Source organism: Candoia aspera, chromosome 1 (assembly GCF_035149785.1).
Source record: "Candoia aspera isolate rCanAsp1 chromosome 1, rCanAsp1.hap2, whole genome shotgun sequence".
Classification (NCBI taxonomy): domain Eukaryota; kingdom Metazoa; phylum Chordata; class Lepidosauria; order Squamata; family Boidae; genus Candoia; species Candoia aspera.
In genome coordinates this window covers 271,714,763-271,962,970 of record NC_086153.1, presented here as the reverse complement: position 1 = coordinate 271,962,970, position 248,208 = coordinate 271,714,763, and the positions used below count along the sequence as shown (strand labels likewise).

The window sequence follows — 248,208 nt, the reverse complement described above, 5'->3', positions numbered from 1 at the left end:
TGATCTAGGACCATGCCAAGTAAATTGCAAGACATGCTAGGCCAAAATGTGGTTGGCTAGTTTGTGGCTCAATGTGTCAGACAAACGAAGAGTTTTTTACTATAATAAAACAGGCATTGCCTGCATCATTATTTTTGAAGATCCCTTTGTTCTCCAAACAGTGTGTAGCACTAGAAATGTGTTTGGCTACACAAATAATCCCCTGTAAATTTTCTGGCATCTAATAGTACAGGATTCACAATAATGGGTTATGTGATTTGTTTAAGTATACATACTAAGTAATATATGTATCCAAAAGATTACTGAAATCTGCTTTTTAATAAAAAAAATAATATATCTTTTTAGTAGTTTACAGACTTTACAATTATATTAAACTTTAGCAGGAACTCTAGAGGCTAGGAAAAACAGTGTAAATTGTGATCCTGAGTGAGGTATGTTTCTAATTTATTTATTTATTTTATTTATCAAACTTTATCACCGCCCATCTCTCCCACACGGGGGGACTACATTAATAGAACCTTAAGGCTGGAGGTAGGCTGCTCAGGGTTCAAACAAAGGCATGGCTAAGTATATTCAAACACCAACCCTAATAAGGCTTGACCTCTCTTATTTTGTTTGAGATATGTCATTCTACCTGGAAGCAACAAATTGATAAACTTCATAAAATGGACTAAGCACCAGAAGTAATACTTCTAAGGTTAAAGATATGTTAGTTTAGTTGGGGACATGAATGTGCATGTATTTTTGTCTGCAAAAGAAGGTTTCCTAGATTAAAACAGAAATGATATTCATCAAATGTTAGATTATATGGATCTAGAAATTAATGTAGTTAAGATAGTGATATTTAACAGTGAAAATGGAGTAAATGATTGCAAGTTATATATAATGGCACAAAACTGGAGCAAATAGATTAATTTGTAGCTTGATAATGCTTACTGTGGGAAAATGGATGGAGAAAGTTTAAGATGTTCAAATGCTGGAAGAAAGTTAGTGGGTGTTACTGTAAGTGATTTATTACAAGGAATGGAAAGGAAAGAAGGAAAGAAAAGAACTGAATATGGCTATGTATATGAGCATGTCTCTGTCCACTTTGTTATATGGCAGTGAGAGTTGGGTATGTCAGGAGAAACCTAAAAGTAAGTTGAATACAGTTGATATGGGATACTTAAGAACTGTGTGTGGTAAAACGAGATAGGCTCAAGAAAGAATGGTTGGTGAATGAATGTGAATACAAAAGTTAATGGACAATATTAAAAAAAGTATGTTGAGGTGGTTTTATCATAGAATGAATGAGGATCAAATTGCAAAACAAACATATGAAAAAAGAATAAAGGCATCAAGAGGAAGAACAAGAAAGTCCTGGTTGGGTGGAGTTGATGAAGTGTTCAAATAGAGGTAAGCAATTCGAAAAATAAAAGGTGATGGATGATGTAGTGTGTGGAGTGGTAGAAACAAGTATGCTTTGCAAGTATAGAGAGGTAAATGGTATGGGTGTAAACTAGATTTAGCTGTTTTTCCCTCTTATATCATGCCTTCAATTTCTTTGGCTTGCTACTTTATTTCCCATTTCTGTACTTGGAATAACACTATTTATGCCAAAAGGGAATAGCAGGATATGTATGTATGAGCAAGCCTCCATTAACTCTTAATCTGTGTTATCATGATACACTTAAATATATCTAATTCAATCTTTGTTTAAATATCAATACTCACTTTAACATTTTTGTTCTTTTGAGCAACTGAATCCAACATTCACAATAAATAATCAGTCCTCTAGTACAGTTGTAACTTTTAGTTTTTAGATTACCTTTTAGCTAAACTAATATTTAAAGTAAAATGGTGATTTTCCTTTCTTGCTATGTTTAGTAGATTCCTACAATAATGAGAAAAAAATAGAACTATTGGGGAAATAACTTTCACTGCTGCCTATTTCTAAGAAAAACATGAACTTAAGTATCACTGATTAACTCCCTGATTTACTTCTGTAGGGGATTAATTTATGTGCATCAGTCAAGGAAGAAAACATTTTCCTAAACTTGTTTGACTAGTTTGGAGAGAGAATGTAAACATGGTATTAATTTCTTGTGGAATGTGTGCTCTTCAAATCTTGGATATGACCTTGGGTCAATATTAATTGTGCATTCTTGCATGCTGAAATATCCCCTGGCTCTGTAAAATTATAGTTTTTTTTAATCCATTACTATAAAATTTTGCCACAAAAATTGCTATAATTCACCCTTAACTGACATTAATAGCAGAATCTCATGGAGACCTCATTTCCTTTTTTTCCAGTAAAATTTATTTGGTTGGAGTTTGGCACATTAATAATACTGTGGGAAAGTTTATTACATATCTTTTGCTTGCGTTCTCAGAATGTTATACTTTAGTTTTATAGCAATAATATCAAATAAAATGAGAGTTCCTATATATAAATGAATTTCAAAGTCCTATTCAAAAATTCTGATATTTAAGCCAATGTGATTTATGCTGAAGTGGGAAGAAGAAAACAGCAGGGAAATGTACAATATTTTTATCAATATGCTGTATTTTTCTTTTTGCTTTCTTTTCACCTGCATTCTTTTCTAATGAAGGTCTACATAGAGAAGGAAGATCTATTATGGCCATTCCCATAGCAGTTATTGATTGTGATCTCTTGCTGTATGGACGTGGACATAGGACACTGGATCGCTTCAAGCTGGAGGATGTTACTGATGAATATCTGGTATCTATGTATGGATTTCCACGTCAGTTCATTTTTTATTTGGTGGATCTTCTAGGTGCCAATCTTTCTCGTCCCACCCAACGATCCAGAGCCATCAGCCCAGAGACGCAGATTCTTGCTGCATTAGGTTTTTATACTTCTGGCTCTTTTCAGACTCGCATGGGAGATGCCATTGGCATTAGCCAAGCATCTATGAGTCGTTGTGTTGCCAATGTTACCGATGCTTTGGTGGAAAGAGCCTCTCAGTTTATTCATTTCCCAGGGGATGAAGAGTCAATACAACATCTGAAAGATGACTTTTATGGGCTGGCAGGTATGCCAGGGGTACTAGGATTGGTTGATTGCAATCATGTAGCAATAAAGGCACCCAATGCTGAGGACTTGTCATATGTGAATCGAAAGGGCCTTCATTCTTTAAATTGCCTGATGGTGTGTAATGCCAGGGGAATGCTGATGAGTGCGGAAACACACTGGCCAGGCAGCCTGCAGGACTGCACTGTGCTTCAGCAGTCAGCTCTGAGAAATCAATTTGAAGCTGGTATGCAGAAAGATGGGTGGCTACTTGGTAAGTTCATGCTGATTGTTAGTTCTTTAAATCTGTTTTGGTTAAAGTTCTGATTGATTCACTGACTGTTTTATAAGTATTAAATATGTGTAGCTTAAGATGTATATTGTGTTCCCTTTGCTAGGGCAGCAATTGGATTTCAGATTCAAATATCAGATGCTGAAAATTAAACTAGAATCTTTTGCTATTTACTTGTTATTTACTAGGTATCTATTTTTTTTTCTTAATTTTACAGGTGATAGTTCTTTCCTTCTTCGCACCTGGCTAATGACTCCTCTGCATATTCCTGAAACACCTGCAGAGTACAGATACAACATGGCACATTCAGCAACTCATAATATTATTGAACAAACATTCAGGACAATCCAATCCCGGTTCCGTTGTTTGGATGGATCAAAGGGGACGTTACAGTATTCTCCAGAAAAAGCAAGCAACATCATCCTGGCTTGCTGTGTACTTCATAATATCTCTCTGGAGCATGGGATGGATATATGGTCTTCCTCAGATTTGGAACAAGTAGAGCATCCAGAGGAAGAATATGAGCATATGGAATCGCTCGACTCTGAAGCTGACAGAGATCGTAAGGAATTATTGCTTACACACTTTAGCTAACCAAATTTGAGAATATCAAGTTGGATTTAAGAAAAAAGATAAAGGGAAGCATAGTGTTAAGTTTTTAAAAAGAATTTGCCAAGAGGAATATATTATTTATCAGTACTTTGAGAAAATAAAATGTTGAACAAGTGCATCTATAAGTATTTTGTTTCTATTGTGCATCTTGTATCTTAGTCTATGAAATACGTGGTTATCTTTAATGTCCAGCTTTACTAAAAAAATTCATCAAAAGTATAACATGAAATCAGATAGGATTATTTTCCTGATAAAATGCTATATTTTGCAAAATATTATTAAAAGTATCTTGTTTTCTTTGTAATTAAATCCAAAACAAGTTCAGATTACGAATTGTAATTTATTGCAGACTATATACCACAATTATATAGTAATTTATTTTGTTGCATAATTTACACTGCATTTTAGTTATCAACTATATTTGTGTAAAAGAAAGTTTGTGTTGAAGTATGGTAGAGTTCTCAAAGGATGTGTCACTTCAAAAATCATATTCTTTGTACTAGAATCCTGACATCACCCTGAAAAATGTAGGTCACAAGGTCTATATAATGATACATTTCATCACTTGCTTCTCCCTCCACATGATGCAGATGGGCAAATCTGAATGCACCTTAAAGATACTGTGATAATTGCCAAAATCAGTGTGGATTTGTAATGTGGCTCCAAGAAAGGCAAATTCAGGTCTTGTCTGCATCAAAAGAAGTATAATTTCTCAAGCACATGGAGAAATCTCACTTTATTTTGCATTGGCCAGATCCCACCTTGATTACTATATCCAGTTCTGGCAGCACACTTTAAGAAGAAATCAGAGAAATTGGAACAGGTTCAGAGAAGCCCAGCAAGAATGATCAGAGGACTAGAAACTAAGTCCAATCTCTTGAATCTAAATCCAGTTTAAGTGTGGAAACCATTACCTAGAGACATGATGGATCCCCCTTTATCCCTTAGACAGCCATCTGTCATAGGTGCTTTAATTCCTGCCCTGCTCATTGGATGAAATGGTTCCTTTCGATTTACTGATCCTGTAACAGTAACCTAGTAAACCCAGCCCATGTAACCAACTACCTTTTAGTATATTAAACCCAATATCTGTAATTAATTGGGCTGAATATGCAAGTTGTCCTTGTTTAATGACCGCTTGTTCAGTGACTGAACTTGTGACAGCACTGAGCAAGTGGTAATTATGACTGGTCCTCAAAGTTCCAGCCGTCCAAGCACCCCCACGGTCACATGATCATGATCTGGTCGCTCGGCGATCTGGTCACTCAGCAACCAGTTTGCAATTACGACAATTGCAGAGTCCTGCGGTCACGTGATTGCGATTTGCCATTTCCTCTGCCAACTTTCCACAAGCAAATTCAGTGGGGAAGCTGGCAGGAAGTTGGAAGAGATCATGTGAGGTCCTCACTTAATGACCCGTGAGGTCCTCGCTTAATGATGGTAACCGGGGGCTGCTGGAACTGCTGTTGCTAAGCAGTGTGATCATGTGACATCACACTTTATGACTGCATCCCTTAGCTATGGAAAATCCAGTCCCAATTACCTTTGTTAAGCGAGAACTACGTGTACTATAATTAAATTACTCTTTTATTAAATTGATTTATGTGACCACCCAACTTGTGAATGTGACTCTGGGCATCTACAACATGTTAAAACAATCTAAAAAAATACTAGCAAAAAATAAATGCTCACTGAAGATAAACCCAAATAAAACAATTAACAGAGACCTCTTAACAGGCCATCTAACCTTCTGACCTTCAGGCCCTGGAACACATCCAGGTCTTCAATGCTTTATGAAAGGTGAGTAGGGTCGAGGCCAATCTGATCTCAAGGAGTATGGGGTACCAGAGGGCAGGTGCTGTGACAGAAAAGGCATGCTTCCAAGATCTCATAGGATGACATTTAATTGAAAGGACCCAAAGCATGCACTTCCTGTTAGACCTAGTGAGATGAGTAGAAACAACTGGGAGAGGTGGTCCCTCAAATAACCCAGCCCCATGCCATGAAGGACTTTATAGGTGACAACCAGCACCCTGAATTCTATCTGGAAGTGCGCTGAGAGCCAGTACAGCTCGTGGAGCAGAGGTGTAACATTGTGTACTGAGGTATGCTCATAACTGCCTGCACTGTCGCATTCTGGAACAGCTATAGTTCTGGAGTATCTTCAAGAGCAGCCTGAGCTCGATGTAAAGCACATTGCAGTACAGCAGGTCCCTGGTTTAAGAACTAGTTCTGTTCCTAAATCTGTCCTTAAGTTGAATTTGTATGTAAGAACAGTTAGTCAAATCCTTGTCCTAGTATATAGCATACATTTTACCTTTCTATGCATATAAAACACTTAAGCAACACTTCCAAATAGACTAAAACATCTCAGACATAATACACAAAGTAGTATTGTGTATTTAACCTGAAATGTTATGCTTAACTTGAATTTTTAATATAATAGTCTTTATGGCAGTTCATTCTTAACTAGGAGTTGTCTGTAAACCAGGACATTCTTAAACTGGGGACCTGCTGTAATCCAGCTGGCAGGTGAGTAAAGTATGAGTGACCTTAAACAGTGCCTCCTGGTCCAGGAAGGTGCAAAACTGGCACACAAAATGAAATTATGCAAAAGCTGTCTTGGCCACAGCTGTCATTTGCTCTTTCAAGTGCATTCATGAGTCCAGGGAGATTCCCAAATTGCATACTGGTTCTTTTTAGGGTAGTATAACCCTATCCACAACTAAAGATGGAAAAGACCTGGATCCAGGGGACCCTAAGACCCACAGCCACTCAGTTTGCCAGAGTTGAGCTGAAGCCTGTTCTTCTCCATCCAGATCCCCAAAGCGTCCAGACACTGAAATAGAACCTCCACACCATTACCTGGCTGGCCTACAGCAGAGATATAAAGCTGGGTTTCATCAGCATACTGATGATACCCTGTGTCATCAGATGACCTCACCCAGAGGCTTCATGTAGATATTAAATAGGAAAGTGGAGAGCATCCCCTTTGAGAAACCACACAGAAAAGGGGCCATGGGCTAGATCTCTTCCTCCCATCAATGCTGACTGGAACTGACCCCAAATAAAGATGAACCAGCACAAAACTCTACCTCCCACTCTCAATCCCCAGAGTTGATCCAGAAGGATAGCATGATCAATGGTATTGCAGGCCACTGAGATATCAAGAAACGCCAGAATGGATGCACTACCCCCATCCTGCTCCTGCCAGAGGTCATTCACATGTGCAATCAGGTACCAAATGAACAGGGTGCAGATAATTTATTTCTTCTGAAACTGCTACGTGACCACCACCTCAACCATTTTCCCTAAAAAGTGAAGATTGGAGATGGGGCAAAAGTTAGCCAAAATGGTTGGATCCAGTGATTTCCTCCAGAATTCTCTGAAGCTTCTGTGTGGCCACCTTCTCAACAACCTTTCTTAAAAAAAAAAGTTGGAGATGGATGAAAGTCATCCAGAATTTTGGATCCAATGATGGCTTCTTGAGGAGGGGGTAAACCACCACCTCTTTAAGGAGCAGTAAGACCATTCTCTCTCTCAAGGATAAATTCAGCACTGCCAGGATTCAACCACATGTCATCTCCTGGGAAGCCTTAGCTAACCAAAAGGGGCATGGGTCCAACTCACAGATGGCCAAACTAACAGTTCCAAGAATCCTGCCCACCTCATTAAGACCAACAGAATTAACTCACCTCAACCTCATTGGCTGAATCATTGAGGGACAGCAAAAAGAGACGTAATAAAATATTTGGGTTTTATTTGCTGCTCTTATTTAGTATGGTTAGATGATGTTTGGTTTTGAGTCCTAGATAATAACGTGTGTCACTTTACTGATTTCAGAACTGGGTGGGGGGAGTAGGCCCACTCATTGTGCTGAGTTGAACCCTGGACATTTGCCCCAAAGTTTTTCCATAATGGCATTACAAATCCTTATCCTTCTAACACCAGTATGGAAAAAAATATTGAGGATTACAGAGGAACAGAGACAGATTATGAATGGACCTATAACAATAAGAGATGTTTCTGAAGCTATAAAAAAGATTAAACCAAGAAAGGTGCCTAGTCCAGATGGATTATCAAGTTCTTATTATGTTTTGAGGATGAACTTTACAACCTTTACAAAACATGATGAACTCTACTTTATAGGGAGGAAAGATGCCAGAGAGTTGGAAAGAGGCCAGTATAGCACTAATACCTAAAGAGGGACAAGATTTTACTTTAACAAGAAACTATAGGTTGATGTCATTATTGAATAATGACTACAAGTTGTTCACAACAATTCTAGCTGATAGACTGAAAATAATTTTGCAAAAATTTATTCATGAGGATCAATGTGTTTTTTTATCTAAAAGACAGTTAAAGGACAATGTTAGAAATGTGTTGAATACAAAAGTTGGAACAATACAATGAAAAACGAGCTGCACTGACTTTTTTAGATGCAGAGAAGGCCTTTGACAATTTGAACTGGGCTTTCTTGTTCAAGGTTTTGGAAGATATGCATTCTGGAGAGAACTTTATAAAGTTGGTAAGATTGATTTACATTTCACAGAAAGCACAAATAATTGTTAACGGAAATATAACAAAGCCCTCTGAGATACAAAAAGGAACAAGACAGGGATGTCCACTGTCTCCTCTCTTGTTTATTTTGATTCTTGAAATACTGTATAAGACAAAATGTTTATTGCTGACTGGAAACTCATTATGGACTTCTTGCTTAAAACAGAAAAAAAATGTACTTATGATTTATGGTTTTGATGATCAGACAGGATGGATTATAGAAAGAAAAGAGTTATATTGTAACCATAGAGTAAGAGATAAATCTATAATTGTACTTAAAACTGCTGTAAAAATCAGAAGCCACTGCTTTGTATCTTTTTTCTTTTCTATTTTTCTTCTTTTTTTCTTCCTTGCACTTTAGCTTTCTTTTTTACTTTCTTTTTCTTGCTTTATATTAGTTTGTATTTTTATCGTCCTTTTTAAAAATCTTTAATAAAATTATATATACAGATATAGATATAAAAGAAATTATCCTGAAATGGCTCCAATTCAGTTGTATTGACATTAGATGTATAAGTGTTTGCAGATCACTCATGGACACACTTCTTGTACTGGTCTAAGACTGTAATAAATTGACTGTCTGTGACATATGAACATTATTGGCTGTTGTCCAGTAACTTCAAAAGCAGCTCTTGTGTTTAGTAGACTTTCCCAGACCATAAAATAGCTTTATTGTTTCTTGCTTCTTGAAACCCATAAAGCAAGAATTCATACTGGGAATTCATATCCCAAATTGCAGTGGGACTTGCTCCTTCTCAGTTGAAGATTTCAATTATAATTCCAAGCCTTATACATATGGATTTTCTTATCTTTCAGCATTTATTATTGGGATCATATGCATTAGTCTATTAAAAAAAAATTATTTAACACCTGAGTTCACAATTTGTTCTAAATCATCATTTGTTTTAACCACTGTGAGTCATAGTAGTCTGGTTCTATTAATGATAAGCCGTAAATCATGATTTATAAAACACAATGGCTCTGTTGGCATGAGGTGAAAGGTGAAAGGTCCCCTGTGCAAGCACTGAGTCATGTCTGACCCTTTGTGGGGATGCCGCTTTCGTGATATTTTCTTGGCAGACTATATCGGGGTGGTTTGCCATTGCCTTCCCCCATTGTAATTGCCTTTCCCCAGCAAGCTGGGTACTCATTTTACTGACCTCGGAAGGATGGAAGGCTGAGTTGACCTGAGTTGTCTACCTGAGAATCCAGCTTCTGCTGGGATCAAACTTGGGTTGTGGGGAGAGTTTCGGTTGCAATATTGCTGCCTACCGCTCTGCGCCACATGAAGTTGTATTCTGTTGGCCTAGTGAGAATCAAATAGACTACATTATGGTTGCATTTATACATTGCACTAAGCCATGGTTTTAGTTTACTGATTAACCACAATTGGCTGACTTGTTAAGCCAAAAACTAAGAAACCACATTTATTTATTTAATTTTTATCCCGCCTTTATTATTATTTTTATAAATAACCCAAGGCAGCAAACATACCTAATGCTCCTTCCTGTGAGGTGAGTTGGGTTGAAAGAGAGTGACTGGGCCAAGGTCACCCAGCCGGCTAGTTTAGTATGAGGTGTGAACCCATTGGGTCAACCACAATCTGTTTCTGAAAACCTTCCTTATCAATCACTGTTGTGGGATCCTTTGGGAGAAACAGAGGTGAAAAAAGTAGGATCCAATTTTAATGATTTCAGCATCCATTCTGTTACTGACACACTTCATTTCAGCTGAATTAGGCGATATTGCCAATCCTATTGACTAGTTAATTTCGTTATTCACACATATTTGCTAAAACAGAGGTCCTCAATCTGTTTTAGGTTGGTAGTGTCATGAGTACTGATGGTGAGCAGGAGGGGGCCTCTATCCAGGCGGGATATCCCAATCCCAATCAAAGCACTAGACTACCTATGCCCATAATTTTTATTTTCTTAGGACCTTATAGGGCCCAGAGACATTGCTGAAAATAAGGATGTTGTACATGTCTTTGTTATAGAGAAAAGATAGCAAAATAAAATGCCTAAAAAATTTAGATGCAGAGAAGCACACAGTAATTTTTTCTATTAATTTTCAGTATGTTTGGGAAATAAAATATGCTGAATGTTGTTTAAGAAATAATTAGATTGTTTAGACATTAAAATGCATCTTTAGTTGGATTTGTGAATTAGCTATATTCCCCCCCTCAAATCTTTTAAAGAGAGGCCTCATAGCATAATAAATTAAAATATTTTAAAATTACACGAGTGTAATTTTCTTTTTAAACATACTTTATGGAAGTGTATTTTGAAAGACAGGCAAAAAGAGAGTAAGAGGGAAAGAGAGAGGGAGGGAGGGAAAGAAGGAAAGGAAAAGAAAGAAAGGAAAGAAGGAAGGAAAGAATTGCGATGGGAAGCATATATCGTTGTTATCCTCAGGCTTTTCCCTTGATGTGTGTCCAGAACTGAAATGACACCGGAGATCTACGTCTCGCAAATCCCACCTTCTCTCCTCTTTCCTCCCTCTCGAAATTCGAAGCCCGCCGATCCCGCTCTCTGAATTCCCTTCGTCAGCACTGCTTTGGTTTTGCCTCCGTCGTTCGATTGGCTCGGAGTTCGTTCGCGACGGCTCCAGACTCGACTGCGAGGTGCTCGGCTAGGCATACTGGCCTTGATAGTAACACGGAGAGGTAGCGACGAGAGAAGCTGCATTGGAAGGAGGAGGCGGGGGAGATCGTCGCCGGATTTGGGTTGTTCCCCCCCCACCCAGACCCCGGCCAGTTTGGTAGCCGTCCCCGCAACCGTCTGGCCGTTTCTGAGGGTTTGAGTGTGCCGCCGGGCCTTGGTCGCTCCCTGTCCCAGGTAGGCTCCGGGCCTAGAGGTTCTGGGCCTGCTTCCTCTCCTGGGGCGCCCGGGTCTCTCAAGCCGGCGGGGAGAGGCCACAGTGGCGGTTCCAAGGGGATGGCGGCGGGAATGGAGAGGGCCAGTGGGCGCTGAAGGTCGAGTCGCCTGGGCTACGAGGCAGTAGGCCTAACCCGGAGTCTAGTCCTCCAGCCCGCCCACCTTGAGCCCCCGTCCTTCAGCAGAGGAGCTTCCCCGGTTAGCGCATCCCCACTCTTTTGCTCGGGCTGACTTTCAGTAATCTCAGTGTCACTAATCTGCCTGGTTGAGAATTGGGTTACGAGACTCGCAGGCCCACCCGATGGTATTTTCGTGGCGGTCAGCCTCTCTCCGAGCAAGAGGCCTGTGCTTAGAGGCAGGGCTGCTTGCTTACTTTTGCGGCATCTTCTGGTATACTTTATTTTTCTCCCCAAAATGGCTTTGGTTTGTTTTAACACACGTAAATACGCGCGCGTAATCATTTATGCTTCCTCCTGTTCTTTTCCTGATTCGCTTTTCCTCTTCGAAGGCAAAGATGGGGCTGCTCTGGTCTGGTCCCAAATATGAGAGTTTGGCCTGTTGCCCTGTGGGAAACATTCTCACATGCGGAGTTCCATTCTCTCTTGTACCATGAAGTATTCAGGGGAGAGCAATGTTTATTTAAGAGAAAGCCCCATTGAGCACAGTGAGAGACACATCAGTGATTAATTGCAGGGTAGATCAGCTGTTTGCCCTTTAAGAAGGGTGCTGCTCATTGTGAGACAATAAATGCAATCTAGCCCAGACCAATCCCCCCAACATCAAATGGCAAGTTACAATTATGAGTATGTAGATTCTTTTATATAGAAGGAAACAAAAATGCTTTTCTTTAAAATCTATATATCTGGCATAATCTATACATATAAAAATTCTCAAAAAATGGGCTTTTTAGAGCAATTCTAAAATAAGTTCTTTTTTCCAAACCATTGTTTTATGATGTAATAATATGTGTAAGTTTCAAGGATCTAAGCACTGCACTTCAATTGCTACAAAAAAAAGTGTATTACCAATAAAGAACTGTGTTCTTTTCCTGTCACTTCTGTGCTTTTAATAACACAAGTAAACCTGATAAAACATCCTTTAAAGCATAAAGGTATGCTAACACTAACCTTTAAGCAAGAAAGCTTTGACTCTTTTGCTGCAAGGCACTTCCCATTATCTATAAAATTATTCAAAATAAATATCTGCTCTGAAAGATTGTATAAATAAACCCTGGGTTCTGTCCAGTCTTGCCTTCTCCTGGATATTATGTAATGAAATATAGGTTAGGGAACTCTGGTAATGATAAGAAGAAGTATAGTTTTTAATATTTTAGACCATTAAAGTGTTTGCAAGTATATTTTTGAATGGGTATCCTTCTTTCAAGTCTGAATATGTGAACATGAAGTGGCTTGGGAGCCATGTGATCTATTCACCAAATGTGGAACAGAACCTCTTTTGTAGAACTCTATCCAGTCTGGGTTTTGGTGCCAATATTAGGATATAATTCTTCCCTGTCATGCCACTGGAAGAGGTGTTAATATTTTGCAAGTTTGATTTGGTGTACTGTACAATCTGTTTTGCACCCACTTATTCTTCTGAAGGAAGAAGAGCAAGGTATAGATTTTAGGGAATCGGCTCAATCTCTACAAAAAGCTGTGATGTTTGCATTATCATAAAAAGAATGTCTAACCATCACCTGTCCTTCATGTTTTTCTGCAAATCTTCAAGGAAGTAAATTACGCATAAGACAGTCATTCCTATTTTTGTACCTTTTTTTTGTGTGGAAAGGATATGTATACACAGCTTATGTTTATCTTCACTGAATTTCACTTTGTAATTAACTGATAATTTTTTTAATGTTGAGATCATTTAGAGAACTTTTAGCTTACCTTCCCAATTATTTAATTTAAGTTAGTTATATATCATTTTGAGATTTCATTAAGATGTGGCCAGATGCTTAATCCCATTTTTAAAAAATATACCTATAATTTTGTTATACTGTTTTTATCTTGTTTTAAGTTTTGTTAGCTGGTCAGAGTCATGTATTTGAGATGGGTGGCCGTATAAATTGATTGATTGATTGAACAAATGAATACTTAACTATCATCATTGAAAGGGTAAAAAAATGATATACCCTAGATCAGTGCTTCCCAAACCTTTTCCTTCATTACTCAAAACCGCTTATCAGAAAGTCCTTTTTACCTAATGTAGGTAAAACACTTTTAAGTCAATTTAAATGTCCCTATTGTGATTGGGTAATGGGTTCGTGTGTCATTACCCAAAGAAAAACCACTTTTACCCAATTTTGGGTAATTTACCCATGTTTGGGAAGCACTGCCCTGGATTACATTAATCGCTGTAAACAATGGCACTGCTCAGTGGTCAGCAAGAACCAGAAGTTTAATATTTTAGGACTAAAACTGATATAAATTATTGCTAAATTGTGGAATTGAGAGGTTTAATTTGGGGAAGTATCTTATATAGGCTATTGACCAATGCATTACAGCTATATAAGATCTATTGCAAGACAAAGGAATAGGCAAATGAATAATGAATGAATTCTAATAAAGTGAAAAAATCTCTCTGTACATTCTAGAATATGAACGTTGGGAGACCACAGTTCGAAAAAGTATGTTTTAAGTTAGCAGAACTTTTGAAGAAATTACACCAGATTTCAGTGGGGCATACTTCTGAATAAACATAGATGTGATTGGATATTGGTCTCTTCTTTTTGTAAAGTTCTATGAAACTCTAGAAATGTGCTAAAAACACTGATTTCTCTATAAAATTAAAGCATCTGCATAGAGCACTGTTTAAAAGTGAGACATCAGACATGAGATTCAGGGTACTTCGTGTATTTGTAGAATTGTTGGCACTTAAATGTTATTGGTTATAAGAGGACTGTTTTTCAGAGGTGATAGCCTTTTCGGCTACATGTTTCATGCTTTCAGTATTTTAATCTTTGAAGTATGTTCTATAGTTAGGTATCTTGTGTAATATATAGTTTTCATAATACCTCTGTATTGGAATGTTCTTTCTGGTTGGGAAAGTTTAATCTGTTAATTGCCTTCCTTAGTTTGTTCCAACAGAAGCTATTAATCAGAAACTTGTTTACAAAAATGTCTTTTTATGACTCTAGTTTGTCATTTGCCACATTTACCATTATGAACTATAGTAAAAAAAAAGCTTGATTTTTTCTTCATGTCTTCCTTAGATTATCATTCTGTTTATCATTCAGAAATGCATTAGTTCCTCCTTTACTAGAAGGAAGAGATTTTACCAATTTCTAAAACCATTTTCATAACTAAAGGACATACAGTAATATCTTTTCTGTGAGCCTGATCTATGATGAAAAGATATTCTGGACCAGAAGGTTGAGGGTATGTTTCAACAGTAGGAATATCTGGCCGCACCTTGAGATTTTCAGTCAAAGTAAAGATTTAACCATGTTTACATTCAGTTGATAAGAAGGGAGAGGACTTACCATACCCCCTATCTGGCTAAGAGTTCTTCCAAGACAAGTGCCAAATGTATGTTTCAAGTGCCTCTAAGTTCATAAAGTTGTTTACTGACATAGAAACTAAACTAGCATCTATATCCTTTGAGATACAAATGATTTATATCACACCTTTCTGTTTGTATAAGCACTTAGGTGGCTTACAGCAATTTAAAAGTAAAACATTAAATATAAATTAAGATAAATAAGCTTTCTACAGTTACTAGAACTATTTTGTGTGTACTCAGAGTTGAAAGGGCTAGAATTCTTTTTTTGAAAAATTACTAGATATTTTTGAGTGCTGAAAAGTAAGCCCAGAATGTACCTCTCATCTTGGTGTTTCCCTACAGATGGAAACAAGGGAAGAAGTGTATAGATAACTGAGCTGATTTGCATTTTCTTTTGAAGTAGCAAAATAAAGGAATAGCAATTCACCTTCCACTCTGGAAAAATAAAAGGGGATTTTTCTTTTCTCTCTTTGCAAATTTAATGAAACAAGGTAAATATTAATCTTTTAACTTGTATTGAGAGTCTTCCCCACTCTGCCTGCATTAGCATTCTGCAGGATCTTATTAATTTTGAGAGTGATATAGTTTAGGCCTTGGATAAAGCTTATATTACTTCTTTTATTTAAGGTATAGAACCTATAAGAAATAAAAGCTTGAGAGTTTGAAATTAGTGATGAATTTTTCATCCTTTTTCTAATATTTGTTTCAGAAAACTCAACAACTTGGATTATATTCAAAACTTTCAAAATGCATGCAGATTAGATTTGTGTAAAAATGATTTTATTTTATCAGAGAGCAGTATAATTTCTGCAGAAGATTCCCTTAAGAACTCTATTAACTTTGTTTAGCAAGGAAAATTTCTCCTCTTGTGGCTGATTAAAAATATTATCCTTCATAAATAGCTGTTGTCTAGGTCAGCAGTTTGAAAGTTCTCAACAAAGTTAAGACTGTAATGAGAACTCTCTAGTTCCTCTTGGTTGTTTATAGAAATTGATATGATTATTTTTTTCTGTAAGCTTCCATAATCCAATTAAATATTATATTCTGCTTGCTATGTGGCATCTGCTACATCACTTATTTCTGTAGGCAAAGCCTATGGGGAAATTTTAGAAATTAATAATTCACCTTTTATAGAAACAGGAAGCCTACCATAGTAGGAAACTGCATTTTTCTGCATGTTTGGCTACATTGTTTATTGAGTGAGATAATTTTGAGGATAAACCCAAAATTATCTAGTTTTATTCTAGCTAATACATTGTACACAAAATATGTCAAAAAGAGAGCAATGCAAATTGACCCTTAATTTATTCAAATTAAACATTTGATTAGAATGTCCATATTACAAACTTATTATGAAACAAGTATTCAATAAAATTCAGGGTTTTGATTCTTTATATATTTTCAGTCTAACAATATGCTCTAACAATCAGAAATACTTGAAAAGAAGAAAAGAAGAAATTGGATTCTTCTGCACATTGTTATTTACAGTCTCTTTCAGTGTGGTGGGCTTGTAATGGAAACTAACACCTTGGACTCCGCGTTCTGCAATTTTAAATGCATTTGTCTGAACAGGCAGTACATTTAAATTTTCCTTTCAGATTCTGATGATGATAAAGAAATCTTGTGGACAGTGTTAACAGTTAAATGAATTATATATGTATTTGTACTGACCTTAGGAAACGTTTGTCTTAGGCTTTGTTTTGAAATATCTCTTATCTAGATTTCCATGAAGATAGACTTGCAAGGTGTGGATGGCCCTTCTGTAGATCCTTGGTACTTATGATCAAGTGTCTGTCAGTGACTCATTTTCTGCACTAAAATCATGAAGGTTGTACCAGAAAAGAATGCTGTGCGAATCCTTTGGGGCCGAGAACGGGGAACACAAGCTTTGGGAGCACAGCGTCTTTTGCAGGAGTTGGTTGAAGACAAAACCCGTTGGATGAAATGGGAAGGCAAGGTAAGATAGGCCATCTAGCACATATTGATCCATCTGTACAATATTGTTTACCATGATTGGCAGGAATTCTTAAGGGTTTTGAACAGGTTTGTTTTCCTGCTTTACATGGAGATGTCTAGGAATGACACATCCTTAAGTGTACAAAGAATGTAGTTCTCCAGTGAGCTGTAGTGTATGAATATTTGCTTCTGGATAGTTGAATGTAGTTTACTTGCAAAGTTAATGGATTTGGATTAATAATTGGTATATCATTTATGAAATGATATAATGTATGAAAGTTTTAAGAACATGTCTGATTTTCCCAATGTTGATTTCATAAAAGCAAAATTGGCACTATATCTAACAAATACTTTGAGCTTAGAAAATGTTCTGTACTTTTTAACTTTCAGAAAGTTGAGTTACCGGATAGTCCACGCTCCACTTTCCTGCTAGCATTCAGTCCAGACAGGTAACATTGATTTATTTTCTATTTTGTTCTAAATATCTTCTCTTTTAGAAAACATGAATTTGGCAAAGTTATCAATATTTTCCAGACTTTGATTATTTGAAGTGTACTATGCCTTTCCACCAAAGAAATAGCATTTAAGGTGACAAAAGTGAAGAATGAAATACTAAAACACTGAAACACCATTAACATTATATTGATAAAACAAGTAGTACCTTCCCAGTTCAGTATCCAAACTGATTATTCGCTAAATGCTTGCCTAAATTAAAAAAATGGCTTACTGGTAGAAGAGTATTAAGTAGCCTTCTATTTCACTGTCTGTTTCAAAATCTGGGAGCAGCATTGAGAAAGCTTTCTTAATAATAGGACACAGCAAGTACTTTAAATTATCCTGGAACCAACTAGGAGGTAGTGGAGACACATGTTACCTGTATTTGGCCCCAGTTAATACATTGGCTGCAATATTCAGGACCAGTTGATGTTTCTAGGATTTTTCAAAGGCAGTCCCTCTTAGCACATGTTTCAGTATATAATGAATTCACATAACATGACCAAATTTGATGTTTCCTGGAAAGGGTGCAGTTGTTATAGTTGTGCATAACCCCTAGTGATAACCAAAATGTGGATGCTCAGGTTCAGAACTGAATCAAGGGTGGAACCTAGACTGAAAATCTGAGTTTTCAAAGGGAGCATAACCCTATCCAGCATGAACTGTTTTTTTAAATCAGTATAATAGGAGTTAGAAAGTGGTTCTGAACATGGTGGGAGGAGTCTCCGTTAAAGCTAATGACATTCCTATCATTGTGTTTGGTGGAGAGAACTTTATAGGATTCTGTCAGTCCTTGTGTGGCACATACAAGCTTTATATTGAGTGAAGTTTTGATTCTCATTCTTTTAAATTTACACATCACAATCTGTTTTGTTTCATAGAATATGATGGAAGATTGTTGATAGTAACCCACTCTGTGAAATATTTACATTACTAGTACAAAATATATTTTAATAATTAATTTATTTTTATTTATTAATTTATCCAATCTTATCATTTATCATTAATTTGATGCTTGATACTTAGCTGAGCATAAAAACAAATGTTGCATAATAATTATCTTAAAATGCTAAAAGATAATAACTACTGTCTTTGAAAAATTCTATAATTCCAGTTTGTGATAACCCTCCACATCAAAATGAAAAAGCTGGTTAACTTATTACTGCCTTTCCCAAGTTGGGCTCTCCAGAAGTGTTGGACTAACTCCATCTTATATTTTGAAGTCAATGTGACTATTATTATGTACATTGAAATGATGAGAGCTCTGGTTTAAGATATTTGGAGGTGTCAGTTTGGGGAAGGTTAATTTGGTTGGTGTTATTGCTGTGATGCTTAAGTAAGGTTCTCCTGTCCCCCTCCTCAATCAACTGGTTAAAGTGTTTTTTCTTTCTCCAGGACCCTCATGGCATCAACTCATGTGAACCACAATATTTATATCACAGAGGTGAAAACGGGCAAGTGTGTTCACTCGCTAGTTGGACATCGACGCACACCATGGTGTGTAACTTTTCATCCCACTATCCCAGGGCTTATTGCTTCAGGGTGCCTCGATGGAGAAGTTAGAATTTGGGATTTGCATGTAAGTTCTTTCTTGTGCACATTTATTTCTCTTTTTATGTGTGGATGATTGGTCATGGGGAAGTTACTGCTTTAAGAATACATCCCTTTCCACTCTAGATATTTAAAGAACCATCAGGTATGTTCTGGATTGGTTTTATATGTTAAAAAAGCCTTCTAATAAAACTCTGTAGCCTGAATGGGTATTTTTCATGATTATCTTTCCCTAGTATAGAATAGCTGAAATGTTTGTGCCAACTCAAATGACCTTTTTCTCCTTTCTCTGGAATGTGTGATAATTCCTAGGTAACTTTTACAGACAATATATGTATTGCAGTGTGCTTATGGTAAATGAGGTAAAGAATCATAGAGTTTCACAGTGCAGGATGGGGGTCTGTGTGATGAAAAATGAAAGGATATGTGCTGATCCTTATTATTCAATTCTAGATCTAGCTAAAGGTGAGAATAGAAACATGTTTTGGACAGGGGACTTTCTTTTTGACTTTTCTTTGTTTCAAAACCATTGGTGACTCTAAATTGACTTGTTCTCAGGGTGGAAGTGAGAGCTGGTTTACAGATAGCAACAATGCCATTGCATCCTTGGCTTTTCATCCAACGGCCCAACTTCTGCTAATTGCAACAGCGAATGAGATTCACTTCTGGGACTGGAGTCGCCGGGAGCCTTTTGCAGTGGTGAAAACAGCCAGTGAAATGGAGCGGGTCCGGTGAGTAATCCTGTGGGTGTATCTAGTTAAAGAGCAAATTGAAGAGTAGCTGTTGTTAGAAGAAATCCTTAGGATAAAATCACTCAAGGTATATTTATTGATCAAAAATTAGAATGAGTAACTGACAAATTGGATGAACTTTGGGAGACCGCTGTCCATTGCACTTCAGTGTTAAATTTGATCTTAGCACCTGATGACAGCTTGTAGTTTGGAAACTATCTGGGAACCATATGTAAGTTATTCTGAGTTTTCCAAAGGAAGAGTGTATTCAAAAATGGGAGTTAGTTACTCCAGTTTGAGGATTAGCAATAGTCCTATTCAAACTGATCACCATCCAACCCACTACAACCCAACCAGCAGAAGCTATGAAAAGGATGACACTGCCATACATCAGAAACATCTCAGAAACTACCAACGGACTGGTACAACCACATGGCATCACCGTAGCACATAAACCAACTAAAACTCTTCAAAACATATTAAATAACCCAAAAGACCCAGTAGCCCAAGAAGAAAAATCAGGAGTTATTTACAGCATACAGTGCAAAGACTGTAACAGCCACTATGTAGGACAGACAGGCAGAAGACTAGCAGAGCGCATCCACAAACACCAACTAGCAGTCAGAAGACATGATGAGAACTCCTTAATCTCACAACACATGGACAGACTCAGCCATAGTTTCAACTGGGAAACAGTGAGCATCCTAAACCAAGCCAAATCCAAAAACACCAGAGAATTCCTGGAAGCCTGGCACTCAGACAACGCAGCCATCAACAGACACATAGAGGTAAACAACATTTACATACCATTCAAAAGAGACAATAGAAAAGCCAAAAGACCAGTACACCTCCTCACCAGCAATCAACACCCAGATATGCAAAGATTAACACTAGGATTAACACCAGATGAACAACCAAACAGCACAAGACACACTAATCAAGGAACTATTAACTCAGTCAATCAACCAAGCAGCAAACAACAGCCCAATCAAAGAATTCCCAAGGAGAGAACAATACCCCCACCAACACAAGCAGGGCAAGCCACTGTATATAAACAGAGAGCGAGGCCCTCTCCCTGTTCGCACTGAAGATGTTGCCTAGTTTGGCAATGAAACATCTGCAAGAAAACAAGGCTCAGAGAGCACCAAGGACTCCAAAGTTGATAGTTGGAACCACCTATTGTTATATTTCTTTATCTCATACCAGTGAGACTCTGAAACAGTATTGCTTATCTAGATCAGAGATGTATGCCATTTTTAATGAGTTCCAACTCACCTATCCTGTTACAGTTCTTCAATAACTATAGCCTTTCACAAGTAGTACAACAAAGTAATTGGGCAATAGTATATGTTGAACTTTTTATGTAGAATGACAGGGCAGAAACAGAGGTATTTAGAATATGCAAGTGGGCATGAATATTTATTGAAAGAAAAATATTAAACTATAAAAAGGCAGTTGCTTTGTTAGCCAGAGGCATCAAAAGCCCAACTATCTTCTGGCTGGCTGATAGGATCAAATTACAACATAAGTTTTGGTGAACCTGAAAACTAAGACTGCTTGAAACAGCCCTGCAAAGATATTGCTTACCTAGGAATTAGTGTTTGAATGTAGACAAAATAGGTGAATGAAATGGTTGCTCCTTTGGAGACTGTCCTTTAGGTTGAGCTAATAAAAGCCAGGAAATAATAGGCGATCCCAATAACAATCCTACAATTATCCAAGGCACAAAAAGTATAAAGGCATCATGTTGAATTAAATTAATTAACATTACCTATTGAAAGAATAATTCAGTTTAAACAACTTCTGTATAATATGTATAAGTTGAAACTCTCTATTTTAGTTATAAATTGGAAGCATAAAATATTTTCTGAAATATAGCAAGGGGTGCGTGTGTTTGTGTGTAGGTCTAGTTAATTTTGAAACTGGAACGATAACTGAACAGATCATTGCGCAAGTGTTGCTGTTTAGGGAGTTGGAAGCAATCTCAGACATTTGCTTGACCTTATCCTTGTGAATGTGGATTTTTAAAAATCATTTTGAAGTTCTAAAATCAGGCATTTTTTTCTTTTGAAAACTAGAAATATGGCAAGTTGTTAGGACTTGAAGGTATTATTGGCTTGAACAGCCTGAGCTAAAAATAAATCTTCCTTTCTATTTCAGACTAGTACGATTTGATCCCCTTGGGCATTATTTACTCACAGCAATTGTTAACCCTTCCAACCAGCAGGTAATAATTGTTTCGTGAATCACTTGGAAGACCATTAGATGTTCTGACTGTAAAAAGTTTGAGGTTTTGCATGTAGCGTGAAGATGCTTCGTAGTAGAGTTCTCTGTGTTATTAAGTTAGCTATGCATGTTTGTTATTTTTTAAACAGACTAGTCTGGAATTACATGATCTAGAATTGTTAAATCTATAGGTAGCAATCTGAAAGCATTTGAATGGATGACTACTGGATAATCCATTCTAGTCTTTCGTACAGAAAGGGAGGACACAAAAAAAGACAAGCTTATACATTCATACGTAACTAGGAGCTGATAGTAGTATTTCAGCTGCCAAATTGCATGTTGGTGGCCCCAAAGCTTTCTTTGTGCTGATTATTTTTGGGCTGTATTAGCTGTACTGTCCACTTTGAAAGAACTGTACTGTACCTATGTGGGAATTTACAGCATTGTTAAATCAAATTTCCTGGATCTAAGCTGACCATTCTAAAGAAAGATTCTTAGTAATTTTATCCAACTCAAGAAAAGTGTCCTCTGCTTTATCTTACTGTTATTTGAGGTCCTTTTTTTCCTTTAAATTGATTGATAGTGTGCACTTTGTTCTGCAGAATGATGAAGAGGTGGAAATACCTGTGGATAGTACAGAAATACCACATTATCGTCAGCGTTCCATTCTCCAATCTCAACCAGTGAGACGCACGCCACTTCTTCATAATTTCCTGCATATGCTGTCGTCACGCTCTTCTGGTATCCAGGTGGGAGAGCAAAACGCCATGCAAGACTCTGCTACACCCTCCCCTCCTCCTCCTCCTCCTCCCCCCCCACCACCTCCACCTCCTCCACCACCACCACCAACTCCAGCTAGTGAAACCTCTAGAGCATCTGCCTATAATGGCCTCAGTGAGCCTGTCAATTACCCCTCAGTAAAATGTTGCCAGCATCTGGGGGTTTTGTGCCTTTGCAGGCGATGTTCTAGTGCAAGACTTCCATCTTCTCTCTTCCCATCCCAGGACAACGCCCCTTCCACATCCTCTGGGTCCACTGGCACTTCCTTTTCTTCTGTGCAAATGGAACCTTACCAACCCCAGGAGCAGGCATCTTCAGCACAGCAGGAGCAGGGACTCCTTAATCGACCATCTGCTTTCAGCACTGTTCAGAGCAGTACTGCTGGCAACACCCTGCGCAACTTTAGCCTGGGCCCCACTCGTAGATCCCTTACTGGGTCTTTGTCAGGCCATCCGTCCAGGATCCACCCAAGACAGATGGCCTCAGGGTTAGAGGGTTCTGAGTGGACTCGAACAGTGTTGAATATGGGCCCTCGCTCTGAGTTGGAAGGTATGCCTCCTCCTAGAACCAGTGCCTCTTCAGTGAGTTTGTTGTCGGTACTGAGACAGCAGGAAGGAAGTTCCCAATCCTCTGTATATACTTCAGCTACAGAAGGGAGGGGTTTCCCAGCTCCTGAAGCTGAAGCAGAAAGCACCAGTAGTACTGGCCCAAGCAATCCAGCCAGCCTTCGCAATGAGCTTCAATGTGACTTGAGGCGATTCTTCTTGGAATATGATAGGCTTCAAGAACTAGATCAGGGGATAAGTGGTGAACCTAGTCAGTCACATCAGGCCCAGGAAATGCTTAATAACAACATTGAGCCTGATAGGCCTGGTCCTTCTCATCAACAGACCCCACATAGCAGTGAAAACAATTCCAATTTGTCACGGGGGCATCTGAACCGCTGTCGCGCCTGTCACAACCTGCTGACTTTTAACAATGACACACTTCGCTGGGAAAGAAGCACACCCAGCTTTGCACCTGGGCAGTCCCAAAGCACATTTGAGGGGGTGCCATCCAGCAGTAGCCAGCTACCACCTTCTGAGAGAATGGAAAGCCGAACTTCTCCCTCTAGCAGGCTGCCCCTGAGAAGATCTTCTAATCCTCAAGAGGAAAGGACTGTGAGAGGGGTCTTTAATCAAGAGACGGGGCACTGGGAAAGAGTTTACAGCCAATCTGCTTCAAATAGACCTGAGAATGTATCACAGGACGCCTTAAACCAGGAAATGCCTGAGGAAATTTCAGAGGAGGATTCACTCAGGAGGTAAGACTGCTAGACTTTTCTAGTTAGATTCCATCTCAGTCTGTGTTTGAAGCCCCATCAGGTCTGAACTATTCTAACTGTCCTTTTCTGATATAAAAGTGAAAATGCTCTTGTCAAAAAAAACTAGGTGCAAAAATGATTGGATATCTGCACTAAGGACTATTTTTAAAGCAGGCTTTGAAGTGTAAGAAATTAAAATGGTGCACATTCAGGAGAGGAAAGATGAGACCTTCCAGTAGAACGTGACCTTTCTATTCAAATTTTATTCTTATGTTGTTGAGAAGCTTTGCTTGGATCACCTATTTTTTACAATGTCTGCATAAGATGCCCAGCACACACACAGTTTCAGCTCTAGTTTAGTCATATATTTTGTTCACCTTTCAAAATAAATCCCATGTTTCTCTGTTACATGATATTGTCAATTGTTTTAATTGTAGATTTAACAGTTGGGTTGAGAAAATAGTTGAACTAGTACATGCTTGATCATATTTAAAAGAAGCAAAATAGCTACCTTGGTATCTTCTATAGTATATAGTAATGAACAGTATTGATTTTGCTTTCCCACCTTGCTCTGTGGAATTGGGCACTATGTTTAATATTTTATACTTGTACTTTCAGTATTGGTAAAATAACCAGATACTCTAAAATTCCTATCTCAGTAATTTTCCACTCTGCTTCTATAATTTGCTGGCTGATAGTGAAATGAGAATTTTTTTCTTGTTTATCTAATGTTAATGTTGTCAGGTGGTTTGTTTTTCATGAATAACTAATCTTAGCTGTAGACTAATTTCTGTAAGTTGTAAACTGATTTTCTCTCCTACCCTTACAACTGCCATGCAGTATTGCACCAGTGCCAAACAATTGCTTAACAGATGAGCTGTTCCCCTCAGACAGAACTATTCTGTATGCATTCTGTATGTATTCTGAAAAGGACTAGGTAAGGACAGTGATTGCCCCTAGTCTGGAAACTCAGTGTTTGCCATGTGTATCAAGGCTGAAAAATAATCACAGTTCTATTTTTACATCTAAATCTACAGGACCTCTTCTCCAGAGGGGTAAATGAAGAAATCCAATGGAATTTAACCAGACAATTGAAGAATACATCCTATAGGATGTTTATAATAGTCATTACAAATAATGCCTTCACTGTCTGTTTGGTTATATGGTCCACCTTATGGGAGGAAATGATCAGTCTTCTTAAACGGGAAGAGGGGGACATTTTCAGGTTCTATAGGGTTTCATCCAATTCTTGATGTTATTTAGCATCTATATAAAACTTTTGAGCAAGCTCATCAAGATATCTGGATTAAAAGTCTCTCAGTATGTTGATTATACAAAGGTCTATTAAGGTGAGATAGTAGAAATGTTTAATTAGCCTGTTGGCCATCTGGAAAAGTAAACTGTAGCTCCAGCCTAGATGGAAGTTGCCCACTCCTGTGTTAGTGAGTTGTTAATCTTTCTCGGACTTGATCTGCTTTGCCAGATGCTGCATTCTCCCTAAATAATGAAATACATGGCTAGCGAGTCCTTGTAGAGCAGTATTTTCACACTAAAGTTTCAGATATCCTTTTAATCAAATGTATAATCTACTATACTGATATCAGCCTCTTAAATTAGGCTGATATGTCTGTTATAATATGTTCTTCCTGGATAGAAATAGCCTAGCTATAGTGTCCATATCGTGGTAACTTCCTTTTTTTATAATGGCAAGACATAGTATGTTCTGTTGAAGTGCATCTTGAATATGGAGATACACCATGGATTTCTAGTAAGAAGAATAAAATCCTGGCAGCTGTTATTATATACAAAGCCAAATCTATATACTTTGTAGGGATATAAACTTGGTGATATTTAGTGAAAAAAACAGCTGGCAGGAAAGAAAATTTAATCTTTAAGATTTGTTTCATTCTATAATAGATCATCTTCCAGAATTGTTGAGCTTTATAACATTCCACCAAATATGAAAAAATGATCTGACCTGTTTATTGCATTTCTAGCAGTTTTTAATATGAATTATCTATTTGAACAATCAGCACTGGAGTAATATACCAACACTGAAGCATCTTATACTGGTTTTTTTTAAGTGTAATGTTCACAATAAATTCAATATTTGTCTTCCATTGATATTCCCATAGTTGCCATGGATTGTCCTGTTTACATTTTACATCCATTTCATCGTGCAATCTTTGATTTGTATAGTTTCTGAATTGTGTTTCAGTAACAACTTGTAAGTAAGCCCCAAAAATCTTCTGAGTTTTTCAAATTCAGTCAAGTTTCTTAAGTATTCCACCTTGTTTTTGTAATTCCTTTTTAGACTATGCTGCTTATTTGGAAATATTAAAATCATTGAAGTGATTTCTAACAATTCCAGAGAGTCTTGAAAGGTTTCATCTTTGTTTTGTTAGAAATTAAGTCTTGCAGGATATATAATCACTGATTTTTTTTAAATTAAATTTTTACCTTAATGAAAATATTTAATGTTAGAGCAAGGCTTATTCTTTTTCTGTATTTATCCCATACTTTTAGTATGCTGTTAATAATTAAAAGATCTCTTCTAGATCATACATTTTTGTTTGACTCCAAGGTACTTATGGAAATCTTCTGGGAGTCCTGCTTCCTCAGTAAAAGTAACCTAGCCATAAAATGATACAGTCCAGTTTGTAATTCAAGTTAGGCAGCTAGCTTGATAATATAGTTTAAGATCTGGTACTGCTAGTCCATTTTGTTCTTTTATATTTGCAAAATCTTAACTTTTATTTGACCAGATAAAATTAGTTATTTGTCTCTGCCACTCATTTAATACCTTATGTTCAGTTCTTACTGGGATCATTTGAAATAAATTGATCCTTGGTAAAATGTTTATTACTGATATTCTTCTTGCCATAGTTTCCTTTACTGGATATAAAGCCAGCAAAAATAAAGAAGAACTGAGAGGACAATCTTGTCATGCCCCTTTCATTATAATACATTATTGTAATAAATTCCATTTACCATTATCTTAGCTTCTTGTTTTTTATAAAGGCCCTTTATCTATGTGAGAAAATTCAAACCACAGTCCATCTTCTTCAAAGTCGTGTGTATTAAGAGCCATTTCAATTTGTCAAAATCTTCTTTTTTCCACTTTTCCCCCCTGATTTATATCATATTATATTCTCAGTGGCATTCAAAATGTATCTGATATTATCTCTCATGTGTTTCTTCAGAACACAGTCTGATCAGGATGTATTAGATCAATTAAAAATCCATTTAATCTCTTTGTAGCTACAGGTAGTCCTTGCTTAACAACCACAATTGGGACTGGAGTTTTGGTCACTAAGCGATGTGCTTGTTAAGCGAATCTGACCTGATTTTATGACCCTTTTGCAGCAGTCATTAAGCAAATCGCTACAGTTGTTAAGTGAGTCACATGGCCATTAAGTGAACCATGTGGTCATTAAGTGAATCATGAGGTTCCCCATTGATTTTGCTTGCCAGAAGCCAGCTGGGAAGATAAAAAATGGTGATCATCTGACTATGGGGCACTGCAATGGTCGTAAATGTGAACTGTTTGCCAAGTGCCTGAATTGTGATCACATGACCATGGGGATGCAGTGATGGCATAAGTGTGAGGGCTGGTCACAAGTCGGTTTTTTTCAGTGCCATCATAGGTCCAAAATGTTGCTAAATGAGTGGTCGTTAAGCGAGGACTACATGTAGAGCCCTAAAAAACTATAATCTACATTTAGTAGAGAAATAGGCCTTTGGATGGTTTGGAGCATTTCCTGCTTTATAATTTTTTTTTTAAAAAGTCTCTTGCCACAAGGAAGGAAGTACTTGACGTATCTCATTCATAACCCAAGTTAATGGTTTCATCGAGATTTCTTGGGAGGTCCTATGATATATTGCAGGAAAATCATTTGGTCTTGGGGGTTTATTCAATTTCAGTTTCTGTATTGCTTCTTTTTTCATGTTCTGTAATTGGTTTATTAAGGGCTTCTTTTGCTGATCTATAAATTCATGATCTGTGTTGTATTTAAATATTCTTTGATCTCCTGATTTAATGTCTGTTTTCTGTACAATCTAGGGTAGTATTTAACAGGCTGATTTATCATCTCCAGGGTTGAAACATATGCCTTTTCATTCCCAAATAGTAGTAATAATTATTTTCTCTTGTTCTTTTTTACAGAGATAGATCAGCAATTTGGTTTATTACCTTTCGCAGAATATTTATTTTTAGCAAAATTCATCTTCCTGTAAATTTCATTTACTTCCATTAAGTCTTGTTGATTATGAGTTGTTCTAATCTTTTGTTTAGGGACGCGGTGGTGCTGCGGGTTAAACCGCTGAGCTGTCGATCGGAAGGTCGGCGGTTTGAAACCGCGCGGCGGGGTGAGCTCCCATTGTTAATCCCAGCTCCTGCTCACCTAGCAGTTCGAAAACATGCAAATGTGAGTAGATCAATAGGTACCGCTTCGGCGGGAAGGTAACGGCGTTCTGTGTCGTCATGCTGGCCACATGACCCAGAAGTGTCTATGGCAACGCCGGCTCCAAGGCTTAGAAACGGAGATGAGCACCGCCCCCTAGAGTCGGATTCGACTGGACTTTACGTCAAGGGAAACCTTTACCTTTACCTAATCTTTTGTTTAAATCTGCTTGTCTTCTAGCAAGTACTCTAATAACTCAGTAATGCAGTTACTTTATTGTAAACCACCCAGAGTCCCTCCTTGGGGGGAGATGGGCGGTTATAAATGTAATAAATAAATAAATATTGAAATAGTAACAGCAAGTTTAGATAAGCTAAACAATGAAGACAGGTTGTGTTTGCTATCTCTTTGAGTCTGGTTTCCTTGAGCTGGTTTCTCATTTTAAGAATTTACATGTCTGGGAAGCATGCCTTCAGCAGGTGAATGGAGTTAATGATGGCTATTTTATTTTATTTTATTTTATTTTATTTTATTTATTATTTTTATTTTTATTTTTATTTTATTTTTTATTATTAGTAATTGTTCAAGATATAATTAAGACACATAATGTAGAATATAAGACTGACAGAATACAAGTCTAAGAAAGAAACAGGAAAAGTTAAACCGGTGCAGGAGTAAGTGAAAAAGCATATCAGACCAGTGGTTTCTGACCTTTTCCAGCACAGGTATAAAAGTACTTCAAAGTTAATCTCTTACTATTAATTAAACATTTAGTAACATTGTATCTCTAAAATCAAACCATTCAATCATCAGAACCTAAAATCAAGACTTCATTATTTTGCATTACAAGCAAATAGTCCAAGAGCGGCTGCCAGATGGAAACGAATCTAGTTACAGTGTTTTCTCTTATCAGTGCTGTCAGTTTAGCCATTTGTGCCAATTCCATCAACTTAATCATCTAGTCCTCCATTGAGGGAATTTGTGCATCCTTCCATCGTTGAGCATATAAGAGTCTTGCTGCTGTTAATCATATATAAAAAGGCTGTCTTTGCTAGATCATGTTTCACAGAGTAGCCATGTGTGAAGAAAGTTCTGATCTTTGAGTGACGTTGTCTAATTATCTTAGGCTAATCACAGACATTAATAAGTTTCTAATTGGTTTTCATGATTGACTTCCTTGGTCTCATTTTCTTAATGAAAGGATATAACTAAAAACCTTATTAAAAAGAGCATATGTACCCATCCACAGAGTTTAATTTGAAAGCAGCTGGACTCTGTGCATATAAATTTTGATTTAGCCTTGGGAGTTTGGTCCATTGGCAAATGTATTATGGAAGATTTTGAGGATGCGTACGCATTAAGATGAAATAAGGCCATATGTCTGTTTTCAATCAATAAGGGTGTGAAGTTTTAATTTTCTCCAGTGATCTTCAGACTGGTGGTACTTGAAGGACAGGACTATGTGCTTACAGATGTTTTTACCATCTGCCTCTCTCTATATCTTTTGGACCCAAGGATGATTGTGCTATGGAAATATTGCTGTATTACTGTGTAGGGTATTTCATTGTGATGATAGTGGACAAGAAGAAAATAACTGAGTAGCATACACAACAAGAAGTCTTTCAGCCTTAGTGCACATTTTTACTTAGATGTCTCTTCCATTGTGTTCTGTGGGATTTACTTCCATGCATGTATGCATAGGATTGCAGACTTAGCTGAGCAAAGGAAAAAAAATCCCAAAGCCTATAATTAACTTCCATATTACTATATATTTGCAACATAGCATAACATAGTATGAAAATTCTAATGTTGGGTTACAGATACTTGCAGGTTTTGACTTCCTGCCTGCTTGTTAGTGAGATTCTCATAACTTCAAGAGTAATGCTTAGTTCACATTTCCAGATTATTTATGACTACATTTTATATGATGCTTAATCCAACAAGGCCCAAAGTGGGTTATAAGAAAATAAAATAAAAATATAACATTAAAATAAAGTCCATAATAAATAACAGCAAAACAAAACAGTTGCATCCTGAAGAACAGCCATAATACCCAAAGGCCCCACCCCCATATCATCATTCTATTCCCAAACCTTTCCACAGAAGCCAGGTTTTATGGCTTTCTGAAAAATCAGTAGAATAGGAATGCTCATCCAAGAATGGGAACCTCTACTGAGCGGTCCTGAAGATGACATTCCCTAAGAGAAGGGACCTAGACAAAGCCTAGCTCATTGGGAGAAGGTGGTCCCATAGATATCCAGGTCCTAAGTCATATTGGGCTTTAAAGGGTGGTAGCCAGAACCTTGAATTGCACCTAGTGCAGGTGTAAAAGGTAAAGGTTTCCCTTGACGTAAAGTCCAGTCGAATCCGACTCTAGGGGGCGGTGCTCATCTCCGTTTCTAAGCCTTGGAGCCGGCGTTGTCATAGACACTTCCGGGTCATGTGGCCAGCATGACGACTCGGAACGCCGTTACCTTCCCGCCGAAGCGGTACCTATTGATCTACTCACATTTGCATGTTTTCGAACTGCTAGGTGAGCAGGAGCTGGGACGAGCAACGGGAGCTCACCCTGCCGCGCGGTTTCGAACCGCCGACCTTCCGATCGACAGCTCAGCGGTTTAACCTGCAGCGCCACCGCGTCCCTTAGTGCAGGTGTAGGTACTAGTAAAAGATTCTGAAGATTGGGAGATTTTCCATTAATCAGAGATGATGATATTGCTGAACCTGTGGTCAACTTTACTGTTTTCTGTGCATCTATTCATGGGATGCAATGCTCAGGCCCTTTGGTTATCTAAGGAGCTTAAGTTAGTTTGATATTCAAGAATAGTTAGAAGGATAATGGAAAAAGCCTTGGGATGAAGGCACATCTGGCAACAGTGATTCACATTTTAATCAACTTTCATTTATATTATTGCTCTGCTCTCTTTGTGGGGCTGCTGTTGAAAAGTTCAAAATCTCTGCCTGATATTAAATGCAGAATCAATCTGTAACTTCATTTATGATTTGTTTTTTTTGATCATATGTTATAACACAGTCTTCCACCAACTACTGTTTATAGTCTTTCAGTCTGTTTCTGGATCCAGTTCAACGTTCTATTATCTATATTAATTTATATCAATCTATCTATATTAAACTCTATTAATGGTTTGGGTCCAGTGTATCTGAATGCCTGAATCTTCTGGTATCAGTAGGTTGGAATTTATAAATTTCAGAGCATGTTCCTTTCCCAAAACAATGTAGGCTGGTCAAATGCAGCAGATACGACAGGGAACTGTTCTAAAACATATTCCTTAAGGCAGGAAGAAAGTAATTCATAAATATATCAATAACATATTAAGTAAATAATCCCAACAACCAGCAGATACTAGACATATGTCGGCTATGGAAATCTTCTGTCCACCCCTAATTTAATAAATACTTGGTATATAAGAGGACAAGATTCTGGTCCTCAGGTTGATACAAGAATTTAATACTTACATTTATCTTTCTCCTTATTGATTCTTTGCCAGTGCCTCTTAGTTTTGGGCAGATTGATATTCATGTTATTTCTTGAGCAGCAGAAAATTCAAGAAAAGAGAAGAAAGAAACAAGAAATATATATGTCTATATTTAGTAAAACTATATCTAGTTTTACTTTTCTGCTTGTCCAGAATTAGTGAAGTTAAACTTGGGACAGTGAAAGTCTAAGGTATTATCACTTATTTTTCCCATCTCCAACCTTTTCCTCAGATTATCTTTCTTACTTTCTCTTTCAGTGGAGAGCTAATATGATATTCAATAAAGCCTTGATTTCAAAATGGATCACTAATTACCAGCATTACTTTTTTATTATTGTAAGCCGCCCAGAGTCACTTGTTGAGATGGGCGGCTATAGAAATGAAATGAAATGAAATAAAAGACTTTAGAATTTTTCAAGAAAAACCATTTTGTGGCCTAAACTGGATTTTAGCTTACTTTGTCCTTTAAGGACACATGCATATCTTAAAAACACCATATGGAAATTACTTTAACTCAGAGACACTTGTAACTTCATTCTCTCCCCGTTCTATTTCCCAAACACATGCAATAATGAGATTGTGTTCTAGGTGTACGTATTCAGAGCAGATATTTTCATAATATTGTAAAGAGTTGATTCCTACAATTGAGTTTAGGTACCTGATATTCTGTCCACAGATACTGTTTCTTTTTCTTGTAAAACCTCTCAATGGAATGGGACTTACAAATATAGCTGAATAATATGCGCTTATAATTTAAAATTAGGATCAAAGTAATTTCAAACTTCAGCAGCTTCATTCATTTGAATCTACTTGAATTTGATTTCATCTATTTCCAAATTGCCTGTTTAGGGCTTACTGAATTTCTTCATCCTTTTCACAGGAGTATGATCACACAGTGCAAATATGGGGTCTTAATTTGGTGAATTAATGTTGGCTGATTTTGAAATCCTCATAGTCATACCTGTCTTGCACATACCCCTAAACCATGTTTTCCCTGTCTTCTGCTGGCAGCATGCTTTTCCTAAATTACTTTTATATTTTGTTTAGTTACATTCAGGGGAGAGTTTTACTAAATCTCCAAAGCATTCCTGTGAAATACTTATTTAAATAATTCTCTTCTGGCCAAATTAAAGCAGCTTATAGATGTTTTTTTTAGGGTTCTTTTTTTTCCTTCTTCCAGTTGGATCATGGTGCTAAACCTTTCAAACAGTGACACAGACTAAGCCTTCCCTGGTCTTCTGCCTTCCAGATATTATGCGCTGCAGCTTCTACTGTGGCCATGCTGGTTGAGGATTATTAGAATTATCACTCTGGGGGGCTCTATGTTCAGGTGGGCTGGCCTAGATTTCCAGGAACATCCAGGTACAATAATTGTGTATGTTATTTAGCAGGGCAGCACAGAGAACTGCATTCGAAGGTCGAAATGTGATTAGGTGTGAACATAGTGCCTCTCGGGAACTTTCTAAGTTAACAACATATTTTCTTTGGAAGAGACATGTTTGGTTTAAGTTGTTCCTGACAGGTGGTACATGCATGCCCATATATGCTCCAAATCACATTTTTCCTTTATCCTCTGCATAGTCCTATTTTATGCATTAGAATATTTTTCTCCTTTCAAACCAGTAGAGGGTGCATTTCTCAAGCTTTAAACAGTTAATTCAACAGTTTTTATTTTTTGTAAAATAGAATTTGAAGCCTAAAGCATTCTGATTTTTCTTCAGCAAATATACTTTGGGAAGAAGTATTTTTCTTATACAAGTCTCTTTTTCATAGAAAGAGAAATTTAGTCTGACATGATTTCTTCTTAACTAATGCATGTATTTCATCTGCATCTTTAATTCATCTGCAGCTTGTGTATTACATGCATTTATAGATTTCCTAGCCCTTTCTTTCTTGACTGCTGTCATGATATACGAGAAGAAATTATTCTGATCAGAGGTCGTTAATATGAAAAACATGTTTGAAAAAAAGGCAAGTAAGGAAAGATTTTACCACTTGAAATTCTTTCATGACTGCAAAATATTCTACATGGATATATACAGTATACATACATACACACACAAGTATTAACCATGAGGACAGTAAAATGTGGGAAATGGCATTTTTTCTATTCCCAGTTATGCTAAAATATTACTGATGGAAGAAAGAGAAGCTTGACTTAAGCAATTTTTGGGAATAAACGGTAAAAGGGTGATTAGAGTTATGTTTTTGGAAAGTTATAAATGGCCTAAGGGTCTAGATCAACTTGAAATAGGATTTTCAAATTAATTGAATGAATCCTTCCCTTGGGAAACTGGCTCATGTTTTGAATTCTGAAAAAACACCAACGCGATAGGATGGGAATTTGAAGGTTGGACACTAGAGGGAGCTAAATGGAAGTAAAGATTACAATAAAGGAGAAGAACACCTATTTGACATGTTAACATAGAATGGAGCAAAATACCTTAATATGGAATGTACTGAAGGATATATGTGAACAATGGACTCAGAAGTTAATTTCAAGGATGTCTGCCATCATAGATAGATGCTCTGTGAATGATGTTATGGAAGAGGAACAAGTTCTACCAGATAAGACTGAAATAGATTTGAGCGTGGATTTAAAAATGACAGGCTACAAGAATCATCTGGAAAAAGATGAAATACTGGATATACAAATGAAACTGGCTGACATTTTAATAATTAAAAGGGACATAAAACCAACCAACCAGGACAGTGACTTGGATAATTTTCCTATACATTGGATTTACAAAGGAGACCTGTTAAAGTTTTGAAAGACTTGGAGAGAAGGGACAAAGAAAAAAAAGAAGTCAAGTCCTAGGACATTATTTGAAAGGATTAAAGATCAATATTGTTAAAAGTAAAGTGAAGGAATATAAAGTTGGTTTATTTGATCAAGGTTAAAATAGATTTTGTTATTTCTGGTAACACTTAATGGACTTCTGCTAATCAGGACTGAATGACTTGGTTTTAAGGATTTGTCTGTAGATAAGAGATGTAATATGGGATGAAGAGATTGTTGTATTTTAAGAGAAAGTGATAAGTTGTTAAAATCGTTTATACTGGTTGAAATGAAGGGGGAAGCTACCTCTTTATGTATTTTTTCTTTTTTATTATATTCTTATCTTCTCTATTCTTTCTTTCTTTATATTTTTTTCTTTTCTGCACTTTTTCTTTTTTCTTTCTATTCCTTTATTTTTTGTAGTTTGTGTTACTTTTTATCTGTACAACTGTAATACTTAATAAAATTATTTAGAAAAAAAGAAAGAAAAGCTTGTATTTTTGCCAGTTATTTCTTCAATTTTTAAAAAATCATATTTAAGCAAACTTTTTTCATCATTGTAGCTTCCTATTTAAGAAGCTTACTACTACTACAGATTCACTACTTTATTTTAGTTCTCTTTATTGTTCAGTTTTGCTGTGAATATGTATGGATCACTTTCATAAAGGAGAGTAGAAGGCATCATTCTACCATTTGCATCACTTGGGAGTGGCAGATTAGTCTCTGAGCTGCTCTTTCTCTAGATTTAGTCATTCTGTCAGTGAACCTAAGGTAGAAACAGGAATTATTACACAGTCAGTCTAATCATAGTTTGTTATCCAGGTTAGAGGGTCTGTGTCATTCTAAGCTAAGCTTGTGCAGATTCTGAGATGCCAAAACATCCTATAAGCAAATGAATGTTTCTTTTATTTACTTGCTTCTATGTGAGCCACCTTTCAGGATACAAAGTAGCTTACATGTAATATCAACATTCAGTAAAATCATAAAAATACTTGTAGCCATTGATATAGGAGTTTTCTCCCTTCAGGAATTTTTTCACACAGAACAGTTGGTGGTGATGAGCCTGTTTTGGGAAGGAGGATAATTTTTCAGAATTGTGAAGAACATTTTCCTTATTCTTTCATCATGGACAGACATTTTAATCAAATTTATATAACTTGGATAAGCAAGCAAGAAGTAGCTCATGTGTACACTTTCCTGGGTTATTGTATCTTAATAGGTACTGATAGCAGATGATGAAATGCATGGATACATATGTTCCACTGTGTACACACTACAAAAGTTTGCTGCATGAAACAGTAAGCAGTTGTATATTATGAAAAAAGGTATATTTTGCTTGGAATATACAGTATAGGAATGAAGTTGTGTAATAGACCAGATACCCACCTCTTCAGACTTCCTGATTGTTCAAAGAGAGAGACAGCCCCTGAATATCATGGAAGCAGAACAATATTGTGTGTAATAGGTGGTTTCTGGTGGAATTTAAAGAGAACCATCAGTTAAAAGGAAAAGTTCTAGCTGGGATTGCAAGACTAATATAAACTAATTTGTGCTGTATTCTCAGTCCAATAATAACCATACAACAGTAAAGGCATAGTAATAGTGGAATACAATATTTACTATAGGATTCTGAAGGGATTATTCCTATGAGAAGATTGCCTTTAACGAAGATGGATTCTTCTACTGCTGAGTACCCATGGGTTTAGTTTTCAGATACAGAAGCTGTACTTCATTCTTTTTGGTCAAGGAGAAAGATCAGTGTTAGCTATACTTGCTTTGCATATAGCAGTCTTAAAGTTTTACAGTTCTGTAAAATGGAACAGGAGATCCGGATTTAAAATGAGTCTGTATTATTAATTATATTTTAGTTAATCAGTATGTGTTTCCTGGATACCTTATGAGATGAGTATTAGTAATATTTTAAAAAACACTAGAACATGTCTAAAAATTATCTTTGACAGGAAAATGAAATTAACTGGAGCTTCTGAAGAATGCACACCTATTTTGGTTAAAATGCAAATTGTTTAAAAGGCTTGGAGGAATAAAACAGATTCACCTTGCTCTGGAAAGGTTTTCACTTCTGGGGAGGCTTTTTCTTAGCCATTCCAGTGCTGAAATACTGTGATTTTGAATGTCCATCTTCTTAATTTAGTAGATGAGTTAGCAGTGTATTTCTTGTCCTCCTTTGAATTTGGTGAAAGGGCATTTAAATAAACCACTTACCTGTTGTGCTAATTTTATATTTTGTAGTAACAAAAAGCTGCTTGCCTATAAAATCTGTTCTAGGACGTTTTAGGCTCCATTATTGGCACCAAGTTAACTTAGCTATTTGCAGATCGTTAACATTTTCAGAAGAGAGCAGTTACGATTCTGAGATCCATTACCTGGGCAACTCTAGTACATCAATGATTTAAATGGAAAAGTGACAATTTTTGCTTTCTCTAATTTAGTCATACTGTTCTGTTGAGTAATGTGCATTCTAATTATTATTTTTTGCATGTTCACTTAATTGATTATTCCAGTAATTCAGAATTGCTGCAGATTTAGTTATGTGGCTGACTCCATTCTTTCTTCATTAAAGAAAAAGAAAAGAATAATAGTAGTAATAGTAATAATAATAAACAAATAGGAAAGGTTATCTTCCAAAGATGCACAACAGTTCTAAGTAATTGCTAAGATCTTGCTCCTTTGGGATATAGAATACTGAACTAAAAGAACAATTAGCCTGGCTAAGTAAAACTTCTGAAAAATGACAACTGAAGCAAAAGGCTAATGTTCTGTTCTGGTAGATCACATGTTTCCAAAACTTCTCATGCATAAGAAATACTTGTTTATTTTTTTCTGAATTAAAATTTGGAGGCATAATTAGATAATGCCAAGGTAAGAATTATTCATTTTGTAGACAATACATCTCCTGTACTTCTGCAGTAATTGTTCTTTTAAGTGTGTCTCCTCTTTGAAAAGTCCAGAGCAGTGACTCAGGTAGCGGTATGATAGGGACACAGTCTCCTTTGAAAGCTGGAAATAAATGTTGAGATTGCTCTCCATGTAAAGATAAAACAATTATCTGCTTCCAGTAGAGTTTGACTGGAACAGTACAAAGTTAGAGCAGTGGTAACTGTGATGAACCAATTGTGTATTCCCCTAAATCCAGTTTAACCACAAGTCATGAGAATATGAATATGGTTTAAGTTTATTCAAAGGGAATCAGCTTCTAGTTCAGAAGCTCTTATTTCTCCATTTTACTCCCCTTCCACAGTTCTTCCCAAAAGACTTTTTGTTTTTAAATTTCTACCTTCTTTGCCAGCTCAGCAAGTTTTCCTTTCTCCTGTGGGAAAATATTACCTGTGGGAAGGTTTTGTAATGTATTCCACTCTTAGGTTCTGCTACCCAGTAAAAAGAACAGTATCTTTTCAGAAGTTTGAGTGTATACATGACAAGATATTATAGAACTTTGGGTGACAACAGATTGTCACAGACTGCCTAAAACATAACATGATCTGTCAAACAGAAACATAATTTCATTGCAGTATTTGCCCATCAATCAATTTTAAGTTTCTGTAATGGCTGTAAGCAGCCACCAGATGTCATGGATGAAGAAAAATGGTAGAGTCAACTCTGTTAGAAACAGTAGATGAAATGATGAAAATGATGGAATCTGCTATGTAAAGCCTAGATCTTTTTCTTTCCCATGGAACCACTCTAGCTTAGAGACCCTTTTTCAACTGGCACTGTCTTGGTTCTTCCATCACAGTCTTCTCCCTCCCCTTGACATACTCAGAATGCTTCTTTTTGCTGTTAATTGATCCTTTGATTTGTGATTTCTCAAAAACTTAGGTGACTGAAAGTTCAAAATATCACTCTGTTTGCTTTTACAGTTCTGTAGGGTCATCAGAAAAACAGTAGGGCCTCATCTTCTTCCCGAGTAGGGATTACTTATTGTGATGGACTACAGTAACACAGCTGGTTTTCAGGAAGGAGAAAGCACATTCCAAGGAGGAGAGCCAGACAAAAGATTAAGCATATCCAGTTTGTTCTGTCTCTCTTCATAGGATTGAGTTTCTAGTATCCTAATCATCCTCATTTCTAGACTAGGATAGTATATTTAAGGTGGGGTCTGGCCAATATAGAATAAAGTATAATGTAAAAGTTACAATCCTATTGATGTAGGAAAAAAACTCTTTTTGTCTTTTTTGCAGCTATATCATAGTGTTGGCTCATACTTAGACTGCCATCAAGATATTTTTCACAGTCACCATTTCCAAGTTAGGTGTCCTGAGCCTATAGATGTGCATTTGATTTTTGTTTCTACTTGTCTCTATTAAATTTAATCCTGTTACTTTCAGCCTATTTCTCTAATCTTTAAAGATAATTTCAAATTTTATTGCTGTCTTTTGGGTATTAGGTTTCTCACTCAATTGTATGTCATCAGCAAATTTGATAAGGATACCTTCCACCTCTTCATCTCAGTCATTAATAAAAATATTGAAGAATAGAGGACCTAGAAAGATCCCATAATACCTCACTTGATTTCTCTCTCCAACTTGATAAGGAACCACTGATGAACACAGTTTGAATATAATTTTAAACTACTTATATAGTATATCCATAATCATTCTGTCCAACCTATGGACAGAATGTAGCTTTCATGTAGCTTATTAATCAGCATGTTGTGGGACATTTGTCACATGTTTTGTTGAAGTCAACCATATTATGTCTGCAGAACACTACACAACACTGCAGAACAAAACGAAATGAGGTTAGACTGGCAAGATCTGTTCCTGATCAAAACAGAATCAAGATAGTAAAGGGCTTAGAAAGAAAAACTTAAGAGGAATGATTAGAGGCATTGGATATGTTTAGCTGGAAAAGAGAAGACTGTGGGAAAGCATGATATATGTCTTCAAGTGTCTGAAGGGTTGTCAGGTAGAAGATGAGGCAGAGTAGTAATCTGAGTTATCCAGAAGATAGGACAAGAAGCAATGTGCTTAAATTACAAGGAAGTAGATTTCAGTTAAATAGGATTTTTTCCCCTAATGGTAAGGGCTGTTCAGCAATGGAACAGGCTGTTTCTGTGGATGATGGGCTCTTCACTGGAGGTTTTTAAACAGAGGTTGGATACTGATTAGTCAGAGATGTTGTAGCAGTGGGTTCCTGCACTAGGCAGAGGGTGAACTAGATCTCCAAAGTCCCTTCCAACCCTTCTGTTCTGTGATTCTATGAAATCCATGCTGACTACTGATTTATCTATGTGTGGTTTGAAGAATTAGTAGAGTATAAGAGGTTTATGCAATGACATGAAGGGAAGTATGGAGGAGTATGGTGATGTCCTTGAAGAAAATATGTGGCAACTATTAGGAAAACTTGAACTTAGCGACTTCTGGTGGGGACATGGCGAACTGAACAGCTGTAACCACGGGCTCAGTGGGCAGAACTGACAATGTGGCAGTTTTTTTGGGCTCAGGCAGGTTTTTCCTGAAGCCCAGGAGTATTTTTCCGGAAAAAGGAAAACACCTGGAATCACTCCATCTGTCCTCCGGATAGCTACTTGCAGCCAGAAGATCGCAAACAGTGTTTGCAATTGACTGGTAAGAGCAGCCGGGAGGCTGGGACGTCACCATTTTCTAAGCCGCGCTGTAGCCTTAAAGGTACACTAAGACCGGCCACCCCATTTCTAAATCACCCAATTTATATTTCTTTTAAGTATGCGTACCCTAAGAGAGGCTTTCTACAGCAAGGAGAAGCAGGTGCTGAAGATACTAGCATTTTCCTACACGTTGAATTGGCTATTTTGAACTTTTAGTTTTCTGCTTCTACTATTCCTGGGGATTTGTCTGCATATCTCACTTTTGCTTATGTAAACACATTCCGGAATTCCTTCATAGCTTCAACTTTCACTGGTTAAACTCCTAGAGGGTGCCATAATCTACTGCTTGAAACATGGAGGATTTTAAAGAGACTCTCTGACTTCCACTGAGATTTTAAACAGATTCTTTCTGACTCCTATCAAGTTTTTATGCAAGGCATTCAGGACATTGTGGAAAATATGAGGTCTAAAATGTGTCATCTGGTTGGGGATGTTGTGGATGAAATTCAGGAATTTAACAGCGACAGAGATGTCTCTTCAACTTCTGTTGAAATGCTGGATGAAGATCAGATAGTCGAGTTGAAGAAATCACAGGGAGAGATCGGGTTGTAAGCCATAAATGAAATTGTTCTTCTGATGGAACACCATGGAAAAGAAGGGGTTATTATGTATGAGAAGTCTCCTGAAGAGAAGTCGGAGTTTTTGAGGGGGGCAGTTGGGCTGTTTGATTTCTTTAAGAAAAATGCTCTGCGTATTGTGAGGATATGTAAATGCTCTGATCTATTTTGAAGTGGGATAAGGGTTTAAGAATATTTATCTGGATTGCTTTTAGGGTTTGGCTGACTTCATTTATCTTTAACGATTTGGATTAAGATTATTAAGGTATAAAAATAATGTCTGGTTTTGTGTTTAATATGATTAAGATTATTAAAATTGTTCTATTATCAAATATAATGGCAGACGATTTATATGTTTTTTAGTTTGATCTTATAGTAGACATGAATGTATAGAATAGTAGTAGGAAGGAAATAAATGTTATCTTTGGGGGGAAGTTGATTAGGAGGTGTGTATATGTATACACACACACAAACATACACATACACACATATTATATGTGTAATATATATATTTAATATAAAGGGAGCGAGCAACTGTATTTAGTGATCTTTGTAATGTGCCAATGCAATGATTTATAGAAATAATGTGTTTTTGGTTTAATATAGAGTCAGGAATTGATTATGGAAAATTGTATATCCTTGCTGTTATAAGTCGGAAGTCACCTCTTTTTGTAATTTTAAAAGATTTTCTCTTGTGTTTCCACACTTTTTTTTTAGTTTTTTCTTTTTTTTTTCTTTGTAGGTTTTTGTTTTTCTGTAGCTTTTATCTTTGCTTGAAACTTAATAAAATTCTTATAAAAAAAAGAACTTAGCTGGGAAAACAGGAAAGCATGAGAAAGAAACTCAAGATCGTCCTACCTTGATGGAGGGAAGGAGAAATGCCGTAAGGCTTTTAACACTCTATTGTTATAGCCCATATCAATAAAATAGACTTCTATGTTTCTTTTGGTGTCTGTTTCTTGATCTGGTCTACCTCAAAGGGCCAACATCAATCTTGAAAGTCTCCTATTCTCTATTTGGAGAAGCAGTGAATCTTGCCTTTGTGATGATGGCATCTGATCGTCAAGGTACCCCACTGTCCACTGAACAACTTGTTGAAGCATTATTACAACAGCAGCAAGTGGATTTACAAATAAAAAATCTGCATAATGCCATGCGGTACAAGGTGTCCTGTCCCCCAGTCTAGACACACACAGAGAGAAGTTAAGTTTTAGTTAGAATTGAGCAATTAGACAGTGGCAGGCAGGGCATATGCGCAGATGTTTGCACAGCTTAGAGAAGTCCCAAATCCCTTGAGAGCTTGCCTGCAAAAAAATTTCAAATGGCCAGAGTCCAAAGCAGTGGGTGGAAGCATTGGCAAGTCACAGTCCAGAGATCTAGATGTCGTGAGTAGGTCATCACTTGGTCCTGGTTCTAAGAGACAGAGTTTCTGAATGCAAGAGATTCAAGGCTTTAGGCACACAGTATTCAGGTAGAGCAGTTGGTTTTTTTCCAACAAGGCAACCAGGTTAATGACAGGTCTTAAGTAGAGCCCATGCTGGTGAAGTCTGTCAAGGCTGCCATGCTCTTGCCAGGCAAGGAAACTTGCTGAACGCTATTGTTCTACTTGCTGTTGTACATGGTGTGTTCTGGAAGTGGGTGGATGCTCAAGCTCTAGTTTCTCAACCTCAAAGCCATTCCTAATGGTTAGGTGGTTGAGTGGCTACAACTTCCTTCTGAAGTCCATCAGGCAGGTTCCTCAGCGTCAGAATCCTCTGAATCAAAACTGGTTATGGTATAAGGCTTGCATCAACCAAGAACAGTACAGCAACTGATGTCAGCCCCACTAGGTAAACCATACCATGAAATCAACTCCACAGGAAGGCTAAAACTACTTTTATTGAGACTGGCTATAAAACAGAATCTTGCAAGTCTTGATTGATGTGTGTTTGGAAGAGTTGAGGCATGGAGGAAATGGCAAGGGGAGGATGTTTTACAGCCTCTCTCCCTGTGGCTGCCACAGACTCCAGCACTGGAGTACAGTGCAAATAGGAACAGTAAAGAGATTCCTATCCTTAGCAGAGAAACAGAGGAAAGACTCAGCTTATGTTTCTACTGTAGAGCCCTCAGACGTTTAGCCAAATCTTGAACAGATAAAGTTCAGACCTCTGAATCAGCTGCTAAATGCCACACCTGGGGAACCGTATTACAAGCAAGTGTCTCTGACTGCCTCCAAAGTTGCATCTTTTGGAAACTTTGCAGGCTTTATTTATTTATTATTAATCAAATTTATCACCGCCCATCTCCCAAAAGGGACTCTGTGTAATAAATGCCTATTCTAAAACACTCTCAGACTCATGAGCAGGAATGCAAAGATATCTGATTTATTAAAGAATAGTATGCAGGATCACAAAGAAAGCTGAGAATGAAAAAAGTGCGCCAAATGCAAACTAAAAACCCTCGGTGCGAATGGGATCCCTCCCCCCATAGAATCTTCCCAAGCTCACAATCCCAGGTGCTCCTAACAGCTTCTGATGGTCTGCGGGAAAAGTCCTTGAACAGAGCACACAACCTAAACACATTCCATTGAAATGAACATAGATACAGAGCTTGGCACAAGGATTCACAGCAGCTCCCTCCCAAACAGAAACGCGCGTCAGCACCATGGCATGTGAAACGTTACGATGTATGGTGCACATTGAAACAGTGAACATGACACGCTGGGCAGTTTACAATAAAACATAAATAAAAATATAAAACTGTAAAACACTGTAATACACAATAAAATAAATATGATAAAACCCCTGATGGCTGGAAGTTCTCTGATTTGCAAGCAGAGCAGGGTCCTTCTAAGAAACTAACCATCCCCGGGAATGACTACTCTCCCTCCCGCCCCAGGCAGGAGCTTGGCAGAGGGGCCCTCAGACAGCCAATAACAGTGTTTACTGCTCCTGTTACTTTTCATTTAAATTCTCAGCTCTTAGAGACTTGGGGGCCACAACCAATTTCATAGATGAGACCATAGTCCAGACGTTTAACTTACGCATGTAGATACTTGAAAACCTATGCTTGTGGAAGCAGTTGATGGACAAGCTCTATGAAGCGGTCCTATGTTACAACAGACTGCACCTTTGCAAGTGACAATAAAAGATATACAGAATTCTTACCACTCTGTGTTACAGTTTCCTTATATGTGCCCATAGTGTTAGGTATTGATTGGCTGCAAGTACATAATCCAGATATGTACTAGGAACAGAGAACAATTTCTTTTCTGTCCCCAGAATGTAGTGGCACTGTTCACAAGCTTTCCACCATTATCCTTCATCCTATCCTGCTCAGCTCTCTGAATCTCCTGCATGTCAAAAGAGTATGCACACTTTGCTGACATGTTTGGGAGAAGGAAGCAACTACAATGCCTCCTCATCAGGTATTAAACTGTATCATCAACTTGAACCCGAAAGCCTAGATTCCAGCTAAGAGAATATACCATTTCTAGTCAAGAGTTAGCTATTTTAGAGGAAATTCATTCCTTAAAGGATAAAATTTCTTTAAACCCTTAAAGGATGAACATTTGAAGAGGAAACTTGATCAGAATGGAAGAGGCCCACAAATATTTAACAGCATTTGGTATCGGGTATGGCGAAATTGAACACACAGTAATGCCCTATGGATTGGCTAACAGGCAGATTTGTCATGTTCACTGTTTCAATGTGCATTGTACATCGTAACGTTTCGCATGTCAAGCTAAGTTGCTGATGCGTGTTCTGTCTAGGAGGGGGCTGTGACCTCCTTCTGCTGGGTTTGTTATCTGTCTTCAGGGGAATGGAATGTGTTTGGGTTATCTACTGTGTTCAAGGTTTTCTTCCCAGGAGATCAGCAGAACTCGCTGCCAGCACCTGGGATGGGGAATTTGAAACGGTTGGGCGAGGGGAGGGATCACGTTCACACCGAGGGTTTTTAGTTTGTACTTGGCACGCTTTTGCTCATTCTCAGCTTTCTCTGTATTTGCATACTATTCTTTAATAAACCAGATATTCTTAAGCTCCTGCTTCTGAGTCTGAGTCTGTTAGGATAGGCAATCATTACAAAATTCTTCTCCAGATTCATAAATGAAATATTTTGGACAAATATGTCATCACATACTTGAATGACATACTCATTTTTTCACAAGGCCTAGCTTTGCATGACACTTGTTAGAAACGTCTTAGGGTGACTCCATAAGCAAACTTTTTTTTGCTATGTTGGAAAAATGTACTTTTGATCTTCCCCAGTTGAATTATTTGGGATCTCAACTGAGGGAATTCAAATGGATCTTGCGAAAGTATAGTCCATTCTCTCATGGTAAGAACCTAGCAATGTGAAGGTTGTGCAGTATTTTCTGGGCTTTGCTAATTTTTATAGAAATTTCATCTGTAATGCATAAGACTGCTGTTGACTGTTATAGAAGGGATTACAAGAGAGTAAGCAGGCACACAATGGGGAATACACCGGCTGTTTGCCAAGCTTGCTTGTGACTCCCAGCCCCAAGTGCACCTGGGGCTGCTGGCACCAGCATGTTCCTTTTGTTGTGTGTTCCCCATTGTGTGCCTGCTTATGCTCTTGTAATCCCTTCCTCTCCAATGAATGTAAATACAAATATTAATTCCCTTCTTGCCAATTATCCAAGTGCCAGGGTGAGGGTGAGCATTCCAAAAGGAGGGGGAGTGGTTAGGAGGCAAACAATAGTGGAAGGTGTGAAACTGATTAGCCTTGTCAATTACAGGCAGCGGCTGTAAGCTGGCTATCCCAGCCCTGCAATGAGAATTCTGAAGGGCGGGAGTGGGGAAAAAGGAAAGCACAATTGTGATCATGTGATTTCCCACTTAATGACTGCTTCACTTAACAGAGCTGCTGGTCCCAGTTGTGGTTGCTAAATGAGGACTACCTGTATGACATTTTCAGTAAAGAGCTGCTTGGAATAAAGGCAGCATTCAGTTTTCATGAAGGTGCAGTCCATCCACTCCACAGTAGGTATGCACAGTATTTGAAAAATTGCAAAAAGCACAATCCCTCATATCTCAGCAAATCAGGTGGGCATAATTTTTTTCCTGTTTGAATGCCTTTATCACTTATATTCCTGGCTCACAGAACAAGCTGCTAGATACATTATCATGTAAACCTGAATATGACCTTCCACGCTCACCTCTCTCCCTGTTGAAATACTGCAGCCAAGCTACTTTCCCCCTCCCCAAGGATGAGACTTCTGGAAAGATTGGAGGCAGGGTGATCAACTGTAGCTCTGCTAGATCAGATTAGAGTGCAACTATACATTACATTTTAACCATTCAGTCGTGTCTGACTCTTGGCAACTTAATGGACAAGAGCTCTCCATGCAGCCTGATCACGTTGTTTTTAATTGCTGGATGTTCATCTGTTTTGGTATCTGTTTTGATGGTATCGAGCCAGCGTATTCTTGGCCTGCCCCTTCTTCTTGTTCTGCTCACAATTCCTAGCATCACCGACTTCTCTAGTGAGCTTGCACGTATGACATGGCCAAAGTAAGTCAGCTGTAGTCTTACAATTTTGGCTTCTAATGATATATCTGGCTTTATATGGTCCAGCACTTCTCTGTTGGTTACTCTAGCTGTCCATGGTAAACGTAACAATCTACGCCAGCACCACAATTCAAATGCGTCAGTTCTTTGGTTGTCCGTTCTTATTGTCCAACTCTCACACCCATACATCATTATGGGAAAGACTATTGCTCTGACTAGTCTGCCTTTTGTATTTAGGGTGATATCTTTGCTTTTCCAGATCTTATTCATTCTGGCCATTGTAGTGCGGCCTAAAGTTATCCTGCATTTGATTTCAGGTGTGGATTTGCCATTGTGGATAATTTTTGATCCAAGAAAGATGAAATCCTGGACTGTTTCAATTTCCTCATTATTAATTTTAAACGTCACTTGCCATCTACTGCTGTTGTCATTTTCCTGATGTTGAGGTTCAATCCCATTTTTTCACTTTCTTCCTTGATTTCCAGAATCATTTTTTCCAGGTCTTCCTTATTTTCAGTCAATAATGTTGTGTCATCTGCATACCTCAAATTGTTCATGGTTCTTCCAACAATCCTCACTCCAATATCAAGCAACTCTAGGTCTAATTTCCGCATGATCCCTTCAGCATAGAGGTTGAAAAGGAGTGGGGATAAAGTTCATCCCTGTCTAACACCCTTGCTGATCCTGAACCAATCTGTGTCACTGTAGAGTGTTCTCACTGTTGCTTCCTGGTCAGTGTACAGTGATCTGACAAGTCTGGTCAGGTGGGGTGGGACACCAATATCATTCAGAGCCGCCCATAGCTTATTGTGTTCTACACAGTCAAAAGCTTTGCTGTAATCGATAAAACACATATATAGATCCTTTTGGTATTCATGTGCCTTTTCCATAATCCATCTGACGTTGGCAATGTGATTTCGAGTGCCGTGTCCCTTTCTAAAGCCAGCTTGAACATCAGGTAGCTCCTGATTGGTGACATTCTGTAGCTGCTGTTATATAATCTTTAGTAGAATCTTGCTTGCATGAGAAATCAACGCAATCGTGCGAAAATGGAGCAATCTCTGGCATCACCTTTCTTTGCTAATGGGATAAAAACTGATCTTTTCCAGTCCCAAGGCCATTTTCAAGTAGACCGTATCACTTGACACAAGGCAGTGATGATGTTAGCTGGCACCAGTCTTAGTAGTTCTGCAGCTATAGCAGGCTGCATATGCCAGGGCTTGGGTAGATGACCTCAAGAAAGCCCACAGACTATTTTTTACCTTTTACTCTGAATGATGGATAGTTGTTTTACAGTGTCTGTTTATATTCTGTTCCCCTTCTTTTAAGAAAAGAGGTAACTGCCATGACAATAGAACTGCTGGACATGAAGGCATGTTTAAAACTCTTCATCAGGTAGAGAGTTCTGGTGGCTGAGAGCAGATATCAAGGATTATGTTTCATCTTGTGTTTGTCATGGGGTTATATGTTCCTGGAAAGCTGGCTGGCTTCATCCCCTACTTTTACTCTTGTGACCGTGAAATTTATTACAGATTTTCCTGCTGTTCAGGATTATATGACTGTTTTTGTGGTGGTGCACTTATTTACCAAGATGGCTCATTTCATTCTTTTCAAATGCCTTCCATAGGCTCAGGAAATAGTGCAACTTTTCCTAGATCTTGTTTTAGGTACAGTGGCTTAATCACTCATGTAATGTCGTACTGTGGATCTCAGTTTACATCCAACTTTTGGAAAGCGCTCTTCTGGCTATTAGACGTTAAAATTCATTTATGGTCCTTGAGTCATCCTGGCTCTAATGGGTAAACAGAGAGTGTGAACCAATTATTGGAACGTTATTTAAAATGCTATGTCTTTTACCAGCAGGACAATTGGACTGAGCTGTTGCCTCTTGCAAAATTTTGTCTTCAGCCCAACCCTCCAAAAAGCTGGACTCGAAGTTCCTTGGCCCCTTCCCAGTTATCCAACAAATTAATTCAGTGTCCTTTCATCTGCATTGCCTGCTTTAATGGCAGTTCATCCTGTTTTCCTTCGGTTGCTGCTTGTGCTAGAGGAGCCCTCTGCCCCTTGTATTCTAAAGCTGTTCCTCCCCACCCCCCCTTTTTTTTGGCGGATGGGGAAGAAGAGTATGAAGTAGAATGTATTCTGGAGTCCAGATACATGGAAAATGATTGGAAAATCTAATTCACTAGAAGGACTACTCTGAATCTGGGTAATTGTGGGAAAGCACTACAGATGTCCATGCCTCATGCCTTGTACACCAGTTTCATCTGAAATTCCCACACAAGCCCATCCTTGTGATCTGCCACTGCTACCAGTAGACAGGATGAAGAGGACTCTGTGCTTCCCAGCACAATAGATTCTCCAGAATAGGCCATCATACAGTAGAAATGAAGGGGGGACTTTCCAGCTCCATCTGTCTATGCACTGAAAGACTTGTCCACTGACTGGAACTGCCGAATGAGGCTTGGGGGAAATGTCTGTAATTCATTCCCAAAACACAGCTCCTGTGTTTACTTTGTGCATGGGAGGGGAGAATGAGTCTAACAAGGGAGGTGGTGTAAAAGGGTACAGAGGTGGCCTTAAGAAAATATGCAGCAACTGTTAAGAAAACAGTTATGAATGAACTTAACCTGCAAAAACTGGAAGCTGTGAGAAAGAAACTCAAGTGTTTTAATAGTTGTTGATTTATTTCTCAAAGTCCAAAAGCAGATTTGACATATTGTTTGTATAACTGTGAAGTGTGCTGTTGAGTCTTAGTAGTATTCTGCATTTTTATTGGCCTCAAATCTTTCTTGTAAATTCTCTTTAGTGCAAGTATGCATTAATTGGGGGTAGGGGGTGGGGGAAGGAATATTATCAATACCTGCATATTGCATACCGTTTATTATTATTATTATTATTATTATTATTATTATTATTATTACAATTTATATGCTGTCCAGCTCACAACAACTCTGGGTGCTTACAAATGAAACCATTAAAAACAAGAAAAAATACAATGCTATTACGATAGCAGCTTTGGCTGTGCTTGGTTTAATCATCCTTAGCAGTATTTTTATCATGCTGTGGTTAAAACAGAATTTTCACAGAATTGTATTAAAACAAAGCATATAGAATATTGTTCAGATCTGTGGTTGTAATCAATATGCTAGTCTAGCAATATCTTATCCTACCCAGCAAACCTCAGTGGTATTGTAGATATAAAAATGTTTCTGCTTCTTAATATTACACTGATACTTTTTTTGAATTGTCCTTTATATATTCTACTTTGTCAAATTAGAGAGATTCATTCTATTCTACATAGAATTCTCTCTAGATAACTCAAATGAGATTCCCATAGTAAAGCTTCGTGAAATGGAAATAAACACTTTTTCTGTAGGGAGATCCTCAAGTATGAAGCATTCTTATTAACGCAAATACTTCCTCCTTTGGCAAGTGATCAGAGTTTCAGAATGGAATTCCATTTGGATTAATCCTTCAATCTTTCTTTTCTTTCTTGCTTACAAAGTAATTAAGAAAATTTCCTGTAAATATTTGCCCAAACTGGGTGAGAATAGCAGTAGCTTTGTGGTAATTTACACCTTCATAAATCTTAGCTTTTGACCCAGTGGTCTTACTACTTGTTTATTGCAATTTATTATTTTTATATGGAGCTGTTTATCAAGCAAGCATTGGAATAAATATTGATTCTAATAGTTGCTGAAGATATTAATCCTAGCTCAGCTTTCAACTGGAATATTGAATACATTTTTCCTCCATGCTTCCTGACTTTCCCACTAAGTCAAGAATGCACAGCATGGCCTAAGAACACTGGACTTCAGACTCAGATTGCTGATTAAAGTCCTGTGATTAAAATGAAGATACGTTTCCCCAGAACCGCTATGGGGAAGAGACCTCCTGGAAGCTTCTCATCTCAGGTCTCAAGCTATTACTGGCTTTTTCTGTGGGATGAGATTCTGAGGAATGAAGATCATTTTAGAAAAATCTCTCCTGGAGAAATTAAATGCCTATCCCTTGGAGGAGTGATAGTTCCCTGGGAATTGAGAAATTAGGTGCAAAGTATAGGGCGGACTGTCCTACTTGAATATTGGTTCTTGAATATTCCAGTTCTGATTCCTTCTTGGAGCAGGTGCTGTTGGACAAGTTAGTTTCTGCAAGTCCTTGGTCATAAGATGACGTAAGATGACATCAGTCTTCAGAATATTTTAATCCATTCCCTGGTTTTCCTTTCTGGAAGTGCTAGAAGCTTTACAGATATTCTGATTACATCTCAGTAGTTCATTCTGTTTGCTGTTTTTAATCCCAGCTTGTTGTTTTATAATTTTGGCTGTGATATTCTTGAGGAAAAAGAAGATCAGAGAGAACTTGCTTCTAAAAGGACTTGTCAATATAAGTAGGACCTTCACATCCTTTCTTCGGTTCTCAACAGCAACACATGTTTACAATCCTTGAATAATATTGAGCAGAACAGCAGCAGTTGCAAAGTTCTTTCTGCAGATGTTAATAACTGGAAGGCAGACAATCTGTTGCAAGCACAACAGACAGCACTGCTGAACAGCTGGCAATTTTATACCTCAGATATTAAAAGAAAAAGAATAAAAGAAATTGGGCTAATTTAGCAAGTGAGGTCTACAGCATCACTCATTGTGCCGAGTTAATCTTAATCACCGAAGCATTGATTGACAATCTGGAGAATATTAATGTACAGTTCTCCTAGTGAGCAGAAAAATAGAATGGAAACTACAATTTCTCAGCTAATTGTGCTTAGATGTCATTTGTGACAATTTTCATGTTGTCTAGACAGCTTGTACAGCAACTGCTTCATGAGCCTGGTGTTGCCTTAATGTAGATCTGGACAGTATTTGTCATGGGGGGCTTGGATTCAGAGCCGGATGACAATGAGGGGCAGCCAGCTCCTGAAGTGGCCTTGGAGGAGGAGCAGTCAGCTCTGGGGGCACCAGACGAACAGCTGCCTGAGCAGGTGGAGGAGGTGGGGCTGGCCAGCGATCAGTGGGGTCAACTCCCGCTGCTCAGGGAAGATGAGGACTTGGAATTGCCACCCTCTCCCAATGTGAGAGCACAGAGAGCAGAACAAAGAGCAGAACAGAGGAAGTCAGAGAGGTTACTAATAAGGAAGCAGTCTCACCCTACTAAATGAGCCCCACCGGGGCCGCTCTTATTTAAGGAGAGCTACGAGCCCAAGACTGCTGTTGGAAACAACCGTTTGTTAATTCCGACTCTCTGCACCTTGCCATTGACTCTGCACTTGGACCAGCTGACAACCTCCCCAATGCCTTGGACTCCTGGACTGCCTGACCATTCTTGTGCCTGCTCCCTGGATTTTGAACTCTTTATTTGGCAAGTTGCTAGACTTGTGAGAACTTGGTTGCCTCTACATGCGTGTGTTTGCACATTGCTTTCGTTGCTGCTTGTTATAAGTAAAAGTTTGCAACTTCCTCTTGTGTATTTACATGTGCCTGGCTTGAGACAGGACAGCATTAGCTGAAGATAAATTAGTGCTATTGGGGTGGGGGCATCCCTGATGATTCGTAAGACTTGAATATAGCAAGGTAAGTTTTTGGAAGAGGAAGCACCAGTGAAGCCTGTTGCTTTGATTCTTCTGTTTATTCCTTAAAATTCTCCCCTTCCAGTTCCCAGTTCATATTTATAGACCAAACGCATGCTCAATTATCATGTATAGTTGGCTAATATATTCCTGACCTGCCAGCTGAAACGTAAGGGTTGGTGTTTTGGATTAGGACCTGGACGATCAGGAGTCAAAACTAGCTTCAACTATGGAAACTTACTAGGTGACTGAGCAAGTTATTCTTTTTGACTCCACCCTACCTCACAAGGTTATGGGTGGGATAAATTAAAGGGTAATCCTCATGTAAGCTGCCTTGAACTCCTGGAGAGAAGGCAGAATAAATCTAACAAGTAAAGAAAAATAAATCCATCTCCTGTTCTGCTGATCAGAGACTTGCCCTTTCCTCTTGGATACTAATGCTGCCAAGTTACAAATCCACATGCCTTGAAATGTGCATTTCTAATTTAAACGGAATAGGGAAAGCAATGATGTTGAGCTAGGCAATAGCATTGACTGACAGGCTAGGTCAGGTCTTCTAACCTTGAAGGTGGTTTATTAATTTGCATGGAACATTGTAAGTTTGGCTGCTTATGAAACCCCAGAGAGTTTGACAGTGATGCTCTAGTGAGTTGAGTGGAGATTTCTTTGGAATATGTCAAAGTTGTATCAGTATCTCTCTGCAGATTTTCTGACTTTTGCACATTCCAGTAATTTTTGCTCATCGGCATTATTAAGGATTTTAGACTTGTGATTGAAATATAAAGTTAAATTTTCTTAAAGCAAAGGTTTGGAGTGCCTTGAAGACTTTTGATAACCTTACTACAGGTAGTCCTTCACTTAGGGACTGGAAAATTCATTGTTAAGTGGTGCAGTTGTTAAGCAAGGCATCATGTGACTGCACCTGATTTTACGACATTTTTTGCAGCAGCCATTAAGTGAATCATACAATTCCCCATTGGTTTTGCTTGTCGGAAGCCAGCTGGGAAGGTTGCAGATGGCAGTCATGTGATCCTGGGACACTGCAACCATTGCAAATACATGCTGTTGCCAAGTGCCCAAATTTTGATCATGTGACTGCGGGGATGCTGCGATGGTCGTTAGTGTCAGGACCAGTCATAAATAGCTTTTTTCAGCATCATTGTAACTTTGAACAGTCACTAAATGAATGGTCGTAAGTCGAGGACTACCTGTAGTGTTACAGGTCAGAGTCTTTACAGAAATATTTATATTACTGAACCTTTTTATTGTGTGTTTAGACTCTTCAATGCAGCTTGATCCTCAATATTGCTTTCTTCTCTCAACAAATTTATTTTAACTAATAAAATGTTGGTATTGGTTTTAGGCAGAAGCACTTTCTGATAAATCCCTGGAACATTGTATAGATAGTTTATTTGAATCCTGCAATATTCTTCTCTTCTTGCGGGACCACTGACTTGGTTTTGTGTTAATGGCTCTGATATCTAGGACATACTTTTGTACCTCTTGATATTTTGACAGAGCTCTTAATAGAAGTAACAGCATAGAGGCTTAAAATCAATATGGCAGCCTCTCTTCAGACTGATTAAAGAAAACCGAAATGCAGAATTCTTCTATAAGTGCAAGGAAGGAAGAGGTTGGCTGGTGTCCGGCCTCCTTGAAGAAAATGTTGCTGCTTGCTTAAATCAGGGCTGCTAGAAGTGCAGCCTGGCTGCAATCCCTTTTGCAGCTGAAGTCCCCTCATAATGGGTAGGAACAAAAATTGCAGGCTTTTTTATTATTTGCAGTTTGGGGTTTGGGGGTCTGAGGGGCAAAATGAATACTTTAAGCCTTTACCTAAAAAAACCATAAAGTGATCCCTGGCCCTGCTCACTTTAGACCAGTGTTTTTCAAACTTGTCAACTTTACTATTTGTGGACTTCAACTCCCAGAAATCTGGGAGTTGAAATCCACACATCTTAAAGTTGCCAAGTTGGAAGAACACTACTTTAGGCTATAATCCTTAACATGTGGTGTCAGGCCTGCTGAACCTCAAAGTTACTCTTAATCTAAATGCTGCCATTACTATTGAAGCTGTTTTCCCTGATTCAGGCCATCTACCTAGTGGGAAAGAATATTACTTTGCAAAGCATTCAAAGGAGAACTTTAGAAAGTATGTTGTTTCCTCAAAGTACTGAGGCAGACACATTTTTGGGATAGCTTGGCAAGCTTTTTTAATGCTTTCCTGGTTATCTGTGTATGCACATGCACAGGCAAGACTTCTGCCAGGACTGCTAGAGAGAGAAATGGCTGGGTATGCGCTTAAATGCAGGACAACTGGAAGAACCTTTGAAACAACCACACTGAGATTTCTTCAGTGCTGTGAGAAAGGGCACTTGAGTGCATTCTAAGAAGCACTCCTTGGATTGCTTTGCACAACCCTAACGTTTACATGCATTTTTATTATAATTTATAAATATTCATCAGAGATTACCTTAGATTATAAATCTAAATAAATATTAGACTGTTTCTTTAAGGCCATTGAGCAAATTAATTTTCAGTGAAATTGATCTGTCTGGAATTCCATCATGTAGCTGTGTAATAGTGGGATGCAGAGCTCAGAAGTTGGTTGGTTGGTTGGTTTATTTTGGTTTAGAGATGCCCAACTCTAAGCAGGGTCTGTAAATTCATGGTGAACAAAGCATCTTATTGATCTTATATACTAAGAAGAATTATTTGACTCAGCTGATTGATGCAGTCAGGTTAAATAATTTTTATTTTGACTGTTATATAACCAGAAGAGCTAAGTATTCAAAATTAAGTAGTTATACAGTTTTACAACTGAGTGTCCCCTTGAACAACATTCTCTTAATGTGTTTGTTACTCCTCCTTGCCCCCTTCAAGAATATCTGATACCATTTTATAGGTTTCTATTATGGGCAGGTTGCTGGGGATTATTGGATAGTTTTGTGTATATCCTTTATGTCCAAAATTCCTAGGTACTAGAACAATCAAGGATTGTTCTAGTACCTAGGAATTTTGTTCATGTCAGTTGAATAAAAGCGTTTTTGCCTTCCAGGCAAAGGATAACTTGCTAGCCTAAATTCTAAAGAACTCTGAAGCCTAAGAGAGGTCACAATGAAGAGTATATCTCACATTCCTACAAAATATAAACCTGTATTGATGTGATGGTTTTCGGGCCAGAGGAAGGAGGGAGTGCATTCCAAGGAGATAAGCATTCTCACAGCCTTGAGAGCCTTGACCAGCAGACAAAGAGAGTTAGAGTAGCCCCGCCTTAGAGTTCCTGGGGTATTTACCTTTAGGTTAGTTAGGATAGGTTTAGTCTGGCAAGATGCTGTCTTAAGGTAAGAACAATGAAGAACCAGAGCTGAAATATCGGCTCAGTGTGATTCTTTGCTTGATCCCTTGACAATTAAGCAATATAAATATGAAATCCCTTTTGAGACAGAGGTGGAAGTGTTTGAAAGGTCAGAGGCTATAATTCAACATCCTTGTCTCATGAAGACCATCAGAAGAACCATCTGATGACACTGTGACATTGCCAGAAATGGAATAATCAACGTTCCTTTTTTGGCCTATATTTTTGGTAGACTAGAAGGGTACCAGTCCATTCTCAATCTTAAAAGCTGAAAATAAATTACAAAATTTCAATGTCATAATCTCGAGTGCTGGGAAACTGTAAGTGAAATACTAGTGGGGCTGCATGTCAACCACAGATTGCTTACCTTTGGCTTAAGATCTTTCAGCAAAATCATATTTTGATGCAGTCCCATGTGAATGGAACAAGGGAATTTTATGAGAGAGCTGGTGAGTCGAGGGGCTGATCTGCTAAATTTTGGGGAGAGTTTGGCTGATTGTATGGGTCTGTGTGGTTTGGCATGGGTATTCAGGTAGTTCTTGCTTAATTACCATTCATTTTAATGACGGTCCAAAGTTACGATGGCCTCAGAAAAAGTGCTTTACAACCCGTACTCGCACTTATGACCATCGCAAACTGTTGCACCACCCCCGCAGTCACATGATCACAATTTGGGCACTTAGTAACTGGCTCACATTTATGACCAGTTGCAGCATCCTGTGGTCATGTGATTGCGATTTGCAACCTTTTTTGCTGGTTTCTGGCAAAAAACATCTATTGGAGAAGCTGGATTTGCTTAATTACCACAGTGATTCACCTAATGACCATTGTAAAAATGGTCATAAAATCGGGTCTGGTCACATGGTGACTCACTTAATGACCGCACCGCTTAATCAATTTTCTGGTCCCTATTGTAGTCATTAAGTGAGAATTGCCTGTATGCATGTGCTAAGCATGCTGCCTAAGGACATGGTCTGGAGGAAAAGCAGGTTACAGCAGCAGTTGTCTCATTGATCAGGTGATTGGCTAGCAGGTGGAGCTTTGTTCCTCAACTAACTCTTCAGTATCAGCTAGCACTCTTTAGAATTTGGGCAAGCTTCTGATATCTTGTAACCAGTGTAATTGACCAGGAGAGCAAACAGGAATGGGATGTTTTGTGAGGGAGTTTAATGGAGGAAGGAAGAGTCTGACCTCAGATTCTGCCAAAAGGTTGGCCTTTGAGGAAGCAGCAGTGTGATTTGCCAAGTGTATTTGCATATTTAGTGTCTTACCAGAAGTGTATGCTAATTATACCTGTTGCAAATTATGCTCTTGCTGGAGAAGGAGAAAGGACAAGAGGCCAGGATTTACCTGGGAGGGTGAAGAACACAAATTGCACAGAGAGCTCTCTATGAAGGCCAGTAGAATAATACCTTAGAGCAGAGTTTCTCAACCAGCATTCCGTGGAACTCTAGGGTTCCGCGAGAGGTCATTAGGGGCTCCCTGGGAGATCACGATTTATTTAAACAATTATTTCAAATTCAGGCAACTTCACATTAAAGAGGTAAGTTTCATCCTTTATTTTTAGTTTAAGAACATTGTTATTGCATAGATTCAGGCCTACACATGAAACGAATATAATAATTTTGTAACTTCTGGCCTATATTTGAGCCTGAATGTGCAGGGGTTCCTCGAGGCCTGAAAAATATTTCAGGGGTTCCTCCAGGGTCAAAAGATTGAGAACAGCTGCCTTAGGACAGGGGTCATCCAGAAACAGAAGAGACAAGAGGTGGACTTGAGGAAGAAGTGAAAGGAGCAAATGTATAGAAACATATGGCAAGAAATGAAGAAGTCCCCATGAGAAGAAGAAAATGGAAAATTTTAAAAAGGCTTGTATGAATGAATAGTCAACTCATTGACAAGCTGAGATGCAGAAAGGAAATGTATAAGAAATGGAAACGGCCTTATGAAGGGTAGATGGCTAAATGAAAGGGAATAATGCCACTAAAGGAAGAATGAACAATTTAAAAAATGGTTGGGTTAGTACATATAGAGTGATCAATACATGGGAGCACTTCAAAACATTGTGGCTATTATATGGGCCAGTGTGAATTTGTTAAGATTAGCCTGACATAGTGACTAGGTTGATAGAGCAAAGGAATGCTGCAAATATGGTGCAGCTTTATTTATTTATTTATTTAGCACAGGTTTTATGCTGCCTAGTCATAAGACTTTGGGTGGCTAACACATGTAAAACACTTAGTCTCAATAAGGTGTTTAATTAAATCTCTCATGGTATCCTTGAGGCCAAGATGGATAAAGTAACTTGGCTGTTATGTTTATTTTATATAAAGTATTTTATTTGTTTTTATATATTTTACTATGAGCCGCCCAGAGTTATGTATGTGAAATGGGTGGCTACATAAATCGAATGAATGAATGAACGAATGAACAAATAGATTCAGCAGTCTGATAAATTCCCTACTGGTTGAGTAATCTCACCCAGAGGATACTTGTAGATAATTCAGCATTGACCTGGTGGGAAATATGAAATACAGTCTCCTAAGATGCTGTCCTTGACCAGTGGCAAGGAGGCAAAATATGGAATGGAAGGATTGCTTATTTTCTGTGTTGGCATTGGTGGCTGTCAGCCAGCAAGATAGCAAGCTGGATAACTGCACAGTCCAGAGGTAGGCAAACTCAGGCAGAACTTTTAGAAGCAAAGAGTTCATTTTTCCTATAGCAAAAGACAGCAACTGTAACATACAGTACTCAAGGCTAGGCACAGGTTGAGAATCCAATAAACAAACAAGACGTCCAAGGGAAAAGACAAGAGTTCAAAGCACAGAACAAGGTAATCATGACAGAGCTGAGGCTTGAAAAGTTGTTCTCAGCATTTTCTCTCAGGGAGGGAGGCCAGTAAATAAGCCATGCTGAGCCACCACCCAGATGCACAGCTGAGATACATTACTAATGAGTCTACTCTCCTGCCAGCCTGCTTCTTGTCCAGTCTGTCTGACCTGTGGAGCTTAGCTTTCTGTTGTTGTATCTTTAAAGCATGCCGCTGCTTGGGACTAGGTAGGTGGCCTTCAGAGTCTGAGAGGTTGTCAGTGGGTGCAGACAAGGAGTCCTGGGGACTTGCTGGATATGCCTCAGCCAGAGTGGAGTTATTAGCTTCAACATTGCTGGAATCACTCCCTCCAGGACTATTATTACTAAATGCCCCTGGATCTACCTCCTCCTCCTCCTCCTCCTCATCAGAAGACAATTCCAATAGGGCTGTAACAGCTTATTAAATTTTCAGGTGACACCAAGCTCTAGGGATTGGTCTACAGTACAAAACAGCAGTTCAAAATTACCTTGACATCTTATCTGTAGGTTGAGTCATGGCAACTGGATTTCTTTCTTTTGGTTGAAACGTTTCGCTGCTTGTCCAAGCAGCTTCTTCAGTCTGGGCAAAGGTTGGTAAGGGGACCCCATATATGTCTTCCAGGGTGGCTGCATTGTCCCTTTCACCTGAATGGCTTGTTAATTGTGCAGTGAAGGTGTGGGTTGTCTTTGGGATGTCCTACTCCTAAATCCCTCGCTCATCCCCAAGTGGATCGTTAAGTGTGGCCTTCCTGGTGAACTTGTGAAGTGGTCTTAATCTTCCTGGGGACTAATGGAAGAGCAGCATGAAAAATGGGGGACAAGTTGTGTCTGAGGCCTCCGCCTCTAATGAGTGAAGGATTTTCCACTTTGGCATGAATGGATGCCTTAACCTCTCTTCTCTTCTTAAGAGAATCAGTGGATTCTCCTAAGGGACCAGCATGTTGAAATTAAAAGAATGGAGATTCAAGCTGAATATTCAGATTTTCCTGATGGCAAGAGCTCTTAAGCAGTGCAGTGATATACCTAGAACTCCGGCATACTTTCCCTTCCTGAAGGTTTCAAATGGGCTGGATGTTTTAATGGATTCCTGCACCAAGGAGGTATTGAACCAATTGATCTATAATGTTCCTTCCAACTCAGGTTTCTTGTAACAATTTGTAGTATATAAGTGGGAATGCAGTTATTAATGCACAACTGTCAGGTCTAGCCCAAGAATGACATAGAATCAATCAGCCAAGTTTAGTTTTTTATCTGCTTACACTGTATAGACAGAATCTTACCAGACTAAACCTGTACTACTACAACTTAATGGATATACTGTACCTTGGGAGACTCTAGGGTGTGGCTAATCTGAATCTTTTCTTCTTCCCACATTCCAACTCCAGGCTGTGTTGTCTCTTGTCTCCCCCCCCCTTGGAATGTGCTCCCTCCTTCCTGAGGACCAGCTGCGTTACTGTAAACCATCATATCACCTCCCCCTTTGTAGACCCATTCCATCACAAGAAGGAATTTGTGGTCATTCTGTAGCTGAAAGGTTTAATATCCCACATCAGAGGTGAAGTATGGAGACTAAGTTGTAATGAGGCTTAGTTTTGGCTTAATATAATATACCAGCTTGTCCACTCTACTTTTCAAAACATGGCTTATTTCTTGAGATTGATTTATAATATTGCCAACAAGCACTATAAAACAAATCTTAAAATGACCAAAATCAACAACAGATTATAGGAGAAACAGTGGAATGAGTCTAATTGTATCCCTGCATGACAAAAGAGTCCTTAATCAGAGGAATGCTTCCATGAGTAAAAAAGGTGAGGGAAGAGATGAGAAGCCTGTATTTGTACAATCATGTTCTTTTTCAGCCGTCTGTACCATGTTCTACCTTGAAGATGCAAGTTACTGCAGAGGAAAGGGTGGGAAGAGAGATTAGTGAAAGTCACTGGATTGAATATTTATTTTATTTTATATCCCACCTTTATTACTTTTATAAATAACTCAAGTTGGGGAACATACCAAATACTCCTTCCTCCTCCTATTTTCCCCACAACAACAACCCTGTGAGGTGAGTTGGGCTGAGAGAGAGTGACTGGCCCAAAGTCACCCAGCTGACTTTCATATCTAAGGCGGGACTAGAACTCTCAGTCTCCTTGGTTTCCTCTGGAAGAGATAAAGTAATGCAGTAAGAATTCCAGATTGCAAGTTCTGTGTAACAAAATGGGCTTAACTGCATCCCCTGAAAGAAGAGACTTTATGGAAGCTTTTCTACAATAAGATGGCTCTACAAAGAAAGCCATGTTATGGGAATCACTGCATTTTGTCTCCCTAGGAGAAAGTAGTTAGAAAACAACAGTCTTGATATAATTCATATTGAAGAATTTCATCCCCATCTAATTGGTTAAATTCTTGTTTTGGTAGATTCACAAAATGAGTTAAACAGATTGTTACTTTATATAGAACAATTATTGTGTTACTTATTTACACAGACACAGAAACACTCTCTACAAAATTCTTATGAGTCAAGATGGTTTACCTTGTAATAAAATAAAAATCAAGTAGATTAAAACTTGCAAAGACAACTCAGGTACACTATCTACCCCATCTGAATAAGATGGTTTTTGTGTTTTTATGAAATACATGCAAGGTGGGATTCCCCTTACCTCAGGGGACAATTTGTTCCATAATGTGGGTACTGCAGCTGAGAAAGTGTGCCTCTGGGGCTCCACCCCCTTAACCACATTGGATGGGGACTTGGAGTAGCACAGGGTGGACTGAGTGGAGTCAGGAGAGATGGTCCTGCATGTACAATATACAGGTGCCATCACTGTAGAGCATTAAAAGTAAACACCACCTCAAATTGGATCTGGAAGCCTATTTCTAACAAATGCAGTGACCTCAACATAGGTGTCATACTACAGACCTACCTCCTCCTGTCAGTAGTCAGGCCACTTTATTTTGAACCAGTTGTAGCTTCTGAAATGTCTTCGAGGACAGCCATATGTAAAGTATATTGCAGAAGTCTCTGAGATGATAAGGTCATAAGTTAGTTGCAAGGGTATTCTGGTGCAAAAAGACTGGCAATTGGCCCATGGTATGTAGTAATTGTGGCTTCCTGCACAGGGTGGGGGGACTTGCAGTGTATTTTTTAATATTATTTATAAAATAAACATGGGTAACTCAAATGGTATACAATATAAATTTCTGCTTTTAGAAATTAGGCCTGTCCCTTACATGATTATTTATTTCTCAAATTTCTAACATCGCCCATTTCCCCCCGAAAAGGGAACTCTGGGCAGTTGTATTCCTGTCTTGAAAGTACTGTTGTGCAGAGGAAAAAAAACTTGCTGTATATGTGGTCAAAAAGTATGTCTTGTAGGGTATCTAGGTTATTGTCACAGTCCTGTCCCAAGTAAGCAGCACTCCTGTACAGTCAGAATTGGTTACAAGAGTCTTTATTGGCAAGTGACACAAGATGGATCAAAGATCCGAGTAATTCATGAGTTACAAGCAGCTGTATAAGTATATTCCCCCCCCCTTTCCCATTGAAGAAATCTGTCTCTTGTCTCTCACTTTTGCAGTTGCCCATTCTGATCTGTCCAGGGTGCTGATTGCTGGTAATTCACACTTCCCCATCTTCCACTTCCCTCCTGTCAGCCCATCGATTTGCGTTAATGGGCTGATGTGCGTTTCCGCTCCTGGCGCCATGTACGAACAAGGTGGTGGAATTGGTGTCAGGATGGCACCCAGGGGGATGCCCTCCTGACATGCCCCCCCACATTCCTCTCCCCCGTTTCTGGGTTGTCTTCCTTCGTTGTCAGATAGTGTCTGTGTTCCCCCTCCTCTTGGTTTTGTTGGGAAATTTTTATGAAACTCCTTTGTCAGCCTTGGTGCGCGTACATCTCTGTTCTCGACTCACTCATGTTGTGATTTGGGGAAGTGTTTCCACTGTATTAGGTAATGTAGTTTTCCCCTGTGTATTCTTGAGTCTAATATGTTTTGTACCTCCAAATGTTCCTCCCCATTGATCATTATGGGTGCAGGTGCTTTTCTCTCTGGGTGCCAGCGTTCTGAGCTCTTTGCTGGTTTTAGCAGACTGCATTGGAAGACAGGGTGGATTCTTCTTAATTTTTTTGGCATCTGCAGTTGTACTGTGACCTCGTTAATCACTTTTGTGATAGGGAAAGGTCCTATGTATTTTGGCGCTAGTTTCCTAAACAGTTGGGTGGATTTCAGAAATTTAGTTGATAGATACACCTCCTCTCCCACCCTTAGCTGCGCTTCTGGTGTTCTTTTCCGGTCAGCATGCTCTTTGTATGTGTCCTTCGTGTATTTTAGTGCCCGTTGTATTACTGGCCACCCTTCGGTTATGTGTTTTACCCATTCATCTAATGTGTGTGTTTGGGGTCCCCCTGCTGGCAGCTCTGGGAATGCTATGAATTCCTGCCCATTTACTACTATGAATGGTGTGAATCCTGTGCTCTGATGTACTGAATTATTGTAAGCTACCTCTGTGAATGGGAGGAGTTCTACCCAGTCATCCTGTTGATAATTAATAAAGCATCTGAGGTATTGTTCTAATGTTTGGTTGGCCCGTTCAGTCGATCTGTTTGTGCAAGGATGATGACTAGAACTTAGTCCTTGTTCTACCCCAATCATCTTTAGAAAAGCCCTCCAGAATTTGGAGGTGAATTGTATTCCATGGTCCGAAATTATTCTTACGTGGGTTCCGTGTAAACAGTAGATGTGCTATACAAATAGCCTTGCTAATTGTCTGGCAGTTGGGATGCTGGTGCAGGGGATGAAGTGAACCTGCTTTGAAAATAGGTCTGTTACCACCCAGATTACTGTCTTTTTATAGCTCCCTGGTAGGTCTACTATGAAATCCATGGATATTTCCTTCCATGGTTCTATAGGGTTGGCTACGTTTTGAAGTAGTCCCCTCGATTTGCACCCTCTTCTCTTAGCCCTCATGCAAATTAGGTAGCTACTTACATACATCCCTTCGGAGCATTGGCCACCAGAACTGTCTCCTCACTAGGTGCATGGTTTTTAGAACCCAAAATGCCCGGCTGATTCTGCATCATGGCACCTCTCTAGGATTTTCTTTCTTATGGGGTTGGGAATGTAAAGTCTCCCAGCATTCCACCATAGTCCTCACTCTTCCTTCAGTTGAGCTTGGTGGCTTTGCAGCTATGTGTCAGCTTTCAGTGCTTCAGTTAATTCCTTCTGTACTCCCTCCTCCATCTCTGGGGTGGTTTTTGCTTTTTGGCCTCAGGTTACTGCTGCCCCCCCCCCCCCCGGTCGGGATGATCATGCTCACTATTTCTTCCCTCTTGCTGTTGTGCTGGGGCATTCTGGATAACACATCTGCCAGGAAGTCCCCACCCTACCCCGGGAGGTACTTGAGGGTGAAATTGGATCAGCTGAAGAACTGAGCCCATCTGACCTGTTTGGGATTTAGTTTTCTCGGGAGGCGTAGTGCCTCCAAGTTTTTATGGTCGGTCCAGACCTCAGGTGGTTGGGTTGCCCCTTCTAATAAGTGTTTCCAGTGCATTAGTGCCCACTGCACTGCAAACGCTTCCTTCTCCCACACCTGCCAGTGGTGTTCCATGTCGCTGAATTTACAGGAGAGGTATGCACATGGCCTGAGTTTCCCTTCCTCATCCCTTTGCAAAAGGACCCCCCCCCCAATCGCCATACCTGATGCGTCGACCTGCACAACCAGGGGTTTGTCTGAGTTGGGGTGCCTGAATACCGGTTCTGAGTTAAAGAGGATTTTCACTTGCTTGAACACTCCCTGGCACTCAGTATCCCACTGCAGTGGTGCTCCCGGTTTTTTTGTCTTCTTGTCATCCCCTTTTCCCTTGGTCTTTAGTAAATCGGTTAGGGGCAGGGCAACCTGGGCAAAATGGGGTATAAATTACCTATAGAAATTCGCGAACCCTAGTAAACTTTGTAACTGCCTCCTGGTTTGGGGTGGTTCCCAATTTAGCACATCCCGTACCTTTCCCAGATTCATCTCGATCCCCCTGCTGGAGACCTGATACCCCAAATAGTCTAACTGCTCTTTGTGAAATGCACACTTTGGCAGTTTAACATACAGTTGGTTTTTTTTAGCAATCTTGTCAGTACTTCCCTCACCAATCGCACATGCTCTTCCATTGTCTCTGAGAAGGGCAATATATCATCGATGTACACTAAGACTCCCCAGTACAGTAAATCGTGCAATACCTCATTAATTAAATGCATGAGCACACCGGGCCGGCCCCTCAATCTGAATGGCATTACCAAATGTTGAAATGACCCCAATTGGCAGTTGAATGCTGTCTTCCACTCATCCCCCTCCTGAATTCTCACCTGAAAGTATGCTTCCCTAAAGTCCAGTTTGGTAAAAATCTTCCCCTTTGCTTGGTGTGTCATGATGTCTTTCATCAGGGGTAGTGGATATTTATTGGACGTGCAAATGGTGTTTAACCCCCAATAGTTGGTGCATAATCACAACAACCTGTCCTTCTTTGTTCTGCATAGAATGGGGGCATCCACTGCAGACGTGGCTGGCTGGATGAACCCTCTTTTTAGGTTTTTGTCAATAAACTCCCTGAGCGCTTCTGACTCCTTCTGGGTCATTGGATACAACTAGGCTTTGGGGAGTGTTGCCCCTGGTTCAATTTCAATGGCGTAATCTGATTTGCAGTGGGGTGGGAGTTGGTTGGATTCCTCTTCCCCAAATATGTCCTTGAGGTCCTGATATGGCTCGGGTATGAGTTCGTCCCCTTCCCCCCCAATGTCTCTCCTTTTGATAGGCACGCCACCCATTAGCTCATGGTCAGCCAGCCGCCTCTGCGGTTATAGCCCCTTGAGTTGCTTTACCTCAAAATTTAAGAGTCCCTGCAGTCCAGTCCACTTGTGGGTTTCCGGCTTGCAGCCATGCGAGTCCCAAAACTACTGGAGGTTCAGAGATGGGGTCTACTATGAATCGTAGAGTTTCCTCATGATCCCCCACCCGCATCCGGACTAGCTCGGTACAATACTTTGCTAGGCCTCCCTTCATCTCTGACCCATTGAACTGCATGAAATTAATGGGTCTTTTTAACTTCCTTGTTTTTAAGTTTAATTCAGCCACCAGCTCAGGTTGTATGAGGGAGCGAGTACATCCTGAGTCCAAAAGCCCTGGAAGATTCTTTTTCCTGTCACCCCTTGTTGCTTCTAATCTTATTTTCACCAGCATTGCTGGGCAATCCCCACTTACCATCTATTCTGCATGCCCCTTCATGTCTGCCTGTCCTTTAGCGTGGTTTAGAACAGGCACCCATCGTTGCCCGCCATTGGATATTCTTCTTCTGTTGATTCCCCCTCCTCTGAGGTGGTGTCTCTGGGTTGCCCTCTTTTTGCGGTGGCCATGGCCCCTGCTGGTTTGTGGTCTGGTATCCTAGGTTTGATCTTTTTTGCTGAGGTTTCCTCTCAGTTGGCAAGTTGGGGGCAGTCTGCGATGCAATGTCCTTCCTTGCTCCATCTAAAGCATAGTCTTTTGCATGTCCTGTATTCCTTCTGCTCCTCCCACGACTGGTGGATTCCCTTTCTCTCTGTCATTGCTGCTGTCGTGGTGGGTCATTTCCCTCTCGCCTCATCTCGTTGCTGCTCTTTCACACGGGTCTGGAGGCTTTCTGTTTCCCCAGCAAGGCAAATCCATTCCTTCATAGTCTTGGGGTTGCCCCGCATCAGTGCCCATTGTAAGATTTCTGATTGCAGACCCCCTTGGAAGCATTGCACCTTCAGTGACTCTGGCCAGTCTATTAATCTCCCAGCCAGTCTCCTGAGCTCCAGTGAATAGTCAGAGACTAACTTGGTTTCTTGCTTGAGGCGGTGTAGGTTCGCCTCAGCTGTCACTTTCATCAGGGAGACTTCGAACCTCTCTCTTAGGGCGCTCATGATCTCCTCAGTTCCACAGCTCCAGCATTGTGGAGCCCTACTACCCATTCGGCTGCTTCCCCTTCCAGGCTTGCTGACATGCAGTTAACCCTAGATTCTTCGGAGGCAAATGAGTCTCCACGCTCTCTGATAAAGCCCCTTACTTGAGTCAGAAAGCAGGCTAGGGGTTTTGGATCCCCTGTAAACATTGCTTTTAGTTCCTTAGTTTCAATGGACCCACTGGCCCTTTGTGGTTGGCTTAGTGTCCCTTCAAGGGCTCTTGTGGGTGGGGGGTAGGTTAGAACCCTTCCCAGTACCTGCTGTCCCCCTCCTGTCTTGTGGCCTCCGGGGCTCCCACCTGGTGATTGTTGGCACTTTGTCTCCAGTCCATTCATTGTTGGTGGCTCTAGTCTCCGCAACACCACCTCGAGCATTCCTTGCAGGCGGTCCATGTGTTCCTCCATCCGCCTGACCCTCTGGTTCATTTCTTGGGTTGTCATTGGCCCTCTAGTTTGTTTGTTTGTTTGTTTATTCTTCAAATTTCTATCACCACCCATCTCTCCCAAAAGGGGACTCTGTTCCGAGGTTTTCTTGGATCCTAGAAAGGGGTGCCTAGGATCGTTCCCCCCGTGAAGTCACCTCTGATGTGCCGTGCCCACCCAGGATCGTATTCCGTCATCAGGAACATTCAGGGTGTGCCACCCCAAGCAGTGGGGGTTGCCACCCAGGTGGCTTGTTCCCCCATCTGTCCCTCTCTTGACATTGAGAAGTGGTTCAATGGGGCCCGGGCCTCTGCATTGCCACTTGCCCCATTTGGGGTCATGGGGTCGCCTTCGGGGTCCGGCTCTCCCATCTGTGGACTCTCCTCAAAGAGCTGGTTACTCTCAGGTAATTCCACCATCGATGACTCAGATCCTTCTGTCACTGTCCCATCCCAAGTAAGCAGCACTCCTGTATGGTCAGAGTTGGTTACGAGAGTCTTTATTGGCAGATGACACAAGACAGATCAAAGATCTGAGTAATTCATGAGTTACAAGCAGCTGTATAAGTATATTCCCCACCCCCTTCCCATTGAAGAAATCTGTCTCTTGCTTTTGGTGCGAATCCACTGCTCGCCTGGCTGCCCATTCTGATCTGTCGAGGGTGCTGATTGCTGGTAATTCACACTTCCCCGTCTGCTGCTTCCCTCCTGTCAGCCCATCAATTTGCATTGATGGGCTGACATGCGTTTCCTCTCCTGGTGCTGTGTGTGAACAAGTTGGTGGTGGAATTGGTGTCAGGATGGTGCTGGGGTGGGGGGTGCCCTTCTGACAGTTATGTATAGAGAGCCAGTTTGGTCTAGTGGTTAAGGCAACAGGCTAGAAACCAGGAGTCTGTGCGTTCTAGTCCTGCCTTAGGCATGAAAGCTGGCTGGATGACCTTGGGCAGTCACTCTCTTTCAGCCCAACTCACCTCACAGGGTGGTTGTTGTGGGGAAAATAGGAGGAGGAAGGAGTGTTAGGTATGTTCACCACCTTGAGTTATTTATAAAAATAATAAATGCAGGATAGAAAATAAAATAAAATAAAATAAATAATAATATATCCTGGGAAATTGGTTATTGCCAAGGGCAAGTGTGTATTATCATAATTTCTGTAATGCCCTAGTAATTCCATGGTCTATTACATTTAAAGTTTTATAATATTAAATAAAGCAAAATTGTGTAAGAACTTATAACAGGAGGACAATCTGGGAATAGCATATCACTTGCTATAGCTCTAGGTTCCCAATCTGTATGCTTAGAGGTGTCCCCCTGGTAGATAATTAATATAACATATAAAGGCTGATTCTTCTGTTGTTATCATATGGTGATTATGTTATAAATGGTTCCATTTTTAGCTAAACTCTTATAATAATTGTGGGGAAGGAGAAAGCAGGCAATATTTTAATAGAAGTACTTGCTGTGCTTAGGGTGACTGTTGGGCCAAAATAAGTAAACAAAAATTAAAACAAAATAATGATATATAAGCAATTCAGAATTTTCATTTTGGAGGAGACAAGAAACTGGACAGCTAGAGTAATGGGGATACTTAATTTTTTTGCTTTGTTTTGTAGGAGGCTGTTGGAATCTTCACTCATTTCACTATCACGTTATGATGGGGCAGGATCCCGCGAGCATCCGATCTATCCTGATCCAGCCAGGTAAGGACAGAATTGGGTTCTCTTGAGAGCAACATAAAAACCTGGTGTGTAAAGAGTCTGATAGGGCAATAGTTGCAGGATCAAGACTTGTCCCCTTTTTTGTATATGGGAAGAATGATGGAATTAAGCCACTCTCCTTCAAATCTGGAAAGAGTTATTTATGGCAGTAAAGAGCGGCTAGCAAGATGTCTACCAGACGGGATTGGATTTTAGGAGTTCCAGTAAAACTGTCTTCGCTGTGGATTTTGTTATTTTTCAATTGAGAAATTAGTTTTTGTAGTTCCATATGTCAGCAGTCCCCAACCTTTTTGGCACCAGGGACCAGTTTTATGAAAGACAATTTTTCCACGGACCGGGGGGTAGGGGGATGGTTTCGGGATGATTCAAGCGCATTACATTTATTGTGCACTTTATTTCTATTGTTATTACATTGCGATATATAATGAAATAATTATACAACTCACCGTAATGCAGAATCAGTGGGAGCCCTGAGCTTGTTTTCCTGCAACTAGATGGTCCCATCTGGGGGTGATGGAAGACAGTGACACCCGAAGTGTGTTGCTTATGTCCAGTCTACTCCGTAATCTTATTTTGGTTGCTGTCACTGCAGAAAACCTGCTTCACAAAGATAGGATGTTGGAAATGGAAGCAGGCTTTTCAGTGCTTTGTGGCAATCTCAGGATATTCCACCTTGACTTTAATCCAGAATGTATGGAGATTTGAAGTTGTCTCAAACATACTTTTAGGGCCACCGTCATTTGCGATCTCAAGCAGTTGATCCGCTTCTAGCACGGACAAAGTCGATGGCTTATTCACAAATGGGTCGTGGATCCATTCCTTCCCAGTTCGGGGGTCTTTTGTGGTTGGGAAGTAATGCTCAAACTCTTTTGAAAGCTGAGATAGGTGATCATGCACCAGCTGAGAGAAAGAAGACCATGGCTCAGTCTCTTTCAAAATCTCTGCTAATGTTTGAAAAATGTCAAAAATCCCAACGTTCACTTGTCGACCCCATAATTCCAGTTTGGCTTTGAATGCAGCCACTTTATCTGCCGTCTTGAACACAGTTGTCGTTCTCCCCTGAAGTGACAGATTGAGTTCATTGAGCAGGTTGAATATGTCACACAAGTAAGCAAGTTTTGCGACCCATTCCGTGTCACTGAAATGTGCTGCCAGTGGTGACTAAAACAAATCTCTGGAGTGGCTCTCAGAACTCAAAAACTCTGGCCAGTGATCTACCTTTAGAAAGCCATCTCCCTTCTGTGTAAAAGAGAAGACGTGTGTGCTCTGCGTCCATCTCCTCACAGAGCTGCGCAAACAGACGTGAGTTAAGGGCATGTACTTTAATGTGGTTGATAATTTTAATCACATCCTGCAAAATGTTGTTAAGTTCAGGTGACATTTTTCGGCTAGCCAGCATTTCTCTATGGATGACACAGTGCGTAGACTCACATTCAGAAGCCGTCCAGTCATGGCAGCCACTCCGTCCATGCATATACCGACACAAAATGACCAATTCAGTTTTCCTAATATGTAATCGTTCAAAGACTTGAATAGTTCTGCAGCTGTGGTGTTGGTTGGCAACAAAAGTGCGCATAATTCTCATGCATATCCTCCTGAAAAATATATCGCACAAAAACAAGCATTGTTGCCTTGTTGTCAACATCGGTAGATTTGTCAACCTGGATTGCTTACCACGGTGACTCATTAATCCTCTCTGACAATTGTGCCTCAATATCCTCTGCTATTTCATCAATTAGTCTAGTTATGGTGCTAGCTGAAAGAGGAACACGTGCCACCTTTTGAACTGTAGCCTCTCCTAAAAGTTCATAGCAAATGTCCTTAGCAGCAGGCAGGGTCAACTCTTCACCAATAGTAAAGGGCTTCTTAGCTTTAGCAATGTGGTTAGCCACTAAGAATGATGCTCTCAGTGCAGACACATTTGATGAAGTTGGTGGCATTCAATAATTGCTTCTGTTCTTCGTGTTCATGTTTTTTTCTTTTGAAAAACTCCTAAGTCTTGTCTTTTAATGCCGGGTGCTTGGTCTCCATGTGGTGAAGCAGTTTTGAAAGTTTCATGGCTTCGTTGGATCGCCGGCCGCCACATATTATACAAAGCGGGCTTGGAGAATGTGAATCACCTGTTGCAATGAATCCGTAATTTAAGTAGGACTGTTAGTATTTTCTTTTAAATGCAGCTTTCTTTTTGTTGGCAGTCTTAGAGTCTTCTGCTGTCTCATCATTGGGTCTTTTCCCCTTTTCAAAGAAGCTCTCCAGCGACATTTGTTTTTTACTCATTTTGGCAAGGAGTAGCTTGTGGGCTTACCAAAACTGTGACAGACAAGCGCTCAGTGCTGGAAAACGGCATGAACGGAAGTGGTAAATAAAATTATGGACGGGCCACGCGTGGATTTAAAAAAGTGTCAGATTCTGACTTCTCATAAGGAGTGCACAACCTAGATCTCTTGCATGTGCAGTTTACAGTAGGGTTCGCACTCCTATGAGAATGTCCTGTTCTGAACTGTGACTCAACACAGAAGGTGAAGTAATAACCTTTACTAACACAGTAAGTGCGATATAAGTTCACTGGTTAGTTGCTGGTTGGCACATGGCAGGGCTGGCATGAAACTCAGGATGGTGGTAAGCATGATAATGGCTTGGCTTGGCAAGGTCACGCTGGTGAAGGCAAGGCTCGGTAGATTTCACACTGGATCCAAGCAAGGCTTGGCAAGATTCACTCTGGCAAAAACAAAACGTGTCAGGATTCGCACTGGGTACAACAAGGCTTGACACAGAGTACTTGCGTGCTTGCCCAGCAGGGTTGAAGAGCAGAGTCCTTTCCAGAAAACCAGCAAAGCCAAAGCAGACCGAGCCACAGAATTCCTTGGATTCACAAGGCACACGTCAGGCACTAGGACTGGCACGGAAGCCAGCAGGTTCCAGCAAGGAGCTCCAGCCTGGTAAGCCTTGGAGGCTTCGGCAGCGGCGCGGTAGCAATGGAAACAGCGGTGGAGAGTGGAGGAGGTGTAGGAAGGTGGGACTTGGTGGAGGATGGGTCAGTAGAGCAGGGCTGGAAGCAGCTGAGGGCAGCGAAGGTGCAGGAGGGCAGACTTGTCTGGTGGTCCAGCTGTGCAAGGCTTGGAAGGTCTTCCCAGATCTGGATCCTAAGAGGCGAGGTCTGGAAGCTGAGCCTGAAGGATGGTTGTCCCTGACCACATGTTTCTCTTTTTCCTGACCTTTTTTTTTTTTTTTCTTCGTGCCATTTGGAGATAGCAGCCAATGAGCTTGCTTTCTTTTTGATGCTCTGTCTGTCAAGCTGGGCTCTGTTGCAACTTTTCTGCCATTGCTGCAGAGCTGAGCACTTTTCCCATCGTTGCTGCAAAATTCAGACTGCATTCTAACAGAATCTAATGCTGTGGCTGATCTGACAGGAGGCGGAGCTCAGGCGGTAATGTGAGCGATGAGGAGCAGCTGTAAATACAGATGAAGCTTCGCTTGCTCGCCCACTGCTCAACGGCTGCGCAGCCCGGTTCCTAACAGGCCACGGACCGGGACCAGTCCACGGTCCAGGGTTTGGGGACCCCTGCTATATGTGATACAGGAAGGGAATCATGTGATGGCAAAATAGGAGGATCCCCACCTACAGATAGTTAAATAAAAGGTGAAAATTCCTGTTCCAAGAATCAGCAAAGATTAAATTATTGTTGTTAGGTTTAGATAGTTGGTTTGAATGAAGAGGAGTAGGGGGTTGACTAGGTTTTAGAAGTTCTTGAGCAGAAACAATAATTTGATGGAATGTGGCAAATATTTCACAAGCATTACTAGCCATGTTTATAGCATTAAAGTCACTGGCAAATATGACAGTAAAGTTTGCAAATTTAAATGTTAAATCTAAGAACCAGAATTCAAAATGAACTCTACTGTTAATTTGGGAAATATTATTATGAAATGGAAAGTGAACATTTATAAGGAGGAGTGAATGGGTCAATTTTTAGAGGGAGGGCAACAGGTAGTTGATAGCAAAAAAACCACAGGTATAGTGCATGCATAAAGAATAATACACACTAAGATACTTGTTTCCCTGAGTGCCTGGCCACCTTTCTGGCTAGGCCTAGTCATGAGGGAGTGAGATGTAAACCATTAAATACATGGGTTCTGTATCCCAGGTCTCTTCAAACAATAGAATTTTATGTTGTTGTATATAGTCTGTAAGTGTGTGTGTGTGTGTGTGTGTGTGTGTGTAAAAATTATGTATTAATGATATGGTCAAAGTCTTTGTTAAACCAGAATTTCATTCCCCATCTCTTGCCCATTGCCCTGTTCCCGTTCTCCTCTCCACCAATGATGTGGCTGTTGTTGTTGTTTATTCGTTTAGTCGCTTCCGACTCTTCGTGACTTCATGGACCAGCCCACGCCAGAGCTTCCTGTCGGTCGTCAACACCCCCAGCTCCCCCAGGGACGAGTCCGTCACCTCTAGAATATCATCCATCCATCTTGCCCTTGGTCGGCCCCTCTTCCTTTTGCCTTCCACTCTCCCTAGCATCAGCATCTTCTCCAGGGTGTCCTGTCTTCTCATTATGTGGCCAAAGTATTTCAGTTTTGCCTTTAATATCATTCCCTCAAGTGAGCAGTCTGGCTTGATTTCCTGGAGGATGGACTGGTTTGATCTTCTTGCAGTCCAAGGCACTCTCAGAATTTTCCTCCAACACCACAGTTCCAAAGCATCGATCTTCCTTCTCTCAACCTTCCTTATGGTCCAGCTCTCGCAGCCATATGTTACTACAGGGAACACCATTGCTTTAACTATGCGGGCCTTTGTTGTCAGTGTGATGTCTCTGCTCTTAACTATTTTATCGAGATTGGTCATTGCTCTTCTTCCAAGGATTAAGCGTCTTCTGATTTCCTGACTGCAGTCAGCATCTGCAGTAATCTTTGCACCTAGGAATACAAAGTCTTTCACTGCTTCTACATTTTCTCCCTCTATTTGCCAGTTATCAATCAAGCTGGTTGGCATAATCTTGGTTTTTTTGAGGTTTAGCTGCAAGCCAGCTTTTGCACTTTCTTCTTTCACCTTCATCATAAGGCTCCTCAGTTCCTCTTCACTTTCAGCCATCAAAGTGGTATCATCTGCATATCTGAGATTGTTAATGTTTCTTCCAGAGATTTTAACTCCAGCCTTGGATTCCTCAAGGCCAGCTTGTCGCATGATGTGTTCTGCATACAAGTTGAATAGGTAGGGTGAGAGGATACAGCCCTGCCGTACTCCTTTCCCAATCTTAAACCAGTCCGTTGTTCCGTGGTCTGTTCTTACTGTTGCTACTTGGTCGTTATACAGATTCTTCAGGAGGCATACAAGATGACATGGTATCCCCATACCGCTAAGAACTTGCCACAATTTGTTATGGTCCACACAGTCAAAGGCTTTAGAATAGTCAATAAAACAGAAATAGATGTTTTTCTGAAACTCCCTGGCTTTTTCCATTATCCAGCAGATATTGGCAATTTGGTCCCTAGTTCCTCTGCCTTTTCTAAACCCAGCTTGTACATCTGGCAATTCTCGCTCCATGAATTGCTGAAGTCTACCTTGCAGGATCTTGAGCATTACCTTACTGGCATGTGAAATGAGTGCCACTGTTCGATAGTTTGAACATTCTTTAGTGTTTCCCTTTTTTGGTATGGGGATATAAGTTGATTTTTTCCAATCTGATGGCCATTCTTGTGTTTTCCAAATTTGCTGGCATATAGCATGCATTACCTTGACAGCATCATCTTGCAAGATTTTGAACAGTTCAGCTGGGATGCTGTTGTCTCCTGCTGCCTTGTTATTAGCAATGCTTCTTAAGGCCCATTCAACCTCACTCTTCAGGTTGTCTGGCTCTAGCTCACTGACCACACCGTCAAAGCTAGCCCCGATATTATCCTTCCTATACAGGTCTTCTGTATCTTCTTGCCACCTTTTCTTGATCTCTTCTTCTTCTGTTAGGTCCTTGCCATCTTTGTTTTTGATCATACCCATTTTGGCCTGGAATTTACCTCCAATGTTTCTAATTTTCTGGAAGAGGTCTCTTGTCCTTCCTATTCTATTGTCTTCTTCCACTTCCGCGCATTGCTTGTTTAAAAATAATTCCTTATCTCTTCTGGCTAACCTCTGGAATTTTGCATTTAATTGGGCATATCTCCCCCTATCACTGTTGCCTTTTGCTTTCCTTCTTTCTTGGGCTACTTCTAGTGTCTCAGCAGACAGCCATTTTGCCTTCTTGGTTTTCTCTTTCTTTGGGATGTATTTTGTTGCCGCCTCCTGAACAATGCTGCCAACTTCTGTCCATAATTCTTCCGGGACCCTATCTACTAAGTCCAGTCCCTTAAATCGATTCTTTATCTCCACTGCATATTCCTTAGGAATATTAGTGAGCTCATATCTAGCTGATCTGTGGGTCTTCCGTAATCTCTTTAGTCTGATCTTAAATTGTGCAAGAAGAAGTTCGTGATCTGAACTACAGTCAGCTCCAGGCCTTGTTTTTACCGACTGTAGAGATGTCCGCCACCTTTGGCTGCAAAGGATGTAATCAATCTGATTTCGGTGTTGTCCATCTGGTGAAGTCCATGTATAAAGCCGTCTCTTAGGTTGTTGGAAGAGAGTGTTTGTTATGCAGAGTGAATTGTCTTGGCAAAATTCTATCAGCCTATGTCCTGCTTCATTTTGTTCTCCCAGGCCATACTTACCTGTAATTCGAGGTGTCATTTGACTGCCCACCTTAGCATTCCAGTCTCCTGTGATGAAAATAACATCTCTTTTAGGCGTGTTGTCCAGTAGGTGCTGCAGATCCTTATAGAACTGCTCTACTTCAGCTTCTTCAGCATTTGTGGTTGGGGCGTATATTTGGATCACTGTGATGTTAGATGGCTTGCCCTGAATTCGAATTGAGATCATTCTGTCGTTTTTTGGGTTGTATCCAAGCACTGCTTTAGCCACTTGACTATTAATTATGAAGGCTACTCCATTTCTTCTGTGGTCCTCTTGTCCACAGTGGTAGATCTGGTGGTCATTTGATGTGAAGTGGCCCATTCCAGTCCATTTCAGTTCACTGACGCCCAGGATGTCTATCTTTAATCTTGACATCTCACCAATAACCACATCCAATTTGCCCTGGCTCATAGATCTTACATTCCAGGTTCCAATGGTGTGTTGATCCTTAGAACATCGGATTCGCCGTTCACCACCAGCACCGTCGGCCGCTAGCCGTCCTTTCGGCTTTGAGCTAGCTGCGTCATCACGTCTGGGGCTAGTTGAGCTCATCCTCTGTTCCTCCCCAGTAGCATTTTGACCATCTTCCGACCTGGGGGTCTCATCTTCCGATGGTATACTGACATATCTCTGGTTGTACTGATCCATTTAGTTTTCACGGCAAGAATACTGGGGTGGGTTGCCATTACCTTCCCCAGGGATCGCATTTGGTCTGACCTCTCTGTCATGACCTTCCCGTCTTGGGTGGCCCTTCACGGTTTAGCTCATGGCATCATTGAGGTGCTCAAGCTCCAGCACCACAACAAGGTAACGATCCTTTGCTGAAGATGATGTGGCTAATCTTTCCATAATCCTGGTGGGACTGGAGCTCAGTTCTGTTTGGCGCCCAATTATGTTTTTATAAGGATACTTCTAGGTAAGAGCCTACCCAGTCCACATTTTAAAAGACTATTACCTGGGTTCCTCATTGTACAAGATGCACCTCCTTAGGGGCCCGTCTGAAGCTCTGTTGCCTCAGATTCTGGTGGAAGCAAATTCTCACCTTACTAGATAGGTCTGAATCTTCCCTAAGAAGAAAAATCAATCTCAATCTGGTTTACGGCGGCTTTTCTTTTCCAGCATTAGCTGGTTTTACCCCTGATAAAACCATAGTTAGCCTTCAGTGGAGGATCTGGGGTCTAAATCTCCAAACTGATGGAACCAGAGTTTCCTACCTCCATTACCACTCAGTAACCATCCTCCCCTGCTCCATTCCCAGATGTTTGTATAGCATTCCCCATACTTCACATAGTAGATTCTTCATCTTGGCTCAAATTGGCAAATTACTTATAGGGGCAACAACTGATAGATAAATCAATATCCCCTATGAAAATTGAACTTGTACATGTTCCGATATAGAAGCAGAATCTGTTTCACGTGTACCCTTTGAGTGCCCTCTGTACAATAAATGGAGGACATAACTCATCAATGGTTGGAAATCTTAACTGCTCCTCTGAGCTGGAGGTTATTGTTTTTATCCTAAGCAGTCAAACTTCAGCTATTACCAACAAGGTTGCTAAATTTTTAACAATAGCTATGGCTTGCAGAAATCATCTGGGGCCTCCTTTACACTATAAATTGCTTTAAGCTTTTCTCCATAAGTTTTATTTTATTGTTATTTTATAACACTGTTTTATATTTGATGTGTTGTAATATTGTCTTCTTTTAAACACTGGTCATGGATCAAAAATAAAAAAAACAAAACAAAACAGGTTCTCTTGTGAACTATGAGTATACTAAATGGATTTCAGGTTGAGTTCTGACTGTATTATTTAAAATAAACATGTGTAGAAAAGAGGAGATAATAGTATAATAGAACTTCCTTTTCTTCTCTTATTCCTAGAGTTTCCTCCCCAAAACCTATACCATATATAATTTCTTTCTTCAACAAGAAGTGTTTCCCATAAAGCCTTTGCTCAAGCCCTTTGTCCTTACGATTTTCCAAAATGAGAGATGAAAATATATAATGGAGTTCACTCATTTCCTTGTTATTGCAACCTCTTCCGTCCTTTTTTCCCCTCTTGTAGTACTAAATAAATAACACTATAAACTTGATTTGATAAAGAACTGTATCTGTTTTTGGTGGTCACTCTATGAATGATCGTGTATATTGGTACTTGCATAAAAAATAATTGGGAATTGGGTTTAAGAACTTCTTAATATATAAGTTTAGAAATCTCGTGACCTGGACAGTTCAGTGTCTGTTTTAGATGGTGAAACAGGACAAGCTTTACAGAGCTTAAATAGAGACTTCACAGACTCTATGAGCATCATGGAATATAAAACTGTGATGAGAAATTTGGAATAGAATTTAGATGTGCTACATTATTAATAGGGAGGGATAATAGGGAAAATAGATCTTTGTCTGTTTTTGTTGTTGTTGTTGTTGTTCAGTTTTAACTTTTTGTATGCTACTGAGAGTCATTGTTGAGATGGGCAGCCATATTCCCCGGGTGGGGGAGATGGGTGATAATAAAAATATGACAAATAAATAAATAAAATATAAACTGTTTAAAATAAATAAATAAAATTGAAGATAGCAATAGAAAAAATATTGATTATAACTTATTTGGATTTGGGTAAAATGGGGATTAAGAGAGTAGTAAGTGATATTCATTGAAAGCACTTCTGAAAAATTAGGAAAGTGCAGCAAGAGGAAATAATACAAAAATATTTTTAGATTAAGATGCTACTGCTGCCAAATCCTTTCTAAAAACAAGAATAAATAATTTGGAGAAATGTGAACTCCATGTCTGCTCACTCAAATGCTAGAATCCCTAAAAGACATCTTCAAACAAGATTAGTAAGATATGGAAAGAAGATAGTGGCTAAATGAATGGGAATGATGCTACTAGGGAAAGAATGAGCAGTTAAAGAAAGATTGTTCTGTTTGTGCAGATTGGTGAAGAAGGGAAACACTGCAGGAAAAATAGGGTGATCAATACATTGGAGAGATTAAATCAATTACTTTTGTGGTTCATATTCACTCTCTTTAAAGAAGCTAAAGGTGACAGTGACCTTTTTGGAAATAATGAGATCTTTTGAAAAGATCTTCACTATTGAATCAAGGGAAGAGAGTATTGAAAAATGAGGTATATGAAAGTTGGAAAAACCAAGGTGATAAGGTTATTGGTAAACAAAATTGCTGACAATTTCTGAAATGTCACAGTTCACAGAGGTTTGCAGTACAAATATTTGAGACCCAGTCTTTCCAACCTGCAAGAACATGTTCTTAAAACTTATCATACCAGTTTGTTTTACAAATAAACACTAGCTTTCTGATAAATGGGCTCTTTGGGATCAAAGTTCAATTTCTTGCTTTTCCATTTAATTTATGTAAAGAAGAATTATTACAGAGTAAAAGCCATTAGTGATACTACTACTGTAGAGGTTGCAATCAGTCTATTCTTGAAAGCTGTTTTATTTCTTGGATATACTGATTTTGTTCAAGATGTTGATGTTAATAAATTTAAAGCTACCCAATTCACATGTATCTGTATTTGAATAGTTGTATATTATGCCTGAGATTACAATCTCAGATGTGTTTTTGTATAATGTTTTCTGAAATCATCTATTATGTAGCACAGCTATCTGTTAGTCAGATTTTTATTTGTTATTTTATATCAGTAAAATAGAGCCTCATGTGGTGCAGAGCGGTAGGCAGCAGTATTGCAACCGAAACTCTCCCCACGACCCGAGTTCGATCCCAGCGGAAGCTGGATTCTCTCTTGGGTAGCCGGCTCAGGTCGACTCAGCCTTCCATCCTTCTGAGGTTGGTAAAATGAGTACCCAGCTTGCTGGGGGAAAGGTAATTACAACTGGGAAGGCAGTGGCAAACCACCCTGCTCTATAGTCTGCCAAGAAAACATCGTTGAAAGCAGCATCCCCCAAAGAGTCAGAAAATGACTCAGGGACTTTTCTCTCATGTCAGTAAAAGTAATTGTCCGTTAAGTAAAATGTAAAAGCCTTGCAGGTTCAGCCCAAAGGCCTACCTAGTCCAGTATCTGGTTTCTACATTGGGCAACTACAATCTGTGGGAGCCTATAAACATCACTAAGGAAATCCTCTCCCGTTGTCTACATCTACATCTGTGTATTGTATATCCACAGTTGCTATTGAAGTTGGTGTGAACTGTCCTGTTTGAATAAACAGTCTTGGCCAATTCCATTATCATATTAGAAAAAAGGTAGGAAGATAAGAAGAGGATGAAAAACAGCTTTCTGTTTAGTGCTTATTTTTCTTCAGTTGTTTTGCAGAAACTTTTCAGATATTAGAATGATCCTCTCTGGAAGAAATTATATACCAAAAAATGCGGAAAATGTCAGTAGATACTGGAGTAGTAGTGTTCTACACTTTCTTCCATTACAAAACAGATGCTTCTTATTTTTTACACAGTTGGGGAATATGTGCTTTAAACAAGACTCTTCCATTATCAAGAATATTTTCTGTCTGTTAATCTGGTCATTCTAAAAAAATCTCATTTATTTAATAAGTTAAAATAAATTATATGGCAGCTTAATTCACTGCTACAACCCTGGTTGGCTAACAGTAGTAAAAGAAAAGTAACAACCACCCAAAACAATTAAAACAATGACAATAACAATCAATATGCAGTGAGCCAGAAGTCCAATAAATCCCTTCTCTCTTACAGTTTGACAGCAAACAGCTGACCTAGCTCACCTAACCTCACAGATCCTTACAGATCTGTAATGCCTTATGGAAGGCCCATATGGCCAGGGCCATCTGAATTGAAGGACGCTGTGCTGGAATTATTCTAATTACTCTCCTGAATTGGCATTTTTATTTCCTTTTTAATTTTTAGAGTCTCATCTGATTCTTTTGTATATCCAGTGATAAATTCTTGTTCACATTGTTCTCCATAATCATGTCAGATAAGTTTGTTCCATTTTTCTGTAACAGCATCTTCTTCTGTAACAGCTTCTTCTGGGAACAGGGTGTTCATAAAAACACACAACATAGCTGACACTATTGATTCAAAGTCCCGTTACCATTCCTCAGCAACATCTCTGAATGTCATTATAAATTGCTTATCTTGTTTTGTCTCCAATATCAAAAATAATTTCTCTTTCCCACAAAAATGCATTTATTCTTTAAAATTAATTTCAAAGTCTTAATATTCAAAATATTCCAACTTTTTCTGAGCCCTTAAAACTTTTGTAGCCAAAACCTTGTTTTGCTTTTTGTTGTTTATTTTGAATCCTTATAAAGATAAAGTTTCATTTTCTTATATTAAGGATTAAAGGCACTCACCCAGTGTTTCCAGCCTTGTCATTTTGAAAGTGTTAACTTTAAAGCTGTTAATAGGCAATTTTTGAAGGTGGTTAGCAAAGGAAGTGCAAACTTAGTGTCCTTTGAAGGTTCCAACTGCAGCTGGAGCAAGAATAGCAAATTCCCTCATCACCCAGTTCTCTCACCCTCCAGAGACAGCTGCCTTGCAGTCTCCTTGTGAGGAGCAACTGTATGGAGTGCATTGTGGACAATCTCACATCCTCTTTTTCACTGGAGAGGGTTGAATTGATCTTGATCTTAGCCACATCCGTTGGCTCCACAAAACGCAGAGCTGTCTTCAGTCCACCATTTCTTCCCTGGAAGTCAGCAAGTCCTCTATTTCAGACATAGATTTAGGTAATAATATTATAATCCTACAACATCAAGAAGCAAGTGAGATTTATTTTTGAGCTAACAGCAGTATTTTAATTTTTCAGGTTGTCACCTGCTGCTTATTATGCCCAGAGAATGATCCAGTATCTTTCACGCAGAGATAGCATTCGCCAGCGCTCCATGCGGTATCAGCAAAATCGCCTCCGCTCTTCCTCATCTTCTGCTTCCAGTTCTGAGAACACAGGTCCATCTGTAGAAGGAAATGACCTGGAATTTGAAGATTTTGAGTAAGTTCTTTATTCCAACACAATGAACTAATTATTTTATCTTTTGTCTGCTTTTTATTTTTTGAAGTGCCTTGTATATTTTATAAAGAGAGCAGGTTGAACACATTTTTCTCAAAATTAGAATTTACAATACTGATTAATTTGTCCTTTTTAATGCATGGAAGACAAATTGCACCCACTGCTGCCCTCTGACTTTTCAAGCTGTTTGTCATTTGGATGACAAATTAAGTAAGCGGAATACTGGGAATCTGTTCAGCTGTCAGAATCAAAGTATCAGTCAAAAGAATCGTGTTTTTCTGTTAGTTTCAGTGAATATAAAATTTGGCCATTAAAATATGTAATTTATACTGAATCAATATTTATTTATTTGTTCCTTCCTTCCTACGTTCCTTCAGTTTCTAAAGTTACCCACTCACCAAGTTACTCTGAGAGGCTTACGAAAGGATTAAAATATTAAAATAGAAAGAAACAAAAGAACCACAATAAAAACCACTGCGCCAGGAGGGGACAGATAGTACACAAATTTAGTGGGTTCACATATTGTCCTAGCCCAGTGCCTGTGGGAAGAGCCACATCTTGAAGGCCTGTATAAATGGGTTGGGGACATGTGATTGTGGTGGTGGGAGTAGTATTCCAAAGGGTAGATGCAGTGACAGCAAATGCATGCCTCCTGGATCCCATGTGATAGTATTGTTTCATTGATGGGACCCAAAGAATAACGACCCTATCTGATCTTCAAAGATGGACAGAAAACAATTAGAAGGACATGGTCACAAAATATCCAAGCCCTGAAGCATAAAGAGCTTTATAGAAGACCACTAACCTTGAATTGCATCTAGAAACCCACTGGTAACCAGTGCAGCTAACAAAATAGATCAGATGGGCATATTGAGGTGCACCCAAAACTACTCATATTGCTGTATTCTGGACCAGGTGTAGGTTCTGAATAGTTTTTAAGGCCAGCCCCATGTAGAGTGTTGGTGCATGTGAAGCATACGCAGAGTGCTGGAAAGCGTTTAGCATGAGAGATCAGAAAGAAGACAGCAGTGAAAAAACTTTTTCAGTGAAAAAGTTGTATTCAATTAAAACAGAACATAAACTTTCCTCATCCAGATCTCTGGATGGGCTCAAAAGCTTCTAAATACAAGAAGGCATATTTACAAGCTCACACAGAAATGCACATAAGGCTGAGCAAAAGAGCTGCTGCTGAGCTGAAACAGAAACTGAAACCACTGGCAGCAAGTCCAGGCAAGTTCCCCAAGCATGCAGGCAGCTTTTTACTTATTTGGTCATCCAACACTTAACCTTTTCCATACCCCAACCTGAGAACAACCTTTTCACTCTGCTGAACAATTAAGAAACAATTTGTTACCATGGTACCAGGGCATTTCTGTGACTTATTCCTTGCAGAATAACAATGATATACCAACATGAAGGCCAGCCCATGTAGAGTTGTTGTTTATTCGTTTAGTTGCTTCCGACTCTGTGACTTCATGGACCAGCCCACGCCAGAGCTTCCTGTCGGTCGTCAACACCCCCAGCTCCCCCAGGGACGAGTCCGTCACCTCTAGAATATCATCCATCCACCTTGCCCTTGGTCGGCCCCTCTTCCTTTTGCCCTCCACTCTTCCTAGCATCAGCATCTTCTCCAGGGTGTCCTGTCTTCTCATTATGTGGCCAAAGTATTTCAGTTTTGCCTTCAATATCATTCCCTCAAGTGAGCAGTCTGCCTTTATTTCCTGGAGGATGGACTGGTTTGATCTTCTTGCAGTCCAAGGCACTCTCAGAATTTTCCTCCAACACCACAGTTCCAAAGCATCGATCTTCCTTCTCTCAACCTTCCTTATGGTCCAGCTCTCGCAGCCATATGTTACTATGGGGAACACCATTGCTTTAACTATGAGGACCTTTGTTGTCAGTGTGATGTCTCTGCTCTTGACTATTTTATCGAGATTGGTCATTGCTCTTCTCCCAAGGATTAAGCGTCTTCTGATTTCCTGACTGCAATCAGCACCTGCAGTAATCTTTGCACCTAGAAATACGAAGTCTTTCACTGCTTCTACATTTTCTCCCTCTATTTGCCAGTTATCAATCAAGCTGGTTGCTATAACCTTGGTTTTTTTGAGGTTTAGCTGCAAGCCAGCTTTTGCACTTTCTTCTTTCACCTTCATCATAAGGCTCCTCAGTTCCTCTTCGCTTTCAGCCATCATGTAGAGTACATTGCAGTAATCCAAATAAGAGGTGGCTAAGGCATAAGTGGCAGCAAACAAAGCTTCCTGATCCAGGAATGGGTGCAGTTGGTGCTTAAAGTTGGATTTGTTCAAAGGCCCTCCTACTGTAGATAAGCACAAATTAACAAAGCAAATTGACTAAGCAATAAAGCAATCAGTTCTCCTGTAATTCAAGTGACTCCTGATGACTACATGGAGTCTTTCTTGTGAACAATATGGAAGTGCTTTCTCATTGTCTTCTTCCAATATTTTTTAAACTTCTGGTCTAACCTGCAGCCCTGGATTTTCTGCTAATCTCTCATCTAACTGCTAAGCAGGTCTGACCCAGCTTCTCTTTTTTTTAAAAAAAATCAGGATCATCTAGGTGCTCCTGTTGAATTATAAATAGAATAGAAGGAAAATGAGGTGGGAGAAGGAAAAAGTATTCATGTTTATAGAGTTTTGTTTTGTCTTTCATGATAGTATTGTTTGGATTTCAGCAATTTTTATAGTTTTTATCACCATATTAGCATAGTGAAGTTACTAATTCAATATAGATTTGAGATTTTTAGTTCTCTCTTGCAGATACTATACTTCTCTGTATACGTAATCCCCATTTTTGTAATATATTAAGCACAAGGTATTTTGGAGGACGTTTATACAGTACTTCAGCAACCCTATAAACTAGTGATTGCATAAGAAAAGAATTAAAAGGAAGGAGAATGACTTACTGTAAATAATTTTGTAATTGAGCACGCTTCTGATCTTGTATATTCTTGGTTTGGAATTGAGTTAGTCACTAAAAATTGAAGCTTATATTGTAGTTCAAAATATAACTAAACCCCTGGTTGGAAATAAAGACTATACTAATCTCAGTCTGTGTCATGTTCACTGTTTCAATGTGCATTGTACATCGTAACGTTTCACATGCCATGGTGCTGATGCGCGTTTCTGTTTGGGAGGGAGCTGCTGTGAAACCTTGTGCCAAGCTCTGTATCTATGTTCATTTCAATGGAATGTGTTTGGGTTATGTTCTCTGTTCAAGGACTTTTCCCACGGACCATCAGAAGCTGTTAGGAGCACCTGGGATTGTGAGCTTGGGAAGATTCTACGGGGGGAGGGATCTCGTTTGCACCGAGGGTTTTTAGTTTGCATTTGGCGCGCTTTTTTCATTCTCAGCTTTCTTTGTGATCCTGCATACTATTCTTTAATAAATCAGATATCTTTGTGATCCTGCTCATGAGTCTGATCGTGCTTTAGAATAGCCAATCTTTACAGTCTGCCTAGATAGCCTGTTTTGTTTGCTTAGCCTCTCATGTATCTCAGATAATTGATCCGGGAGACTTTATTGATTATGGTGGGCAGAAATTTGACAAATCTGGTTTCATATTTTCCATAAATATCTGCAGCTTGTTATTGTTCGATCGTTCAGTCATTTATGATTCTTTGTGACACAGTGGACATACTTTTGCTAGGATTGTGTACCAGTGACTGCTTCTTTTAAGTTTTTATAAGCTCATGCTTGAGTCATCTATGGCATATGCCTCTTTGTCTTCTGTCCATCTTTTTCAATTGCCTGCCATTTCTCTAAGTGATGGGTTCTTTTCTAGTGACTATTGCCTTCACATTATGTGTCCAAAATATTTAAGCTTTAGCTTCTTTATAAGTGCTTTCAGTGAGCAACCTGGTTTTACTACATCTAGTATTGAATTACTTGTTTATTTTCAAGGTCTTCTCCACTATTTTCTCCAGCACCACAATTCAAAGGCACTAATTTTTCTTTGTTCATCCTTTCTGATGGTCCAGTTTCACAGCTATATAATTTAACTGTGAAAACCATGGCCTTGATAATATGTCCCTTTGTTGTTAATATGTTTCTGCACTTTAATATTTTGTCTAGTCATAATGTTTTTCCGAGGTAGCAGATGTCCATTTATTTCATGACTATACACTGTGTGCACAATTATTAGGCAAGTTGTATTTTTGAGGATGAATTTCATTATTGAACAACTACAGTGCTCTCGGTCAATCCAAAATGTTAATAAACCTCAAACCTGAATATTTAAGAAAGTAAAAGTGAGGTTTTGGCTTTCTTAGGAGCATATCTATGTGTGCACAATTATTGGGCAACTATTAGTGTGCAGAATTATTATGCAACTAAATGAAAAATGAAAATTCCCCCATCTCACTTGTTTATTTTCATCTGTTAAAGTGAGAATAATAAACAAACAACTCAAAATTTACAAATAAACATCTCTGACATTTCAAACAAAAAATCAGTGACCAATATAGCCACCCTTCTTTGCAATAACAGTCATAAGCCTTCCATTCATGGAGTCTGTCAGTTTCTTGATCTGTTGACGATCAACTTTTTGTGCAGCAGCAACCACAGCCTCCCAGACACTGTTCAGAGAGGTGTACTGTTTTCCTTCACCGTAAATCTCCCATTTGAGAAGGGCCCACAAGTTCCCAATAGGCTTTAGGTCAGGTGAGGAAGGGGGCCATGTCATTCTTCTTTCATCTTTGAGGCCTTTACTGGCTAGCCATGCAGTGGAGTACTTCGATGCATGTGATGGAGCATTGTCCTGCATCAACATCATGGTCTTCTTGAAAGATGCAGACTTTTTCCTGTACCACTGCTTGAAGGAAGTGTCTTCTAAAAACTGGCAGTAGGTTTGGGAGTTGATTTTGAGTCCATCTTCAACCCGAAAAGGTCCAACTAGCTCATCTTTAATAATAGCAGCCCATACCAGTACCCCACCTCCACCTTGCTGGCGTCTGAGTCGAAGTGGAGCTCTGTGCCCGTTACTGATCCAGCCATGGACCCATCCATTTGGTCCATCAAGAGTCACTCTCATGTCATCAGTCCATAAAACCTTTGAAAAATCTGTCTTCAGATATTTCTTGGCCCAGTCTTGCCGTTTCAACTTAGTTGTCTTGTTCAGTGGTGGTCGAGTTTCAGCCTTCCTTACCTTGGCCATGTCTCTGAGCACTGAACACCTTGTACTTCTGGGCACTCCAGATAGGTTGCAGTTCTGGAATATGACAGCACTGGAGGATAATGGGTTCCTGGTAGCTTCACCTTTGATTCTTCTCAAATCTTTGGCAGTTAATTTGCATCTTTTTTTCTCCACATGTTTCTTGCAACCCTGTTGACTATTTGCAACAAAACGTTTGATGGTTCTGTGGTCACGCCCCAATATCTTAGCAATTTCAAGAGTGCTGCATCCCTCTGAAAGACTTCTTACAATTTTTGACTTTTCAGAGTCAGTTAAATCTCTTTTTTGGCCCATTTTGCCTGAGGAAAAGAAGCTGCCTAATAATTATGCACACCTTGATATAGGGTGTTGATCTCCTTAGGCCACACCCTCCCTCATTACACAAATACACATCACCTGATATGCTTATATCCAATAAGCATTCAGGTTTATACAGCTTGGAAGTGGAAAATATGCATAAAAATGATATGGTCAAAATACTCACTTGCCTAATAATTGTGCACACAGTGTAGTCATCATCCCTGTGTATTTTTGAGTCCAGTTAAATAAATCTTCAGCCAGCTGTCTTCTTAACCCAAAACTATATCTCCTCCCAGAGTAGTCAGATGCTTTCCATGGTATTCAGTATTCCTGCAGATGTTATATCCTCCTTCATCTCCTGTTTAGAATACTGTATTCGTTTATTTTATGTCTAAGCAGACTGGGATCAGCTGTTGTTTGTTCACTGTAGCAATACTTTGCAGAGTCCTTACTGCAACATAAAAGCCACTGTAGCACAGCCTTCTGCAACCCTCATCTAACCTTTGCAGACTCCATGATTTCACTGTTATTCCCTCTCACCTTTTCACCTTTGTTTATGCACGCCCACCATTTTACCTTTTTTACCTTATTAGATGGACTGTGAGGTGACCTAATAAAGCTATTTCCTGAATGTGTAAGAGCAGATGATTGTGATTACATATATACTGTATCTTTCTCTTTGTATAAAGACTCAGAGAGACTTGATATAATAAAATTAAACATACAAAAAACAATAAAATCAATAGGATTAAAATCAGAAATTAACTCAGAACAGTAAAAATCCATTCTAACGGTTGAAGGCTTGACAAAAGATGTATTTTGCTACTTTCTGACTATTGAGAGAATGGGAACTAAATACAGTTTCCTGGGGAAAGCATTCAGTAGCCTGGGAACCACATCAGAGAAAGCCCTCTCTTATATACCAGATAGCTAAGTTTTTGGCAGGAGAGGCATCTTCAGAAGGACCTGTCCTCCTGATTTAGAGTTCTGTGAAAGATCATTGCCCCCCACCCTTTTTTTTAATTGCCTGGCTTTTCAATAAACAAAGTTATCAACAATGTAATGTATCAGTGTGAAAAAATAATCATTCTCTTAGTTTAGTCAATCCAGTTAAAAGAATAATTAGGCCCAGATGTCCAAGTACTTCATTAAACAATCAAGCAATTAGAGTTGATTTGGACCACCCACTGTATATGATTTTGATAAACTTTGGGTCCCGTCATCATAGTGAAGTTATCACTATGCAGATTTTAGAGGCAAGTCATGCCCCATTCACATTTCTAAAGACCTAAGAAGACATTGATGCCTATCAGTTTGGAAAAGGTTACAAAACAATTTCTAAAACAGGGGATCTGCCAGTCCACAGTCAGAAACTTAGGGCTGAAAGAAGCTTTGGGACAGAGTGAATCTGTCATCATGTCATATTTACTCTGAGAGTACAGCATAAAATTATCCAAGATGTCACAAAGAAACCCAGAAAAACATTTTAAGTTTCCCAAAAAGTGCTTGGAGACTCTCCTGACAGCTGGAGGACTATTGTTTGGACAGATAAGTCAGAAGTGAAACTTTTTAGGCTATATGGATATTGTTGTGTCCCACAGAAATCATTAACACTGCATTTTACAATAAGAATCTCATATCAGCAGTCAAGTAAGGAGGTGTAATGTCATGGTTTCAAGATGAAAGACAGCTGGGTGACTTTGGGCCAGTTACTCACTCTCAGCTATCCCACTTCACAAGTTGGTTGTTGTGGGGAAAATAAGAGATGAGAACATAATACCATCTTGAGGTATACAAAATAAAGTTGGGATATTATAATAATGATAATGAAAATAATGTTTTCCTGCCTCATCAACATTCCATATTGAAAGAAGCATGAATTCTACAGAAGAATATCAGGCTATAGCTCCTATAGCTCCATCAGCTGAAGTTGAAGCACAAGTGTGCATTATAGCAAAACAAAGATCCCAAACATAGAAGCACATCTACTAGGGACTAGATGAAGAAGCCAAAATCCAATGTTTTGGAATGCTAAATCCAGTCTTAATTCCCAGAGAAATGTTGCAGTTTGTGTTATTAGAGCCACAGATAAGTTGAAGCAGTTCCCCATATATCTACATGCATACTGCTCACCAGATACAGAAAGTATTTGGTTGCAGTTATTGACTCTAAAAGTGGTGCAGACATTTACTGAATCTAATTGCTTTTACACACTGACACATCACGTTAGCCAACTTTGTTTATAAAATAAATGAAACAAACATCAAACTTCGATGTAATTTGTTCACTCAGATTCCCTTTATATATCAATAAGACTCAAATGAATTCCCAGGCAAATACATTTTCCTAGAACTGTAACTGGGCAATTTCCTAGTAGGAGAAGAAACTCTTTAGATTCTTTGTCCATTGTCCTTCCTACACATCTGAATTTTGAATACAGGTAGCCCTCGACTTACAACCATTCATTCAGTGACTGCTTGAAGTTACAGTGGTGTGAATGAAGGGACTTATGACTGGTCCCTGAAGTTACAGCCATTGCAGTGACCCTGTGGTCGCATAATCGCAATCTGGGCACTTGGCGACCCATTTGTACTTATGACCGGTTGCCGAGCACTCCGCAATCAAGTTATCGTGATTTGCAGCCTTCCCTGCTGCAAATCACCTAGAAAGTCAGTGGGGAAGCCAGCAGAGAAGGTTGCAAATTGCTGAAGTAAGTCTCCTCCATCTGCGCACCCTCCCCAGCCCCTCTGCGCTCACACCACGCCAGACACTCATGCACCCCTGCACACCCTCCCCGACCTGTGCTGCAGCCCAGCACGCCCTCCCCGACCTGCATGGCACCTCTCATGCACCCTTCCGACCCATGCCGCACCTCTCTGTGGCCTTCCCAACGCACGTGGCACCTCTCGCACACCCTTTCTGACCTGCACCGCACCCCCATGCACCCTTCCTGACCCATGCAGCACCTCTTGTGCACCTCCGCACACCCTTCACGACCTGTGCTGCACCCCTGTGTGCCCTCCCCGACCCTGCAGCAGCCACTTGCCTGTCTGCTGGCCTGGGACCAGCAATTTCCTGCTGGCTTTCCCCACTGACTTTGGGAAGTCAGCAGGAAGTTGTCTCACCTAACAACTGTGGGATTCAGTTAACAGCAACTGGGGCTGCAGGGATTGCTGTTGCTAAGTGATGTGGTTGCACTTTACAACTTCATCGCTTAGCGACAGAAATTCTGGTCCCAAATGTCATTGTTGTGAGGGAGTGAAGTTGGGAAAAGTAGCTGCAGCCAAGCAGAAACACTTCTCATCCCATTACCCTCATACATTCATTCGTTAACTCACAACTTATAAGCATCTAAGCCAGTGTTCCAGCTGCCTGTGATAATTGAGCCACACTCTGGCATTTTCAATGACATGCTGAGGCAGCCTCACCCCACCCAGCTTCTTAGCTTACAAAACAAATGTTAAGACAGAGTGGAGAGGGGTGTAGGAAAACAAGGAATAAGAAAACAGCATGCAGACTGGGAAGCAGAGGTGATGTTTGGAGATTGGCAGCCATTACAAGCAGGCAAGAGGACTCTCAGTCAACTGCCTGGACCACAAGCTACGGTGAGCAGCATATCCTGGTGGGAGTCCTGCTTGGTGCTTTGCCCGGAGCTCAGTAGCGACTAGAAGAGGAACAGCTACACTGAAGCAGCACCTCAACCCAACTAGTGTAAGAACTTTTGGAAGGAGGCAAAGGTTGTATGCCACTTTGCAGACTTTGAGACTTTTGCTTGAACTAAGTATTAAAGGACTGAGTATTTAAGACATATGTACATGGCAACATCACTTTGCGAGTCCCAGAAAGGTGGAGAGTAGTGGTCTGTTGTTGGCGAAGGTGTGTGCTGTAATAAAGCGTTGTGTACACTGTGGTGTGTCCAGTTCTTGGAAAACAAAGAACCCTTACAGTTGAGGACTACCTGTATAGACCCGTAGAGTTGTTTTAATTGAGATTCTGAATATGACCTGTAAAGTATGATCCTCAAAAAATAGTCTCCAGCTGAGTCTGGGAAGATGGAGGGCTCCTTTGCAATCTCTACTCATTTTGTAGTGCTACCAGTTGGGATAGAAACACCAGCCCTTTCTACCCTTCGATTGCTGCTAAATATCTCTTGAACTTGATCATCTGAGCCTGCACCTTCTCCTAGAACAGCAGGGAGTGATCTTCTGGAAAGAAAATTTATGGTAAAAGCAAAGTCCTTATTCGTTGGAGCTGTCATTTCCTGCACCAGCAATTAACCCCTCGGAAGCGCAGGGGAATGAATGTATCTTCCCCTTTCCATTGTAGTTTTGTTTGTGTAAAATGTAAATGAGGGGACAGATGTAGAAGCATCAGCCGCCTAATAGCTTTCCCTAAACAACAACACAGGCTGAAGGAGTGAGGCAGTCTGCTGGAGCCTATTGTGATGCGGAGAGCTCAGCAAGAACAATCCTCAGTTATTTCCATTACTGCCTCTTACTCGTCTTCCAGGGAAAGAGATTTGACTGCTCAAAGGCATCATACATTCCTCATTCATAGAGCTAGGTAGATACCTGTGGGGAAATGTGTTCCCCTGCAGATAATATTCACAGAAGGAAGGGTTCCATTCTGGAGAGTGATTCAGTCAGCCATACTAAGGCTGCTTTTGATTTCATACTGAGTGGGGAAAAAAGGGTGCTTCTGTTGTGTGCACTGGCTCTGCTTTTTGGTAACACATTTCACTGTGATCTTTGCCTCTCTCTGCATTTGAGGTATTCTGTCCTTTCTATGCACCTTCCCTCTTTGGCTAATAGAAAATCTGGTAGGAGACTCTTTGTGGTAGAGCCTTTCTCCTCTGAGATTTCACAGAGAAAGGATTTCTGTTACTGATCTCCTTGGCCTCCTTTCCATATATTTACATTTATACTAACCCTTTCCAGGGTTGAAAAGCAATGCAGGCTTTTCTTTTACCTTTTCAAGGGTAGAAAAAGTCTTTCCTTTGCTCTCTTTTAGACGTTTTAATGCCTAAAGATGTAAAATGATTAAAAGTAAATCATATGTGGCACAAAATTGTTTTGAAACAGTAGACTGAGTTGTTTTTATGGTCCTGGAAAATAACCTCAGTCATTTGGCATTTCCTCTGTTTTGTGTGCCATACTTTACAATTTTGAATACTTTATTCTACTGTTTCCTAGGTTAGGTGAAAACATTCTTTACTTTCATAACCCAGCCAATTTATTGCTGATGAAGGAATGTTAGTTTCTCATATCCATATAGCTATCTAGGTGGATAGATAGCTTTGGGGTTCTTTCCACCCCAAAGGAGGCATTCCATTTAACTGGATCCACAGTTTTGAGGAGGGAAACATATCACTCTTATTTAAACTACAGTTTGGTTTTTTTGCTCAGGAATTGTCCTGATGGACAGATTAGAGTTCATAGGTTGTGTCAAAATTCTCCAGATGTAAAAAATCCATTTACATACATGGAAGTAAGGTATTATATTTGATCTCTGTGTAGCATCTCTCTGAGTCTGTTGAAATGTTTCTACATACGTAAGGTGCATTGCTTGATCTACCATCTGTCTTCAGCAAGTGATGAAGGGTATATAGATTTTATTCTTTGGCACCAGATGAGATACAGATATATGAGACTGTATTGTTTTACTGTCTGAAAGCCTTCTCTGATATTGTTCATCACTCTTTCATTAACCCTGACTGCCTGCCCACCTTCAAGAATCAGCTACAATATATTATAGATCAAAAACCATTTAGTACAAAACTCCTTGTTTAAAATTCATCCTTTCTTTCATTCTGCAGGCCTTCTTTTTATTCTAACTGTTGCAGGATAATTTAGCTCATTAACAGGAACATGATGTATGCCTTATCTGAGTTACTTATACGAATTTCCCCCTTCCCCCTTGAAACACAATTGTGTGGCTGAACCATTTCTTTGTTCTTATGTATTTGAAGAATATGATATAGGAGGATTTTTTTATTAGCACACATCAGACAAATGGGCTGTCCTGAAGTGTCTGTGTAATTATTAACGATCATTTATAGAATGCTTGTATTAATTACATCAGGATAATATATATGCCATACTTTCTTGCTCACAGCGTAAGACACGTTGTCCAGATAATCAGTTTAATAATGCCAAATACATTTGATTGTCAAACCCATCTGTTTTTATGGAACATTGCTTAAAAACAGCATAAATCTGTTTTGAGAAGAAAAAAAACTATCTCATTGTATACACATAAAATTCAGAAATAGCCCTTTGATGAACGGAAATGGCTTTCTAATAGTGAAAATGCACCTTTTGCATCAAGTTCAGTCTCCTGCATATTGACAGAACTGATAGAGAACTATTTAGTTGATAAGTCTGAATTTGATTTTTTTTCTGAAAAACTTTAAATGCCAGTGACTAAAACCATTGGAAGCTTTGCCAGTCTTCCACCACACTGTTTCTTGACATTTTTTTTAAGTATGATGCCACAGGAAGGAAAAGTATATCAGTCAGGTGGTAAGAGTAGGCTAGCTTTTGAGGATTGGAGGTTCTTGAGAATCTCTTGAAATATTCTGGGTAAGGGAGAGGTACTGTGTGCATTGAAATAGTAAAGATGCTGTATGATGAAAGAAAAATGGTGGAAACAGACACAGGATGAAACCAGAGTGATCTAAGTGATATTGTGTGCTGGCTGGAAGGACAGCAAGCAGCAATTGCAGGAGATCATGAGCAGTGTGGGCATCGTTGGAGTGGAAGAGCAAGAAATTGCTTTCTACAAAACCATAAAAACTGAAGCTGGTGTAGAGTGATGAATCAGTGAGTTCTGTAGGTTGGATTCCAGCAGCCACCACAAAGGCGGTGAAAGATAAGCCTGCAAACTGAAAGAGAAAGCAGAAGCTCAGAGTGGCTGCCATCAGACTCCAAAAAGTTGTTTAGGGAAAAGGAAAAGGATCACAAAAAAACAAAAAGGAACTGGGACATGGCCCTGTGAGCAGAATGAGAGATGTGGATGAGAGCAGTCTAGAGCCAAAGAGACAAGAAGAGAAGATTGTTAATCAGAGTGAGGGGATTAGGGGGAGGAAGAACAGACAAAGCTTGAGATGGTTGTACAGTTGGAGATCAGAGAATGAATGAATGAATGAATGAATGAATGAATGAATGAATGAATGAATGTATATATATATATATATATATATATATATATATATATATATATGCATGCATGCATGCATGCATGCATGCATGCTGGTCCATGAAGTCACGAAGAGTCGGAAGCGACTAAACGAATAAACAACAAATATGCTGGAGGAGAGAATGCACAGAGGCATTAACTGAGAGCAGGAGAGTGGTTGAAGAGAAAGTGGACAGCTATGATTGCTGGTTCGGAAAGAGAGAAAAAATGAAGATTGGAATGGAGAGCCAGCTGCTTGTGTCCATGTGGGAAGAATAAGAGAAGACTGTGGGAGAGAGAAATTGTTATAGAATAAATGGAGGATAAGAAGTAAAAGGGAGTGGGGGGGAGGGCAGTCCAGGTTGTGAATGCAGAAGATTGCAGTTGAGTAAGAGTTGGAGGATTGGGAAGGGAACATGGAACTGAAAAGCAGGAGATTGAGAAGCTGGAAGGGGAAAGAGAGAAGGCTTCTCCTCTCTCTGTGTGTGTGTGAGAGCACGAGAGAATACGTGGAGGAAACAATACTCACCACTAATCCAGATGGGAACTGGGCAAATGGGAAGTGCGTAGAATGTGGAGAACGTAGAGACTGTAAAATGTGATATTTAAGTGTCAGTTGGGTAAAGCAAGAAGACCCCTCAGGCACAGGGTGGCTGAAAATGGAAGCAGTCACCCTAACCATTACAAAGTGAGAGTAGGAGAAGGGGAAGTACAAAGTGGAGGGAGAAGAAAGGGATAAGGGAGGAACTGTAGAGGAGTGGGAGGTAGCAGGAAGTCTTAATGGAGGACCTAGGAGAGGATGCTCATATTTGCTTGTTTATTATATTGATTTATAAAGCCACCTATCTCACAGTTGCAACTCTGGATGGCAAACATAGGAGTAAAAACCAACAAAAAAAAAACAATAAATAAAAATAAGAAACAACACAGTAATAACACAGTGGTGCCAGAAGGCAGTTAACTCAACCACATAACCACAGTCATATCAAAGAAAACCACAGTGACAGGCAAAAATGTTGATCCTAGTCTTTGATGCAATTTGGAGTAGGGGAGAAAAAAGTGGGGTGATGTGAAGATCATGATAATGGTGGGCAAATTTATTTATTTATTTTATTTTAGATTTTTTTTATCCCACCTTTATTTTTATAAATAACTCAAGGCGGCATACTTAATACTCCTTCCTCCTCCTATTTTCCCCAGAACAACAACCCTGTGAGTTGAGTTGGACTGAGAGAGAATGACTGGCCCAAGGTCACCTAGCTGGCTTTCATGATCCTTTGCTGGATCAGTACCCTCTTAAGTGAGCAGTTCCAGTTGGGAGGAGCGGTCTAGCCTTCAGGCACTCCAATAAGGCCAAAGGATGATATGGCTAATGATCAGGGATGCTCACTATTTATTTAGTCTTATAAATACCAGCACACCATCGATAGCCTCAAGGGGATGCCTTTGGGCTTGATTCTTTCTCCCATCTTATTTAACATCTACATGAAGCCACTGACGGAAATCATTTGATGGTTTGGGATTTGGTATCATCAATATGATGATGGAGAGAAACAGATTGAGACTCAACCCTGGGTTGAAACATCTGAAACCAATGGCTCTTGGTCAATACCAACTTTGGCTTTAGATAGGATTGCATGCTCTCAGAAGGAGCTGGTGTGCAATATAGCGATGCTTCTGGACTCTCAGCAAGTAGAAGCTTCATCTGATGCACAAGTTCATGGGCAGAAGGTGCTGGTTACAGTCATTTAAGCTCTTGTAAACCCATGAATAAGCTACCACGATGTGCTTTACATGAGATTGCTCTTGAAGATCACCCAGAAAGTTCAACTAATGCAGAATGCAGTAGCCTGCATGCTAATTAGGACACTATATTGCAGGAACTGCATGGGTTGCTGGGTTGCTTCTGGGTGCAATTTGAGATGCTGATGATCACCTTTAATATCCTACTTCGTTTGGGGCTTGATTATCTTCAAGATCATCTGTTCCAAATAGAATCTGCCTATACAGAATGTCTGCTGATAGTTCCCACACCTCTTCCCTTCCTGTGGAATGCCCTCCCACCAGACATAAGACCCACATCCTTACTCCTAGTATTCAGGAAATTGTTAAAAACATGTTTTTAAAGCACACATTGGAGACTGAGTTGAGAATGGCAGATATACCTAAATTGAAATAAGGCTGGCTGCTTTGGTGTCATAGGATGTGATTTTTATGACAATATTATGATTATGTTGAATACGTGTTGACAGTCTTTGATATATTTAATAATTTTTGTAACTTTTGAATTATTGTAGTTTCCTATATATGAGGGGATCAACAAACTTTTTCTGTAATGGGCCAGATCCTGTCCCTCCTCTGCCTTCATAGCTGAGAGGTGTGCAGGCCAAGGAGTGCAGTAGCTGTTGGACAGTGCTGCTCTGCCAGCAAGGAGGCAGCTGATAGGATGCCACCACTGCCCAGGACACCCCATCCCTGTCCCTTGCCCCAGGATTTTGGCTGCTGCCCACCCATACTTAGTTTGCACGTCATATAAAGACAGGTGGGCCAGATTTGGCCCACAGGCTGTAGTTTGCCAATCCCTGGTATATATTGTATGTTTTGCTGTAAGATGCTTAGAATCACATGATTGAAGTGGCTTAGAATCATTGCAATAAATAAGCGAACAAACTACAAAAGTTAGATGCTTGTAGTGGAGTAGGGCAGGGAAAATGAAAGGATTTTAGATTTTGCAGAATTTGGTAGACATACAATATGTACATCACTTATTAGAAATCATCTGGATTTAGTAAAAGCTCTATTCTTTGTAGAAAAAGTGCTTGGAGGTTATGGTTTTTTATTTGAAATACGTAAGACAACTTTGTTTCTTATTGTCGTGAAGGAGATTTAGAATACAGTAGAGGGAATACATTTAGGACTGTTGGAATCAGAGTCTTCATAACTGGAGTCCTAGTTATTAAAAGTAAGAGCTCCACTTATCATCTGTCCTATCTTAAAGTACTTTTCCTTAATCCGCTTTTTAAAAAATTCATTTAATTATATGCAGTTTGTTGGTCTAGGCTGCCCACTTATTCTGTGCAGCTCTTTCTTGGGATAAAGTAAATACATTCACAGAAGCAGAGTAAGAAATGAATGTTAAGAATCATTTAAAATATATATATATACTATGAGATGTTTGGGGAGAATTGATATAAGGCTGTCCCTTCTCAGTTCCTTGGAATTTTTAATGTTAAATACAGCTAATTTTAAAGTGGAAGAAATCCTAATACATTATTGCAGTTAAATATTTTATGAGGAAGTTGTTCAGTTCTTCCTTTGGTCATCTGATATACTGCCCTACTTCTACTGTTTATGTGGGAAACTGAATGGCTGATCTTCAGACTTTAGCTCTTGCTTGTGCAGCAGATAGAAGGGCTCCAGCTAAGAGAACTTAAGCCTCAAAAACACACTTGAAGTATCCTGACTTACCTTCTAGTTCTAAACCTAAAGACTTATAAATGAAAAGAAATAGGTGGCAGGGGGAGGAGTTACATACACAGCATATGGAAGACAGCCATTCTGCAAAAATTGCAAAATATCTGTGTTTAATACAAATTTGGTCTATGGGAAGCTGAATTTTTTAAAGCAACTGATGTTAGAATAAGCGTCTCTATTGCTACTCTATCTTTGACCCTATAACTAGGACACAGTACTATAGAGCAGCGGTTCCCAACCTTTTTGGCACCAGGGACCGGTTTCATGGAAGACAATTTTTCCATGGACCGGCGGGGGATGGTTTTGGGATGATTCAAGCACTTCCTCTTTTTCCCCACCTTTTATTCTTTTTTCTTTGTGCCGTTTGGAGATAGCAGCCAATGGGCTTGCTTTCTCTGACAGGAGGCGGAGCTCAGGCGGTAATGCAAGTGATGGGGAGTGGCTGTAAATATTCAGGCTGTAAATTCGCTCACTCACCCACCGCTCATCTCCTACTGTGTGGACAGTTCTTAACAGGCCATGGACCGGTACCGGTCCATGACCCGGGGCTTGGGGACCCCTGCTATAGAGTGTAGATAATGCCTGTGTTCTGGATTCCAGCTTTTCTTAGTTTCTGCCAGCATGGCTAGAGTTTAGGAACATGGAATGTGTAATATAGATAACTTAGATGGCACCAACTTACCTATCCCTCCTGATATGAAATAAAACCTTTGGACAAGCAGGAGTAAGAGTTACAGGTAGATTTGCTTCCTGACCACTTGTTCAGCGACCATTCAAATTTACGACACTGCTAAAAAATGAGATGACCTGTCTTCAAAGTTGTGGCCATTGCAGTGTCCCTGCAGTCACATGATTGTGATTTGGGTGCTTGGCAATGGGCACACATTCACGATGGTCACAGTGTCCCGCAGTCACATGATCACCATTTGCGACCTTCACGGACAGCTTCTGACAAGCAAAATCAGTGGGGAAGCAGGCAGGAAGTCGCAAGTTGCGGGCATGTGACGTTGCTCTTTTTTTTTATTTTATAGTAAATTTTATTAGGGTTCAAGAAAAGGATAAAAGCTACAAAAAAACCAAAAACTACAAGATAGAAAAAAACTAAAAAAGTGCAGAAACACAAGATAATTTTTTTTTTAATTTACGAAAGATGTGGCTTCTGACTTAACAGCAAGGATATACAAACATTTCCATAATCAATCTCTTACTCTATATTAAACCAAAAGACTGCATTATTTCTATTAGTCATTACACTTTATCGCATAATAAAAATAACTTAAGTACAGTTATTCCTCCCCCTTATATTAAAATAAAACAAAAAATCATATAAACATCTTAAACATCTTTCTCCCCTCCAAAAGATAAAACGTATTTAATTATTTCCTTCCTACCACTATTCTATACATTTCTGTCTACTATAGTAAAGGTAAAGGTTTCCCTTGACGTAAAGTCCAGTCGAATCCGACTCTAGGGGGCGGTGCTCATCTCCGTTTCTAAGCCTTGGAGCCGGCGTTGTCATAGACACTTCCGGGTCATGTGGCCAGCATGACGACTCGGAACGCCGTTACCTTCCCGCCGAAGCGGTACCTATTGATCTACTCACATTTGCATGTTTTCGAACTGCTAGGTGAGCAGGAGCTGGGATTAACAACGGGAGCTCACCCCGCCGCGCGGTTTCGAACCGCCGACCTTCCGATCGACAGCTCAGCGGTTTAACCCGCAGCGCCACCGCGTCCCTTTTTCTGTCTACTATAATAAGAATCAAATTAAAAAGCACATGTTGTCTGCTATTATACTTAATAGTACAATTTTAATAATCCCAATCTTAATAAACAAAAACAATTCAAAACAGTAATTCCATATCTTTAAAAGGGAATAACATCAATCAAATCCTTAAAGCAAACCAAATATTCCTTAACCCTAATACAACAGTTTTAATAATTTTCATCTTAATAAACCCAAAAAACAAAGCCAATTCAAAACAGTAAATCCAAATCATTAAAGGCAAATAACATCAGTCAAATTCTTAAAGCAAACCAGATGAACATTCTTCAACTGGTATCCCACTTCAAAATAAACCAGAGCAGTTACATATCCCCACAGTGTGCACAGAGCTTTCCTCTTAAAAGAATCAAACAGCTCAACTGCCCTCCTCAAAGATTCCAAGTTCTTTTCATGGTATTCCACCAGGAGATCAATTTTACTTATGGCTTGCAGATCACTCTGTCCCTTAGATTTCTCCAACTCCATTATCCAATCTTCATCCAGCATCTCAATAAAAATCCCTATCTCAAAAAAAACCTTTCTATTGCTCCTCAGTTTCATCCACCACATCCCCAACCTGATGGCACATTTTAGATCTCATATTTTCTACAGTGTCCTGGATATCTTGCATAAAAGTTTGATAAAAGTCAGAAGAAATCTGTTTAAAATTCTGATGAAGGCCAGAAAAAATCTGTTTGAAATCCTCCATGTCTCACACAGTAGATTATGGTGCCCCCTAGGAGCTTGACCAGCGAAAGTCGAAGATATGGAAGAGTTCCGAAGAGTGTTTACATACAGTGAGAGTGAGATAGCAGACTGTTCTCAAGGGAAAGTGAAAACGGAAAGCTGAAGGTTCAAATCAGCCGATTCAACATGTAGGAAAATGCGAATATCTTCAAATTTAATACAAAAATAACAGGAAGATAATTGTATACTCTCAGTCTTTGAAATGTCCTTTGGAAGGAAGATGAAATCCAAACTTAAAATAATTTTTTTTAAAGTAATCTCAAAAATAACAGTAAGCACCAAGAGAACCAGCTTCTCCTTGCTGTAGAAAGCCTCTCTTGGGCTACATATACTTTAAAAAAATACAAATTGGTGATTTAGAAATGGGGTGGCCGGGCTTAGTGTCCCTTTAAGGCTACAGCAAGGCTTGGAAATGGTGACGTCCCAGCCTCCTGGCTACTTTTAACCCTTCAAGCTTGAAACGCTGTTTACGATCTTCTGGCTGCAAGCAGCCGTCCAGAGGAAGATGGGATGATTCCAGGTACTCTTCTTGATCCAGAGAACATTTCTGGGCTTCAGGAAAACCTGCCTGAGCCTGAAAAAAGTTACTGTGTTATCAGCTCTGCCCACTGAACCAGCGGACACAGCCATTCAGTCCACCGTTCCCACTGGAAGCTGTGATGTTGCTCTTAATGACCCGTGATGATTTGCTTAACAACCACAGCCGGAACTGACATAAGTCACATGATATCGTGCTTAATGACTGCACCACTTAGCGATGGAGTTGCCGGTCCCATTTGTGGTCAGTAAGTGAGGACTACGTGTACAGCTAACAGCCACGTTCTATTCCATTACTAAGATGGTGGACTTTACATGGTTAGCCTTAATAACATTTCACTCTTGTACTGGTACTGTTGTCACATATTAGCCATTAACATTTCAGCTCATTTAAATCTCTATTTGTCTGATGTTCTCCTGAAATTGTGAATGGTCATGCTTTTTAATGTCCTGTTGCAGCTGTTAATAATGCGATAATTAAACATTGGATTGGCAGTTTTTAACAATGCGTCATAGGAAACTCATTTAGTTTCTGGGACAGAATTATAGATTTGTGACATAATTCTTTGGAATTGGTTTTCAAGTAGCAGTTCATTATTAGCATTTAGCAACATTCTACTGCAGTGTGTAGCAAATGATCAGGTGATGAATCCTTTTATATTTCATACTTATAAGAGGTTCTTGATCTTATGAGGAACATTCTATATAGTAGAATTCCTTTTATTGTTCTTTAAATAGCCCTATGAGAGGTTATCAAAGCTGACTTTATTTTATTATTAAGAGAACCAGTAATAATAACTTAGGCTTAGAATCTGAGGTGATAAATTGGCAACTGGAAAAAAATTGGAGCTATTTTGGTAATTGGAAAGGCGGACTTCCGATGGGAATGGCAGATCGATTGGTCCCGCTTTTTCAAAAAGCGGAACCAGTGGTGCAGCAGTTTCTGGGTGCAGGCTGGGTTTCTGCAGCCTGAAGAATTCTCTGGAGGCAAGGAGAATCCAGGAAATCATCCCATTTGTTCTCCACTAAGCAGTTCCTTGCGGGGGGGCGGGGTGGTTGGTCATGGAACAGAGTTCCTGCGATCAATCTGTGACTGGGACTGTTGGGAGGCAGGGCTGTCATCTGGTTTGAGGCTGTGCCAAAGCTGAAAAACGGACTTTAGATCTCATCACCCCATTTCTTAGACACTTTATTTTTTTGCCTGTTTTTTATGAGAGGCCTTTTGCAGCAAAGAAATGCTGAACCTTCGAGATTCTCATTTTTGGGGATTTTTTAATTTGGAAATTTGGTTTCTTTATATATAAATTGTAACATTGAAAGTCAAGATTATTGTTTTTCTATTTTTTTTAATAAGTTAAGTTTTAAGGAATATTGAAGACTTCCCTTGTTTTGATGAATCTGTGCATGTGGAGTTGAAATTGAACCTTTCTCTTTTTAACGTTCCTGTGGGAAGCTGTCTTCGTTATTACTTTCCACTATGCTGATTGGCTTACTTCCATAAATAATAAGTCAGAGGATACTTTCACTGAAAAACAAGTCTTGCCTTTTGAATGGAGTTTATTTTCCTGAGTCATTAGAGGGAGCCATAATCTACTGTGGTGAGACATGGAAGAAATTAAACTAATTTTCTATGAGTTCTATCTTAAAGTCACTCAATGTTTGGACCATCTCTCAGTAGTTGTGGAAATTAAAGTGTGCCAACAATTGGAGAAAACTGAAAATGCTGTGAAATACCCAGAGTACAAAGTCAGCTTTTTAAAGAAGAAGATGGGAATTAGGGATTTGGAGTTAAGAAGAGAACTGGAAAAGATTGAATTGTTGAAATGCGAAGGGAAGAGAGAATTTGACTTAAAAAGAAAAGTGGGAAAGACTGTACTGTTGAAATATGAAGAAAAACAATTTGGCCCAAAATACTGGAAGGTCCCAGAGGAAAATTTGGACTTTTTAAGGCATGAGGAAGAAAAGATGGAGGTGCAAAGGGGGAAAGTTCTCTATAGTGTTGAGATATGTAAATGCTTTGGTTTATCTTGAGGTGGGATAAATTTTAAATATTTTTGTCAGGATGGCTCCTTAAGGGTTAAGATCAATGTTTTGGTTTCTGGATGCTACTTTTATTTTTGGTAAAAGGATATTAATAAAGTTAATTTTCTTTTTATTTAGTAATAAGATATAGTCAGGTTACTTCTTGTTAGTTATAGCTGGCAGAGAGGATTGAAAATTATTATAGGGAGGAGGGACAATATTTAGTTGCATATTGGCACCCATGGGGATTGGTAGATGCCGGATAAATGTAGTTTCTGGTTGCTTGAGAGTTACTATTAAACCCTAATACCCACTAGGTGACAGCAGAGAGATACAGATTTTTTTTGCTGGTTGCTTGAGAGTGCCGGTTTTATTCCAGTTTGATTTTTCTGCCAGTTGCTTGAGAGTGCCGGTTGCTTGAGTTCAGGTTAACTGAGAGTCTACTGTATTTGTCTTCTGTGAAAAACTGTGTCTGAGGGTTTCTTCTTTATATTTTTAAGTGGGGGGAAAATTGTGTTAGATAGGAGTGTTAATGTTACAAATTGAAATGGACTATAGAGATAATGTTTACCATAGTTAAAATTGGAGTAACAGATAGATGTTTTTTATATGTATATCTTTGTTGTAGAAAGTTGGAAGTCATTTGTTATGTATTCTTTTCTATTTATTTCTACACCTTTTTAGTTTTTCTTCTTTCTTTTAGTTTTCTTTTTCAGTCTTTTTATCTTTTATCTATATCTTGAAAATATAATACAGTTTTTTTTTAAAAAAGAGAGAAAGGCAACCTAAAAATGAGATGTGATTGGCAATCTGGATTTACCTTGTGGCTATTACAGACATTAGAGTCAGTACAAAAAATGAGTTTGGAGTTTTAAGGGAAGAATCTGATTTATTATATTATTGTCACCAAGATAGATTGTTCTTGCATTTTTCTTCTGCTTTTAACTCATCTTAAAATTTTATGACATTTCTGCTACATCTCTTGGGAGACTGTACCTATAGTTTAATACATACAAGAGAATGCTTTTGTGTAGTTTGAATGCTTTTTAAAACATTCAGCACATTTCTCTCTTTTTATGATGTTCCAGTAAGAATATATTTCTTGGTGCTAATGGAACTCTTCAAAATATTAAAATTGTTCCATTTTAATGTAGGAATTTTTTTCCTAACTAGGAACGCATAGCGTTATTTTAAGATTTGATTCTAAGGAAAGGGTTTGCTGGTTCTTTTTTTCTTTAAATGTCTCTCCCTTATCCTTAAGAGAATGCCATTTAATTTTTATGATGATTTGATCAATATGTACAGCAGTTATATTTATTGGCCAATGATATAAATTAATAGCTTATATTCATCCTCCTTTTACTCACACAGGGAACACCTAGTATGAATTTCAGAGTATTTTACAGGTCCATCAACTCATTTGTACTGAAGATGGATAGTGAGCCAATTATCTGCTCACATTTGCCCAATGTCAGACTGAAACTCCTAAGTATAGAGCAGGTATTTAAAAAAAGTTACATAACTTGAATCCATTAAGGGGATGATTAAGAATTAGAGAAGTTGTATTTACTACCTCCCATTACCATTCTATTAAGCTGCATATTTTGTATTCTCGGTGATAATAGCATTGAGCTCAGTGTAAAACTTGCAGTAAACTATCATCAATTATTTTATATAATTGATAGATGATTACTATGGTAAACATTATTTCTATAGTCCATTTCAAATACTTGTCCTAGTATTTAAGTTTGTAAAGAACTGAAACTAAAAATGAGATTAAATTCTACGTGAGCTTTTTTCTTCTTTGTCTTAAAAAAGAAGTTAATAGATTTATATATGGAGTATAGAATATCTTTATCTTGTAGATATTTACAAAAGCAATGTAAAATAAGCATATTTAGAATGGCCCTGACTTTTTAAAAAAAATTAACCTGGTAATTATTTTAAAAATCTGCCATTATCATGGTTCTTGAAGGAACCAATACATTTCTTATGTTGGTTTTCTGAGATGGTAAGGCTCAGATTGCTTTGACAATTTCATCTGAAAATTTTAACTTTCCACACTGTGCTACCAACTGCCCTGAAAGCCAGGATCCCAGAGAGAGAGAGATATAGCGTATGATGAGTACGTGACAAGAGAAAGGCAAACACACAGTCTACACAATTTTATACAGAACTTCTGAAGGGATACAGCAGCAGCCTCACAACTGGTGTTGCTTTGTGCAGATCTTCTAAGGAGCTTCTGGTGTTGCTTAGTGCAGATCTTCTAAGGAACCAGGAAACGCACGTTGTGGGCAGTCTTGTACAATATGTTTAATAGTTTGCATATCGGCACCACAGTCGCAACAAGGAGAATCTTTCCAGCCCCATTGGTACAGAGCAGAGGCACTCCACATCTGATTCTATTCAATTTCATCCAGACAGAGAGAGGCAGGTTAAAGCCAGGAGGTTTGGAAGAGGGATCACTAATGACCAAGCCACGATGTGACAACTTGGGCCATTCCTCTCTCCAGGCATTCTTAGGATTGAACTGGATAGATGTTAGATCTATGGCTGTTTTCCAAGCTGGCCTATGAGATTTCAATCTTGTGGTGGTCTGTGCAATATCCTGATGAATAAGAAGGGCCTTGTTGTTAAACATCCTTGGCCATAGCTGGGAGAGGGCTTGTTGTCTTCTGATGTGGGGTGTACTGCTGAGTACTGGTAGCCAGTACCCAGGGGTAGAATGCAGTGTGCCAGAGATGATGCGCATTGTCTGGTGGAGTTGAACATCAACCAGTCAGGTGTGGGAGCTGTCAAGTCACACACCAGCACAATACTCGGCTGTGGAATAAACCAGGGCCAAGTCTGTTGTTTGTAAGGTGTTAGTGTCAGCACCCCAGGATGTTCCAGCCAGTCTGTTCAATAGTTTGTTGTGGTTTTTCAATTTTGCAGCTCTTTTTTCCAGATGTTGTTGGAAGGTCAGTGATCTGTCCAATGTTACCCCCTGGTACTTCGGGGAGTTATTACACTGTAAAACATGGTTCCGGAACTTCACTGAAGGCTGGTAGTTTGCGTGCTTATTGCTGAGGTGGAACGTGGCTACTTCTGTTTTTGATGGGCTTGGTTAAAGGTGCCATTTTTTGAACTAGTCATCCATCTTTTGAAGGTCTTGAGAAAGGATATCCTCTGCTTTGCTGAAGATCCCAGAGAAGGAAGCAGGGATATACTGTAGATGCTGAGGAATCTTGCCTCATGAGTCTGCTCTAGCTAGACTATACTAAAACTATCCAGCCATGGGAAAGTTTCCAAGAGGCAGGTAAGGAAGCAGTTTTATTTCCCAGAAGGCCATTTTATTCCTCTGTTTTCTGGGAAGATTTGGGAAGTATTGCCATATGCTGCAATGATTTTTTGACTGTATTTCAATGCTAGATGGAGGCAAACAGTAATTGTAATAAACAATAAATTAATAAAAATATTCCCCAGTATTTAGTTAGCTTTCACGTGTACATATTCTTTGAATCTGAAAACTCCCTGACAACATGATATTTGCAGTAACTAATTTACAATCCAGTTTTTGGTATTCTATTGAAACCACTTGTTAGCGAACTTCTCACCCAATATTTTATGTCCATTTTTGGTTTCTCCTTGTTTCTCTTTTTTGCTTCTGTTTCCATAATAGTACCTTTAAGTTGCCTTTTTTTCAGTTATCAAGCTTTATTCAACTGCTGCTGTTCTACCTCTTCTCTGTGTATAGGGATTTCTCAACAATTTGTTTTTCACTGTATATTTGAGAAATCTGGTCTCAGGTCTCTGATTTCTGACTTGTTTTAATTAATCTGAACTTTACAATTCATATTTGAGCAGTTTCTATGTTTCTAGGATGCTGCAATTTTGGCAGAAAAATTGCCAAGATACCTATGCAGTACAGGTAATCCTTGAGTTATGACCACTTGTTCAGCGACCGTTCAAAGATACGATTGCAATTCAGGCAGTTGGCAACCAGCTCACACAACAGTTGCAGTGCCCCGTGGTGCTGTGATTCCCATTTGTGAGCTTCCCTGCGAGCTTCCCATAAGCAAAATCAATGGGAAAGCCAGTAGGGAAGGTCACAAGCCACTTCCGTAAGTCGCTGCTGCTCCCACCACGTTTTCTTCTGAGGAGCCCTGCTATGGAGTACAAGATCCCGGGGATCTCGTACTCTGTAGTGCATGTCCGCCAACAGCACCCCCCCACCTGCACTCTGTAGCACATGCCCAGCCATGCTCATGTCAGACTGTAGTATCCTGGCTGTGCTCATGCCAGGCTGTATCACCCACCTGTGTGCCTATCCACACTCTGCAGCACCCCTCTGCCTGGCTGTGCTTGCACTGCAGCTCTCCCCCTGCCCAGCTGCGCTTGCATCTGGCCGCAATACCCACCTGCGCACCCACCCAAACTCTGCAGTACCTGCCCAGCCGTGCCTTCACTGCAGCACCTGATCTACCCAGCTGTGCTGTGCTGGGCCGCAGAACCCACCTGTGTGCCTGGTTGCACTCCACAGCACCTGCTTGCGCTGCACCACAGCACTCCCGCCTGACTGCACTTGTATCATGCCGCAGCACCCCCGGCCTGGCTGTACTTGTGCCAGGTCTTAGCACCCACCTCCCCACCCAGCCTCACTCAGTAGCATTATTCACTTACCTGATGGCCTGCTTGCAAGCCGCCTAAGGAGAGGCTTGTCTTGACCAGGACTTGCAACTTCCTGCTAGGTTCCTCATTGATTTGGCTTGTTGGAAGCCAGCAAGAAGTCACAAATCGCGGTCATGTGAGGTCCTCAGTTAAATACCCACGATTCTTGCTTAACAACAGCAACAGGGACTGCCGGGATTGCTGTCGCTAAGCAATGTGGTCATGTGATGTCATGGTTTACAACTGCATTGCTTAGTGACAGAAATTCCAGTCCCAATTGCCATCATAACTGGAGGGCTACCTGTAGCTGTTCCTATGTTCTTTGAAAAGTCCCTAGGTACTGCAATTGTATCTCATTCTGTTAAACTTCTGTCATTGCTAAATCAGTTGTCTAAGACACAGATTGGCAAGCTTTTTCTGTGAATGGCCAGATAGTAAATATTTCAGTGGTGGTAGCCCAGGCAGGGTCGGAGGTTCTGGCAGTGCTGCAGGCGTGGCTGGCAGGTCCAAGGCCAAGGAACATGGCAGCCACTGGACAGGACCAGCCCACCAGCAAGGAGGTTGCTGATAGGCCACCACTGTCCAGAACGCCCTGCTGTCCAGTTCTCAGCTCTGCCACTTGCTCCAGGAGCTCAGCTGAGGCTTGAGCCTGGCAATCTGCCACCCACCAATCCATTTTTAGCTAGCAGGCTGTACAAAAAGAGGTAGCAGGCCAAAGTTTGTCGACTCCTGGTCTAAGAAATAAAAAATACATAATTCCTTAACTTTACACCTATACAGTTTTTACCAAGAGGCTAACAGCCTATGATATATTTACTTTGAAATAAGCTCCCTGGAATGCTGCAAAAATAAAAAGTATTATTTTACCAATGGAAGCGAAGATTTGTACCTCAGGGTTGAACTGTGGAGTCCTTGGTGCTCTTTGAGCCTTGTTTTCTTGCAGATGTTTCATTGCCAGACTAGGCAACATCTTCAGTGCGGAGAGGGAGTGGGTTTGTCCAGCTTGTGTTGGTGGAGGTGTTGTTCTCTTCTTGGGAGTTCCTTGATTGGGCTGTTGTTTGCTGCTTGGTTGATTGACTGAGTTAATAGTTCCTTGATTAGGGTATATTCTGCTATTTGATTGTTCATCTGGTGTTAATCCTAGTGTTAATCTTTGCATATCTGGGTGTTGATTGCTGGCAGGGAGGTGTTCTGGTCTTTTGGCTTTTCTATTGTCTCTTTTGAATGGTATGTAAATGTTGTTTATGTGTCTGTTGATGGCTGGTTGTCTGAGTGCCAAGCTTCCAGGAATTCTCTTGTGTTTTGGGATTTGGCTTGGTTTAGGATGCTCACAGTTTCCCAGTTGAAACTATGGTTGAGTCTGTCCATGTGTTGTGAGATTAAGGAGTTCTCATCATGTCTTCTGACTGCTAGTTGGTGTTGGTGGATGCACTCTGCTAGTCTTCTGCCTGTCTGTCATACGTAGTGGCTGTTACAGTCTTTACACTGTATGTTGTAGATGACTCCTATTTTTAGGAGTTACTTAGGATGTTTTGAGGTTTTAGTTGGTTTATGTGCTACAGTGATGCCATGCGGTTGTAACAGTCTCTTGGTAGTTTCTGAGATGTTTCTGATGTATGGCAGTGTTATCCTTTTCATAGCTTCTGTTGGTTGGGTTGTAGTGGGTTGGGTTGTCAGGCACTTTTTAATAAAGTGGATGGATAACCCCCCCCCCCAAGCTGGACAGTATATAAACAGAGAGAGCAAGGCCCACTCCCTTTTCTCACTGAAGATGTTGCCTAGTCTGGCAATGAAATGTCTGCAAGAAAACAACAAGGCTCAGAGAACACCAAGGACTTGACCATCCATCTTCACATACTAAGGAGATTTCTGAGTTTTTATTTTTGAAGGGAGTGCAATGATTTTGCTTTGGTAGTATAGCCAAACCAACTTCTTTCTGTGAAATCTTCTCATATCTTAGAACCATTGTGTTAAGCATAAATACTTTGCTGGATCAGACCAATCTACTCTCTTCAGCAAATTCTCCTGGGAACAAAGGCAAACTTATTTTGCAGCTGTCATAGAAACAATTTGAGAAAGGAGATGAGGTAATAGAGATAGGATTTCCATAGTTGCATGAGAATCTTAACCAGAAGTTCCTAATGCAGAATACTAGATGAGGTGAAGGGAGGAATTGTTTTGCCTCAAAATTGTTGTGTTTATGATATACCAACTGATAGCTTTCTGAAACAGTGACATCCTAGTTGGATGTCACTGCAGAGATTTATTCAGGATTAAAGGGGGTTCAGTCTTATTATTTCATTAATCATAATTTTTTCAAAATACTTACATTTCTATCCCATGACATTCAGGAATATATAATCTCCTTCCCTTTCCCTCCTCTCATGGCTCCAAGTGGTGTTTATAATCGTTTATTGTTTTTTTAAATTTCCATTTGCCTTATTTTATACATCCTAGCTTTAGATCTCTGAAATAGACATATAAGAACTGACTTTGTTTATGGCTCTGCTCACTTGAAAATTAGCTTCTAACTTAACTAGGCATTGAAATATGTTAGACTAAGGGAGATCACTATAATAGTGTGTCTTCTGTTTTTGCAAGAGCCTTACCTTTTCCATTTTTATTAAGGATCATATGTTTTTTATTAGCCCAGAACACAAAGAGTGGCTTAAATAAGCATTTTATATTTTATTTTAAAAATCTAGTTGTCATAGTGTCAGAGAGAAATGAGAATCTCTGCTGCAAATGTATCTTAACTATGGAAGAATAAATAAGTAATAATAAACCTTGGCTGAAATAAAGTAGTGCTCTTTAAATAATCTAGTACTGAAGTTTTGGCATAGCTCCTTTGTGCTTTGAAGTGTGCATTTATTTTGATGCACATAGATACCTATCTTGCTATTCCTTTTTGGGGTAAGCAGTGATATGCAAAGCATAAAAAAGAATAAGTATAAAAAGAAATTAGAGATAGGAAATAAAAGAGAAAAAAGAAACCCTAACTAAATTTAGCTTATACCACATCATTCAGTATATCTCTCCATATATTTATATTCTTGCAAACCATCCTTCTACCACATCAATTAATTGATATATTACCTTTTGTTCTTAAACTTCTTACCTCTTCCTTTGCAAGATCTCATCAACTAAGTTATTTTAGTTTTATTTTTCGTTCTGTATTGCGGTTTATTTATTTTTAAATTGTATTTTTGAGCTTTGTAGAGTTTTGTCCCTCTCCCAAAATCTGAGGAGACCAGGAAATGAAAAGGAGCAAAGTGATAAGAAGGGATTATATTATTCATGTTAAACTGCATGATGCATGCTTCAGATGTCTTGCTTGCAGGAGGTCTTAAAGTGTGTACTATTGATCTGGTACCTAATGATCTGAAGGGAAAAAGAATGTGAAGAATGAAGAGCAGCCTGTTATTCACTGTACATCTGTGTACTTTTGCTGGCTGTGTAAATTTGCTGGCTTTGTACAAACTAAAATCTCAGATTCTGTTGGATCTAATTGAGAGAGAATATTTACACTTTTGGTTTCTTCTGTAAATTCAGTAAATTTTGGAAGCCTGTGTAAGAATGATATTGGAGCAAAGTTGCATTTTACATAATCAGTATCATATGGTACTGGATATACAAACAGCCAAATTTTAATACAAGTGTTTTCAGAATATATTTTTAATTTTTTTAGCATTAGTGTTTTATTTTGGAAAAGCATCTCTCCTTTTCGCTCTCTCTCACCACTATCACTACCACCACCACCACCACCACCTAATAATTAGTGCATTGGTGCTATTCTTAAAGTTGTGTTAGACTCTGAAACAATAATGCTTCTTTCTTTGTAACCATTTTGTCATGGCATTTTGTCATCAATGACAAATTTCTGCACAGCAAGTAAATTCTAGCAAAGCTAGACTTTTTTTATCTAGAGAATTGCAAGAGTTTGAGAATTGTCCTGAGGTATACTGCAATTTTTCTGAGCATATTAGCTCTCTGTAACTCTTGGTTTCAGAGTCACCTTACTACTATGGTCTGCCTGCCTGCCTGCCTGCCTGCCTGCCTGCCTGTCTATCTGTCAAATTTATTGATGGGTTTTAACGGTACAAAATCAGAATAAAAGAATTAAAGAAGTAACTTAGAATAAGAAGCTAAGAATTGTAGAATTGTTACTTTTTTTCTCCCATGCTATTCTAAAAGGAACATTATATCCCAAACTTAATTGTAGATCTTGCTTGATAGGAAAGAGGATATAGGAAGATTAGTGCATCTCAGTGATGGGTTACACCAATAGAAATAGCTTCAAATCGTATGTTTAATATAACACTGTGTTAGTTATTTTATTGATTTAAGTTGTGTCCTAAACCTTTGAGGAAATGTCTTCGTTAAGGTGACAAGATAGCCTAATAGTTAATTAAGTTATAAGCAAGTTGTTTTACTTCAGTGTTGCTTACTGTGATTAGTTTAGGGGGAAGAATCCTGACCTTGCAGTGAAGAATTAATAATTAAAATATCCCCTTTTTTCCCCACTGAAGGGACAATGGAGACAGGTCAAGACACCGAGCCCCACGGAATGCCCGTATGTCTGCACCATCCCTTGGACGTTTTGTCCCCAGGTAAGAACTATATGACTAATAACCCACGTAAGAAATGGACTGTCTATTAGTCAGGTCTTTAGCAGGTTCACAGCATTTCTAGCAGTGTTCTTCTCCCCTTTTTAGGCGCTTCTTGCTGCCTGAGTACTTGCCTTATGCAGGGATTTTCCATGAACGTGGACAGCCTGGGTTGGCCACTCACTCCTCTGTTAATAGAGTTTTGGCAGGTAAGCACTATATCTTCCCTATTTTTGACTGTAATACTGAAATAATTGAACTAAGCATGATATGAAAAACAAACTGTGGAGTGGTTGTAATGGCTATCCAAACTGGAGTATATTTCAAGTGAGTGATTAATCCACGCGGATACATTTTTTGTATGTACTATACTTCGAAATAAGGTACAAGTGACAGATTTCTAGAATGGAATCCCAAAAAGAAGATAGGCAGATATTTTAAAACCTCCATTTATAAGTGGTCCTGTTCCTTTTTTTCTTTTTAAAAATTAACTTTCTGACAAGCTAATGATTAGTTTGTTCCAGGTCCCTCTAATTCAATTATAGGGTGCCTTGTTCATGTTCTGGTTTGTAAAGTTTCATAACAACAGTTCAGATTCAATTAGGATTCTAATAGGTGCATATTCAAATTTTGGCAGCATCTGCTGATGGTGTGCAGGAAATTGTAGAGATCTAAGTGAGTGGGAAGGAGGCAAATTAAAATAGGACCCTGCCTGGAAATTAAATTTTCTTATGACAGATTTTTTTAAAGAGGTGGTTTGAGGAACACAAGTTGACCTTTGTTCAATACCAGATGTAAAGATGATTTAATAGTTTTTGTGCCCTTGGATTTTAAAAGCACTTATGTTCAAGGATGTACATGTATTACACTTCCTGCATTGCATTCCAGTAAGAAAATTGAGAAAAATCTATTGTAAGTTGGAGAATATGTAGTTGATAATGTGAATTATATGAATATATATGTATCAAATTAGATCTGGCAAAGATTTAGAATAGTAATATCTCCAATGTAATTATTATATATGATCACAAAATATGATATTATTAAGTCTTCATCAGGAGTCACTGTCCATGGATGGAAACTATTGGCTTCATAATCTCTTTGGCTTTAGGACTTCATATTTTGCAAGTCTTGTGTACAAGACTTCTTATTTAGAAAAATCAAATTTCTTAGAATGATAGAGCCCTTTCAGATTCCATTTGTTTTAGTGTTGTTAAAAGCATTGGATAATCTGTATTATTCCTTTTGAAACTGGTATAGGAACGTTTTGAAAATTAGACTTAGCCCTCGTTGTCTGTCTTTCAAAGTTCTACTATTCTCTCCAGTCCTACAAGAGGAACATTAGCAAAAACATCTGGATGGAATGTTATGGGAAACTAAGCTTAATTGAAGCTCCCTAATTAGTTTATTTGCTTGCATGAGGGAGAAGTGAATGGGCTACATGTACTAGTATACTGATTGTACATATCTTGTTTTAATGAGCCAGGACCTGCCTTACTGTACAGTCGTGTGAAAAAGTATGGAAAAGAAAGTACACCCTCTTTTTGTTCTATGGTTTTATGTATCAGGGCATAATAAAAATCATTTGGTCCTTAGTGGGTCTTAAAATTTGATAAATACAACCTTAGATGAACAACAACACATGAAATTTTACACTGTGTCATTATTTATTTTACAAAAATAAAGCCAAAATGGAGAAGCCATGTGTGAAAAACTAAGTACTGCTTCCATAGGTATTAAGAAGCAAAGAAGCAACAAGGTGCTGCTAATCAAATGCCCTTGATTAATTGATCATCAGCAAGTGTGACCACCTCTATAAAAGCTGAAGTTTTAGGAATTTGCTGGTTTGGAGCATTCAGGTGTGTGTTAACAGAATGCCAAAGAGTAAAGACCTCAGCATTGATCTTAGAAGCAATTGTTGCTGCCCATCAATCTGGGAAGGGTTATAAGGCCATTTCCAAACAATGTAAAGTCCATCATTCTACAGTGAGGAAGATTATTCACAAGTGGGAAACATTCAAGACAGTTGCCAATCTTCCCAGGAGTGGACATCCCAGCAAATTCACCCCAAGGTCAGACTGTGCAGTGCTCAGACAAATTGCAAAACCCCCCCAAGAGTTACATCAAAGGTTTGCAAAGTTGCATCTGAACAAATCACAAGACTTTTGGAACAATGTCCTTTGGACAGACGAGACCAAAGTGGAGATGTTTGTCCATAATGCACAGCACCATGTTTGGTGAAAACCAAACACAGCATATCAGCAGAAACCTTTCATACTAACTGTCAATCACGGTGGTGGACGGTGATGATTTGGGCTTGTTTTGCAGCCACAGGACCTGGGCACCTTGCACTCATTGAGTCGACCATGAACTCCACTGTATACCAAAGTATTCTGGAGTCAAATGGGAGGCCATCTGTCCGGCAGCTAAAGCTTTGCTGAAATTGGGTCATGCAACAGGACAATGATCCCAAGCACACCAACAAATCTACACTGGAATGGCTGAAAAAGAAAAGAATCAAGGTGTTGCAATGACCCCGTCAAAGTCCAGACCTCAAACCGATTGAAATGCTGCAGTTGGACCTTAAGAGAGCTGTGCATAAACAAATGCCTGCAAACTTCAATGAATTGAAACAATGTTGTAAAGAAGAGTGGGCCAAAATTCCTCCACAACAATATGAGAGACTGTTAACGTCATACAGAAAACAATTACTTCAAGTTATTGCTGCTAAAGTGGTTCTACAAGCTATTGAATCATAAGGTGTACTTAGTTTTTCACACATGGCTTCTCCATTTTGGCTTTATTTTTGTAAAATAAATAATGACACGGTGTAATATGTCATGTGTTGTTGTTCATCTGAGGTTGTGTTTACTGAATTTTAAGACCTGCTAAGGACCAGATGATTTTTTATTACGTCCTGATACGTAAAACCACAGAAGTCAAAGAGGGTGTACTTTCTTTTTCACTTGACTGTAAATTATGAATGCAATGAGTTCAGTGTGTATGCGTGTGTCTGACTCTAGAAAGAGAGAGGATAGTTAGCCATTATCATTCAGTATGCAGGAGATAATCTCTGAAGGATTCTTTCCCCAGATCTCCAAATACCTTAGTTCTACCTTAAGCCTTTTGCTAGAGAACCCTCCCTCCCAAGATACTGTAACTTTAACTTCCTGCCTCCTGTTTAAAGAGGAAGACATCTTTGTTGATCACTAGAAAGAACTTCATCAGGTATGACAACAAGTCTTTCAGATTCTAAGCACCTCTAGCCAGTGCTTGAGGATGAAGGAGGAGGCCTGTAGCTTTTAGTGAGATGCATCCTTTGCCTTTTCTGTGTGGGATTCTTAGAGGTAGGTGGAAATAGCTCACTGGGAAGTGATAATTTGCTGCCAGGCAACACTGCAGATTCTTTTTCCAGTTCTGCTTTGATTTTACTCCCCATTCTGAATAATGTTGCTCCTTTTGTAGATGGCCATTTTTGTTACTGCTTTTGAAATCAACAGTCTTTTTATCTTTAGTCTGCATACTTATAAAGAAGAATCGTTTTGAAATTCAAGAATTAATACAAGGAAACTGTAGCACTTAGAAACACTTTGCTTAGTGGGCAAATTATAGTGGAGAAATCCCCTAATATGATAAGATTACTACAGAATACAGTACTAAGGCTATTGATCAATATGACCATATTAGACCTCTGCTTAGAGAACTTGGCTTCTTCTCAGTTTTATTTCTAAATGAAGTGCTGTGCATGACCTTTGTGGCTCTGAATGTCCTTCCCATCTCAGCATAGGTCTAGACCAGTGTTTCTTAACCTTGGCAACTTTAACCTGTGTGGACTTCAACTCCCAGAATTCCCCATGGCTGGGGAATTCTGGGAGTTGAAGTCCACAGAGCTTAAAGTTGCCAAGGTTGAGAAACACTGGTCTGGACAATGGCTATAAGAAGGTTTACCTATTCCCTAATTATAAAACTTCCTCCCAGGGAGAAGGTAACCTTGTTCTTATGTTGCAGCTACATTCTGTTCAGTAATTTGGACTTTTAGCAAATACTTTATATTCAATTCTGATGAACTTTATATTTCTCATTATATTTTGTTTTGTTTACTTAGATTTTTGAATTTCTAGAATATTTGAATTGCATGTTTTGCTTTATTTTTTGTGTTTTTACTTTATTTTTCTATCTCTTGATTTCATCTTTTAAATTATTCATTGCACTGGCATTAACTTAAGATAGCAAAGTAGTAAGTATACAGCTTTTTAAAAAAGTCCTATTATATTTTGTGCTAATCTTGTGAAAAAGTAGTTTTGTGGTTTCCTGGGTATTCTTTTACATAAGTCATCATTGTAACCTATACAATGCATTAAACTCATATTGGAAACTTTTAAAATTCAGATGTAATGTATAGGTAATCTAAAGGTGAATTGGTTAATTTTAGAACATGTGAAAAAAAAAGGTGAAAGGTCCCCTGTGCAAGCACTGAGTCATGTCTGACCCTTTGGGGGGTCACTGCTTTTGCAACTTTTATACCAGTTCTAAATAATATGTGAACCAGCTGTCTTTAATCCAAACAATGAATACATTCATGTGGGATCCATACCACAGACTAAGAATTGATTAGATGAAGAAGTTTAAGAGTTAACCATTATGGGAAAAACTGGCAGAATAGAATTCTTGAGTGTACTTATTTCGAGTGTACTGGTCTCCAAACCATAGTCTGCATGATCATTTGAAGTCAGAAAATTTGACCTAGGCTTTTATTTTATTAATTAGAAATGTTTATGGCCACTCATCTTAAACTTTTGTTTGTATACTTGATATTGTAACTGCAATCCTGGGCAATGCACAATACAGTAAAAACACCCACCCCACCCCCAGTAATCAAAGTAAAAAGTGTATAAAAACTTCATAAAAACCTCATGGCGCCCTGGGGCATCAGTCTCCATTACATCCACATATCATCTTACTGGATTCCAGCTTCGTTCTATCCCAGTGCTTGTGGGAAGAGCCAGCTCTTCAAGGCCTTCTGGAAGGCAAGGAGGGTGGGGGCCTCCCAGATCTCAGGGGAGAGGGCATTCCACAGGGCAGAGGCAGCTATGGAGAATGTGCACTTCCTAGGTCCCATTAGATGTAAAGGTCAGAGGGAATTGTCTTGAAGGACAGAAGGAAGAGCCCCTACCAAGACAGTGGTCAGATAAAAGGGATCTGAATTCCAAGCAGTAATGTTATGTGACAAGCCCCTCCCTAGTTCACATGAAGATGGAGGGAGGGAGGAGGAAGTCCATTTATACTTGCAAGGTTTTGTTACTATAGCTTAATAAAAAGTAGTAGTAGGCATTGGTTTCCTAGTCCGATCTGCGTTGAAGGGCTTACGCTAGATGACAACATGACAACATTTAAGGGAAGGGACCTGGGGGGGGGGCATCCTATCGGACCTGGTGGGACAGACAGGTATCCTCAGGGTGTGGCACTCCCACAAGTAGCATGGTCCCATGCTATTTAGGGCATTAAAGGTGATAACCAACACCTTGAATTGCATCTGGAAAGAAACTAGAACCCAGTGCAGCTTGCACAGCAGTTGTGTAATATGGACAAACTGGGGGGTGCCCAGAACTGTGTGTGCTGCCTCATTCTGGATCAGTTCTGGACCACCCAAATAACTCTGGGAGCTAACAATATAGACCAATAAAAACAACAAAAATCCAATTAAAAACCAGCCATAATAAATATAAAAAACAAAAGCTGAGGCATTTTGTACATCATTCTCCATCCCAAATTGGTCTATATTGGGCTCTGCTAACAACCCTAGCCCTAACACCTGAGGGTAAAGGCCAACAGAGTAGGGGCCATTGGATATTTGGTGGGAGGCTGTCACACAGGGCAGGCACCACAACATCTATATATTATTAAAACTCTCATGTCTGTCTGTTTGTAACCTTCAGTTAGGTGAAATGATGTATCATAGGACAATTTTTGAACCAATTTTTGAACCAAGGTACCTCAAATGGACTAAAGAATGTGTCCAAAATCTGGGACCCATTACTCCCGTGGGACTGAAATTTGGCAAAGTTGTGGCTCCTTCAGCGCCACCATGCCTTCTGACTACACTTCCCAGAAACCCATAGGTTGCATGGTGCAAGGGAAGATGGGAGAGGCATATCCCTGCCCTTTTTCCCACCTCCCTCTGGCCCCTGCACCCAGTCAGCTGGCAGCAAGACATGATGGGCGAGTGGTGACTGGCTGCTTTGGGACTGAGGCTGAAATTTGAAATCTCTTTTAACAGTGGTGGGTGGCAAGTAATAGGATGTGGCGGGTGGCAAGTAATGGGATATAGGGCTGGCTGGGGGGTGTCAGCATTCAACAGGTGAGCCTTCTTCCTCTCTGGAGGGAGGGGGCCCTTAGGGACACACCAGGATGGGGAACGGGGGTGCAGTTTTCCTCACAGTCCATGGCTCCCTTTGTTCCCCCTCCCCCAAGCAAAGTGGCAGGCGGTTCTGTGGGTCAGTCGAGGAGGAGGAGTGATTTCTGATGCTCCCTGCCAGCTTCCCACAGGCAAAGTCAATGGGGAAGCCAGCAGGAAGTCAGAAGTTGCTCCCTCTCCCACTGCTTTTTTGCCTGCCCGTGTCACTATTTTTCTCTGTTTAGGTAAGGAAATATTTCTGAAAGGATGACCCAACGGGTCACGGGTTTTCTAGTATAATATAATATAAAAATAATTTTCTGTAAAGGAATACTAGCTAGGAATATTTGCTAGGAATACTAGGTTTAAACTTGACTTTCCTTAAAATGTAAAAAGACAATTGCTTGTTTTTTATGCAAGCTGCTCATTTAGATGAGTGGCTTAGAATACATTCTACCTTGATAGCAATTAGAACTGGTGTTTAAACACCTTAGGTAAATGGACAATTAGTGGCAGTATGCTGGCTCTTACTTCAGTAATTAACCCAATTACCTTTCACATTTTTCTTCAGTGATGAAAGTGAATATGTTAACATGCTGGTTGAGTTGCCTTGGAAACCATATTCCAAGCAGGTCTTCAGACTTGAATGGAATGATGTTTTCCCTGCAAACAGTCCCCTTTAAGACTTCTTTTTTTTCCCTTGGAGAGTATATAGTTCACATGGGATTTGGAAGGTAATCTCCTTTGCTTGGTATCCTAAAGGAAACTCATTCTAGTCAGGCACATCCTACTCTGGCAATATGTTTCTCCCTTGTTTAAGGAGGATATTGACAAACTGGAATATGTCCAAGGCAATAACATGGCAAGGGACTTCAGGATGACATTCTGAACATTTGGAGCTGGGTTTGTTTGACTTAGATAATGAACTGCTGAGAAATGATACTGTCACTCTCCTCAGATATTTGAAAGGCTGTCACAGTATAGATATAGATCAAATGTGTTTACTCTTGTTCCAGGGGAATGGTCAATGTACAGAAGGAAGTTTATGTAAACATTAGAGGTAACTGTCAACTGGTATGAACTGTTTGACATTGGACCAGATTGCTTCTCAGAGTTTCTGAGACCTTTATTAGATGTTATTAAACAGAGGCTGGATAGCACTTATTGGGAATACTGGATTTCTTGCATTGCTACAGGCAGTGGACTGGATGAACCTCTTTCTGGTTCTGGTGTTATGTGATTCTGTAAAGTAATATAAACTCCTATCTACTGCATTGATATAGATGGCATTTTTGAAATAGTCTTTGGAAAACAAATCTCAAGCTGTTTTTTTGTAATAATGCTGACATATCAGTAACTATAGTGTTATAAAACTGGCCCAACTGTTTCTTTTTAAAATGATGAGTTTGTGCAATGAACCAGTTTTATATTTGTGTGGAAATAAAGGAAGCCATTCCCAATGGATTAGAAATAGTTTTCATAAATAAGTGTTATCAGACCTACTGAATGAGTTTTAGGGTTGGGTTTTTGTTTTTGTTTGTTTTTGGCAAATGAAATTATTACCTTAGATTATGGCTTCTGAGCTCCAGCACTACAGTACTGAACTGCAGTAACTATTTGATCATCACTAGTTTGACAAGGTAGTAAAAATTGCCAATATTCTATTACAGACTAAAGAATCTAGTCAGCTTCTGATGAATTAAGCTCAACATTTAAATTGAAATCCAGCTAATAAACCTCAACATAGTGCACAATTTCATTTGCACAAAGCTAAAGTTTAGGTTTAATGTGCTTCCTGACCCAAAATAATGCTATCAAACTGCCCTGGCTGCAACATTATCTACCATTATTTTGGGTCAGGAAGCACATTAAAACTAAACTCTTAGCTTTGTGCAAATGAAATTGTGCACTATGTTGAGGTGTATTAGCTGGATTTCAGTTTAAATGTTGAGCTTAATTCATCAGAAGCTGACTGGATTCTTTAGTCTGTAATAGATTATTGGCAATTTTTATTCATATCAGTGTATGATTGCTTGAAATATCTGTTGGTAATAAATGACTTAAATGAAAGGTGTACAATTGGTTTGTTTCTAAATCCATTTCCCAACTGAGTTTGTACCTCCAATCTGCTGAAGTTTCTCCATTTTTGTAATCTCAATTTCAGTCGGCATGCTGACAAGGTCAAGGGCCTGAGAAAAGTTTTGTTTTAATATTCAGAAAGAACATACCAAGAGATAAAAGAAAAAGTATTATCTGACAGCATGTCTCTTTCATGTAGAGAATGTACTAGGAAAGGGTAAGGTTGCTGTTTGATAATTAATTATCATTATACTTGTCTTAAAGTCCTAAGCAGGGGCAGTTTGGTAGAAAAGATCAACATGGCTCTAGGCAGCATTCCTGCATGAAAGCTTTTTTTTTTTTTTAAACTATGCAAGTTGCTTGTGGAAACAATTTCAGTTAGTCAGGAAACCAAAAATCTCATAGTCACAACTTATAACTTTTCTCAGTTGAGAAAATTTGAAACAGCCTTGGTGATACCTAAAGAAAGGAAGGGATAGAAACTTGACCTCAAAGCAGAAGACCTATACAAATAAATACATAGTCTCTCTCTTCAGTTGAACTCTAGTATTTGAAACATCCTTGTTTCTTTAAAGTAGTCCCCTACTTGGGTAACCATTCCATTGTGGAAAGCCTTACATATTGTAACCTGACTTTTATGCAACTTAAAATTGGATCAATTGTCCCTAAAATCAGTAAAAATAAGAGTGAAATAACATCAAAAAAATTGAGATAAAGCTGGTTTCCACACAATAATTATTGCAATATGTGACTGGGGAAGGAAAGTCTCTGCCTTGTGACAGATGTGTCCAGCTTAAAGTTTCAGTCCATAGTATTCATACTATCCTGCATTGTCTGCATAATTTTTTTTAATGTACCTTGCACATTTTAGATGTGATTTAGAGAAACATTTGCATAGTTCCTTGTTTGAACACTTGCAATACTACCATGGTATCTAATTTGGACCTACCATAGTACTACTGTGATTCCTGGATCTGTTTGGTGAGATATTTCACCAAGTTTGTTTGGTTAACAACCTCCCCTCCCAGCTCTTAATCACATATAAACTTACAATATAAAAGACAGGACCTGAGGTGCAGACCGTGCAGAGAGGCCTCAGAGACAGTCCAGCACATAGTGGCAGGGTGTAAGATGCAGGCAGGAACAGCATACACTGAATGGCACAACCAAGTAGCTGGCATTGTGTACAGGAACATCTGCACAGTGTATGGGCTAGACCCTCCCAAGTCCAGATGGGAGATTCCACAGAAGGTCGGGGAGAATGATGGGGCTAAGATCCTGTGGGACTTCCTGATCCAGACAGACAGGCAGGTACTGGCCAATCAACCAGACATCATGGTAGTAGACAAGGATCAGAAGACAGCAGTGGTGATAGATGTAGTGGTGCCAAGTGACAGCAACATCAGGAAGGAATATGAGAAGCTGGAGAAGTAGCAGGGCCTGAAGGAGGAACTAGAGAGGATGTGGAAAGTGAAGGCCAAAGTGGTCCCAGTAGTGGTAGGAGCACTTGGGGCTGTGACTCCTAAGCTGGGAGAGTGGCTCCAACAAATTCCAGGAGTAACATCACTGCTCTCTGTCCAGAAGAGTGCAATGCTAGGAGCAGCTAAGATACTGTGCAGAACCTTCAAACTCCCAGGCCTCTGGTAGAGGACCCGAGGTTGAGGAAGACACATACCCGCCCATAGAGGTAAGAGGAGATTTTAAAAACAAAATTTTTTTTTGTACAATAATATTATATAGTATAGCTCAGCTAAAAGCACATAAAATTAAAAGCAGCAACAACAGAATCATAATGCTGTGGTAAAATTGGTGAGGAATGTCAAAACATAAAAGGCTGGAGATCAGGATAGATTTTTTTTTGGTATTCAAATGATAGTAAAGAAGGTACTAACAGAGTATGCATACAAGAAAAAAACTCTCCATAATTGTAAATTGACTGATTGATTATGTGCAATCAAGTTACATGGATAGACCTTCTGCAAGATGATCTATTCCAGACCTGGTGTAATGATTGCCTATCCTAACAGAGTCAGACTCACAAGCAGGCACTTAATGATATCTGATTTATTGAAAGAATAGTATGCAAATACAGAGAAAGCTGAGAATGAATAAAAGCGCGCCAAATACAAACTAAAAACCCTCAGCTGAAAACATAATCCCTCCCCTCGCCCGACCGTAGCAACCACCCCCCTCCCAGGTGCTGTTAACCGTTTTCCACTGATCCTGGGAAAGTAACCTTGAACACATGAGATAACCCAAACACATTTCAAACCAGCAGCCAACAGATAACAACTTCCTGAAGAGGAATCCTCCTCCCTCCCGAGATCAAACATGTATCAGGTAAATGACATGCGAAACGTTACGATGTACCAGGAACATTGAAACGGTGAACATGACACCTGGCCTTTCAGGTCTTACAATGATGCATTTATCTCCACTGTAATCACATGTACCCACCTTGCTGCTAGTTGTCCTTTTCTTCTCATTCCTTCCATCTTTTCGGGTATTACGGATTTCTCGAGGGCCTTGGTGTTTGCATAATGTATCCAAAATTTGTATCTGGTCATTTGTGCCTTAAGTGAGAAATCTAGATTGATTTGTTCTATAATCCCTTTGTTTGTTTTCTTGGGTGCCCCTAGTATTCTCAAGAGTCTTCTTCAACACCAGAGTTCAAGCAAATCAATACTCTTTCAATTTTCAAAGTCCAACTTTTGTTTCCATGGAGTGTGCGTTGCTATTGGGAAAATCCATTTGTCTGACATTAAAAAGCAGAAAGAGCTAGAAATAAGCGTCTTAAAGCAGGTCTTAATCAATAGGCAGAAGGACAAATAGAAGACAATTGGTTAGATCATCATTTAATCTAAAAGTCAAATGCTCTGTTGGAATTATCCATAATTATAATATAATAAAATTGCTAGAATTCTGGAACATGTGTTTTTCATTTAACCCTAAATGTAGTTGGAGTTTAAATTACTTTGAAAATACAGTTTTCCAGACATGAAAGATGTTATGCCAGAGAGGGAGGTTTAATGACACTAACTAAAGAAGATAATTGGAGTTTCAGTCAAGACTATATATATATTTTATATATATATATATATATATATATATACACACACACACACACACACACACACACACACACACACACACACTACTCAGATTAATATTAAACAGTAATTAAACAAATTGTTGTAAAGGGGTCATAAACAGATTTTTTTTTCTTCACCAGGGATGGATAATAAAAATCTGTTGGAATATGGCTCCAATCTTTTCAGTAATGAATGTGCTATTGAACAGAGTTCTGAGTGAAACTTAAATGTAATTGGCTTTAAAATCAGTGCATTTGAAATGTAGAACAAGCTACACTTATTTAGGGTTTGATAATCATAGTTTTAAGAACATGTCCATAAAAGGTATAGAGCAGGTGCCACAAATATGTAATACAAGCCTGCCAGATCCCTTTTGGAGATCTTTACCCTCCTGCTTCCTCAGTCTAAGTTCTGGGAGTGTAGCTGTCCCCCCAGGTGGAAGAGTTTTATTTGGAGGTGAATGGTTTAGCTGCCACCACCTCTTCTTGAATGAGAAATTGTCCCCCATCCCATGTTTCCTTGGAATTAAGATGGGGCTGAACAGCAAATCCCCCTTTCATAGCACTATTTTTTTTTAATTATTTCCCTCCATTTATCAGGATAAGCAGACACAAGCAGTTTTGAATTACTTGGGACTAGTACAAAAAAAACCCAATGGATAAAGGATTTTTATTTTAAAACACAGTAAAGTAAATTAATGGGGGAATGAGGTAACTGAACCAAATTATAGGAAGGCAAGATCTGTATACCAGTGCTAGCAATCATTGAGCAGCAAACAAATAACTAAAGGGACAGAAAATGTGAACAAAGGTAGAACTACCCATCTGAGCAAACCATGCAGAAATGGAATAAAACATTCCTAATGTTTCTACCTAAACTTTCCAGATGGCCACTAGATAGTAGAAGACAGAGACAAATTTACCCCCCCCCCTTTTTTTTTTTTTTGCTAACTAGCAGTTGTCTGGATTTTTACAGTCCCATTTTGATGGCCCTAAACTGAACCTTGTTGGTTTCAGTTGTCCTAGGGCTTTGCGGGAAGAGGATCTGGATCTTAGGCCAGGCAGGAAATCTGCTTGTACTGTCTTTGCTACTCAGTGAAACTGAATCTAACACTGGACTGGAGAAAAAGAGTTTTAGCAGCTTCTCCAGCCTGAATCCAGCCTTTTGGCCTCTCATTAATAGAAGAAAATGGCATACAGGTAGCCCTTGCTTAATGACTGCCCTGTTTAGTAACCATTTGAAGTTACAATGGCACTGAAAAAGTAACTTTACAATCAGTCCTCACATTTACAACTGTTGCAGTGTCCTTGCAGTCACGTGATTGAGATTTGGGCACTTTGCAACTGGCAGGCATTTACGACTGTCGCAGCATCCCACGGTCACGTGAACACCATTTGCACACTTCACAGCTGGCTTCTGACAAGCAGAATCAATGGAGAAGCCAGCAGTAAAATTGCACATTGTAGTCCTGCAATGTCTCACTTAATGACCATGGGTGGTTTGCTTAATGGCCATAGCAGAAGTAAGGTTGTAAGTTTGTTGCAGTCATATGATGTCTCACTTAATGACCATGTCACTTGGCGACAGAGTTGCCAGTCCCAATTGTCATAAAGCGAGGGCTATCTGTCTAGTGCAATAGAATATTTAGGTTCACCAATTGGCCTGCAGGCTCCTTAATCTACTACAAGGTTATATGACCAATGAAGTTTAAGAACTACAGATTTTATTAGCCTGACTCCAGAGGCAGATAAATCAACAACCTTTTCTAACAGTGGAAATCTTTATATGATTTTATATAATACTGTAAATAACTTTTTTATAGTAATTTTGTTGAAGATGATATTGTACAGATAAAACTAATACAATCAACATAGTATAAAATATATATATAAAAAGAAAAAATGTTTTATAAAAAAGTGCAGAAAAAGAAAACAAAAAGAGAAAAGAGAAGGAAAAAGAAGGAACCTCCGCCTTCAACCCCAGCAAGTATAATCAACCTTAACAACTTATCACTGTCTCTTAAAATAAAACCAAGCATCTCTTCATCCCATACCTCACCCCATTTTCTATAAACCAGTCTCTAAAATGTCATCACTCCACATTAATCAGCAAAGTCCATTAAGGGTTATCAGAAATAACAACGTAGCTATTACATACCACATCTACTAAACTCAACCTTCCTTTTTTATTTATATCTCTATTTAAACATATCCCCCCGTTTCCTCTCTTCAAATATACAAAATCTTCAAAGCATCATCATCCAGCCCCAATCAACAAACCATTAAACATTACCAGAAATAGCAACCCGTTTATTTTAATCTTGATCAAATAAGCTGATTCTTCTTTCTCTCAACAATCTTTAAGTCCCTCAAACGAAGTGCCAGCATCTGCTTTCTCATACTCTCTTAATCTCTTCTCTCAGAATCCATGGCATCTTTATCAACCCCTTTTGTAATTCCAATAGAGAAATATTATCCACGTCACTGTTCATATTCTCACTGTCTCTTCTCAGAAATCTTTGACTGCTTCTACATGTCCCTTCTGTAAATCCATTGTAGAGAAATTATTCACATGACTTTTCTGGTTTAACATTTTTGTGTCTTTTGTGTTTATTAACTCATCATCCAGTTTCATTTGCAAATCTATTATTCGCATCTCTTTCTTACAGGCGATCATTTTTGAATCCACATTCAAATCAATTTCAGTTTTGTTCAATGGGACTTGTCCCTCTTCAGTAACACCTTCTATTTTTTCTGTAACAGCAGATAACTTTATAATTTCCTGAATTCATTCACTGTAGATCTCTCTTAAAGTATCCATTGATACATTTGTTTCCTTTTAGTGCCCTCTAGTGTCCAACCTTCTAAGCCATCAGTTGTTTCCAGATAAAAACAGACATTTTCCCATGGGAAGGATTCTTTCAATTAACTTCAAAGTCTTAAATCAAGTCCATCTGAGCCCTTAATGCATTTAAAACTTTCTAAAGCCAAAACTAATCATCCTTTTGCTGTATAATCTGGAAAAAATATTTTTAAACGAATCTTTAAAATAGTTAAAGCTTCTTTTTTAAAGGATTGAAAATAAAATGATTTCAATAAAACTTGCCGGTCTGAAGGTTCTTGATCTTTAAAACACAGCAAAAAAAAAAGTGATTAAGAGGTGAGCCTCAGTCGAACCTGGATCCTGTATAGGCTACATTAGCGGCTATAAGTTCGATGAAATTCTGTGACACCCAGCCAATCGCAAACGGACCACAAAAATGCGGTTCCTGCCGTCTGCTTACAAAAAAACCCCAGCTGTCTAGAGTACATGTGGGTAATCTTGAAATCTCTCCTTTCTCCAGAGAGATTTCAGCAGTCCAAATCCAGCAGATGGATGCCGTTTTTGGCCGCAACGTTGTCCCTTTATTCTAGGGAAGTCAATTCACCATGGTACTCATTGGAAGTCTCCACAATATTGTAAATATCTGTTTCAATCTCTTGTCTATATATCATTTAAAAATGAAAAAAACAACTGAATCTTGCAAAATCTCATACTCCTCTTGTATACCAATGAAGAGATGGAAATTAAATGTGTTTGCTTTCTGTTTTAGTAAACTGTATATCAGAGCCAGGAATTTGCTAATGCTAATTATGTTTAGTTGCAATGGAGGTTAAATGATTGTCCAAATAAACCATAAGTTATTTCATCAGTTTACTGCAGTACAGAAGAAGAAAATGTGCAGGTCTTAAGTACATTCTGGTTCTTCCCTGCTTGTAACCTCGCAATATACCATAGTTCTGTATGATGTGGAAGCATGGCCATCAAATGCATGAACACAGATCTCTTTCTGTATATGGATCTCAAAGAGGAATTTATAAAGTATTATATTTTTAACGTGTGCAAATTTGCTTTTGATATCAAGGGCAGAAGGGCAGTACAAATGCTCTAGAAAAACGGAAATGCGTTGGATCAAAGGGTTGCAGTGCAGTTAACTCTTCAGTATCATGTCAAATTTAGTTATCAGTATGCTGAAAGAAATATGTATTTGTAACAGTCTCCAGTCTTTGGCGGGTGGTGACAGATCCCTTGAGGCTTTGGGCCTCTTTGCAGGATAGAGCCAGTTTGGTCTAGTGGTTAAGGTGCTGGGCTAGAAACCAGGAGTCTGTGAGTTCTAGTCCCACCTTAGGCATGAAAGCCAGCTGGGTGACCATGGCCAGTCGCACTCTCTCAGCCCAACTCACCTCACAGGGTGGTTGTTTTGGGGAAAATAGGAGGAGGAAGTATTAGGTATGTTGCTTGCCTTGAATTTATAAAAATAATAAAGGTGGGATTAAAAAATAAATAAATAAAATTTAGGCTCACTTAGCCATGAAAGTATTTTCTCACATTCTGTTGAGATTTTGAAGTGGGTATTACCTATACTACATAGTTTGTGTACAGAGAGATGACTAATACAAATCCTCTAAAAACTGTACAGGATTTTAAAAAAATATAATGAATCTTAGTGCTTACTATAGAAGTAGAATAAATGAGTAAATAGCAAAGCATATTTTTAAAGAATTGTTTCCCAGTACAGTGGCAATGTGCCCCGTCTGAATTAAAGATACATTTCACCTGATCTATCAGAATTTTAAAGTACTGCTGTTTTATTTATTTTAAAGTATATACAATGGCTTTAAATTTGAATAGTCTCAGGGGACTATTAATGGATTTTATGCTACATGATTAGAAAGCTTGTATCTGCTTTAAAAGCCATAGGTATCTTTTGTGTAATACTTTTTTTTTTTTTTTTGGTAATATATTTTTATTGGCCATAATTCTTGCATTACTAAGCTATGAATTCACAGTTCTAGGATGTTGGTTACAGGTAGTCCTTGTTTAGTGACTGCCTTATTTAGCAACTGTTTGCAGTTACACTGGTAATGAAAAAGTAATTTACATTTACATTTACAACCTTCGTAGCATCTTTCTCTCAGTCACGTGTTCACCATTACAGTCAGTACATGTCCTGTGTAAAATTGTAAGCACAGTCTTGGTCGCATGATTTTTCACTTAGCTATCACTTCGCCTAACGACTGAGTTGCCAGTTCCAATTGCGGCCACTAAACAAGGACTACGTGTATTTCTTAAGTCAATGATGCTTCTGGTATCTTATTTTGGCTTTTCCTACTTGTTGGAGTTCCCAATCAGACTTAGAGAAGCTAAATCTGATCAGGAGGAACAGGAGGAAACATGGCAATGATTTCCTTTCTTAAGCCACCTATGTTGTTTTTATCAAGTGCTTAAAGGGTTTAGGAGCAAATGGATGTCCTAAACCTCTGTATGTCTCGGAGCATGAATTTCTCCACATAAAATTCCCTACCTATCCAAATCTCTCTCTCTCTCTCTCTCTCTCACACACACACACACACTTTAAAAAATTCAGTGCCATCTATTCTGGTGATATTACAAACTTGACTGGCTACATCCTTTGTTGTCCTCAGGCAGAGCAAAAGACAGTGCCATCCCAGGGTAGAAAAATGTTGACCACACCTGATATAAAGACATTTGTGTGCAACATATAATGTTGGGGGTTGTTGCAACTTATTTGAGTCAAATAACATAGCCTATATAGGGTCCCCACATCACATGGTTAATGGATGAAGAAGGCCCTAATGACAATAACCATATCTTAATTTCTTCAGCTTCTACTTCTTTCTGAGGGCATTATATTCAATAAGTAATAATACAGTGAGGCTTGATCAAATTAGAACTGAAGGAAATTTGAGCATTTATTCTCAATGGAGATTCAGTAGTAGCTATCAGGGTAGAGTTATCAGCATAGTGTAGGTTATTGATGTTTCTTCCTCCAGTTTTAAAACCGTATGCATCTTCTTCCAATCCAGCTTCCCTTAATACATATTCAGTGTATGGGTTGAATAAATAAGTGTAAAGTGTACAACTTTGTCGCACTCCTTTGCCAATCTGGAGCCAGTCTGTTTTGCCACGTTCTATCCGTACTGTGGCTTCCTGATCCGTATGTAAGTTTCTCATGAGGACAGTGAGATTTTTTCTGAGCACATTCCACAACTTGATGTAATCAACACAATCAAAGGCCTTTCTGTAATCCATGAAGCATATACTGACTTCTTTTTGGTATTTGATTTTCTCAGTTATTCAGCATGCATCAACAATAATGTCTCATGTTCCTCAGCCTTTTCTAAAGCCAACTTGAACATCTGGCATCTCTTTTTTATGTAGGGCTCTAATCTGCATTGGATAATCCTAAGCATTATTTTGCTAGCATGTGAAATCAAGGATAGTGTACAATAGTTTGCACACTGTTAAATCTCTTTTTATTGGTATATAGAGTATAGATTGATGTAGACTGAATGTTCTCTTCCAATCTGTAGGACACTGTGTGTCCAACAGATTGTCCAGATTTGCTTGCATAGTTTGGCTAGAACCTTTACTGATTCTTTTTCTGTAGCTTGTAATATTTCACTAGGTATTCCATCAGTTTCTGTAGCCTACCAACTTGGTAATGACCAAAGTGCTGATCTAACTTTATCTTCTAATACTAGAGGTTCTTGTAAGTAGAGATATCTTCTAAGGTATCTTGGATGTTGACATTGTACTGTGTAGTATTTCAGTATTCTTTTTCCCTCTTAGTTTGATCTCCTTTGAACTGGATACTATCTGTCCATTGGCGTCCTTTAGCATACCAATTTGAGGTTGGACCTCTTTCTGAGTTCAGAGATCTTTTGAAAGACTTTGCTTGTTTTTCCATGTCTGTTTCCATCTTCAGTGTCTTTACAGATGTTGTTGTAATACTGCTTGTCTCTTCTAATAGGTCTCTGAAACTCCTTGTTTAAGTTACTTTCTGAGATTTTTGTCTTTCTTGGCTTTGGCTTCTCTTCTCTTCTTGGCAATTTCCACAGTTTGTTCTGACATTCGATTTGCTTTCTTCTGTTTCTTCATTTTTGGCACTGTCTTTTCACATTCATCCTTAACTACTTATTTAAGTTCATTCCATAATTCCTCTGGTTCTCTATCAATGTGTCTCAGGACTGCAAAGCAATTCCCAATCTTTTCTTTGAAAATTGTGGGTATATGATCATATCATGGAAATTAGTTGGCCTTGTTCTTCCACTTCAGCTTAACTTGGAACTTGCACATGAGCAATTCATGATCTGTTCCACAGTCAGCACCTGGCTATGTCTTTGATACTATAATTAAGCTTCTCCACCTCCTTTTAGCAATAATACAGTCAATTTGATTTCTGTGTTGTCCATCTGGTGATGTCCATGTATAGAGGCACTGTTTTGGTTGTTTGAAGACAGCGTTACTTAATGAAGAAATCTTTGGAGTGGCAGAAATTGATGTTGGTCTCCTACTTCATTTTGGTTTCCTAAGCCATACAATCCAATTACATTTTCTTCTTTAATGTTTTCAGCTTTGGCATTCCAGTCTCCAATCACAAGCAGCTTGTGTGTTCTGTCGATTTCAAATTGAACTTGATCATATAACTCATCAACTTCCTCTTCTTCTCTGTTGGTGTTTTGAGCATAAACTTAAGTGATTGTCATATTAAAGGGTTGTCTATGAAGTATCAATGTTATTTGGTCATTGAGTGCATTGAAGTCAAGTACTGTTCTTGCTATACCCTTCCTAACTATAAAAGCAGCACTGTTCCTTCTTTGTTTTTCATGTCCTGAGTAATAAACTGTGGGATCTTCTGACCGAAAGTGTCTGATCCTGGTCCATCTCAATTTGCTGATGCCTAAGATGTCAATTTATAGTTGTTTCATTTAATCTTTCATTATGTTGAGCTTCCCTGTGATCATGCTTCTTATGTTCCATGCTCACACTGTAATTCTGTCTTTGTAGCCTCAGATTTTCTTTTCCAATATGGCAACATTAGCAAATAGTCGTCCTGAAGGCTTTAATCTAGCCACATCATAAACACCATTAATACTCTGAAAGATTCTCTGCTCTTCCTCAGCAGCATGTTGAGTGCCATCCGACCTGAGGGGATCAACATCCGGCATTGTATTGTCAATCATTTTATATTTTCTATCCATGTGATTTTCTTGGTAAGAGTACAGGAGCAGTTTACCATTGCCTGCTCCCACGTGGTATGAATTGATGGCTTTGTCATTGTCACTAAAGTGATCATCTTCCTCCAGCATCTTCCTGTATTGCTGCCCAGTATACAATAGGTGCCTACTGGCTTTAGCTGAGCAGCTGGGATGACCTTTGTGCCTTAGGTGACCCTGCTTGGAATATGTACTCTTGGCATACAGTGCCATTGTTCTTCACTTAACCTTCCCAGGAATGCTATGATGAGGCAGCACAGCAGGACTCCCCCCCCCCCCTTTTACAGGTTTCTTAACCAAGAATGCTTGGGCAGTAGCAGTTTATTTGAAAACGGTTTATGCAGTTTTCCTTCATGTGAGGACTTGCTCTGTCTTATTTTGCCCAGTTGCTTGCTGGATTCTTTTCATACAACCTATTTTCCTGCCTGCTTGCTCATTAAGCTGCCTATCACTGATAGTTAAACACCAGCAATTTTTCAACCTGGAAATGTAGAAAATTGTTCCTTTGTATCAAGCTTTGATACTTGTCGAACATTCAGATTTATTTTAGCTTTGATTCATGCGAGGTGTTTTCTTTTTCTTGCTGGTCATGAAATCTTTTGCTATCCCCATGTGTTATTGTATTCCCACTGATTTTACTACTGTACTGTTCCTGGGGAATTTAATTCTGTTTTCTTCATTTATTCCTTCTTCCCCATGAGAACCGTCACCAGACTCTTTTCACACCATATAACCTGCTCAAACTCCTTCACATCAGATTTAGGAAAGAATCATAAACTACTCCTTTAGGCGTTGTCCTTCAGCTTTATATGTTTCAGGGAAGGAGAATGATACTACTTTTAGGCACAGTGGTTGGCCCTGAAGTTATTATCATTGGGGGTAGCCCTTAATGTGTATAGGGTGCTCTTGATGTACAATCCATAGGCATGAGCTGTCATCATTTGTTACCCCCTGTGATTGCCTTTACAGAAAGGGTTTTATTTAGGTTGTCAAGTTATATTAATGAAGTTACAGTTATATTAATGAAGTTCCAGTTCCAATATGGGTACACAATTAGCTTTAATATCCCCTTACATTAATATGAAATCAGATCAAGTAAATAGCAGCTAAGCTGAGCTACTTAACTGTAGAAAATTGCAATTGTCAAAGGCAGTTCTTCTGTAGTTTATGGTTTTAGCAAAGATCTTTTTAATTTGTCAGTTTTTTATTGTATGTGTTAAAGTAAAAAAAAATTTTTTTTCTTATTGAGAAAAAAGATTAACTAGCTTTTTTTGTTGTGGTGACTTAGTATAGTTAAGATAGAAAACAGTGAAATGAAGCTGATAGCACTGGAGTAAATTGCTAGGTGGCTTTATGTATTTCTGCAGAAAACGGCAACCTGCTTTCTGTCCAAAAGAGTACATTACAAAAGCAGCTCTAGTATCTTTGTGTTATCTTATTATAGTCGAAATACACTCCTCAGTGCTCTTATCTTGTATACCTATTTGAGAAGACAATTTTTTTAGAGGATCTGTTGAGACATGTACTAGAGTAAGGAAGGTAGACATACAAGTTAGAAAATTAAAGTTCAAAAGACTTTTAAAAAATTCCCTACTACCTTGGTGTGGCTTGGGTAAGGCAATACAGAATTTTATGAACATACCAGTTGTTCAAAAATTATGAAGGTAGTCAGCATAAAGAAGGGAGTAAAGAAAAGGAGGTAGTAATTAGTATAATAAATAATCAGAAGGAAGGATAGGAAAAGAAAATGCAGGAATATCGAAAATATAGTTCTCCTTGTGAGTAGAAATTTCTGAATAAAGATATGAAAGCTTAAACAAGATGAGGAAAAAAGGGGGAGGGGGGTCTTTCTACAACATCAGTGAAGATGCAAGTAGCCCTACAGTGGCGTTAAGTTATAGAACCTGGTGGTTAGTCCTTTCTCTGAGATGTTTTATAATTGACTATCAGCAGTACTGTTTTACATACTACTTCCATATAAGAAAATACAATATTTACAGTTTGATCACACATACAAGAACTAGCAAGACAAAATGGCTCTGGTTTTTGGCTTACCTGAATTTGGTGAGGTGTCATCTTTGATACTTGCTGGGGTAGCAGTTCCCCAGACAGAGCTGGAGTGCGACTTGGAGGTCCTTCTGGATTTTTCGCTTCTGCTCAAAGAGCAGGTGGAAAATGTGTCTAGTGGGGTCTGTCCTGTTCAGACTAGAGGCGACCAGGCAGATTAAATATCAGAAATACTCTTTATTAAATAAGTATTTACAACAAATAAATCCTTCAAATCAAGAAAGAACTGGTTCAGTCAAGATCAACTGGGCAGCAGCAAGGCAACCAGCAAGATTGCAGGAAGAGACGGCAACAAGGCAGTGGAACAGGGCTCTCCAACAGAGACTGGGAGGCTGGAAAAGACTGGAGTGCAAGGTGCTACTGAAGCTGAAGACACCAGATCTCGAACTGGAACACTACTCGAATTAAGCCGGCGTGGGTACACTGGATGGGGCTGACTGGAGCCCCTTGGACTCTTCTGAGGACTAAGGACCGGACTGGACTGGATTCGATGACCCAGGCTGGACTGGATACCAGGAACTGGAGACTTGAAGCAAGGCTGAGAACTTGGAACAAGGCTGGATTTGGCTGGAAACTCTGGACTAGACTGGATACTCTGGACTAGGAACTTGAAGCAAGGCTGGGAACTCAGAGCAATGCTAGACTTGGCTGGAAGCCCTGGACTAGGCTGGATTCTCTGGACTAGGAACTCGGAGCAAAGCTGGAGACTCAGAGCAAGACTAGATTTGGCTGGAAGCACTGGACTAGGCAGCAGATCGGGTTCACGATCAGATAGGTGTGAAACTCCTGAACAAGGTTGAGCACTCAAAACGCGGCTGGACTGGATCGAAGAATCACTGCGAGACTGGAGGTCAAAGGCACACTGAAGCTGCATGGGAGACCTGGAATTAACTGGCGATCTAGAAACATTGCAAGGCTGCACCAAAGACTCAGGGTGAAACTGCAGACTGGAGGCACGACAAGACTGGACTGGAGACGCTGGACCCGTCTGGAATCTCAAAACAGAGTGAGAAGCGCACCTGGAATGTGCACCAGATGACCGCAGGGAGACAAGGCTGGATGCAAGACTGAGGTTGCTGGACTTGGCGATAAAAGGATCCTCGATGGCAGCAGAAGCAGGATTCAAAGTCCTCTTCAGTGGAGAGCAATGGTGCTGATTCCTCTTTGGTAACAGACGCTGTCTCCGACGCTGGCAGGGACTCTTCTGCGGATGCTGCAGGCTTGTAGGATCGGTTGTCTCCAGTAGCTTGCTCTTCGCACATCTGCCTTTTATGCCGATCCTTCGCGCGCCTGGACCCTTCTGCAGCCAGTCGGGCTGCCTTCTCCTTCGCACACTTATCTGCCCATCGTTGGTGCGCACTGATTGGAGGATTCAAATCCTCCACTGAATCTTGGCCAATCAGCGTCTTAGACTCTTCCCGTGCTGCTGATTCATCTTCAGGTTTCGCTTTCCCGGTTTCAGCCTGGTAAGTTTCTATTTCCTCCTCTGACTCAGAAGGAGTTTTGGTTTCTGAGTCAGAGGCAGGCTTGATTCTCACAGGGTGTTTGCACAGATTTATCTTGGATGCAGATTGTGCCCATTTCTGGACTGTGAGGTCTTGCTCCCAGTCACTTACACCCTGGTCACTTCCTGGCTGGGTTATTGTAACACACTTTACATGAGGTTGCCTTTGAAGACTGATCAGAAATCACAACTGGTCCAGAAAGCAGTGGGGCACACAGTTCTGGGTGCTCCACAGTTTGCCCATTTTACATCACTGCTGTGTGAGCTGTCTGAGCTACACTGGCTTCCAGTTTTTTTTCCTAGGGGTATTCAAGGAGTTGGTTATCATCTTTGAAGCTCTAAATGGCATGGGACCAGGTTATTTGCAGGAGCATCTTTCTTGCCGTGTATTTGCCTGTCCAACCAAATCAGATACAGTAGGCTCACTCCAGATCCCTTCCCTTAAATGTTGTCATCTAGCAGGACCTAGGAAGTGTACCTTCTCCATTGCTGCCTCTGCCATGTGGAACATCCTTTCCCCAGAGATCCAGCAGGCACCTTCCCTCCTCACCTTCCAGAAGATCTTGAAGAGCTGGCTCTTGCTGCAAGCATTGGGGTAGAACAAGGTTGATGCCCAGTACAGTGGTATGCAGATGTACGGGAGAGTATTGCCCAGGAGTGCCGGGAATTTTTATTGTGGTTGTCTGCTTTTTTGATGTTTTTATTCTTCTGTGAATCACCCAGGTTTATGGTTCATAATATGGGTGGCTATATATGTCTTGTAAAAAATAAACTATACTTGTACTTAATTTTTTCCTATTTACAAGTATGTTTGTTTACAAAATTTTATTGATAGAAATCGCTGTTGATATCCTGGACAACATTTACCACTATAAATATACTAACTACATATGCAGAGTGAGTTACGTGAAATGGTTTAAGGTACCAGGCTAAAAACTGTGAGGCCCTGAGTTCTAGTTCCTTTTTGGCCAAAGTCAGCTGGGTTTTTTTGGCCAACCATTCTGTCTCAGCCCTAGGAAGAAGGCATTGGCAAACCATTAATGAAAATCTTGCCAAGAAAACTGCATGGACTTGTCTAAGCAGTTTTCAGGAGTCAGTAGTGACTCGAAGGGGTGCGTGTGTGCATACACATACATACACAGAAACTTACAGGATATAGTCATAACATTCTTCAAGCTCATAAAAAAGATGAATCTGTATCAGTTGGACTACCGATCAGAGTTGGGTATATGGGGGTAATTGAAAGGTGCATTTGGTGACACAGGGCACATGATTAATTGGCAAGTACTGTTTTATAGTGTGTTCTAAGTGTTGATTAGTGAATGCAGTTGGAAACCAAAATGTCGCTTTCATCATCCAGTCAGGAATGACTAAGTGGTTATACCAAGTCCTCACTCTGTTGCATGCTTGAATTTGAATGTATACACAGTATGCACAAAAAGTTAACAATTAATGGAACAAGAAAATGGTAAATAACTTCACAAGTGCACCGGAGTGAATGATAAAGACCTCAGCAGGTTATTGCAATTGACTAACCTTGCCTGGGTTTAGAAGCTTGAAATCATTCTTGTTAATTGCTGTACAACAAGCTGTGTGTGGATCAAAGTAAAAAAAAAAAAGTAGCAATGTATACTCTCTTTTGGTCACCCTCTATTCTCCTAAGCTGCAGGGAAGAGGAGGGGGAGTAGCTCATGTCAGAAATCTGAACTGATTCTTGTAGAAGGTGTTTGAAGTAGCCCAAGCTTCCTATAGACATAGATTGCCAGTCTGTACTATTGGATTTTCATTTCACATGTATATTAATTTTTTTCTTTGAGGACAGGCCGTAAAAAATGCAATTCAAACACAGTTTATACAACAAAATCCAATTGCAGAATCCAGTGTAAAAATTGTCATTTATATAGAAATTAAGGATATGGGATGAATAAAGTTCAAATTTTGGCTAAGGTCATTTAAAAAAAGATAATTGATCAAATAACGCTTTAGTTGCCTTAACAAAATACTTTAATAAATCTGAGTAATCCATTAACATCAGATGATTATTAGTAAGTGCCTCAGAATCTCCAAATTTTGCTATTAGTTGTTTCATTTATAAGTAGGGTATATGTAAGAAAGAAAATGGCCATGTTTTGATGTTATATTAAGATTAGTTCATTAGCCACAAAGAGGAAAATTGAAGCTTTTATTTCTGTTTTTTAACTAACTATACTGTAGTGTTTATGTTGAAACTCAGAGCAATTTTGGATGCTTAACTATGTGAAGCAAATAATGAAGCCCACAGAATAGGTCCCAGCTCTCCTGCTCAAGAAGGCCTCTCAGTTTTCATACCATTGTCCCACCTCTTGCTTTGGTAGTGGTATGGTAGTTCTGCTGCTATAACCTGTCCTCCAGAGGGTATCTCACCTAGCATACTCCCATATAGCCTTGGTAGGAGAGAGAGAGAGGGCTGTTATACTTTGTGTTGCTTTTCTGATAGTTAAAAATGAAAAGTGCAAATGGCACCTCCTGGCTGTGTGATAAAGAGGCATAGTGACTAAGGATTCAGCCCTTCTTCCCCCCCCACCCCCGGCAGTTAAATCAGTCACATAGAAATAAAATCAAACTTTATTTTTTAAAAACAAGATAAAATATAAACATTGTGTTGGACTTTAAATACTAACATGCAGAGATTCAGAGTGGAAGAAAATTAGAGTTGCTTAGATTGTGGTAATAGAGCAGCTTGCAAATTAATTGTGAAAGAAATCCAAGAAAATACTGTATTCCAGGCAGACCACAAGTGTCACTGTTCTGCTGCAAATGAAAAGCCCTCTGCCCAGACTCTCCAAGGGAATTAGTGATAATTTAGGATACTGCAACTCACAAGAATATTCTAAGGAAAAGATTATATTTTCATGAAATATACAGTACATGACAGCTGAACTTACATAAAAAACAGAAATCAATACAGATAGTCCTCGTCTGATGACTGCCTCATTTAGCAACCATTCGCAATTACAATAGTGATGAAGAAGTAACTTTACAACCAATCCTTGCATTTATGAGCTTCGCGGTTCTGTAAAGCAAAGCAAAGCTGAAGTAAGATCATAAGCACAGTCATGGTTTCACTTAGCAACCCCTTTGCTTAATGACTAAGTTGTCAGTCTCAATTGTGGTCGCTAAACGAGGACTACCTATAGGCTACACATATTTACCTATTTCTACAACAATAGAAAACTTCCTGATACATATGTCCTTTGCCTCAGTTTTCTGGACTTCTCCAACTTCTTGGAGTTTTCCAATATTAATCAGAGGCTGCTGAGGACTGTGGAAGCCATGTACTTTACTCTCCCTCTCTCCATATAGACTTCTCTCTCTGTCTCTCTGTTCCATTCTCTTACAAAGAGAAAAAACTTTTCTATATCCAACAGAGAGAGGGTCTGAGATAATCTGATTCTGCATCCATGTGCATAACAGTGAGCTAATTCTCATTCATGGGGATGTGGATTCTGAGTCTGACTCTGCAATCAAACATGCAGTCTGCACAACATCATCTTTTATTCAGATAAACCAGCTACATAAACCACAGTTTCAAACTGGAGCTTTGCTAAATGATGTTTAAGATTAACCACAGTTGTTATGGTTTGGATATAATGTTAATTAAACCAATTGAAAATGGAAATAAACCTTTCTACTCTCCTATTTACCAGGTACACTGGAAGAAGCACTGAAACACATGAGCCCATGATGTTTTTAGATTATCCTAAACTGTAGTTCAAATGTAGACACCTAGTGATTCACGGGGAAATATATACTGTCCATTTCATAATTCGTATTGCATATGGTAACCCCTACACTTTGTACTGTTGCATAATACAGCAACAATAAATTGTCATTGAAAATTGGAGGGCAAGTTACAAAAGAAGTAATTCTCTTTTCTACTTCATTTTTCTATTGTTTCTGTATCTTATTGTGGCAGAGAAAAAATGGTTATGTTAGAATAACAGGATTCTGAACTGAAAGTTGAAGTGTGGAAGGTTTGAGGGAACTAGAGCTTCCTGCCATCATGATCACTTCATTGTTGTAGAGGCACATTCTAATATATACCAATGTATATGTGATTTAATTCATATAAATGTTTAATTATGTTTAGAAGCAAATTTTCTGAATGGATTAATATTTAGAGGTTTTTAAATTACAGGAAAACATCCTGTAACTTCCAGTGATGGGAGGATATAGCCCTATTTTTGGTTGAAAGACTGATTTCTCCCCTTCGCTCTTCTGTCATATATTGACTGGGGGTGGTTGGAGCAGGGTGGAGGGGGGTGAGCTGTAAAAAGAATTTATCTTCATTTCTGTCATCACCCACTGTTCTATTATCCAGTGATAGACAGATGCAGGAAAGTTGCCAATCAAACCCACGTTTACTGCATTTCAATTGCACTTCAGCATGTTGAAATCTAAAAACCTTTGAAGAGAGGTTGTGATGTCTCTCCTGCAGCAGTGGCAAGCACCAGGCTATTGAATAACTGCTTTCATCACCTTTCAGTCTTCCAGGCAATGGAAGCTACAGAGGTCTCCAAAACAGTTTGTCAAGTGATTGCTAAGACTGGTCCCTGAAAGAACTGGCTTCGCATGCCTAACCCTTCACTGATGTAGCCATTGCTTATATACAGGTTTACTTTCTTGTCATTTTTCTTACATGTAGGGAATAAAAATTATACTTAATACAAGGTTCTGTGCTGGTTTTTAATCTCTCAGTTTATTTAAAATGAGATAAAATGCTAACTCCTATCTGTCACCCAATGTGCTTTACCATAACATACTTTTGATTTGATGATGCATGATAAATCTTGGTTTAGATGAGAAATGTAACATGGTATGACATTTTGTTAAATGCAACTGGATGCAATTTATTAATTACAATTATCAGTTTCCTAATTAATATAGGTGCAGGCAATTTCTAAATATATAAACACATTGATGGTGAAGCTGATTTAAAACCAGTAAGGTGATCGAAATATATTGTCCAGATAACACCATCTAGAGGTAGCTCTGATTTTATTTATTTATTTCCTTGTGCCTTTCTTTGTTCTCTTGGATACTACCTGAGAGAATTTTGGAAGTTCCAAGGCAGTACTATCTTCTCCCATTTCCACCTCCATATAGGAAAAGGAGGTGAAGCACTAAAAGAAGAAAAGATAAGCAGGAAAATTCAACATAAATAATTTAGGAAGGACAAACACTTTCTAAGGAAGAGTTTCTATACATAGCAAAATTTTTATAATTTGAGAGGTTGTATATGTGGAATATTATTGGTATATCTAAAAACAAACAAAAATACCTAAAATGTAGAGAAAAATAAAACTTTTCTTGCCATATCTATGGCTAATTTATCTATGGATTGACCTTTGTCCCCAAGTAGTATCTATTGTTGATGAGTAAACAATTTGAATTGTAGGCAAGCAGGAATTATTTGTTTACTGATTCCTTGTCTCTGAGGTATGAATAAACATCTAGCCAGTAATCTGCAGTTAGATTTTTTATTTACTTTATAGGTAGTCCTTGTTTAGTGACCGCAATTGAGACCGGCAACTTGGTCTTAAGTAAAGTGGTCGCTAAATGAAAAATCACATGACCACAACTGTGCTGACAATGTTACTCCAGCTTTCCTTTGCTTTACAGTGTCAGGATACGGCCCCAAACAACCAGGTGAGTCCAAACAGCAGGGAACATTTCCGGAACTCGACTCATGAGGAAGCTGGGTAAAAGGGCAAATTTCATAGCCCCTTTTCCCTACTCCCCCTCCCTTTGGAATGCTCACCCTGGCACACACACAATGAGGACTGTACATCAAAAGGAATGCGCTAGGGCTGTTTGCCTAGCACTTGGGGCTGCAAGCCACTAAGCAGTTTGGGAGGCAAACAAAAGCCTTTAGTGTCAAACCACAAGGGTCTTGTCAATTTCAGGCAGCAGCTGGGAGCTGGCCAAACTAATAAAGGTCACAGAGCTGAGCTTGTTAACTTGTGGTTTGCACTTTTAGGGAAGCCCTGTGCTGGGAAGAAAAGCAGCTCAGGAAGAGATAGCTTGTTTAGGCAATCTCTCTGCTCTGCAAGTGTGGAGGGAGAACAAAAAGGGGTCAGGCACAGTACTGACTGACTGTAATGGCAAATACATGACTGAGAGAGACACTGTGAAGGTTGAAAATGCAGGCATTGGTCACCAGATTACTTTTTCACCACTGTTGTAACTGAATGGTCACTGTCTGAGGCAGATGCTAAATGAGGACTGCCTGTATTTTTCTCTGTGCAAGCTCATAGAGCTCATTATCATAGATAATGTGATGGTGATAATAGATCAGTACCATCTTATGGTCTGCTCAGAGCCTTAATTTTTACTTTTTTCTTTTGGAGATCCTTTTTAAATAACTTTCTGTGTTTTGAGTATGTTTATATTTTTATTGTCTTTCCTGCTATATATCTTGCATATGACTAGTTTTTGGATGACTATTTTTTCTTATTTAATGTGTAGTAATTTTATTTATTATTTGTAAGATTGAGCCCAGCAGAATGGGGGCTGATTTCCATAGTCATATGCCTTATGCTACAAACCTAAGAGATAGCACTATAAAATTTATTTCAGTTTTGTCATTTTTTTCCTTTTTACTCGTTAGTAAGTTCCTTGATCTGTCCCTTTGGTCAAGACTGGATTGGGTGCAGGGGAGGGGGGGGGGTGTCCCATTCCTGCACAGGTAAAAGGTACCAAAAGAACATCTAAAAAATAGCAGGGCATTGAAGTGTTGATTTTTTTAAAGATAGATGATTACAATAATGAGAAATAGTGTTAACAATCGAAGGGAGAAAGGACAATTTCCAGTGTGCTCATTATTAGCGGTAGGTGCTAGAAACTCTGGATTAGAAAGAGCTTGTTTGAGATCTTCATACTTTTTCAAGAGAGTTGGTTGGCATACAAGTTTAATAAATTATTATTAGATTAATTATTTTTACTCATTCACTCATTCATTCATTCATTCATTTTTACACTGCCCAAAACAAATGACTGGGCAGTGACTCTGGGCAATTTACAAATAAAAACACACAGAACAATAGAATAATGAAATAATAAAAATAAAGAACAAAAGATGGTACAAACTGGGTAACAACCAAGTAAACTACATTACCCAGAATGTGTTTTCAATCACCCTTGCCAAAGGCCTGGATGAAGAACCAGGTCTTCAAGGCTTTGTGAAATACTGGCAGGATGGGGTATTGCAATTCTAGTATAGTTTCATAATCTGCTCTGGTGGATTGAAGAGTCCTTAAGAGCAGGTTGGAAGGACATGGGGAAGAGTAAGTCACATCAGAAAACTTTTGGCTAGATGATTATTGAATTTTCTCACTTGTCTACACTAACTTGTTCTATTTGATTTTTATTTTGGTTGCTTAGTTCTTTAAAGTGGTGTACAGTATTTAAGACAGGCAACTAATTCAAGACAACTTAGAAGTATCATTTTACCTCTCTGGTAAAATATAATTTTCAAAAAGATTCTCATTCTATAGGAAAATCCTTACTTAATGGGAGTTTGTTCAAGGATATTGTCTTGCAAGTTTCCTTTGTAGAGTATTTATCACTGGGGCTTTTTGTGGGTTCATAGGATTTGATGAATGATATAATGTGTCACGCTCACCAATCAAATGTTCCCCAGAACACCTTATCGGAAGTGCATCCATCTTCTGAAGACCCGTGTCAGCCTGCGAGTCGCTAGGTGGGAGGGGGAAATGGACTGGAGTGTGAGTTGTACTGTTTGGGTTAGAGGATCATTGCCACAAGGTCATCAAAAGAGAAACCGTTCCGGCCATCTGTTGGCACAGAAGGAGGAGGGGTGCATTCTTAGGTGGGTAATGGGGGGGAAGATGGGAAACTGGCATTTTTAAACTGTAGAATGCGCGGGAACCGCCATTTGCAACTTTTACTTTGGACTGGACACTTCGCTCATTAAACAGATTTATAAGTAAACCTTATGAGTAGTAATTGAATGCAGCTCGAGTGGCCAGGTGTTGACATAATGCAACTTTGAATTTTTTAAATTTTCTATTTATTGAGAAAACACATTAAATCTAATGACATCAGTTAGTCTGGTTTTCCCCCAGCCTAGTTCTGCAAGCAGAATTTACAGTTAGCTAATTGCATTCCTGTGCTTGCTTCCTAGTGCACATATATGCACACACCTACACCCTTTCCAGATCTGTTGCATTTTTCCTCTAGAACTTGTTCAGATGTATTGTAGTTCCTTGTAGTTCCAGGTTGAAGAATGCTTTATAATATACACACATACAAACATTCACACATTCACAATGCATATCAGTCTGAGACTTCATCACATTTGGAAAGCCTCTAGCTATATTTCTGTTTTCCTCAACCTGAGGCTCCATCACATCAGGAGAACTTCAGGTTGATGAAAGCTGATAGTACGTTTGGATTACTAAAGGATAGTATCACATTCCTGGTGAATGGGCAGTTAAAAATCTGTCCAATATCTTACCCTGCTTTCTTACATGAGAACATAAGGACAGCCCTCCTGGAACAGGCCAAAAGCCATCCCAGTCCAGCCTTTTGTTTTTCAGAGTGACTAGCCAGATGCCTCTGAGGTGCTTGAAAGTAAAAGGTAGAGACATATCCTCTTCTACTGTTGTTTCTTTGCAGGTCATATAGTGAGGCATTCCCTCCAGCCCAGGATAACATGGAATGCCAAGGCTTATAGTCTTTGATAAACCCTTCATCCAGGAATTTATCCAATTTCTTTGAAGCCATCCAAATTAGCAGCTATCAACATGTCTTGTGGTAATGAATTCACTGGGTTCATCATGAAGAGATGCTTTCTTTTGTGTTTTGAATCTCCTTCCAGTCAGCTTCACTGAATGACCTTGGTTCTAATGTTCCGTGAGGGAGGAAAAAACCTCCTTGTCCATTTTCTCCATAACATTAATGATTGTATACACCTCAGTCATATCCATCCTCAGCTGTCTTCTTTCCAAGCTAAAAGTCCCAGACATTCTAGTATTTTCTCATACGGAAGGTGCTTGAGCCTCCTGATCATTTTGGTTCCCTCTTTGTACTTTTTTTCTGTCTCTATTATATTCTTGGTGACAGAACTCTGTGCAGTGTTTCAGGCATGGATCTATTATACATTGGTATAAAGATTACAGTGCTGGTGGCTTTATTATTTAAACTTGTCCTAATTATCCCTAGCATGAAGTTTGCCTTTTCATAGCTGATGCACACTGAGTCAGCATTTTAATTGTGACTTCAAGATTTTTTTCTTGGTTAGTTAAAAACAGCTCAAACTACATCAACGTATATGCACAGGTTTTTTCCCTAATGTATATCACTTTACTCTTATTTAAACTGAAACATATTTGCCATTCAGATGACCATTCAGACAGTTCAAATTGCTCTTCGTAGTCATTCTTGATTTTACTACCCTGAGTAGTTTAGGATCATCTACAAACAGCTCACAGCTTATGCTTAAGTCAAGATCGCATATGAACAAGTTAAAAAGCATTAGTAGTCCCAAACAAGATCCCTGAAAGTCTCTACTTTTTATTATTCCCCCCCCCACCAAGAAAATTGCCCATTATTCCTACTCTTTCCTTTCTTTTACCAGTTAGCAATTCATAAAATGACAGTTCTTCTTATACCATGACTGCTAAGTGTATTCAAGAGCCTTTGATGCAGAATTTTGTCAAATGTTTGTCAAAAATCCAAATATATACTGTACTATCAACGGGGTCACGTCCATACACATGCTTGTTTGCGCTAAAAAGAAAAATTATAGCAGCTTGGTGAGACATGATTATTTTGGCATCTTGATGTTGATTTTCCTTCAACTTTTCCTCTATGTGCTTAGGTATTTTTTTAGATAGAGGTTAAGGTGGTAGTGCTATAATTTCCCAGCTCTCCTTTGGATCCCTTTTAAAAAAATTATGCCACAATGGCTACTTTCCAGTCCTCTAGCAAGGAGCCTGATTTGAGGGACAAGTTCCATATTTTTGCTAAGAGAGCAGTAATTTCACATTTGAGTTCTTTAAGAACACTTGGATGAATGCCATGACGACCCAGTGATTCAAACAAATCACTCACATGACTGAGTGAGGTAACTTCCATGTCCTTAACTTCAGAGTCATTGCACCATATCAGTTAGTTGTTTTTTTCTGTTACAATATTCATTCTTCTAATGCAAGCAGTACTAAATTATTTAGAAAACATCAGGAATCAGAGTAACTAAGTTACCATCAAAATTTATGGTATAATGGATTTGGCATAAAATAGATAAATTGTTCTGTAGCCAAAGGAACAAAGCATTAGGGAGGAAGGTCCTGTGATTTTGGCACAACATTAGCTCTGCTCAGAAGTGTTCTTAATGCACTGAAAGGATATGAGAGGAGAGGGGCCGTGCTGACTAGTTCCAGCCTTGATGTTGATCCTCCTTGTGGCCTTCACATCTGCAATAGAAATCTTTGCAGTGAAGCAGCCTCCTCTGCAGAAATGTGGATTGTAGATGTGGATGGAAGGGATATGATTTGTGGCTTTTGAAGCTGAGCGTGGTTCTAGTTTGGTTAGTTCTTCTTCCACATCCATAGTCCTTCTCCTGCACCCACAGGATTTGTTTGTTTGTTTATATTTCGGATTTCATCCCTGCCCATCTCACTCGAAGAGCGACTCCGGGTGGTTTGCTATAAAACCAAAAAATAAACACAAATTAAAATACAATAAAAATAGTACTTCTTAAATATAAATATAAATATGAATATAAATATAATTTTCAATAGAGTTAATATGCATTATTTGTTATGCATTTTGTATTATGCATTTTTGTGTACATGTGCCATAATTCCTTGGATATCACTGATGATTCATTGTTTAACATTTTTATTGTTGCTTGTTGTTATTATTCTTATTCTAATTAATATCTTGAATTGACATATTTACCCAAAAGTTTTCATTTATAAGAATAAAATGCACAATGTTTTAAAATATAAGAACATAAAAACAGTACATTAACATCATTTTGACTGAAGAACTTCCATTGATCTTACAATTTGATAGGGTTTAATATGTCTTTTTTTCCCTTTCCTTCTTCTTTCGCGAGTCTTTCATTTTGCTAAGAACCAAGAAAACTAGTCATTGGACCCTGACTTCTGAGTTTTTAAAACTGTTAGTGTGTTTGAGTATCATTCCTTTGAAGTTAAAAGGTTGATTGACAATTATTTTTGTCCCTAGGAGCTGTGATTGGAGATGGACAGTCTGCTGTGGCCAGCAATATTGCAAACACCACGTACCGGCTTCAGTGGTGGGATTTCACTAAATTCGACTTACCAGAAATAAGCAATGGTAAGTTGGAGACAGAACTGCTGCCTCCTCTGAAGTTAAAAACAACTAGTGATGTTTGCAGAAGGAGAAGGTTGTTGTGTAAAAGAGAAGCTAATTGAACCTGATATATATCATTTCCAACCTTTTTAACTGTAGTTTTTTGAAATTAGTTTATTTGGGCTTTCAATAACTTTGCTTTCAAAAAAGCAGAGTTTTGCTTTTGAAAATGCTGAAATGAAAGGTGAATCTTGGAAAAGTATGGCTATCACTTTTCAGATATTACACCAACCTTTCCCAATATGGTACTCCATGCCTTCTGGTTTATATTGAAAAATTCTTAGCCAAAGTGGCCATTGCGTGTTAAGTCCAGTGCATCTAAAGAACACCACTTCGGAAAAGCTTGGCTAATTCAGTACCACTTTTCACTGTACAACAGTTAGTACTTCTCACTTTAGGATCCTCTCTGCATTATACTTTCTGCTTCTTCAGTGCAGAATCTTCCCAGTGATCTTCTTGATTTGAGATTGGAAAGTCAATCCTTGCTTGCCATTATAACAGACGCAGTGAGTAGGGTTTTTCTCACCCTATAAGAAGACAGGTAGAGTCTCAGTCTGGGGTTAGCAGTATATGAAAAACCTTTGTTTCAGTAAGATTTATCTTGCCCCTCATTGGTTGCAGCTGTGGACATAGTTTGAGATCCTGGACTGTGAAACACTGGCACAATTTGTATGAAGTTTTATTATATAACCTATCATGCCATGGTGTGGCCCTGGAGACTGATGGCATGCCAGAAAAAAGAGTCCAATTCCTAAGATTTCCTAAGGTGATTCACCACAGACATTATACATAGTTGGAAGAGAATATGATTAGAATAAGCCACCAGGTGTTGATTTTCATCTCTTCTCATGTTTTAGCACTTCAGAGTATTAATTAACCAGAAACCTAGTATTCCTCAGTAAGATGCATTTACAGTAATTAATCAGGACCAAATTGAGTTCTCACTGAAAGTAGGCTAAGCACTGTTTAAGGAAGGTTGATTGGAGTTTCTGTTAGAAGTACTAATAAACATTTTAAATATTGGTTTTGTATAATTTGGATTACTGTAAATGATTATTCAGCCCCAGATTTCATCCACATAGAGCATTTGAGATAAAAACTAGCTTTGGAGGGGTTTTCAAATTGGGTGGACAAGCTGTCCCTCTTTTGTATAATAAAATGTAAGAATAAGCTCCATTGTCTTCACTGTTCCATTTTTACATAATTTGCATGGACATTTGCTCTGATGTTGTTTCTGGGATCTATTGGAGCCACTCTCGCAGCTTAGGAATCACAGCCCTGAGTGTTCCTACTACCATTGGGAGCACTTTGGCATTCACTTTCCACATTCTGTCTAGTTCTTCCTTCAGGCCCTGGTACTTTTCCAGCTTCTCATACTCCTTCCTGATGTTGCTGTCACTTGGCACCACTGCATCTATCACCACCGCTGTCTTCTGGGCCTTGTCTACTACCACGATGTCTGGTTGATTGGCCAGTACCTGCTTGTCCGTCTGGATCTGGAAGTCCCACAGAATTTTAGCCCTGTAATTCTCCATGACCTTCTGTGGAATCTCCCATCTAGACCTGGGAGGGTCTAGCCCCTAAACACCGTGCAGAGGTTCCTGTACACAATGCCAGCTATTTGGTTGTGCCATTCAGTGTATGCTGTTCTTGCCTGCATCTTACACCCTGCCACTATATGTTGGATTGTCTCTGAGGCCTCTCTGCACAGTCTGTACCTTGGGTCTGTCTAGTGTGGTAGACCCCTGCTTCTATGGATCCTGTGCTTAGTGCCTGTTCTTGTGCTGCTATGATCAATGCCTCAGTGCTGTCTTTTAGTCCAGCCCTTTCCAGCCACTGGTAGGATTTCCCAATATCAGCTACCTTAGCTACCTGTTGATGGTACATCCCATGCAGGGTCTTGTCTTGCCATGGCACTTCCTCTGCTTGATCTTTCTTCCATGTGCTGCTGCCTCAGGCATGTACTCCTGGATTCTCTGGATTTCATCCAGGACAGTGGCTTTGACACTCACCAGACCCTGCCTGCCCTCTTTCCAGCTGTTGTACAGCCTCTGGGTGTTGGACTTGGGGCGGAAACCTCCGTACATTGTGAGGAGCTTCTAGGTCTTCACCTTGGCAGCCTCCATGTCCTCCTTTGGCCAGCTTACTTACACTAGGGGTGTGTGTGTGCGCGCGCACATGTGTATATTCATAATATCTAAGGCTTTTCCTATAGTAGCAAACACATGAAACAGAACTGCTTAACAATGAACTTAGCAAGAAAATCTATGCAGATTGTTAGCAATATTTAAACCATAGCAGAAGGCTCTGCAAAAACCATTGATATGGTAAAGTAATAATGGTTCAGGACAAGTGTAGTTATACTAACGTTTTGGTGAGGTAGCACATGATCCCCTCTCAAAAGAGTTGCTTATTGGCTTAATTCAAAACAGGTACATGGATACTTTCTCCTTACTTGCATGAGACAGCTTAAATAAAAGACTTACTGATTCTAGAAAGGTTTTCAGGTATTTTGAAAAAATTGTGCATGGTGGGAAGAGCATTACTAGTTGTCGAATCTGGATTTTGATTGTAATTCCATCTAAGTAAATACCCATAAATTTAACATGGCTTTGATCTAAAGTGTTATAATATTTGCTGTCTACATTGCCTTCTTCTCCAGATTATAGTTCTGATGAGGATCATATTACATATGGCTATACATGTATTATATTGGATGTACGAGGTAAAAATGTATCAGTAGTAGTTTACAACCATCATTTGACAGCTAGTCAAAAATCTTGTCACCATATTATCATAGGTCAAGGATTAATAATAATAGTGTTAATAATAATAGATATTTACATAATGATCCTTTTGCATGCTGCTCAACAGGGAAAGAGGTACATAAATATAAACCACCAATTAAAAAAAGTGAGTTGAGAATAATCAATGTTGCTACTACAAATTTCTGTGATACCTCAAGGAACTAAGTGTATCTTTTGTTGACACTTCTGGACCTCCTTCAGTATTGTGCATAAGTGTTTGATAAAAGAGAATTAGAGCTGAATGGTGGTGCTATTGCACCAGTTTTCCTTTGTGGAAAACTCTTCATTCTCAGAAATGCTCATGTTAGCAAATATTATACAGGTAGTCCTCATTTAACGTCCACTTGTTCAGTGACAGTTTGAAGTTACAACAGTGCTGAACGAAGGGTACTTACAACTGGTCATCATAGTTGTGGCCATTGCAGCATCCCCATGGTCACATGATCACGATTTGGGCACTCAGCAGCTGGCTCACAATTACGATGTTGCAGCATCCCACGGTCATGTGATTGCCAATTGCAACCTTCAGTGCCAGCTTCCAACAAGCAAAGTTAATGGGGAAGCCAACAGAAGATCGCAAATGGTGTTCACATGACTGTGGGATGCTGTGACCACGTGGGATTCACCTAATGATGACAACTGGGATTGCCAGACTGCCATCATAAGTCAGTGTGGTCATGTGACATCATGCCTTATGACTGCATCGCTTAGCGATGGAGTTCCCGGTCCCAATTACTATTGGTAAGTGAGGACTACTTCTAATAATTCACAATCTTAATTTACCTAGCTAGAACATTGTGCCATTTACAGGCTTCTGATTGTTGTAAACTTGAAACTGAAGTCTGTAATGTAATGATCAAAGGAATATGGTGCTGTGTAAGGAACAGCAAAGATAGTGCCAGTTTAATTTTTTAGAAAAATTAAACTGGCAGAATAGAGTGCTTGCAGATAGATTGAGTAATGTGACAAGCCAGTAACCGCCCAGAGTCCCTCCTTGAGGGGAGATGGGCAGTGATAAATTTGATAGATAGACAGACAGACAGACAGACACACACACACACACACACACACACACACACTGAAATAGGATTGATAGGTACGGTGAGGGCATAGTAGGGAAACTGAGCTGATAAACATTTTAGGAAGTGGAAGTGGGAATTAAGGGACAAGTAGGGTAGATTGCTGACAAAGGGGACAGCATCATCAGTGAATTCGAGTATTGGACTATGAGGTAAAAAGCATAGGCCTAAGGAAAAGATAGGAAGAAAAGAGAAGCAGAAGTAAGGTACTGAAAAGGCAGTAGAGAAAACCAAGCAGCCATAGAAAGAGGTTGCTCTGTATAATTAGGATGAAAGAAGCAAGAAATAAACTTTAGGAAATAAAGAATTCTGACTGGGAGCCCAAGGTGCCAAAATAATGCAAGACTGGTTAGACAGGAGAATTAAAAACAGGGTGCTAAGAAAACAGTGGGCAGGTACATAGATCTCAACTTGATTTGAGGGTGTTTGATTTGTTTGTTTTTTGACTTAGTGCAACATTTGAACCAACCCAGTGTGGTTCAGCCTTATTTGTAAATCAGGCTAGTATGGTTTATTTGATAAACCATGATTAAAGTATCTTGGCTCAATGTGACATATGAATTCATCAGTGAATATTGGAGTCATGTTATGAAGAATCAAGGTTCCATAAGTTGGGCAGGGGGCTACCTTCAGACATCATCTAAAAACAGGAGTCTGTGGGTTGTTAACAGGAAATTGGACACATGAGATTGCTTTCAGAGCAGTTGGACTGTGTGCCAAATAACAAAAGGATGAATATGATTGCCAGGGCTTTCCTACAGAAATGTGATGTATATCTTGAAAGGGCATATGGAAAGACAAATTCCTCCAACTATAGCCTACTCTAACAGTTTAGTACTTCATTAATACTGTGTAAGATCCGTGTTCATTAATATGTTCAGTTACTAGCTGCAATTTACTATGTTAAGTCCCAATTCTTCAAAACAAGGATTTGTAGACTTCTGTAGCATTTGTTGCAGATACCCTCAGATGCTCATACCGTAGAATTTGCTGACAGCTGGTGACATTCCAATTCATAAATACAGAGCATTGCTGTAGCAGTGCAAAAGTCATCTTAGTTCTAAGCTGCTTGAATCTTTATTCCTCCTGTTCTTAGAAATTTAAAGAATTAACAGTACATCGACCAAACATTGAAGACAAAAGTAATAGATTAAGAAAGAAAGAAAGAAAGAAAGAAAGAAAGAAAGAAAGAAAGAAAGAAAGAAAGAAAGAAAGAAAGAAAGAATGAGGGAATATATGTACATTCATTTGACATCTTAAGGAAAAAAAGTTTTACTTATCTGAATTCTGCATTTCTGGCCAGCAACACATTTAAATAGATAACATGATTCAAGATTTTGCTGTTGTTCTGAATTAAATTCTAGACTCTTCTCTTTTTCCGCCCCCCCATGCAGCGTCTGTGAATGTGCTTGTTCAGAATTGCAAGATATACAATGATGCCAGCTGTGATATTTCTGCAGATGGGCAGCTTTTGGCAGCCTTCATTCCTAGCAGTCAGCGGGGATTTCCTGATGAGGGGATACTGGCAGTCTATTCCCTTGCACCACACAACTTGGGTGAAATGCTGTACACAAAGCGATTTGGTAAGAGATTATGTATCAAAGGTATGGGGAAGCTGTCAAGACCTTTAGCAGTAGCTTAGAAAGTACTTTTTTCCTGACATCAAACGGATGTATGTAATAGTTGCAAGGAAAAAGTAATCCCAGCTGTAGATTGATGTCACCAAGAGAGTGGTGAAATAGGAATATATACCATGTGATGTCCTATTACGTATTTGCTTAACTGAATATGGTCATGAAAGTTTGCTACTGTTGTTAGTTGGCTAAGCTGATTATAAACAATATCTTTTTAGAGATTAATAGCTGTGAATAAGTTTGCTACAGTCTACGTAAGGAAAATAGAGAAAGAAGGAAGGAGGATTAGAGGCATAAAATGGATTCTTAATGAAGACATTTAATGTGTTTTATTTCATCCCCAGGTCCCAATGCCATTTCTGTGAGCTTGTCCCCAATGGGCAGGTATGTGATGGTAGGGTTGGCATCTCGTCGCATCTTGTTGCACCCGTCGACAGAACATATGGTGGCTCAGGTTTTCAGGCTTCAGCAGCCACATGGAGGAGAAACTTCAATGAGGGTAAGTGGTATTATCTGCTTCTTGTTTAGCTACCTATGTATGTTTACCTGGAAACAGTATTGATATATTAATGAGGCATAACTCTTTAAGAAGACTGCACAAGGTAACTGTCTTGCTTTTTCATTATGTTTGCTTTTCACTGTCCTTGGTTTTTGGGGCAGTTATTTAGAAAAAATAGACAGGTAGCAGGAACAACTATGGAGATATTATGGCAGAAGTGGTATGAAAATGAGATATTACAACCAGATGAATGTTTAATGGAGTATTTTGTTTAATAGAAGTGTGTCTCTTTATATTGGTGGGTCAGTATAATCTGTGTTAAATAGAGGTAAATAAAGAGCAAGAATCCAATTCAAACAGGATTACTTGGTTATCTTGACAATAACATTTGCCAGTTACTCACTTGACATTGGTCAACCTTCTGTAAAATGACGATGCTAGTGTTGGAAAATGAAGTGCTTCTTCAGAAGATAGTGTTTCTCTGGTAAACTTTAATTACATAATATTATTTGCTTTCAAATCCTATATTTATTAAAAGTTTGTATTATTGGAGAATCAATAAGTGGATTGTGAATCCTTTTGGTTCATATTTTTGTATAATTGATCCTTGTTCTGTACTCTTAAGATAAAGGAAACTAAATATTAAGTTAAAGTTCTTGCCCAAGCAGACAATTTATTTAATTGGAAATTGCCCCATATTTTATTAAACACTATTCTGAATGAAGCTTCTTTTTTATTTGTGCATTTTATAATTCCATACTTTTTTGGGCCTTGAGAATTTTATTAAATAGCTTCTGAAAGAATAATGGTGTATTAAATGTTCTGTACATGCAAATTATATTGTTAAATTGTTAGCAAAATCAATTACAATTTATGTGTTATTGCTCCTCGGTATTAAATAATTCTCAATATTAAATAATGAACTTGTTTAATATGGTTGACTTTTTGGAACTGTGAAAGCCTACAAGGGATTTCATAGCACAGAGTTGGGATATACAACTTCCATCATCTTGAAGGCAACATTAGACTTTGCATAGCACCTTAAAGACTACTTTGAAGCATGGAAGGCCATGGTGACTTTTTAAACTTACTGTTTTAATTTTAATTTTATTATTTATTATAATGCATTGATGTGTTTTATTTTGTTACTTTGTTTTGTTTTATAGGTTCTTAGGTGTCTTTGTAATAACATCCTTAAAACAAAAACTTGCAGCTTTATTTTTTTGTCAGTTGACAGTGATAGAATACTGAAACTCAACAGCCATACCTCCATCTACTGCTAAAACAACACTGTGTTTTGTTTTCAAAACGAGCTACAATTGGCAGCAAAAGCTGGAAAATAAAGTTGAGAAAAACATTATTTGAAAGTGCAGAAAAATAGACATGAATCAGGAGTAAGGGGATACACTGCACAGGCAAAGAGGGTTAGAGAGAAACCAAATGAAGAAACAGTGGAGGAAAAATGGTAAAAGATACAGAAGGAGGAAGGGCATTATGGAGAGTTAGGAGAAAACGTGGACAAATTGGGCTTGAATTGGAGGCAGGTTTGGTGAGAGAAACAGTGGGGAGTTGTGGGGACTCATTCAGGCTTCATGCCTGTCCTAATGGAATTCCTTTTATATACAAGAATGCTTTTATCCTTTCAATAAAAGTACCTCACAGCATTTTCATTCAGAAACAGTATATACCTGAAGGGGAAAAAATGGGGAAGATTTTTCTTTGCTTGTAGATTTAATCACTTATAATAATGTTGATTTCAGATATAGTAATCTGTAACTCAAGAGATTGTTATCTAGGTTGTCCATTCAAAAACTTAATGCTACTTCAAACTTGTTTCTACTGAATTTTGATTGGCTTTTTTCTAGCAGCACTGACAGATAGGATATAGTAGAACTGTGGAAATGTAGAACTTAAAAGAAAATGGCATAAAATACAAAAAACAAATTAAAATTACTGATTAGTCTGAAATAAAGGCAGACCTCTCAGGGAAGGAGCTGAATGTTTGGATTTTAGGGCTTAAACTTGAGGTAGTGGTAAGAATGAAATATTTCTGGAAAAATGTGGTTTTACTTTTTTTCTGAGAAAGCCTATTAACTATATAAAAATAATGGCAAAATGATATGTATTAACCTGATTTCAGTATCTGTTGATGTTACTGAAAGCAAACAGAGGTGACTGAAAGCAAGGGCAGTGTTTCTTGGACTGATCCAAACCAGTGAGAAATACAGTGAGATGACAGTTGACAGAAACAGCCTGTTCAATATAATGTTTCTTGAATAGGGATATTTTCTCTTGTCCTCTTATAGTAGTTCTCAGAAATATTTCAGGAAAAAGGAAGACCTTTAATTCTCCCCTCCTTTAATCTCAATCCTAGAGTTGTTCAGATTTTTATAATGTTAAATGAAGGGGACAAGGAGGAACCTGACAAGCAGCTGGACACTTTGGAAAAAGTTCTAGAATTATAACTACAAGACTGACAATAACTAAAACACGAAGCCATGCCCTTTCCACTTAACATAATCTCCTGAACTTTTCATCTACTTTGACAGCAATTGTTCCCACCATAAATTTAGTACTGCTGAGAACATACCAGCCTCTTCTGTTCTGGTTAACTCTCCTAGATTTCATTCTTTGTTCTATTATTAGACTGTAAACTGTTGGGAATGAAAAGAAATTAGTACCTTAGAACTGTTCACTTCATGATTTAACAATGTCTGGAGCAGCCAGGCAAGGAATTTGTGACTATTCTTTAATTCTAGATGTAACATTCCAATTTCTTGAATTAATTAGATTTCATGAATCGTTTTATGTTTTCTTGGTAAATATAGATATGATTATTCCATGTTTGGTGTATATTGTAATAAAATGATATGTATTTTATAATAATTTTAGAGATGGACAGGAGTAGTTTGTAATTATGTATTTGCCTCCCAGAATCAAGATTGTTCTGGAAATTCAAGATTGTTCTGTTTGCACATAGTATAAAATAGTTGTAGATTATTTGTGGAAAGATTTTCTAACCTGTAGATTAATTATTCAAATAAGTTGTATTTAGCTTAAACTTCCTTCTTAGCCCATTTATTTTTAGCTTGTTTTATGATGAATGCTCCTGCACACCAAGCAGTTCGAAAACATGCAAATGTGAGTAGATTAATTGGTACCGCTTCGGCGGGAAGGTAACGGCGTTCCGTGAGTCATGCTGGCCACATGACCCGGAAGTGTCCTATGGACAACGCCGGCTCCAAGGCTTAGAAACGGAGATGAGCACCGCCCCCTAGAGTCGGACTCGACTGGACTTTACGTCAAGGGAAACCTTTACCTTTACCTATGATGAATGCAGCTCTTAGTGTTATTGATCATTATGAAAGTCTTTTTATGGTTGTATATCTAAATAATAATCAATTTATTTCCCAGATTCCAAGCCTATACCAGTTGACAAATATATATGAAAGTTATGTTGCTTTTATTCTCTAAGGCTTACTGAACAAAATAACCAAGTAGAACTTGGTTCATGTAATATTGTATGCACCTTAATGTCAAATCTTTCTAGAGGTTGTCAGAACCAAGCTTGCCTCTGACTTGGAAAGTGAAACTAATTCTGAGTCAGAGGAGGAATTGGAAACTTACTGGGTTGGAATCGGAGAAACGAAACTCCAGCGTGACTCAGCAGATCAGGAAGAACTTACAACGCTGATTGAGTGAGATCCGGAGGAGGATTTGAATACGCCAATCAGTGCATGCCAGAGACAGGCTGAAAAAGCACGCAAAGGAGAAGGCAGCTCGATTGGCTTCAGGAGACTCCGAGTGCACCAAAAATTGGGATAAAAGGCAGCCACACGGACAGCGAGCTGCTGGAGACAACCGATCTTCTAACTCTGCAGCTTCAGGAGAAGACCTTACTGGTATCGGACTCAGCATCTGTGGCCGAAGAGGAACCAGCACTTGAGCTCCACTCCGAAGATGGATTGAATCCTGCTTCTGCTGCCAGCGAGGAGACAGAGTTAGCTGTGCCCAGCAGCCTCCACCTCGCTTCTAGCCGTGAATCTCCGCGTTTCCCTCAGCAGCATGAGTCGGCTTCAGCTTCCCAGCGCTGCCACGTGTCCACAGTTCTGTGTGACCACACTTTGCAGACTCCAGCGTGTTCAGAAGTTTCACACCTATCCTGTTCAGGATCCGGAATCGTGGACCACGAGGTCCTTCCAGCCGAGTCCAGTCTAGTTCCAAGTCTTGCTCCAGATCTCCAGTCCAGAGAATCCAGTCCAGTCCAGGGCTTTTAGCCGAGTCCAGCCTAGTTCCAAGTTCCAAGTCTTGTTCCAGATCTCTAGTGCAGAGAATCCAGCCTAGTCTGGGGCTTTCAGCCGAGTCCAGTCTAGTCCCAAGTTCAAAGCCTTACTCTAGATCTCCAGTCCAGAGAATCCAGCCTAGCCTGGGGCTTCCAGCCGAGTCCAGTCTAGTCCCAAGTTCCAAGCCTTACTCTAGATCTCCAGTCCAGAGGTTCCAGTCCAGTCCAGGGTTTCCAGCCGAGCCCATCGCTGTTCCGGTTTCAAGCCTTCAAGTTTTCAGTTCAGAGTAACCAGCCTAGTCCAGAACCCCCAGTAGAGTCTAACCTTGCTCTGAGTTCAAATCCTGATCCAAGCCTCCAGCTCATCCCTGTCTGCTGTTTGTAGTCCTGTTCCAGGTCCAGTGAGTCAGAGATTCAGCATCAGAGTCATTCCAGTACTGTTCCAGTTCGAGAACTGTTGCCTCCAGCCTTTGTGTTCCAGTTGGACACAGTCAGCCTAGTTCGGCTTGTTTAACCCAGTCTTGCATATCAAGGACTTATTTACTGTAAATAGTTATTAATGAAGAATATTGGTTGAGGACCGGTCTGGTGCTTAGTCTGAACAGGACAGAGGTAGCCTACACTGCTTTCCTTTCTATGCTATAAGATAACATGGAAATAAGATCATTAATTGGACTGTTAGCCCTCCCCCATGGCTCTTGCTTCTTCAATTGACATTTGTGACTCAACTATAATCTCATTGGCCTTTATTGTATAGTTAATTAGCCAATTTACAATCTTACATAGCTTTGATGTACCCCCATTATATATATTTCACATCAAACTAAGTATGAAACATCAATTTTGTTTGTTTGATCATTGCATTTATATTCTTTCTTCCTTTTAAAAACTCAAGCTCGCTCACATAGGGACATCTTTATTTTATTCTTACAGTTGCAATCTTGTGAGAAAGCTGCCTGAGAGACAGTGTCTGATCCAGAGTCACCCACTGAGCATTATGATCCAGGGGCTTGAACCTAGGTCTTCCTTATTCCAGTCCAGTTTCTAGCCAATGCACTGCTCTGGCTTCCCTATTATAAATATCATAGGATAGATTTCTGAGTTCATGTCTGTCTGAAGTTTTTCATTCAGCATTTTCACCAATTGAAGACCTAGGTCTAGCCAGCCAGCCAGACAGACAGTTTTTACCTATTCTTACTTTTCTGTCTCAAGGTGGTCATGGTATGAAACTACAGGAGTTTTCTGGAGTTCAGAAAACTAAATCACATGATTCTCTGCATTCTGAATAGGATGAGGTTATATCCATCTTTTATATATCTCCATTCCCAAACCAGAAAAATGTTCACAATAACCAGCAAAGTTCCATTCAAGACTGTTACCGTCTGCTATTAAAACTTTGAGGAGTCTGTTTTCTTTCCCTGATACTCTATTCTCCTTCCCCTCTCCCCGACCTAAATGATTAAATAACATGTTAAATAAAATTGGTATGAAATACAAGGTCTCTTCTTGATTAGCCGGAAAAAATGTCAGTTCTGAGCTTGTTAAATGGCTTCTTTAGATTTCATATGTCATATTTTCTAGTGTTCTTCCAAAGTTTTGCTCTGCTTCATTAACCTTTCTTCTGTTCATTCCCTTCTGTAATCGGAAGTTTGACGAACGGGAACACAATAACATTGCATTTTGGTTTTAATTATACCCTTTCAGCTCAAAACTAAAAATCATGTATAACTTCTTAAATGACAAATTTCAGTGCAACCCTTACAAGTACCTACTTTATTTACTTTATTTTATTACAGTCACTGACCAGAATACAAGAAGTTAACAGCAAATGAAACAAAATAAAACAGTGTAGTTTACAGCAAGATTATTGATGCAATCAGAGCATGTCTGGTTTTAGAAACACTATTATGGCAAAGTTTGGCCACATTCATAGAAAGTAAATCATATTGTTCTGATAGTAGCAACTGTACATAGAATAAATAAGAATCACCTGGATACACTGTAAAATAGGGACCTTTGCATCCTTATAAAAAAGGCAATATATTAGGACATGGGCTATGGATTTAATAAACACTTTTCCACAAGGGCACAGTGTTAGCTCATAGGGGATTTTTTTTTTATATCTGCCTTCAAGGACTGCTGTAGGGAGAACATTAAAACATACTAAGGTTGGTGTTCTTCAGAGTTTAGGGACATTTATATAGTATAAATACTTCCTGGCCTAAAGAAAAGGGCCTAGCTGCTCAGAAAGACATTCCTGGGTAGGGCAAATTGATCCAGTTGGGCTCAGATACATTGCTTAAGTGTGATGATTGCTCATAGCCCATTGTTAAAAGGACTCCCTAGAGAAACCCAGTATTGTAGGTTTTGCAAAAATTGCCCTATTCCATATTGATTCACAATTGTTTGCAATAGGAAGAAACCCAGACATTCAGAAAAGAATGTAGCTTTAACCAATATGCAATAATGCAAATCCTTGTGTCAGTTTCAACTTTAGTCAGCCCTGCCTCTCTTAATGCTGCGTTAGGAGCACATGGGGCCACTTGAAACAGACCGTAGAAATTTGAATTGGACCCTTTTTAGTGGGGCGGAAGAGCTGGAAGTGCAGCAAACAATAGTTGCATATGTACTTTGGCCAAATAAAGCTTTAGTGCTGCAGGATATGCTGTGCCCCAGTGGCTGGAAAGGCTGTATAGCTGCCACTGTTCTTCATGTGTGTGTTTATTTTTTATTTTTTTAATAATATTTTTTATTAAAGTTTTACAGGTACAAAGATAAAAAACTAATACAAAGAAAAATATAAAAAAAAAATAAAGAAGTACAGAGGAAATATATATATATATATAGAGAGAGAGAGAGAGAGAGAAAAGAAAAAAGATATATAAAGAAGTGACTTCCCCCTTCATCAGGACAAGTACAATTTCAGTAACTTATCACCTCCTCTGATACTACAACAAAAGCTCTCTTCTTCCCATATCTCATCTCTTATCTATAAACAAATTCTTAAAGCCTCGTCATTCAGTCCTAATCAGGAAAAGTCCATTAAGAGTTTCCAGAGATAACAATATATATATATATATATATTAATCTTAATCAAATAAACCAACTTTATACTCTTTACCCTTTTAGCACAGTAACATCACTTTCTCTAAAAATACAACGAAGGATCTCTTTTTCCCATATCTCATCTCTTATCTATAAACAAATCTTTAAAGCCTTGTCATTTGGTCCAGGTCAGCAAAAATCCAAACCTATTTTCATAAATATGAAAACTATATCAGTTTTTACACTTCTCATCTTGTTTGGGTTGAATTTTCAATCTGGAAAAGATTTTTTAGAGAGAGTTGCATCTAATAAGCGTTCTGTGACGTTACTGTAATAATATGTGGGAATGACTTTGGAAGACTGGACAACCAGCATGTAAAAGATTTCTCAGTCCACAGAAGGAGAGGGGGTGTGAGAAGTGTTACAGAAAAGACCCTCTCCTTTCCTCCTACCTTCCAAGATCATTCCCACATACCATTACAATTACTGTATTTGTAAACTGAGAATATTTCCCATTGCAGGCATGCTACCCAAGCATGCTACCCAAATGAAGATTTGTAGAGGACATTGGGTTTGGAGTAAGGATGTGCACTGATCATAGAATTTAATTTAGGATTGATTCTACTCAGAAAACAATATACAGCATAGATGGCCCTACTTAAGAAATTTGTACAATTTCAGAAGGAAAATAAGAGTGATTCTTGGAAAAGAAAACATTCAAATTTGGGGGAGGGAATAATTTTATGTTTGTGATGGTTTTTTATAGAAATTTGAATGAAAATGGCATTTATCATAAAAAAAAGTTTCCTAAGCAACAGTTTGCAAAAAGTAAGAAGAATGTGTAGGGGAGTACTATAGGGAATACCATAAATGAAAATAATTCAAGAATGCTTGATGTTTTGTTCCAAAGTTCCAGAAAGTGCAGTAGGGCACCGTTGATTGGTGGATGTGGAGCAAACAGTGACATAGGCAAAAGGAATTGAACATCCAGCATTTTATAAGCAAACAACCAATGCTATAGTCTTCCAGATCCCATAAACACCAAAATAAAGAAAAAGTCCAAACTCCACCCCCAGCTCTTTTAAAAATCTAGAATAGTTTTGCAGTATATTACTTCTGTATCCTTCCCCTCAGAAAACTGCAGTTAGAGGGGCTGATAAAATCATCCAGTTTGAACAGTTCACTCTCTACCCCAGAATTTGCTTATACAGTGAGCTTGGGGACAAATTATACGTTTCTGCAAACACACTTTATCTTTATCCCTATAAATCTTTTAAACCCTTTTAAACTATCAGATGGTAGACTTTAATTATCCCGACATTGTTGGAAGACAAATTCTGCCAAACATCCTTTCAGGAAATTCCTTTCTTCCTTGGGAGGACAGAGGAAAGAAGAAATTTTTTAGTTGAAAAAATAGAAGAAGTAGGAACATTTGATAAAAGCAACCATGATATGCTGGAATTGTTTTATTTTAAGGGAAACTAAAGCTGAGTGTAGTTTAACATTTATCTTGAACTAAGAAAGCATATTCTAAATAATTCAGTGCATGTTTAAGTAGGATTCTATACTTGGAGAGAGAAATGCCAAATGAGCAGTCACAAGATCAGATAGCTAACATAAGATGCATAATGGAGAGAGCAAGAAAACATAAAAAAGGTTACTTTTGCTTTATTAAATACAGCAGGCCCTTAATTATGTAGGCCATGCCAGAATGTAATATATTAAGATATATGGGTATACTAGAACATCTGAGGACTTTTGAGGACCTTCTTTAAGAACTGAATTTGGAAAACTACTGCTTATAATAGGGTACAGTGTGAGATAATATACATATAGTTCCCATTTCTAAGTAATTTGTACCTCAAATATGTTAGAAGAATGGCAGGACTGGATGAGATGATAGCTGGAATCAAAATCAGAGATTACCATTTGAAAATTACATCACATTGTTAGCTGAAAGTAGATTTAGAGCTCATCATGAAAGCAACAACTGTGGGTTAATATTAAATGTTAAGACAAAGGGCCAGTTTGGTCTAGTGGTTAAGGTGCTGGGCTAGAAACCAGGAGTCTGTGAGTTCTAGTCCCGCTTTAGGCATGAAAGCCGGCTTGATGACCTCGGGCCAGTCACTTTCTCTCAGCCCAACTCGTTGCAATGTAGACTAGTCTCCTCATGGTGCACCCTGGGCAACGTGACTTGTCACGGCTAAATAGTCTACACATCTGGCTGCTGGTCCTCACAAGAATTTCCCAGCAAGAAAAAGCAGCATGAACACCAAACTGCTATGCCATACGATTTAAAAAAAAAAAGACAAAGGTTAGGTCAGTAAACAGCGGCAAAAATTGTTTCCTAACAGTACAGTTCAACAGTAGGATCAGTTACCAAGAGTGGGCTCCCCTCATTGTATGTGTTCAGCTGTCAGACCTTAATTAGGATTTTTGTACTTGGCAGTGTGTTGGAATTGATGGCCTAAGTGGTTCTTTCTAATTCTTTGATTCTAGGGTTCAGATGCAGTTTTCAAGAGCCCCTCTTCAGTAGAGCCATCCTCTTAATTTGATTCAGGATTGGCGAAATCTGAAGCACAGCCCAGTATGGAGCATCCAGGGGAATATAGCAAATGAAGTCATAACTAGACTCAGTCCTGATATGTAGAAATCATCTTAATCTTGTTCTTAGAAAGCTTGTTTTGAATGAGTTACATTGACCACCAGGAGGCATCACGTGACCAGTTTCATCTTAATTGGGACTCTTCAGCTGTGGTGTAGAGGGCATAAGGAATGGTCTTGAAGGACAGGAGGAAGAGCTGTTACCAAGTCAACAGTCCAATAAGAGGGCTTGAGCCTGGTCCAAGAAAATAACTTGAGAAAGGTCTCAGACAAGCCCCATTCCCCCAATTTCACATGAAGATAAAGTGAGGGTGGGGGAAGCACATTCAGATGTGCAAGATTCTGATACAATAGCTGTTATAATAAAAGTAGCCCTGACCCATATGGCATTGTTTCTTAGTCTGATCTACCTTGATGGGCTGACATGTGGGTAGGCAGATGTTATTCTGTGGGGCTCGAATCCTCCTCCAGGAATTGAACTCAGACTGTTGCAGTTCAGAAGACTATATACAGTGCATTAGCTTTAGGAGTTATCTGTCATGAGTAAGGATGGCGAGCAGGGGGCTCCCATCCAGACTGTTAAGCGCATGCGTAGCACTGAGGAATTGGGCAGCCATTCAAAGAGACACAGATCGGGACCGCCTTAACCTTTGGGGTTTATATGGCTGGGTTTTTCCCACGCTGCTTCAGTTTGTTAGGATTCCTGTTATGTACAAGCAATAAAACATTAGAGACCAGTTCCTTGTCTCAGCGTGGTTCCTGGCTGTTAGGACATCATCCAAGTCTTAGCACTCAGCAGTTTCAGGAAGGTATATTCTGAAGTGTTATCAGAATAGTATCAGCCCACCTTCCCTCAAGCTCCCAGAAAAGAGAGATACGTGCTACATTATATCATGCCCCCATATATTAGGGTTTATATGACTTCCGCCTATCCCTTTTGGAGTGGGGGGGGGATTTCTCTATTTTAATTAACTTAAACTTTTATGTTTTGAATGAGGTGGACTTTGAACCTGAATTAATCTTCAAGAAGTCAGTAAGTCAGATCAAACTTCAAACAGAAAATGAATGGTTGCATTTACTGGCCAAAACCACTGAAATAATATCTCTGTGACAATGTTAATAGCTGCTTAAATACATTCTTAAGATAAGCTTAGAAAACTCTTGTGTGCTCATTTGCTTTTTCTAATATGTATGTAGGCTATGCAGGACTCCATGCAAATGCAGCTAAAGCATTGCCATCTCTGGGTGGTTGATTTTTAAATTGTAGTTCATTACTTACCTGCCAACTATCTCACATTAAGCAATCTGTGAAAATGTTCTGGTAAGAATGATCTTATGTCCTTTCTCATAAACAGACCAGATACAGTTGTAATTGAAATTATTCAACCCCCATTGCAAATCAGGTTGATTGTCAAAATGTACAGACTTTCAGCTGTTTGCAATGAACAAATCAAATAAAAGCAACAAGGAATGCTTCAAATGGTGTCCCCAAATTCAACTGAAAATGCAACTTATAATGACTTCTCTAGTCTCAAAATTGTTCAACCCCCTGAATAGAATCCGTCACAACAGCACAGATATAGTATGCAAAACAGGTGTTGCCTCAAGCACACCTGATGCAATTAATCAAGGGCTTCATTAGTTGCACCAGGTGTGCTTGAGCTAGAAGACATGAAATACCTGAACTGGTTAGGGGTTTGTTGAGTGTCATGTTTGACTGCATGTTAGAAATACAGTACGGCTAAGTCAAAAGAATGGTCCAAAAAGGTAAGAGAAGCCACCATCGCCCTTCACAAACAACGAACAGGATACAAAAAGATAGCAAAGGCACTGAATGTTCCTAAAGACACCATTGGAAGCATAGTTCGCAAGTTCAAAGTTAAAGGAACAGTGGTTACACTACCTGGACAGGGCAGAAATAGGAATCTGTCAATGGCTGCAACCAGATTTCTGAGAAGGCAGGTGGAGAGAAACCCTCAAGTGACTGCAAAAGACCTGCAGCAAGACTTGGTGGCAATAGGCACTGAGGTTTCAGTGAGCACAGTAAGCCGTGTACTAAACACAGAAGGTTTCCACGCCAGAACTCCCAAGACATACACCACTACTGACCCAAAAGCACAAGAAAAGTCGGCTCCAATATGCTCAAAATCGTATAAATAAGCCACAGAAGTTTTGGGATTCTGTTCTGTGGAGTGATGAAACAAAACTGGAACTTTTCTGCCTGATGGATCAGCAGTATGTCTGGAGGAAGAAGAATGAAGCGTATGCTGAAAAGAACACTCTGCCTACAGTTAAGCATGGTGGTGGCTCAGTGATGCTCTGGGGCTGCTTTGCATCCTCTGGCACTGGAAACCTGCAGCGAGTGGACGGCAAGATGGATTCATTGAAGTATCAGGAAATCCTAGGAGAAAACATCATGCAGTCTGTAAGGAAGCTGAAGCTTGGGCGTCATTGGACCTTCCAACAGGACAATGATCCCACGCATACCTCAAATTCCACTAAGGCTTGGATGCAGAAGAAGTCCTGGAAGATTCTACAGTGGCCATCACAGTCACCTGACTTGAACCCCTAGAAAATCTCTGGTGGGATTTGAAGAAGGCAGTTGCAGCACACAAACCCAAGATTACTCAACTGGAGGCCATTGCTCATGAGGAATGGGCTAAGATTCCTCAGGAACGCTGCCAGAAGCTGGTGTCTGGCTATGCATCTTGTTTGCAGCAGGTCATAACAGCAAAAGGGTGCTCTACTACGTGTTGAAGATGTTTGCCATGAAGGGGTTGAATAATTTTGAGACTGGAGAAGTCATGATAAGTTGCATTTTCAGTTGACTTTGGGGACACCACTTGAAGCATTTGTTGTGTTGATCTGTTTCAATTGCTTTTGTTTGATTTGTTCATTGCAAACAGCTGAAAGTCTGTACATTTTGACAACCTGATTTGCAATGAAGGTTGAATAATTTCGATTACAAGTATAATTATTTAGGAAATGCTTTTAGACTGTCAACTATCAGCTTGTTAGAAGAAAATTAAGAACTGCTGTTTGAGAGTTACACAGTGTAACTCTACTTCGGACCCATGCTTACTTGTGAAAAACTTTAGAATCTCAGTTCATTACCCTTCCTCTTTAGGTTGGTAACACAGTACAACAATTTTCCCTACATTTCAGATGTATTGGACAATAATCCTATCAGTCCCAGAGAGTACAACCATTAGCTATATTGGTCAGAGATTATGGAGTTATAGGCCAACAGATCTGAAGGCTGCTTTGTAGTTTAAGAACTGGCAAATTGTGGAATAAAAAGGATGTGTAGCTCCAGGGAAAATCAAGGAATGGTTACTCCATTTATGATATTTCTTCAACCAACTTAAAGTGTTCTATGCTTTTGAACTGGGTAAAAAGCTTTTTTGAATGGCAAGCACTCACCCCCTTACAAAATACTACCTTTTGTTCATATTCAGTTTCAATTTCTTACAATAAAATATCAGCCAACTTCATATTCTATATTGGTGTAATTTTTAGTCCTATTAAGAGTTTTAAAAAGAATACTCAGCGAGAAACAATCTCATAATCCCAAAACTGTAGGCTAATTTTAACATATAGCACATAAAAGAATCACTGTAGCTGTTCCATTTTCAACTTACTTCCCTTCATATCCACTTCTCTTGGTTACCTCACACTATCACTATAGTCATCCTCCAATTACTAGGTGTTATTGTTGTTGATGTTGTTGTTCCCTTTTCTTTATCTATTATCTATAATTCCCCTACAACTCTAAAGGATCTGATGTGGAATTCTTAGAGGTTTCTGACAATTGATTTATCTTGCCCACATTAATGCCAGTACTAAGGACAGTCTGTTTTAACTCTTGTGCACTGAGTTAACCATCATATTTGGGGCATTAATTTAAACTGATATGTTTGTTAAGAAGACAGTACACCAAGCACAATAGAGATACAGTACATGTGGTAGACACTTACTACATACTCATTCTGTGATTGAATGGGACATTAGCTTTCATTAAATTTCCTTGCCGCTTCAACATTATTTTCAGTCATTAATTCTGCTTTAGAACAACAATACTAAGAGCTAGTTTGGCTGTGCTATTTTGCTTTGGAATCAGTCCGGAAGAGAATGGACTTAAGTTTATAAATGTATGAGCTGAAATGCAACAAGGATATAAAATAACATTGTTGTGAGTTATTTTATCTGTCTCTATGTGAAATGAAGATTGAATATGCAGAAAAGATTTAAAACAGGAAAAAGGCACTTGGGGAGATATTTTCTGAGAAAAGAACCCTGTACAATACAGGAGGGAGGCTGTCATCCCTAGTCTCAAAAGGACCCAAGAACTGTACTTTATATTGTTGTCATGTTTCAGAACAAGTTGGAGGTAGGAAACAGTAATGTCAATCATGTCTTGGAAAGAAGAAGCTAACTATTCCTGTAATTTCAGGTTACTAATATATTTGGTCAGTGCAAAATTTAAAAGTAGCATTATTTCAGACATCTCCTTAAATGGGCAGTTTTGGGCGACTTTGATGTACATGCAGGTGAAATTAGCTTTTACCAAACATATAGAGGTCCAAACAATGATGCCCAAACATAAGTGATGGGGAAATTTCAATAACTGAAACCCAAAGTATTTGACTGAGAAAACACCACTGACCAACTATTCTGCTAAAGCTAACTTGTCTTATCAACCTATGGAAAGATAAGAAGTATTTCTCAGTAATCAGTCACAGGTGTGGTGTAAAATGATAATTTGTGTGGATTCTGTTAGATTAGGGTTGTATATGACAGCAAACAAAATCTGTGTGCACCAGTATTATGTCTTAATTATCTTCCCTATTTGGTACCTTTGATGGGGCTGGTGGAGACTGAAGTTTATTATTTATTTATTTACTTGCTTATTCATTTAATTGTTTGCCACCCATTCCTGAAAGTCCTGGGAGGTTAACAATCAAAATCTTCATAAAATCATAATTTTTTGTTAAGGTCACAAGGTGACAGCCAGCACCATGGATCACCTGGAAGCCAACCAATAACCAGTGCAGCTCCCAAAGCAGCAGAGTTAATCAAGTATATTGGGATACATCCATCACTGCCCAGGCTGTTGCATTTTGTACCAGCTGTAGTTTCTGAATGCTCTTCAAGAGCAGCCCCAGGTAGAGCACATTACAGTAATCCAAGTGTGAAGTGTCTAAGACATGAGTGACTGCAAACAGGGGCTCCCGATTTCCAGGAATGGCCACAATTAGCACAAAAGATACAGCTGTGCGAAAGCCCTCCTTGCCACAGATGCCACCTGCTAGTCAAACAGGAACTATAAGTCTTTGATCACTCCAAAATTGCAACCCATCTCTGAATGGGACAGCATAACTCCATTAGAGGTTTAAAAAAAAAAAGTATTTCCCTGGAATCATTAGGTCCAGAAACCTAGAGCCATTCTATCTTGCAGGGAGTCTGTTCCTCCCCATCCAGTTCCTTAGTTTCCAATTACTGGATCAACACTTCTGCTGCAGTGTGTGTCCTAGGATGAAATGTATAACTGGTATCATCAGCATATTTTGATGACCTTTCCTAGCAATTTTATATAGATGTTAAAAGAAATGAAGAGAAAGCCCTGAAGCACACCAGAGAAAAGGCAACAACCTGGTTTCTCCTAACTGTCTCCTTCCCCTTCAGGATCATTAGGCTGTTTCAGTTTGTCTGCTTTGTCTAATAAACATTTCAGAACCGTACAGAAAGATTAGAATATTATTTGTCTCCCACAGGGCATTGGTCTCTTGAGTGGCTTAAAGGCTAAAGAAAAGGACCAATTTAATAGCCAGTTAAACAAGTCCCAAGGTGTCTACTTACTCACCTGAGAACTTGGAATTTAAAAAGCAATATTTGAGTGTTTAGAGTCCCAAAAACAAATTCATAGATTTGGAAGAAAAATAAAGGCAGAAAGAGCAGGTCCTGAAAAAAAAAGGAGTGAAAGTCATTATTCGTTTTAGAAAGTCAATAGGAAGTATTGTGGTTTGCAGATGGATTAATCCCATCATAGCAAGATGGGCCAAAATTCTGAGGACGTTGCTTAGGAGCACCTCTGCAGTAAGAGTCATCTCTGTGACCTGCAGCAGTATTCCTGTGAGGAACCAAGCAGCTCTACCAAGAAGACTTAATATAGTGCACTTACCGTTGATATGACTATTGACAAGGAGATGAGATTAGGATATAATTTGGTGTTGTGATATTTAACAGAAAATTTGCTATAGGGTCAGAGAGGAGAGGTTATCTATATTCTAAATATGGATTGACACATCCTAAATCAGCCCTTTTTTCCTTAACCCCACTTGGAGTATTTGTATAGTGGCAATTAAGCAAATGCCCTCCATCATTGAATAGTTGCTCTCTATTTTATTCCAATAAAGTTGGGATCTTTTAAAAATGTAATTCTGATTGTGCCATCTTTATTTTCACATCTAGTACATTAAAAAAGAGAAGTTATATTTTCACATCTAGTATATTAAAAAAGAAGTTATATCTGATAACGGTAGAAGTATCTGGGAAAATTGATTTTTGATTTGGTTTTTTTCTGGAAAGGTTAGGAATAGGAGGAGAAGCTCTCTCTCCCCAAAACAGTGGCAGTAGAATTGAGGTTCTCCCCTAATCCTGCATGGAAGTATGATTGTCATGGTGGTAGGAACCACCCTCCTTCCTATCATTCACAATATTAAGCATCCCTGGCATGGACGATTTAGGTCATATGGAGCTATGCTCTCATAGACAATTAATTGATGTTTGTGAAGAAAGTTGAGCTCAGACAGGTTAAGACTTCCCAATGGAAATTAACAGTAAGTGTGTGGTATAGCAACTGCTAGATCCAGAGAGTCATTGCCAGTTACATTTCTTAGCAAGAAGCAGTTGCCTGAGAGAAGCTGTTTATTCATAAAGCAAGTTTGCATTATGATCCCCTAGTGTATTCTTTTATTTTGTTACATCTCAAAACAATGCTTATTTTTCTGAATAAATGCTGCTTTGTTCTTATAAAAGACTTCTCGTTATCATAGCCCCATTAAAATTGGAGTGCCTACCATAGTCTCCATGGCAACAGATACTATCAGTGTATATTGGATTCTTTGTAGAGAATAGGACAGATATGCTGAAATCGTGTAGGCATTGAAGATAATACCAGAGACTTGACAGTCTCAATTTACACCAAAGTTCTCTAAATGCCACTTACTTTTGAGGAAAATTAAAAAGCCCCAAAACAATTATTTATATTTAAAAAAAAAAAACCTGGGAAAAGTCATTAAGTATTCCACTAATATTGTTTTTATTGTTGTGCAGGTTTATTGATACATCATTATTAACTTCTCAGTTGCTATCACTTTTCATTGTTTTATACACATACATACACACACACACAAGAGCCGCTCTGGTATAGTGGTTAAGGTGCTGGACTAGGAGTAGGAAGACCTAGGTTCTAGGCCCAGAAGCTAGCTGGGTAACTTTGGGCCAGTCACTCTATCTCAGCCCTAGAATGGAAAGGCAACATCTTATCTACCAACCTGCACTGGACCAGCATAGTAGATTACAGTTCATATCCTTCAAGGAAGAGATCTTCATCCTGCCATAGGTTGATTTGGGCTGATAATAATAATAAAGTGTGCACACACACACACACACACACACCAAAAATATTCTCATACTTAAATGATCAGAGGAAGAAGGAGTATAGGTCAGTAGAACTAGAAATCACATGACTTAAATACAACACTAAGTATTTTGTAAGCTTGATTCCTTCTCCTTGCTCCATTCTCCCTTTTAAAATTCTGGTTTACAACATTCTCTGAAATCTCAGTCTTTGGTGCATTCCAATTTTTGTATTCTTCTGCAGTGGAGAACTGCAGCACCTATATTTTACTAAAGCATCTTCTTTGTGTCTCTGTCACTTGCCAAGGTTTGCAGAGAAGCTAAAGAAAATTCCGAAGTCCAACCTAGTAGTAGACTACACAGTCCCACCACAGTTGGTTAACACTTGGAGTTGTTTTGCTGAAAAGAATGCTGTCTAGTTTTTTTTAATGCTGAGGATGATCGGTATTAAATTTTTCATATTCTTGTTTCATATTCCTTGCTATATTTGCACCATGTAAAAAAGTACTTTGATCTTCTTCCAAACTTAGTTTTGCTTGTTTGAATCATTGTTTTATTCTATTTTGTTTCTCCGTTTTAGAGAGTGTTCAATGTCTTGTATCCAATGCCTGCCGATCAAAGGAGACACGTCAGCATAAATTCTGCTCGCTGGTTACCTGAGCCAGGTTTAGGATTAGCATACGGCACTAATAAAGGGGATCTGGTGATTTGCCGACCAGAGTAAGTGGCGTGATTTAAAGCTTGAAGACTGTACTAAACTTTGACTTTACTAGAAACTTTTTAATCAGTTGTTTATTTTCAGTAATTTATTTTGAATTAAGTCTTAAGAGTTAATCTTTTTTTATGATTAAATTCTGTTGGTTTTTTACCTGAATTATTACCATAGCTACTGTATATGGGCTTGAGGTGTATTTGGAGATTGTGAAAGTAGAGGAAAACCTGGAATAATTTTGCTAGCCAAATCTGTGTCATCATTGTTGCAAGGAAAGGGAAGAGTCTCACTTCAGAGACTGACCTGAATTCTAAAGGTAATAAGAAACTTTAAGATGTTTCTCCTAGGTGTTGCTGAAGTTCACTATAAAATCAGAAACCGTATAGTTCATTTTTCCCCTCTTGCGTAGCACAGAAATGAGGCACCCTTCTTCCATTGTTTTGCTGTGGAAATGTATGTTGAATAAGAATAATTAAAATCAAAGATACAACTGTGACTCATAATACGGTGGAGCCAGCCAATTTCCTCTCTTCTCCTCTCTTATTTTCCTTGGTTTGTAATGGGGTTTCAGTTGACACCTTCAGTTGAATATGCCACGATTCAAGTCTTCAGTTGCTTCAACCCTTTATACTGTTGTTCTAAGTTCCAGTAAAAATTATAAATTCTGGTAGAAGTAGGAAAGCTGTGGCCTTCCATATATTGCTGAATCACAACTATACTGAAGGAGCTAGGCATTACTCAATCAGAAAAGACTTACCTAACGTCATGAAATTTATTAATTAGTTCCATTTTGAGGCCACCCAACTCCACAGCAACTCTAGGCTGCTCACAATTAAAAACTTTTTTTAAAAAGCAACGTATACCATATCAATGAAAAAGAAAGGAGTTGGCCAGAAGACAGAATCAACATTCTTCAATGTTCATAAGGCAAGAACAGTTCCAAAGGGGAGCATATATTCTGGAGAAGTGGGCAAACAGAGGAATAGGCAAGGTTAAAAGAATGCTAACAACTCATATTAGGCAAAACGTAACACTGCATCAGAGAAATTTAGGCTTTGGTTGTTGATTAGATTGCTTAACGATTTTGTTCTACGTAACTGGTTGGTGTCTCCAAAACGTAGGGATGCTCAGTAGTGAAATCCCATTCCTTGGCCCCAGCCCCTTCTTTGCTCTGTTTACAGATTTACTTTCCATTCTGTCTGAAAAATCTTTGCAATAAAAGTCTCAACTGATTTTCCAGTTGTACTTAGACGTGCACAAAAAGTTACGGTTGAATGAATCCTTTGGGAGGAATAGCAACTATTAATCCCAAAGTAACACATTTTTGTCAGTGCCAGATTTCCTAATATGTAGGAAATAACTTCAGCCAAGAACAATCCTAATATGCAGACTTAACACTTTATAGTTTGGTATAATTATTAATTAATGTGTTAAAATTCATTATAAAGTATTTGTAGTTTCTATCCTTTCACCTTCTGTGAGGCACTTTTTTTTTTAAATCAGGTCTTTAGTCCTATTAACTACATAGCTGCAGCTCTACTTATCATGTATTTCTGGAGGCTGACCCAATTTCTTTGCCAGACCATTCAATCAGTAGAAGAGATGCCTCCCAGCCAGAGAGTCCCTAGTGCATCATTTTCCTTTTAAGAGTAATAAGTCTTGGCTCAGGACGCTTAGTGAAGAGCAGACGGATAGGACTGTATTGATCTTGGCTCTTGGGTTAGCTCTCTGACTTAAAGTTCTTATGGGTACCGTCTGTGAACTAATGCCATAACAGAATTGTTAGTTTTGCAGATGCCACAGGATATGTATGTATGTGTGTATGTATGTATGTGCAGGAGACATAAAGTGGAACCACTCTGGAATTTATTTGTAATTATTGGAGCAATAAGATTTAGCCCAACTCTTATAACATTGCCAGCCAAAGCAGTATTACCTTTGTTAAGGTTAAAGGTTTTATTGAGGTCTTTACAACATGCTTAACTTTTTGAAGATGGGGTCAGGCATATCTACATATTACTAAGAAAAAAAGTTTTGCTTTTACATTTATGCAATTTTGTATGTTTATATTTAATTAAGGAGCATTTTGTTTAATAGTCTGTGCCTTCTGGTACACTGAGTATACGACTTATTTTTCATGCTTCTTCCTGTGCCTATGGAATATGTTAAAGCATTGATTAATATAATGCAGCTTGCTTGCAGCTAGATAATTCAGGCACATTCACATTCATACATGGGCAACTGGACAAGCAGGAGGGATATTGTGTATAAAACTCTTGAACCTCTACATATTTAAAATAATTTTAGTAAATTGAAGAGCAGCCACATGCTACAGCTTATATGCTGAACAGCCTGGTGTCTTAAGTATAGCCAAGCAGCTGAGTATATTTGGCATTTAATCTCCACACACAGAAGCTGCTCATGATTTATTTCTATTTTAGATGTTAAAATGGGGGAGGGCAACTTTCCCAGGATCACAGGCTCCCCCAACCTCCTAGAGGGCTGCAGGTGATATCACTGGAAAATTCCAATACTTTTCAATGTTTTTCTGAGGGTTTATGGGTAGGAATGTGAATGAGGTGTCTGGTTTTGAGGGGTAAAGGGGGAAATGGAAATGGTTTGCTTCTCAAATGCTTCTATTTTTCCTTTATATTCCTATCAATTTCAAAGTAATTTCATTTCTTCAGTTTATAGATACCTCAGGGAATTGAACATTTTATTTGTTTGTTTGTTTGAATTTCTATTACCACCCATCTCTCCCAAAAGGGGGAGTCTTTGGTTCGCTTTGCAAAACAAACCTTAAACTGTGAAGGAACACAAAATCCAGAGTGTGACTAGCTACATGTTTTGGGCTGGTAACAAGTCTGCAAAACCCCATGTTGGTCATGGTGGCTGTGAAGTCTTGGGCTGGTCTAACCATGGACAGTTTTAGCATGGATGCTTAAATAACTCAGAATGATTGTTCCATGAATCCTCAGCCCCTGATTTGAGTCCATGTTCATCAGTTCAGACAAAAAGACCATGGGCATTGATGTGGAAAGTACATCAACAAAATCTCTAAATCTGTCCCAAATATTCAATGCAAGACACACTCCATATTGGCTTTTGGTTTCATAGAAAGCTGGAAGGGTAAAAAAAAATCCTGTAGACTATAGCAACTTCCTGCCTTGGCCTACTAATATGTACCTTCAACTTCTGGTACAGAGTCAAGTTCTAGGAGGACATACCTGAGAGAGAGACTGTCTCCCAGTCCCCATTTTAATTGTAAGCACGCCAGGATGGCATTGTGTTACTCACTGACCTGGCATTTAACAACAGTACCAGCAGATGAGAAAGTAATCTGCAGTTACTTTGAGTGAGGTATAAAGCAGAAGCAAGGATAGGCACAAGCTATATAATCTTCATAATTCTTATCTGACATGTTAATCCCCAATTGTCATAGTTCCTCCCACCATAATCCCAATTAGGCTTCCCTCATCCCATCCCAGGTTACATGCAGAAAAGAACGTCATATGATGCTAAGAGCAGTTTTGAAATTTATAGCAAATTCTTGAGTTTATGGAACTCAGTTTAGCAGACTTTGGATTTAATGGACAAATCTGCTAGATCTGAATCTTTTTTTTCTGAATTTCAGGCAGTAATGGGTTTCACCCTATAGCAGTTTTCCGGAAATCAGACAGTATGTGCTGCTTCATCTAAAATGGGTATCTGGAGTAATCAATAAAGTAGTCTAGTAAATTTCACCATTTGATCAGTTGGATATGCATTGTTCATGTTAGCGTGCATACCATACAAGCTCAGACATTCACAGGCTGCTTGCCATGGAATGAAGAGCTTCACAAGGGAGACAGGCTCTCTCTGTAATACAGGAACTGAGAGATGCTCCGAACCATTCCCTCAGCTGGAGATAAGAGCTGAGCACTTTAAAAAATGAAAGGCAGAATGCTGAGGGGAACAGAAGAAGAAAGTGTGCATGAGGGCTAGGGAAAAGGAGTGAGCTAGGGGCAGTCTTCTCCAATCTCTGATTAAAGTGGACGTTTCAAAGAAAAGGAATTTGCAGGTAAACTGAGGCAGAAGGAACAGTTGTTCCAAGAATCTACTGCCTTTCTAGAACTAGGTAAATGTCTGACATTAGTATGTTATGTAAATTATAATTGAATTTACTATTTTTATGAGAAAACTTTCACCCTACTCACTTTTAAATCAAGTGTTGATCACACTAAGTTTAACATAAAATAATTTTATGATTTCATTTTATTTATGATTACATTTTATGATACATAATACATTTTACATTCCTGCAATAACATATTCACCTTACGTGTTTAAAAAGTGCTAATCCCCCCCATGTTCGTGTGTGTTCTGAATAAATGGGGGGGGGGCTGCTCCCCCATTTCAGTCTCCCAAAATTTTACATCTTCAGGCTACAGCAATTAATCTTACCTAAAAATCTTCTTTAACATGATTTAAATTTCTGATCTAAGCCTTTTTATTTTATATTCAAGCTGTTACAGTTTACACAGTGCCTATTTTGCAGCAGGAGCAATATTTTGTTCTTAAGGTATAAAATGTCACAGGTCACATATGCTTGTGCAAACCTGTTCTTCTCATCTTTTTAAACAGCATGAGTTTGAGCAGAGTCAACTGAGCTGTCTTTTTTGTTTTGCTGGAGGAATATTTATGCAGTGAGTTACTATTGCGTCAATTACCTCAACAGTATTGATATTACCGCTAAAAAAAAATTACTAAAGCTTCAGTCTAGCTGTAGAATTTTCTTTCTTCTTGTGCCTCTATTCAATTGTTTGTCATAAAACAGTGTCTTCCTGGGATGAAGCGACTGAAGGCTCTATTTTTGTTGATTCAAGTCTGCATAGTAACTAGCTTCCTCTTTATTCTGATGGTTTCTTCCTGCTTCAGTGGAGATCAGATTTTCTGTACCTAAGGAGCCGAGCCATGTTTCCTATTGGTCTTATGGATAACTCTGTGGGTTGAATCTCCACTTTTACCAGAAACAGAATACATTCGTTGATGTCATTAACATGAAGCTCTTATCTGCAGCGTGGAACGGTTGCACATACGGAATACAGCTGAAAACAAATGGGCTGTGTATGTGATACTGCACAGCAGCAACTGCTCCAGCTTTCTTGAAGGAAACACCTTGAATGATCTCAGCAATCATAATTCTTACCTTGCTATCCAGTGTATCCAAGAATGACTGGAAAAATATAGATGGCCAATACTGGGTATATTCTGGATATTTATTTAGAACTTCTCTTTTTGTTTTTGTTTTTGGGGGAAGAGTACTTTTTCACTTTGTGATGATTAAACCACCCATTAATATAAGAACTCTGGCTTTCTTTATGACAATTTATATTTAAAGTGAAAATTCCTCCAAATAAATCAAAGTTCCTACTTCTATCCATTCTCTGTCTGTTAGGAGTGAATAGCTGTCTGACTTTGTACTCTTCAAGCACACAATTGATTTGAGTGGGGGTGAAAGAAAAATTGCTTTCCTTGGAATCTGAAATTGCAGGAAAGATCTGAAAGCAGCTTTGACAGTAAGCAAAGGATGTGTAGGGAAAAAAGCACTACCCATATTCATTGTATATAAGCATCTGGCTACAGATCTTGCCAGAAATTGCCAGGGTATGAAGAATTATAGTCCTGTGTCCCTGGCCAGCACTTAATAAGAATATATGTAGATTATCAAATGCCACAAAGAGATTTTTCTCTTTGAAATTGAATATTGGGAGTGCTAAACCTTATTTCGTGTGGTGGAAAGAACATTTGGTTCTGGTAGAAGAACATGAGTAACAAAGACAGCCTTTTCCCAAATCACTTTATTCAGCACTTATCAGTTTTCCCTTACAGTGCATGAGAATGATTTTAATGTGTTAATAACCACTCTCAGTCCCCACTGAGACTCTATACCTTGGACAACACGTAGTGCAAATTTAGTGTGCAGCTAAATAGAGTGGGTGTACCTAGAGTTTCAGCAGGAGCTCTAACCACACCAGACAGAAAATCCCTAGGAATCCATTAACCCTGGGATCAATTATTTTTATGACTTTACCGATAGGTAAAGCCACCGAGAGACTAAATCACAGAAAGTGATCTGACCGTGAAATTCTCTGTTTTATTTTAAAGATTAACATGTTGCTCTTCAAAACAGATTTTCCTGGGATTGCTTGCAAAACGTTAAGGTCACACTACTAAAATGTTTCAAATCTAAAAAAAAGCAATAACAATAAGTAAAATACGATTCCTTAACAAGGCAAATATAACAGAAAAATTAATTTAAATGATTTCATACAGCATATAACTCTGAAATCTTAATATGTTAAAAGACACAGGAATCTAAAAGTATATTTGCCTGATACCTGAAACAAAACCAAGTAGGTGCCAGGAATGCCCTAAGTAGGTAATAGTGGAATGCCCTCACTGTGGAGGACATTCCACTGTTAGTGGTAGAGGAGTATCACTGAGAAGGCCTGTTTCCGGATAGTTTTTTACTGCACCTTAGCATGAAAGGGTACCCAGAGGAGGATTCTGAGGATGACCTGAAATACAGGATGAGGTTCTGTATATGCAATGATCATTCCTTCAGGTGCTTTGGTCCCATGCTGTAATAGACTTTATAGGTTGATACTAGCACTTTGAATTGGATGTGCCAACCTTCTCCTAACCAGCTGAGATAAAAATGGAGTAATGGTGATAGGAATTCTTCAGTTTGGCTCCCATTATCCCTTGCTTCAGACTGTTAACGGATACTAAAGTTTAAATCTCCATGCCATGGGCTGAGAGCCAAATACAATAAGAACCCTTTGGCGCTTGTTCCTTGCACATCTGTTAGTTTTACTTTAATTATTGGCAACTTCTCTTTTGTTCTTGTTGGAAAATATAAATTCAGATATAAGCATGGAAAATATCAACTCAGATACTGTCAGTACCTTTTTATGAAGAATATTTGACAGAATCTTGTTGCAGATCCTCAGGGCTCTGCTTGAAGACTTTCCATTCTGTAACCAGTATTAACAGCTGAGAATGAAGCCAGAAGTGATGTCCCCATATAGATTTTTAATGTATCCTCCTCCTGTACATGCTTAGGATACATTCAGATATTTTAATTGCATCTTCCTTAGGTTTTGAGAGCTTGCAAAACTCTTCATAAAATCCTGCCAGATCACCTCAATTTTCAACTTATTGTACTGTGGCTGTGAATATGCCAGCTAATTTATAAGTCCAGAGTTCCAAAATTAGAGATGGAAGGCTTAGAGTCATCACTAAACTTGGACTCACTTAAGGTGTTATTTTAATATACCTTAGATTTTTTTAGCATTATAATATTGTAACTGTAATTTCAAGTGCCACATCACAGTCACTCACGCAGTTGCTAAACATGCTCTAGGGCTGCTCTTTGGCTAATATTCTTTGTTGTGTGTTTGGAACAGAATTAATGCTTGTATGAAATCGCATGTGATAGTCTACATACCATTTACATACTTTACTTATTCTGTAATATTACATGCTTGTAATATAGTAACATTATATGTATTCCGTAGTTAGAGACAGATTTCACAGTAGTTGTGAAATATTTCTTAATGTACCTTAAATTGTGGTATCCATGTGGGAGCTGTGCATTTCCCCTGACAGCCTAACTGAATTCAGGAAAACAGCTATGTGTGACTAAGCTTAAACTCTGAACCATGCATAGAAGTACAATGGGCCAACTATCTGATGCATACCCTTGGGGAAGGCTTACAAGAAAATGTTTAGCTCCATCTAGCCAGGGAGCTTTCCCAGTCAGCTAGGCCTCATGATCACACGACTTTCCTTTTCAGCTCTCAGGCGCTTCTCTTAGGACTCTTTCTTAAGGAGTTTTTTGGAGCCTTTACTTTTCCTTTTAATCTTGCCTCCTCAGAAACAAAAATTGAAAACAACTTTAACTAGAGTAAAATATATACAAACCCCCACTGCATTGAAGACATGTGTCACCCAGCAACAAGGCAGAGATTAAGTGTATAAAAATGCATATTAGAAGAAAAGTGCACATACTGTATACACACATACAAACTCTAAATGTTTGGGCTGACTTAAGCACACTAGGGAAAGTGACATCAACTTGTAGAAATCTCTATCTTTAACCAGTTAAAGGTTTCAACATTTGACCCTGGTTCATCTTACAGTTTTTTGCAATCTTGTGGGTTCCAAAGGAAATACACACACCTAAGAGTGCCCAGGGGAGAGGAATCAAAAAAGTCAAGATGGTAGCCCAGGGGTATATAAACATTGGTCTTTGTTTTAGGGCCCATGCGTAAGTTAGAATAATGCCTAAAGAATTACACAGCAGATTCATTCTATGCATGAAGAAAAATACGGATGCTAGGATGGATGGATGGATGTTTTCACTGAGCTAGGGTGTGTGTTATGGATGTCAAATGGCAGCTGCTTTAATTGTATAGCAAACTCTTCATACAGATCAGATTTTTATCTTCTAGCTTCTAAGCATTAGCGGTGGTGTAATGAAAATAATTGGATTGGGCTTTGTTTCAGATTCGGTTCCAGAACAGTGTTTCAGAGCATAGAGGAGCATGAACCTAGCACCTCTCTGCAACTTTTTAAAGCAGCTGCTCTTGAGTGCTAGAAAATAACCCTATCCAGATGGAAATCTGAACATAGCCATTCTCTGTGTATTAACTTCCATCTTCAGGAGCCATTTAAAATGGCTTACATTACATCCCTGTAAAAGTGCTTTTGAGTTATTTGGGGGAAGGTCAACTTGGATGCCTTCAGTATGAGACCAGGGTGATAGCTAGTTTAGGCTTAGGTACTGAAAATTCTATCCGATTAGTAATGAAATCCCATGATTTCTGACATTATTATACTCCATGTTTCATATATTTTGCCCTGTATCTGAGCCAAGGTCAAATATATGTTCAGAGTTATGAGAGTAGGTTTGTATGTCACTGTATTATAGATATATGATAGGCCAAGACATAAAAATAGCCTGTGTTTATATTGGGTACTGTCAAGAATATATATTCAGTACTACGTTTGTGAAATAAAGTTCATGTATCTTCTTAAGTTGTGTGTAAACTAGAAATACCTTAAATTGAAGACACATGTGATTTCAAGACCAAAAGTCATATCCATGTATATCCAGATTTCGTACAAGCTCCTGTAACAATCTTCGAGTTAAATCTATATTTCAGATTGGATTCTTTAGGGACTGCAGGCTTTTTAGTTTATATCTTAAGACCAGACAGAAAATGAAATTCTTGTGGTAATGTTTCCACAGCAACAATTGATACTATCTGCTGCAGATTTTGAATGTTATTTTGAAAAGTGAGAGTTGGTGTATTGGGAATGAAAATCTTATTAATATGGACAAGGCAGGTTTCATTTGCTTTACACAGAAATATCTCTTGACTTATTCCCTTTGGATGGCAGGGCCTTAAACTCTGGTGTAGAATACTACTGGGACCAGCTGAATGAAACTGTCTTCACTGTGCATTCCAACATCAGGAGCACTGAACGACCAGGGTGAGTCTAGAGAATGAATGTGGATGCAACCAGTCACAGATGGAAGCATGTGTTAAACTGTATCTTTGTTCTTTGTTTGTATCTTTCTGAAGGTAACTATATTGCTTATTCTTGCATTTTCTTATGATGGCAGCCCTAAAATTTTAAAACTCATTTTTCCTCTTGGCACTTGGATTACTCCAGATGGCATAATACCACTGATTATACTTGGTTAACTCACTAGTGCAGATTGAAATGTTAAAATAAATCTGTCAACCACAATCCTTCCAGCTGTCAGTACCACAGTTACTTAAGTCATTTGGAAGCCACTAAGTTTATGGGAAATGAAAACTTAGAAAAGTACTACAAAAATAATGGACTAGTTACAACATAAAACAATTATGGGATCCAGCACTGTTTGTAACTGTAGCTGTAGGATTAATATAGTCACCTTCAGTCAAAATCAGATTTGAAGACAGACAGATGATAAACCAACTAAATTATCGAATTTTGACTACCTTCTAGATCATTTTTCATTAAAGGTTTAATGGATGCCTGATGAAACCAGAAGGAATGACTGGACATTTCAGGGGCATTCAGGCATTTCCGTGTTTGCCCTTTAGTTCCTAAATATATTTTGTTGTGCATCTTTTCAGAACCAGCAGAGCCACCTGGAGGACAGACCGGGATTTGGGCTTAATGAATGCCATTGGCCTGCAGCCACGGAACCCAACCACCTCTGTGACTTCACAGGGCACTCAGACTTTGGCACCTCAGCTACAGAATGCAGAAACACAAACTGAGAGAGAAGTTCAGGAACCAGGAGGTCTTACTTCAGGGGTTACTGAAGGTAAGAGCTGTTGGGGAATAATTGTCAGTACCAAATATGTATTTATTCTGGACATTAGTTAACAAAACCAGGGATGTGATATTTTTACAAACAGAATAGGACTATACATAGCAGCTGCATCATCTTCAGCTAGTAACTTTAGCTACAAATGTTCTCATTAGTTTCTGCCTTTTTTACAAAATGAAAGAATATTGTTTGTTTTCCTATTGCCCTTTATATCCCTTGTGCATCCTGGGATGTAGGTTTGCTTCTAAAATATTTTTTCTAAAATCAGAAGGTTATTGCTGCTTCTCAAGTGTGAAAACAAATTATGAGTATAAAAGAATCTAGCAAGAAAAAGCCATGGTCTTAGACATGGTCTCATTCAACTTTCTTCCCAACTGTTGTTTTATTGTTAGCAGATGTTCTGACTTGTGCCTGTGTCTGTCAGTTGTTTTTATTGTTAGTTTCTAAAATAACCATATATCCTTCATTTAAGGAATGTCCTTTAGTTATCCCATTGAGTTCAAAGGTAAGCAGAAATTTAACATTACACCCTTACCCTAATTATAATTAGTTTAACAGTGGCTTAGTAAAACAAACTAGCTTCTTGTAATATATATAAGTCAAGAAAGTGGCTTGTTTTAATTAACTGTATTAAGCTTAAGTTTGCTGGATTTGGATATGATGATAAAATGTGGTTAGTTACAAAAAGAAAACCCTGATGATGTACTATTATGCATGAAAAAATTATGCTAAGCCCCAGTAACCAGTTACAAGGATGATGTATTGAATGCATTGATTCTTACTTGTAGCTAAAATAATTTTAAAAGGAGAAAATCTGATAATTAGACAGGGAGGCAACAAATGTAGGAAGGAGGACACATTTCTTCAAACCTATCATGCAAAAGCATCTACTACTTGAGTAGTAGTAGTGACTTATCAAAGTAGTGATAAGTCTTTGGAAAACTGTATGATCTGTAATCTGTTCTTACAAAGAACCAGGCTGACATATGAAGAAAGATTCAAGATCAACTCAAAGGAGTCTTTATCTTATACTTAGTTTGCAATATGTCCACTGGACTACAGTGACCCACTGTAACTTTCACAATATATGTTAATGTTTATACATCTAGGATGTATGAATGTAAACAATGGATACAGCAAATATTTGCAAATGGACACACTCTGGGAAACTGCATAATGAATATATAAAGTAGGAAGGTCATCTAAATGTAGAATTGATGATTCAGAAAACAATCTGCATTTTGGTTGGCCCCAACTTAGAAGAATTAGTACCAGCCCTTCTTGTCCCCAATCTACCTTTCTAAAGTTTGCTCTAAGTAAGGCAGGAGGGTTAAAACTGACAAGAAAAGCTGGTATAGAGGATTTATAGCAATTAAAATCTTAAGACCTGAATGTTGGTGGTTCCTTGTAAACATGCTCAATTTACTGTTGGAAAATGGGCTTTATTTTTACCTTAATCCATTAAGCTAAGAAGAATTAAGAATTTAGGCTCCTGATTAGCAATCTCAACCAGCATCTCGGTTTTACAGATGAGTATGGAAAATGGCTCACGTTAGTTTTTTTTCTGCCAGTGTATCTCTACCTAGGATAGAAAAGCAAGGAGAGGTGAGTTCCAGCTGACTCAGATTTTTTTTTCTAGCTTTTTTTAAAACCTAGGGAAAAAATGTGCTTTTTCCACCAGAAATCTAGCAAACCAGATCAGTTACAAGGCAAGCCAGGTTGAGAGGTGAGGCTCAACCATAACGAGTAAAGCAAAACAGCCTTTTCTGTGCATTGAATAATATAGTTGGGATTAAGTATATATCCCAATTCTGCAACAAATACAGTATGAAGCTTTTGAAATGCTTAAATGTTGAAAGTAAGCTGAAATAACTCCTTCCAGTATTTCCCCAGCAAGTTTTGTGAATTAATTAGTATTTGTAAAGAGCCTTGTTAATGCAAATACTTATGAGATTGAATAGTATTGGTGGCACTGAGCAAGAAAATAAAACACTTTATTCTGGATCATGTTTAGCGTCTGCTTGGGGAAAAATAAACAGATTCATAGATTATAGATTACATGGATGGTAAGCCTTTGAAAAAAGTGTTTTCTACTTTGCTAGAATGGGCCTGAAGTAAGGCCCCATGTTTTCATTATGTGTACCATATGGAAAAATCTGAAAAAAAAAAAACCCTTCCAAAACAGACCTTTGTATGTTAGTAAATACAGTCTATCCTTCACCTTTGCAGGCTCTGCAGAAATTATCTTTCTGAAAGTCTTTGACCCTTTGGAAAGATGATGATAACGTTAGTGAACTTATTAAAAGTGAATCCCTCTAGTCCCTTTTCTGTCACATCATTGCTGTCTTGTGTTTGTGAAGACTGCATCAGTCAAAGGAAAGTAAGTTTAGGTTTAAAAAATTATGTGAAAATCACATAAGTAAATGTTAGGCTCAGAAATCTTTTGCTGCTGAAAAAAGTGAATAATATAGGATGCAATCAGGCTGAACTTTACCTTCTAATGAAAGTAAATACAAGCACTTACTTGTTTTGTTCATTAAAATAAATGTAATGCAAGAACACTCAGATTTGTTGGGAACGTATCAATTAATCATGATCAGTCTAGCTAAACTCTCAGGTCACCAAAATAGATATATGAGTTCATTAATAGAATAGTGGAGGGGAGCCTACTCTGTGTCTCAAACTTAGGAAATCATCAAACTGTTTAAACTTAGAATAATCCTACTTACTTTTAAACAACATTCCTAAATATGCCAGTATTTAAAAAAAAAGACATAGTAGCATCTTACCATTTTAACGTCTATAGTTTCTGTCATGACTTGGAATCTGGAGCCAAACTCTCACTCTCCTATGTAAAATACATCCATGTTCTATTATCATTGGTTAGTACCCCATCTCTAGGCATAATAGTGCAGATTCCACTTGCATGTTTGGGTTCTGCTATTCCTAAATGGTTTAATCAGAATGCTTTCCCAGTTTTTCTGTAATTATTCATACTTTGGATACGATCTATGTGGAACACAGCAGGGAAAATAGATTCTGATATATAACAACACTTATCCAGTACAAAACCATGTATTCCTGTACTCAATAGTTTCCTGCCTTAATTGTTACCAATTGTTTTGGAATCTTGATTTGAGTCTGTGGTCCTACTCTAAATAAAAGTAAGACATTTTCAAGAAGAAACTTGACCAGTGGTTCTTTTCTTAATTATTATTCATTTGAAAATTACTATTCCAAATTTAGCAAAATGGATTGGAACTGAAAAATACATTCATATACTTCCCTGCAGGATGCAATTCTGTGGGAGTACCAGTATCGTTGAGAATTGTAATTCCTTTGGCATTTGAGAGGAGACCTTCATACATTTGACATCCTTCCTGGTTTTCAGTTTCTTAAGAGTAGTAACCCCATTCTCTGAATGTTATCCACTTAAAGCAAATGGAAAAATGGGACTTCTGCCATCTCTAGCAAGGGACAGCAGTTGCTTTTCTCTGTACATTACCTTTGCTCACTTATCACTCAGTGTTTTTACTTTGTTGAGCAAGTTTCTCAGCTGGGCTACATTTAGTCTCTGTATTGTGGAACAGTCTTAACTGCATGAAAGCACTAATACTGGCTGATCTTTAAAAGCTAAGCAGAGTCAGCTTTGGTTAGTATTTGAATGGAAGGTCACTAGAAATGTTCAGGACTTCAGGTAAGATTAGGAGTTGAAAAACACAGTAGAAAACAGCTTCTGTATTATTGCCAAAAACTAAATACAGACATGCCCGTGAAGTCTACAGATATTAAGCTCAATTCAGAAAGACACTTTACTATGGAGCAGCTTTTTTCTGACTAGTCAACCTCATTATGATTGTTGCTTTATAAGACTGAACACAGAGAAACACAGATTGTTGCTTTATAAGACTGAACACAGCTGGAATAAAATCTGAATATCCAGTAACTTGTTAAAAATATACTTGGGTCTAGATTCAATTCATTATTAATTAATTAAATTTTTATCACCACCCATCTCCCCCCATAAGGAGGAACTCTGGGCGGTTATTATTTGTTGCAAAAGACATGGGAGTTGCTTCCTCATTTATATTGCTTCAATAAATAGATGCCAATTCATGGTTAACTTCCAACCTTTTAATTTCATTTTAATTTCCCTTCTCAATTTCTATCACATCCTGGTTTTTAAAAAATGTCTAGTTAGGCCTGGCCATGATCAAATGCTTATTTGAAATAACATAAAATGGCATTAGAAAGTTGCAGTTCTTGTGCTGATGCTATTAAGTGTAAATTGGGCCTTATTTAATGATAAAGCATCGAGATTGTTGTGATATTGCACCAATAAATAGTTGTGAATGACATTCTTTTATTCTTACACATCCAGCCCAGAATATGCTTACGTCAGATCAGCTAATGCCCAAACATGTTGCAAATTAAGACACAGAAGAAAGGTATCTGGCCTATGGTTGAGAGGAGGGATTGCAGAAGAAACCTGTAATGTGCAAAGCAGCACTTATAAGCTCCTTCGTGTTCTCTGATTTTTTAAATATAATATTCAGTTAACGTTATGAAGATGGTGGAACTTGCTAAGTATTTCAGATTTTAGGATCTGTCCAACATACTTTACCAGCCCTGGTAGTTGTGATGTGTGATGAGAAAAGTGCATCCGCTCCAGGATCCTTGATTGCAGAGATGCTGGATGTAGATCTAACTCTGGAATCTGTAGAATATGACAGATTCAATTCAGTCAAATAGCCAGTATCCCCTAATTTTATGCCCTTGGATTATTCACATCCTTTTTCATTAATATGAAGAAATAAGACTGTATTTTTATTACAAGTATAATTATTTTTTCATTATCTGGGAGATCATTGATGTGTTTGCTGAAATAAGCTTATGGTGCAAAACACATACTTATCTTCAAGATCACAGAACTCTGTACGTGGCATAATATGCCCAAACTGCTTCCCTTCTTTCTCTTCTTTAGAAATGTATCTTCTTTGGAGATACATTTCTAAAGCACTGAGAAACTGAAGAAATGAAAGCAGGGTAAGGAGCAACGTCTGTGGGTCTGGCAGTAACACTGAAGATCAGCCCCTAGATAGAAATACTAACTTTGGCTCCTTTGCATTTTCTAGTCTTTATTAATCAGATCTCTCCTGACATGATAAATTACTGAGCAGTCAGCCCTGCTGCTGTGGAAACAGCACCTGCTGCTTCTGTGACTAGGCAACAGCCCCGGCCCTGGAGTTCTGCCCTTGCCACAGAAGCAAAGCAGATGTTTTGTATGAAAGAAGAACTTGGTGGGGGAGATGAGTAGAGTGTCAGCATGTTCTGCTCAAGGACTGCCTAAATGGAGGCTTCAAGCCCAGCACATGCTCATTAGAACTGATGTCAATAAAACATTAGCTAGCAATTATGATTGAGTTGCATCTTAAAAACAGTTGACCTTCTGCGGTTTGTAGGACAGAAACTTCGTTACATTCTGTGTGTGACTTCCCACAGTGTGCTGAACTAGGAAGGCCTGCAGTTCATCTTAGTTAGGGCTTTAAGCCACTAAGCCAATATTTAGTTCTGAAGTGTGGCTGCTTAGGTTGATACTAACCCTAACCTTAATTTTTATTATTGAAAGTGGGCTTCCAAAAAACTGCAATAGTTGAAGGTCTTTAGCATTGTAAAGACCTACACATTTATTCTAGCATTCCAGAGTTAGTGTTACTTTTTTTTTTTTTGCAATGTTTATCTCTGGGCAAAATTGTGATTTAAAAAGAGCATTAAAAGTTCTTTTCTTTAAAGAAGAGCATTCTCATGTAACTTGCTTAGAATTCTGAGTGGTGAGGAATCATTAGGCAGCATTTAAAGGTGCAATATAAGTTTCCCTATACAGACATGACAGAAAAACTGCTTTGGTATTCTGCATTGTATATGAGCCAATGCTACTTCCCTGTCTTTTGTAATGAGACCTGATGCCTCAATGAAGTCTGGAAGGAAGATTTATATTTTTAATAAGGACCAGGTAGCCTGTGGCTGCTACATCCTCTGTGGAACAATTCAGCACATTCCAGTGAATAAAGATATTTTCTTCCACAGCTTACAATTGAAAGGCAACTAATTGCTCATTCTTCATGAAGCAGCTTGAATGAGCGTTTTTTTTTTTCTAGGTCTGCTTTGCCCTTGGGGAGCTGGGCCTTCCATACTGTATGATTGTTTGAGAGCCTAGGGATAGACAGTCTCTGGAAAAAGGAACACTGTTAGCTAGCAGTATGTTAAATAGACTACATAAATAAAAAGCCAAAATTAAATGATTTTGCATGACTCATATGCCCACTTTAAGGAAAGGGAAGCAACAACAGTTCATTTACACACTGCATCTGACCTTCCTTCCTTAGAGGGCAGCTCCATTTGTGCAACACCTGACTTGCTTTCCAAATGACCTGCTAATCATAGCTGCTGCTACTTCTTTTCAACATGGACAAAGAAAACAAAAGCCCTCATATAGGACCCCAGACCATAATATTCTCCCAAGTCAGTTATTAAATTGATTAAAATTATATTGTAGCATAAATGTCAATGCCAGTATTGTTTTGAGGATATCATTCTCTATGTAGGATTGAAATTTCCAAAACATGGCATCTGAGATCCATGGAACCTGACTTGAAAGGTATTACAGTTGATAGTACTGAATGCTATCAAGAGGTATAGCTGAAAAACAGAAGTTAATTCCCCATCCCCTTTGCCACTCAGAACACTGCTCACATGTCAGATTGTTCGAGGCAGTTTCCAAGTACAGAGTGGGATTTGGACAAAAATAGAACTTGGAATTAGCCAACAACTCTTACAACCATCTTGTACAAAAATACAGTAAGTTGTTAGATGTTGTTATTAAAAATGGGGTGGGGGGTTGTTCTTAGAAATAATCCTGGAGTTGTTCCTTCAGGATAGTCAGGGCATTCCATAAACAGCTTATATAGCATCCCCTCCTTGCCATTTATGTTTATTCCTGTGTTCGTTTGTTCTGCTGCTTAATTTATAAAATTTATGTGCCACTTTTCTGTTTGAAAAGCTAAGACTTGAAAGGCAAGTACTGAGTACAAAGTTTAGTTGCAAAATAGAAGTTTATGTCCCTAAAAAATTTAAATGATGCATGTGACTATTCTCTTTACTGGCCAAAGTGGCATCTCAGTCAAGGTGAGCATACTTAGCAAATGCCATCTGAGGCAAGGAGAGTAGGTCTCAAAGCATCAGGATAGCTGTCTAACAATTCAGTGGGACATAAGCTTGAAGATCAAGATTTTAAGCTTACCAGATGCAAACTATCCAGTTATGATGGTTCCGTTCTTGTAAGTACAGTTGCATAATTTATGGTTGGTAAACTTAAAACCTAATGGAAAAAATAGAGATGGGGAACTATGTCATGATTCAACCTATTAATGTCCTGCAAACTATTTTTAACCTCTAATAAAGTTAAACAGTAACATCACATTAAAGAAACAATAATAAAGAAAAATGTAAGAATGTTTTAAAAAAGCACAGCTACCTTTACTTGCAGTGGAGACTGAGAAAGATTAGACCACTTGATTATTTGATTTATTTATTTTATTTATCAAATTTTTATCACTGCCCATCTCCCCCCACAAGGAGGGACTCTGTTCTCTGTTCACCTCTTGTAAAAAGAACCATTGTGTCAGCACGCATCACAGATCATGGATCTTTCTTACCTTCATAGATACTCAGGTCTTGGGGTCATGCAAAGCAAATTGGTTTACAGAAAATGTCCTGAGGGCTTTCCAATTCATGCATGCTAAACCTGCCTATAGCTAGGAGTCACTGTTTGTTTGTTTGTTTCTCAAATTTATGCTACTGCCCATATCCCCCCAAAGAGGGACTTGGAGCGGTTTACAAGTTAATCAATTAAAACATTAAAAACAATAATCAAAATAGAGCATAAAATATAATACAATATAAAATGAAATGAAATGAAATGAAATGAAAAAATAAAAATAAAAATCCAGGTGGCTACAAAAGATCATAAATATGAGGGGAGCACTCTAAGGTGCCAGCCATTCCCAAGAATGACTTCCTGCATTCCCCACCCCAAGCATGGTGGCAGAGCCAAGTCTTCAGGGACTTCTGGAAGGTCAGGAAGGATGGAACTTGCCTGACCTCTGGTGGCAGGATGTTCCAGAGGGCCAGAGCCACTGCAGAGAAGGCCCGTTTCTTTGACCCCGCCAGATGGAATTCTCTTACAGATGGGGTCCACAACATGCCCTCTCTGCATGAATGGGTGGGATGGGTTGATGTCATGGGGATGAGATGGTCCCTCAGGTAACCTGGCCCCATGCCATGTAGGGCTTTAAAGGTGGTAACCAACACCTTGAATTGGACCTGGAAGCAAACTGGTACCCAGTGCAGCTTGTGCAGCAAAGGTGTTACATGTGCCCTTCTAGGGGCACCAAAGATGATCAGTGCAGCTGCATTCTGGACCGGCTGTAGCTTCTGGATACTCTTCAAGGGTAGCCCCATGTAGAGTGCATTGCAGTAGTCTATATGGGAGAGGACCAGGGTTTGAGTGACTGTTCAGAGGGCTTCCCAGTCCAGAAAAGGGTGTAACTGGCGCACAACATGAAGTTGTTCGAAGGCCCTCCTGGCCATGACTGCTACCCACTCTTCGAGCAGGAGTCGTGAGTCCAGGAGGACCCCCAAGTTACGCACCAGGTCTGTCTGGGGCAGTGCAACCCCATCCAGAACTAAAGATGACAATTTCCCGGATACAGAGGAGCCATTAACCCACAGCCACCCCGTCTTACCAGGGTTCAGTTAAAGCCTGTTGTTCCCCATCCAGACCCCCACAGCCCCCAGGCACCGGGAGAGGGTGGTCACAGCATCACTTACCTTACCCAGGATGGAGATGTATAATTGGGTATCATCAGCATACTGTTGATACCTCATCCCAGGGTGACAGATGATCTCACCCAGTGGTTTCATGTAGATGTTGAAGAGGAACAGAGAGAGAACCGAACCCTGCAGCACCCCACAAAGGAGGGGCTGAGGGTCAGATCTCTCCCTCCCTATCACCACCAATTGGAACTGGCCCTGGAGGAAGGAAGTGAACCAGCACAAAACCATGCCTCTCACCCCCAACTCCCTGAGTCACTCCAAAAGGATACCATGGTTGATGGTATCGAAAGCCATTGAGAGGTCAAGAAGAGATGGATGCACTGCCACCATTCCGCTCCCACCAGAGATCATCCATAAGTGCGACCAATGCTGTTTCTGTCCCTTATCTGGGCCTGAAACCAGGCTGAAAGGGGTCTAGATAATCTGTTTCCTCCAGCGTACTCTGGAGCTGCAACGCCACTTTCTGAACCACCTTCCCCAAAAAGGGGAGGTGGGAGACAGGACAAAAATTGTCCAACACAGTAGGGTCCAGGAATGGTTTCTTGAGGAGGGGGTGCTCCAGTGTCTCCTTAAAGGCAGCCAGGAACACTCCCTTCCTCAGTTCACCCCTTTTGGTTTTCTTTATCCCAGGCCTATCAATCTATCTCCTCTAACACCCTGAAGCATAGTTGCCCAAACAAACACTAAACACACAACAGCCAGCCACCCTTCACTCCCTACCCCAACTGTGTTTGCTAGATCCTGTGGTCCTTCTCCCCACAGCACTCTGCAGGTGGTGCACCTGGGCCACCCAGGAAGCTCGCACAGCCACCTTGGCTAGTCCCCCCCCCCCGCAACTGAGGTGGGTGGTCAACAAACCCCATCAAAAGCCCAGGGGGCATACAGTAGAGTCCATATTAGTCTTTGCTCAGCCTCCAGTCTCTATGGCCAGGCCCTACTAGCCTGTGTCTTTGCTTCCTCCGCCATCCTCTCTGCAGCATTGCTATCTCCAGCCAACTTCAGGACTGCACTGCTTCTGGTCAGTCCTGCAGTGTCCTCTATCCCTCATCGGCCTCTGCAGCTGCATTCCAGCCCAGATTAGAATGAATTCCAACAGAGGAATATAGAAACTATATGGAAATAATTCTACTTTTCAGAAATGAAAACCCCTACAAAATAACACAATCCTAAAGGTAGATGTAAATGAGGGCAACAAATGAGTACCCAGTGTAAAAATATATGCTTGTGCTATCTGGAAGTAGTAAATGGATTCTCAACAGTTTGGGTACTCTAAAATTTTCTAGGAGATACTACCATCTTGTTCTTTCTTGACTTGTTTGCATTAGTATTTTTATTCCTTTAACTATATCATAACTTCTTTGTTCCATACATTTCTATTTCTCAGACATGAAAAAAAAAGTGTTTCTCTTAACGCATAATAGGATTTATGCCTAGATTCTCTTGCTTCTTGTTTGTTGTTCTTAGTGTAAAAGTTGAGTTTAAATAATGTCACAAGCTACTTTGGAAACCAATTTTTGAATAAATATAAACTTTAGAAGTAATTTTTTTTTTAAAAAAGCTGCCTTCTCTTTCTTTCTTCCAGGTGGTACAGATTATGGAGCAACTGGAGAGGATGCCCTGATTAGGATCCAAAGGCTGATGGCTGAAGGTGGCATGACTGCTGTGGTCCAACGAGAGCAAAGCACTACCATGGCATCCATGGGTGGTTTTGGCAACAACATAATTGTGAGTCACCGGATCCACCGCAGTTCTCAGACTGGTACTGAATCCAGTGGGATAGAAGGGGGCTCAACTGAACCATCAACTTCGCAGGAGCTGATAACTGAGCTAGAGGGAAGGACCCTTTCTGAGTCCATGCAGGTGACAGAACGTGGCCTGAGCCCACAGACATCGTCTAATGAGGTTGAGGGAGAAGCTAATGTGCAAAGCCTATCAGAGCAGGCTCACTCCTCAATGGACACTGAGGGACCAGTTGAGTATAGTGATCTGACTAATAATAATCATCTTCCTGACAATACCAATTTCTATAGTAATGAGAGTGCCAGTGGAGAGTCTCGGAACAGGTAGAGGTGAATTGTACATTGGTGCTACACTTGTACTGCTAAGCAGAGACTTGTACCTCACAGCTGACCAGGAACTGAAGGAGTAGGGGAATTTTGGCTCTGACCAGATGCTGATAATTCAGTGGGCATTGATATGCAGGGGTGGGATACAAGAGGGAGACCATAACTTGTACGGGAGAATTCTTGAAGAGGTTTTATTCTGTGTCTTAGCTTCCCACATCCGTTTTGCTGCACATTTTCTACAATAGTTGTAATAAACCTTGATATTCAGCTGAGCCTTATGTAAATTTCTCAGCTCACTGGCTACAGGAATCCATTAAGCTTTGTCCTAACCCTTCAGTGCTTTTAATGCTACTCTTTTTTAATTTAATTTTATTTTTTTAAAAAGTGCTTTCCCCTCTCTTGACCTACCAGCTAATCGGATCAAGGGGACTTGAGTCTCTTCCTCTGGAGACCTTCAATCTTACTGAATTGTGTATATATATATACAGTATATATCTTTAAATGCTACTGTGGAGGAAATTTGCACCTAGGTTCTGCAACTAGAGTGGCTCCATTTTCCAGTCCAGAGTTTTATCCCATGCCACACTGCTAGTAAGCACTAGAAAACTCTTCAGAAGTTCAAAATTTGGATGGCTTGAAAGAATGTTGGCTCGATAAGGCACAGCAGTGTTTTCCAGGACTCTGTTCCACTCTTCTTTCCAGCCCAGAACTGGAGGTTGGAGAGCTATGCTTGGGCGTCTCAATTTTTTCATGCTCAGGAACCTCTCAGGAGTGTGGGCCTTTTGTTTTCAGAATATCTACTTTGTATGCAAGCAGAACCTTTATAAGGGCTGCTGTGGGTGGGGCAACCTATACTTGTAAAGCATGTGGGTAGGGTGGGGACCATTCCCCCCAAAAGATGGCACTTATACAGAAATTGCCCAAGGCTTAGCAACTCTTGCTGTGCCAATAGTAGCATATTGTAATTCAATCTGGTGAAATTTGGCAGGATCATGGTGCCATGGCCAGGTTGCACTTCCCTGTTAGGGGTAGGATGTGGGGTGGGAGAGAGGGCTTAGCTCCATGTCAGGGTGTGAGTTATGTGTCTGTGATGTAAGGTGTTGCATGTGAAACCTTGACCTTGTACATGTAGTTTCTAGTGGAGAAATCAAGGCTCTGATATTTTTTTTGTTTCTAGTCAACAATGTGATTTTCCTTTTCATTTGTAACTCTCCATCCCAGTAAGCTTGTAGCAGGAAGGTGGGGGAGAGTGTGTGCTAATGAGGGAAACACCAAAGATCAACGTCATTAAAATATGACAGACCCTTCTTTGGTCTCCTGTCTTCTCTTCTTGATCAAGTACAATGCCTATTTTGAAGGAAAAAAAGTCTCTGATACACCTCTTTTTCTGCTTGTTTGATTGGTTTACTCAGCAGAGGTCCCCTCCCTTGAAATCTTCATTGTCAATCCCAGGAAAATCAGAAAATCATGGAAAGGTTTTTATCTGTTTAGCTGCATAATTTTTGACTGTTCTGGTATTATAGTAGTAGTAGTAGTAGTAATTATTACTACTGCTACTATTATTATAACCCTTGGCTACTGGGAGAAAAGGAAAAGAAAAAAACAATTGGTTAAACTGATGGTGCGATGAAATGATTTCTTTCCCTGATGCATCTGAGAAACTGTTATGCAGCACCTGCAAGAAGCTTTCCTCCCAGTATGCATGTCTGTGTGTTGTCACTACCATGAGTATATGACAATAAATAAAGCCCATTGTTAAGCAACTCTTATGCTCACAGTCAGAAAAGCCTGTTAGAGAACATTAAGCAAACGTTGCCTTAAATCACAGCATGGAAATGAACTTTAAATCAAATCAGCTGGCTGCCAGGCCTCATCAGAGTGTTAATGAAGCACTAAAATCTGCCCTGTGCCAGTTTGTACTTCAGAGCTACAGGAGCCTGATTATGGAATTCCTTTCTTTAGTTTTAAAACATGTTTACATCAGAAGAGACTAAACCCAGAATCCACAAATGGCACATTAGGGTGGAGGTGTTCTATCTCCATGAAAGAAAATGGGGAGAAGGGTACAGAGAGATTTTGCAATGTGATGCTAAACAAAGAGCTTTTCTCCAAGCATTCCTTCCAGAAGTCCTGCAGGAAGTCCCTGCCAGATGAGTTATTAATTACCTTTTGTTGCCTGAGATGACCAAGCATCTCAGGTTAATGTTACGCATCTTTCCCATATTTTTCTGGTGTACTTACTTGTTCTGTTTATGCATACACTTATATTCCATCCAATCAAAATGATTCAAGGTGGTTTTCTAGAAAGAAAAGAAACAGAACAATCTTAAAACACACTGGTCCAACCCTTCAAACTTCACAGGGACAATATTAAAACAATATCTGCCCCCAAAGGCAGTGATCAAATGCTTCTTAGAATAAAAGTGTCTTCAGACCCTTCCAAAAAAAGAGAAGGCCCATTGAACCTCAGTTCCATAGTGTCAGTATCACCTCTGAAACAAATTGGTTACAATTCCTCACCACCTTAATCTCTTTTATGGTGGGGATCCTAAGCACCCCTTCTTGGGAAGAAATTACTGGATGGGTTGAATCTTGTTGGGAGAGACGGTCCTGAAGGTAAGTGGAATCTGAGCCATGTAGGACTTCATAGGGAAGCCACCAGGACTTAGAATTAGATCCAGAAACCAATTGGTAATCATAGGAGTGACCTCAGCACAAGTGTAACACTGTTGAAATGGCCTGTTCTTAGCAGCAGCCAGGCCTCCACATTCTGGACTAACTGCAGTCTCCAAATCATCTTCCAAGGGAGACACACACAGAGGGCATGTACAGCACTCTGACTTAAGAGCTTCCCAGTCCAAATAGAGCAATGAGCGGTGCACCAGACAAAGCTCGGATCAGGCTTTCCTGGCCATGGCTTCTATCTGCTGCTCCCAAATCATGGACCTCTGCCTTCAACATAGCAACAAAAGTGATGAGTGAATATGACAGCTGTATTTCTGTCTTGGTTTTGTGGTGCTCAGACAGGACCTATACTGGACATGTCAGATATACGCTTGTTGGTGGGGATACAAAACAAGGGGATTGTGGAACGAAATGGTATACAATTAATGTTAAATGTTTTGGGAACATATGACATGGAAAGGTTTGTAAATGAATATGAATGAAAGAAGTACTCTATGGTCTGATGCCTTTGGTATCTGGCAATGCTTGCATAACATGGATGAAAAAAAGCCTCCTTAGCTATTACTTTAAGCAAAGTACAATGGAACCATAATTTGGCTAGAACTGGAATCAGGGTAGGAATTTCTTAAGCCTTTCTATCTGTACTCAATCAGCCCTGGTAATTTAAGCATTCATGTTTGGGTTAAGCATTTTTGTCTTGTAGGTGCACATATATAACCACATCCCATAATGAATAGACTTGTCTCTGGGAGCCAATGAAAACCAGTCCAAGTAGCATAGTCCGCTTCCTCATCTCCATAGTTTCTCCTTGGATTCAGTTGCATCTGTACCACAAAAGTATGGAAAATGTTGCATATAAAGTTGGAAGCATTTTGGATTACCTGAAGTCTGACAACTGCATACCTTTTGAAATGCACAACTTTTGAGAGACTGTTGATTCCTTGTCATAACATTTAAAATAGCCCTGGTAAACTGGATCATGTACAAACTTATGAATATTCCCAGCTTCCCCAGTTGGGAATGAAATGAGGTAACTTTCTTTTAAATGCAGAAAATAAGCTGACACCTGAGGACTCTTGTATACTCAGCCATCTGTTAGTCATCTTTTTAAAAGCCATGGATCAAGGGAAAGTAAGGGGGACTGCAAAGGACAGTGCCAACAAACTATTAAAAAACTTGGTAAAGCATCTCATAAAGACAGATTTTAAGAAAACTTGGACACAAGTAGGTTAGGACGAAAGGTTCTTTTGTAGATTTTAAATCTGGTTGTGATAGAAATAGTTCTCAGTGAGAGAGGTTAATCAATCCGAACCTTGTGTTGTTTAAATTAAGGGCAAGAAGAATTCTAACAAACTTGTTGATGACTTGAAATTAGGCTGACCATACATCCCGTTTCAAACGGGACAGTCCTGTTTTTTTAACATTTCCCAACCGTCCCGTTGTTTTAATATAAATGTCAATTTTGTCCCATTTTTTAAAAATGTTGGAGCCGTTACTGGGAAAAGTGGGGAAAAAATTGAAATTGAAATTGAAAAGGAGGCTGACTTGGCAGTAGTTCTCAATCCAGTGGGAAACCCAGAGCGGGAACCACAGGAACAGCTGATCGGCGGTGAGCAAGAGGAAGAGTCACTGCTGCCAATCAGTGCAGTGGAAGACGGTCGGAAAAGCATGCCCAGCAGAAAAGAAGCCGATTGGCTCTCAGGCCAAAACAGCGTGAAGAAAATAAAATAAAAGGGCGCTCCAAAAAGGAACAGGTTGTCAGGGACAACCGTTCACTAGATTCCTCTGTTCTGTCCTCCCGTCCCAGCTTGCTGCTGCCCTCAGCCCTTCTGCAACCTCTCCGCCCAACGCCACCCCTGCACCTGGGGGGGTCAAGCAGGGCATGTGCCCCGGACGCCACACTGAGGGGCACCAAAATGAGCGCGGGGGGGGGTGCCAAAATGGGCGCGGAATCCATGTTTGCCCCAGGTGACACAGACCCTAGTTGCGGGCCTGCCTGCACCTTCCCAGCTTACTGTCGATAACCTTTTTTATCGTCTTTTTCGTGAATACGGAATATTACATAAGTTTAACCCCGTCCCTTTTTGCCATCCCAATGTCCCGTTTTTGTCTCAAGGAAATATTTGAAATCTACTTGAAATAATCTAGAATATTCGAAGAGGGAACTGGTAAATGTAAGCTAGAGCAAGATTATGGCTGATAGCTGGAAAAGACTGAAAAGTATATTGTAGGTTAAAAAGTACAGTAGGGCTCTAATACCCAAACACAAGTCTGGTAGAACCTCAAGGGAATTGGTAGATAGTCAAAGAACTATCTTCTGGATCCATATTCTCAATCCTGCATGCTTCTGGGGGGAGGGAAGAAAGGAGAAAATAAACACTGAAAAAAAGCCTTCTGCTTATTTATTTAATTGCAGCTCTCACATCATTCTTGAAAATCACAAGGTTGCTTTTTTCATTTATTAACGAGTAAATGCTAATCTAGAATAAGACAAGCAAGAGAAAGCATGGACCCTGTATTGGGATGTTGATGAGGGATGGAGTGTTGCTGAGCCAAAGAAGTAGAGGTCCAAATGTTGAGCGAAAAAAAGATTATATGTACAGTAAACATTTTTTGATTCTAAGAACAACAAGGGGTAGTCCTTCTCTACAGCAGCAATGGCAGGTTGCTAGGATAAGCACCACTATGGAGTGAGCTGAATCATGATGTTGTAACCTAAAGGTCTGATCGCTTTCTGGACTGAATTTTTCCTCACCTTGCCAGTAGAATCATTGCCATGTGTGTGCCAATTTGGTGCAGTGATTAAGGTGCGGGACTAGAAATTGGTAGACTGAATTCTAGTCCTCCCTTAGGCATGAAAGCCAGCTGGGTGACTTTGGGTCAGTCACCCTCAGCCCAACCCACCTCACAGTGGTGGTTGTAGGGCAAACAGGATGTGGGAACATTATGTACTCCTTGAGTTGTACAAAAAGGTGGGGTATTAATCTAATAAGTTGAGGATGTAAGGTCAGAAGAATGAACTCTCCTAGGTGTTTCAACTTTCAACTGTGAAAGATTTGGAGGAAGAATCTATTCTGGCTCAGTACGGGTACCTCTATCTGAGAACTATTAGACAATGCTGTACTTCTGACTTCTCTCAGCTTTAAGACTGTAAACCCTTTTTTAATTCCCTACTGAAGCTTTTGCCACTTGCTTTGTCTGGTTTTTGAGCTATTGCAATGTCTCTGCAGGGGAAAACAGAAATGGATCTTTACCTCTGTTCCCAAAGAAAAACATGCAGAGGAATGAATCCAGCTCTAATGGGTGGAGAGGGGAAAAGTCTAAGGGGGAAAAGACTGGAGTGCCTCTAACAATTAGCCATTTCTCTTTGTGTATGAATGGGATGGGGAGTCCCTTGGAAGGGGGATCATAAAACTTCTGCAATCCATGGCAGGAGGAGTTGCCACCCTGGAGAAGGGCAAAGGCCAGACCTGCCCAGTTGCCCTGGGGTGAGGCTGATGGAAGCAGCAGCCAACCTAGGAGCAGCTGCTTTCCCCACTTAGTCACAATCTGTCAGCAAAGCTGTTCTCCAACAGGAAAAGGCATATTAATTAAAGCATGCCATGTGGTGAGCTGTCCTAGCTTTAATTGGGATCTCAGCGCACAGCATGTAAATGTCATTCTCATCCCGAATCTGAGCAAAGGGAGTGCTGTGCTTACAGTGGAGAGAGGGAGAGTAAGGGGACTAAGGGGACTTGGCCTTTGATTCCCAGCCAATGCCCTAGGAGATGCACACCCCAATCACTGCCTCATGGCCCTTCTCCATTTCTCTCCTCCCCCATCCCTCCCGTCCCAAACTGGCAGAGGGCTCTCTCCATCCCCACCACCCTGCGATCACTGCCAGGCATCCCTGTCATGGTAATTGGGAGGGAGACTCATTAAAACATGTTCACTGCGTTCCAACAAATATACGTAAATGTTTCCCCCACAGTGTCCCTAGTTGAAGCACATCTCATCTGTTCTTCGCTACTTTCCCTTCACTAATATTTCTTTTTCTTTTCAAATGATTGTTGCTAGCATACAGCACATTCCAGAAGGAACAGCACCCAATCTGGATTGCCTGGCACAGCAGTAGTCTGTGATTTTCATACACTGGTGTCCCACCTGGGGTGTCAAAAAATGGAAAACCAGGCAGGAGAGGCAGAAGTCTTAAGCTTCAATCAGCAGGGATATCCACAGAAATATTTCTTGCAATTATTACCTCCCCTCCACCTTTTCAATATCTTTTTGTGGTAACAAGATCAGATTCCACAACACTTTCTGTAGTTTGGGGCTCTCTAAATGTTTTGGGACAGTAAATTCAAGATTTCTCAATCACCCTGGGAGTGCACTCTGGCTAGGAATTAATGGAAATGGTGGTCCCAACACACCTGGGTGTTACCAGCCTGGAAAAGGCTGCTCTACAATGATAGTAATTAATTTCCTAAACTGTGGGTCCATTTTTCAGACCAAAAAAAGAAATTCAGGAACCAGGTTATTCTTACAGCATTATCATAACAATGGAGGATGAAGTGAAGGAAGATCTTTCTAGCTTTAATTAATGGAAGTATCTTCTCATCCTTCTCTCTGTTCCACCCCAAGAATCCCTTAAGCACAGAATAGAGGAACAGAGAAAGATAAAAAGAAAAACTAAAGCTATTTTCCACAGCTCCTATTGTCCATACATGGCATCTTAGGATGCTGCTTTAATTACTTGTAGGGTATTGAGCAAAATCACTGGCCTGATACTGGCTCTGGGCCGGTAAATGACCAATTTTGTTCTGGAAGGTTGACCAATGGATATTGTGATAAAGGTAGATCAGAAGAGGGGAATCCACAGATAGTGATAGAAATGTAACACTCTCTCAACACTCCCATGTTGGCAGGATGTTCTGGGAGTTGGATGGCAACATCTGAAGGGCCACTGGTTCCCCACTTCATCTGTAGCTGTTTGGTTTGCCTTTATCACACTAGGTTACTGTCAATGAATTTATTTAGCCCTCATCTCTTAATTCTAAAAGATGACCCATCTTTTATTAGTACTATCTAGTAGTTTGGAGCACCAGTAGGCAAATCATAATTTTTTTTTTCAAATTGTCTTTTGCTATCAATGTTTTTGTGTAGAGGCAAGATGATTGGAATGGTACCTACTAGAGATGATGTGCCCTTTTATGGGTTGGAGCAAAGCCTGAAAGCTGTCAGAGAAGCACTGGAGGCTGCTAATGAAGGGGTGGTTTTGTGCCAGATTTGGCCAATTTTGGTCCATTCCACCCCATGAAATGTTTTTTAAATGATATGCAGAAATAGGTGTTTATTACTCTTCTCACCTTGCATCTCTGAGTGTTTCCCAATTCCATTTTAACAGATCAGAGATTCAAAAACTTCAGCTCTTTCACTTGCCACAGTCAAAAGCAGGTTTTCTAATCATTTGAGAATACTAAATTCCCCAGAACAACCCAATATCTTTTTGTCTGTAAAATGTTATACAACAAAGCATGTATGGCTGGACATCTTATCCCAGCACTGTGCATTCGATAAAGGTAGATTTAGTACTCTGAAAATAGGAATTTGTTTAGCATTCAACAAAAACAAAAATTTATTAAACTGGCTATAAAATGAACTTTCTGTTAAGATTTTAAGGAAGGCAAGCCACATTCTTCAACAGTGAAAGCCTTCTAAAAAAGACAAAATACATTTTCCATTGATGGTTTCTGAGAGCTCTGTGGCAGTCTCTACAAGGCTTATCCAGGGAATAAGCAAATTTATCCCATCACAGCAGATTCTTTCCCCAAATGTTCCAAAGTGAATCTGAATCATTTTAATAATAAAAATGTGCCAGTGTTGGGCAAAAGGGATCTCTACTGGCAGGAAATAAACCAATGATTGTCATAGGAAAAGGCAAGAAGCAAAGGGGCTTGAAAAGACAACTAGAGATGGTTATGCTAATAACACTCCATTCTTCATGCTAATAAGTGTTGAATAGCTTGGTTCGGCCTAGCAACAAAGCCGATTAGCATTTATAACAAGAACATCTGCAATAAAAATGTACAGTACAAAACTACTTCCTGGAACAACTTAGTCAGGAAAAAGTGGGACAAGCCCCCTTCTGTGTGGCAAATTAGAGAAAACTGTATCTAATGTAACGTGTGTCCAATCAGGAGCATTGTTAGTTTTCTTAAAAAAATAAATTTCAATAAATCAAACAGCCCTCAAGGTGATGGTGGATCCAAGTCTGTCTAGGCTGGTCTAGCAAAGTTCCATAGTGAGGAACCAAAAAAGAAAGAAAAGGAAACAAAAGATCTTACGTGCTCTAGCAGGCAGCAGTGCACACAACCTATGTTTGTTCTGGTGACATTCTAGGTCAGACCCTAGGTACACATTTGCGGTAAAGAAGGCAACTGGACTGGCCCTTGAATCTTAGTGATCGTGAGGGTGGAACAGACCTTTCCATTGCATTAGGGGGCAGCAGGCTAGTTTAGGGATGCAGTGCGGGGTGCTTGAAATCTAGGCCCCTTCACGCCACCAAGCATCTATGGCATGAGATGGTCACCATATGCTACCTAATAGGGCTGACTTTGGCTGTTCTGCTGAGAAAGGAGCTGCAGCAATTTCCATCCTGCTGGCTGGGATTATGTTTACCCTCTCTTCAGAATAATTCAACAAGTGAGAACAGGTAAATAGCATAAATGGTAGATATAAAGTTATGTGCCATTGGAGAAGGAGTGGAACTCAGAGGGAAGGATGGGCAAAGCCTGTGTACCCAGGCATAGGATGGATGAACAAAATGTTTTATTCCAGGCTTAGCATTCCATATCTGTACCACACTGATTGCTAAAACTACCATTCAGTCTTGGAGGAAATGGCCTTTAAAGTATGCTTGCTTCTTAGCACAACAGTTCTTAGGACTGCATCATGAAAGCACAGATGCTTACTTAATAAAGGTACACATGGTAAATTGGGGGGCAGATATTAAAATATTTTCACCTTCAAGAATTCTGTACTTGCTCCTTTATATAAAAAAAGGAACAGTCTTTTCCTGTTGTTTTGCTATTGATACAATTACAGCTTTTATAATAGATTACACAATAATGCTGTAAGGCTCTGACAGGAGCACAGATTGGCCCAGATTACAGATCATAATCTATCTTCTAGAGAAACGTAACTTTAATTTTCAGATTTTTTCTGTTTGAGACAGATTTTTTGAAATCTATTTATTGATTTAAACAATGTATACAGCTGCCCATCTTAGTACTGTGACTTTGGGCAGCTCACAAGAAATTAAAACCACGAAACCACAAAACAACTCAAATTAATTTAAAAAGAAATTAAACCACAGTCATAGAATCATAGAGTTGGAAGGGAGCTAAGAGGTCATCAAGTCCAATGCTCCACACACTGCAGGATTCACTACACCATCCCTGATAGATGACTATCCAGCCTGTTTGAAAACCACCAGTGAAGGGGAAGAAACCACTCCATACAGTTATCCATTCCACTGATTGACAGCTCTTACTGTCAAGAAAATCCATCCTAATGTCTAATCCGTATTTATTTATTTAATTTATTTATTATTCGAATTTCTATTACCGCCCATCTCCCCACAAAGAGGGGGATTCTGGGCCATTTACAATAAAATACTCTGTTAAAACCTCAACACCTAAAATTACCAAATCAGCATCTACTACACTAAAGTAATAAATATAAATATAAAATCCAAGTGGGAAAATTTCCATTTGGTAGGGAGAACTCTACATCACCAAAGCAATAGCTCTTCCCATCCCAGGCAAGGTGGCAGAACCAGGTCTTCAAACCAATTTAAAGTCTTAAAGTTTCATCTCATTAGTTCTAGTCTTACCCTCTGGAGCATTGCCAGAAGTCCAGATAGATCATTCCATCTTACAATCAGTAAAAAACAAAAATCAACAGGGCTCACTAACACTCTAGCCCAAATGTCTGAAGGAACCACTGGATCTTTAGTATCTTAGGTATGGGGCCGTCTGGATCTCCAGAGGGATGCTGCTCCAAAAGACAGGCACCATGACAGAGGAGACATCTAAGGAAAAGTATCAGCACATTCTCTGGCTGCTCACCAGATATTTCAGCAGCATTTTCCTCCCTCAGAGTGGTGTAATAGGCTGCGAAATGCTTTACTATATTGTTTCTGAAGGCAGCCTGAGTCCTTCCATCAACTCCAGCAAGATTTCTCATCTATTTTTTCCTCTATTGCTTATAGAACTCCACTCATCAAGAATTATTACACCGCTCCAGGGAAAGCCTATACTGAATCCATCTGAAGCATCCTGGAGCCCAAAAAAGCCTAATTCGACTATATATTTAAGATATTTTTAAATAACATGAAACGAAGAGTGAAGGCAAGAAAGAAAGAAATGGCCACATTTGCAAAATTTGAGAAATTGTTCTATCTGCATAAACTAATTTCAATCTCAGTTTGTAGGCAGAACTGAAGAGTAGTTTTCATGCCTAAATGTCTAGAAAGTATTGATAAAGCTCAAAAGAGCTGGAAAGGGATGTCACAGTTTCAGGGCACTGTGTCAGAAAAGGCCTTAAGTTTTAAGTGGTAGCTAGTTTTGTATGAATGAAGGCAGCCCTTCAAATAATCTGCTACCAAGCCACTTGGAAATTTAAAGCTTGGGAGCTTTTTGAAGCCTTTGAATTGGGCCTGGAAACTTAGCACTTAGCCTGGTTGCCCTGTTGCCAAAATGTGCCAGCGACCATTTTTGGAGGGCAAGAATGGAAAAAGTCACTCTACTCGTCTGCTCCAGTTGCAAATGTGATGTCTGGGTGTGTTTTCCTGCTGCACTTTTAAAGGGCTTATTTCCCTAAGTTGCCTTGAGTGTTCCTGTCTGGTATGGATGGTGAGCTCTATTTCATTACAGGCTAACCCCAGAGCTCACTTTGCCAAGGTAGGAATGCTTCCTCCACTGAGTAAATAGTTATCAGGGTCTGTAATATCTTCTATATTTAGCTTTGTCACGAATGCTATAATAATACAACAGTGATAACACTTGCCTTGTAATAGAAAGCTGCTGGTTTGAAACCTGGCCGAATTTTTTTTTTTAATTATTGTTACTATTTTTTTTCCTGAGCCGTTTTTTATCTGAGCATTTCTTTTTTAGTAAGTTCATCACTGTATTATTTCATTGTTTTTCAAGTCACTGGTAGCTTGAGTGTGCCGTGTGGTTATGCCCTTAGAGGCAGCTATTGCAGCTGAAGCATAACCTGAATTAAAATTTTCAGATCTCCTGGCCCCTACTAGCATGTGAGTCATTTCATTTTGTACCAGTTGTAGCTTCCAGATCATTTTCAAATTAAGCCCTGCATAAAATAACTTGCAGCAGTCCAGTTTGAAGGTAACTAGGGCATGTGTAACTCGGCCCAAGCCTAAACCAGTTATGACTAAGGGTGCAATTTCTGTGCATTGAGTTTAATATAAACCCCACCAGAGTTAATATGATTTAAAGACCAGAGTCGTCCATTATTATTTGGAAAGACAGAGTTTAAGGCAATCATAACTAACTCATTTTATGGTTTACAAAGAACTTGAATTTTAATCATTGGATTTGGGTCCCATGATTTTTTTTTCCTATGTAAGTGACTGTACCCTGCTTCCTCAAGCATTTAATTGCTTTCCCACTGTTGTATTTTATTTTATTTATATTTCAAATTTTGTCACTGTCCATCTCACTCAAGAGTGATTCTGGGTGGTTTACAATAAAACTAAAATAAATACTGTACAGGTTAAAATACAATAAAAACAGTATTCTTAAATAGCAATATAAATATAAATATGAAATCCAAGATGGGGATGTTTTAATATAGGAAGCAGCTGAATAAAACATACAGATAACAAACCACTTGAAGCAATGTGCAAATATCACTCAACTTCATGCACTGGCAGCCCACAATCTGAAATGATTGAGTCAGTTGATTGGTGACCATGGTTTTAGTCTTTTCAGTCATTTCAAAGGAGGCTGAAGGGCTTTACTCCCCCTCAGGAGTAGTAATTCACACTTGTCTGTTGGGTTTGGCATCCCTGCAGACAAGTTCAGCAGGTCTGTTCCCATCACTACTTGTTTCTATTCTTTTTTCGTCCTGAGAGCCATGAATGTCAGAGTACAGCTAATTATCAGGGAAGTAGTTTGCATGATATGATGGAGTTAGTTGATGTGGATTGAGGGAGGTTAGCTTATATCCAAACAAGACAGGGTCTGTCTGGAGCTAAATCTAACCTTGAATTAATCAGCTGGGTCAATTAAACAGCTTTTGGAGTTTGCATGACGTGCTTACTTATCCCCATGACTCACATAGGTCATGTGAATAGAACCAGTATGTATCCAAGTATATGAGTGACACCATTAAACTGAATAAGTCAACAGCCATAGGTAACTGATATTGGGTGCTATGAAAGTCAATAATTTTACTTAAGGTATTATGATTGTCCTTTTATTCCCAATGGAACATGTTTCTGAAATGTTCTTTAAAATGTAAAATAACTTTATTACATACCTTGGCTTAAGAAAGAAAGACATATATTTGCTGTTCTGTTTTGGACAGCCAAACATTGTGGGCTGGCCATCTTATTTGTCAAACATCGTTTACAACCTCAAGTCAAACCGAGAGAGCAGCTGTCCATGGTACTGAAATTCAGATACCAAGTCTCTCCAAGAAATAAGGAGACTTCCTTATTTTTATTCTCTCAAGGACACCACCCTATCACTAATCGTTGAAGAAGTGATGTCTGTTAAAAATGTTGGCTTAATTTAGACATCAGAGAGTGCTTTAGGAATCTCTATATACTGTGAAGAGTAATATTTGGTATTCAAACTGCACCTCTGTAATTCTTCTCAATGGTAGTAGATAACTAATATAAGGAACACATCATATGACTGGCTTATGCTGCTTTTATTTTGCATAGTTCTGATGTGGCATGGAATAGAGGAGAAAGTCTCATGTTACGAAGCAATCCTTCGGTGTCCAGGAATTGTATTTAACAGTTGGGGAGGGAAGGGGCACAGCAAGCATTGATGGAGATGAGTCACACACATTATTTTAAAAGCTCTGTAGAGACTTGACATTTTTCCTTTGCTTTTCTGTAAAGATGTTTTTCCTTGCAGTACAGTTTCATACATTTCCTTCTCAAAATGGCAAGGAAGTGTTCAACTGATTTTTTTACTATTGTACAGTCAAATTTCAGTGATATGATCAGAGGAGTTCAAGGGTTGGCAAGAAAAAGAAAAGATTTAAGGTGTGCATGGGGTTATTGGGCCATAACTTATTAAAATAATATACTAGTTTGGAATTATTAAGGCTACAATCCTAGATATGTACCAGCCTTACCCAACTTAGTGCTCTACAGATATATTGGACTTCTGACTGGAGATTATGAGAATTAAGTATATTTGGAGAGCACCAAGTTCAAGAAGGATGCTATATCCATCAAACTAGAACTTAATGTTATCTACTTCCAAGCATGTATGTGTGCAGAATTGCACCGTAAATGTGGTAAGTTTTGAATAACTGCAAGACTAGTTACTCTTTTTTTATATGTAAGAATTTTATTAAATTTCAAAGATAAAAGCTACAGAAAAACAAAAACCTACAAAGAAAAAAGGAGAAAAAACTTAAGAAGTATAAAAACACAAGAGAATTTTTTTCAAAATTACAAAAAGAGGTAACTTCCAATTTTTAACAGCAAGGATATACAAAAATTTTCCATAATCAATCCCTTACTCTATATTAAAGCAAAATCACATTATTTCTATAAATCATTCCATTGGCACAATATAAAAATCACTAAATACAGTTGCTCCATCCCCTTATATTAAAAGAAAAAAAATTATATAAACCTCCTAATCAACACCACCAAAGATAACAGTTATTTATTTCCTTCCTACTACTATTCTATACATTCCTGTCTACTATAATAAAGATCAAACTAAAAAAACATATAAATTGTCTGCCATTGTACTTGATAATACAATTTTAATAATCTTAATCATATTAAACCCCAAACCATCCAGATAGACATTTTTTATTATACCTTAATAATCTTAATCCAAATTGTTAATGATAAATGAAATCAGACAAACCCTAAAAGCAATCCAGATAACTATTCTTAAACACTTATCCCACTTCAAAATAAACCAGGGCATTTACATATCCCCACAATGTGCACAGAGCCTTTTTCTTAAAAAAAAATCAAACAGCCCAGCTGCCTCCCTCAAAAACTCTGACTTCTCTTCAGGAGACCTCCCATACATGATAACCCTTTTTTTTCCATGGCATTCTATCAGAAGATCAATTTCACTTATAGTTTGCAACTCAATCTCTCCCTTAAATTTCTCCAACTTGACTATCCGATCTTCATCCAGTATTTCAATGGAAGTCCTGATCTCACTCTTAGAAGAGACATTTCTCTCACTGTTAAATTCCTCAGTTTCATCCACAACATCCCCAACCAAATGACACATTTTAGACCTCATATTTTCCACAATGTCCTGAATGCCTTGCATAAAAACTTGGTAGGAATCTGAAAGAATCTGTTTAAAATCTCAGTGGAAGTCAGAGAAAGTCTGTTTAAAATCCTCCATGTCTCACGCAGTAGATTATGGCACTCCCTAGGAGCTTAACCAGTGAAAGTAGAAGATATGAAAGAATTCTGAAATGTGTTTACATAAGTGAAAGTGAGATATGCAGACAATTCCCCAGGGAAAGTATGTTGGTATATTGTTTTCTGCTACAGACATTAATGTTACCATGGTAATTGAGTACTTCCTTAAGTATCAGCAGGGTGAAGAGGTCGAACTTAATTGTCCTCAATATGGGTATTAAAAGCTGCATTGCCTGAGGGAGGAACCTTGCCTGGACTTGTTTTAGTTTCAGTTTCCTCCTTTCTAGACACAGCCTCTTCCTGGCGCTCTCTGAAGGCGTGTGAATGCACAGCTTGTAAAATATGTTTTTGTGCTTTCTGTAAATACATTTATTTTTATAGAAATATGTCATGAGTAAGGATGGCGAGCAGGGGGCTCTCACCCAGACTGTCAAGCGCATGCGTAGCACTGAGGAACTGTTCAGCCATTCAAAGAGACACAGATCGGGACCGCCTTAACCTTTGGGGTTTATATGGCTGGGTTTTCCCACGCTTTCTCAGTTTGTTAGGATTCTTGTTAAGTACTACTAATAAATATTAGAGACCAAGTCCTCGCCTCAGTGTGTTTCCTGGTAATCAGGACAAAATGCCTGGTGTGTGTGATTTTTCTGATCTCTCAGGCCAAACGCTTTCCAGCACGCTCTGACAAAGTAGAAGTAGAAAATTGAAAGTTCAAAACAGCTGATTCCATGTGTAGGAAAATGTTAATATCTTCAAATTTAGTACAAAAATAGTAACAGGGAGTCAATTATTTACTCTCAATCCTCTTTAATATTTGGAGGGAAAACAAAGTTCAAAACTTAATTTTTTTAATTGACCCCCAAAATAACAATAAGCCCCAAGAGAACCCACTTCTCCTTGCTGTAGAAAGCCTCTCTTAGGGTATGCGTACTTAAAAGAAATATAAATTGGTGATTTAGAAATGGGGTGGCCGGTCTTAGTGTCCCTTTAAGGCTACAGCGTGGCTTGGAAATGGTGAAGTCGCAGCCTCCTGGCTAACTCTTACCAGTCGAATATGAACACTGTTTGTGATCTTCTGGCTGCCAGCAGCCATCTGGAGGACAGATGGGCTGATTCCAGGTGTTGTCCTTTTCCTGGAGAAACACTCCTGGGCTTCAGGAAAAACCTGCCTGAGCCTGAAAAAACTGCCACATAGTCAGTTCTGCCTGCTGAGCCCACGGGCACAGCTGTTCAGTCCGCCATGTCCCCACCGGAATTCCAAGATTAGTTACTCTGATCCTCAGTACCATTCCTGGGTACTTCTTTTCTTCTGCTCATAGCTTCAGCTATGTTACCATGTTTGTTTGTTTTTATGGGAAGCAATTGCAATGCCTACATTATTGAACCATTTTTATTCTGAGAAGTCCCTGTGAATGAAACCCAGGAGCCAGTCCATGCAGTGAACAGTCATTACTGGTTGATAGAATTAATGCTAGCACAGTTCATCTTCAATTATTCCTAGTAAAGAAATAGTGAAGATAATTAATACGAAGATGGCAGGGTTCTTCTGTCGAGTAAATATCATGGTAATGTCCTGAAACTTGATCTTGCTGAAATGTTTAAGACTATCCTGACTTTTCCTCAATTACAAGTGCAGTGGGTTCAGCCATAGGCCTAATTAGAAAGGCTTCAATAGCTTAATGAAGATTGACTGGTAGCTATTACAAGGGTGACATTAAATTGTTTATATATTATGGAAGTGCAACAGGCCACACACCAATCTGCCCACTGTACAAGTGCGCAAGAAGCAGTGCCTCCTACATCAAAGAACATGTGAATTAAACAATTATTTAAGGAAGAAATTGTGCTGATATTTAAGTATTTCCAAAACAGCCCTAATCAGCCCCTAAGTTCTTCTATTTGGGCTCTGTAAAAAAATAGAATACCAAAACACTCTATTTTATTATATGCCATGAGCTACTCCAGCTGCAGACATGACATTCTGCAAAACAGATTTGAACTGATACTTGCTTTTCTTAAGACCTGTAGTAATTCAGTTTTGCTCTTCATTACTGTGCATTTTTGTCCTGCTCTATTGCTTATTAATTAGAAATCCAGATTGAAACTCATGTACTCCCTTTCCATTTCAGTCCTTCATTTACTTGTGAGCTGGAGATTAAAAACTCTTGCTTCCAGTTAGTATTAAACAATAGTTCGTTTGTTTTGTATCAACGTACGTGGTGAACTCTACTTTGATATTTGCTCACATAAAATCAATATTAACAACTTAGTTTGGCATCTTGATATGTAGACAAACTCGTATTCCCTTAATTAGCATTTGGTTACATTCAATAAATTGCATAAGTAAGTTGTGCACTTATACACTTATTCAAGTTGCATTTATACATTTTCCAGAAGCATCTGATTGGCCTCTGTAGAAACTGAGATACTGGACTAAGATCCAGCAAGAGAACGGGGATGTGATGGAGGTTTAAATGCAGAAAGATGAATGCAGGAGTGAAAAAGAATTGCAGAATGCACATAAAAATCCCTGAACTCCATGGCATGTTTTTCCTTGCTCCCTTAATAATGGGCTTTGTTATCTCTTTTCTGCTTGAAAATGGAATTCTGTTGTTTTTTTTCATATCTAAATATACGAGACACTACCTTTATAACACTCCATGGGTGTTAATCCATGGAACCATTTATTAGGCTCACACAGGCTGCCATGTTTTCATCACCATGCATATTGTCACATTTGAGCCAGTTTATCTGAGGATTAACTAAACAATTGTATCTGCCAGAAAATGTAAAAGTTCTGTTTATTTTTTGTTTTAATAATTTCAGTTTCTGAGAAAAATGAATCCTTGTGTGGTTTTTGATCAAGTAATATGAATTTATAATAGCCATTTTTGCTTTGCTTGTTTGGGATTATTCTGTTTTGAAACTCAAATGTTTATTACCTTTACTTGGTACACTTTTACCTTGGTTTTGGACACAACTGGGTCCAGTCTCAAAAAAACTTAAATAAGACTCAGTCTTAACAAGCAGCAATGAAAGTAATGAGTAGAACATGCAAAACCTGCAACAGTTGTACGCTCAGTTGATCCTGGAAACCATCTGAAATAAAATGGTCTTGACCTAAGATTTAATCTTTAATGTTCATGTCACCTGATTGTATGTGAGAAATGAGAGCAGTCTCTGGTTTCTTCCCAACTTAGGTATTCAATCTCTTGATGTATCAAGGAAAGATATAGTTGGAGGCTTGCCTTTGGCTCCATTGCAAATGAAATAATACCAGAATCTGGCAGTGAATCATGCTGCTAATCAGTAAAGGAATAAGATCTTCTCTTGAAACTTCTGTGCTTAAACTCAGCTCCCACCACCACCAAAGAAGGTCATTTTCTTCAGAGGATGAATTTCTTGCCTCTTATATCATGCTTCTGAAATCAGTGGAACCATCTGTTCACTTATTTTTGATGCACATTCAGTATTTATCAGGTGAATGAGGTATGAGGCCAGAAGTTTTTGCTTTGAGTTTCACTTCAACTTTCTCTTGTGTACAAGAGGTCATTATATTCATTATACTTGCAACTTCAAAACTAGCCATTAACACAACTTGTTGCTGTTGTTATGGCAGATCTGTAATTCACAAGGCTATTTTAAGAATTATTGACATCTAGACAAAGAAAATGAGTTCTCCATGTCCCCCTTATAATTATAAGCCTTATTCTTCAGCACTGCAAAAATTAACATATAGCCCCTACTATTCAGTGGTCTGCAGAGCTGATGTTATTAGCAACTTAAAGGTAAAGGTTTCCCCTGCACTCTAGGGGGCAGTGCTCATCCCCATTTCTTAGCTGAAGAGCTAGCACTGTCCAACGACATTTTCACAGTCATGTGGCTGGCATGACAAGCACGGAATGCTGTTACCACCCCACCAAAGTGATACCTATTTATCTACTTGCATTTGCATGCTTTCGAATTGCTAGGTTGGCAAGAGCTGGGGTGAGTGCGGGAACTCACTCCATCGTGCAGGGCTAGGGTCTCAAACTGCCAAACTTGCGACCATCCAATCGACAAGCCTGGTGTCTTAACCACTGATCCATCACGCCCCCAATTAGCAACATAGGAACATATAAACTAATTACTTACCAACATAAATTCAGTATGGATGATTAAAATGAAATACAGCTACTATTTATTGAAAAGCTTATGTAGAATTTTATATGTGTATATGTATTTGTGAATATATGATCTGTATGCTTTTGTTTGTAGTTTTCTTCTTTCTTCATAATTATCCTTCCTTCCTTCCTTCCTTCCTTCCTTCCTTCCTTCCTTCCTTCCTTCCTTCCTTCCTTCCTTTCCTTTCCTTTCCTTTCCTGTATATATGATGCTGCATGTTGCTATGACTGTATGAAATTCACAATGTAAATATTAAATGCTATAGAGACATCAATGGGGTTTTAATCTGCATCATTCCCCTCTCTGTTGCTTTCTCTTTCACTATGGCTTCCTTTCTCATTTTTAACTCTATTAAATTACCAGTTACATATCAAAGCTGTCTTATAACATTATATAAATGCCTAGATAGAAGATCGCCAAAGAAAATAGAGTGTTGTCAGACATTATTCCAGACTTTATCTGGATTCTTCTAATGGGTTGGTTTTCTTACTAATTCCTGGTTTGTTATCAGATTCCCTTAGCTGTCTGCCATTTTCTTGGGTCTGATTGAATGTGCCTTCTGTGGCTGCACCTTGACTTAGTAGTGCATCTGTGATACTCACAACTCACAATATAATCCACTTCTGCATTGGATATGTGCCCCTCCTGGTTGGTCAAGGCTGCCCGGGAGGAGGCACATGATTGGGTCTGGGTGGTGGTTAATTCCTCTTTGAAAGAGGGGGTGGTCCCGCCAGCTTTTAAGGAGGTGGTGGTGCATCCTGTCCTCAAGAGACCATCTCTTGACCCCACCAACCTGGATAATTTTCATCCAGTTTCCAATCTCCCCTTTCTAGGGAAGGTTGTAGAGAGAGTGGTCGCGTGGCAGCTGCAGAGGACCCTGGATGAAGCGGATTATCTGGGCCCTTTTCAGTCAGGGTTCAGGCCGGGTTATGGGACTGAGACAGCATTGATCTCACTCTTAGCTGACCTCGGGTGGGGGTGGGATGGGGGCAGTGTGACCATCCTTGCTCTTCTTGACCTCTCAGCTGCCTTCGATACCATCGATTATGGTATCCTTCTGGACCGACTTCAGGAGTTGGGGGTGAGCAGCACAGTATTTTGCTGGTTCTCCTCCTTCCTCCGGGGTCAGTTCCAGTCAGTGTTGATAGGGGGGAGAGGTCCCCTACTTTGTGGGGTGCCTCAGGGCTCAGTTCTCTCCCCTCTCCTATTTAACATCTACATGAGGCCATTGGGGGAGGTGATCCGATGGTTTCGGGTGAGATATCATCAATATGTTGATGATACCCAGCTTTATATCTACACCCCCGGCCACCTGAGTGATGCCGTGGATGTCCTGACCCAGTGCCTGGAGGCTGTAAGGGCCTGGATGGGGTGCAACGGGCTTCAACTCAACCCAAGCAAGACTGAGTGGCTTTGGGTTTGTGGGCCTTCCGGTGACAAGGTTTTTCCATCATTGGTCTTGGATGGGGTTGCACTGCCCCAGACGGACCTGGTGCACAATCTGGGGGTCCTCGTAGACTCACAGCTCCTGCTCAAAGAGCAGGTGGCAGCCATGGCTAGGAGGGCCTTTGCACACCTTCGGGTTGTGCGCCAGTTGCGCCCATTCCTGGACCGGGAGGCTCTACCCACTGTCACTCATGCCCTCGTAACCTCCCGTCTGGATTACTGCAATGCGCCCTACATAGGGCTGCCTTTGAAGAGCATTCGGAAGCTTCAGCTGGTACAGAATGCAGCTGCATGGGTAGTAAGTGGAGTCAGATATTTGACATATGTAACACCGCTGCTACAGGAGCTGCATTGGTTGCCGGTGTGCTTCCGGGTGCAATTCAAGGTGCTGGTTGTCACCTTTAAAGCCCTTCATGGCTTGGGACTGGGTTACCTAAGGGACCACCTTCTGCCAGTTGTTTCTACCTGTTCAATTCGATCTGGTAGATTGGGCATGCTACGGATCCCATCAGCCAAAGAATGTCAGTTGGCAGGGACTAGAAGGCGTGCCTTTTCAGCCGTAGCGCCTGCCCTCTGGAATATTCTCCCCTCAGAGATCAGGATGTCCCCAACCTGTTGGCCTTTTGTAAGGCCGTGAAGACCTGGTTATGTGCCTGGGCCTGGGGCCCTGAGTGTGGTAATGGTCCCATTTCTTGTTTGTATTAACATCTTACATTGTTTACTTGGCAGCCATGTATATTTATTTTTTATTGTAATTGTTTTAATTGTAATTGTTTTATTGTTTTATGGTTTTTATTGTTGTAAGCCGCCTGGAGTCACTGGTTGAGATGGGCGGCTATAGAAATTGAATAAAATAAATAAATAAAATAATGCATACAAGGCTTAGTGCACCCTCAAATCAGGTTCTAAAACTATGGTCAAATTTAAGGGAGGTCACAATTTCTGGAGGTTTTGCACACACAGAGGCAAAGTCCTGTCAGAGCATGCTCCAACTTTTCCTGGACAAGTCAGTTGACAACAGTTATGAAAACAGAGACAGAAAGGAGCTGAGGAAGGTTTTGAGATGTTCAGATTTATTCTATAGTGCCCACAAGACCAGGCATGACATAGATCAGTTATAGTTTGGGGCTCTTAGCCACTGGCCTGCTGGTGGAGAAGAGATAAAGAATACAGGGCTGGGGAGAAGAAAAGAAGTTGGCAGTGGGCAGGTGGACAATCACAGCCAGAACATGATCCCCTACTGCCTGGACCAACTTGCTCTTCATAACCTAGGTGGCAAGAAGTGAACCAATTTCACAGGACCCTTAGTGGACTCCCTAAATCATGCCCTTTAGACTGGATTTATATTGATATCAGTATCAATAGATCAGTATTTATATTGATACATATATAGATTAAAGCTTAATTATTAAAAGTGGTACATTTATTTCTTGCCAGCTCAGTGAAATTGTTAGTTTTATTTGGGAAAGTCACACAGTGTGTTTACTTTTTTGGAGGGTCATGGACCCCACTATGTTTGGTAACCATTGCCCTAGTGCCTAAACAGAAGGCCTTCAAAATCACTTAATATAATGAGTTATGTCACTATATTTTGTAAATCTTTTTTTCACAGGATAAGGGTAATGAGAAGTAGACTTTCTTCCATTCTTCTGAAGGACAAGTAAAGGATAGCAATATAGAATTAAAGGTTTCAGTGGAACTTAGTTGATTAGTTCAAGAAGACTTCATAATATTGTCTCCCGATGATGGAATGGGAGAGTTAAACTCCAACACATCTGGAGGACATCAAATGCAGAAACACTGAATAGTGAGTCTATCTTCACCTCCATCTTTTGCCTAGTTCCAAGGTATTTGCCTCAGATGCATGTTTAGGAAGTATTCAGCAAATGCCTATTTACTCATTATACTCTGTGCCTATTCACACATTAACTTTGTGTTTATTTACTCATCGAATTCAAACATCCAGTTTAAGAATTCCACATTGCCTAGGCAACATACCACTTTTAAAATTGTTTTTAGGATTGTAAGATTCTTTAACCTATATTTGTATCCCTATTGGTTAGTAGTTCAGTCTGAAATTACTGCTGAATGGACTCCCAAAACTGAAATATTTGAAATGGCTGCTCATTTATTTTTCAAGAATACGAACATACAATATGAAGTACAATATATCTCTTAAAATGTAATATATATAGAATGTAGATTGTATGAATTATTGTTGTCAAAAGTGCATTGTATTCTGCAAGTCTGAGATGTATCTATTAATTCCAGGGCAATAGAAATTCTAATGCATATTAGCAAATAATAAGAACAGAAATTATGTAAAATGCTGGTGATTTTACTATTAATAAAATGTAATGATACATATTGATATTCTAGAGGTGACGGACTCATCCCTGGGGGAGCTGGGGGTGTTGACGACCGGCAGGAAGCTCTGGCGTGGGCTGGTCCATGAAGTCACGAAGAGTCGGAAGCAACTGAACGAGTAAACAACAAATGATACATATAAACCATGTAGCCCCAGTCCTAGTTATGCTTATTTGGAAGTAATCCCTCCATTTACTTTCATGCAAATGTGCCTAAAGGCAAATGCGCTTTAGAAATAAAGGTGGAGCAGCAGCATCTCTGTCGGCAGAATAACAGGTAAATGCTCTACAAATGGCAGTTTCTCTCTGATTTTCCACCTTTGTTGTGGCAGGTCATTTGCAAAGACTTTTTAAGCCACTGCAGCTCCATGTTTTTAAAAAAGTGTTCAAGTAACAAACTGGGGGGCTCTAGGAAGAATTTCTATCTAAGTTTTCCATAAAACAAATAATATTCTTTTTACAGAGACAAGCCCTCCCTGCAGCCACTTTCATTAAAAGTCTTCAAGTAAAACTGGAATTCATGTAGGTCCCAATTGTTTTTTTTTTCAGTTCATGTACTTGCCTTTTCATTTGCTTAAATGCTTCACTTAATTGTTGACTGAAAGTACACAACATTGGAGAGAAAAAAACTCCAAAGTGTATATATATAAAACCATAACCATCCAATACAGAATGGAAGTTCTATCAGTTACATAGATTCACCATACAGCATTTTACTATTTGCAAAATGTTCCACAATCATTATCAATCTGTGTTCATTTATCTTTTCTTTACCTCCAACTCTCATGCTGCCGTACATCCTTGGGAGGTAAAATACTCTGAGCATCATCTCAGTTTTGCCTGCTACAGTGTCTATCTGGTAGATGGTGTTTGTGTTTGGGTGTGTGTGTTTGTACACACGCACACACACTTTTGAGTCACGTTGACTCCCGGTGACTTCCTGGACAAGTCCCTGCAGTTTTCTTGGCAGGATTTCTGAAGTGGTTTGCCATTGCCTCCTTCCTAGGGCTGAGAGGCTGTGACTGGCCCAAGGTCACCCAGCTGGCTTTGTGCCTCAGGCAGGACTGGAATTCATGGTCTCCTGGTTTCTAGCCCAGTGCCTTAACCATTACACTAAACTAGATGTCTGATAGATGGTCTACATCAGCTTAATTTTTTCAGGAGGATGCATCAGTTTCAAATAGCTGCATCTTCTGTTGTAGCATCACTGGTCTTTCGTGTGGCATATGCTACGTTGTACAAAGAAAGCCAACTCTCATTTTTCTGGGGAAGGTAGAAGGAAAGTGTAGCTTCTTGTGTGGGTGGGAGAACTTGTCAATGCTGAGGATGATTCAGCTAATAAAACTTCAAGAAGAAAATAATATCTTAAGACATAAAACCCTTAACTGGGCTCATAGCAGTGGATCAACATGAATAATCTCACAACAGTCCCAGGGATCTTCTCCTTGTGATCCTTAAATTTCTGCTCTTCAAGACCTATCTGCATCTGATAATGGGTTGCAGTAACAGAAGGTTTGAAACTGGCCATTAGTTTACCTGTTAAAGCTATTCAGAAGTGTTCTGATTCTGAAGTCATGTCTGGGATTTAGGCACATGTTTCACTGAGCAGACTGGCTTTCTAATAGGGGCAGGGATTGTGAAGTCAACCTCCTCACTTCCGGAGCACGTGGCATATGCTATCTGATGAATTAGTAGCAGAAGTTTACTTAATGAGAATTCTTGTGACTTCTTGAAATCCTGGTAATAGGGATAACAGTAGATTCAGAGAGCCTCACTTTTCCTACTCAGATTCTCTGTTATAAAGAGAGATCAGTGCTATTATCAGTAGTCCTTGCTATAACAGGGACCTTGCGTGCATGTAGAGAAGTATATCAATCAAAGTGAATATTTGTAGCTCAGGGTTGAACTGTGAGGTCCTTGGTGCTCTCTGAACCTTGTTGTCTTCTTGGAGACGTTTCATTGCCAGGCTAGGCAACATCCTCAGTGCGAAAGCGATTCAGTGATTTGCACTGAAGATGTTGCCTAGTCTGGCAATGAAACATTTGCAAGAAAACAACGAGGCTCAGAGAGCACCACGGACTCCACAGAGAAGTATATATCTGGGCATGTTCCCAAGTCATGATGGGCCTCTTTCCACAAGCCTGAAATGATTTGTGAAAAAACAAACCCATCCTTGATTCTTCAGAAATGGAAATAACTGTTAATATGTTTTCTACTACAGATTAAGGTTACTATGGTAACTAATCATTGGGTGAAGAGGTTGAATTTAATTGTCCCCTTTTCACATGTTAATGGTTGCATTGCCTAAGGGAGGAACTTGCCTGAACTTGTTTTAGTTTCACTTTCCCTTCTGTGTAGGCTTGCAGAGAATATGCAGCTGAGAGAAATCTCTCAGCAAACAGCCTTTAAATATGTTTGTTTTCTGTAAATAAAATTATTTTTATAGAATTGCCTGGTGTGTGACTCTTCTGATCTCTCCTGGCCAAAGGCTTTCTAGCACTCTGCCAACAATAACTAGTTCAATTCAGCATTCATCATTCTTCTATTTTTCAGTATGATTGCCTAATAATAAATCCTAAAGTGCTGGGGAATCTACCTTTGGAGCAACTCCATTCTTAAATAATAAAGAGTGAATTGTTGCTCTGTGGATCTACAGCATAGCCTCATGAAGAAAAAACAACAACCCAGAGCTGAAGAAATGTTCCTATTTGGTCTGCCAGCATTTTAATACCTTTAGAGAGACTAGAGATGAAAATTGGTAGTTTAAGATCAAGGAATGAATGCAAAATGCACAAAGCCTTCATTTATCCACTGAGGTTTTCTTTTATATTAACAGATGCAGACAATGAGCACCAGTCAGGTGTGCCTTGGTTTGTTCATGCATTTCCACTTCCCAGATGGTGAAGTGTCATAGACCATTTCTCCCCACTTTCCAGTTATTTAATATGAATAATTGAGTTGAGGGCAGTGATAGATGAGCTGGTGCTATGAAGATTCCTTTTGCTTTCAGCAGCTCTGGCTTCATCTCAATTATTATTTTTAAAATCCATCCAGTGGCCTAAAAAGCCTCATAAAAGCCTCATCTGTGTCACAGTTCAGGACTATTTAAAGAATTCCAGCTCATTTATGCCAGTTGTGCCTGCTACCCATCCATCTCTGTTGATCAAAGTGATGAATGGATGAGGAATTCACCTCATCACCTAGAAGCATCCAGCAGCTGAAAACCTCCTTCTCAAAACTCTGATCATGTGCCACGTGGTTGAATTGTTCACATCTTTTTTAGGGCATGGCTCTTCTTTTCCTTTAGGTATTGTCAATGAAGCAATACTTTTATCCAATATACTGTAGCTTTAAGAACCAGCAGGGAACCAGCATCCAGCTCTCATTCAATTTTCCCCCCCCTGAACTACAACCAAGTTAAGGGTATCTGTTTCTATGCTTCTTTTTAACAGAATGTTGTAATAATCACCAGACTGAGGCAGGGTCAGAAAAGGAGGTGATATTTAAATACTAATGAACTGCTTAACAATGTCCGCTTTGTTCTTTGCTAGTGTAACCTCCATCTGTGTCTCAGTCACACACTAAGGAGGTTTCTAAATACATAGGATGAGGAAAGAGGTGAGAGCAAAGGTTCTTCTCCATGCCTCATCCTATTAGAACTCAGGACCAGCAAGTGTAATTAATTAGCAAGAAATTATAGGAGGTTAAAAGGGGAAGAAATGGAATAATACACAAGCCACACAGATATCTTGTTGTTCAACTGCCTGCCGCTGTCAGAGGAGGAAGACATTTTGGAAAATCATTTTCCTGCACCTTATGGATTCTGTAGGTTATTGTACTCCAGTCCAGTAAGCAGCAGTTCAGCAGACAAAGAGAAATGTGATATCTCCTGATAGAATGAGGAAGGTTCTGTCTTAATCCACTTTGTAGGGACCATCAATGAACATTTTCAAAGAGTTCTCAGGATGCAGAAAGAGAAAACACGAGCTTCCCTTTTGCTGAATTGTGTGTCTGTGTGAGAAGAGTTTTGCCACCATATCTGGGTCGCAAGAATCCAGATAACCACTAGATGGCAGCAAAAAGTTACAGAGAGGTCTAATGGTTTGTTGCCATCTAGAGGTTGTCTGGATCTTTGCAGCATTTCTATGATAGTCCTAACTTTGAGTGTCTCTGTGTGGGGAAAAAGGATTATGTACATGTGAGAGCAGAGAAATGAGCAGGAAGGATGTGCAGGAAAGTTATTGCCTGTTGCTTCTTGTGGCCTTCAGAGACAAAACTATCTCTGGCATTTCATTAATCTGTGAATATTATAGGATAGACCATTGGCTGCTAATGCAGGTGCCTTTAAAAAGAGAGTCAGACTGAGGCTGGTTTACATATTATGGTAAACTATAATGTGAGACATTTGGCTTTGGCTTAATGCACTATCTGAACCCAACCATTATGTTTGGAAACTATGACTTATGGCTTGGCAAGAAGTGAACTCAACCAACTGTAGCTTGATCAAGAAATTATGGTTAAACAAACCATCCTTCTGCACAAAGTGCAAACTCAGTCAGTGGCTATTGTTCATGATGGCTATTACATGTGAAGGCTGGCTCCATGGTTTTCTATCTCTCAAAGATAGAAAATCTTTTCACTGGTGTGAAAAATAATTCTACGCTTCTCTAAGTAGCCATCTAGGATGTCTGCTGGCCCAGGTTTATGGATGAGAACAGTAATCTCACTTTGGTAGTCTCACTTCAGTAGAGAGAATATTGTAGGGCCAATGCAACCCAGATCTGGGCTGCAAAAATATAGGTAGCATTTCTGTAATGCTTTTTGCTATCTAATGGCAGTCTAGATTTTTATTGCCTATATTGTACTCAGAAATCCCAGATTTTTAATAGGAAGGAAGAACTGGAATTCACTTTAAATACATGTTGAGGATGCCACACTGTCAGCTCTGTTCTTGCCTAACTGACTTACATCATTTTTAAAGCCCTGTTTTTGGAGCCAAATGGGTTACCAGTAACAAACTGCTCTGCAATTTAAATGAGAGCTGTATAACCACATTGCATACTATTCATTTTAGACTCATTCTCATTCTGTTCTGAACTTTCATTGATTCCTGAAGTTTTGTGCTGAGCTAGTCTTACTGGTGATCTGTTTGGTATTTATGCTAGAGATGGTTCAAAGTGGTTTGGAGCCTAAGGCAGAAAATTCAAGAAGTGTCCCACAGCTGTTACAATAAAAATGCTAATAGTTAAGGATTTGTAGCTAATGTTAGGCTGATCCTTATTTGCTTTATTTATTTGCTTGCTTTTAAAAATGTATAGATTGACTTTTAATTAAAACAAACCCAAAGGGATGAAGAATAAAATGGAAAAAAACAGAATAAAAATAACCATAAATATAGGGTTATCCTAGACTTTTCTTTCTGCTTTTCCTTCTATAATGTTGGGGAATAGTTTAGCGATAGGGTACCGTTTTGCCTGCAGAAGTTTCCAGGTTTGGTCCTTGGCATCTCCGGATATACAGTAGTTCGGAAAATAATATGGAAGTATGAATACTTACAGCCCTAGGATTCCCTGTGTATCTCTCATCCAGGTACTAACCACATTCAATCCCACTTAGCTTTTTCACAGACTCAGTGAACAAGAGTTGAGATGGAAACTACTTTGTTTTTATTTTTAATGTTCGTCACTTATACTTTCCCCTTTATAACTATATCTGTGCAGCAGATGGAGATTAGATGACTCTCCAGTAAGTCTCCAGAAATGCAACATTTTATACCATTTTAACCAGTCAGCTGCTTCTGTGCACCACCTCCAAAAGTGTAGGCAATGGCTTTCTTCCTAAAACATTAAAATAGATGAAACAGATGCCCTTCCAATTATGATATTCCAAACAGCTGCCTAATTCACCTTTATGAATTTTATTATTAATATCCTTTCTTGTCTGAAGAAACACAGTATGATTTACAAGATTCTATTTCCTATATAAATGTGTCTACGCATAAGGAAATATAATGAACTTCAATATGACTTCAGAACCTTGGATAGAGAATTTCACTTGAGACCGTAGCTTATTAAAACAAGAAGCAATTATTATAGAAACAATGTAGAAGAACAGACGGGGTGATATGAAATACTGAGCTTGAAGTGTCAACCAAGTATTGGAGAGAGTGTGTCACTGTTCTGTGCCCTCTGGGCTAGCTTCTTGCTCTCAGTGTGGTGTCAGTCGGCATCAAATATCAGACCTCAGAAACCAACCTTAATTGAAAAAGAATTAATTGCCAGTCCAGCTTTGGTATATGGAATGGAGACACCATCGCATTATCCATTCAGGCAACACAATGTCTTCAACCAATGCTGTGGCCAGAAGATAAATCCCCATCCAAACCAGTAGCTTAGAAAGCCATCTGAAACAAATGGGAAATACTTAAAATTCAAAGTCTTGCTGCAACTACAGCACTTTCAATTATCCTCAAAAGAGGAGGAGTGCTTCATATTTAAGAATCTCAGCATGACCATTGAGAAGATCTGCCATTGGTACCCACCCACCTGAACTTGCAGAAACCCAGCATCTGGAAGACACTCTTAGGGCCAATTTTACTGGCAGGTAGACACATTTAGGCTTGGGGCCGGGTTACCTAAGGGACTGCCTTCTCCCAGTTGTTTCTGCCCATCCAATTCGATCTAGTAGGTTGGGTATGCTGCGGGTCCTGTCAGCCAGGGAATGTCAGCTGGCAAGAACTAGAAGGCATGCCTTCTCCATAGCGCCTGCCCTCTGGAACATCCTCCCTCCAGAAATTAGGATGTCCCTGACCCTGTTGACCTTTTGTAAGGCCATAAAGATCTGGCTTTGTGACCGGGCCTGGGGCCTTGAGCGTGTGTATGGTCTCATCTCTTGGCTGTATTAATATCTATGCATTGCTCACTTGGCAGCCATGTATACTTATTTTGTATTTATTTTATATTTTAACTGTTTTAATTGTAATTGTTTTAATTGTTTTATGGTTTTATTGTTGTAAGCCGCCCTGAGTCACTCGCTGAGATGGGCGGCTATAGAAATCAAATAAATAAATAAATAAACACCCCCTGAGTTGATCTGGCTACAAATTGTTTAAAGTTTTAAAAGTTCATGTCAGTTCTTCCAATTGAAGCTGGAGACAGATTAGCGACCAATGCAGATCATGTACAACTGGGATAATATAGCTTGGTCAAAGCAAAGTAGAAAGAATGGTGGCTATGGACTCACTAACAGCAGAATCTTAAGACTGCTGTTCTATTTCATACCTTCTGTACTGAATCAGAATTCTCCTGTTCAGTCATGACATTGATGGTTCATTCTGCCATAAAATATAACGCAAGTAATGAAAAACAACAATCAATAACTTTACTCCTGAAGTGCTAAACACTGGGGAGGGAAGGAGGGAAAAACATTTGGGAGTGAGGCTCAGGTAGACTAATATTCACAATCATAATTTTTAATAGTATACCTATTGCTTAGCTGCAAAAGGGTTGATCCATGATATTCCATAATCTATTGAATTCATCACCACAAGACATAGTGATGACTACTAACTTGGAAAACTCTAAAAGGGGATTGGATAAATTCAAGCAGAGCAAGTCCGTTAATCTAGAGACTCAATCTCTTTTTAAAATAAATTCTTTATTTTAGAATACTATAAAATATGGCAAAATACCAACATATGCTGCAATAACGAAGTTAAACTAAACAAACCTTAAACTTAAAAATTATTTGCAAAACATTGACAGAAAGAAAAAAGGGTGGACAAACAATCAAGAAAGATCTATCTTATTTATTAAATTTATAGATAGTGACTGGTTTACTAAAAATATATGATATTATAGTAGACTCAGATACTATATATTATTGAAAAATACAAAATCTGTGCCCAAGAAGAACATATTGCTTCATCCTTTGATTAGTGGAAAGTATTGCCTTTTCCAGGGTGGATAAGTTACACATTTCCAAAAGCCATTCCTTAATATCTGGAATAACATAACTTTTCCAATTTTTCAATATGATTTTTCAGCCTTCTCCTCCTCCCCACCCTCTGCACAGTACAACCACAATTCCTCATAGAGAATCAAATCCCAAAGCTCTGATACATAATGCAACATCACATTAACATGGAGACTCAATCTTAGCTTCAGGTGGGAGGGCAGCATCTGCCTCCAAAAACTGAATAGTCGCTGGAGAGGAGTATATTGCCACCTTCTGCCTACCAGCATCCAGGGACATCCGGTTGGCCATTGTGAGAAACAAAATGCTGGACCAATATAGATTTGGGGATGGTTTGTAATATTCTTAAGCATTATGCCTCAACCCCATACTTATGCATTATCATTTCTCTCCACAATATACCTAGAGAATTTCCTAGATGCTCCAAGTACATTTATATTGTATCTTAAAATGAAGCATTCATCTATATTTATATGTCGGAGGAGTTCATATTGAAATCAAGTTGGGATTTCAGCATTAATGTTCTATTATAAACTTGTTGACCTAATTGTTAATAAAAATTACTCCAGCTTTCCTTTTTCCAGTTTGAGGTCTGAAAGTACTAATAAAGCAATGGCCAATAAAATCTTACATATCAGATAAATGTTTGTGTAATAAGTTCATAAAAATCTATTTTGAAACTGCATTGATTTGCTACCTTCAAGTCAATCTTGACTCCTGGCAACTCCATGGGCAGGTCTATGAAGATGACCTTGGCAATATTGCAAAAGTGATTTGCCATTGCCTTCTTCTGGGTTGTTTTTTGAATTCCCAGTCTAGGGCTGACAGAAAGTGACTGGCCTTTACTACTGCATCATACCAGCTGCCAGAAACAATGATAATTGGAGAAAATAAAGCTTGGAAAGCCCTAATGTTTTTGTTTGGCTTGGCACCCACCCATAATGACTTAAAGTAATGTGTATGCCTGGCCATTCTGGGTTGTCTAACAAACCAAGAAATCTTGTCTTAACATCTTGCGTGAATGAATCAATATACCCAAGGCCATCAGTGAATCCATGACTGATTTAAAGCTTTTATTTTCAAGTGGACATATCACTGGTTTTCATGCTGTCTGTAAAACAAATGGTTTTGCTGATCCTACATATTGGTGTCTGAAGGTTCTCCATCTTCCTAGCAGCTGGCTGGCATTTCTGTGGCAATCAAGTTTAATGGGGGCTTTTTGCAGCAGTGAGTGGGCATTGAGTTTTTGCAGCTATTAACAAAATGGGCAAAGCTGCTTAGAAAACATTTACAGGCTGTGGTGTACAATTACTGGCAGATGGGAGTGGAGGAAAATTGCTCCAGTGACTCTGGTGTACATGAAGCTTATGCTACCATCTATATGACTTAGGAGTACTGTGGCAATTTGCTTCATGTCCCCACAAAATAAGGATCCTCCTGCTTCTTCTCTGCTACCACTGTTTCCTTCCCCAGCTCCACCATGTTGTTCACTAAAATGCCACATATACCAAGATTGAATGAAAAATAATGCCTTCACTTCCATAACTTTAAATAGGGATATTTTAATAAACAAAACAGAAAAATAATCTATGAAATGAGTCTTTTGCTACCCATATTTGCTTCTCCATATAATCATCACCATTTCCTCCACCCTTCTGTCAAAGATAGGCAAGCTTCCTAAAGACAAAAGAACTCCATGCTTTGCACCTTCACCCAGGTCCTGACAATCCTTTCCACCACTTCAATCAATCAGATGCCACAAAGGTACTCCTTCAATTTCTTATGTGAAATGTGTTGCTGTATCAGATTGTCCACTTTGTTCTTCATCATACAAATCAGCTCTTTCTGGTTCACCATCTTTACATTTTTTGGCCCAGCAATGCACAGTAGCCATATCAATACAATCTTTGCCATAAACAACCTGTATTCAGTTGTGAATTTCAATTGGAGGGACTCCTTCAGCAGTCAAAAAAATTAAATTACTGTGTATTGCTTAAACTACATTGACAACTACTCACTGTAGGCTTCCATTTCATAAACAAAGCAATACAGGCAGCCCTCACTTACTGACCACAACTGGGACCAGCAACCCCATCGCTAACTGATGCGGTCATAAAGTGAAATGTCACATGACTGTGCCAACCTATAGTATCAGTTATAGCTGTGGTAGTTAAGTGAATCATCTGCAGTTGTTAAGCATGATGTCATGTGACCGCAACTTGTGACTTCCTGCTGGCTTCCCTATTGACTTTGTTTGTCAGACGTTGGCTTTGAAGGTTGCAAATGGTGATCATGTGACCTCAGGACACTGTGACCATCATAAATGTGCACCAGTTGCCAAGTGCCCAAATCATGATCACATGACTGCAGGGACACTGCAATGGCTGCAGCTTTGAGGACTGATTGTAAATCTCCTTTTTAAGTGCCATTGTAACTTCAAATGATCACTAAACAAGCTGTTGGTTAAGTGAGAACTACCTGTACAATCTTTCTGTATCATATCAGAGCTTCTAACGTATCAGTACTGCCATCTGTTGGCAACTTGTAATATTGGAAGCACTACTTTTCATTCAACCTATGGATTTTTGTGGAAGAACAACAGCTCCCAGTAACTATATCCATCCCAAGCCCCATAAATTCTTTGGATAGCACAAGTATATGTAGTCACTGGCTGGGTTCATACAATGCACTAAGCCAAAATGTGTCAGGATGGAGGCTGAGGAGGAGGAGGAGGAGGATCAGCTGATCGCAGAAAAAGTGAGAGAAAGCCTTGAGCAGCAAGATCCAGAGCCACCGACTGAAGACAGACAGGAGGCAGATTCACTGCCACCTGTCCTGACAAGCAGGAACCACGCTGAGATGATGAATAAGTCTCTAGTGTTTTATTACTGCTACAGTAGACAGAAAATCCTATCAAACTGAAGAAGCGTGGGAAAACCCAGACAGATAAACCCCAAAAGTCAAGGCGGGTCTGTTCTGTGTCTCTTTGAACGACAGCTCAAATTCTCTCTACTAAGCATGCGTTTTCCCCCCTGGATAGGGGCCCCCTCCTGCTCACCATCAGTGCTCATGACACCACCTATCAGCGCGCGAGAAAGGAGGCTGGAAAGGTGGGCTGAGCAGTGAGAGAAGCGATTGGCTCCTGCATGAAAAAGGCGGGAAAGCTGAAGATATAAAGAGTGCCAGAAGCCAGAGCCACTTGTCAGAGACAACTGTTCTCTTCTCCCTGCCTTGTTCTCGGAACGCGCTGCCTCAGCTGACCAACTTACCTTGTCCGCCAACTCCGAGCCTCCTGCCCGCTGAGCTGCCACACCGCTGCTTGCCTCAGAGCCTTGCCTTGCTACCAAGCTCCGCCCTGCCTCAGAGTCTTGCCTTGTTTCCGAGTCCAGTCTTGCCTCAGAGCCCTGCCTTGCTACCCTGTGACTCCAGCCTTCTAGTCCTGCCTTGCTTTGCCTTGCCTTGCTGCTCTCAGATTCCAGCCTTCCAGTTCTCCCTGGTTTGCCTTGCCCTGCTGCTGTGTGAATTCCAGCTTCCCAGTCCAGTCCTGCTTTGCTTTGCTGGCCACCTTACTGACTTGGAAACCAGTCTATTCCTTATTGTCTTTTAGTTATTGTATTAACAATTTGTAAAGAACTTTATTGCACCTCTTCCGTGTCTAGTCTAGTTGGACAGGACAAAATGTGCTTATTTGGCTTTGTACATTGTGTGACCACAATCATTTATACATGTTTGTTTGTTTGTTTGTTTATTAAATGCACGTACATATGTTTACTGTCATGTAAATCCCATTATGCTCAGTGGGGCTTACTCCCAGTGAAAAACATCCTTTCTAGAAAGGATATCTATGATATGGTCAGGTGAGTTTGCATCCTTATCACCTCCTGTTCCAGTGATCCCATGGGAGAGACTGAGGCTTGTTTGCTTCTGTACAGTTCTATACTGGAACAGTAAATAAATATTTATAAGCCATTCCTCACAGCCTCTTTGCCTCAGTCTAGTTTACCTTTGTCAGCTTTGTGAGGTAGTCCGGACAAGAGGCACATTCAGATGAACCAACTCTACTTAATTGTAAGGTTGCATTAACAGAATCTTGCAAGTCTGAAAGTACATTTCTCCTCTGTCGCCTTTACAGCTCAAGAATCTAGCGAGGGTCCCTTCTGAGACGTTTGCTATGCCCACATTCCTGCTGCAGGCTAAGCTGCCTTTTATGTGACTATTACCCTGGCTGCAGCTCTTTCCCCTGTCTCCCTAGGTCACTCCCATATACCACTACCATCTTTGACCACATAATATTTACTGGTCTCAGCATTACAAGATCAGTCAACACAACTTTGTGAAATGGTGTCGAGCCATTCCCATTGCAGGGGGAAGGAAAGACAATTTATGTGCTTGGCCAGAGGCAGGAGATGGTTTCTGAGATTCAGTGAGGAGCTGCATGATAGAGAGCAGAATTTACATGTTAGAAGATGAACACCTGCATTGTACAGAGGCAAGGATGATGTGAGGCAGTCAGTTTCAGACCATTTATCAACATCCTTGAAGCTCTGATTTTAAAGTAAAGGAAAATCAATACCCAACAGATGCCTGTGGACTGGAGGGAATTCAGAGAAAAGCAATAGCAATGATGAACCACCAGAGTAATCGATTAATAAGGGAACATTAAAAGTTGCACAGCTTGGTTTTGCAATAACAATGGTTTCCAGTCAGTCCCCAGACACAGTTCAAAGTGCTGGTCTGGGCCCACAAATCTCTCCACATGGCTTGGGGCCAGGTTACTTGAAGGAACCCCTGTTTCCACTTGAATCAGCACCAAGCCTTAAGGTCAGCTTCTGAGGCTCTGTGCTGTTCCTGCCAGCTTCTGCGGTATGATGAATGATGACCATTGACAATCCTCTCCCACTGTGGCATCCAATTTCTGGAATTCCCACATCTGAAAAATAGACCTGCACCAGCCATACAGTATTCTCTGTTTTCTGGTACAAAGGGACTGTGGCAAGAGGGGGCACTTTACATTGCAATCAAATTTTAAAACAATTTGCTCTTTGTGGTGAATGTCTGTGTATATATGGGTGTGTGTACTAGTTTTGCCCTTAATATATACTTTCATAGGCAACTTTCCCAGTTATGCACTGGAGTTTAGATACACCTTTTTCAAAAGTACTGTGTGCAGTTTTGGTGAAGAAGGATTGATTCTGGTGGATGTGATTAAATTACTCCCTGTCTGGACTTGTGGTTTGTATCATTTCATTATCTCTGAAATCTCTGGCAGATAGTTTCTGTGCACTTACTTGGTTGCATGCTACACTCATACGTTTTCAGCAGCCCATCCTCAGTCTCTCAGCTGCTCCTTTCCCCGCAATTATCTAACTGACGTGGTGATCAGCTATTTTTAGCAACTTGCTCTGGCCTTTGTTTGTCTCAGCCAGAGACCCTGTTCTCCTGTCTATAGCAGCCCATATCATCTGCATAAAAGGCTCTCATCATTCTCACTGATGGTCTCTGAACCACAATTAATAGAAGTGCTTAATACATGCTTTAGTTCTGTGGCTGCAAGCATGCAGATTCTGGGATTGCTGTCACTTTTCACATAAAGTAGAGGATTTCCTCAATGGTAATGCCAGCCTGATGCAAACTCTCCCCTCCCCTCCCCTCCCTTCACCACCTCGCCTGCTGGGAACCCCCTTCCCCTAAAAGGGAACACTGCGTCCTGCCTATTGTTCAGCTGAAGGAATGCAAAGCCTGGGTAAAACCACCAAAGAAAAGCAAAGGAGCAAAGCAGTTGCATGCTCTTTGTGTTCTGGTAAACAAGTATTTGTTAACAGAAAACACAGCAGTATCAAACTATTTCATATTTCTGGACTTGAGAGCAGTCCAGCTGGTAAATGTCAAAGAGCAGCAGCAATGCCTGTTAGCAACTCTTCTAGTTAGCAGTAAGGAGCTTTGGGTCTGTTCCAGATGTGCAAGGATGGGGTAATGCGAGACACCAGCATTGCGACTTCTCCTTATAGGATGCTATTTAAAAAGTGGAGGGGGGAGGCCAAATGGGCTGCCTAGAAGAGCAAGGCTAGCCTGATATCTTCGTTTTGCTACACTTGCTGCTCTGAGCCTTATTTAAATAAATGATGCAATTACTGGGAATTAACTAGGGAGAAGGGATTACTGCCACAACAGAGGATTCCAATTTGTATCTTTGTTGGTGCTTTGGGGATTTGCTTTGTGGTAAAAAGAGGGACAGAATGTTGTTTTTAGAAAAATCTAATGAGAGACACTAGCATTCCCACATCTGCCGAATTCTCTCAACGCATTCACATATCCAGCTCGTGGACTCAATTATCTTCTCACATTTTTTTTCTTCCCAAGATTCTCCTCCTTGTTTTCCCTCCCTCTCTTTTCATAGACACATAGGCTGAGTTCACAACTCTTGTATACAACTAACTTGCTGGCACCTCACCAACTCCATTTTATCCTTGCCTAAAGTGTTGCACAAATCCAGCCACTGGCTCTAACTTTAGAATAGAGTATGCTGTAATTTTTCTCTAATCCAGCCCAGTTATTGTACCAGAACAAAACAATAGGAATGGTCATGTTTGATCAAACTTTGCTTCATACTTCCACATAGCCACCCATTTTCCCCTTAGCATCTAAATCACAGAGGTACATGGCCATTAAACACGTAAGATCTTTGACTTGAGTATCTAATCACTCTTTTTTTTCTGTCCATCAGACTATCATGACTAGTATGAAGGGTTGTGTGTACTTTCCTGTAGGAAGCCAATTATCTCACCTGTGACAAGGGGTCAGACCTATGGAAACATGCGTATGTCAGGTAGGACCCATTGAACCTTCCTGTCTCAAACTCTTACTTCTAACATTGACAAAGCATTTATTTGACTTTTCCCAACTGTTTTTAGTAACATGGGGGATTCCAATAGAGAATAGAAGAAAAACCCATCATAGCTCACTCACCTGCATAGCTTCATGAAACTTATTTCAGGGCCTTCAGCTGACAGAATTCTTAGGTGCCTCAGAATTATTCTGTTTATTAATAGCCAGCCTCCAGCGAGCTTCCTCTTTTGCTCCCTGGGCAAATCTATTTTGTAGGACGCTGTTTGAGTATAGGGTCCTAATTGGTCCAACTACATTAAGGTGTAATAATTCAAATGCTCATGAACCGTGAGCTCCAATATCTGTACTCTGATCCACATGTTCAGAGAGCAAGTGTAGTCGAATGAGGTATCCCTTGTGTACAGATTGGAGGCACAGTCAAATGACAGTATAAATCTGTCCTGTCTCCTTCCATGATGCAGCAGGTACATGAGGATGTATCTTCCTATCTGTCCTGCAGTGAGGATGGAAAATGCAATGGATTCACAAAAGCTTGCATTAGGACTCATTTGCTTCAGAAGGTTTGTATAGGATTAGCTCTGGATTGGAATGCTGGAAAGACCTGTCCTTTTTTGAGGGGGGGGGGAGATGGCAGGTGCAACCATGGATTGAAGTCCTGCCCCTTTCTCCATGTGCATGTACAAAAGGGCAGAGCATTGAACCATAGTTGTGCCTGCCATTTTGGCCTCCCTGTTGCAGACAACTTGATACTGGGTTAAAAGACATTGATTAAAGATGAAGCTTCTTTCTTTTCTAGTCTGAAAGAAAAACAAAGATATATCCTTGCTTAATATTTTAATTCTATTGTTTTTCATTATGATGTATTCAGCATTGGACACAATTTGTCTCACACATTGTCCACTTTCAGGACAGCCACACTTTACAGAGAATTCAGACAAATTGGAATAGGTCGAAAGAAGAGCAGCGAGGATGATCAGGGATTAGAAACTAAATCTTCTGACAAGAGAATGAAACAATTGGTGAGGTTTAATCTGGGGAAGTGATGGCTGAAAGTGAAGAGGAGCTGAGGAGCCTTATGATGAAGGTGAAAGAAGAAAGTGCAAAAGCTGGCTTGCAGCTAAACCTCAAAAAAACCAAGATTATGGCAACCAGCTTGATTGATACCTGGCAAATAGAGGGAGAAAATGTAGAAGCAGTGAAAGACTTTGTATTTCTAGGTGCGAAGATTACTGCAGATGCTGACTGCAGTCAGGAAATCAGAAGATGCTTAATCCTTGGGAGAAGAGCAATGACAAATCTCGATAAAATAGTTAAGAGCAGAGACATCACACTGACAACAAAGGTGCGCATAGTTAAAGCAATGGTGTTCCCCATAGTAACATATGGCTGCGAGAGCTGGACCATAAGGAAGGCTGAGAGAAGGAAGATCGATGCTTTTGAACTGTGGTGTTGGAGGAAAATTCTGAGAGTGCCTTGGACTGCAAGAAGATCCAACCAGTCCATCCTCCAGGAAATAAAGCCAGACTGCTCACTTGAGGGAATGATATTAAAGGCAAAACTGAAATACTTTGGCCACATAATGAGAAGACAGGACACCCTGGAGAAGATGCTGATGCTAGGGAGAGTGGAAGGCAAAAGGAAGAGGGGCCGACCAAGGGCAAGATGGATAGTTGATATTCTAGAGGTGATGGATTCTTCCCTGGGGGAGCTGGGGGTGTTGACGACCGACAGGAAGCTGTGGCGTGGGCTGGTCCATGAAGTCACGAAGAGTCGGAAGCGACTAAACGAATAAACAACAACAAATCTGGGGAAGAAAAGACTGAGCAGGAATATATGACTCCAAGTATCTGTAAAGGGATTGCACAGAAGAAAGTCCAAACCTATTCTCCATCGTTCTGGAGAACAAAACATGATACAATAGATTAGTATGATGATAGGAAGGCAGATTCTGGTTGAATGTTAGAAAACATGATGAGTCACCATACAGCCACACGGAAGAGGAGGGAATGTAAATACATTTGCAAGAAGAGAGTTTTGTCTCTCAATGATAACAACTAGGATTAATCCATGAAGTTCCTTTATGAAAAGAAAAAAGGAAAGGAAAAGACAACAACTAATGGTATAAACTGGGAGTAGGCACCCCATAAGCTGCATACTTTTTTGTTTTTGTTGCTGGGGAACAAAACCCATTGATTTTGTTGTTGTTGTTGCTGTTGTGGGGAAAATGAGTTTTTAAAGTGGCAAAATTTGTACCTTAAGCCTTTCAGGTGTTGTGCGCATGTGTGTATGTGAGAGAGAGACAAAGAGAGTGTCTATGATTCAGCCTTGACTGCATGCAGTTTTCTTGGCAACATTTTTGCCTTTTTCTACAGTGGAGAGAGAGCGACTGGTCTAAAATCACTACTAGAACTCACAGTCTCCTAGTTTTTGGCCTAGTCCTTTTAACCACTATACCAAACTGTCTCTCATTGCACAGGCTTAAGGTACCTATAATATCCTTATTTAAAAAAATAAAACTCAGACATTTTTTCTGATGGGGAAAATGGGCTTGAATCATCCAGGTGGCCTCCCCAGCTCCCTCACTTTAGCATTGTCTATTTTGGCAACTTGCTAACTTCATCAGGCATAGCCTCCAGAAGGAAGGGTGACCCTCTGTCAAAAGGATTGCCCTTTCCTGCTATAGATAAACAAGCTTATGAACATTCTCTTCAGTTGTATATTATATAAAGACTGCTACAATTTCAGGCATCCTTTCTTGGGAATAAGATCTACTGAATATTGTAGGAGTTCTAAGTAAAGATACATATGGCTGGGCTGCAGCCATAAACACTTAAAAGCTGTAAAATACACAGGATCAGGGTGATTGACTGGTTATGTGCTATCAAATCAATGTCAACTCTTAGCAACCTCATAGACCTTCCCTAAAACAATCTGTCCAAAGCCTGGTCCTTCAGGTTTTCCAACAGTGCATTCATCACTACTGTAATTGAATCCATCCACCTTGCTGCTGGTCATTCTCTTCTTCTCTTTCCTTCCCACTCTTCTCAGCACTACTGTATAGACTTCTCAAGGGAGCTGAACCTTCACAGAATGTATCCCAAATATGATCATTTGAGGCTGGTCATTTGTGTCTTAGTAGGAACTCTGAATTGATTTGCTCTATGATCCATTTGTCTGTTTCTTGGTAATCCATGGTATTCTTGGGAGTCTTCTCCAACACCAAAGTTCAAGAGCATCAATGCTTTTTCTATTCTGCTTCTTCAACACCCAACTTTTGCTTCCATAGAGTGTCTCAGGGAAAACCATTGCCCATATGATTCTGATCTTTATAAGTCAGTATAGACACATCATGGCATCTGAGTATCTTGTCCAAGGTGTCAACTCTTTGAGGTAAACCTGGTTAGGAAATAGGTACCACAAGAACTACTGGAACTGTATTGTATAATAACAGAATCTTGAAAGCCTGAGGGAGATTCTGTCTCAACTCTCTTATACCAAAGAGAATCAAGGCGAGGCAATCTTGAGTTTCTTTCTTACTCCCTCCTTCCTTTCAGGTCTAAACTGGTATTTACCTGTTAAATTTCTTCTTCAAGTTTATCTCCATACTCCTCTACATGAAGCCTTCATCACTGCTCTACCAAGTGCTAGTCTTTATTGTATTTCTTGACTGCTGGTTTCTTTACTGTTGATATTTGACCCTAAAAGGTAGAGGTTACTGCTTTAATTTTTTCACTGTGTTTATGCTTCATTGATTATTGAAAGGCATTCAGTTTTGTCAATCATGCCAACTGTGGAATGACCTTAGGAAAATGGGAATCCTAGAACATCTCCTTGTCCCCATGCAAAACCTATACAAGATCAGAAAACCACAGTCTGGAAGGAACATGGTGAAACAGACTGGCTCCAGGTTGGCAAAGAAGTGAGGCAAGGCTGGATACTCTCCCCTTATTTATTCAACCTATATGTATATAGGTGTTGCTTGTGGTTGTCTGAAGAATGTGTTAGCAATGAAGAAATCATTTGATTGGCAGAAACCAGTGAGTCATTCTCCTGCTTCATTCCTCTTCCAAGGTCATACAGTCCAACTATGTTTTCCAACTCTAGCATTCTCCAACTATAAGCCAGGTATCTTGCTTCCATGTTCTGTCAATTTCACATTTCATACATAAAACTCATCAATCTTCTCTTTCTCAGCATCAGTAGTTAGAGCATAAACTTGGATAACCATCGTATTAAAGGGTTGTCTGTGAAATCCAACTGATATTATGACATTGTACCCAAGTGTTGTCCTTGCTAAATCCTTCCTATGAAAGCAAATGCTGAGGGACAGTGAGAGTTGCCATGCTATCTGCCTTCAACTAACCTGCTGTCCTTAGGTGATGCTTTCCCTTCCCTAATATCAGAGTAAGATTCAACAGCCTTATCAATTTTTCCTGTATGAAATAGCATAGGGTACCATCCTGTCTGTTTTAAGTAGCAAAAATCTTGGGCTGGTGCTGAGAAAATTCTCTTTTGAGGGGTGGTGCACATTTTCAACTTCATCTTCCTAGTTAGTTGGTATCTTTTATGGCTTGTTCCTGAAAATATATGTGGGTGAGAGAGAGTGCACATGAAAGAAAGCAGATATCCATTAATAATTCAATCAGCTTAACAGAAAGGCAGTCTTATTAATCCTGGGTTATACTGGATCAGAAAGCTTTCTGTACAATCTCAAATGCCGCAAATTGGTTACATGTGCAACATAAATTGTTCTATCTGGCAGAGAAGATGCAATTTTGGTAAATGCATGTTATCATGTTAGAATGAGGAAAGCTGAATCTAATGTGATACTGACTTCTACCTAACTATTCAAGGCTCAAAAGCACTGTTCTTCTTTGCATCTGGCCACCCTGTGGGGAATCAAAAGCAGTTTCTTAAAAGATTGAGTTTTCACTGGGACCGGTAAGTTTCAGTGAAGTCATCCTAGGGGCTTAATTATTTTTGAGAACTGAGAACATCATAATTTATTTTGCATAGTTAGGGTGTACAGCAATCACAGGATTTAGTTCAGAACCCACTTTGATAATTCAGAGAAAACAGCCCAATTTACCTAGGATCAGTTTAGAGCAATCTCCTAATTAAACTTAGGGCCTCAATCTGTTTCTTTGTTAGAATTTCAGCAGTGATTTTCTTGATCTCTGCAGATCAGAAAATACTCATACATCTGGTCTTACAGAATTGGATCAAATCTGCAGTAATGATAGCTCCATGCAAGAGACAAAGCCAGCTAAACAGGTTGTAGTTTGGTATTAGCTCAAATTTTGATTAAAAAGAACACAAGGACTATCAAATGACTTGGTTATTTATTTGCTGACTATATGAAATTTGAAGGCAATGCTCTTTTGAAGAAAATGAAGCATACCAAATTTCATATAAATAGGTTTACAAATGAGTGTGTAACTGTAGTCCTTGCTGTTTCAGAATGTTTTTAAAAGGTTCTGTTTGTTCTCCTATATTTTGATACTGGACTTAGAGCTAGTTATAAAAACTTGCAACATTTCAGAAGGATTGGTGCAAGAGTTAGGGAGTTTGGGTGAAAGTTAGGTTTGTACACATAAGGCTCTCTCTGCATAAAAAGAGGGGAATCATAGCAAAGTAATCCCATAATCCTGCTCATTTTTAGCAGTGGAGGAATGGGGCCCAGTTAGTCCTTCCCTGTAATCAATTTAACTGGGACCCTCCACAATTATCACAATTATCATTTGTGATGTTTAGGGATTGACACTAAGCATTAAAAAGTGAAAAACATTTCAATTATTTTTTTAACATTAGTAAACCTAAAGCTGTTTCATCAATTTAAAATCCCATGGAATGCTTTTTCTTCTTTTTCAGTTGACATCACTATTACAGAAAGATCAATAAGAGGGAAATAAATGATAGATGTAGAATTTACACTGGAAGAGGCAGAAGGACCTGAATCTTCATATTCTCAAGCAAGCATCTAATGCAATCTTCTCCAGATGTCCATGGATTTCATCAAAAATCTTTTAACATTCCTGCTCCTTGAAGAAAGAACTAGTACAGAGTGCTGAAAACTGAAACAATCCTCAAAATGTTAAGATTGGAAAGTGCTGATAAAATCCTTAACTATAATCAGAGTGGAGCTATCAGTCACAAAATTTCAATGGATCTTCTCCCCCTTCCTTTTTTTTCCACCCTGGCATTTTATTTGCCTGGAAACCTTGCAGAGATTTGGCAGAATCACCAGATTATAATGACTCTTGGTAGGTGGGTTAAGTTTCCAATTGGTTTCACTTAGGAAGAGGACTGCTTTACTACAGACATCTCCCATGTGTGTTTTAATCAACCCAGTTGTGGATCTGGGCAGAATCCATTGAACATGATGCATACACGCTGAGAAATGTCTCGCTTTCCCGGCAATTCTTTTTTATGGTGTAAGTTTGTATGAATTGTTGAGAATGTAAAATAAGAAAAAACAAAACAAAAACAAAGCAATGTACTTTTTCAAACTTTTAGTAGTGAAGCATGTATTGATATTATGCTATTTTGTATCCAGATGAATGAGAACATGTCCGTGTATTTTACAACTATTGACTGTTTATGGCTGCAATTGTGTAAACCAGCCTCTCTTTGTCTTCCTCCCTCCCTCCCTCCCTCCCTCCCTCTATCATCAATCAATCATCTATATCTATCTATCATCTTTAGAAGTTTTGTAATATTCAATAGATCTTACTCCCAAGAAAAGATGCATGAAATTATAGTAGTATTTATTTATTTCCATTTGTATAGCCACCCATCTCATATAATGTACAACTGAAGAGAATGCTTATAAGCTTGTTTATCTATGGCGGCACAGGACAAACATTTTGATAAGGGTGGCTTGTCTGGTGAAATGGGATGTTGCCAAAATAGACAATGCTAAAGTGAGGGTAGTTGAGTAGGCCACCTGGGTGACTTAAGCCCATTTGCCGAACCAGAAAAAATCAGTAATTTTTTATTTTTTAAAGAATGTTATAGGTACTTTAAGCTCCTGCTATGAGAGACATTTGGTGTAGTGGTTAAAGGCACCAGGCTAGACCCGGAGGCCATGAATTCTCGTCCTGCCTTAGGTGCAAAGCCAGCTGGGTGACTTTGGGCCAGTCATTCTCTCTCAGTCCTGGGAAGAATGAGGCAATGGCAAAACAAGTTGCAAAAATGTTGCCAAGAAAATTGCTTGCAGTCACTAGGAGCCGAGACTGAATCAAAGGCATGCACACAGAGAGGCTCCAGCAAGAGTTAAAGTACCAATTTTTCCTCCTTAAAAAATCCATTTTCCCCACAGCAACAAAAGCAAATGATGCAACTTTTTTCAGCTCCTTTCATTCCAGAAAGGCTCTAATGGGTTTTTCTAATGGACTCTGGAACCCATCAATGGGTTGGGAGCTGCATGCAGCCCATGGCTTGCCTACTCCCAGTTGATACCATGGTGGCTGGCTTGCTTGCTTGCTTGCTTCCTACCTACCTACCTACCTTCCTTCCTTTTCATAATGGCACTTCATGGATTAATCCTGGTTGTTCTCATTGACAGACAAAACTCTCTTCTTGCAAATGTATTTACATTCTCTCTCCTTTTCCATGTGGGTCTGTGGTGACTCTTCATGTCTGTGTCCAAGGCTCAGTGGTTCCATAGTTTGGATAATAAGAAATGTTTATTTTAAAATGAAGTCCTATAGATTCTGTTTTTTTTCCTACTAGGTAATTCCTAGGGCTCAAACAAGATCTTGAAGAAGTGCTGTGGGTCTCTCTTGTACACAAGCACAGTACTTTTCTCCTATACATTAAAAGCAGCCACATGAGACTGAAAAAGATGCTTTACGAAGTCAATTTATTAAACAACTCCTAAAACTGCATTACCTATTTTCAGACCCACAAAGAAGTCTGAAAAAAGATGTGGCTGCTATAATATATAGCAAAAATACGTGCTGCTCCTGTGGGATCTCAAGCTCTTCTCCCAAATTATTGAAGTGCATGAAGTCCTATTAATATCTCTCTTTACCATACAGAAGGATAGGCTAAAACTTAATTAAGAATGAGTAGTTTTAAGCCACTCAATTAATACAGTACTAATTCTGGTATTCTGCCATTAGCTCTCAAGTTATCTTCATCTGCCATGTGGCACCATTAAACATTTTTCTGTTGTTTAATTGTACATTCAGTAAATACTCCAGAAGCTGAAACTGACTCTATGTAATGGTTGCCTATCCCAAACACTCAGACTCACAAGAGGTTCCTTAAATGAAATCTGATTTATTAGGGAAATTATGACAGGTACAAAGAAAGCTGAGAATGACTAAAAGCGTGCCAAATACAAACTAAAAACCCTCGGCTCCAAACATAATCCCTCCCCCTTACCAGCCAGAGCAACCACCCCCCTCCCAGGTGCTAGTAACCGTTTTCCACACATCCTGGGAAAACAACCTTGAATACATGAGATAACCCAAACACATTCCAACCCAGCAGCCAACAGATAAGAACTCCCCGAAGAGGAATCCTCCTCCCTTCTGAGATGAAACACGTATCAGGCTAATGACATGCGAAACGTTACGATGTACCAAGCACATTGAAACGGTGAACATGACACTCTATTGCTATGCTTCCCACATCTCCCTGCCTTCCCTTGTAGGTTTTCACCCACAGAATTCACTTTCCTCATTACGCCTTGACAAAGTAGGAAGCTTGTTATTATGATACCTGGCAAGGCAGTATGAGGAATTATGCTGTGAAACCTAAAGAGACAGTGAATATAGAACTCACCGTCATAATTTAATCAAGGACTATTAACTTGGCTGGCAAAGAACAGCCCCTTTCTCCTGCACCCGGCACTCCCCTCTCCCTGTGGCCTCTCCCTCAGCAAGGAGCTTCTGATTTAGGTCTTGCAGGATGGTTCAGCACCAGCAGACTACCATTCAAAATGTGTTGGTAGAAAAGAAATGTCAACCAGCCCAGCAACTTAGAGCTCTTCTTCACAGTTGTGCCTAAGGCTGATTCTAGCATATGGTGATCTCACTGGTCTGCAACATCCCAACTCAATTCTGTATACAGCCTTTGATGGCCCCTGATGGATGGTAATATTGTTTAAGTTTGTTTGAAAGTCTATTTTTGCTTTTATTTTGTTGTGATTGTGTTGTATTATGAAACCTTACATACTGCTCTGAGTGCTCACTGAGGAGAAAAATCATTTATGAAAGATAATATGAAGTCTACTTGGAGTCAAGCTTGAGTTCTGATGACTTCGTAGAACTTCCATGTCATTTTCTTGGCAACATTACAGAAGAGGATTGCCATTGCTTTTTCTATGATTTTTCAGTCTGGTATTTTCTGGCAGTCTCTCATCCAAATACTAATCAGGTCCAACCTTGCTTAGCTTTTCAAGTTTAGTCAAAGTTGTCTAGGTGCTTCCCCTAGCTGGGCCTTATGAAAAATGTTGATAAATAAATAATATCCAATTGTTTTGAAAGGAAGGGCTGCTTGGTCATGTGCATTGACATTGCCCCCCCCCCCACCTTCTTGGATTTGAATGGAACAGTCAGAAAGGAACTTTTAGGCAAAACCTAATTTCAGTTCTCTTTTAGGAATCCTTTAGGATTGTACAGGGTTCTAAATCACAAGGAGGATCTATTGTTACTGAATCAGATAGAGTTAAAAACCCTTTTCAGACCTTTCCATTCAACAAGGAAAGTTGTGTGTGTGGGGGGGAGAGTAGAATAGAGAAATTGTGAATGATCCCTGAATTCTCTTATAATCAACAGAATTGATTTCTTTGTGAGGACTTAGGATGCTAATACATTTCTTAGTACTCTCACTAAGACACTTGGGGAGTAATACAGATTGTAGTGTAGCTAAGCCCTTGAAATAATAGCTGTCAGAGAGGAAACCAGCAAACCTCCCTTACCTATTGTGCATATTATTCATGTGATAAAAATGCCTGAAGCGGTTGTAGTTTAATGATAGAGCACTTGTGTTGTATGCAAAAGTGGCCAGGTTCAGCAACAGCATCTTTAGTTCAGGGTTGGGAAGGACTTCAGTCTGGAAATCTGAAGACCTGTGGTTGCCAGTCAGTGGAAAGCAGGGAATAGGCAGCATGATACCCATGACCAGCAGATACTTACTTTGATTCTCAACAGGCTTTCTGTATCATGAGACTTTAAAATGTTATTTTATTTCTTCTTTTTTTCTAAAGGGAAGCTGGCATGCTCCACGGAAAAGTGCTAGCCTTATACCCCCCAAATAATAATAATAATAATAATAATAATAATAATAATAATAATAATAATAATAAAATCCTACACTTTCTTTGAGAGCATGCCTATAATTTTGTTGAGAGTGTTATTGTGCCTATTGACCCAAAAGATTGATCTTTCTTTGATATAGGTAACATTGTGCTAGATCAAGCAGTGATCTGACTAGGGGTGGATGGTTCAGTCTGTGTCATTTCCTATAAGTTTGTTCATAAGTCAATACATTCCTCTTTCTGCAATTATCTGTTTTTTTTAATCCTCATACAAATTAACATTTAAATAAACACACCTCAGTAAAGACATTTTTCTCAAAATACACACTCTTATTTATGTGGCAAGAGCTATGCTGATCTCAGAAAAGCTAAGTGGGGTGGGGTGGAGGGCAGAACTGTTTAATTCTTGGATGAGAGACTACCAAGGAATCTCAGGGCTGTAGGATGGACTGGGAAGTTGGGAAAAAAAGTCCCAGTAAATGGTTACATAGTGTTTTGCACATCAGTCTGGAAAGTAACGATTTGTCAGTTTTATAGTATTCCTTTCCCCACTGCCCCCCATTGAGCTGATTGGTGTCATATGTCATTAACAATCTATTTAACTGGCCAACTTTGTATGGATTCAAAGGGCAGAGAAGGTTTGACTTACACTTGTGTTCAGGGGTATTTTCAGTGAGTTTTCTATCTTCTGGGGTAAAATTTAATTCATCAGATCATGACTTTGTTCTCATTCAAATCTTTCATGATGCTCCATATTTGGGTTAGAGCTCCACTATGCTGCAAAGAGCAGGGTATCACCGGAGAACTACTCCAGAAAACCTTTTTGAACTTGCTCATGCAATGCTTAGGTGGGAAGCATCATATTCCCTATGGAATTTGCTTGTGTGAAACATTTTGATAGAATGGGGAGAGATGGGAATATGGAAGCTCAGTAGATCTGTCCTAGCAATCAGACTGTCCCTGAGTTGCAGCCTTTTGGATTGGTGGCAAAAATGTCAGGCGAGGAGAAAGAAAGAGATGTATATTTGCCTTCACCTATAATCACATCTTATTGTTGCCAAGGCGTTAGACTTGAGTGGTAATGGTACACAATTCATTTTTCATCATCTTCATTTTCATTTGAACCATTCTCTGTTGATCTTCCTTCAGTTAATTTATTTATCAAACTTTCCATTCTTCTACTTTGTCTGCCCCCCACTTTCTTTCCAACTTATAGATACAGATTTTTTAATTTAAAGATAATATTTTTTCAGTTCTAGATTGTCATTAATCCTTGTCCATCATTCTGTTATCCTCCCTCAAATCATTAATTTTTTTTAACTGTAAAAATTTCACTCTGTGTGTATTTGGGTGTTTGTACACTTAGTTAGTGGGATGTGTACCACAGTTTGTTGACTTGCAAGGTAGTTGTGATGGAATGGGAACACAAGGGAGGAAATAGGACCACTGCAAAAGAGATGCCTCAGTGCAGGGGCAGGGGGAGGCATGTCTTACAGTAACTCTGCTTTAATTATGCTAAGTATAAGTTGATCTGGAAAACTGCTGTAGCAGGCTTTCATGATTTGGTACTTCACTCTACTAGTAACAAAAATATTTCCATAAATCCGAGTGGTTCTTGTTTCCTGAGTTGCTTGCCTCACATGGCTTGATGATAGTCTCCAGATTAGACAGTTACTGTTTACAGAGAATGCTGTGAGCATGTCTGGAATAAAACTGGACTTTGGTAGGCTACTGGTCGAAATGTGGCCAAACTGACCAGTACTATCCTTACCATTGGCAGGTACCATTGCTGTATTGTTGCAGTGAAAGTTGCATGTGGCATACATGTGAGTAAAACTGAAGCTGGTCTATACTTTCTCTATATTATTAAAAGTGCTATATGACTCAAGCCATTGATAGGTAGCAGAGATCAATATCTAGGAATTCATCTGGTGATAACCATATTGTGTGGAAGATTGTGACTTGGAATAAAAATCTAGTAAATAGTGAAGAACATGAATTTAAAAATGCAACAAATAAAAGAAAAAAGGAGGTTATGTTATGTGTCCATTAAACTGAGAGAAAGGGGAAGGAAGTAATACCTCTGAATGACAGTGGCCTGATCTGGTGGAGTGGGATGATGAAGAAGTGCAGGAAGTGAAGGGGTAGATTTAATTATGAAGTAAAGGGCTTGGATATATGCCAGAAAGCATCAACTGGTGTCATCTAGATTGTTGTGGGTGTGCATGATTTTGGGAAGAAATGAACAGGGTAGAAAGAAATGAAGGAAGCTAGAGTAAAAGTAGAATGATTGCAGGAACTCAGTCTTGTATGAAAAAGTATTGGAAGATAAATTATTCTCCCTCAAACAAACAAAACAAAAAGTTGCTGGGCTGGAATAGAATGAAAAAGATTATGTTACAGAGTATCATAGAAACATGTGGAATGATTGTATGTTAGTTCTGAAGCTGGTGAGGCAGGTGCCTCTGATTTTCATGCCACTTGGTAAACAAAGACAGTTGGCAGAGATAGGGCAGATTTCCTGCATGCTGCTATATGCAGATCCTCTTCATCTATATAGCTTCTCAAACCTCTCTAATAAAAAGAATTGTGTCTGGTTGGGAATGTTGAGCGGAGAGACAGAGAGAATGTTTTATAGCCATGCTCAATATGGTCATAATGCTAGACATCAGCTTTATAAAAAGCACAGGAAGGGTGAACTGAAGGAGGTTTTGCTATTCCTATTGAGAAATGAATAAAATTATCATATAGCCAAAAATACTGGAAGACCAGATTCCTCCGTAGAATCACTAGGGGTGGCAATATCCAGTTACAAATGTAAATTAGACCTAGAGATGTACCTATTTGATCAAAATACAAATGATCTTGAGGGGATTTCAATTACCCTCACATGGACTGGATATATTCATGCTTAGGCCATGACAAAGAAACTAAAGGTCTAGATACCCTAACAGATTCTGACATAGAATAGTTAGTCTGGGAAGCAATCAGATGGGGGAACTCTTAGACATAAGTTTAAATAATAACCCTAATCTGGTGCAAAAAAAATCCTTGTGGAATAGGAAACAGTGGCCATAATGCTATTACACTTAGCATACATGCAAATAGGAAGCTGGCGACATGGTCACATCTGACTACCAAAGAGGAATCTTCTAAAAAATTAAGGAACTGGTGAAAATAAGAATGACGGGAAAAGTCAAAATGGCCAAATATCTTCATAGTGCCTGAAGTTTATTTAAAACCACAACAACTGAGGCTCAGCTAGAAAGTATTCCACAATATAAGAAAGTCAGCCACATGCAGGAAAAGTCCAGCATTTCTGGTAATGTCCAGGAAGGTGCAAAGTTATTCTCTCTCAGAAAATCAAAATCCTGTCCTTAATAAGGAGAACAAAAAGGATCACCAACTCTGACAGAAGAATTATAAGGGATTTGAGGAGTGTGAGGCCAAAAATATAAAGGGGAACAATAGACAGTTTAAATATATACAATGCAGAAAAGCAGCCAATGAAATGGTTGTCTTAGACGATTCCTTGATTGATTTGGTGGCATCAAGTCAATGTCAGCTCTTAGTGATCACGTACATTTTCTCCTGGATTTCGTAGATGACAAAAGAATAAAAGTGGTGCTCAAGGAGGATTTGGAGACTTCAGAAAACTGAATGAATTCTTTGCATCTGTTTTTATTACAGAGGATGTAGGGCAGATATTTGAGCTCGTATTGATTTTCTCAGGGTGGCAATTGGATCAGCTAAAGCCAATGAAAGAAATGAGACATTTTAGGACATTTTGAAAGATTACACTGGGTCCTGATGGCATCCACCTGAGAGTTCTTAAAGAACTCAGGTATGTTCTTTAGCAACACAAATATGTACCTTGTAACTCAAATCAGGGTCATTGCCAGAGGCCTACAAGGTAGCCATTGTGACACTACTTTTTAAAAAGGACACTGGGGAGACCCAGCAAAGTATAAGGCAGTCACTTTAATGTCTGTTCCAGGCAAATTGATAGAAATAGTAATCAAAGAAAAAGTGACAAACATATAGAAGAACAAGTCTTACACAAAGAAAATTAGCATGGATTCTACCAGGATGAACCAACTACCAACCTTCTACATTTTTGAGAGGGTCAACAGGCATATAGCTGAAGCTGACATGGTCAACATTGTATACTTGGATTTTCAAAGCACCTTCAACAAAGTTCTGCATCGAAAGCTATTGATTTAGAGGAGAGCACATTGAAGATGTTCAGTCAATGTACAGCAGCTGTAAAAAAGGCAAATTCCATGCTAGGGATCATTAAGAAAGGAACTGCAAATAAAATGCCAACACTGTTGATCTTCATACAAATCTATGTACCTGGAATACTTCGTGGTCTCCACATTTGGAAAAAGGATATAATACTGCTAGAAAAACTTCTCTATAAGAAAAGACTAGGATGTTTGGAACTCTTTAGCTTGGAAAAGGCCAGCTCATATGATTGAGGTATATAAAATCATGCATGCTCTGAATAAAGCGGACAGGAAGAAGTCTTTCTCCATCTTTCAAAACACAAGATCCAAGAGCTATTGATACAGCTGAGTAGAAAAACATTTAAAACTGATCAAAGGAAGCACTTCTTCACATAGCACATAATTAATCTGTGGAATGTATTACAAGACATGGTAACACCCACTAACTTGGGTGGTTTTAAAAAGGAATTGAATAAATTAATGGAAGCCAGGTCTATCAAGGGCAAGATTATCTATTAGTCTTGAAGACTCAAAGTTACTTTGAGGTTAGGAGCAGCATGCTTTCAGATACAAGTTTCAGGGGAACAAGATGTATCCATCTCCTGGTCACAAGCACCCTAGTGGCATCTGATTGGTTACTATGAGAATCAAAATGATAAACCAAGATGGGCCTCGGCCTAACCCAGCAGACTTGTTCTTATGAATTACAAAACAAATAGAGTTGAGAGGAAAGAGAATACTGAGAAAGTTGTGCTTGGATAGAGTGGATGAGGTCCTCAACAAGAGTGGCAAGAAGTTTATTGAACAAAAAGCAATGGATGGACATGGTGGGAGCAAGGATGGTTTGCAAGGAGACAAAGGTGTGGATAAATATAGTGTTGGTGTAAAGTAGGTACAGCTGTATTTCCTTTTCTCTTTTGTCATGTTTTTAATTTCTTCAGTGTGCTATTTTTTATTCCCTTTTTTTGTGCTTTGCATAACAATAAATACCCCAAAAGGAGACAGCATGACATTTATATGGGCACAAAATTTTAAATAATATAGTTGAAACATGACTGCTTTCCTTCTGCTTTTTTGTCTTTGTAAATTGAACTCCAGTCCTGTCACATTTTATCCCTGTTCATAGTATCTCTGAGGGTGAGCATATTGGGCTGTGTCATGTTATTGAAGCACTTTATTCTTTCATAATAATCAAACTTTTCTCCATATCTTGTTGCATTCTGATTCTCAAAAACTCCAAAACACAATAGACGTTGTTAAGCGCTTTCTTATGCTAGAGGATGGGAGGTTAGAATGCCATGTTTCTGCAAATCATATTCCCTAATCAGGAAGAAGAGGGTATAGGCTGCTTTGGGGCCAATAAGGAGTGGAATGGGTTATTCCTGGAGCCTTTGTTCTGGTCTTGAAGTGAATTGAGCAGTCTTTGGACCTGGTTAAAACCACTACCTTAAATGCTTCACTTATTGTAGCTTCATAATATTAGAAGGTTGAATCTATTCTGCATTTGGGGCAAATATGTTCAGATTATCAGTTAAAATTTCAAGGAACTCCCAGGAAGATTTCAGAAAACTTGCTGTTCTATCAGAATCAGTCTTCCACCTCTATAGAGCATACAGCTAGCTTGAATTCATCTTAAACAGGCTTGTCCATGAGAAGAGAGCCAGTAAGGATTTTTATGCCAATGAATCATCAGCTCCCTTAATAGAATACCACATCCCACCACATGCATTGGGCCCAATATTGCTTGAATAGGCCCATAGTTGTTATGACAGCCATGAATTCCCAAGCACCTCCAGGCAAGATGAGCTTCATGCAGATATTGAAATCTGCTAAGACTGTGAATATGAGGAACTTGACAGCTGAAACCAATGACTCATTAACTTTCTAGATTTAAGCTTTTCCATTATAGGCTCCTACAAAACTTGAAAATATAAATTTGCAACAAGCTGGAGTATTAGATCGACCTATCAGACATAGATCTACCCATTTTTCTGTGGTGACTGGTCTATGGAGGTAGAGAGACAATTGATGCCTGATAGTTGGCTTATTTCAAACATACCTATTATCCAATCAGGGTGACAAGTTCTTATTGCAAGGAAGCCAGGGAGAGCAAGGCATGAATGGAAGAGAATTTCATAAATGTGGCTGTACTTAGAGAAATTACCAGCTCACACAATTACTCCTTCAATCTTTGAGAGCCTGCCTTCTTTCCTGGAAGATGAAATTACATGCCTGTATTAAGCTCTCTGTTGACACAGCAATTGCTGACTGTTTTTTAACAACTGTTGCTCTGCACACTCATATAAAAGGTCAAGATGGTGCTTCACAGGCTTTGAGCAACAGCATTTCTCTTGGCTTGATTGCTTCTAAATGGGCCTGTGGCTGGCATTAATATTAATGAGATCTCTGACTTAGGCAAATATGTGTGTGGGTGGTTTCAGTTCTGTCCAAAACTCCAGCGATAAGGGTGGGGGCTGCCTGGGATGAGACACACACTGCTCATTGTGCCTGAGAACATTAGTGATTTCATCTAGCAGAGGGAAACTTTCCCGTCCTTGTTAATAGAAACCTTGAACGATGTGTGCATCAAAGCAAATCTTTATTAAGCTACTTGGTTATTGCAGGTCAGGTCTTATCAAGCTGCCTCACTAAGAAATTAACTCTAAAGGAGAGAGGCATAACAAAGAGGGCTGCCACTGCTGATCTGTGGGTTGTGGTGCTTGCATACAGAGATGCTTGCAGACTCTTTGTCTCTCAGAATAAGAATGGTGATAAATACACCGAGGGGATATTAAGCACATCAGCCCCATTGTTCTTTGCTAATGCATCTCCAACGGCTCTTTTGACTGTATCAGCCTTATCATGAGCAGACTGCAGCCCCACCCTGATGATATGGGGATTTGGAACAGGACAATTTTGGGTAAGTCAGGGGCCAGACATGCTTTTGAGCAGCATGCAACAGGCTCCTAAAGAGGGCAGGGACATATTAAAAAGCATGTATCAACATTGTATATAATACATAATGAAAAAACATTTGTACATTTAAAAGTTAAGCACAGACATACCTGGGGGTATCTGCAGTGTATGAGTCAAAAAGCCAAGATGGTGGCTATGATGGTGTGATCGAAGTTCCAGATGTTTTTTTATGTGCACATGTGATGCACATAAAAAACAGGTGGAACTTCAATCACACCGTAGTGGTCACCTCTTGACTTTATTGACCATCCATACTCTCAAACAGAAACATGGTTATACCTTGCAAGCACACACAGACATTAATGGACAGACATATCTGCATTCCTACACACAAGTTCATATTCATGCAGAACCCAGGGACTGCTGCTTTGGGGCATGGTGGAGGATTCTCATGCACCATCAAACTAATACTCGAACGAGAGCCTTGTCAATTTCCATACCTGGAATGGAATGAGGCACCATCTTCTTTTCCTTGTTCTTTCAGGCAGCATCTTCTCTTGGGATGGCCCTAAGCCATGGACTGATAACCCCGTTCTTATAATAATTGAAAGGAAACATCTAACAACCCTTCCCCAGTTTCCTTCTTCTTAACTCAGACTGAGATGTGGAAGTGGTAAAGATCAAGATCTTCAGTATTGAAGTGCAACAATGATGGGGGTAGTCAGTGAAAACTAGCCAGGTGCTGACAGCTGTGGGAGGAAGACTGCACCTGCCTTGAGATTCCCTCCCTGAATCCTTATGCCTCCTCCTGTCCACTTCCATTTTCTGAGAACCATTGCCACATCCCCATCCATTAACTGGAAATATTTTTGACAGAGTCATGGAGCTCATGCATTATGTTAAACATAATATAATTTGCTTGATGAGGTTTTTTGATGGGGATGAGGGTTTTTTTGGTGAGAAATCAGCCATTGTGATTTCCAAATGATGTATTATGGCCGAGCATTATGTGTGAGCCAAGCCACTGTTGCTTTTTCAACCAACCATACCTTAATTAAATCATGACTTAACATGACAAACCTAGCCAATATTTG

The 248,208-nt window shown here is 39.3% G+C and overlaps 2 protein-coding genes across 4 annotated transcripts; both read left to right on the top strand.

Annotated features, from left to right (window-relative positions):
- The first annotated feature begins 1,898 nt into the window (after nucleotides 1-1,898).
- Nucleotides 1,899-4,033, top strand: HARBI1 (harbinger transposase derived 1). Its single transcript, XM_063289682.1, has 2 exons — nucleotides 1,899-3,287; nucleotides 3,523-4,033. Exons 1-2 carry the CDS (start codon nucleotides 2,618-2,620, stop codon nucleotides 3,897-3,899), a joined length of 1,047 nt encoding a protein of 348 aa, XP_063145752.1. The 5' UTR covers nucleotides 1,899-2,617; the 3' UTR covers nucleotides 3,900-4,033.
- Nucleotides 4,034-11,102: 7,069 nt separating this feature from the next.
- Nucleotides 11,103-192,876, top strand: AMBRA1 (autophagy and beclin 1 regulator 1). Of its 3 annotated transcripts, none has more exons than XM_063289679.1 (19): nucleotides 11,103-11,314; nucleotides 16,578-16,814; nucleotides 17,204-17,262; nucleotides 18,704-18,887; nucleotides 19,418-19,590; nucleotides 21,751-21,817; nucleotides 22,419-22,565; nucleotides 22,821-23,899; nucleotides 68,066-68,152; nucleotides 80,660-80,842; nucleotides 111,251-111,331; nucleotides 111,437-111,537; nucleotides 145,781-145,891; nucleotides 151,208-151,396; nucleotides 151,792-151,946; nucleotides 170,099-170,238; nucleotides 179,681-179,773; nucleotides 180,409-180,602; nucleotides 191,086-192,876. In XM_063289679.1, the coding sequence occupies exons 2-19, from the start codon at nucleotides 16,680-16,682 to the stop codon at nucleotides 191,568-191,570; spliced, it is 3,663 nt and encodes a 1,220-aa protein (XP_063145749.1). In that variant the 5' UTR covers nucleotides 11,103-11,314; nucleotides 16,578-16,679; the 3' UTR covers nucleotides 191,571-192,876. The 3 variants fall into 3 exon arrangements, with proteins under 3 accessions (XP_063145749.1, XP_063145748.1, XP_063145750.1); XM_063289680.1 differs by having other exon boundaries at nucleotides 11,105-11,314; nucleotides 23,487-23,899; XM_063289678.1 differs by having other exon boundaries at nucleotides 22,419-23,899.
- Nucleotides 192,877-248,208: the final 55,332 nt, after the last annotated feature.

Excerpts from the sequence above, each read along its gene's own strand:
- AMBRA1 (XM_063289678.1), top strand. The coding sequence starts at position 16,680 with ATGAAGGTTGTACCAGAAAAGAATGCTGTGCGAATCCTTTGGGGCCGA. Across the intron at positions 68,153-80,659 it reads ATCTATCCTGATCCAGCCAG|GTTGTCACCTGCTGCTTATT; the intron begins GTAAGGACAGAA and ends TTAATTTTTCAG. Across the intron at positions 80,843-111,250 it reads CTGGAATTTGAAGATTTTGA|GGACAATGGAGACAGGTCAA; the intron begins GTAAGTTCTTTA and ends TCCCCACTGAAG.
- HARBI1 (XM_063289682.1), top strand. The coding sequence starts at position 2,618 with ATGGCCATTCCCATAGCAGTTATTGATTGTGATCTCTTGCTGTATGGA. Across the intron at positions 3,288-3,522 it reads GAAAGATGGGTGGCTACTTG|GTGATAGTTCTTTCCTTCTT; the intron begins GTAAGTTCATGC and ends TTAATTTTACAG.